Genomic DNA, 235201 nt, shown 5'->3' on the forward strand with positions numbered 1-235201 from the left:
GGGGTTGCCGCATTTCAAAGCCTCCTGTCTGCCCACGTCTGTGATTCGGTCTTGTTAAGGGGACTATATTTCAGTGGAGAAACACACATAAAACCATAAGCAAAATTAAAAGTGACTCTCAATCACACAGAGTCCTCAGTCTTCCATTTGGGGTGTGGACCTGGAGTGGTGTAACCCTGCGACACTGAGTGGGCTGATATTTGAATGTGTTTTTGGAGTAGAAGGTTAAATTTACAGAGAGACAGGGAAATTGGGGAAAAGTTTTTTATGCAAGAGAGCCAGGAAGCTCAGCTGCTTCGAACAGTGAGTAGGTCTTTGTCCTCTGTGAAGATGCTTCGGTGGAAATGCACAATCACCCTCTGTCGAATGGGAAATATCCAAATCAAATGAACCTGATCTTTTGCATTGAAGAAGATGCTTTTCAGTTGAATCCGAAAGTGATCCAGAATCAGATATGTACAATATACAACAGGCAGACACGATCATTTGCATCTTATTTGAAATATTTGTTGGATAGAAAAGGTCATAATTTGTGATATTCGACTTGGTAAGGCTATCTAGTATAGGGGCTTTGCCATTGTTAGAATGCCCACAAAAAATATGTGGATTTGTCTAGATTACTATCAAGATCATTATTTGTTGAATTCATTAATAACAGTAATTGCTTTATGTAAAAAAAAATAGCTGAAAAATAGCCATCTAAATAGCCCAGAGCCCAATGTAACATAATCATTCTTTGTATGTAATGTGACATCTTCTCCATTCAACAGGGCACCGGCGAGTATGGAGAGATTTCTCTGAAACTTACTGACATACTGTGTTACTGTTTCTTTGTGTAAAAACATCCTATTCTATTTATAAGTTGCATTCTGTAGCTAGGCACCTAATAATTTTACTGTATGATTGTGTATGTGAAAAAATAAACATGATTTGATTTCAAATAACTTGTTTAGCCCCACCAACAGTCCCCAACCCAAAGATATTTAATTTACAAAGATATGAACAAAGAAAAGCAACATATTCTCACAATTGAGAAGTTGCTTGATAAATAACAATCAGTGAATTGACTAATTGTTTTGATACTAAAGTCTTTGCACTGAGGAGTTGTATTACTTAATATTTAGATAAATTAAGTGGCCTGTATGTTTGCACTAGATGAAGGTCAAGACAGGCAAATGGCATTCAGTGTGTATGAAGATTGACCTATCAAGTCTTGAGAAAAAAGAATTGTTCATCAAAACTCCTGCAGGGTATGAAAGGGGAAAAATGAAAGCATTCAGATGAGGGAAGTATCTGTTTCACATAGTCCCTGTCACTGCTCGTGACACTCCCCCCTCCTCCTTCCCCTCACAAGACATGAAAGGGTGAACCTCATAATAAAATGGAATAAACCATCTTCCAAGGTTGAATTATTGTAATTACATGTAATTGAGTGTTTGGCGGCAAAACCATTTCCTCCTCAGATCCCGCATGTACTTTTCGAAAATCACGATCACTTTGTTCTTGGCCCCAGCCACCGATTGACCTTCTCCAATTGCAGTCTTTCCTGAATGGCTGTGACATGAGACAGAGTGGGACTTGGGGGGAGGTAGAGGGGGAGCTGTGTGCTATGTTGTCACAAGATGAGTTACTCTTCACCAGTTCCATATGGTTTCAGTCATCTGTTGGGCTCATTTCTCTCTCTTTCCCCTTTTTCGCTCTGCCTATTTATAAATACATGAAGCCGTGTGCGACGTTCTGGCCTTGGCCAGAGGCTGGGGTTAAGAATGGGAGAAACCACCAAAACACAAATTAGTTCATGTTTCATTCCAGTGTCTCTGAGGAGGTTGGTTTGTTCTGGGGCAGAAGTACATGCCTGTACAGTAGACGTGCCTGAGGATGCATAATAGTGGCCATTGTTTTCGGGTTGCGCTGGTCAGCCAGCAGTCTATCAGCAGAAAAGCACCAGTTTAATTGACCTTAACTTGCCATTTGTCGTTCTGGAAGAGTTTTTCTTTTGTACATTGTGGGTCAACAAAGATTAGGCAAAAATTACAGGCTGTTTTATTGATGGAGGAGAAAATTGCAGTATGTTACCTATGCCACCACAGTATAACATTCTCACTATAAAATAGATTTTCTCAGTGAACCCACTGACGTGTGCTAACGCCCATAATTCTCAAAGTAATTTCAAACTCAACATTACATTTTCAACAGTACAGCTGTCCAGTGAGGATGAGGCAATGGGGCCAAGCGGTGACCTGCTCTGTAAATGCTTCCATGGAGCTTTTTACCCCTCAAAGACCATTGTGTCTGTGTGAATGTACTCATCTGTGTCAGCCCTGTCAAGTTGTAATTGGGTGACCGTGCAGAAGTTGCAAGAAGCTATTCAGTGAATCCCCAACAAATGCGTTCAAGTTTAGCTCAGAGGGCGAAGCAATATAACTGTCATTACAGTGCTGATGAAGCAACATGATTACTTCTGACCTGCACAACTTGCTCACATGAAGCCTGTTTGTATTTTTGGTACGACTCACATACTTCTACAGTAACAGGAAGTGACTTTTTGGTTGAGCCACTGGGTTTTTCCCTTGGTTGACAGGAGATTAAACAATTTATTTGAGGGTGAACGACTTCAATTGTCATATTTAATATTAAGACAAAAAAAAGCAAAAGGCTGAGATTCAGTTCAGACATTACAAAGAGAGAGATTAGAGAAGCTTCATATTGGAAAATATGCAGTTTTTTGCATTAATTAAAAGTGTCAAAGGTCCCCTGCCGAACTTGAACCAGCAAAAGATCCAAAAGACTTTGGTCATTTAGAGTAATATATGGTCTTATAGTGATAAAATTGATTACATCACACAAATTTAGAATAAGTAGTATTACTCAGGGTTCACTGAAAAAGTAATCGTTTGAACCAATAAGAAGTAAAGAGATAATTACATATAATTGACTTTTGGTGGATCAAGTTAAAACACCTCTTTGATCTTAAAAATAAAAAGATTCCTTAAGCTAAAATAGAGAAATTTTAATTCTAGTATTCATAGTCTATTTGTCAGTGGGTATCACGCACTCCGCTTGATTACATGGACTCCAGCTCAAAAGTAAGTTGCTATTGGGAATGTCAGGTTGCCATTTTCTTATGATTGGCTGATGAAAGGTATAATTTGGGACTGCCAAGACAGCAACTTCAAAAGCTTCCAATGCCATATTAGGCTGGAATGTGAAAGCTGTCCAGGCAAAAAATGATCCAATTTTCTACTGGCTTTAATTACAAAGAGGATCCCCTTTCATTGGTGGGGCAATTGCTGTCCATTTTAGGAGACCATTGTGGAAAATGATTAAGTCAAGCATATCCAGAATGCTTGAATCTGGACTGTCTTAGTGTAGTCATGGCGTGATTATATCATATTTGAAACTCACATGTCCACAGTCTCTGTAAAGTGACCTCCAAACTGATGGTTACAAAGAACCAAGAGATATCTTTGTGCCGAACAAGACACAATGATGACATTGATGGCCATAGTCCAATCATTCAGTGTCCAAAAAGTAGTTTCTTTAATAACCATTTTGTTTGTGCTCGTGGTGAAGGGTAAGACAAAATAAAATAAGAGGGTAGAGGGTAATTTGCCCTGTAACCGTGTATTTTCAGAAAGTTTCCCTTTCTTGGCTGTCACCACGCCAGCAAAATAAAAGCATAAATTGTGGTTAATCCCTGGAGCAGAGACATTGTGCCTGAAGCCCATTGGTAATGGGCAATGCCCTTTCTAATCTAAATAAAGTTAAGCGTTTGCAACAGCGACTGCATTATGGAAAATCCAATTTGTGATTGCAACATCTGTACTTAACCTATGGGTAGTTCTTTGTTGGTCCAAGCAGCTAAACTGCATGTCTTTTCCACGATTTGTTTTCCAGGAAACTTACATGTTCATGACCTTGCATGCAATGCTTATGATTCATATGCAAAAACTGGGTCCTTGCTATTATGATGGTCAAAAGAATTAACGTCTAAATATTCTCAGACATGCAAACCCATGCACAGAGTAAAGCAACCTGAGATACTGTCTCTGCACAAAAGAGCTTTTATTTTTCTCACACAGGCACAAAGCCATACACAGTATCATCCAGCCTTCATTAAAATAATAACAGCTTATTTGCTTGATTGTCATTTGTTTGTCGATTAATAGGATAATAAATATTTATCGTTATTGATAATTAAATTAACATGGCTTCTAAGGAAGGAACTCAAATGTTTGCGACGTGAGTCAGAAATCTACCTGGCACCAACACTACCTTTTTTCTGATGAGCTCTGAAAAGGCTTCTTCTATTTGTCTCATTGACATAATGCCAAACAAAGCAAACTAGGTGAGTTAATTCACCATCCAGGCCAAAGCTTCCCTCTCGACTGCCACCTGTCAGACCACATGTCAGGAGGAGAAGGACAAGAAGAAAAGGGACCATTCTCACACATTTGGGACGTGTCCAGAGGCTTATTTGTAAGCCTGCAGGGTGTGGCAGGTAAGCTTCCACCTCAAAGGTAACAGCTCCCTCCCATGTAATTGCTTCTCATCAGATCAAGCTGCATGACATTCCTACAGACTGTTTCAAGTGACTACTGCCAAAAGACAGAGAGTTAACTGCCATCAAAGAGGATAATCTCCCGTTTGGATCAGTGGTGGTTGATGGTATATCATTGCCTCGTTAGCTCCGGTTTCAGACTACACCCCAATTATAAACAATACAGACAGGAGAAAATACAGCACACTGAGGGACTCAAACAAGCAAAATGCAGCAGGACAAAATAAGACTAGTAAGCAAGCAACATGCAAAAAAAAAAAAAAAAAAAAGCCCTTACAAAAAACATGGTTATTTGCACCAATGAGACTTCTCTTATCAATGCTGGGGCCATTCTAGCAAGTCAGAGGAAGGATGCATCCTCAGGCAAAGCAGAGATAAGGGCCTTTGATAGAATTAAGCCAACGTCAAACAGCCAGTAGATGAGTCCTATGAAGATAAAGCAGCCAGGACTGACAGGTCTGATAATGGTCCAAACAAAGAGAAAGTGGAGATTAAGGGGTTCCTTTTCAGGCAGTTAAGTGGACTGCCCAGAGGACACTCCAAAACATGGCTCATCTGTCAGGGACGGGAGCAATGGATACCATCACTGACGCTTCATCCAGGGGACAGATGGTATCTAGGAATTCCTATAAAGAATGCTGTAACGTGGTTTTTAGGGTATCATCAGTAGTCTACTTGATCAGCATGTTTGCAGCTCACAATATTTCTTAACATGTAGCTGATAATCTTATTAAAAATAAAAGAAATATATTAAATGCAATTGACGAATAAGCACACAATCTAAAAACGTCAGCTTCCAAGCAAACAGAACTTGAGTGCAAAGGTCAAAGGGCTGACAATAAAACCACTGTGAGTGAAGTGTGGGTGACTGACTTTTACAGCAGCGATTCCCAACCATGGGTACCTGTCCCCGAGCAACTATCTCTGCAGTTGACAGAGGGGACGTGGAAAGCTAAAATAACTTAACATGGAAAATATATAATTGGATTTAAAAACAACATCCACATGTTTCTGTGTCGAAGGAAAATAAAGAGCAAATTATGAGTACAAATTGTGGTATATTTGCAGTTACCGGCAGTGGTGGAAGTACTTTACTTGAGTATTTCGATTTTATGCTTCTTTTTACTTACCTTAAGAAAGATTAAATGAATCTGTAGTGTTTGATAGTATCCAGTTTATATTCCACTAAAAGTATTTGAGTGGTGCAAGTGAATGAGTAATTTAAAAAAAGAAAAGACAAAAACATTCATTATGAAACATAAAATCAGTTGGTAAGTAGCAGCCTGTCACTCTTTGCCTTTCTATCCCAGTACAGCACATGCGTGCAGCAAGCTCTATTAGTGCGTCTATCCCGTGGTAAGATAAAAGTTAAGAAACTTTAATGCTCCGTTAGAGTCCTCATATCAACACATTAAGTATAACTAATGTAGCCGTGGCATTTTGTGCCCGTAACCTTAGTCCTCAAAAAGCTGTTCTCTTTCCACAGTCGAAGCAAAAAAAAGTGAATGAAAAAAAATGACGATGAGTTAATGCTGAGGCGGCCGAAAATGAGAGACAGTCGCAGCACTCAGTTGTAACACAGTCTGGCAAAACACTAACAAAGGAAATGAGCAAACCACACAGCAAATAACAGACTTTTATTCAACACTCTGGGCCTCACTGCTTACATCTGGGTGCCAACTCCCATCACTTACAAATAAACGGATTTATGAGAAATATTACACACAAATTACTACATTTGTCTAGACAGGACATTATTGTAGCTTTACTTACATTGGCATGACCGAGTTCAGTTTTCATAAATATGTATATTGGTACATGTCAAACATTTACAGCTTCCAAATTCGCACTTAGGACTAAATGGCATGAATCAGTAAATAAACTACATTTCTCCCAGTGTAAAACTATACATACGAGTTGGACTTCCCTGCCAGATAAACTAAACTCGTTTATACTTCCTACGAAGAATAACTTTGATTTCATGAATTTAAAAATGTTACAACTGTAATTCCGCAGTTAAAATAAACAGGGTTGGGTGAACTTTTGTGAATGTGTCATATGTTCTCCTCACACTATGGTTATATTTTAAAAATATTGTGTGCGTCTTAGCAATATGGCCCTAACACAAGGACCATACATTCTAAAGTTAACTGAAATATTCTCAAACAAGTAGTGGGTTTGCTACTAAGTAACGATGCTTAGCAGGCCCCTCAAAAACACACCACTTTATTCTTGAGTAATATTGATTTTATCGAGACTTGTATGTTAAGACTATATTCAAAGCTGCAATTGATAATATCCTGCAGGAACAACAGGTTATTCTCTAAAACTACTTCAGTCATTTAAAAGTGGCTGTTCCGTTTGCTTTTTCATAAGCTTAATTTTCAGTGTGTAATATTCCTCTTGCAGCTTGAGGACTGCCTCTTGTCTTCTCAGCACAGACATTTCCAAATCCATTCGCTCTTGCAAAGTTGTGCAGTGCACTGCCGATGGAGAAGAAGAGCAGGGAGTATGTAGGTGTTCTGCAGAAGCAGCAAGGCCAGCAGCATGATGAGCGTTAAAAAAATCAGTCATTTTTTGTTCTGCTGGAGAAGTGGATGGATCCGGATATGTGGAGAGCTCAATCTTTCTTAGTGGATGTTTGATTGTGAATTTCTCATCTATGCTGTGCTCATTTCCATCTTCGTCACTGCTGAAAAAAAAGCTTGTAAATGATAACGTTTGACATTAACATGCCTTTTATCCTTAAAGTGGCTGGTTCATACAAATTACAAAAAAAATATGTATATTTTCTCATTTGCCTTTTGTTGTTTAGTTTTATTTATCCAGGTTCTGAAATTACACCTCTGAATATTCCTGTTACTCTAAATAATTCACAGAGCTCACTGTGAACAGTTTTCACTATATATTAGTTACAAAGTTCCACTAAAAACTGTACACAGTGAGGTTTGTGGATAACACAAATGTAACCAGGACATTAAGTTGAAGTAAGTGGGAAAATACTGTATGCTTGTTTTGTAATTGGGGTAAGCAAATCTCAATTACATATTTTCAATAAATTACTATATAAAAAGTTATGATTTGTTTCAGTCGAAGCAAATAAAATAACCACCAAATAAAAAAATGTATCACCTGTTTTGTTGAGTGTCCACCAACGCAGAGATTGAAGAATCTTCTCTATCGTGTAGCAGCATGTCTGAGATGTTCATCACAGAAAGCACCACCTGAGTCACAGTACTGAACTGTTCAACGGACAGGCCTTCTATGAAAAAAAAAATCATGTCATGCATTAATTTATAATAAATATAATACTATATATTCAACTGAAAAAGGGATGATGTGGATTAGCTTATTTATTTCTCAAGGTTCTTAATTTAAAATGTATTTTTCTGCAGCCATCACGACATAGCCACCTTCAAGGTGATGTTTCACCAGTCTTAGGGTGGCAGATTTTATAATACTGAGCAGAATACTTTTTTCTTGCTAACAAACAGCAGATTTTCCTTACCTATGCCCACTTGTCTTCTCTGTCGTTTGATCTCCTCCCTGGACTTTGCCAGCAGATTTTCCCACTTTTTGTTACAGTCAGAAACTGTACGCTGAATCTGTGGAAAGGCAGTGTTGATGGATTGGGCTATTTCCTCCCAGGCTTGCCTTTTATCATGTACTGAAACACCAGTGGTGCACTTCCCTCTGATTATCTCTTTCCTCTCCCGCATTAACTGAGCAAGAAGAAGACACTCCTGGTCTGTCCAGTTAGGTCTCCGCTTCCTGGTGGACATCCCTTCAAGAAGTTGCAGGGGCATTATTCTGGAAATGACGGACACAATGTGATTATCTGTCTCCAGCCTACATTTGCCCTTTGTGTCCTTAAAGCGATTAGACACAGTGCAGACAATGCAACACGACCAAATGTAACAATACTATTAAACATGAAAATCTAACTGAAAGGCAAATCCTTAACTTAAGTATTTTTTTTATCTTAAGTTATTATATTTAAGAGATTTTTTTTATTTTTTAAGATTTTCGCTACCTTGAACCCAAACAAGTCGAGGAGTAATTTGATTGCAGGTCAGATGTTTGCTCGATGTAAATACTATGAGCTACAGTACGGGCTACACTAGATAATAACCGGTAAAACCTTAAGGTGAAATGTAAGGCTTTCTTCTCCGTCTCAGGGAAAATCCGAAGCGTCGCAGGATGATGACGTCGTCACTTGGTGACGTGTCAGTTTGTTTACAGCGGTCCCTGCGCTGCAGCTGCACAGACATGGCTGTGGATATAACTTTACTTTTCAAAGCCAGTGTCAAGACAGTAAAAACCAGGAACAAGGCGATAGGAGTGGGCTTTGACTCCTCTGCCAAAGATGACATTTTCAAGAGGAGCAGACCCAAGACTGGCTTCTCACCGAAGGCGAAAGAAGTGGTGAGTGTTTCCTCAAGCTAACTTTAGCTAACTGGGCTAGCATCGATACAAACTAACTTTACGTGAATGACAGCTAAATACTGTGCTGTTTTAATGACATTGTTGCTCATGCTGTATTGTAGAACTTGCAGTAAGCCTATGAAATGTGTACAGCAATTTAGAATAATGAATGTGTACCATGTTGTTCCCATTTAGCAAGGCCTGTCTCAGCAGTGTAAAGTTAAATATACAGTATATGATTAGACAACTTCATTGAATGCAACGTGAAGTGTTTCTGAGTTGGGAGTGGGGAATATGGATACAATCCCCTATCCCAATCTATGTTATTGATATGATGATATAATCTAATAATTAGATATCTGACAAATAATGGCACTTCACTAAATTGATGTTCGAGTCCTACATAAATCCAGTATTGCCATAAAGCAGTCATGTGTATTGATTCCTAACGTTGCCCAATACACCCAGAGGTATTAAAAGGATAGCTGATTTGGTATAAAATGTGTGACAAAATCTCTGGTAGCTGACAAAGTTATATAATCCTGATGTTTAACTGTGTAGGTTTAGTTGGAGGGAGATGATGTGTTGATACACGTGTGAGCTTTATCATAATTGAGTTGTCTGATTATTGAGCTGTTCTGAAGAAAGCCTCCTCCTATTTAGATCCTCGTGCATAATAGCACCCTATAACAGCATACATTAAAGTGTTTGAGGTGCCAAAATTGATCAATCAGAATGTATTTGCTGTAAATTGGTTCAAGGCATTCAAGGAGGCTGTCAAAATGAAATACATCAAAACATAACTTGCTATGACCTTTGTGACTGCCAGCAGAACATGAGTTCTATGATCTTATTCATGTCCAAGAAACAATTTCCCAGTTTTATAGAGAAGAAGTATTAACCTTATAGTCTTGACCAAGTATCCTTAAATCCTTTTCAGAGCCCTCATTCGAACTAGAAACCATAATCATATTACTCAGTCAGTCGGAGCCTTATTTTCTCCCCGTGAATGTGTTAGTTATCTACTCTAAAGGGAAATTACTTTTCCTCTGAGTGTTTTAGTGATGCACTGGTTTTCTCTAAACAAAAATTGTATTTTACAAGATTAACTGTCATTCTGTGTGTTCAAAACAGAGTAACTTTCCACATAGCCACACACAGCGGCCTCCCTTTGTCCGTCTTTCACTGTGTCATTCTTGCTGGTGAGGCTGGACCTTTTTGTTGGCTTTAACACACGTAAATGTGCATTGCAGAAAGCAAATGGGGCATGGTTTGAGATTAAAAATCTGACAGTTCGGTCTATTCAACCCTTTTGGCACATATTTACATCTTGATCACATGTGAATCAATGGTCACATGTTTTGTGTACAGTGCTGCTTGTCTGTATAGCTCATATCTGGACCCATGCACAAAGCATTGAGGCAACTTAACTTAAGTAGGTGGACTTTTAAAGAAAAATCAATTCCAAAATGTCATCTAATGGACACAGAGAGATGTAGATAACTGTAATAACACAGCACTCTTAAAAAACACTATTTTTACTTGAACCTTGGTCAGGCTACAGGAATTTTCAAATCTTTCATAGTGTGGGCAGTTCAGGATTAAACGACTGCTCTGTTTGAGATCTGGGAAGACAAAAGCTCAGTTGTTGAAAAAAAACAAAAAAAAAAACATTGGGCCAACTGGCCAGACTGAGCAGTTTTATGTCCAGAATATTTTGTGCCAACTGTCAGGTCCGAGCGCCACTGCTAGATTTTGGGCTTTGAACCAACACAGAAAATTGCTCAATGCGATCTAGACTTCTAGACTTCGGAAGCCGAAACATTACTTATAAAACTAGTGAAGAGCATTCTCCTCACTCTATTTAGATTAAAAAGACATGGCGACTTTTGTTATTATCTCCTGAATTAATTAAAACAGGTTTTCAATCTCAGACAAATGGTCAGCTATAGGTTGTATTTACATCGTCAGCGAGGACATTTTTATTTCAGTCCCTCTGTTGACAGACTTAGCTTAGTATGTAAAATGTCACATAGTTTTAAACCTTGACCTTAAAAACTTGGCAGATAGGCCTACATTGGTGTTTAATTAGTTCTTGAAAACATCTCAAATTTTATTCTTCCATCGAGGTTAAGAGACATCATCAATGGCTGGCAGTAGGTAATGGATCATTGGGAACTACAAGGCTTCACTCCATGTCATGAGAGTTGATTCTACTGCCAGAAGTCCTTGGCCTGACATGAATATCGTACACATCGTAACACAAACCTCTTCAAAGGCACCTTGAAGAACCACTTTACGTTTCCCTCGGGGAGTCGGGACTTTAAGTTGTACCTGATGTCTCCAACCATCAGTCTGAGGCAAACATGAGTCTGGTCTCAGCAGCTCTGCACAACTAGGTTTTTGTTATGTTCTGTTACATTGATATTAGAAATGGTGGTTTAATAAAAGCAGTGGTGCTGATTCAAAGAAACCCAAACCTATCCTGTGGTGCCTGCCCTCTGCTCTCCTCCCCCCTACCGCTGTCTCCCTCACGCTGCAGATATAATCTCAAACCATCTCGGTGAAGCAGCTTTTGTAGAAATTGAAATTGCGAGCTTGGAATGTCCTGACTGCTTACAGTTATGTCGCGGTTTCCACCCACAACTCAACTATCAATTCTTTTCTGTACAGACTGACATAGGCAGCATTTTTTCTGCAAGTCCCCTCTTCACATGTATGATTCCATAAACATACTGCAATAACATTTTCTTTCGGCTCTCGTACAATTTCTTGGGGAAAGCCGATCCTCCCAAGAGCCAGTGATTAAAGGTGGAAGATCAAAACAGAGAAAATATTAAATTAGGTCCCCAGTAACAATGTTGACGGCCGGCACCTAATGCACAACAGATGTGGGTGCCCTTCAAGACATGCATAACTCTCCAAGTTCCCACTGAAGCTTCACAAAAATAGAAGGGAAAACATCAAAGTTGACAAATACACAGCGGTCCTATGAGTCTTTTTCCCGCTCAAAAAGCAGCTCAAAGAGAAAGGAAATTTAGCTTCTTTCAAGCCAATGAAAAAAGGGCTTGATTGACTAATAAGAGGGCCAGTGTTTACAGGGTGGGGTTTGGTTAGGGGAATCTTTTACCTCATAGGGGTCGGTTTGGGGCACAGTGATCTCCATTTCACCGCTCACCTCATCTCTCTCCGCAGCATGCTGCCCTTCTCGAGTTTAAATGGAAGAGGTCACTTTAAAATTGGTAAATTGTGTGTAGAAAATAGTGCTTGGCTCCCCACTGTGCCTCCAGTATTGGTATTCCAAAATTGGCTCCTTCTCACAGTATTTTCTTAGAAACCCTGAAATGTGTGGCCATCGGCCAGCACTTAAAAGTATGTTTTGCTGATTGAGGGGGGGTGCTTCCCTCTGACAACTTTCACATTGAAATAGTATGCTTATATATTCTCAAAACATTTAGGTTAGCATTTGGTTTACTTTATGTATTTGTCAGTGATGATCAAGTTTCCAAGTCCAAAATAGTTTTTAAACATTTGGGTTCAAAGTTAAGTTTTTGGGGTAAATAATGTCTGTTTATTATTATTATTATTATACGAACATGAAAGTCAACTATTTCCCCAATGAAATACACTGGGATCACGATGGCACACTCAAAGATTGAGACCAAACTCTAAAATGGTTTGTCATATTACTTTAATGTTTCTGTTGATGCCGTCATGAAGTTGGAGCACTATATTTACGAGTTGGCATTAATGTCGATCATTTAGGGAATAAAGTGCACAAGTTTGGAAATCTAAGATAAGATAAGTAAATCCTCTATTAGTCCCACAGGGGGAAATTAAGTAATAATAAAAAAATAACTAAGTAAAGATGTAATAGATAAATATACAGTAAAAAAACTGAAATCTAAAATTGTAGTAGATAGACTGGATGGTTGAGTTCACATTATAGAACATAAAGAATAGAATATTTGGTTATTGCACAGTGGTAAATATTGATATTGTTATAATTTTTCATGATGTTGATTGTGCAGTCTGTGAGCAGCAGGAACCTTCCTACACCGCGGGAGAAGCAGCCTGTCACTAAAGGGACAGGCCAGTGCTTTTAGAGTGTCCTGCATGGGGTGGGACATGTTCTCCATCAGGGATGAAAGATTAGCCACCATTCTCCTTTCTCTCACCACCTCTACTGAATCTAGGGCGCATCCAAGGACACAGCTGGGAAGTCTGCCAATTTGTCTTGAAAATTGTGTTGGCCCTCTTCGTAAATAAGAGTTATTGTTGGTCAATTAACAAAGTTAAAACGTTTAGGGTAAAAGCATCAAGCCTAAGTCCTGTAGCTAAAATTTACCAGCGTAAATACTCACAAAATAGCCTTAAAAATGTAAAGTAATTATTTCATGTCATCCACATTGTAAATATAAAGCTTAATCTGACTTTGTTGTAATGTTTTCTCATAAGAAAATTTGAAGGCTGAAACCTGTTATATTTTTAGCTGAGTGAAAGTGTGCAATCTATAATTATATGTAACATTATTTACAAAAACTTGGCTGGATGGGTAAATGTGTGATAATAGTTCCAACCCCAAAACACTTAAAAAGTCACAAACTTGGCACAGAGGTAAAAACGTCCTCACATACAGCTGTCAAAGCCGGAACTATGCTCAGTCAGGACTTCAGCCATGGGGAAGTGATTTGCAGGGATCACCCTGAGATGAATGTGCTGCTAAAAGGTCTCTTTACCAGTTGGCCTAATCTCAGCACTGTTTTCCCATGAAAGCCAGGCAAATTGAATTTTGAGGCATCCTGTCAGGCCGGAGCACAAGCTTCATTTTGTTTCACTGCGTGCAACAAAATGCTTTTGCATGATTCATGAAAATGAAAATAAGAGAGGAAAAAGTGGTGAAATGCAGATTTGCAGATGTATGTCTAATTCAAAATCATAAAATGGACACGAGATCCTCTGCAGACTAAATAGTTTAAGCCGAACAAAGGTGTGGTTGAGCTCAATAGACGAGGCTCAATTTAAACTTTTAAACATGTAGGAAGACTAAAGCAGCAGCTGTTGTCGCTTTTTGAAGAATGCTGTCAAGCTTTATTATTACACAATCTGAAGTTATTGGGATTTACAATCACTGAAATACTACCAATGCAGATGACAGCAGGCGGCATACTTGACCCTGACACTTTAAAACACAGAGAGTCTGAACCATGAAACTACAACAGATGTGTGCTCCTCTACCTAAAGACTAGTGTTTTCCTTTAATCTAGATTAAGATGTTAGTACAACAAGACATGGGGTATTGATTTATGTTTAGTCATTTCACATTTATATTGAATGCATCAAGTGAAACTAAATATAATGTTGCTTAACAAACAGTAAAAATATTGTTTACTTTCCATTTGTGGTTACCACTCATCTACAGAAGATTTGAGGCATTGTTTAAGGTTACGGCCTCAGAGGTGCAGATGCAGTAAGTCCTGTTGTCAAGTTTTTAATGAGGTTGAGTGTTACAGTGTTGTTAACTTGACATCCAACACAGCAGAAATAGCTTTGGTTTCCAGGCATACACACTTTGCTTTTAGTTCCTAAAAAAAAAAAAAAAAAAAAAAAAAAGTATTATATAGAGAAGGAAAGTTGTTCATTTTGCACATTTTACAATTACTATTGTCACCCATCCTGGTTTATCTTAGAAAATGTACTTTTGAAGTACCTTATATCTAGCATCAGTTGTTATTCCCATTATCAGGAATTATTATTATTATTTGATTCTAAATTATAGGGATCATGACTACACCATAACCACATTTATTTATTGGCATATTTGAAGCATATACAATTTTTTTTAAATCTTTGCTATGTTCAAAGAAGATAAAACAAAGCTGTAACTGCTCAGCTAAAACAACCAATTGACTTGCATGAAAAAACAAGGTGGTTGCTGATACTCTGGCAGCGCTGCTGCTGTGTGCAATTTCAGATTTTATATTTTAAAAGAGGAAGTAAGGCTTGATGTACAGAGGTTTTGGAGCAGATCAGTAACTGTATATTGCGGTATACAAAAATAATGCTGGTGAATATGAATTCTAGATGGAGACACTGAGTGAGAGGAAGTATGTTTATTTACCTGATAAATAGACTGTAAAACATGTCCCAATTAATCAGAAATATATAGCAGGAATCACAAACAGTACTAGTATTAATTAAAATCATGCTAGCTTTTCTAAAAATCGACTTTGTCTATCTGATTGTGACATTGTCACTTGATGTCACGCATGCCCTTCAACGTTGCTTCTGTTTTTATTCATGTATTTTGTCTACCGTGGTGTCCAGATTTTTATTGTTAGCTAAACACGATTTCCCCAACCAATACGTCTGTTTTTTATAAAATTGATTATTGAACCATGATTTAGGTACTTCAAAATGCAGTAAAGTAGTTTAAAATCTTCAAAACAGACCTGTCTTAATGGTGATGTCACCTACACAGACGACCGCAGCAACCTCTTGCTTCTTAAATACTTTCAATTATTTTCAAACAGAGTTTAAAGAGATGTGACACCGTCAGTCTTACAGCACGATAATTCTGTTGTCTCTGATTTATACTTTATACAACATATGATGTCACTACTGTTGTGCCTCAAAGTTTGTTTCTTTTTGAGTTGACATTTTGTATCCATGCATGATCTGATCAAAAATGAACAAACACAAAGACTGTATACAAGCGCTACTTACCACGGCTTAGACTAAAAATGAAACACAGTAATACTACTTTAGCACATATCAAAAAGGGTCAAAGACCCCGTTGATGAATGAAAAGTCTTCTTTGATGGCACTTTTTTGGTTTGTTTATGGAGCTGACTGAAGCGTTCATATTGTGAGAAGAAAAAAACTAAACCCATTAGAGAGTCAGACATAAACATGATAATAAAATCAGCATGTGGCAGAGTCTTCTCCACTGAAGCATCCTCTCTCTATCAGGGCCCACATACGGAAACACAACATCGCATGGCGTCAGCGTGGATAGCCCTCGGTCAGGACACACAGGGACTTAGACCAAAGCGGGGCAGTCATCATCGAATTCTGTCAGTTACCTGGATTTAACAAAACAAAGAGCCATCCAAGCTCTTTAGAAATCTGCTAGCTAAGCCTTTTTCTCTTTTCTTCCTCATAATAATCCCCCCTGATGGTTTGTTTGGGCTCAATCGGGGCTGGAGGGAAACAGGGGAAAGGAGAAAGTGAGGAGGTAAAGTGGGGGTCTTTGATGATGACGAGATTAGATGTAGCCCGGCAGACTGTCTCCTTCTGCCGTCGCTGCGAGCTCTGCCCCACACACACACCTATGGCGGCTGCACGTATTCACACGCACACACACTCGCAGATAGCTACATACACACATATACGGTGAGCCACATGCACAAGGCCACCCCCTTCCTCATTGTTGAGGAATTACTTGCTCTTTAGGGTCTTAAGTTACAAGAGCAATTGATCCCTCTGACCCCCTGCAAACCCTTGAGGTTGTGCTGGGAATCCGAGCCCCAATGTATACACACAGGAGACAGCGCAACCCCCAAAGCAGCACTCTTGACACTCCCCGGCACCCCCACAACACACACACACAAAAAAAACCTCTTTCTTTTTTTTTTTTGTCTGATGTCCCAATGCTGTGAATCTAGCTCTGCCTGCTGGTCAAAAAGGTGCATTGCAAGGGAGAGAGTTCTGCAGGCAAATGTATTTTGTACATAAATAAAGGGCTAAAGCCAAGTGCTAATTGAAAGCAGAATAGTAATATTGTTTAAAGTAAAAGATTCATTTGTAATGCCATATAGGTTTCTATGCACCTTGTGACAGGCCAAGATACCCGGCTGGTTCGATACCCGGCTTCGGCAGTCGATGTGTCCTTGGGCAAGACACTTAACCCCAAGTTGCTCCTGAAGGCTTGCCATCGGTGTGGACTGGATGTTGCATGAATGTTAGTTAGAGTCTGATGGTGGCACCTTGCATGGTAGCCTGTCATCAGTGTGTGAATGGGTGAATGATATGTAATATACTACTGATTGTAAGTCGCTTTGGATAAAAGCGTCTGCTAAATGACTGTAATGTAATGTAAAGATAATCTCTAAAACAGAAAATTACTGAAAATGCGCCTCCACAGTATTTTTCCTGGTTATTTTGGTTTTCTCAGATAAAGGGGTCGGAGGTTTAATAAGAAAATATCGTGACAATCTACAATCTGCCACATCTTTAGCACTCAAACGCCTGGACAAATTCCGTCTCCTTTTATAATCAAACAAATAAATTCACAGGAGTTTTACAAAATGACATTATGGCAAAGAATTGAATGCCTATTTTCATTATCCATTCATCTGCTGATTATTGTCTCTTTTTAAACGAGTAATCGTTTATAGAATGTCAGCAAATAATAAGCATCTCAAGTTCCCCATAAAATGTTCTTGTCTTCTCCGACGCAAATTCCAGACACCAAAAATATTTACTTCACCATCATAGACTAAGAAAAACGGAGAGAAAAATTCACTTTTGAGACGATAGAGACTTTGGGTTGTTTGCCATATTTGCTTAAAAAATGACTAATTACCAAAATAGTTGTAAATTAATTTGAGTCAATTGGCTAATTGATTAATCGACTAATTGTTTCATCTCTTGATAACATTAAATACCTCAGATTAGATTAAAGTGTTTTATCTTTGAGGTGAGATGGATGAATAACTAATAAAAATGATCACAGAAGACGATAAATGACGATCACACTAAGATGTCACAAATAACAGCATTTCTCAATAAAACATCCGACAACCAATGGGTTATTTGTCTCTACTGAAAGATACATATTGGAATGGCTGAATGCATAACATAATTAGTAACTTTGTTAATAATTGCTTATTTTTTCCAAACCAACTTATCACACAGGACCTTTGGGCTGTACGGTTGTAGTTTTACGGTTGGATAATCCTATCAATCTTGCAGGACTTTGCTTCAAAGTGCCCTCATATACTGAGACACTACATAATGGATACTATTTTGAAAGACTTTAAACCATAATAAAGGTTCTCTTCTCCCCTGAACCTCCCTCTAAGCTCAACTGCTCTGAACAACAATTAACTCTTGACCTCAAATAATTGTATTATTACAAGGGTCGGCTTGCCTTAACAGCCCTTGCCTAAGTTAGTGCCCCACAGCAGTGACATACGTCAGTGAATTACCTTCTAAACCAAAGAAGGAGTTCTACATTTCTAACAAATTGCTCAGCTCTGTTTGTCTTGACACCTTCTTTCTGCGTCGAAAAACACTGCTCGAAAAACACTGCTTCAGGTCACCGTGACGCTAGGAATTAATGTTCAGAGACATTATTGGACTGCTGGTGCCAGGTTACTGCCCCTTACAGCCAACGCAATTTGATAATTGAGGTTGTTAGAGTGAAAAAGCTGAAGGCTGAAGACAGCGTCGTTATGCTATCAAAATAATCTCCCATGCTCCGGGGTCGCTGTCACAGTCAGACTCATTGTGTCATTTTTCAATCCTTAGCTTGTCTGAGTTCTGTCTTCTTCTGGATCCAACAGAGCCCGCTGTGTGCATATTCACACCCACTTGTTACCTGCCAGCACAGCTCTGTGGACAGGGAAGCAATTTGGTCTTTTTTAATATTTGACCGAATTACAGGAGCAAATATTGGATTGAACCAAGTTTCCTCTGGTTTGCCTGTGCACACATACGCTTTTACATTTTCTCTGTGATAAATAGAAACAGATCATGAATTTAAAGCTTATAAGAGATAGTTCTGTCAGTGTTCTGTATGCAGCCGCTCATGGTTTTATTTATGAGAGATGTGTGATGAGGAAATTGCAGGTTTGATTTTTGTACGTCCCTGACTTGATGAATTGTCAAAAGCAAATATTGGGAATTCACAGAGACAGACAGACATTGGTCGCCTGTCACATCCAATAAATACAAAATGCTACATTTACTCTGGCTCTGCCTAAATGTAGTCGGGCGAAAATAGTTTCCTGGTACAAGTCTAAAAAACTCTTTCTTAAGCCGTGTTGACATGGTTGACATATTTGAAGGAGCAACTGAGGCATAGCATTTAAAGAGACTCATTGACGTGAAGGTAATCAAGTAATGCTTCTTCTCACTTTATTTTGGCAGATCTCGAACATCACCAAGCTCAAAGACTTTCTGCTACAACACAGGAAAGATTATGTGAGCGCCGGAAGGTAAGCCACGCCAAACAGTCACAGTAATCCACCACAATCAACAACAGCAGCCGGTAAAAAACCTTCAAGGCTGCAGGGGGGGCGGCTGAAGAGGCAAACACTTTGATTCTGAGAAAATTCAGAGAAGGTCAGGAGTCAGGGCTACTTGAAGGTATCTTCAAATCTGTCTCCAGTGTGGGTGTGTGTGTGTGTGTGTGTGTGTGTGTGTGTGTGTGTGTGTGTGCGCTGTCTGCTGGCACAAGGTCAGCAGCGAGTAGGGTGGTCTGTAGCGGCAGGCTCCAGTCTAATTGTCTGGAATAATTGAGCTGCGAGCAAGTGAAGAACAAATCACGCCCTGGGACTAATCCAGGCCTTCCTCCCTCCATGGCCCCCTCTGGGTTCTGTAGGTGTGGGTGTGTGAAGTAGCCTCTGTTTTGTTAGGTTTGCTGATAAAGCATCAGCAGAACACATTAACTATACATTAGAGATGTCAGTGGGTGGATTTCAGCAGTATTTAGCGGTGGGAAAATCCATCAAGAAACCATCAGTGGTGGAATACACGCCAGTCTCGTCTGCAGTCAGCCGTCCCTGTTCCAATTTTCTTATCAACTTCCGTTTTCCCACTCACTTTGACTTTTTCTGACAGAATAATTAAACATTTTTATATAAACTAAACTCCCTTCCAAATGTTTATCAAATTAGTGCAGCTGGTCATCATCTTAGACCAAGTATCAATTTGAATATAATCTAACATGTTATGGCTGTATCTTAACAAACCATAAGTCACCATAAGTAAAGGATGACTTGTTCAGCTTTTATCACTGATTCGTTGTTCTTTCATGTTTGTTTTATTTGGAGGCTGCAACGAATGGTTCTCTTAATTATCAATTAATCGGGAGATTGTTTTCTCGTTTTGTCAGTAAAACATTAAAAAAATGCGATAAATGTCCATTGCAATTTCCCAGAGCCCAATGTAATTGTTATTTCCAACCAACAGTTCTATACCAAAGGTTATGCAGATGTAAATCAGAAACACTTTGGTATTTGTGCTTGAAAAATTACTTTAAAGATTATTTAATCTTCTTAATAGTTGATGATGAATTTTCTGACAATCAACTAACAATTTTTCAGTTCTGGTGCTATCATACATATATATTCATGATTCAAGTTCTTACTTTTTGCACAAATTATTTTTATTAAACCAGTTTAAGTAATTTAAAATCCATCTTTACACCCAAATAGGTTGTCACAAGTCTTTACATGTGTTACATATGTATACAACATTTGTTTGTTCTTAAAGAGTATTAGAAGTCCACTAGAGGGAGACAGTAAGTCTCAACTACGCACCACTGCCTGACAGCAAGGTCCTCTGTTAGATTTCCAATTATGGTCATTTCTATGTCGAGCTTCATGTTCTTCTCAAGTTTGTGCAGGTTTCCTCAGATTGTTTCAATTTCCTCTGAAAGTAATAAAACATGAGCTCAGCTGAATGGGAAACTTGTATTTTGCCCATTTGTGGAAGCTTTAATGTTAAGAGGTGTGCCTGCCATCTGCCCGGTGCATGATGGGATTGGTCTCTTTTCGACATGGATGTGAACAGGGTGCAGAACGTGGTTGAAGTAAGACATGAATAGTAGGGAGGAGGAGGTATCTGTCAGTATTACGGCCACTTATGATAAAGCTGCCTTTGTTTGGATATCAGTCAAACGTTGAGCTTTTGATACATGCCCGCAAAGTATTTAAACTTACTGTGATTGTTCTTGTGTGTTTTACAGTCTCATCTCGTCAGATCTAACCCGTATGACGGACAATGAACGAGACCAAATTGACCAGGATGCTCAGATCTTCATGAGGACCTGCTCTGAGGCCATCAAGCAGCTACGCAATGAAGGTGCATGCTTGTTTTACCGTGCAGCAAAAACTAACTAGTTTAGAGATATCATTGGAAATGTAAAACATGCTTACAGGTGATAATGCATTGACTTTCAGAAAATCAGCAGGGGGCTTGAATTTGTATTTGTCGTTACTTTTTTGCACTATACTCAAACACAAATGTATGTCTGTATTAAGATAATGTTTTATTGTCAAAATAGCGGAGAAGCAAGTGATATCAGCCCAGACAAAGGAGCACAGAGGGGCTGTGCTGGACCTCATTGAAATGTATCTGAGAGGTGAGTTTATGCAACTCATTACAATGCAAACCTTGTGCTCTATGGAGTGTTTTGTATGCATCCATTTGTTATTCTTTAGGGGTTTATTCGCTGTAAGAGCCCAGCTGGCTGGTTGCATCAGTTAGAAACATGAGCTGCATGCTGCATAACTGGAATCATTTAACCAATATTTCAACAAACAGGACTGCATGGAACATCATGTGCGTCTTGTTTTTTTTTTTTAAGGAGTATGTAAGCTGTACTCTGAGCAGAGAGCAATCAGAGTTAAGAGAATGGTGGACAAAAAGAGGCTGTGAGTATAAGCATCCCTCCTTAACAACATTTATTATTTACTTCAACAACTTGCTCCTGGTTCACATGACCCTGTGTTCTGTGTTTTCAGGTCAAGACTGGCACCAGAGCACCGCATCAAGGTGGGGAAAATGCCGGAGGTGGAGCCCACAGAGGAGAAGACTGTCAAGGAGGAAAGTCCTGGTGAGTCAGAAAGTCCCCTGAGACATTGGGAACTATTTCTGTGGCGGTGCAAAGACTGGAACAAGTAACCCCGCTACTACATGTTCATGCTTTACTTACTTCCTCTCTGCTGGTTTGGTATTTTTGTGTATTTTGCTATTTCTGTTCCAAGTAAAGTGCCCTTTTCCTTGCAGTCTGTGTGCGACAAGAAATTCAAATAAAAAAGGAAGGGACGAGAGACGGAAATGCACAGTGACTATGTTATCATAAAGTGAAACAAAACAATCTTAAACCAGTAGATATATTTGCTCATGAATGCAATGTTAAAGGGATTATAGCAAGAATCCCAGTAAAGCAGTCTGTACCGCCTTAACGATGGGTGAGTGATTATCTGCAACTTTCTTTATATTGTATGAAAGTGCTTCCCTTCGTTATTTACATTTCAACAGACAGATGAAGGCAGCAGGGCCGATCTTTCATCTGCAGCGTCTAATTTAAAAGGTTCCTTGCAGCAGCTCTGCATCATTAAGCCTGATGATTCATTCCGGGTACTTGATTAAAGCACAACCAGTAACTTTTAATCTGCAGTCTGTTTATGCAGTCCGAACCATCACGTGTTGGGAATCCTTAAAATGCAGGGATGTACTTCACAGTTCACTGTCAAAAGATAGGATTTCTCAATATAAAAGTTCCAAGTCCTCCAAAAGTCATCATTGTCAGTATTCCGTTAACAGGATTATAAAATGAACCCTAAACACTGCTTTTAAGCATTACTTCCTCAATCTTATTTTGCTTTTAGAGAAACAAACTGAAGAATCCAGAATAAATTTTGCACATTTTAATCAACTTTTGCTATATTCATTTTCAACAAAAACAAAATGCACATAATTGCAACTGCATTAATGCTTTGCAGTACTTTGTAATATTTTCCTACTTGGAGAAGTCTCTCTGCACTCCAATCCATTTTCATAAATCCATCGAAATAACCGCTCAGGGTCATATTTTACTCTTATAAAGATAATTAGCAACTTTATGAGCGGTTCAGATGAACAAAGTGAAAGACTGAGTAAGTGATGTAACACGTATAGTGAGTTTTTTCCATCTTTTCCTTTTCCTTTCTGCAGAGAAGAGTGTATCAGAGGTCCTGGACAACCCTGTCAACCTGTGGGAGGAGGGCCGAGTGGAGGACGAGCTCTCTCCTGAGGAGATCCAGATGGTGAGGCACCATCATTATTCATTATTCATGTCATACAGTATATATGTAGATTTGTGTGATTCTTGTATGTCTCATGAAAGGACAGCTATACTTAGACGTCTTCTAAATGAACAGGGACTCTGTAAAGCACACATTAATCGCTTCACTGAGGAGGGTTTTAGTGTAAATTACATTATTTGATGTTCATATTACAATCTAATCTCATCTTTTTAATTAGCCAATTGAGCTAATTTAGCTTTTTTGCCAGAGTGACCTCCTCAGAAGTTTGTGGTTAAGGTTAAGTGTAATATGCAGCCACAAGTCATATTAAAAAAGGTTAGGCATCTCAACGTGGCATACACAATTGATGAATATGTTTCATTATTGTGTGTTTCTGTCTAGTTTGAGCAGGAGAACCAGAGGTTGGTGAGCGAGATGAACAGCCTGGTGGATGAAGTGAGGTGAGTCCAGCTCAGTGCACACATTACTTTCCCTTCTGTTCTGATCAACACGCAGGGGATGTCAGTAATTTAATTCTGTACATACATCAGTATTGTGAAGCAGAGAAGTGAAGGTTTAAATGATTTACTGGTGGTTATCCAGAGAGGCTCTTGTGTGAATGTGTTACACAATGTCTCTTCCCCTCCCATTATTTACACCACCCTAGTGATTGAAATAACGGATCGGAAATAGAGCAAATTGTGTGAAATAGCACAGTCCATCAATACAGGATTAGATTAACCAAAGGAGAGGTGTTTGCAGATGACATTGTTTGTTCAAGTTGGGACAAAATGGTCCTAATGTGACAATTGCATGCCCCTGTAATACTAATGCCATCTGGAAGTGCTTAAATATGCTAGGCACTCTATTTTCATGGGATATTTCATGCATTTCTTTTGTGCATTTCAGGCAAATCGAGGGGAAGGTGGTGGAGATCTCTCGACTGCAGGAGATCTTTGCTGAGAAAGTCCTGCAACAAGTGAGCTGACTTCCTTCAATATCATTCATTTGGATACTTCATTTCGAGAAGAGGTTAAAGTTAAACTCATTGTCCGTTTCACTTTGCGTGTCAGGAAACGGAGATAGACAGTATTCATCAGCTGGTCGTGGGTGCAACAGAAAACGTCAAAGAAGGCAATGAGGATATACGAGAGGTAACATCACTAATCTAATATGCGTGGGGAATACAATTTTATATTAAGTTTTCCTTTGGTTAATGTCTGTAATCATTAACTTTGTTTATTTCACAAGGCAATCAAAAACAACGCTGGCTTCCGCGTATGGATCCTGTTCTTCCTGGTCATGTGCTCTTTCTCTCTCCTCTTCCTGGACTGGTACGACAGCTAACACAACCAGCCAGCATGGACTCTATATTCGACAGGAAACCGTGTGGCACTGGCACATATTGGTTTTCTCATAAAGGCGTGATGACAACACTGAGACTGAATGTACAGTTTACCATGCTGGACCTGGTGTACAAAGTGCTCTTTGGGAAGATGCTGTGTTCAAGTGGACATGGCAGTTTGCTCTTTCCATGATACTAACTATCTAATAGTGTTTGTCCAGTGCTTTCAGGACTTAAATGTTTAAAAGCCCTTCTATTAAGGCAATTTGTCCACATTTATGTGTGTTTATTGCTGGACAGTCGGTCTTTCTTTGTCACTAAAAGCAGCGATGATTGTTTGATTGGAAGCAACTACTCTTCTCTGGCCTTTTGATTTCTGATCTCCTTTGGAACAGACTGAAGGATACTGTTCGCACTGGCATAACATTAACTTGCTGTGTCATGTACAGTATTTAAATAGATTATACATTTGTGTACCCCAATGACACTAAATTATACTTCACTGTCAAATCCTGATGAATTTTTCAGCTTTCCAGGCAATTATGAGCAGCAGAGCAATTTATTCGATATCTATCACAGCATAACTGTACTGACACACCATTCACGTTCTAGTAAAACTAAGCAATAGCCTAAATTAAATTCTGTGTCTGCTTTCTTTATTTCAGGGTATCAATTTATAACAGTTATTGCATTTCATATTCATGTCAAGCTTTCAGATAACATCAAGAGCAGCAGATAGGCGAAGCCTGCCCTGCTTCATGTCAGCTAAAGAAAGAAGCTGTCCACAAGAGATTTGATTCCCACAGACTCCTGATATTTCTGCTAATCTGTTTATTAGGATTAACCTATATCCCAGTTAAAGCATTACAGCGCTTAGAATTTTTTTCTTTGATCTTAACTCAAGGGAGCTGGAGCTGTTAACTGTATTTATGTTCTGCACTGAGGGAGTTTCAGCATCACTGACAAGATTTACTCTTTATATAGTTCATGAAAATGTTCTTATTCACATATGCATTCCACTTCGATGTTGGTGTGAAATGTGGGCACTTTATTTCAGTTTTTCATTCAACATTTTTTATGTAGCAAATGCACTTCAATGGAAATCGTTACATTGTTTGAAAAAGGTACATTATTTGTGACAGTTTAAGTTAAATGACAAACGCAGAAAAAAGCAACAGGACAAGCGACTACTGTCAGATTGTTCCACTACATCAACCTAAGTCTAATGTCTGTGATGGCTACCAACAGCCATCTATGGTGACATTAATCAATGCAAAGCATTGCACAATACAGTGTCTTCACTAGCAATGCAAAAACATTCAATACAGTAGCATAAAATGTATGCTATGAAAAGTAACCATTAAGTGGCCAGCAAAGAAAAGCACATGGTGTTCACAAAGAGTTCAAATAAATGGAGACAATCATTAATGCTGGTTGAAAAGACTTGATGCATCAAATACTAAAAACTTCTTAACAGCACTATATGCAGAGAGCCGTATGGGTTGCGTCAAAACAAAACAATTCAAATAGTCATTTCTTTTGCTGGTTAAAAGGTTTCCTCCAGGTCAAGCCTCATTTATTCACAATATTATGACAGTAAAATATTTTGACACAGGTGACCTCAGTAGCAAATACGCTGCAAACTTTGCCGCTTCAAGATAAATTTACCACTGGACCTCATGAGGTCTGACATGCGCTATCAATCAGTACTTGATGTATTTGAAAAGAAATAGGTTCAAAGCAGACTGAAGAGTCGTGCGTGCATGTGCGTTAAAACAAGCAACGCAGATACAAGATGGTTCACAGTCATTTCACAATGTGAGTACTAAAGTGAGTTCTGTTACATGTATACATGTGTAAGTACAAAGACAGTGTGTGTGTGTGTCTGTGTGTCTGTGTGTGTGTGTTGTGTTTTTGTGTATGTGTTGTATTCCTGTGGCTTTTTCTGCACGTTTGCCACTCTGTTTCAAAGTGTAAATAAATAACAACACATGCGATTCAAACAAACCATGAATCCACCCGTCGGTGAGGCTTGCTTTGCTGACAATATGTTCAAAATTTCCTGCTACAGTACACATCAGCTGACCAAACTACATCATAAAGGCTGCAGAGCACCTCAGGCAAGATAAGTTGATTTTTCACCAACAGAAAGCCCCAGGACTCTGAGGTTTGCTTGAATGGCACAACCATATTATTTATTTCTGCAGCAGGTGAGGCCACCTCCTGATCCCAGGCTGGTTAAGCCAGTTTCTGGGCAGTCTCCGTCTCTTGCTGGGTGACCTTTTCCTCAGACATGATGGTCATCCACGGTGATACTGACCGGGTGATGGTCTGCTTGGCGATGTTGTAGTGGTTGATGAGAGTAAAGAGGCGCCCGCGGCCCCCAGGGCCCTGAGGGGGGTAGTTGCCATACATCCCAGCCGGCATGCAGCGACCTTGCTGCTCCAAAGAGAGAGGGATTAAAATTGCCGAGATGAGACAATGTAAAAAGAAGACGCAAGGTGACAACATTATTATTCAGGAATGATAATGAAATTCTCACAGATACATGAGAAAAAAAGGTTAGATGACTGTGTCAACACAGATTTGTGCTTTTTGTACTAGAGGAAAATAATCCAAGGAAAATGAAAAGCCAGAAAAACATCCATTATCTTAACCACTTATCATCACAGGTCGCCAGACTACTGCAGGGAGCCAGAAAAACAACTCAATAATAACTATGCTACATTTCCTACTCTATACTAGTGCCTGTAAAAATGGAATATGTATTTACAAGAATTGAGTCAACACTTTAACACGGGTTTAACAGCAGATTATATAACTTTTGCTGAACAGCGACCACTCTCTGAGGCTTTATGCTAAAATGCTAAGCTACTGTAAAGCTATTGGAAAAAGTCATAAATTCAGCAAACTCAATGATAACTCAGTAATGCCCAATAAACTGCTATTTGTATCTAAAGTTTGCTAACATTAGCTAGAATTAGCCACGATACAGTCCATCTAAAGTAAGGCTGTAGCCACAAAAACCTCTGAGTGTATTGAACTGAGCAATGGTGTGTTTTATTGCTTATTAATCAAAATGTTTTGTAAGAGGAAGGTTATCCTAATAGTTATCTTGAAAGTCACATAGCTTTGCTTTAGTTTCCTTTAAAACCCAGAACACATTCATTCACAATCATTAAGAAATAAAAAAAAAAAGATAAACTGTGGCAGTAGTGAAAAGCTACATTAATATCAAATTGCTTCAAATAGAAAACCATCTAATTGTTTTAAAACTATTCACATATATTGAAAGGATTTGTTGGTAAATACATTATTTCCTCTATTGTGAGACAGATTCTTGGTAAATTCTGAAAAACATGGTCCTGCAAATGCTTAGTTTCACTGTAACATCTATTATGACAGCCTGTCTGTCTATATGGTTTATGTTGTATCACTCTTTAAAACACTGCTTAAACACTTCTCAACGTAAAGATTGTTGGTTTACACAGGTAACAATGAAATAAAAATGATTATCTCATTAGGGCAGGGTCACAAACAATGATGCTCAATAGTGTTTACCGTGTAAACAAAGCTGTCGGGGCAAGGCTGCTCGTACTGGTAGACCTTGTAGACGACCAGGAACACCACACATACCAGGAAGGCCAGGGCACAGATCACCAGCAAGGTCACCTAAAGAGATACACAACAGCTCCATCATCAGATCCATGTGACAGGGACAGCTCTGCTAAAGGACAAATCTACTTGAGTGGGAAAGTATTATAAAATAAGTATAGTATTGAAATAAATCTCCATGGAAGAGTTGCCTATTGGTGGAGGTTAGGTGTACACTAAGTTATATGTCTAAATAAGTGGGTTTATATAAAACAGTTACTCACAGCAGGCCAGCTCTATACAGAGTATTCTGCATACAATAACTCCACAGGAAAATGGCTTGTGTGACCATCTGTAAAGCCCAGCTCTCACCTCTCAGGGGAGTTATATAACAGCTACTGGTGTGTTTCAAGGAAGTGGGAGGGGGAAAAGACAAGGTGTGGGAGAAATGGGCTCATTAACGCCGAAGATGTTGAGGCTCGATGTGTGCGCAAGCTATTTTTATTAGTCGAGATGTTATTTTTCTTTTGGAGGAATTGGATTAGTTCAGCAAGTGCAGAGAAATAGAAACAGTGAAATCATGATACAAATGTTGATTTTTTTTCTGACAGATTATACTTTTCCCGTACTGCGATGATTGCATCCAGGTACCTTTTTGTACTTTTCCCCAGCATGTTTGGCACAGGTTTGATGTGATTTTCAACAGCATGCATTAATATGAATGAAATAATGTACTTTTTATCTGTCTGTACGAATCCCACAGTTACACACACTGAGCGGAACAGACAGTAGGACGTGTACAAAGCAAAGCAACAGGAGATTATAAAAGAGACTATCTGCGATGAAAGGACTGCCTGCAACGTTTCAAAGCGTGCTGATCAGAGGATGTGAGCTGTGTTCTCTGAGACAGTGATGTGCCTCCTTGCCTTTCAGATGTTCAGGGATTAAAGCGCTATTACCAAAGGAAGGGTGACACACATCACAGAAGCGGTTTCATCTGTTGCTTTTGGAAATGGAGAAAGAGCATTGCACAATCTGCATGCAGAACACACACAGTTCATGAATTTTAAAGTATGCAAGTCTTCCGGCTCCCAGGATTGTGTTTTGACCTTTTCTTTTTACAAAAGCATATGTTTTAATCATTCTATATTGTGTGTCACACATCTGCCAACCAGGGGGGCGTTGAGGGAGGTGGGAGAGATGATGCCGTTTGGAGGCCATCGCCATGGCAGCAGCTGAATTAATGAGAGTTTCAGGGCGGGGTTAAGTGAATCATTGTGCATTATGTCTCCCTGTGTAGCCCGACAAGATGACAGGCTGCAGGACGTGAAGGTGGCCTGGGCAAGGAAGTATCTCTTGGATTGGTGGGGGATTATCATGACGGCTGTGACAAATGTACTGAGCTCCAGGGAGACGGCTGTCTGCTCTCAGGGCATATGCATGTGTAGGAGTGTGAGAGATATTGGAAATGGGATGATGTATGAAAATGCAGTCATCATCATTCTTACTTTGAGTCGCTCAGATACGCCTTCAATGATGCTTATTGAGAATTCTGCAATTTTAGGAGATCGTAGCTTTCCCTTCTTGCTCTCATCATAGTCTGCCTTTGTCTTCACCACCACCTGGTAGAGAAACATAATGAAATGTACATGAGAGAATATCCAATCAGCTCGCAGTTATAGCTTGAGGAAGAAAATGAGAGTTAGCAGAAGCAGGATGGGTAAAAGTGTTTGTATTGTACTATGGAAACAATAGATCTGTGAGGATCTGTGGTAACACAAGAAAACGTGTTTTCCTTTATTTTCAACAATCTAATTGGACTAATTGGATTGACAGTAATACAGATATAAAGGGCCACTCATTGAGGCTCTCCAAATTAATGGAAACATGTAAAAAAAAAAAAATCTTACCTTATCTGGTGGAGGAAACTGCAGCTGACTGGCATCTAATGGTGTAATGAGAGGGATGGTGTCGAACCCGTCTTCAGACACCACCTTCCCGTTATTTTTCTCGCTGAAATTATTCCCCAGTTTAACCATTTTCTCTGCACACAAAAAAAAACACCAACCTGAGGGGGGGTAAACAAGGCATTATGGATTATTTACTGCTTCTGTGTAATTGACGTTTCATAAATCATTCAAGGAATCATATCCATAATTATGTTGGTGGTGTTTTTTTTTTTTTTTACACATGCAAACAGCAGTACAAATGATGTGAGGCGCTTTGTGGCCCATGAGAAAGCCTGAAAGAGGACATGCAAGGCTTCGACATAAAGGGACCGATGTGGAGAAAAAAACACATATATATATATATATATATTGGATTTACTGCATCCAAATACTCACCAGCTCGACCGAGAAGCCTTTTGAACACAGCCTGTTTCTCCTGGTGGATGGATGAACTGCTCCGGCGTCGCTGTGTGTTTTCTTAGGTGTGACGCAGCCGATTTGCTGGGGAGCTGCTGCACAATATGGCCAGCTGGGTCTGAGCTTTACCTCCGAGCTGGATGCTGCTGCTGGCGTCTGGCTGCACTGCAAGTGATGTAACAACCTGCTCACATCCAACAGAACACATCTGATCAGTGGCAGTAAATGACTGGTTGAGATGCATAAGAGTCATAATCTAAAAGAAAGAAATGATTTATTGTGTAAATTGATGAGGGGGATTCCAGTTTAAGGGGGGGTAGTGGCAATAGTGCAAAAGCAGATAGTACATATGGATCATTTTAATTTGTGTTTTTAATTAATTAAGTTCCTGCAAAATGCATACCTTCGTACAAATAAGATAAGATAAGATAAGATAATGCAGACTTACAACAGCAGAGAGTAAAGTGCACACAAGAGACATAGTAGAAGAAGACAAGCTAAAAATAAAAAATGAAAAATAAAAATAAAATAAAACAAGTATTATAAATAAGCAATAAAAAAAAACAGTAGAAAAAACAACAATAACTGAAATATTATATTTACAGACAGAGAAAAAAACAACAACTATTTTAACTATTTTTAACTATTATTGCACAATGATGATGATACTTAAAATTAAACTTTAAAAAAAAAAACTTGGCTTGGAATCTTAAATGAATACTTTACCCCCTAAAATGACTATTTGTAGGCCTGTTATCTTGAATTCTTGAAAAAATAAAGTGGTTGCATCCAACCACAGCAAAATCCTTATTCTTCTTCTTCCACTAAACAAGTCAGTAAGATTTGGGCAAACATGCATATGTTTTGAAGTGCTGATCATAGCACTGGTTAAAGGTGTTTTCATGTTTACTTGGTTCTTGGCGGGTTTGGCAGGTTCACCGTGGAGCCATGCGGGAAAAACTAAACTGTCTTCAAGAATCCAACCTAGCTGGTGAGTGAGAGGCCTAAATGAAATACAAATTGTTGCTTTGTGGGCGAAGTGTTCCTTTTAAAGTGGTTGATATTTTCATATTGATGTATCACAGAGGTCGTGAAAACAGTGTGAATGTCTTTTAAACCTGGTAAACCTCACACACTAGTTACAGTGAACACAGTGTAGCATTTAGCAGCTATATAGTGAGCTAAAATACAGTAAATAATGGACTTCATGTGGAAACAATTAATTGAATTATTAGGAATGATAATGTTGCTTCATAACTGCTGGATATATACAAATTCCTCTGTTTGTAAACAAGTTCACTGGATCAACTTTTTATTTCAACAAAAGTTGTAATATGTCATTGTTGTGGTCAAGTGGGGGCCCAAAAAACAATTTGTTATTAAGATTTAAGACTGTTGTAGCGGCATAAAACATATAATAAATATGAACATTATTTGTTTATGTTATTTAGGCAGATACAGGGGTCACTATCACATGCAGATGTATAATCCTAGGGACCCTAAACTGCCATAACAGTACCTGTAGTGGTGCAAGAACCTCCTGACAGATCGTGTGACATGGGGGAAATATATGGTTCCTTTGATTACATTTACAAGGAAGGGACAGACACGTAAAACTGTGCACACTAGCCTTCTAAACAATTTCACTTTATGCTCTGTCTCAATTAATAATAGCATCTGAACAAAAGTGTTCTGCCAGTGAGGTTTTGACATAGTGGAGAACTCGTCAGAGACTGCAGATAATGTCGGGGAGGATAATGAGGCATCGTGCTCTGATGAGAATGAGACCTTTGGGGTCATGTTGTCTCTCAACCTCCATCAGATTCTGTTCTCTCTTGGCCTCCAGTGCACACGTTACCTTCCAAAAATGGAAACTTTTCATGGTTACTCTCTTCACTTGTATGGGGGCAGTTGGAAAAAGACTAAGATGTAACCCACTGGCATGTTTTTACCTAAAGGGGTATTTAGGTAGTCAACAAAGAGACATAAAGTACCTACTACATAAAGTCGTTTTGATTACAATCATTTTCTAGAGGTTTGAATTCCTTGGATCACATTGACCCAAAGGATAAAGATGACAGTAAATTTGAGGATAACAGGAGGGAAAAAAAGTCCTGATCTCATTCTTTCTCGCTAACCTTTAATATTGATGAGTCAAAGTTTAAAAAACATATCTTAGCGTGGATGGGATTTGATCAGATTTTCTCGACAGTAATCGGTGACGGACAAAGACTGGGGCCAAGGGATTATCCTTTAGGGGGGTCTGGTGTAGCCAGCTGATATCTGGGCCAAGGCTGTCTTTTCCTTGTGCTGCTTGTTGTTTGCCTTTGAAAGCAAAATCTGTTTGTAGAGATTATAATGACCGTAAACAAACAACCCACCAGCTGTCACAGAAGAATGTGACATCAGCTGTTTCTAATGCTGCAGATTAATACATACAATCAAATTCTAATCTAATGTCCTCTGCCCCTGTCAGTGCGTCGGACTTTGTCTTCTGCCAATAATGTGTGTAACATGATTGTACGTGTGCAGGTTTTTTTTACGTTATCACGGCCTTGAGGCCATTTTTATCTGTTGTCTTGACCTCATTTGAAGTTGTCGTGCTTGAAGATTTCGCGGCTCATCCTGTCAGTTCATTCAATTCAGCAGCATATCTTTCATCATTTTTGATGGGTAAAGCTGAGAATCCCCTCTGTTTATCAGCATGCAGTGAATACTTTACTGAGAGAAGACCCTTCTAGTGTAATTCGACCAGCCGTTTCCCCCACCACAAACCAGTGAAAAGAACTCAGAGAAAAAAGTAAGCAGAAATCTCTCAAATGAAATAACCAAAATTGTTCTAACCAGAAAATAATGTAGTAGTGGATACCATATTGCTCAGTAAAAAGCTGATTGGGGAAACAGGTTTTGAGAGCTGGTTATGTATTGATTGGCTGTGATCTTTCCACTGATTTTACACAGCATTGACTTTGTGGACTATATGCTTATGTATATGTCCAAGTGGGTATATTTCCAATACATGGTTATATATATATTAAGTCTGTGATTGTGACAATTAATCTTCTCCAAAATCTTGGGCTACATTAGGCTAAGATAATAATGTAACTCTGCTAAAAAAAAGTCCCCTTGAATTATAATCAAACGCATTGCCCGGCATACAATATATAATCATTGTGAGAAACATGTAACGTTTTGATTTTTACCAAGCCCTTTATATCACATTGTGTACCTAGAAGTGGAGAAATTGAGCTGTGTCTGTGCATAGTATCCGGTAGTCTGTTGCCTGGCTACAGTCTCAATGAGAGGGGCGAGGAAAGGATGCATAAATGATCAAGTCCAGCCTGTTAATCCATAGTGAAAAGGAAGCAGCAGAAGAGAAAATGATCTCATCACGTACTGAGATGGAAACCACAGCTCCTTAGTGGATTGTTAACTCGGCCTGGTGGCTGTGACTGCTGCAGTGCCTCGGCGTGATGCTGTCTGTTGCTGGGATGTCTAATGAAGAGTCTGTCTAAAGAATTAGTCCATGGTACAAAGTCATTAGCTATCAGATTCCCCTCCTTGAGGCCAGAGAGGTGAGGTCATGTGTTTATTGAAAGCAGACACATGATGATGGTCTCCCCCTTGTTTCTTTCAGATATCATTATCTTATGTAGATAAGAGAGTCAATTTATTAACAGCGCATGTTGCAGTGCAGATATGTGTTGTCATTGTGCCACCAGACCTTTTGTTTGTGCGGACAGTTCTCCACTGAGATTAAAAGACTTCTCTTGCCTCATTACCTGTTGATGCTGGTTCTGATTTATAGCTTTCAGACTGGCAAAACACATAGAAAACACATGACATTTACACATAAAAAACAATCTTATATGATAAAGGGAACATTTTATTTATTTATTAATTCAGTCTGCAATGTATGATGCCCAGAGTTTGTCGTAGCAACAGCGTGTAGCCGTTGTTTCTGCTGCAGTTGCCTTCTCAGGACTAACCACTAGAGGGAGACACTCACTTATTTACAAGTCATGACTGCTTTTGTTATGCATAGAGTGATTATTCTTGATTGTGTGTGGTCATGGCCATCACTATAATTGACAAAACTGAAAAGCTATGATACCAAACTGTGTTTAATCTGTAAACAAGCACTACAAAAAGGCAAAACCCAGATCTCATTTTCAGTGGGATTTTGATTAATTAATAAAATCACAGATAGCCGTAATGAGTAGAGAAATCACTGAAGATGGCAGTGGTGGAAGAAGTACTATTAAGTATATGTAGCAATACCACAGTGTACAAATACTCGGTTACAAGTTCTGCATTCAAAAATGTATGTATTTAAAGTTACTGTGAGGAACTTTTACCTGGTTAATTTAAAAGGGATGCCTCTATATGACCTACATAAGTAAATTAGACTATCATTGAGAAGCTTTAAGTAACATTAAAAGAGTGTACGCATAAAAAAATGTATGCAGAGTGGCCCATTTGAGGATAATGTATATTATAGTAATCGATTATCATTACATCACTTTATTGTTGCAGCTGGTAAAGGTGGGCCTGATTATATACTGCTGAGTAGTTTGTGAATTTCTTAATTATCTGAATTTGTAAAGTAACTAGTAACTAAAGTTATCTAATAAATATAGTGTAGAGTAAAAAGTACAATGTTTGACTTTGAATTTAAGTAGAAACATAAAGTAGCAGACAAATGAAATACTTAAGTAAAGTACAAGTACATGTTTCAAAATTGCACTTAGTCGCTTTCTACCACTTGAAAATGTACATTCTGTGTTGAGTGTTTGAATTAATGTAGAAGCTGCTAGTGTGAAGCTATGATATTAGTTTTCATTTAGATTGATATGACATGCAATGCTGTAAATAGCATTTACAGTCTATTTCAATTCTAAATGTTCATCAAAGCGTAAGTAAAACAATTATGCTTAGTGTAATGGAGCAGTGGAAATAAAGTCAGCAGTCTGCATGGAGTTGATAAATACAGCAAATGAAAATGTCTCAACCTAATTCACACAGTAAAGTGTGACTAAACCTTATATGGCTCTGCAACTGCTGTGTCTTTAAAACCTACACTGTTCTTGGCTCTTTGCCCAGAGAGTTCATTTCCCATCCAGCCACATGGACTAGTGAGCTCCGCCACGCAGAGAGAACAAGTATTTTCCCTCAGAGAGCGGCACCTCCAGCAGCAGTCATAGCACAGACTCCCCTAAGGACCTCTGTCACTGATCAAGGACTTTTCCATCCACTGCATCGTGAAGGACACAAACCTCCCATCAGATCCGTCACAGCCCGTCAGTCCTAAGAGAAGCCGAGGTATGATTTACTCTCTGGAACTCAAATAGTGACAGCCGCTCTGCCTGTCAGGTGCCCCTGTTTTCACAGCATTAAGTGCTTTGAGTGCAATATATGTTTGCTCAAGTTATCTGTGTTTTCTGGTTGGGATCTGCTGACTTTTGGACAGACTGTCAGATGACTCATTCGATGTGCTTTGTCTGGTTTAAAAGTCCTGCTGACATGTGGGAGCTATTGTCTTTTGCATGAACAAAAAGCCTTTTTTTCATGAATGTATAATTCCCCTCACCAGTTGACCCAGCAGTTTGTGGTGGGCGTGATGTGCAGTGCCTCTGTTCATTAATGCTGTTCTTGTGAAGACTCACAGTAACCGGCAACTTACTGAAAGAGTTTTGTCCCTGAGGAAGAATGAGTCATGAAGATTTGAATGGAAAGAACTGCAGGAAGAACAATAAGTTTCAGACTGAAAGTTTGGTTCGGACAAGTTGTCACAGCAGGCAGCAGTGTCCAGGCTGTATAAACAGGATGCTAGTCGGCGCACACACAAACACACAGACACACACTCTGGTTGATGCTTTGGTTGAATGAACAGGCTGGGGCACCGGCACCAGTGCTGTTGATGTTATAAGCAAAGTGAGATGTTGTTTCTATAAACTGAGTGTGACTGGTTTGTTCTTGTGGACTACATCATGTGAGCGACTGTGCTGCTGAGGTTTCTGGAGGATTTTCCGGGAAGATGAGGTCACAGGGAGACACACCCAGAGACTGGGGCTTGGAGGAGGAAAAGCCAGGCGTGGAAGACGTTCAACAGCGGCTCTGACTGAGTCACTTGTAGGGTGGAAGCCAGAGCTTTGTTGGAATTTCCATTCAGCATGGAGTACAAGAATTTTGGTCTGGATTTGGTATTTATACTGAGACACAAGGTGTGACGTACATGGCAAGGGCTATTTTCTGGCTTAAATCCATAAACAGAAACCTTATGACAGCTTTGACAGGATTACATAATGCGCTTTAGCTTTACACAAAAAAATGACTGTGCAAGAGGCTTCTTCTCCCAAATAGTGTAATCTACTTCCCTAACATGAAAAGGACCGTGTGCTTTATGAAGTATAAAACACATTCACACTGGAATGTGGTTGGAATGTGGATAATTTCCTCTTTGCCAAAAAGATCAAGTTGGATGACCTGTGAACTCTTGGATTTAAACCCCCACTTCCTGACATATCCTCTCCTCACATGAGCATTCATAGCCAACAATTGCATTCTGTGTGCTCAAATCTCTTCTGACTGCCTTCCAGACAAGTTTCAAAATAGAGCAATCTTGCATGTTTGAGCCTGTGTGCTCTGTTCTGATTTATAGAGGCTCAGTCACCAGTGTGGACGGACGTGGCTGGGAGGGCTGGCTGAGCCGGAAGTAGAGTGTGGGGGGAAGTTGAGTCAACACAGGACTGTTTCTCAGACTTGTGTCTCTTCTGGTCTCATGCCTCTCTATGGAATCACAGGCACAGACTGAGATTTCGAAAACACAGAGTTGCAGACGCAGGCAGAAAGACTTGGTCTAGTTAAAATGAAATGAAAGTGTGCCGGGTCAAGCTACCAAGGGTCATTTTCTGCTTCTGTCTGGATCAAAGAGAGAGAGGGACAGGAAACAAGCAGTGGTGGGAGAACCATTTATATAATTTACTAAAGTAGCCTAAAAGTAGCAATACCATAGTATAAAAATATTAATAAGTAACAGCCCAACATTCAAACTCTCACTTAACCAAAAGTACAAAAGAATTAGCATTCAGATATACTTGAAGTCCCAAAAGTACTTATTATGCAGAATGGCCCATTTTACAATTGTATAAATTGTATTATAATTAGTGATGTATTTAATGTGGAAATCACTTGAATGTTGCAGCTGGTAAAAGTTAAGCTAGTTTGAATTACTTTATAAACTGCTGGGTAGCTATATATTAATAATCTTAATCTGCAACGTAACTAGTAATTAAAGCTGTCGAGTAAATTTAGTGGAGTAAAAAGCTCAATATTTGCCTCCAAAATGTAGTGAAGTAGACATGAATAGTATCATTTAACGGAAATACTCGAATGATGTACAAATATTTACAATTGTACTTAAGCACAGTACTTGAGTAAATGTACTTAAGTCACATTTGACAACTGGAAATAAGTGCAGCTGAGGCACACATTATTAATGATCTTTATAAAGAATTACCAGTAGAATATGAGAGTTTTGTATAAACAGTTGCATGTAAAAGTTTTGTTCTAAACTCACTGGGTCCTTATAATCAAAAACAAGCTTGTGTCATCCTTTATAAGGATTACCATTTATCCAGATTTTGTTTTTCATACTACATATATACATGTTACCCTATTCATCTCGGGATCTCTGCACCAGATGTTTGTGCTGTACTTGGCTGTAGTGAAACATCACATACCATAGTGGAGTGGACTACAAAGAGAGCACTCCCATCTATTGTCTTCATTTTGTGGCAGTAATCACTCACGTGACCCCCATGGCTGTTTATGTGTACAGCTCATATAACAATTGAAATTCATTCTGCTGCACAAACGCATTGTGACTGGCATCTCAAAGTAACAACAAGCTGTGGTCTGCTCTGAGCAATGCAAAACAGCACACAAGCTCTAAATACACGCAAACTGCAATTCAAGTCAATCAACTGAACTGTATTTATGAGGTGCATTTTACTAAATTACAGACTCCAGAGAGCCCAGGCCAGCCCTTGACCATTATGAAAATGAATGACATCCTGCCCCGTGTAGGGAAACTATGAATGATGATGATGAAGGAGTTGCTCTCTTACTATTACTGTGTGGTCGCTCTACCACACAGCGGGGAAAGTCTACAGTGCAAAGACTCTAGTAGTAGTGTTCAAAGTCTACCAGTTGATGTCAGGCTTCCCTTCATGACAGATCAGGATAATGTTTTTTATCGTGTCATCGCTAAGAATCCTACAATAACAAACTCTTAAAAGGCTGTTTCAGTGGGGATTTTTGGTGACCTAATAAGAATCAATTCAGCTCACCAACAAATCGAAACAATCCAATAACACCTGAGATTACGATCTCCACTCCTTCGATGCTGGAAGAATGTTCCTTGCATTACTGATGAACTTGAAATATCCCAGCTGTCTGAGACTTATTTAACATGAGCTCTTAAGATCCACATTTCTTTGACAATTGATTAAGTATACATTAAATAATCCCGAGATAAATAAAGCAATGTGATTTTATGGCAGTAGAAGAATTATTTTGCTAAAATTTATTATTACATCATTACAGAATATGGAAGGGACGTTTTTTTCTCGAAATAACAATGTTTTACTTTGTTTCATATATAAAATGTAATTTAATTTGATTCAATTCAATTTTATGTAATTTAATGTTTTTGAGTTAATCACCTTTAATTGATTACATTTATTTTAATTCGGTTTAATTGTGTAATTTAATGTAATTAAATGTACTTTATTAATTTAAGGTATTTAATGTAATTCAACTTAATTATATAAATACATTTTCTCTTAAAGCATACATTTCTAGTATGACAACATACTAAATGTAACATAACTCAATTTTAATAATAATTTTATTTAAGAATGACAGTAGGTGATATTTAATTTCATATTGATTCAATCTTGCATGGGAAAGATTCAATTCAATTCAATTCAGTTTATTTTGTATAGCCCAGAATCACAAATTACAAATTTGCCTCAGAGGGCTTTACAATCTGTGCACATGCGACATCCTCTGTCCTTCCCTCAAGATAAGCACATTATGTCAAGAAAGTCCTTTTCCTTTATCATTAACTTCTGACGCGGAGTGAGGACAGTACCTGAAACGCTCTAGTTACTGTTGAAACAAAGCTCTGTTATCTGCAGACTGACGCTCTTTTCTTCTTCCTCTAATCTTATTTAAAGATGCAGCACACAGAGGTGTTTTTTACAAGTCTGTGTGATCGGGTGTATGTGTATGATGCGATGTGTGGTATGAGCTTTTTCTCACTCCTTGACCTTTGTGCAGCCCAAAGACGGGGTGGAAAACAAGGTGTCATTATGAGTGCTTGAGCTAGACATTGTAATGGCAGGTTAAAGCGACTTTGTAAAAAACCTGTTGGTTTTCTAAAAATGGATCTAAAAATACAGACGTGGTGAAATGCCAAAAGCACCCTTTTTTCCATTTTCTTAAATCCCAATTGTTTATTATGACTCGGAAAGATGCCCCAGTTATCTAGATTTGTTATTATGCTGTCCAAGCTGAGGCTTGTCTTGAACAATCTAAAAACTCTATTACTTGTCCGTCACATAACAGTTTTAGCTCTAGACTTTAAGACAACTTGTCTCCACTTGCCTTTGATAGTCTAATACCAGGGAAAACAAATTTCCCCAGGAACAGTCACATTTTCTCGATGTGACAGAAGTGAAAGTGTGTTATTTCTGCAAGATTAATACTGGCACTGCTTCTGTTACCAAGGTTACACAATTTATTATATATATATATATATATCTATTATCTGTGTACTAAGGGTTGGGTAAAACATTGATACAGCATAGATCTTTTATTATATACAATTATATTAATATTGCAAATACAAAATAAAACTTTTGCTTTTTCAGACCATAAGATGGTGCTAAGTTGTCTGCTGCAGTCATGGGTAAAATCAGCGGGATAGACAGGAAGTTGGTCGAAACAAAGATGAATTGTTGATCAATCTGACAAACTGACGAACCCATTTTGCTGTAATAAAATGATTGAAGTGTGATGAATCAAGTGAAAAACAGACAAAGTGCATAGTTTAAAAAAGGAAATAGATCTCAGTTTATGTTAACGCAATACTCAGCTTATCGCAAAATGTTTAAAACCGGATTGTATTGGGACTTTAGTATCGGGATAATATTGTATCCTGGTTCCTCTGATGATCCCCTCCCATACTGTGTGCATTCCAGCGTTCAGCGAGACAGTGTTTCAACATGGCCAGGAAAAACCGAAGAGATTTAACTACTATTATGTTACATTATGACAACGCACCCGGCCATAAATAGAAAGCAAAATCTGCTGATTTTGCCCTCGATTGAAATAGAATCACTTCACATTTAGCATCATAACTTCTGAATAACCTGCCCTTGAAAGAACAGTGGCTCAGTGTTCCTCAGAATTATCTCAGTGTCAGGAACTGGTCAAGCCAGATCTCTCAAAAGCTTTGAGCCACATCATCTCATGACTCACCACATCTTTTTTGTTTGTTTTTTTATGGCTGAGACTTTCTACTCAACACAAGCGGGCACAGAGGACACAAGCCTGTTTTATTACACTACAGTATATGCTGTAGAGTGTAAAGTGCAGTTAAGTTGAGGGAGGAGATTTGAGAAGGGAGGGACAAAAGGAGCCACCTGTCAACAGAAAAGGAAGAAACCTGACAGCATTGCACCACTGCTTCAAAGTGAACAGTCTCAGAGGAGAGTATGCCGACTAGCTGAAGGAAACACACTTGAGGCGCTGTTCATCCATTGATTGGAGAGAGAGAAGATCAAAATGGGTGGTAATATTAGTCAGAGGAAGGGCAGCAAGCGAGCCAGCTTAAGGAGTCACACCAACAGTGTCACGTGAGTCAAATCACTCACCTGTTTAATGTGGATTTTATGAGGTGGTCATTCATTCTTTGTGAAATTGTGTTGCTTACAGCTGAACCAGTGTTTAATGTTGCCTCTAACCTCTCTCACAGTACTAGTTCCTATTTGTGAACATATATGGAGTTATAGTAATTCAGTAGCAGTGAGAATAAGAAACATGCTACGGTGATTTACTGTGGTGTAAACTACAACACATTTTGTCCATTTGGTGTGTGAGTGGCCTCTGTTGAAGTGTAATCTTACACACACATGCAAATATTCACACTCTCACAATGAACCCACTGATAGGACTGCATACAGACGGACTGTTTGCTCACAAGCCTTACATAAGTATGTGGATGGGTGTGTCCATGTGCTTTATGGCAAACACACTAATGACAATAATAATAATAATAATGGGCAAAGAACCAAAAGATTGATCACTTTCAAATTTAATATGGAGCACCTTTTTTGTTTTGTTGGGACGCTGTTACACCAAGCAGTGGTTAAACATGATCAGTTAGTGCGTTCTAAACGGATCCAGTTGTTGAATCATAGCATGATCTTATTGTGAGAAATATAACTTCATTGTGTCAATATTTGCTGGAGGCGATTCATGTCCTCTTGATCTGGGAGGCATAGTGGCAGCTCTGCCCTCTGTAGGCTGGACTACAGACACAATGGACCATGAAACACACACTGCCGGTCTTCAGCCTCTTTTTGACTGTAAACATTCCACACAGTTCAGTTATGAAAAAAAACCACACATTCTACAACCACGATTGTAACATTTATAAATTCTGTTAATGCACATCAGTGGATTTGTACAAATTGACAGACTAATCATTATGACATACTTGCTTCAGAACAGTTGTGATAAGAGGTAACCAGCCCACATTTGATTGGTTGCTGTGGTCTTCAGCGATGATTTCTTATGTAGAAAATAGTGTTTCTCAGGCAGTAAAGTTTATTCACTCTCAATTATTCCAAACTTTGGTCGTTTGTATCAACACCTGCTTGTGTGTTTGTAGTCTCAGTCTCTTCTCCTTTGACCCAGGCTTTCGGTGACTTGTTCATCTGTGTTTTAGGCAACAGCATGTCAGGCTGGCACGAATCGGCAAATCTCTCTCGCGCTTTCTCCCAGTTCTTTTGGGATTTTGACTTGGTAATAGAGACGCAGTCTAGAGACATGGCGGCACCAGCCCCCAAACCTGACTGGGACTTTCTGATTTTCAACTGAATCTGTGGAGAAAGGAGTGAGAAAGAAACCAAATAAAACCACTGTGTCGCTTAGCAATACATTTTATGCAATACAGACATCATCAGATTGTCTTACCGGATCTTTCATTCCAGTTCCCTCTTTACCCAGTCCCTCTCCTTTCTTCCAGCCCATCTTTTCCAGCATTTTCCGTCCTTTATTGACTTCACTAATCTCCCTTTGAGAAGAAAAGTAAGACATATTACATGATTACCACTTCATCCAATATTTTCCTTCTTTATCAATTAGTCTCAGACAAAATACTTACTGATGAACAGAAGCGGGAGCATCATCTCGTTGAAAAACACCCTCGCTGCCCACCGTCTGTCGTCGAGACTCTGCTCTGTCCTGGTATCTGGGGTTCCTTATAGCTTTGACCTCCTCATACTCACTGCTCTGTTAACGCAAAGCACAGAGAGGTGGGAGGCATAAAGAGATGAAGAGTTTAAAATTGTAACTGGAAGCTCCTAGTCCTGATAACACTCACCTGCAGGCCATATTTTGCTTTCATCTGTTTCAGCTCCTTTTGTCTCAGTGCTTCTTTATCCTCTTTTGTGAGAGTAGGGCCTTTGGGAAATACAGAGTAAAACTTAAATCCTTTGCCTCTCATGTCTTCTAACACGATATGGTTAAAAAGCACAACTAGTGAGCGCAATCTCACACAGAACATTTGTTTGAGGAAAAGTTTGAACATTGAAAAAGCACATCAGGCTCTTCAAACGTGTTGAGGCTCAGAATATCATCGCTGCTTCATGACTCTATGCAAACAAAAAGTGTTGGTCTGTGGATGTGCCTTCTCTTGAGTTGGCTCACCTGTATTCTCCTCTCTCTTGTGCTTGCTGAGGTGAGCCATCACCTGACCAGGCTCACAGCCATCACAGGTATCTGTCCCCGAGTGGATATGAAAAGACAGTACAGTCTCTCCCATCTTCACCTCATCGCCGTGCATCAGTGCTTGTGGCTCACATTTGGTTTTGGGCTGCAGAAGAAACATGCATTGTTAACGTCATTGTTCAGTTGAACTTTTACTGTTCTATTTAAAGGCAACAGACGGAGACAAAATGTTGACCTGCAAGATCCTGTTGCCATTAATGACTGTTCCATTCTGGCTTCCCTGGTCCACCAGCATGTAGCCCTGCTGCTCCTGGTCAAAGTACACCTCTGCGTGGAACTGGAACCAAAAACTGTTCAGTTAGGAACATCAAATACACGAATGAATTACGAAGATCGCTGGACAAGAATAAAAGTGGAGAGGGGTACCTTGCTGACTCCCATTTCTGGTATTCGGATTGCATGGTCCATGTCCTTCTCTCTGCAACAGAAAGACAGCAGGTTGTCTTCATTATGACTCACCGAGAGATTCATTCCTCATATTTTCAAGTGAGATATCACTTGTTGTCTTGCAAGGGGGTATTTCTCAGTTCTTATTTAAAGCCATGTCATTCTGTCTTTGGTACTGCAGCCTCAGAACTAACGAACCCTTCTACAACGACATGCACTCCTATTTTATAGGTACAAGGTTACGGATGATCATGCTGCCTATGTCAAGAGAAAACAATAGCACAAACCTGCCAACGGTGGCTGAAGAGTCGGCTGTGATGATGAACAGAGTGCCCACCTGCAGCACTGGGGATCTGACCACTGTCACTCTAACACAGGGCGGCCAAATGTCTTTGACTGCAAGAAAAATAAACCGGTTGCATTTTTTATTTTTTTTAAAAGGAACATGGCAGCCTCAGAAGGCTAAAGTGTTTAGGAACAAATGACAGGTGATGATCTCACAAGCTTCCAGTTACTACCAGATTAAACAAATTTACCAAAGAACATTTCTTTAGTTGTGTGCCTTGAACAAGCTCTGAATTCAGCTTGTTTTTCCTCTCACCTTCATGACTCTGAGTCTCCATTTCTGACTCTGGGCTCTCCTTGGAGCTGGAGCTAGAAGATGATAAGGAGGAGGGAGTGGACTCCCACTCTTCTCTCTCCGACTCTGTGATCTCACCCTCTTCCGGTTCGCTGTTTCCCTCAGAGGCATCGATCCGAGCCGGACTCTTTTTCTTCTTCAGCTTTTTTGATTTGGATTTCTTCTTTTCCCTCTTTGATCTATCCTTATCATTGTTTGAACCCGTTTTCTGCTTCTTCCTCTTTGATGAAGTTTTGTCGCTTTCCTCTCTGCGTTTGGTAGAGTGTTTTCTACGTGGAGCCTCATCCGGACTGTGAGACTTTCGTTTCAGTTTTTTGACCCTCTTTGTTGTTTGCTTTTCAACCCAGTCAATTTCTTCTTCTTCCAACTTTACCTCATCAAATATGAGTTCCTGCCACAAGACAGTCAACAGTGAGATTACCACCTCTTGTTCACTGATGTGGCAAGTGCTTTGTAGATCCCCTTTTCCTGTTCATGTCTGGTACTGTTCTTATACATGATTTCAGTCTTCAAAGACAATTCACTATAGACCTCCTCCAAATTACACTCGGGTAATCTTCAGTAATAGCGTATGCGTATACTTTCCTAGTTGGGCAACTACATTATTGATTTTGTTAAAATCTCATCACTTACTTTAGAGCTTGATATAGAGACAAGACTGTGTGAGTCGTCACATTACAGTCAATATTTTTCAAAACGTATTGTTGGGACTTACCCAACCTTATACTTTCATTGGAACTGCATGATTGGTTTATTAGTATAGCTTCCTCCTATTAGAAATATCTTTGACATTTTTTCTAAATTGCTTTGCAAGTTGGAAGTAAAGGTGTACCTTTGTGGGAAGCAGTTTTCCAGTAAGAAGAAATCTTCATTTTAGCCAACGTGTTAGTCACCTCTTGCACCTAGGTCAGAGGATAATCTTTTAGTCTTCTAACCTCAACTTAATACAAAAAAAAAAAAGCATTTGAAGACTGGGACTAATGAAGTCAAATTTGAAACCAAGGTGTTTAAGGGGAACTACAAAGTCAAAAGCCAGCTGTCAGCCACAAAGTATAAAATGTATTTATGTTTTGCACCAATAAAAGATCCAGGTGTTACATACCTTATCATCCTGGAGTGATGTTTTCTTGGACCCTTTCTTAAGCTTTCTGCTCTTTTTTTCACCAGTACCCTTGTCTTGGCAAGGCTCTGCAGCAGTTTGTGTAGCAGGAACCTCAATCCTGGAATGAAATTGGTATCGTCCACTCTCTGCATCAAAGTAGTAGTAAATGCCTGTGTTGGCATCATAGTACAACTGACTGGCCTGCAGAAGATAAAAACATGTGTTAGATCAGCAGGATTGTACACTTGTCTGTCAGAGAGGGAAAAAAATAAAAATTGCTGTAAAATAGACAACTTAATTTTACTAAAAGGTGTGTTTGACGAACCGAGTCGTAGTAGAAGCCTGTGCTGTGGTCATAGTACATCCCAGTAGTCTCATCAAAGACAAACCCAGTTTGTGTCATAGCCTCTTCAGCAGTAGCCCTCAACATGTCAGCTATGGATCCTCCATTACCCTCCTGAAAGAGACAATAACATTTATTATTCATAATATAAACTTTAATGTTTAAAGTAAATTTATCCATTCATATCGACATCCCAATACAGGATTTGGGATTAGGGTTGATACAATAAGCCCATTAATTGATAAATTGAACCATCAATTATAATAATTATAATGGTTTTTCATTCATGAAAAAAGGAAAACTAACTTTAAAATAAAACAAACCTCTGTTGTGACCGCAACACTGTCATTAGGGTCAGCATTAGCAGTCGCTGCTTCAATTGGCGTTGAAACCTCTGTTGCCTCACCGCCATTAGCTACATTCACGGCTTCTACAGCGTTCAGGCCATCTTTAGTGTCTGAAGCCTCTGGGTTGCCTCCATAGTAGTAGTTGTAATAATCTGAGGAATATTGAAACATTTGTAATAGTTCACTTGCATACCGACAAATGGAAATGATCAACTTATTTATTTAACGATATTCAAAATAAACACACCTGTTTCTGTCCAAACATATTCTTCTGTCTGAGTTTCAATGTCGACTTTGTCTTTATCTTTCTTCTTCCGCTCATGGATCTCCACGCTCAGCTGGTCAACCTGAAACAACACATTTTAAATCAATTCAAGATGCAGACATTCTTGAAACCCCTTCTGTCGTAACAGGATAACAGGATTGTAATGAGTACTTATTGTATTCGTATTAGTCTGTTGCACTTATTGTATTCGTATTAGTTTGTTGCACTTATTGTATTCGTATTAGTTTGTTTCTATACTTTTGCTCTGGTTTATGCTTTAAGATGCTTGTTTAAGAAAGGAGATGCACTTATGACTTCTGGTGACTAGTAGTTCTCTTGAATACCTATGTTGAATACACTTATTGTAAGTCGCTTTGGATAAAAGCATCTGCTAAATGACTGTAATGTAATGAGTAACCAATTCAGACTGATTTAATTAATTTCTTTGCAGTGCTTAATGTCAGAAGTTGACCACCAAAACTAAAGAGCAGCGGTACTGAGGTCACAGTGGTCATCTGACCTGTTTCCTCAGGTCTTCGTTGTAGCTCTCTGTGCTCCTCTGCTGTCGTTCAGACTGGTTCAGTTGTTTCTGTAACTTGGCCAGCTCGGCTCGGCACTGGTGCAGCTCCTGCTTCAGCGACTCCACCTTCAGACGGAGCTCAGCCTCCTCAGACTCCGTGTCTTTGGCTCCATCTTCCTTCTCCATCAGTTCGACTACAGACGTTAACAGTCAACATGATAACTTATAAAGCAACGCTTTCCGTGCAGCTCTTGTCTCGTTTAGTACACTTACCGTTTGCGTCGTTTTCGTTTGTTTTGCAGTGAATTTCCTGTCAGCACGAGAAATGAACCGACCTGAAATTTGAAAATAAACATTTTGTAACTGCCCTGTATTTCCGACACACTCGAGTACATGTTGTGATGATAATGAGACAGTTATAACCGTGGTAATGTTTACTGTCCACCCTGTTCACAACCGCCATTTACTAACCAGCTAACCGTGTCAGAGCGGAAGTACTTCTTCTTCTTCGGGTTTGGCGGACTTCCCCTCCCCTTTCACATCTGACTCACATCTCCAAAACACTCTACTGCCACCTACCGACAACCTGGCGTAACTGCACCAGTAAAATCTATCTAGAAGGCATCTACAGTGGGAAAGTATTCAGACCCCTTTAAATTTTTCACTCTTTGTTTCATTGCAGCCATTTGCTAAAATCGAAAAAGTAATAGATAATAGGAAATAGGAAGAAGATGATGAAGAAGTTATCAACACAGAGAGGTTAGTTTTATATTTTTTTTTATATAATATAGAACACCAACAACAATAACAACAATTACATCAATAATAATGATAATAATAAAGTGTAACATAAATGACTTAAGGCATAAATAAACTAAAAGGTGCAATAAAATGTAATGTTAAGAAAAGTAAAGTGCAACATATGTATGTTGTATGTATTTGTTGTACCCATTTTTGCTTTACCCCTCTCCAAATGAACTAATCCTTACTTTGCAATTTCTAAATTATGATCTTTGCAGCAACATTAGAGTAAGAGTTATGACATTTACTCTTAACTTACTCTTGTAACACAATAACCCTGATAACATAACAGTTGAACATTATACTGTATGTTGTATGTATTTGTTGTACCCATTTTTTTCTCCAAATTTACCCATTAGAGTAAGAGTTATGACTAACTGATAACATAACAGTTGAACATTATACAAATTTTTGCTTTACCCCTCTCCAAATGAACTAATCCTTACTTTGCAATTTCTAAATTATGATCTTTGCAGCAACATTAGAGTAAGAGTTATGACATTTACTCTTAACTTGAACAACTTCTTCTTGTAACACAATAACCCTGATAACATAACAGTTGAACATTATATGTCACTCAGTCCGTTACACTATTTGACTTTGGAGACCGGTAGGAATACAGCATACAGTGCTCCATCTGCTGTCTCCTTTCACGTTTGTCCACTCAGTTTTATTTATTGTTGTATATTCCTAAATTATTGAGTTTAATTCAATTAACGCTAACACACTGCAAATCTGCTCTGCTAAGAGATTATGAAGTGAGGTGCTTGTAATTGTTGGACAGTACAATACTGAGCATTTTGAAATTTGAATGGAGTTTGTTTACAGTGGACGGGAATTAGGCTCAGAAGGCTTTAACCCTTTCATGCATGAATTATGACATGTTTTTACTGCTCTTTAGGCATGAAAAACAAGATTTGAACTTTATTTTTTTTAATGCAGCTTTTTCAAAGAGATTTTTACATGTCCACTCAGGTGGACAGTATGCGTTTTTGTTTTCAACTGAAGAAATATGTATTTAACAAACAAATTAATAAAATGATATATAAAGATGTGAAAACTATAAAATAATATATGTATACAGTACCAGTCAAAAGTTTGGACACACCTTCTCATTCAACTACTTTGAAGAATCTAAAATATAAAAGATATTCTGGTTTGTTGAGCATTTGTTTGTTTACCACATAATTCCATTTGTGTTCCTTCATAGTTTGGATGTCTTCAATATTAATCTACAATGTAGAAAAAAATAAAAATAAAGAAAAACCATTGAATGAGAAGGCGTGTCCAAACTTTTGACTGGTACTGTATACAAAGAAAATGTGCAGACTATCTTTTATGATAATTGGCAAAGCACCCAGGGCACAAAGCCACAAGACACTGCATGCAGATGTACTTGGTTCTTCGTGTGCATGCAGCATCATGGCATCTGTTTGCATTTTCTGCTTCAGTATGGGATGATGCAATAGCGTTCACTGTAGTGGCTGATGTGCAACTATGCCATCAAAACCCATGCATATACAAGAAAACAACAGTTGAATAGCTCTCCACTGTGGTGAACAGCTATTCAACTGTTGTTTTAGCTCATAATACCTCTGTGCAACTATACATATCATCACAATGTACATTCATACAGTGTACTGAGTTTGTACTGTTTAAAGGTGTGTCACTTAATATATGGCGTATGCTAATTTTAGGTTTGTTTATGACCTTTGTTAACACGGTATTTAAATTGATGATAATTATTGCTATATCAAAATATTTAAACAGCATTTTCAGTTTTTACGTGGCAAAGTGCACTGTCCGGTTTTCACTACGCACTTTCACCACTAGATGTCGATGCAACACACCGATTCTGCTTTTTGACAGCTCAGATGAATGAGTAGCCTACTTTTCTGACCTGAGAAAGTTGTTACTTATCTCTGGCAGGATGTGGTCATAACTTTAAGTCAAAGCTAAATGTTTTCAGCAAGTATCTAGCTGCTAGTGGAAGAATTCATCTCACACTGCTCAGTTTTTCACAGTTCATATTTGCTGTCATAGCCATTTTAGTTTCCCTCACAGTTTTGACAAGACAAAAGTCAGGACTACTTTATGCTAATGTGGGCTAATTGTTGCACACATCCTCTCTGTCAATGGCCCTTGCTGCTTTTTTCTTTCCTCTTCCTCGTGTGTTCCTCCAACACACACAAATTTTCTTCTGGTCGCATTTTGATTCATTTCCTTCCTCTATGTGTGTCTGCACTTATTTCAGGCTCCAGAGGATGAGCTGTTGTATAATAATGTGCCCTCCCCCCATTGTCCTCTACAAATGAAATTGCCTCTATTAATAGCGAGAGTGTATTTAAAGTATGATACTGTAGACAGTAACTGTAAATATATCATGTGTTTAGGTGCAAATATTATCTCTGCATTCTTTCAGACACCTGAGCTGTGAAGTTACAGGCAACTTTGTCAGAAGATGTTGTTACTGGATTCTTTCTTAAGTTTGACAAGGATACTGGACATAAATGTGTCATTAGTTACATTTGAGTGCAGGCAGAATTTGAGTTGCTATGTCAACTGAGGAAAAACTTCACAACAGGCTCGGAAGGCCTGGGTTGTTTTTCTTCTTTCTGTTTTCTCAAAATTGCTTTCGGGTTCCTCCCACTGTGTCTGAAATCTGAGCTGTTTTGCGTTGTGTTTGGATTTTGGTAGAGTGTCAGACTCCTTGGCAGGACCTCTGATGGCTGTGGTGGTGGTAGAATGGGGTGGTCTTTTATCTGGAGACACGCAGCTGCCTCACGCTACCTACTGATGTTTATTATTCCCAATTTTAGACTAGAAACAGGCATAAAGCTGTCATCTGTGTCGATTGGTTTGTTTTTAAAGGAGTGAAAAAGATGGTAGTGCCCAGTTCCAGTTTTTTTAGTGTGTTTGTTAAAAAAACCAACAATGAATAGTTATGAGTATTTTTGTTAGGAATGGTAATAGAAACCCTCTATTATGTAACCCACTTATCCCTTGCTACCATTAGTTTTTCACTGGCGCGGGGAGCAATTTAAAAATAAACTGAGAACCTACTGAAACAGAGTTTAATGCCCTTTTCACTTTCAATTTACTGTGGAAAAAAAACCTCCAAAAATTTAGAAAATGTTCAACGATAACACCTTCTCTTTAAGGTTTGTCATGTGTTGTAGCTTTGTCTTTTAAACAGTTATGACCTAAAGGTTGATCAAAGATTATTGACAAGGAAAACATGTGGGAACAGTTATCTTTTGTTTTAATAAGAGTGAGTCACTGAGGGGCTCAGTGGCTTCCAAAATAGTGCAGGCTGGTGCTTTTATATATATTTATATATATACTACCGTCAGTATATATACATATACTGACCCTAGAATAAAGGCACAAATTGATCCTTGTGCTCCAGTGACCTCTTTGTACTACTCCATAACTATCCCACTACTTGCACATGATCAATTCAAGCAGACATCCCCCTCATCTTCACCTCAGCCTCAAGCCCCACCAGACCCAGACATAAATACGTGGGCAGAGGACAAACTCCACCCTTTCTGGTCCAATGTGGAAACTCTGAGCCTGACTGAGGCACGTGTGTCTCTGTCCTCCATTGGAATTTGGGAGGAGTTTAGCTGCTGCGTGGCCAAACCAAACCCTGTAGGAGGAGTACAGTATAAGAAAACAATACACAGAGGATGCATTGGCATGTTATATGACAAGGCTCACAAAACTAGAAAAAACGTCAAATATATCATACAGGTGGTCTTGAAAAAGTTCAGAAGTTGTTGCCACATTAAGGCTCTGATATGTGTTTCATGATGATATCTAGACTTACTTTATAGATGATAACTGCTGCTTATTGTCGTTTGGTCAAATACAAATAAACTAATAATAATTTACTTATTTTATAATTTACTTTGAACAAACAGAGTAACAAAGTGCTTTTTATGGGAAAATCTAAATAACACTATTCAGCACAACACATTTAAATAAAATCAGACTACTTACAGTAAAGACTAAAATGCTTTTTAAAAGGTAAGTTTTGAGAAGATTTACAATATGTGTATTATTCAAAAAGCCTTAGGTCCTCATAGAGTAAGTTTCAAAGTGGAGTGACAGTGACCGCAAAAGCCCGGTCACTTTGAGTTTTCAGATGTGGCTCAGGAGCAGCCAGCAGAGCCCTACCTGAGGATCTGAGGCTGCACATTGGCTCAGCAGCAATTAAGTAACATAAATAAGAGCAGATACATAAAGTGCTTTTAACGTAATCCGTACAATCTTTAAAGCAATTCTAAAACTGACTGAAAACCAGTGACGGGAGGCCAGAGCATGGCTAAAGTGATCTTGTCTTTCTGAATTTGTTAAAAGACTAGCGGCTGTGTTTTAACCGTGACATTGGGTTTAGGCCTAACATTGAATACGGTGAATTACAATAAGCAAGACGTGATGATATAAATGCACGTATGAACTTCTTGAAATGCTGGTCAGTTGGTGGAAACCTAAGTGTAAAACACGTTACAGGAGAAGCCATCGTTAAACACCCTGGTTTGAGGCTATGGTCTTTGGCGGGCCAAAATCAATTATTTCTGATTTACCTTAATCTAGCTGGCAGAAATTTTGGGACATCCAGCACTTCATTTCTGATTGACAATACATTCGTTGACGTAGACGGCCTTCAGTGGTTTGGGACAAAGATCTGAGGTTCACACATATAACAAAGATAATGAATGTTGTGTTGGCGGATAACATGTCGTGAGAGCAAGTATATAGAAAACTACAGGTGGCCAAGGATGGAGCCTTGGGGGACAAAGGTGCAACTGAAGAGTAGGCATCACCAACAACTACTGAAAAAGTTCTGTCTGACAAGTAAGCATTAGCTGTCAGTAATAAATTGTTTTCCATAAGCTGTTTATCTTTCTGTATATCAAGGGTCTCAGGGTCAGTCTGTCGATATGACGAGTGGCTTTAGCAGCATCAGTTATTTCAAAGAAAACTCTTTATTACTGTTGAAATAGTTCATACACACATCCTGAGTAATGTTATGATTTATTTTCCTCAACAACATGTACATGTGTCAGTTGCAACAATGGGGTTTTAAACATCAATTAATGAGTGCATAGTAGGGCACGTTTCCCAGTGTGTTCAGTGGTCTGAACTGTTACCGCAGACAAATTGAATCCAGACAGGTAGATCTCCTGGGGCTATCCAACAGAACTGGTCCGCCCGGTCATGTCTGCCTGCCACTGGATGGGAGAAACAGTTTACTGTTTAACAGCCTGGGGGAGCAGAAGAAGGCTTACAGATCTAGCCCCACATTCCTAACCTCTCTCTGGGCTATAAAATGTGAAGCCCCAACAGTCCAGCTCCTCCTCCACCTTCTGTGTTTGTTTTTTGACTCCCTCCTTCTGCTTCAGAGTAGAAGAGAGGCCTGACAGGATCGTACCATTTTCAAACCACAGGGGAACTCTTTGAGTTGAGTAAGAGTAGCTGCATTCACTTTAAGAGCTTCACGTTTCCTGCCTCCCCCACTGTGTATTTTGTCTGTGGACTGGCCCGAGGTGGAGGGGAGAGGCTGGGAGGGGGTGTTCAGTAGAGGAGAGAGTGAGAGCAGCATTTTGAAACCCAGCTGATCAGAGCTGTGGTATTCTGCCACAGAGGCAGGGGGAGAACGAGCGTGACTGGAAACGTTAAAAGAGGATAAGAGAAAGCAGCTGAAGTCTTTTTGATTTTAAGACGGAGAATATACTATAGAAATGTCTCCTTCCTTTCATGGGAATCTGGGAACTCGTGTGAAGAGAGAGGCTCTGTGGAAAGATGTGAGAGCTGTTGGCAGGGTGGAAATCTGAGGAAGAAACACAGAAAAGGTTCAGTCGGGCTCTGGAAACCAGTCCAGCAGGTCTTTGAGTCAAAAGAGGGTTGAAGAACCCCCTTAGAAAAAGGAGTGATGTCTTGGCTGTCACCTGTGTCATGGGCCAAATGGACGTGGACGGCTGTGAGGGGGGTAGAGGGAGAGGAGGATGAAGAGGGGCAAGAGGCCAGCGTGGAGAGGGAACAACGTGAAGAAGAAGAGGAGGAGGAGGAGAGATCTCAAGGCGGCAGGCAAGTGTTGTGCTGAAGCCCCGAGACTACTGACTGTGTGATTCACACTGTCTGAACAGGAGGGAGAGGGGGGGGGGCATTTTCACATGTGTTTCCATGTGTGTATCCACCTGTCTGGTTGAGGAATCTCTAATTATCTGCATCAACATCTTTTTGTTTACATGCAGACATGTCAACTGTGTTGTGTTGTTGTTCAGCGCTGACACATTGTTGGTGTGTCTGTGGTTTAGGCCTTCTCAGTGTAGGAACTGAATGTTTTTCTCAGCCTCGCTGACACTACATCCTCATTTCTGTGTGCAGAAACAACACTCACTCAAGCACTGCAGTCAGGTTCGGTTACGTTTAATGATGTAATCCTTGCTCATAAACATGACACATGCTCAAGGCATCATGACCTTTGTCTCTCTGCACCTTGTGTCTCCTTTGATATTATCCTCGCCATTGTTCCAAGTAATGTTGGGGCTGTCTTCCACACCTGAACAATTTATTGACCAGATAACGTATCACCGCTCTACTTGAAATACCAAAATCCATGTTTGTTTACTATCCCAGCAGTTATCTAACCAGAGTCACATCAATATCTAACTGCACTGTGATGTGGCCAACTGAAGTGATCAGATCAAATTGATTTTTGCTGCTCTACAATTTTAGTAGTGCTAAAGATGTGACAGGAAAGAGTGGGCTGCCCCTATTTCCTCTTTCTCTCTTTTCTTCTCTCCAGTGCCGCCATGATTAAAATATTACCGAGTGTTGCCAAATCACAATGCAACATAAGATAAAAGAGTATTAGGTGTAACATAGATGGATTTGGGACAGTAGAGACTTGTAAAACACACATCAAAGTCCTCTTTGCACATGATATATAATACTACAATATTCAAATGTTTAAATCATGATTATATTCATGAACACTTCAGATTTGTATCCAAAACAAAACCAGCATACGCTCTTTTCTGGTATCCACCCTTAAAATATATTCTCTCTGATCTGTGCTTTTTTATTTTTTAAACCCCCAAAAAATAGTTTTACCCTTCAGGCCTCTAAAATAGAACAACTTCAGAAGGGAACATCACTCTTTAGTTGGACTGCAGTGATGAGGGCTTACGTGTTGGCAGAAGTGACGGAATTGAAATAAAGACTGGCATTTGTCTTCTTGCACATATTGCATATTTTAATGCAGTTGTGCAGTTATTTCATAGTGCTGATTATGCCCTTTGCTTTTGAGTAAATAGTCCCAGTAGTTATAATCACTTCTCTTCCCTTACATACAGATTTTTCTCCTCCTGCTTTCTCATGATTTGGGAAGTTAACGCTCTCTCTCTCTCTGGCTTCCACAGCTCTGACTCAGAGGGTCATTTTGAAACTCCTGAAGCAGCAACTCCTGTCCGCGCCCCTCCGACCTTCCCAGGAGAGCTGGAGAACAACAACACTGATGCAGACAAAGCAGGTGAGGCCACTGCTGAGCAAATAACAGAGCGAAAGAGATAGAAAAGATAAGAAGAGGCAGAGTCAGCTTACTGTTCAAGACGTAAACACACTGCAGTCCAACTCAGCAGTCCAACTCCTCGGTGAAGCTGAAGGTTCTCATTAACATCACAAACACAGAACAGAAGAAAAATCGTTTCAAGCACCCATTAAAGACAGTGTCCCTCCTTGAAGTTGCCATGGAAACTACAGTCTTTTGATGATGCTCTTAATGTTCAGCCATCACGTGTCTGTGCATGTGTTCGTCTTTATAGTCAACAAAGGAACAAAATGTTTCTAAAATGGGCCAAATAATTAAAATAATTTAAAATAGCAAATTTGGGTAAATATGAACTCCACTCCTGTGTCTAAACTGTCTACGTGGTTCATCAGGTTTACCAAACCAGAATAATTGGATACACATGCAGTCTGATATTTTTGGACGGTACTTTAGCTTTAAATTGTACTTTCCTGCCTTATATTTTAACTATGAGCACTATCTCAAGTTTTGACAATATTCAAGTTTTTAATGGATCATAGAAATGTGTTTAATTGCAATGTTTTATTACAGGTACCTAAGGTTGCTAATGCCTAAGTAGGGAAACATGTTCTGCATGCTTGGTATGTAAGATGGCATGCACACAGGGTTTTAGGTGTGATGATGGCAGAAGCGCTGTCATTGTCATTTGAATCGCTGAGAGGAGGAGCCTGTAGCAGAGTGTGGGAATGACCCTTGCTCTGGTATTCAACAGGTTCCACAAAAGCTTTGGTTTGCCCCATTTTGTATTAGTAACTGATAGAGGTTCACAATGAGGGGAGTGACTGAACAAAGCTTGTTATCAGGATGAAACCATCATGTAGTCCACTTTTCAAGGAGGTTTTTAGAAGACCATGCAATTCTAATAATAAATAATCAATCCTTCCTTTAAAAGCAGCTCCAACAACATTTTCCAGAAGTGTACATTGTGAAGGTCAACCAGTATGGAGGGAGGAGGGAGTTCCCTTTTGTTTCAACCATAAACATCCCTTCCTGCAGCTGTGAATGAGGATGTTTGAATCCTGGCAGGCAGGAGTTGAAGTGCCTCTAGAAACTTCTTTAAATGTAAACATACTGATGGCAGTGTTTGTCTGTGCCCATCCAACGTCTCCATACTAAATCAGCATCAGTCTATATATGCTGTGACAGTTCATAAATATTAACAGATAGTTGAAGACTTTGTCAAAGCCAGAAAGGCATTTAAAGTTAACAGATTGATACTTGAGGATTACTATTTATGTCTCCTGAATGGACGTACACATCTGTGGTGAAACCGCATCAACTGACATTTAACTTGAGTTAATACATGAATAATGAATTATCAATACTATTTCTATGTTATAACTATATGAATATTATGTTGCATTGTTTTAGTTTTTATAAGATTGTCAAAAATGCTTTGAGTTCAGAGATGATCATTTATCTAATATAGTATTATGTGTTCGACTGGAAACAACTGCAATGCACAGGTGCAAAGCACTTTTTTACACATATTTAAATCATAACAAAATGGTAAACAAATGCAAAACAATTAATTTTATTAATCAAATTAGACAACATGTTTTGTTTATTATTGCAAACAGACACTGCAGATGAGTAAGATGTATCCTTGCTGTGACATATTCTGCCTTTATAAACACAATAGTGAGAGAACAAAAAGGAGTCATACTTTTCTATTGAGTATGTATCTGGATTTGTATGTGGACATGTTTGTATGGGCATGTTGGACTGCAGGAATACTTTGAAAATGACACTCTGGCAACATGCTAATGTGAGTGGAAGTAGGTACAAACACAGCAGGCTGTGCTAGTCTCCTAGCAACATAATATTACATGAATATGGCGAGTATGACAGGCATACTGAAATATGTTGATGTGTCAATAGGTTCCCTAGAGAAAATTATACTCCACAGTGGCTGCTGCCCCTTTTCGCTTAAACACAACACAAAATAAATCATGGCTCACTGTTTTTTCTTTCCCTCTATTTTCACATGCACTACTTGGTTTAAACGTCATGGCCCTCATAGTAAGACATTGCCATGGCAACAGCAGCAGTAGGAGCAGTTGGCTGACTAGGAACCAATCAGATGACTAGGAACCAATCAGATGTCCTCTACACGAGTTTAGATTTTATTGGAGAGATTGTCATAGGGAAGAAGTGTGCATGCAGTTTTAGTTTTTGAAATAATGAATTGTTTTTGGTTAATTCTTTTGTCTTTTTCCCCACAATTCTTCTTCAGATGTGGATCAGGATGAGCAGTTGATAGTGACTGCCCCTATTTGGGATCAGGATATTTTGCTCCGCCACAACATGGGTCAAGATGAGCCTGCAGTCCCCATGGGTGCACCACTGGAGGTAAACATCCAGACCCTGGAAACAGAACAAATAGAGAATCTTCCAGAAGTCTTGGGCTCTGTGCCTGTCCTTGCTCCATCCTCATTGAAGGAAATTGTTGACGTGGAATACACAGCTCCGTCCACAGAGCCATCCCAAGCCCCAGTCCCCATCCTAGTTGAAGATCCTGTCCTGGATGTGGCTCCAGTTCAAGCTCCAGCTCTGCCTCTTGCCCCAGAACCAGACTCAGTCCTTATCAGTGAACCTGCAGTCAGTCATGCTCCAGAGCCCCTTGAGCATAAAGCGCTTGCTGAACCAGAACCACAGTGCACTGGCCTGGACCAGACAGAGCCTACTCAAAAGACGAAAACCAGCAAGTCTAAGCCTCCACCTCTGGAGGTAAAGGCCTCGCTGAACGAGCTTGCCCAAACAAATGATGAACAAGAACTTCCTGTTCCCCAGGCCACTTACAAATTTGACCCTGACCAGCTGGATGACAGCTTTAACCCCTTCATGTGCGGCGGATCCAAAATCCAGAACTCTCCCCCACCCTTTGGTTCAAGCGCTCTCCCCAGACTCGAACCACTCGGTAGCTCCTTGCCTGTGTGTGAGGCCAGCTCAGCAGCACCAGCAGAAGCAGAGATGATGGAGTCATCGTCAGAGGCCAAGTCTGTGATGCTGGAGTTCGGTCTCGACGAGGGGATCGTCAGCAAGCCACCTCCCAGGAAATTAGGTGGTAAAAAAACAATCAGCAAACTCGCAGCTAAGAGGCAGAAAGCCAAAGAATCTGAACCCACAATCTCAGAAACAGATTCTCAGCTTCTTACCAGTGAACCTGCAGTCAGTCATGCTCCAGAGCCCCCTGAGCACAAACCGCTTGCTGAACCAGAACCACAGTGCAATGGCCTGGACCAGACAGAGCCTACTCAAAAGACGAAAACCAGCAAGTCTAAGCCTCCACCTCTGGAGGTAAAGGCCTCGCTGAACGAGCTTGCCCAAACAAATGATGAACAAGAAATTCCTGTTCCCATGGCCACTTACAAATTTGACCCTGACCAGCTGGATGACAGCTTTAACCCCTTCATGTGCGGCGGATCCAAAATCCAGAACTCTCCCCCGCCCTTCGGTTCAAGCGCTCTCCCCAGACTGGAGCCACTCGGTAGCTCCTTGCCTGTGTGTGAGGCCAGCCAAGCAGCTCCAGCAGAAGCAGAGATGATGGAGTCATCGTCAGAGGCCAAGCCTGTGATGCTGGAGTTTGGTCTCGACGAGGGGATCGTCAGCAAGCCACCTCCCAGGAAGTTAGGTGGTAAAAAAACAATCAGCAAACTCGCAGCTAAGAGGCAGAAAGCCAAAGAATCTGAACCCACAATCTCAGAAACAGATTCTCAACCAGTGTCAGAACCAGTTTCTCAGCTTCTTACCAGTGAACCTGCAGTCAGTCATGCTCCAGAGCCCCCTGAGCACAAACCGCTTGCTGAACCAGAACCACAGTGCAATGGCCTGGACCAGACAGAGCCTACTCAAAAGACGAAAACCAGCAAGTCTAAGCCTCCACCTCTGGAGGTAAAGGCCTCGCTGAACGAGCTTGCCCAAACAAATGATGAACAAGAAATTCCTGTTCCCATGGCCACTTACAAATTTGACCCTGACCAGCTGGATGACAGCTTTAACCCCTTCATGTGCGGCGGATCCAAAATCCAGAACTCTCCCCCACCCTTTGGTTCAAGCGCTCTCCCCAGACTCGAACCACTCGGTAGCTCCTTGCCTGTGTGTGAGGCCAGCTCAGCAGCACCAGCAGAAGCAGAGATGATGGAGTCATCGTCAGAGGCCAAGTCTGTGATGCTGGAGTTCGGTCTCGACGAGGGGATCGTCAGCAAGCCACCTCCCAGGAAGTTAGGTGGTAAAAAAACAATCAGCAAACTCACAGCTAAGAGGCAGAAAGCCAAAGAATCTGAGCCTCCGTGCAAACCTGCATCAGAACCCACAATCTCAGAAACAGATTCTCAACAAGTGTCAGAACCAGTTTCTCAGCCCCTTACCAGTGAACCTGCAGTCAGTCATGCTCCAGAGCCCCCTGAGCATAAAGCGCTTGCTGAACCAGAACCACAGTGCACTGGCCTGGACCAGACAGAGCCTACTCAAAAGACTAAAACCAGCAAGTCTAAGCCTCCACCTCTGGAGGTAAAGGCCTCGCTGAACGAGCTTGCCCAAACAAATGAGGAACAAGAACTTCCTGTTCCCATGGCCACTTACAAATTTGACCCTGACCAGCTGGATGACAGCTTTAACCCCTTCATGTGTGGCGGATCCAAAATCCAGAACTCTCCCCCACCCTTTGGTTCAAGCGCTCTCCCCAGACTGGAGCCACTCGGTAGCTCCTTGCCTGTGTGTGAGGCCAGCTCAGCAGCTCCAGCAGAAGCAGAGATGACGGAGTCATCGTCAGAGGCCAAGTCTGTGATGCTGGAGTTCGGCCTCGACGAGGGGATCGTCAGCAAGCCACCTCCCAGGAAATTAGGTGGTAAAAAAAAAATCAGCAAACTCACAGCTAAGAGGCAGAAAGCCAAAGAATCTGAACCCACAATCTCAGAAACAGATTCTCAACCAGTGTCAGAACCAGTTTCTCAACCAGCATTAGAACCAGTTGCAGATCTTCTTCCAGAAACTCCTTTGCCCGTTTCAGACTCTGCTGCCCCTCTGGACCTTGATGATATTCCTATTCCTAAATCGGGAACATATAACTTTGATCCAAATCAGTGGGACGACCCAAACTTCAATCCGTTTGGTAGCAATAGTGCGTTGAGCAGCTCTCCGGGGCTCCCGAAGAGCTCCAACAGTTTTGATCCAGACAATTTTGATGACACTGTGGATCCTTTTAAACCCTCAAAATCCATGAGCACCGAGGACTCGTCCAGTAGCGCCCCTCAGCCGGAGAAAAAAGGGAAAGACGAAGGCAAACAGAAAGCAGGGCCCCCGGCGGAGGAGAAAAAAGTGAGGCAGATTCCCAAGAAAAGCAAAGAGAAGACAATCACGTAAGTCTACAACAAAATAAAGACTTTCTTTTTTGCCCCATGAGTTTTGAGGTCGTAACATTATCACCAATATTAAAATGTCATAAGATTTGATTTCATTCAGTTTATGTCATGTTAGGTTTAGATTCTCTCCACTGAGCTTCCTCTTCTTTGGCTGGATGTGTTAGCTTTGAACACAAGCCAAACACTTAACACCTCATACTGGCCATTGATTTAAATCCAAAACAGGTTATATGTAGGCTCTAAGAAGTACTTACTACTGCAGTAGTTTGGACTAATTTCAGCTTTTTCAAGGTCTGTCCAGCTTGTGTTTGTGCTCAAACTTTTAATTAACATGATAAACTGAACGCCTTCAGTCACTCACACACTCTCCTTTGTCTCTTCCTCCTTATCTGTTATACATTCCATTAATCAATATCCCCTTCATCCTTCATCTTACCTCCTCTTGTCTGTTACGCAACTCCCAACCGCTGCTTTCGTCTTCTTCTACTAGCCCCAGGACATCTGAACAAGTCAAGTTTCTCTGTTTTCTGTTGTAAGTACTCTCACTAGCAACGCTCTCTTTTTTTTCGTGCATGCTGGCTTCCCATTTTACTCTCAACTTTGCATGTGCTGGGCCAGAACTGACTGTTGAATGAGCATGTTAGGGAAAGAATCATTGGTTCCACCTCAACTCAAAAGGCCATACATTATCAGGTTTATTTGTCCTGTCTTGTGATCCCTCCAGAAGTTCGGTCAGAACTATAATGACTAGTTATGTATGTAGCTGTACTTCACTTGTTATGGGGCTATGAAATCAGCTCAAAAGACACGGAAGAACTAGCAGCTCTGTGGTTGTAGAAAAAGGCGGAATAGGAATTTTTAAGGATCACTGCTTTTAGATCTATAAATATTCTGACACTTGTATTGTTTCTATGTGCTTGTTTTGTAGGAATTCCTGTAAAGCGCAGAAATATGATGAGAGCCAGTCCTTGGTGCTTGACGTTTGCAGTCAGGTAATGTCTGTTTTGTCAGCTGAAATGTTTCCCTGACTGCAGTGACACTGCAATGTCCATTATTTAGCAGCTGTCTAACCTATTGGCCTCAAACACACACAAACACACACATACACTGACCGGAGCATCAGCAGTGAATCCAGCTCTCGGTGCTGGTTTGGCATGGCGACAGATGTGTGACTTATAACTCTGCAGTCAAATATAAGTCTGCTGCTACCATTTGCCCTCAACATTATTATCTTCGCCATCCTAAGGAGATATTTTAATTATATTGTTTAATGCCAGAGTCTTTAAGATAACGTATTGTAACACAGTCTGTCAAGGCCCATCAATATTACCTTACATAATGTAGCGTACTTAGGATAGTGCATCTGGTATATATTCATTAAAGGGAGTAATGTTAGATCTTTGGGAATGAAATAAATGATACTTGTGTATATCTGAAGTGATGTACTCTATTTACAGTTGTTCAATCAGAGTTACAATGCACCATGGTACACACTTTCCTATATGGGAAAAGTTTTGGGTTTTTTCTTCCTGCATGGAGTTTAATAGTATATTTATATTGAGTTGTATTTAATATTTGATATCTAAGTATTAAGTAAATCCTATCGTGAATCCCATTATAATGTGGATCCTATCTTCCTCCCTTGTCTCCAGGAGGAGGATGAGGTGGTGGCTCACACCCCAGAGATCACTCAGCGGGTTCATCACGCCACTGATGAGGAGAAGCTTGCCTCCACTGGCATTAAGGTGCAGACAACAGACAGCGAGGAGGAGAGAGGAGAACCTGAACGCAAAAAAGCACCTCCGAAGAAACATCCAATCGATGATATTTCTGTTATGGATGGTATGTTTAGATCTTCAAACCCTCAACTGTGTGTAAAATGTAAAGCAATGTTTGAAGTTAAAATGAACAAGAGCAGATAGTGAAAGAGAGACTTTTGGCTCCACAGATAAAGGAGTTGTAAGATAATTATTGAGCCATGCTAAAGATGACACTTTTTCCCCCTTTAAGTCAGCTTTAGTGGAAAGACCAACTCACCTATCTGTTCAGCAAGCCGTGCTCGTTTTTATTCCGTGAAACAAACAGCACAAGTAGACTACATTACATTACATTACAGTCATTTAGCAGACGCTTTTATCCAAAGCGACTTACAGACTAAATATTTATATCGTTATTAATGATGTCTTGTCCCATTTTTTTCCATCTGACCCCTCTCAATTTGCTTGCGATGTATTAAAGATAGTAGTATTTTATGGGACATGCACTATGAAGGGTCAGTGTATGCATGAGGCATTGTGTTAAAGTTGAGATGAAGTGAAAAATGCTTTTTTTCAAACTTTGAAATTACATCCCCGGTAATATTCTGCCCCCATGAAACTTAGGTAAGCTTTTACAATATCACAAAATCCATCCATCAATCAATCTGCAACTAAAGCTGCTAGTTCCAACGGGATGAAATAGAAACTGTGAACAAGGAGAGTGATTCAGTTACATAAACGTCTCAGTTACTCTGTTGGAGTACTAGAATCTGCGAAGCCCCAAGAATGTGTCAAACTCCATGAAGGAATAAAATGTAGCATGCATGCTCAGCAAAACCCTGTCCCAGATATAAGAAAGTTATAAATGTATCACTGGGGAACAAATGTTTCCCATAATCTGTTTCTGTGGTGCAAGCGTCGCACCATCTTTTCAGTACGGAAACAAGAAGATAAATAAAAATTAGACAAATAGTGGCCACATTCTTAATGCCGAAGATTGGGTGAGTTTTTGACATGGAGCACCGAAAGATTACTGTGTGGATCATTTTTTGGTAAAAAAAAAAATAGGTAATAAGTGCAATTCTCATTTGTCATTGAATTGTGTGTGTTTTTTTTCTTCTAAAAGGTCCTGACAGTAAGATTACAGATCACAAGGTGGAGAAGGACACCTGCAGTCTGAAAGAAGATATGGTAAGTAGACTATAGGAACCACAGGGAGGGAGTATGAATATTTAAACATGACCTCAATTAGTAAGAAGATAGTTTAGCCAACAATTGTACCCACTTTTTTTCTTCTTTTTATTTTTTCAAACAGGGACTGTGTTGCTCTCCTATGTCCCAATAGCTATTTTGCTACAATAATTTAATAGTTTACTCACGTAACATTTTTCAAAGACAACCACACTTGCACCTCCAGATTATACACGTTTGATTTGTAAAATCAACACACACTTGAACAGTTCTCCCAGGGTGCACCTTGCGAAAACATCGTGTGATGTGAAATGAAAAGTTAAAGCAGTAGAAAAGGGGTGCTTTGTGAAATGCCTTAAGGGATCTGCTTACAAACTATAAGGATCATGGATGCTCTCGTCAGATCTTAAACTGAGTCCACAGTATGTTTTTTCTATATATTGCACAGAGTGAGATATCTATGAACCAAACAACAAAGATGGCCAGCAGTGAGATCCAAGACCCAGCAGCCCTGTCCCAGGACAACATATCTCTGAGTGAGATGGACAAGGCAGCAGTGCTCACCATGATCAGAGAAGAGGTATGTCACTTTCAGAAGGACGGTTTTCATTTTATTATGTGAATCGGATGACAGTTAATTTTATAGATCTTAACATTTAACTCGTCGTTCACTGTCTTCCAATCAGATTATCACTAAAGAGATTGAGGTCAATGAGTGGAAGAGGAAGTATGAGGAGAGCAGAACTGAGGTTTTGGAGATGAGGTATGTTTCTCTTAAACCTTGCTTCACATGAAAAATGGGTAAATGTAGAAAATAAATATCAATACCTTCCAGAAATAAAGCTGACACTTTCTATGTTTATCTTGACAGGACAATAGTTGCAGAGTATGAGAAAACAGTTGCACAGATGATTGGTAAGTTCTGCCACCTGGTGGTGGTAAAGTCTACATGGGTTTGTCTGTTAAACACAAATAGCACCTTATGGCATCAGAATGTCTTATTCTTAAGTAGTGCTTGTGTTTTTATGATTGCTCCTCAATATTGTGAGATCTCACTTTAAATGTGCATTTTCTTATGTTGGGTCTGTTGCAGTGCATAGGATTTTGAAATAAAAAATTGACAAAGAGGTTCAGATTGTCAACTCTCAGCCTTATTTTGAGAGCGTTTACATCTAGTGCTGATCTTGTTTCGTCTACAACGGCCTAAAGTCTGTGGCTCAAAATGTCAAGCATAGACGAACTTCCCTCATGATGCTCTGCAGGGCCTTCACTGCAGCCAGGTGGTCTTCAGAGAGTTAAACACATTAGGTCATGTGTCTGACCTGGTCAGTCAGGTACATACCGCTGTTCTGGCTATTGCTTATATGTTTTGGATTACTGTTCTGCTAAACTGTCATACAATTTTGATAATGAGTATCAGATGCTCAAGCACCCACAAGGCTGAGAGTTGGCACTTATAGACCATTTCAGAGTTGTAAACATAAATATTTCCCAGTTTAGTTGTGCAAGGAACTTATAAATATCATGCAAATGCTGTCCATTTTTGAAGTTTATTCAATAACTAGCTAACCATCAAACTGTCATATTTGATAATATTCAGGAAACGTTGGCCATCTCTCTCGATCATGTTTCCTATTATTGTGAAGTTGCACTAATCTCCAAAATGGATATGCCTCCATAAATCTGGACCTTTATAACGGTACTTACAGAATTAGAACGGTGTCACAAATTCATTATGACCCTTCCTTCTTTTATATGTTCCTTGTAGAAGTGAATGTGAGTGACATCAGCTGACAGGAAGTAAACGAGGAAACAAAGCTGTCGCCTTGCAATGCAATTCCGTTGAAAGGGTCTATAGTCACTGCGTCATTATGACATGATGTGCTGGAGCAGCCTACGGTTGCAAAACAATGGAATGCATCCCAGTGCTCTGACATTGCACACTGTGTTTTGATCTATACAATTAAGTAATATGCACTGAAATGTTGTTATTTTTATTATTCTGTCTAAAGATGTGTCCAAATTCATTTCAAGTTTACATTTGACTGTAGTTTCAGTTAAGTCTGTAAGATTTCATGTACATCATTTAATCATGTATTTTGACTTCTCTGTTGGTTGCAGAGGACGAGCAGCAGCAGAAGTCCCTGTCCTGCAGTAAATCAGTAAGGCAGTTAACTGCAGAGAGGGATCAGGCCATAGCCGACCTCAACTCTGTGGAGCGCTCCTTCGCTGACCTCTTCAGGAGGTATGAGAACTTGAAGGGAGTCCTGGAGGGCTTCAAGAAGGTCAGTATGAATCTCATGAGATGCTCTCCAGCCCACTGCCACATATGAGCCAGGTCACTAGATATTCTCCACATGTATCTCTCCAGAATGAGGAGGTGCTGAAGAAGTGCGCACAGGACTACCTGATGAGGATCAAGCAGGAGGAGCAGCGATACCAAACCCTTAAGATCCATGCCGAGGAGAAACTGGACAAGTAAGCTTCCATGTCTGCGGTTTGTGATTCTAGGATATAATCGTTAGACAGGTTTTTAATCATGAAAACTCTTTGCATTTCAGGGCTAGACATGGTCTTTCATTTTGACAATCTCTCTTGTCTCCCTCACTTCCGCTCTCACAGGGCTAATGAGGACATAGCCCAGGTACGTGCCAAGGCCAGCTCTGAGAGTGTGGCACTTAACGCCAGCCTGAGGAAGGAGCAGATGAAGGTGGACTCACTTGAAAGAGCTGTCCTTCAAAAGGTAGGATGACGGCAAACAAGATTAAGTTTGATTGACTTTGTTAAAATATCTACGTGCAAGGCGGGGTATGCTGAAAAACACACTCTGAATAATTGAGGTTAAAACTCTTTCACTAAGTTTTTAGTTTGTGTGTTGGCTTTGACTTCTCTTTCCAAGTCAGAAGTCTGGTGAAAGTTGCTAAACAAGGCTTTTTTAAACAAAGATGTCTTATGTCAAATGAATTGTGGTATGTAGGAATTATTATATTAAACAAATAAGATCACAATCAAGATCATTTGTAGTCCTCAAGTCACACCAGTGTTAAGATTACTGTAATATTGTTTTCCAATGTTAGGCCATAATTCACATAAAACCTGTTGTTTCTTGTCCCTTCTCATTTTCTTTGTAGTGTTTGGTTTTCTTTTTAAGTTTAGTAAAAATGTTGAATGTCTTTCAATCAGCCAATACTCTTTGCTTTGGAAAAGTATATTTTTACTGTTTTGTACAGTTAGATCCAAAAGATTTTAATAGAAAAATCCCGCTTCTGTATCTCTTTACAGTGTAAAAAGAGATGCAGATAAATGGTGTTCAATTACAGTGTTTTCAGAAGTGTTTCATTTACAGCGATCTGCAAAATCACTGTGAAGTACTTCATCGTGTGCAGGCATTCAGGACAGATTTTTTAAAATGTTTTTCTGCCAACACACTGGCACGACTTCTAACACTAGGCGGCAGTGTTTGATTTACTTAAATCAGATAGGTGAAAATGATGAGGATTTAAAGACACAGAACCCCATTATTGCTCCCTGAACACAAATGACAGGTAAGTTGAATGTTGTAGGTGTGCACATCGATTTCTAAACACTCTTCCTCTCTCTGTCTCTCACAGAATCAAGAGATCGAGGAGCTCACTAAGATTTGCGATGAACTGATCGCCAAAATGGGAACAGAATAAGAGGCCTTTAATCAAGATGTCACTGCAACAACGATGTAAATACTGTACATGTTCATAAGCACACTTCAACCTTTTTCTCTTTCCCTGCGTACATGTTTTTGAAAAAAACTAAAAACATTTAAAACACAGACGGTTACTCTCTCCAGACTGACATATGAACACAAAGCAATAATTTCTCATAGTGTCAATCATGTCACGGCAGTTGTAGAAGCACAAATTTATCATGAGGTGTATTTTAAATACTTTAAAGGAGATTTATTGATCTTTGGTTAAGGATTTACATTAAAGCCTAATTTTATTGTTCAAAGATTCATCCGTTTTTTAACTGTCGATCCCCTTCTTTGAAGTTTGTGTGCATTTGTTCTATGACAAAGAATTACCATTTCCGTTTCATACAGGGTGTTGAGCACAAAACTGAAAGAAATAACGTGGGAACTAAGTGAAAGACCATGTAAGCACACAGAACAGACATGTTTTAGCACAGTGTGTCTACACTGTAATTACAGGTATGATAAACAACAATTTCCTAAAAAAATAAAATAATATATATATGTATACAAATAAATAAATAGACTGACAAAAATAATCCCTCTGAACCATCACTTGTGAACCATTAGAAGTGTATCGCAGTGTCTATACCTGCAGAGACCCTGCTCTCTGCCTGCATTTTCTCTTATTGTCTTAGTTTGCTCTTTTGGGCTTCAGCAAAGAGTTTTTGGACCCCACATTGGAGATGTAACCCCCAGCCAATAATCAGGATGTGGGGCCTGTTCTCATTTTTCCAGTTTTGTCATGGCCCTTGGCACACCAAGACAGGTGTGCCAAGACAGAGCCACAGACAGGCCACTATCCAGCACCTTCCCACAGGTGTGTGAGGAGATGCAGATGTGTTTAGCAATCAGAAAATGATATTACATTTTTCTAATTCACGACTTAGTTCTCGCTAACGGCGGTCCCTCTCTTCGTTCACCATCTGGGCTCTCTCTCGCTCGACCATTGAGCCAGAGACAAGGAGCAAATTTTGAATGCTGTGTAAACTAACAGCAACCGCCAATGTGACTACGTATTATACCTTTAACTGTGTTGATAATACAGTCTTCAGTAAGGACATGTATCTTTTGAGTGACTAAACTGGTCCTCATGTATTAGTTTCCTGCCTAAAGATATGTCTTGCTGCCATTTCTTTTGTGATACAGACAGTTTAGTTCTGTTGATTATCTTCATTCATCAGCAAATTAACTATAAAGTAGTAATATTACTTCTTAAACTTCTTAAGTTGCCTTTGAGTTTCTTCGTCTGTGTTTCACCCTGCAAGTGTGTGGTGAAGTCCTCAGTTATGCAGTTAAACCAGAGTTTTTAAATCATTTACATTTTGCCTACCATAAAACTCTGGGATTGTTAATACAAAGAGCACTTAAGAGAATCTTAAATTCTGTTCCATAATATCATATTAATTTGATGATAGTTTGATGGTGATGGGTGGAGAAACTTTGGTAAAAACGTTGCTCTTATTATTATACTGTAATATTAAACCACTTTCTTGCTCTGCGCTAGAATGAGGAAAAGTTAGAAACATTCTGTTGTTGCCATGTAGATATTTTTGGACTGTATTCATATTTTGTGTGAGCCCAAATGTTGCTGGTGTGCCTTTATTTTGTCTATTTTGTAAAAAAAAAAAAAAAGTTTTCTTGGTTCCTTCATGCAGTTGTTTCCAAACTCTTTGGCCAAAGTGTGTTGTATACAGTATAAATATTTTATGATCAAAAACATCCTGAACAACAGTGAGTTATAAGGATTTTTCTGGTAAGGTGAAAGTCTGTGATGTGTGTGTGTGGCAAGCAGGGAGTTGATCATTGAAATATATAACAATAATAATATCCTCATTGCTAACATCAGCACTGGTTTAATTGAACTTGAAAGAACGCACAAGTGCATTTTCAGTCAGATGTGTTTCAGATATAAAAGACGGATTCTTCTGTGGAAGCCTTGTTTCACGTCAGCACACTCAATCGCCCTGTGTCCTTTTGTAGTGGTGTTGCATTAGTCTGAAGGTGCTTTTTGATGCAAATACATTGTTAAAGTACAATATGTGTAAATTTTATACTTTATGAAAAGAATATTGTTCTTAATATTTGTAAAATTAAAGAATTAAGTATACCCAGATTGTATGTTAACGGCTATATTTTGTGCATTCCTGAATAAATGGTTAAGATTTAATATATTTCCTCCTTTGCCTGAATCATTCAAGCTGAAAACACAACAAGTCGAAAATACATAACATCTTTGTTGTTCCTTAAGCCACTATCACTTTCAGTGATGAACCGAAACAGAAGCAAACTCGCCCATTGTTTATTCCTACAGGCGAGCCAGAAACCAAATTTCATCACTGTTTTCATGCACGCAAACAAACATGTAATTTGTGGCATTTTGTTTGTGAATCAAGAGGCATCAGTTTCCTCCTGCAGTCAGACTTAACAATTATAACAATGTAGTCATAAACGTATGATCAAAACAGTCTGGGGTCATAAGGCATGGTCCACAATGGTGGAATGTCAGTGATTTTGTGAGCAGCCATCTGTAATTTAACCATTTCAATATATTCATTTCTGATGTCAAATTTAAAATAAAAAAATCACAAATAGGGTCAAATGCACTGTAAGTTTGAAAAATCACAACTAAGGTACCTCAGTCACTAACTGGAACCTCTACCAGCATTCGACTTGCAGTTGTGTGTTTGGTCTGCTTCAATATTCCCTTGTTCTGTTGCAACTTGAATGCGTGAAAACCTATTACCCTTTCCCTTGGGCAACAGCAGAACAAGATATTTAAGATTGACAGAGGAAGAAAAAAAAATCCTCTTCCTAGCTCAAATTGCTCATCTGTTTGTTTTGTAAACAGTTCGCTATATTGTGGATCCGTTTATCAGAAGGACAGGCGGCCTGCTGGTATTCTTTACCTCACCATCAACGGCAGGTTAAGGATGTTTACTCAGGCAAAACAAGTGGTCATCCTCATTAAATCCTAATTGCTTACTAAAACACGTCTGTGCCGGGTAATTCACCAAATGTGGCCAGCAAGCTTTTATTGCTGTAGCCACCCAGTGCCACCAGATGCACAAACTGATATGGACCCCAAACTGATATAAAACAATGTAAGAATGAATCTAAATCTATTTGTAACAGACAAAGAAGATGGAAACGTGAAGCAGTCATCTGGATGAAAAGTAAAAACCCAGAATAAATCAGTGTAAATGCATCACAAATGTAAAAAAGATGAATTTGAAATGTGATGAAAAATGAATGGTGGAGATGTAGCAGGCTAAAACAGCTACAAATAGTCGAAAGGTTGTTGGATGATGTTTGTAAAACATGTTCAGGCTAATTATAGTGATGCCTTTACTACATTTATAAACATTATATTTGTCTTATATGGCTGCCACCTCTTAGTAGTTTAGTTAACCAATCGTTCGTAACATCTTTAGATTTCTTTAGTTGATTAGTCAATTTTATTATGCGTAATTCATTTTTCTGTTAAGCACATCTCTAATAAACACAAGTTTTAAAGTGGTGATTTTGTGTGACTTAGTGGAAAAACTCAGTTTTCCAGATCTGTCAATTAAATCAACAAAAAAATTGAATCAAATTTCTGTGCTCGAGGGCAGCCCTTGTAAAAAAATCAGGACTTGCCTGTTATTTCATGGCTCGAATGTTTATGTTCTTAATTGCATTTACACATCCTACAAATTGGTTGAAACCTTTTCACCACACGGTGGTGTCCTTAAACATCCCAGTACCACAACCACAGGGCAAGTCCTGATGGGCCCCTAAGTAGAGTTTATTCTGACAGTTCAGTGAGGACGGTTTAGACGTGGCAGTTTGTTAGTTAGTCTGGAAAGCTTTGTTCCGTATATTTAATTTATATTTCTTGCGTGGTTGCATTTGGGGCTCCCCTAGAGCAGAGCAGGTTAAGATTCAAATTAAAATCGGTTCTCCACTGTGAAAATATTAACAATGTATTAGTTTTATCAGTGATTCTGTCCTCAAACTCTTAAGAAATGATCTGTCTATTTATCAGACTTGTTTTATCAGCCACTCCCTTACCCTGTCTATCCTGCCAGCCGTAGCATAAGAAGAAGAAATCCAGTGGACTAGACTGAGCTTGTTTGCTGGAAATGGTTTACAGTTTGTACAGATATAGTCTATGGACAGGAGAACAGAGAGTGCATTTTCAGCCTTGAAAAAGTGTAAAAAGTGTAAAAAAAAAAGCATACAGCATATAATAATACTCAAATCAAGACTAATCTTTGAACTTTTTTTATTTGAACACTTAAAAAGATACAGTGTCAGTGTAACTTTGAAGGTTATGTAAATCCATGAGATGCCAGTAACGTTACATGACCGTTTTCATACAGAATGCTTTTGTAACCCTGGTGATCTGGCCAGATGAGGCGGGTCCAGGATGCTGAGGCGGCCTCTCATTGGCTGCTCTGATTGGTGAGAAGTGGGGAGGGGAGCGCTCAGCCAGCTGTGAGGGAAGAGTACTAAAGGCACAAAGAACCGCTGCTTCACATCTCATCTTCTCCAGCACGTTGGAAACCTCAACGTCTGCGTCTTGGAAAGTGTGTTCTCCTTGTCCTTCTCGTCTGTCAAAGTAAGTGTTTCATTTCACCTCCAAGATACCTCAGATTTGTCAACTGCTGATGGGAACTCATAACTTTATGGCACACTGAGACTCATCTGTTAGTGGCTTTTCTCTTGTCGTCCTCTTGGAAGGCTACTAGTTAAAACATAAAATAAGGTAAATTAGCATTTTTAATCTTTTAAAACTATTTGCATTTTATTTTTCATCCAATGCTTGTTTTTAATTTAAATGTCTTAAAGTCACCTTAAGCCCAACATGGGCTACCACAGTGTGTTGACTCGTCATAAAACCTTAACATTAACCCAAATCTAAAATGAATTAGCATTGTTCTGTAATCTATGCCTTACTCTGGTGCTGACATTGGACGAATTCCCTGAAGAAGCTGCAGGACTCCTCTGACTCTCGATGAAGTCTTTCTTTTGACATATCTATTTGGATCTGTGCTGGCGAGGGCTCAAAAGACACTTGATGGTTGATTTGTGCTTGATTTCTGAATTGAACAATAGACTATTCAAGAGCACTGGCTTTGACTGAGAAAGCAATACATGCAGCATGTTTGATTTGGGATTTTCCAGGCAGCTTTAACTTATTGTTTGGCCCTGGTCGTTCAAGACAACATGTTTTAAATTGTCTACAATGTCGAACTCTCCTTTTGCAATCTGCTATCAATATAAGTCCAGTTTCTGAGAAAGTGTTACTGTGAACCTCTGTAGGAATTGGGTGTGTCTCCACTGGTCTTTCAGTATAATCCAGAACATACATATCAGTGTTAGTTTTTCATAAATGAGTATGTTGAGTTGACACACTAATTGAAAGCGTACACCACATAGTTGGTTCTTAAGTGCTGTGATAAGAGACAAACTGTCTGTCAAAAGGAAAAAATGTAAGTAGCTCCTTGCTCCTGCTGAACTTTAATAAGATAAACCAGATGTTTCAGATGATCACAAGTGCCGTCTCCCACAGTCTCACAGTTTATTGACTGGGTACTGCAGGAGTGTTTTTTCAAGCCTGTGCGCTTTGCAGTTTGTTTGGCTGTTGCTATGACGTCAACTTGGACCTCACTCTTCTTCCCCTTAAAGCGCACTGAAGACGTGGAGGTCTCCTTACTTTCATTGTCTTCCTTCCCTCCCTTTCCTCCAGGAAAATTCCTCCCTGGGGGCTTTTGGTCCCTCCTTTGACACTTTCATGGTTTGCCATGAAATATGGAGGCGGAGTCAGCTTTCTCTCTGAACCTCAGTTGTGCAGCCTCCAGGCACAGATCAGCAGATAAACGAGAGGGCCAGCACCCCACCCTGCAGGAGCTCACATTTGCGCCCCATTAGGCTGTCAGAAAAAGAGAGAGAGAAGAATCCTTGTCTCAGCAACATATCCTTCATCCTCACCCAAACTTTTCCAAATTATCCTTCTTCTCTCTTTTTTTGGCAGTCAAATCTATTTTCACTGTTTATTTACATTGTATAACTGTGGTGGGTTGCATAGAGGCCAGTGAGGGTGCCTGATGATGGCCAATCCAAACTGATACTGCACAAGACTTTATACTGCAACAGCTCTCTCACTCAAATTATGGACAAAACTACCACACACCACAAATTACTCTCTGCCTCTGCAACGTATAGCCCTCATTTAAACTCTTTTGAATCGGAATATGTTCTAAAAAAAACATATTTCAGTACAGCTTCTACTACTGATGCTTACAGTCTTTTGCCTTTGTGTCTCCCCCTAGATCACTGTCTTTTCCTCCCTTGTCCTGCATCATGCTGCGCCCAGTTGCCATCCACTGTCTGTTTTCCACCTTGCTGTGCATGTGGCCGCTGTGCAACGCCCAGTCAGACTCCAGCCCCCCTGTAATCCAGCTACGACTAGCCGGGGAGAAGCGAAAACACTACGAGGGCCGGGTGGAAGTTTTCTACAATGGGGAGTGGGGGACAGTGTGCGATGATGACTTCTCCATGACCGCTGCCCAAGTGGTGTGCAGAGAGCTCGGCTTCTTGGATGCCGAGTCCTGGCTGCCCTCAGCCAAGTACGGAAAAGGAGAAGGTAACAATCTAGAGTTTATTAGAAGCTGTTGGTATCCAGGAATTGATCTGAACATTGTGTTATATAATCAAAACCATCCTAAAATCATCTCAAAATCAGGTTATCCAGCTTTCTAAGAATTGAGGTGAGGGTCAACCACATTCAAAGAGAGTTCACTTCAAACTGTTTCATATGTTCCATGGAAATCCTTGAATGAGGTACAGGTTCCCTCCTGTCTGACTGCTAATATCCTCAGGCACTGGTTTCCCCATTAAAGGAGAAATAAGACACGGCAATCACCTCTGAGCATGGCGGGGGGGCGGGGTGGACTGGAAACACTGGGTGTGTAAACCAGACACACAGACGTAATCCCATCTTCTCTCACTTTGCCCTGTATGAATTCCTCCATCCCTGTAAAGACGGTGATGAGATTCCCAACTCCGTAAGTGTGATGGCTGCTGGTGGTAAATGTCAGTTGGTAGCTGTTAATTAACTCAGTGTCCCTTGTTAAAGGCATGTTTTCCCACTGGGTTGGGCCAAATCCAGCCAGCCACTTCAAATGTGAAGTAATTAACTTTTTTTATATGCTTCCAAAAGCACCACAACCATTAAAGCATTTTCAAGAATAACATATATGAAGTGATACACCCCATGAATATGATGTTACACGCATATACTATTTTACAAGAAGCAGACAACTGTTTAAACTGCATTTCAGCAATGGCCTTGGTATATAAAGATGGGGGCCCTTGGTTTAGGGTGAGGGATGCTAAAAGACACTTATAATAAGAGGAGGGGCTGGCAGTTTGATTTAAACAAAAAATATATGCAGTAATAGCATTTTACTATTTATCACTAAATAATTACCAAACATTGAGGTAATGATGAGGAGGGTGCATCTTTCCGTGGCAAATACATGTTTTGTCTGTAATAGAATCATTTTGAAAGGAGAGTATTTGAGGCCCAGACTAGCTGTGTGCTGGTGTGTGAATGTAAACTACTTTTATCTGTGCTTTCTTGTTTTTGGTGGAGACACATGGCTATAAAAGTGATCAAAAGCATTTTCCATTTCCCATCATGATGACTTATACACCAGTGAGAGAAACCACTGAATGTTTTTAGTTGAAGACACAACTACATAACCAGTAAAATTACATCCTTTTGGATGAGAGCGTTTTTCCTGCAGGGATGTTAATCAGATCCTCAGCTGCTACGGCTACACAGATATTATTTGCAATTGTGAAAGCATGTTTGTGGAAAACAAAATATTTGAAAAAGGCAAAAGCTACTATGTTTCAGTCTGCAATTCAAAACAGGATCAAATGCAAATGCACAGAATTTGTTTTAATTAGATCTTCTGGGGAACACTGCTCTGCCAGTTAGTTATGATTTTGTTTCTAGGGTGGCTGGAGGTAAGTGGCTGGCTTAAAGGGCCAATAACAGTCAAATCTGAAAATTCGTGGCTCCACTGTGCATTGTGCTTGCTGTTCTTTTTATTGGCTTGTGAAATTACATTCCCATAAGGCCTGCGAATAATAGTTTTAACACAGCAATCCAGATTTACCACTACTGGCAATGCTGAATATTTGTTTAAACAATGGTGTAGCGAGACGAAGATGGTTCTCACTTGGAAACTCCAAGAAGATTTGTCTCTTATTATTAAAATGTTCCAGAGGTAATCAACTCGCTGCCAGGAGGAGGCTACGTGACCGTATAACATGCAGTCACTTTGTTGGTATGAACGGGATGTTCCTAAATGCAAAATGTTGAGACTGTGAGAATGATGAGCTGTCCGTTGGTGGTTTCCATGGCCACAGTTGTGTGGTTTCCGTCACGGCTGATTCAGAACAGCCAGCTGGACAGCAGATGATTTGCTTCAGTGACAACATTTATTAGGCAGTGTTCTACTGAAAGAATGCGTCCGGTTATGTTGGAAACCAAACACATCTTCACGTGAGCAGGTTTAATGCCCGTGTGACTAGACACTGAGTGAAAATGCTGAAATTGATGTCAAAAGGGTGTGATACATGGCTTGAGCTGTCAAGGTACGATGTTACAACCACCTGTTATAATTTATCATGAATGAATCTCTTATGAGGGAAAGTAACTGAGAATTGAAGAGCGTGTTTTCAGGTTTGATTTGTGATAGCATGGGTCAACCACACACTGGGTTATATATAAAATGTCCAAAACCACAGAATATCAGCATTTGTAACTTTTAAACAGGTCTTACATAAAAACAAAACAGCCGTCCAAGAAAACAGCACACTCCACTCAACAAACACTCATTTGATTACTTTGCCTCTCTCTCTGTTCTAGGCCATATCTGGTTAGACAATGTGCACTGCTCTGGTAGTGAGAAGAGCCTGGCTCAGTGTCATTCCAATGGCTTTGGAGTGTCGGACTGCAAACATTCAGAAGATGTCGGAGTGGTCTGCAACCAAAAACGCATTCCAGGCTTCAAATTCATCCGGAACCAGGCCAGCAGCGAAGAGGTACTTACAGTAAATAGATACGTCCATAGAAACGCACACAAACGTAAACACTGGGACGGGATTGCTTTATCACATAGTTAATAACACTCAAGTAGCATCCACTCATGGTTCAAGTACGCACACGTAACTTGAACAAATGGAGGTATAGTTGTTTTTTCAAAATGTAATTTAAGATTTTCTTATTATTATCAAACAGCATTTTAATCAAGTGTCAGGTCAGATGTATGGACCATATATCATTACCTCTTTTACTCTTCACTCTTGGTAAATCTCAACTACCTAAAACATTATAACGACGCTAAGCTAATAAGAACTTACAAACTGCTGTTGCAACCGGCTCCAGTATTTTGTACTCTGTATGATTAAGTGGATACAACTAGTAATCAAAATAATTGGCAAATGAGTACTACATCAGTATTTCCGGACAAAATGAGACGGCAGTTGTTCCATGGACGTTGTCATATCTGCCATGACATGAAGCCAGTGAAGTAATCATTCCTGTTGAGCTGTCCACTCAGCCATTTGCCCTAATGACTTTGCCAGGCTCTTATAAGTCTGTCCCTGCCCACACCAGACCCCCACTCTGCAGCCTGGGAGATTTTGGAGATGACTCATAGAGGGGGAAGACCATCCTGTCTGGCTGCTGAGAACGCCTTTGTGCCGGATGGAAAGTTAGTGTGGGTTTGTGGACCTGAAGGGAGAAAGGGAGTGAGAGAGGAGGATAGATGTATAACTTCAGCTTGTCTGAGAACAAGTTATTAAAAAGAATTTGCCACAGAGGGTTTCCCTGTTAAATCCAGACTGATAGAGATGAAGCAACAGTTTTTTTGGCAGCTTAGAATTTAATGCTTTAACACTATATGACTGCTTTCATACCAGAGTGTATTGTGTGTTTATACTATAAGTTGGGTGGAAGATTTGGCTGCGTTACCAGACTCCAGCAGCCAGAACAGTGACTGTGATTTTTACTGGGTTCAGTAAAGGCAACTCGCCTGAGGAGATCATCGGAAATGCTTGTGTATCTTTCTCATGCTTAGTAGAGTCATGGGAATGGAGGAATAGAAGACAGCAGAAATAGAAATCTCTAATCACAGACTACTGAACCCTATTCACAATGTTCTTCTTTTAAATGTAGTGTATGTAAGCAGCAGCCTCTTGTTCCCTGTTTGTCTTATGTATTTCGGGTCTCAGGGTGTTACTGCGATTTAGTCCCCCACCCTGTAAATATTTCCTTGGTCTGGCAGTAGCCTTTAAAGTCACAGGGGAGAGGAATGGGAAAAGGTGTAGCTACACCTCTTTAACCATTCTCGAGCTGACGTCAGCAATGGGCCGCACTGTTCCTTCAATCTGTTTATTCACAGCATGAATTGACATTCTGTGCTCAATCTGGAAAGTTAACACCCTAACCGAGCGTGCGCTACAGTCCATATAGAGGTCATTCCTAAAAGGGTGGAGAAATAGGTAATTTTGCTTCAATGTGAATGCTTTCCAACTTTCAAGACAATAAATCTTCATATGTTTGAGATATGAAAAGTGTAGCTTATCAGGGCATTGTCTGAATTTAAGTGTCTGTTCATGTTAATATGATTTAAGTAAAGATTTGGAATTTGAGTTTACCAGCAATTTGTTCTAGTTGGTATTGAGTAGTGTTTTTCAGTAGTGGATGTCAGGATAAATCTAGAGGTCACAAAGCTGCAATTATTTTTGTTTTTATGAAGGACACATCATGAGGCTACTTTACAGTTTATGGGAATATGTGGATATAAGACTGCTCCCTCTGGCAAGTTCAGCTTTGTCCACAAATAATAGTCCTAAAACATCAGTCTGTCATTTATGAAACCAGCAGCTTCCACCGGCATGAGTCGCAATCAAAGATGTTGTACCCTATAAGCAGAAATAATATGAAGGCATTAGCTTTTATAAAATATCAAGTTAAAACATGTATCAAGTTTTGCTGAAAACTTACCTATGAGTGTCTTTTTTTTGTCAGCCCAAGCTTTTGTCAGAGTTGTCATTTAACATCTGACCTTCCTAACTGCTACTTGATCTAAGTAATGTCAGTCTTTAATACGAAAACAAAAGCCAAGTCTCTTACCATTGCAGCTTTTGTTAGCTAGTTATGCAACACTCATAACAGAACGTACATTCCTGTCTGACTGAATCATTGTCATGAATAATAATAATTTTAACATGTAGCATCTAATGCCCATGAACATTGCGATCATCCCTTTTTTATTTGGTCTGTCCAACCAGGCACAGTTACTTTATTTATTAAAATGTGTTTGTTTGGTCTTTCATTCAGCAGGAGGGGGGATACATTTGTCAACAGAACCAAACATTTAGATGGCAGGAAACTTTGTTTATCATCTGTTAGTAGGGACTTTTCATTCAACTCTGCCAGGTCCGGTTGTTGTTCACGTGTAAATCTGTGCGCTGCACGAGTCATCAGTGTCTACAGGATCTTTGCTGAATACGTCTCCTTCGTTATTCCTGGATGTTTTTTCTAAAAAGTTGGCATTGCTTGCATTGCATAATACATTGTCCCCTTCAGAAAAGACATTTCCACTGTTGCTTAGGTAATCTTGAATCACTCTTATTCGTGACTTATTTTTCACAAACCAATGGTAGAGAATATAAGCAATTTTCAGATTAATCACACACTTCTGCTTGAAGAACCTTACACTTCATTATAAGCAGAATACAAGTCTAGATTAGTTCATCTTCTTCCCGAAGGGTAGAGAAAAAAATCCTAAGCAGCTGCAGTTGCCAACTCAGTGTGTTTCTTCCAACCAAACACTTCCAGATCCAGAATCAACACAAAGACGTCAGAATCCGGTTGTAATAACAATGCAGCGGTTAAAAGCCTTTTGATTCTTTGCACATCTAAACAGGGCAAAGGTTGCTCTTCTTCATCATGCGCGACGATATCCGCTTACATAAATTCCAGCTCCTCACATTCGCTGCTATACAGCAAAAGGAAACCCGAGCCAAAGTTGGATTTGCCTCCAACCATGATGTATGCAAGAGGCTTGAGAGGAGGAGAGTGATCAAGGGGAGAAAAGGTTTTTGTGTGTGCCGAAGCCAGTTTCTTTCTTGTGGATAGAATAGCAGACAAATCAAGCACATGTTCAACAGCTGGATCACCCTGTGGCCTAACAGTAGATCTGCTTTGGGTGGCAGAGTGCCAAAACTTTTATTATTCAGACCTTCACTTAATGATTTACCCTTAGCTATTCAAATGTAAGATAAAGGTGCCCATGAGTCAGAGAGAATGTTATTATAATGCACTAAACTTTTTATTTTTATTGAAGTAGCATCAATTAAAGCCCCAGCCTACGATTTGTAGTAAAGTGAGGTTTCAGCATTAGGATACAAAGTTACATTTTTTGGGAAGTTATTAGCTTGTTTGCTGAGAGATGAGTAGATTGCTACCTTTAAGCCAAGCTACACCGAGTAGACGTTTACCTTTCCATAAAAACTAGAATATTTCCATCACAGACAGAGATGTGTTTGTCCAGCTAACCAGGTCTTAACATTTCAATTATGAAATATTGACTCATAGATTTTTACAATGAATGTAAGACTAGCTGTGTGTTTGTGCCTGTGTCTAGTCTACCTAATGATTCTTTTCCTTTTCATTGCCATGATAGGAGCAGTGTGCTCACTGATAGAAATTCCAGATGCAAAACACACAGTTACACACACACACACACACACACACACACACACACACACACAAACACACTTCCGCATTCAAGTCAGTCAGGCAAACTTGGGGCCAGTGAGGCAGAGAGTGGGGTGGGGCAGATGTGAAAGTCATTTGAAAGAGCCTTGCTGTTCTCCTGCTTTTCATCTTAACTGTGGAGTGACTATCATTCATACTTGTTTTGTTAGGTAGGGCGGGGGTGGGTGGGTGTGCTGGTGTCAGGAGGCACGTGTAGATAAACGTGCACCGGGGCTGGAGGGCTGAATAAAGCGGAAGAAATGCACAGTAGTGGAAGCATTAGTCAGACACTGGCTAGACCACAGTCTCATGTTCACACATCTACATACTGAGGGGGACCCAGTCAGAAAAACAAGTCTACTCCATTTGGAAAGAGTTCAGTAATGGTCAAAGCTTACCTCACAGACTAGTAATGCAAATTGCTAAAAAAAAAACACACCACTAAAGGCCAAGAATTATTTTGAATTCAATATTTCCAACACAGACAGACAGGCTATAGTCAAGTCCAGCTAACCAGGTCTGAAGAGTTCACTCACAAAATATTGGCGATTTATGAATATTTGCTTGGAACAGGAAAAGAGTACTTTTGCAAAAATGCCACAGAATGAATGAACCACTACAGTACACACAGTCAGGCAGTGACCGTAAGATGAGGCAACCACATAGAAATGTCCGGTTAACAATTTACCTCAGTATGAACTGCAGATTTACAAGTAGGTGCTAGTAGGCAAATTTTGTTATCTTTCTATGTATTTCAGACAAGTCCAGTTTTCCACATTGATATGACGACATTATGTGCCGTATAGTTATTTCCCTGAGTTTTTCCACAAAGACTGCTAAAATAAGTGACCAGTGTGTAGATTTGGGCCTCAGCCAAACAGGATTATGCTGAGTTTATGTCTGGTGGTCTGGGTTTGGAGGATAAATGCCTGGAAAGGTCCCAGCTGTGGATATCCGTCCTCTTTTCTTTAGTCTCACACGTTCAGACGGCCAGTTTCCTCTCTCTGTGCCAAATGCAACACTGGCCAGACCCATCTCAGTACCCTATTTCATACTCACCTCCTACCCCCTGTCCTGTCTGGAATGTTTGTCTTCACACCTGGCGTCACTCACATTCTACGTTTCATTCCATGTTCTGTAGTAGTAGTCGCTTAGTTAGCCATTTATGAGTTTGTTTTTTGCGTTTATCGTTTCTTTTTTTGTCTTATTTTGTTACATGTTTTAATGTAGCTTCATGTTTTTTTAATACCATAAGGAATCTCTCCCTCGTCCTGCCTTTTGAAAGGTTTTAAATTGAGAACACCGGATCCCTGATCTTGATCACGTCTCCTTACCTTCCCATCCTGCCAGGCCCAGACGGAAAACACTGTGTCATGCTATGGCCAGCAGGAATCACTTCATGAAAGAGTGTTTTTTACCCGCTCTAACCACTGCGGTCAGTGGGAGGACTGGGGTCACTGTAGAAACAGTCTGACTTAGTCTTGGCTCCTCCTGCATTTCAAGTCTTTAGTGTGTAGAGACCCTGAAGCCTTGAACATTCCCCCAGGCTGACGCCATCTCAGGAAACCACCCTGTGGGCAAACGTTTAATATTTCTGGGAGACATGCCTGGATGAAAGGTTTTTTTTGCAAAGTTAAAGATGCCGGCCGTTACGAAATTACTGAGATCAGCATTTGCATACCACTGAGCAGCTCAGACTTTTGGTTCTTTTTCACATCCAAAGTGCAAACCCACACCCAGCCAGGAATAAACTGCAGAACTTGGCAGTAGGAGGGAAATTAACATTGGCAGAGATTTAAGGTAGCTGTTTTCTCATAAAGCCCTGGAGGTCAAAGGTTACCATTCCTTCCAGATTTAGAGGTCTTCAGGATACATGATACTAACTGGGTTTGGTGACCCCCGTCAGACCAACAGTCTTTACAGCCCTTTATAGTAGTGGACCAACCGCAGACACATTCCCAACCTGAACTCTTTCATAAGTTCTGTCTTGAGCCTCTTTTTAAAATCTTAATTAGAATTTCATGGAATATGTTTTTTCTGTTTTCACTTCTGTCAATGCTCTCGGCGTCCTGATCGACCAAGAAATCCAAGTCTTTCTTCCACATTTCCCCGTAGGAAAAAGGGCAGTGTTTTTCCTTTTGTGCTCCTCTGGTTCATTTTAGGTTCTTGGCTCATTGACAATTATATATTTCACTTCCAAATATATATAATACTAGTGAACAAAAATGTATTCCTTTAAGTTTTTGGTTTTTTTGAGGAAACAAAAACTTAGCTGTTTTTTGACCGATCTGTGCTGTCAATTTTGATCTATGTTGCTCTTTAACTCCCTTTGGGCCCTAAAAGACGCAACAAAGATGGAGCAAAAATTCCAGACATTCATCCAATCTGCTTAGGCCTCTCGGCAACACGTAACAGGTTTAAACAAAGATTTCTTCTTCAGATTGTCAATTTGACTTGCAGTATTTTCAATCATATGTGCAAACCGTGCGGTCCCTAAAAAGCCACAGTGGGATTTCTTTCTTTTTCTCTGAACCACTTTTGCATTCCTTCACAATGCGTTCTTCCTGTATGACTCATAGTCCATATTGTATTTACAATATATCAAGTGGAACAGTTCATGCGAAGTCCAGAGAACAGATAAACAGTCTGTCCTCTGATTCAGGGGCTTTCATACATGTTGGATATGGGACTCCTTACAGGGGAGAACATTTTCCAAGCACCCCCTCTTAATCATAACAACAATTAAGTATTATGCTTAATACCATTTGTTCTCTTACATGCCGCTGGAACTTTTTTCTATTCTAAAACTTGTAAACCTAAGTATTTCAGACCTGTTTCAGAGGGGAAAACAGAAACAAATTTCAATTTTAAACATGTTAAGAGAAGAAAATCCTTTATTAATCTCACTGCAGAGATTTTGGCAATGTTTTTTAATGCTAATACCACCTATATGCCTTAAAACAGAGGGTGGATTTACTCAAATTGCATTCGGACTCAATTTGACTGCATTTATTTTCTACATTTCAAGTTATTGATCTTAAAAAGCTTTCAGAAAATGAACAGAAGCAAGAATAATCTATCCAGATATTTAAACCAACCAGTCTAAAGCTGACTTTCAGTAAGTGTTTCAACTTAGAAATAATTAACTTATTGCTGTGTGTGGGCATTCTTTAATCACAAGATGGGCGGGTCAATCCCTGGCTCCTACTCTCGCCATGTCAAGTGTCCTTGAGCAGGACACTGAACCTGAAGTTGCCCCGGGGCCACTCAGAATGACAATGCTAACATGTGAGAAACTCAGAGTTCAGGCTGATGGGAATGAAGATATTTTTTTATCTGATGATGGCATTAGATAAAATGTCAAGGAATCTCCTAAGTTATTACAATTCATCCTGTGGGGGACATGAATGTGTGTACCAAATTCCATGGCACTCCATCCAATAGTTACTAATCCCATTAGGATTTATCCTCTGGGGATCATAAATATCTGCCAAAACAATTTCAATCTATTCTGCAGTTTAGATATTTCAGTCTGGACCAAAGCTGTGGACAAACTGACCTTGCAATCTGTAGAGCCATACAACTAGCATGGCTAAAAATTTGATTGGCAGATAGGATAAAAAGCATTGATATTTGGCAGTGGTCAGGTCTTTGGTAAGTGGATAAATTATGCTAATATCTGATATTATGAATTACAATAAAAGTAACTGTAAAATAATGGAATATTCTGATGAATAAAACTCTAGTCTATTATCAACACTGTTTGCTTAAAGAGGTCAAACTTGTTGTACAATACCTGTAATATGGGATGCAGTAATAAAACTTTTCCTCTTTGGTTTCTCAGGGTTCGACGGTGCAGGTGGAGGATGTGAGGCTCAGGGCCTCTTACTCTCAAAGGAAAAAGATTCCCATCACTGAAGGCTTTTTGGAGGTGAAAGACGGAGGCAAGTGGAGACAGATCTGCAACGAGGAGTGGACGGAGACGAACAGCAGGGTCATCTGTGGCATGTACGGCTTCCCCGGGGAGAAACGCGTCAATACCCGACCCTACAAGTGAGTAATGGTGCCTGAGGCCAGCAGCAGGGTTTAAATAGGGCCAATCAGATATGATGAAAGTCATGAACATTTAGTTTTTAGTTGAGTTAATCACAATTTCGGTTATTGGAATATAGTAGCGCAACATATATAATGAATCATTTGATTCTGTTGCTTTAAAGTGTTAGTCTAGTTAGGAATGCTTTATCATAGCAAACTGATGTTAAGAAATGTTACATAACCACACTTGTTTACAATGGTCATCACTCAGCCCTTCATCTGTCTTCCTCATTGAGATTAAACAGACTTCAGTCTGGAGATTCTTGACAAGAAGCCAAACACTGCTAGAGGAAGTTGGAGAGGATGAAAGATGGGCCTTGCTGGGAAACCACTGAGTGAAATACGCTGTGAAACAGTGGCTCTTTTGGCTGCATTTAATTGTTTCCAGCTCAACAAAATGTCACTATGTAGACTTACATAAAACCAGCTATTTCCTAGAACACTTTGTGTCTTATAATTTTTATCTGCTCACATAGGAACTGAACTTTAAAAACAAGAACTTTAAAAACAAAACAGATGTTTATAACACGTGAGACAATAACCACATATATCAAATCTTCTGATCTTATAACTGCATGAATGATAACACCATGTTTCTCTCTTTAACAGCTCCATCTGAGGTATAAAACTAATAATCAATCATTTTGGAAACAAATTAGTTTGATCTTCAGCGAACTTTATATGTGCATGAGTTGATGTTTTCATCTGTTTCTCTAATCTATTCATTATGCACATTCAGTCAGTGTTGCTCTCCACAATCCTCTGAAAGGATCCCAGAACCACAGTCAAATTAAAACCAGAGAGACATCAGACATGCATTTATTGTGAGTCATCGGAATGATCGTATGTAATGTGGTCAAGTTTTCACCTTGATATTCATATATAAATTGATGCCTCTGGTTCTAATATAGTAAGATGAAGGCAAAGCAGATTACTTTTATTAAAACAATTTATATTTTTTTGGTGTTGGTAGACATGATCGTTTCTGATTTGACGCTTATCTTTAATATTGATGTCTTTTAACTGAAGGAAGCACCATATAAAGCACATTAAACCAGCAATGAGCACTTGGTTTTTTGTTTATCACTTAAGATCACAAAGCCTGCGTGGGTTTTAAAGTGTGTGGTCTCACATGGTTCACTCTTTTACTGAGGTGAAAGATCACATTCAATCACAGTCTTTTGTCTGGAACAACAAAGGACAGCTCTATTCACCAAACGTGCAAACAACAGTCCAACAAAATTAAAAACTCTCAAATAGATCTCGCATCTCTTCAAATTTCACGGACCACAACTTTTTCTTGTATTCACACCGACTTGGAGCTAAATTCTGATACGGCATCTGGACAAGCTGTAAGAACTAAAAGGCTGTAAACAGAGCTCATGCTGGTTTGATTACATGGTCTGCTTCTTCCAAGACCCGGACCTGCTTCAAGGTCCACTGTTGTTGGGTTCCTCAATGACCCTTAGTTGATGACTTCCATTCAAGTATGGAGGTCATGAGAGTGTTAAGGTACTCTCACAACAATACCCGCATTGAGCTCCACAGCGTTGTGTGGTTGTTGTTCAATTCCTCACAATAAATAACTGAAATTCCAGATTCCCATAAAACAGCTCCCGAATATTTTTGTGAACCCTGAGAAAGAATGGTAAAATATTTCATGTGCTTAAATGGTGCTTAAAAAGACATTTGATGATGTTTTTCATGGCTGCAATTCTAGTATTTATAACTAATTTGAAAGCTCTTCTTTGCTTTTGTGTGATTGTCTCAGGGAAATCTCTTGATATCTGAATCTTAAGACTGGAAGTGACTCATCACTCGATTATTAGGGGTTTGATGTCAGAACCTATCACCAGGACCTGGACACACCAAGTGAACCCCTTTTCAAAACAATTCATGCAACAGCATTACTCTGCTACGATCACATAACATAAAATAACAAAAAAGACAGGCGACATGTTCGCTGTGATGGACTGCCGTTCTGAATGAAGTTTCAAGTCTGCAGGTTTTGGCATGAACTGATAGCCATGGGTTGGAAAAAGTTTGACATTTTCTATCCCAAAAAATGATGACACGCTTTCTTATATGGCTGGCAATAATGTAAACGTATACAAATGAACAGAAAAAGCATAAAGTGTATTTTGTAACAGTTTGTATTACTGTATCATTCCTTCTCAGATTGCTGGCCAAGCGTCGTAAGAAGACCTACTGGGGTTTCTCTGTAAACTGCACAGGCAACGAGGCCGACCTCTCAGATTGTAAGATGGGCAGAGAGATAAAGTTGAAGGGCAACAGCACCTGCGAGCAGGGCATGCCTGTAGTGGTCAGCTGTGTGCCAGGACGTGCCTTTGCCCCCAGCGTCAGTGCCGGCTACAGGAAGGCCTATCGGGTTGAGGTAGGTCCGATTTTATGCACGTTTGGCTGCACAGCGGATCAGAGGGTTAGCTCTGTCGCTTCATAGGAAGAGTGACATGGGTTTGAAACTCAGCACTTGTCCTTTCTGTGTGGTGTTTAGTTGTGATTTCAGTGTTAAAGTTGACAACAGTGATCTTCAACTGTTTCTGTGGCCATGTGCAAGGCTTCATTAGAGTTATTGGTCGTTTTAAATAGGTACAGTAAATGTATGATGAATCGGTCTTGGTGGCATTTGTGAAAGGACAGATCAGTTCCTTACTTATTACAACAATGCATACTGAAATAATGAGACAGAAAGGAACTACAATATATACCATACACTTTATAAATAATGTATATATACATTACTGTGTGACTGCAGGCCGCGTGTCATGTAAAGGAGGGAAGTTAAGGTCAATAATTGCATTGCATTTTGGTGATTTTGCAACTGATCAGAATCAGATGTGTGGAAAAAAAGTGTTTCTAATAGGAACAGTATGTATTCTGTTAAGATAAATCCCATCTGCAGGCCTGAGTCTTCCATTGGTGGAGAACAGCTATAAACTAAAGATATCAGACTCCCTGACACTTCAGTAAGTCAGTTTATGGTACCATATGGCTAATATTAGTTTCACACACTGCAGATCATTGTGCCAGTTATTGAATAACATTTCATCTGAATAAGACTCATCAATCATTTTTTTCAAAAGAAAAAATGCATGTGGTGCTAATTTGAATGTCTGATTCAAAATGTATGCTCTCCAGATGTGTTGCTGCATTACATTACACTATATAACCAGTAATAAACATGTATTTGTGTAGATACAGAGTTGGGTAAGCACATGATATACTATTCAATAATCAATTCTTGATCTGAGTCCTGCAATACAACATTTTCTGCTTATTAATCATGTGGCCCTGTAGTCAATCATCTGGAAACATTTGAGAGGATGAACACTAAACATCTGTCGGGTAGATAATCAGTTTTCCCGCGTGGTGTTTGTAGTTAATTAATTATTACTAAGGAAACACCTATTTGTTATCTACCCTGCCAAAAAGGGACAATGGTAATCCAACATAGTCCAAATAAAACCAGGAGTTTCTCAAGAGAATAATTTTTTGACTTTCAGCATGTTTTATTTTCATCTCTAATGCAGATATGGGCAACATGTGCAGCACAGTGAGCCTGCTTTCTGCTTTTTGTTTTGATCTTGAGCCAATCATATTTCAGGATATTTTACATTTTTATGGAAGTTGTTAAAGACTGCAGCCTAGCTAGTCACATGTTGCTGCACGTTGCAATAATGTCCAAATTAAAAGAGTTGACTTAATTAAAGTGAATAAATATTTTTAATTCAGATATTGTCAATTTATATGATTTTTTTTACAATAATAATGTACAAGACTGTTTTCATTGTCAGCATTTTCATTAATTTTAGTTTTTGGTGCACTGTTTCTGTAGCAACCCTTGGTGCGTCTAAGAGGTGGAGCCATGATTGGTGAGGGGCGAGTGGAGGTGTTGAAGAATGGGGAGTGGGGCACAGTGTGTGACGACAACTGGAACATTCGAGCTGCCACCGTGGTGTGTAGAGAGCTGGGGTTCGGTAGTGCCAAAGAGGCCTTGACTGGTGCCCGACTAGGACAAGGTATGATTTACAGATTAGTCACTTTTATTATTGTTATCGTACTATAACATATAGTACAATTGTAAATGGTGGTACGTTTATATGAAGGCTGTATGCCAGAATGAAATAGAAGAAAGAAATTCCCCCCAAAAAAGCCTGTAAGTAAAATCATTTATATAATATATATTTAGGATGGAGAATCTTACAATTCTTAATTTAAATCCAAATGTCATTAGTTTATTTATAATGTTATTATTCTTTTTTAATGTATCAACTTATATTTTGATTTTAATTAGAGAGCAACTTAACACCTGTTTCAGCCTGAATACACCCCCTTCATAAATTACAAAAAAATAATTTCTTTATTTTTCTTTATTTTTTTCTTTAAAAAAAAGTAGATTTAGTGTTAAGTTACTCTTTAAACACAGAAACATCAGGCTAGAATGATGCATTTTCTGGCCCAATTTTTTCCCATTACATAGTTCGGGGCATACTTTGTTCTAAATTCTGAAATATCCAAATTCATTGATCCTATGGGTTATGGGTTTATAAAAAAATAATTGTATTTTAAAAAATCAGCTGAGTTATGAGAGGGTTAGGAAGAAATCATGTTATTATTCTGGTGGCGACTCAATACACTGAAACATTGGAGAGCGCGGTCACAACTCTCACTCATACAGGTTGACAGTTGCACTGAACTTCTCACAGGCTTTAAGCTTTGATGACATTTTCCTAACTCTGACTCAAAAAAAGACCCGGTAGAACTTCAAGCAGAACTCATTTCCAGCTGTGAAAATGAAAGGTGTGGGCTGAAACCAGAGACCCCCATTGGCACCTTATCTTTGGCCTCTGTACCACCACAAATTGCAAATTTCCCCGCTGCGGGACTAATAAAGGATTATCTTATCTTACCACCTGTTTTTGTCTTACTTCAATCAGCCCAGACCTTTATTCAGCATTAAGGAATGTGAGGGGTAGCACATTAATACTTATACCTTGACCCAGAACCTGAATCTGCTAAATGTAATATACCACAGCCTTATAAGAATCACATGTGAAATGGATTAGTTGTCCTCTCCTCGGACTTATTGTCATAGCAAAACACAAGAGCGCACAAAATGTTCCAGCAAGAAAAAAAACTTCTTTATGGGTTTCAGAGGAAGAATTTTTTGCTGGAGAGTGCACAAGGTTATTTGAGGATGGATTTCTTTATGAGCTGACAACTGGATCCAAAAACAGGGCCACACACAGGCCATAGATTTGAAATAGTCGATTGTGTTTGTTTTCAGAAGTCACTGAAGTGAACTCAAGAAGAATGTCAATAAAACTTAAATGGTACTTTTTTAGGCTTAGTTCTGATACAATCTATGTATTTCTATGACTTTTATTTTTTTATTCATTTCACAAATTTTCAGCTGATTAAGGATACAAACTAATTTGTATCTTTTCTGTCTTGTGTTTGATAGTTAAGATAAATATATAATTGATTTAATCTATTTTCATCATCAGTCAGACCTGAACACTAACTTATTACAGCAGCACTGTTTGTCCTGTTGTGAATTTATTTTTCTTCACTGGCTGCCTGTCCGTCGTGTCTCTGGCTGTAGCTCGCATCACTAGAGACATTCCTGCTCAGTCACATGGGAAGAAAACCAGCATGGAAGGAGAACTCACACGCGTTATTATGGAAACTCCGCTAAACTAAGATGCAGAGAGAGAACTTTTCTTTTTCACAAGCCTCAAGTGTCTAATTTTCATTAGACATAGCTGACTGTTTGTTTCCTTTGCGCTGCTATTGCTAGGGAACAGGAAGTCTTACCATCTGTCTTTAGATGGACTTGTTGTTCTAAGAAAACACTCAGCAGCGAGGCTAATGATGTTTAACTCAGGAATAGAGGGCAGCACAGGGTTGTGTTTCCAAAAATAATTGTGTAACCCAAAATTTCAGCTTTCTTCTTTTTAGTCATGGAAATAGATGACAGTTCCTCTAAAATAATGTTGTGTAATGCTCAGTTGTAACTCTCCAGCTGTTTTTCCAATTTTTTGTGACCATGAGTTTAGTAATAAGTTCAACAGAATGACTATTAAACATGTTTTATTTGTTTGTTTCTCCTTAGGGATCGGGCCGGTCCACATGAATGAGGTGGAGTGCTCTGGGTTTGAAAAGTCACTGACTGAGTGCTACTTCAACCGTGAAGCTTTGGGTTGCAGCCATGAGGAAGACGCAGCACTCAGGTGTAATGTTCCTGCCATGGGCTTCAACAAAAGAGTGAGGACCTCTCTGTATCTCTGTAGTACGAAAAAATAAAGATTTGTTTAGAGCTTGAGGACACATCCATCTATCTTTGTCCTTAGCTCCGGTTAAATGGAGGCCGTAATCCCTATGAGGGCCGCGTGGAGGTTCTGGCAGAGAAGAACGGCTCTATGGTGTGGGGCGCAGTGTGCAGTGACAGCTGGGGGACCATGGAGGCCATGGTCGTGTGCAGACAGCTCGGCCTGGGCTTTGCCAACCATGCTTTCCAGGTAAGGTGTAATCGATGCGCTCCACATCTACTTCCAAAAAATCATTTTAAAGATTATTTCATTACATAACTTACTAATACACAATATATGTACCTTGTGTTTGGAATGCATGAAGAAATTAAACTCACTTTGAGTAAAACATGAATGCTTTTGGTCCTATTTTAGTCATATATCGGGTAGTGGTGCACTTCAGCCTTCTGAGGCCGAAATGGGTATTTCAATACAAAACTTTTTTTCACCTCTTTTTACAGATAAAAAAAAACAAATTTATGGAACTTAGATTATCCTCGTAAAAACATTTTCTTCACCTGTTCTTAAGTCATAAAAACAGGAGAGAAACCGAACAATTTGGATCAGACTTAGTAAAAGGATCAACAGAATATAGATTTAGCTTAACCTCCAGGTTAAATTGGTAAAATAGAAAAAATTATACACCCTCATTTAGTGGGCTGTTTCCAAACTGAAGAGATGGATCTGTCTTCACCTTGGGCCAGGCCTCTGCTTATTCATCTGTCCTTTTCCTTACAATATAGATCCATTATAAATGATTTAGGGTATTTAACATCTTAGATAATATAAATGTTATTAGATTAGATTTGATTGATAGATTGGACATGCGATGAAAGTCACAGTCATGTGTGTGTGTGTGTGTGTGTGTGTGTGTGTGTGTGTGTGTGTGTGTGTGTGTGTGTGTGTGTGTGTGTGTGTGTGTGTGTGTGTGTGTGTGTGTGTATGCCATTAACTCTCACTTTAACATTCTTGAAAAAACTTTATTGATCTCAGAGGGCAAATAAGGTTGTAACTGTCTGAGAAACTTCAAAAACACAGCGTCAGAGCAGAAAGCTGGCCTGGATGGATACATCTAAGAGACAGATGAGCTTTAAACTCCTCAGCAGGAGTGATGGGGAAACTTTTGTTTGCTGTTTGAAGTTAAGTGGAGGTTTCCTGCACTAAAACCTGTGGCAGGACTTGGCACGTCACAGCCCTGTGCTGCTAACGTTTATGTCTGTCTTTTTAAAGGAGACCCCCAGATCTTTCTTTATGACATAAGGTGAGAGGCTGGTTAAGTTAAACCCCCCTCATGCTCTTTATATATTTTCTAATTTGAAACCACTGTTGTAATTGTGGTTTCAGATGATATAGGTCTGGAAAGTATGTGTGAATCACAGGGACATTTGTTGTTTACAGCAGGGGAGTGGAACTTGGACTTGAACTGTTGCAGGCTGATTATCTTACTAAAGTGTGTATTAGACAATTATTTAAAATGCATTTCTAATGAGACAACACATAAACATGTCATCATGTGTTTGCGGTCACTGCTAGAGTACTCACCCGTCAAGTACAGTTCAATATTGTGCTTTTCCAGTGTGAAATAAAGGGTCTACTTGGATTACAAGTAGCTATTTCGCTTTATAAAAAACATAATACAGTGCCAAATGAAATAGTCTGGTCAAGTTATCATAATAACATGTCTCTTTATCACATACAGTAAGTTGCCATTACATAAGACTTCTCATATTGTAGGTTTGGAAGTAATAAATGTCTGCTCTTTGTTATCGTAGCAGAGCAGGGACTCGGCCTCTTCTGAGGCAAAACCTCAACACCAGATGGAACAAATTACATCAAGCTTAAACTATACTGCTGTATGTCTGCCCCTCTCCTCAACCCACCAGCAAGTACTCCCACATCCGTATCCCTCAGCTCAATATCTTTCTCATGAATCCACCACTTTCTTGGAAGATTATGGAAAGTATGAGTTGTTTTTTTCACAGGTGGTTTCCGCGTGGTCTGCATAATGTTGTTGTAAGGCTGAGTCATCACTGTGAGGACAGCAGAGTGCCCCTTGCTGTGTGTGTGGTGCATGATGGACCCTTTGATTAGATTTGCCCTGTGGGACAACTGGGATATTGTATACAAATTAAATACAGGAGGAAAATTAAGATAATGCTTCTGCTTAAAACATTCCCACACACATTTCCAAAACAGCCTGAGCAACAGGATCTTCATCTGTTTGAGTCCAGCTGACTCTAGCATAAATAGATGAACCTATGTAACAAAGCTGTATATTTGAGAATGTGAATTAAGTCTGATTTAAAGCAACATTTAGATATTTTATTCACTTTCTGGCGGAGAGTCGGATGAGAAGATTGTTACCACTCTGGTGTCATATATGAAGCTATGGCCAGCAGCCAGTTAGCATAGCTTAGCACAAAGACAGGGAACAGGGTGAGACAGCTAGCCTCGCTCTGTCCAGAAGATAACAAAATCTCCGACATGTATTATGTTATTACATGAGAGGAACAAACTACGGCTAGGTTGCACTTCAGTTTTTGTACGGATTAAAGAAATTTGATATTTTAATTAACACATCTTATAGGTGTTGACGGATAGATTTTGTTACCTTAGGTCAAAACCAGGCTTCCCAGGACTTGACTGCCTAAAGGCTTGACTAGTCCTCAGACCTGAAAGCAAATACTTTAAAGTCTTATATGACCTTCTGAAATTTCCAGATAATCTAACGTTACATTACAGGTCTGCCCAAACAAACTAAGCTTAATGGACTCATTTTCTGTGCTTCTCTTTTATCAGGAAACATGGTACTGGGAAGGAGATTCCTCAGCTGATGCTGTCTTGATGAGTGGAGTGCGATGTTCAGGAACTGAGCTAACTCTGGATCAGTGTCTTCATCACGGGAAACACATTCACTGTCCTAAAGGAGGTGGACGCTTCTCTGCAGGGGTCTCCTGTACTCAGAGTAAGAAACTGTAGAATACAATTACTGTTTACATTCAGAATCGTACCGTTTTTCTTATGGAAGACATGATGATATGTCAATATAGGAAAAGCAGATGTGTAAATTATAAAATTAATGCTTAAGATGCTTAAGTTTAGCTGCTTCAGTTTCAGGGTCCTGGTGTTGCACTCACTGTAACTCTGTCTTGACTTACTAGGAAACTTTATAGAACTGAGCCATCATTAATGTTATTAGTAATACCTGCACTGTTTCCTATTATGGCAAGTTGAAATGTCTGCTGAGAAGAAGGCGGTGAACTGGACAAAATTTAGCTTTGAAATGAAATGAAATATTTGGTTTATACTGTATTGTGCTGTTGGATATGAAGTTTATAAAACTCTGATAGTAAGGAATATTTATTTTAAACATTTTATCAATACTATCTTTATGCTATACAGCTAATTGGGGAATTTTGAGTTTCTGTGATACATGCTTGTCTTAACCACTAAGTCCCTTGTTGCTCTCTCACTCCCAGTGGCCCCAGACCTGGTCCTGAGTGCCCAGGCTGTGGAGCAGACCACTTACCTGGAGGACAGACCCATGTACGCCCTGCAGTGTGCCCACGAGGAGCACTGCCTGTCCAAAAGTGCTGACACAGCTGACTTCAGCTCCTACCGCCGCCTTCTGCGCTTCTCCTCTCAGATCTTAAACAACGGCCAGTCAGACTTCAGGCCGCGGGCGGCACACCAGTCCTGGATTTGGCATGAGTGTCACAGGTGAGACCTCAATGAGAGCTACAGTTTGGAGTTTGCTGCTGCTTTTATGATATTGACTGTATGAAATCGTAACTCTCAAATGATTACACAGGAGTTACTGTTGTAAATGTTAATGCTGGATGTCAAAGTGTCATGAATCATTTGGGGGGAAAAAGCAGAGGAAAACTACAATGTATTGAATACTGCATTTGTGAAACTGAATGAAATCATTTGGGATTAATCCTTAATAATTAATAACCAATATTTAACTGCCCTGGATATCCCTATATCCCGCTGGCGATTTGGCTTTTCCCCCATAAGGCCTCCTTCCTGCTGTAAATGTAGTTTGGAGTGGATCAGCATGGAGAATAGCATGTATGTTATTGTGGAGTTGCTAAATATAGGCATATATAGGAGGTTTCAACCTTGTGTTTTGTCTCGTCTATTCCAGACATTACCACAGTATGGAGGTTTTCACCCACTATGACCTGCTGAGTCTAAATGGAACCAAAGTTGCAGAGGGACACAAAGCCAGCTTCTGTCTGGAGGACACTCACTGTGACGAGGGTAAATAGTCTTTCTTCCCTTTTCATTATCAGGTACTCAAGCTTTTTGTGTAGAATTGTGCTACTGAGTTTTGGTTTTAAATTATTTTACTTATAAAAGAATCTACAGTTGTAAATATTCATGGTGTTGCTGATATGAATGTATGTTGTTGAATGTTTGATTTGCTGATAAAAAAAATATCAGAAGTTCTGAAAGGCTTTAAACTACAACTGTTCTGAATGCTGACAGGTATCCAGAAGAAGTATGAATGTGCAAACTTCGGGGCACAGGGCATCACAGTTGGCTGTTGGGATACCTACAGGCACGACATTGACTGTCAGTGGATTGACATCACAGACGTGAAGCCCGGAGACTACATCTTCCAGGTTAAAACATTTGGTCTGTCAGTCTAGCCATAGTAGATAACAGCACATCTGCTTCTGGAAAGATTGTCTCATCTCCAGCCAGTGTAGACTTATAGACCAAACAGATACCAAGAATTTCCACGTCTCTTCATCTGCTTGCGTGTCGCATTCAGCCTGCGCATACTCAGACATAGCAGAGGTTGTTGAAGGACACAGAAACTTCTGAAAGACACTTTAGCTGCTGCAAAAACTAAATTTCCAATCTCTAGATTGAGAGACAAACTCTAACATCTGCCAGTAGAATATCATCTTTTGCAGGAATAAAACTAAATCTGTATTAATCAGTCCTTAATAGCACTTAAAAACGGCTATGTTTAACAAACATTGTATTTTTTTTTCTTCTCCCAGGTTGTGATAAACCCCAACTATGAAGTTGCTGAATCGGATTACACCAACAACATTATGAAGTGCCGCTCCCGGTACGATGGACAGCGGATGTGGACATACAACTGTCATATAGGTGAGACCCTGACCTCATAAGGATAACCATCCTTTCAGCTCTTGGGTTAAAATTGTATTAACTTCAATGGCAAGAGTTTAGTTGCGGGGTTTGAAGCAAAATATTGAATATGATGATTTAACGTTTCTGAAATACATTCAATAAAATTAGGTTACATTTTTTTAATTACACAGTTAAGTTAAGATAATCGACATTTAACACATTTCATTTCAAATGTGCCATTGTAGAGCCACTGAAACACACATTAACACATTTTCCTTTTTGGCTGCAACTTTTTGTTTATTACAACTTTTACATCACTGAAACTTTTATACAACCAATTAAGTTAAAAACCATGGTTGGTTTTCATGGGATTGTGGAGTATTAAATGGTTAAGTCTTCTTTTCCCTGAAATGACTCAAGGGATGCAGTTAAATTCAACCATTAATCGACATAGGTAATGCATAGAGACTTATCACAGAACAAGTCCTGTCACTCCCGCTTCAGGCACAAAAGATAATTTCAGGGAAACCTCTCATTTTAGTATTACAAAAAATAAAATACTCAACATCTTTCTTTTACTAAATACAGTAAAAGGTTCAAAGAGAACTAACATTCCAAGTTTCCAAAACTCAAACTTTAGTTCTGTAATGTGGAGTGAGAAATAACTTGAATACTTTGCCTCTTAAACAACAATCCTGCGGTAGTTTTGTGTTATTTAGAGGATCATAATAAATATGAAAAACTGAACATCTTGTAACTTGTTTACAACAATTAAAACAAAGTTTTAAAATCAACTCAAAAATTAGAAAAAAAATTCTCTACATGTTTTTTTCTTTGCCGGCTTTTGAAAACAATACTTGGTGTTATCTTTTTTACAGATTTGATTAATGTTAATGTGTCTACATTACATTTGTCAGTTGGAATTGTGCACTTTATATAAAAATCCGGCTGTAACTACAGCTTTGACCATATCCTGAGAACTAATGTGTGGAGGATTTCAACATTAAGTTTGAAAACAATAACTTATTATTAGAGAATTATGCAGCATCATGTCAGCAAGGAGGAAATAAAACTAATCCCTGCCTGGAAATTAAAGACACTTGAAACACACTTTAGTTTCAAGACTTCATGCATTCAAATCAAAACAAGCTAAGAGCTTCTCCAGCTTTCTCCGGTGCCTTTTCCATATGAAAGTACTGTTTGCATTGGACTCTTGATTATTGATCTTAAGAGTGAAGAACTGGAAACACATCAATAATGTCCAAAGGGGTCAGGTTCAGCTGTAGAGAAGCAACATTGAGGCTGTGATGCTGGTTGTGATTCAGCGTCCTGCTCAAGGAAACTTCAACAGTGTGAATGTTGCTTATTTGTGGCAGTCACCTCTTCTCAGTCCCATTCTTCACAAAGCACACCTGCTGTACCATCAGTGAAGCAGGCAAACAGTGCTGGACAGCAGTCATACTCTTCTCTATCAGCTGACTGTTTGTGGCGCCTCTAGAGGCCCAATGAATGGAGGCAGACCTCTGCGGGACCTTTCTGTAGAAAATAGAGCACACTGTTTGATGGTATTTGACAGTATAAGGTTTGTTGCAACAAACTGCAAAATATACCATTTCCAAACTTTCCAAGATTTTTAGGGACACTCGACTTTACTGTCAATAAATTGCAAATAAAATGTTTGGACTTTTTTTTTTTACCAGGAGCTTCAGCATTTGTGTTTTATTATGTTACATGGTTAGCTCTTGTCTTCATCATCCTTTCCCTGTCTGACTCCACAGGTGGATCGCTGAATTCAGAAACTGAGGAAGCATTCCCTGGACTGCTGACCAACCAGCTTACACGCAGGTAGACCAAAGAGTGACGAGACAGGCGGACAATAGGAAGCATATATTGATATTTGACAACCACTAGAGGGAGCTGTGCTGTGTTGATTCCTTGGAGCTGTGCTGGATTGATTTTGGGCTCAGGGCCCAACTGGTACGACGGACAATGATTCAATGAGAAAATGAACTGCTTGCTTACTAAATCTATTAACCACATTCAGCTGTACATAAATGTCCTTATCTTTTAGTGTCGTAGTGCCTTTGCTGTCAGTGAAATGTAGGTTTTGACCTGGTGCTTGCTGGGACAGATGTCAGGGAGGGTTGCAGCCAAATAATTTATTGAATTAACTTTGCCAACAGTTGTTTTCTAAGCCATTGTTTGTGAAAAGCTTCAAACTAACATCCATTAGATGAGACCTTCACCTTATGTTGTCTGCTTGGGATGGATGGATATAGTCTACTGTTAAACCTGGTGCTACAACCGAATCTTGCCCTGTATGTTTTCCCCCCAAAACAGTTTTAAAAAAACTGTAAAGGGAGGTTCTCATATCAAAAATGTTTCCACAGTATTGGATATTTAAAAGACTTTAACTCAAAACTGAGCACAGTACATGATTATAATTACTGGAGAGCAACCTGGCACAGTTTACGGCAACAACTCAACTAACAAGACAAATATTTCGTAATTCCTTTAAAAAAAAAAAAAAAAACAGTTCTACAAAGGATGACAACTTGTTACCTAAACTGTAATTTAGGCTATTTTAAGTTAGATTTATTTTAACATTTTCTGTCAAGGCTCCTTCAGTGCTGAACACAGTAAAATCATCTTTAACAGTTGCTTGATTGGATGTATTTCATGCATTGTTTCTGGCAATCTGTAAAAATGTTCAGTCATAAATTGTAAGAATTATGTGGGAATATGCTTTTGTCGACCAGGATTTTTCGTTCCACATACTTGAGCTCGCTTTTGAAATTGTTATATTTATTGATTTCTTTTCTTTATTGTTTCAGTATACACATTTTCATCTTCATGATCTGCGCATCCCCTCAGCTTATTCCCCAATGTCTAAACTTTGTTACATTATAACAGTCAGGGAATATGATAACATTGTGGATTTACTGAAAAGCCACAATTGTATGTGAAAATGCCTCTTCATTGTTTTGTGAATTTGTCTTTTTTTATTTTTTAAATGTAGCAAATTCAAGGATCCTTCATTTTAAAAAGAATACTTGTTGCCTGCGGCCTGACTGGTTATATTTTGTATGCAAGGGTGAATGTGGAAAAGCTTTTACATTTTTAAAATAAATATTGTTGAATGCAGATCCACATTTAAATGATGAAACTTTTTTTTTAATAATGTCTCAGTGTATAGAAATGCTTTCAAAAAAGGACCTCGGATGAAAATTAGAGACTCGTTGCAGAATGTGCCGTTCAATAATTCTGTATTCCATGGTTGACGGTTTTACATGTGCTATCCCAAGTTCAGTGTTCTGCTCACTAGCAAATCACTATGGCAGTTATTGTTGGACAAAGAATGGAAAAAGAAAACATTAATTTAACTCCAAAGCCAACTCCACAGTTCTGCCTGTGTGGTCTTAAAATGCTTAGAACTCACCTGTATAAGCCAACGGTGTTTGCAATTCCCTTCAATATCGCTGCCCTCTTCTGCCTCGTGCCTGCAGCCCCAGGGCTCGGGTCACCATCCGCCTGGCAACAGCAGAGTCTGTCCGAGGACGTTCCTTCACTGGCTGGATAAACTCTGGAAGAGGTCATATAAACAACCATCTGATCCACATCATCCAGTGTTGAAACAAAAGATAATTTCCAGACTTAATACTAGATACCACAGGAGGGCTCCAAGATATGCACAAATACAAAACTGAGTAGCTATGGGGCTTTTACATGTTCAATGAATCACCTACCTGCTCGTCTATTGGCCTTCCCTTTGGCTTTTTTACTCGCTTCATTCAATGCTCTTGCCTTCAGCAATGGATGGCAAATGGAGAGTGCCTGGATTGCTGCAAATGGCATTTCTATACATTAGTTCATTCTTTTGAGTCATTCATCTTTTAACCTCAATCTCAGCACGACATTCATTGTGCAGTGACGACTCACACCTGCAGTCTCATTGGAGAAAACCCCCAGGGCATGTGTGTCGTCAACCCACTCGATCTTCATTCCACCATCACTGTGACAGACAGGAAAGCAGGAGTTTGGTAAATGGAACAATTGGCTGAGATCTTAAATTTGATTACATTGGAGATACAGGATGTTTTTCAAAGTCTCAAACTTAAACTTTTTGTGGTAAAGTGGAGAATAGAGTGTTTTTTCCTGTATTTACAGAAAATGTCTTTAGCCAAAATTGAATAAACTTAAACTCAGAGGCCTCCTGAATTAGAATAGAAAATCTGACGGAGACAAACTGACAGATCTGTAGAGGTTTATGATGTAAACTCTCTGCTCGCACCTGTAGTCTGTGAAAGCGTCCAAGAGGTCATCTGTTTTGAAACAAGATGGGAAGTCATAGATCTCGATCACGTGGCAAAACTTGTCCAGGCTGATACACACATTCTCATAAATGGAGTAGTCATTGTGAACGTGCTGGATGGAAATGGACACCGGCTCTTTTAGATGTGCCTTGATCTGATAGGACAAACACAAAACAATTATTAAAAATGATGATGCTAATGCGACCTCAACATTAAAGAGCTTAATGTAATATGAATGTTAAACCAAAAAAAGAAGAGCAATGAGATGATGCTATAAAAAGAAAATCAAAAGCCGGCTTACCTCTTCAATTACATCATCTGTGTCTGTGCATATGTCTTCCTTGCCCTTCTCATCTTCCTCCAGAGTCATGTCATTGAAGCAGGACAATGTCTGTTGCCAGACTAGGGGCTCATCTTCATGCAGCGTCAGCACCGACTTTTGTTTCTCTTCCTGAGGACAAAGTGCTGAACTGTCAGCAGCCTGGTTAGGGATACACTCAGCTACACTGGGGAGACACTCCTGTCTGGATGTGCTTGAGGTTTCCTCTGCTGTTTCGGGACGGAAACAAGAGTCACATGAACTGCTCATGCAGCTACAGCTACTTGAGGCTGGATTGGGCAACCCTTGGTCTCCTGATAGTTCTTGTGTGTTCTGTATGGAGAGTCTCTCCCGAGCAGCTCGTGGCATGTAGAGGGGTTTGTCCGGCCTCTTAGGTCCTCGGCTTCGCGATGGGACCGACGATTTAGGCCTGGTGCTGTCATCTATCTCCTCCCTGTTACTTAGTGGCTGTTCACACAAGCTGTTGTTGCTCTCCCAGTCACTGCCTTCCTCCTCCACACCCCTACAGAATAACACAAATGTTTTAATGTCTTAACTTGTTCTAGAAAAGTTTTAAAGCTATTTGAACTAGAGAATAGACAAAACACCACAGCAATGTGTAACAAAAAAACAAGAAAGACGTATTTTTTCTTAAATCACTGGCAAACTGCAAATACTAAGCAATATAGCGAAGTGGTTAATTGCAAATCAAATAACAAAGATCTTGTCTATATTCAGAACCTGATCTCAGAATGGCAGACCACCACCCTACGGCTCCAGCTCTCCCCTACTGAGAAGGTGGTGAGCTCCGGCAGGTCCTCTATGGTCCTGTGGATCAGGTATCGCAGTCTGCTCGGTAGAGGAGGGAACAGGAGCACACTGACAGGGACACAGAGGGCATGTCAACAGAGAAAGACAGGAAGGTCATTTTCTTTTGACAGTTTAAAAGCAAGTTTAGTTTGAAAGATTTTCTAGATAGACTTAGTTTTGACTTGAGGATTTAATGACAATGAGACGACCTGATTGAATAAAGGTTATATACAGTGAGAACAGGATCTCTTTTCCAGCAACAGAAGAAGTAAATACAGTGAGAAGACACACAACAAACTCAGCAAGTCACACGCAAACACATGTTAAACACTGTAAAAGCAACCCCAGACATGTCTTTAAAGAGGCACATAATAAAACATCCAATTCATCCAGCAGGATGAGACATTCAGGTTTTAAAGCCCTTTATTTATAAAAATTATAGTGTTAAGTATTAAAAAGGCAGTCTCTCAGTTTAGTACTTACTTAAGAGTTGGATAGTCCTTGGGTCTGGTCTTTTGAACAGTTTTAAACTGATAATAGTCTATTTAGTTCTCTTCTTATTGCTGTTGAGGACCTGGCCTACTTTTTCATAAATGTCACAGTGATGAGTACTGAATACAATACTTATCTCCTTAATGACACACAGTTGTCTCACAAGAGTTTGAAATGTAATGTGACTATTTAAATCAAATTCCAGGTATTTTGTGATCGGGTTCTGAAGTATAAAACACATTTTCTCTGCCAAGTAAAACTAAAACTGAATTTAAAACAGTGGCTAAATTGGTACAAATGTTATATTTTGTTGATTGCCATGAAACCAAAGGGACGGTCACCTCTTGTGGTTGCTCTCCTGTAGGTAAGTTTCCAGCTCATCCTTGACATGATGCAGGAATATAACCTCTTCCTTTGGGAGATAAATGCCATCGAAACAAGGAAACGCCAGGGTGACCAGAGAGGGATCCTGAGGACAGGCTGGAGAAGTGAATGTATTCAATAAATATCATCGTCATTAGCCAAATGCAGATTTAGAAAGAGTCATTGTAACAATACTTGTTAGTTGAAGCTGACTAGAGCAGGAGGCTAGTCCTGAACCACACATGAACAACTCAAAACAAAGCTAGCTGGTTTACGGCAACACACGTGAGTTGAGTTTGGTTTACGGCAGCTGTCAGTCGACTAGACGTTTAGTGATTAAGTGTGCTTACCTTTATGGTTTAAGTTTGAGTTACTGTTTAGACTTTGACGTGTTTCAGTGAGATGCTAGAGACGTAACTTGGTCACAGGTAGCAGCAGTAGATCACAGCAGTATCTTCTCTTCCGGAAGCAGATGTTTTTCGGTGTTCCTTCAGAAGCAGCAACATATCCGGTCTGACCTCTTCACAATAAAAGCGACGTTCTTACAAATCACTTCTAAACATACAATAAATTGCAACTATTATTTATGTGGTAATACTTATTCAAACCAAATACTGGGTTTTGAAACCATTGCTCACACAAAATACTACTGCTTGTTCTCTTCAAAGCAGTATCCACTCTGGCATTTCAAATAAAGTCAAACACAAGGAGCTATGCATATTCCGGGCAGGAAAACGCTATTTATTTAGATAAAACAGAACAAAATTTGTAAGAAAAAGTAAACCAGCGGTATCAAACACCAACAATAGCAATCATCTGTGGTGTTGAGAATGTTTAAGGGTTCTGTGGTGTTTGGTGAACATGAAAAAAGGGTATGATATTATCAATATAGGTGGTGTATCTTATGAGAAACATGTAATAGGACTTTGGGAGATTTAGTGATGTTGTACTATGACACAGATGGAAATTCCTCTAAATCTACCAGGTCAATCTGTTAGGATGTGATGGACTTATAAACAGTATACATGCTTCATCTTCAGTCACAAAAATCCAGTTCAGAACTTCCAATGTGCAGATTTCACAAGACTTGACCCCACCCGTCCCCCAAAAAAGTCACAATCATGCTATGATAAGAAACATTTGCCTCGACAAAGGCTACAACCAGCATGTCAATACTGTGGAGCACTTCCCATAACAGGACCATTTACACACTGTGCCATAACTCTCCTAGCAGTTATTTGTGACTACATACATTATTTGACTTTATATTATTTGCAAAAACATACAAAAGTGAAATAACTTATATTTACCTTGGTCAAAAAGTTGCATTTAACACAATGGCACTGTTCATAAAGACCTGTCTTGATCAACTAGTACATGATTTGTACATCACTGCATGTATAAAAAGACATTAAAACACATTTACAGAAATATGAGGATAGGCAGAAATTAGAGCTCATAAATAACAGAGAAACGGATCAGATGAAATTAATATACATCCATATGGGCGAAGCGGAAATCTGAATATGTGCTGCCAGGCAGGTAATGAGTATCTGGTCAGGGTCATCAGCCTTTACAGATAAGTAGAAAGAAAGAAAGAAAGAAAGAAAGAAAGAAAGAAAGAAAGAAAGAAAGAAAGAAAGAAAGAAAGAGGAAAATTATGTCATGAATAATAGTCAATGTGTACAGACAGTGAAAATTCTAGTGTTATGATTAATTTGATGTTTTGACTACTATATAGTAGAAATTGTCCTGCTTAAATGATCACACATTATGAAATTAAAAGTAGTCAGTAAACAATTTGACTGTTGCTTAAACAGGAACCAGCTTCATGGCTTACATTTAAGGAAAATCCTTTATTAAATTCCTTATATCTTGAGTTAAGGGCTAAGATGTCAAATCGCAGGTCCCAAAAAAATGACAGTGGACCTGATTTTTTTTATTAAAAACAAATTAGAAGACTTCATACCCCAAAGTTCTTTATCTTCCAGATCCAATACTTCTGTCTTCAAAGATGGTAATTTCAACCTAGAAGATAGCAAGTTAAGGAAACTACACGCTAGAGGTACACTTTATTATTTAATTAAAGCTAGGGTTGGTAACGTTCTTCAAAAAATGTCTTATATTTATTGAAATTATTCTTACCCCAAAAAAAAAATCATCTGTGGCTCTTACAGGACTGTAATAAGCCCCATACCTGCATGTCTACCTATTTACCTAACTCTCTACCTGCCCACTCTCTGCCAGTGCACTCATTGTGCATCATCTGAGTCTTCCATAAGCTGCTAGCTTGACAGTTGTGTTTACTGCCAATACTAGCCATGTTTGTTTTTGTCTTAATAATATGTTTAATTTCATAATGATCATTTTGGGGGGAGTGGCTTTGGAGGGAGGCCTGAAGAGACAGGCTGTCAGTGCTGCTGACCTGGCGATTTTCTTGCTAAATGTGGGACTTCTGGAGCTAGTGCTGCTAGCTGCTTTCATTGGAAAAGAGTTGGTAACACTGGGCTAAGTATTTCAGTTGGATAATTCTTCAAATCTAGAGCATTCTTCTCGACAAAACCAACCCTAACTTCAATAAATATTTTCTTTTTCTTTACAAGGTTATGCTAGCTTTATTTAAATTTACTACCTAACTTATGCAGCTAAGAACTGTATTTCTCAGACGTTGACAAGACACAAATTTTTAGAATTAGTGTGTAAAATTAGGCGTGTGTCAAAGAACCTGGGGGAGCATGTAGATGTTAATATTAATAGAGGAGCCAAGCAGCAACTTTACAATAGTTATACTTTTATGCCCAACTGTATACTGCCATAATGTAAGGTCAAGGATACGACTCTGAGGCCTCTCTCTATGGGGTCAGTCAACAGCAACCCCCTGGGAGCATATATCTTCTCATTCTGGTCCTTAATGTACCTAGAAATCTTCTTTAACACCTGCACACAGAGAGACAGACAGCAGAACGCAAATGTAAAAAATGCAGTGTTATGTAGATCTGTCCAACCACCAGAGACAAAAACATGAGCCGACGATAGCAAAACATTGAAATAGTTTTACCTTTTCATAGTGCGTTTCCATACAGAGGAATATTGTATACGCAGTCAGACAAGCCAGGCAGCCCTCCAAGTAAGACTTCCCCCCTAGTTTCTCTGCCTCTGCATACAAGTTGTTGAGAGTCTGGATGGTTTCCTCAAATTGCTGCTTATCAAGCTGAAACCAAAGTTTAAATATTATACACAATCATTTAACATTTAGTCAACAATCATAGCATCCATCTAACAACTATACATACCCTTGACTCAAGTTCAGAGGGGAACTTGGTCTGGAACTTGGAGATGGTTCCTGAGCCGTAGTCTCTCTGGACAAACACCTTGGAGGAGACAGCTGGCTGCTGGAGGTCCTGTAAACTGTGGGTCTGGACCAAGAACATAACATTAGGCGGCTGTCTTTCATGAGAAAATACCTGTCTGATGGGTTGTATCAGTAACATCTAACGTGAAGCCAACTACACAAACTCCGGGGTAAATCCTGACGCTCATACCAACTTTAAAGACGTAACGTTACACAATCTCCCATTGTTGGCAAGCTAACAGCTACGACAACATCTTATTATTCTGAATAAAGTATTATCATCCAGTGACAATCACCACACATGTGATGGTGACACTGTTGATGTAGGCTACTGTGGGCCATTATGAAACAATAGTACCATGTAGTATTATAGAGTGCTATGTTCCCCTATGAGGTAACTTTAGCTAGCTGTTAGCTAACAACACGTTAGCTTACGTGTGCTGACGCGTCTACGGCGAGTATGGCAACATCCAGATTAATAAAACAACGCAAACATGTTCACGTTGAACATTTAGGCATTCAATGACATGTAAATCTTCCAAAAAAATAAACTCCCCCACCCCAGCTCAAAGGAAAAAGCTCACCTCCGCCATAGTGGACGTTTCCCTGTCGCTGCTCAGCGTCCACCGACGAAATGAGACTTCCGGTTCTTTTGTTTTCAAAGTAAAAGTGTCTTTTGCACAAATATGTTAAGATAAAATAAAATAATCCTTTATTAGGGAAATGTACAGGATTACAGCAGCATAGAGATAGTGCAAACATTAACTTGTTTTTATTACTTATTATAAATAAGTAATAAAAGTACTAAACAGGAAAGAATTTTAAATAAGTAAAAACAAATTAAATTAAATAAAATCCACAATAATTAAAGAATATTGAATATACAGACAGAGTAATTATAGTATTGCACAGTGTATTTATATTGCACAGATGTTTTAGTGTTTTTAGTCATTTTGTGCTCTCCTTCACACACTGAAAGGAGCTGCACAGAGCTGCCAGGGAGTCCTGCATGGGGTGGGAGATGTTGTCCATCAGGGATGATAGCTTAGCCATCATCCTCCTGTCACCCACCACTTCCACCGTATCCAGTGGACACCCCAGTTGATGAGTGATCTGATTGATAACACATGACTAACAATGTTCTTAATGATGTATGTTTCAATATATTTTTGTCAGGTTCACTCACTTAAATAGTCTGGAACAGGGGCAAAGGTGGAGGGACACAGTTTTAATACAGGAACAAATTCTAAAAAGAGGTAATTTAGAAGAAAAAAACATTTTTTCAGAATTAAGATGATGATGATGGTCATAACATAAATATTCTGTACTATGAAAATATAGCCAAAAGCATGGAAGCCCCTTTGCGCCAGTGAAAAATGTTGCCTTGATGAAAAAATAATTCCACACGGTAAGTCATAATTATGAGATAAAAAGTCATAATTATGAGATAAAGTCATAGTAATGAGATACAAATGTATAATAATGAGATTAATTCAAAACAAGTTGTAAATGTATGAAATAGAACACAAAAACAGTTAGGTTCCTCTGTTTTTGTCTCATATCAAGTATCAAATTAGCCTATACATTACCATATGTGATTAATTTGATAACCATAACAGTCTGTTGCCTGAAATAACTTAGACTCAAGTTATATGTGAAGTCTTGCAATATCAACCATCTATCTTAAACTACTTCCTTAACAGGTGTTCACAGTAAGCTCTCTGCATTGAAACATACCACTTAAAAGAACATGTTCTTGAATTGGAAACAATGTTCAACAAAACAAAAGTGGCAAAAAGCAGCTGAAAAATGTGGACAGCATGTTAAAGCTGTGACACTCAGTTAGGTTAACAAGGTAGCTATAGTTCTTCCTTCATAAGCCAAAAATCTAGAAACCTACAAAGCCTAAACATGAACCTATGATTGCAGTCCAGTTTTTGCTGGCTAAAATCTTTGTAGGTTAAACAATGTCCATTACCCATACGTTGCTTTCTAAAACTTTGTTCATTTCATGTCGAAAATCTGGGTAGTTGTCATAACTGACTGGCAACTCCAAGTAACAGCCACATGTGTGAGCAACAGGTCTTCTCTGAAATCCCTGAAGTTGTGTGAAGCTGACAGTGATGTTCTTTCCTGTGAACAAGTCTGATCCAGTGCAAAATCTGAGGAAAAGGGAGAGGTGCTGGTTGTCTGACTCTCTAAGGTAAGCACTGACATACTTGACAATTAGTTTATCCTGGGCATTCTGGGTACTGGGGTAAGTAATTGATCTCATGATCTTCAGTGATGTTGGTCTGTAGCTCTTCATATACTGCTGCAATCCCTTTCAGCTCTGATCTAACAGGTACGAGCCATTCAAACCAATTCTCACAGCCGCCAGCAGAAATGTTTTATCTGCTCCACGTTAATGACAATGTACTGGAAGGGCATAATACACTGACTTTACACACTATACTGTCACTTTGATTTTTTTTTATGAACTATGGACTTTGATGACTTTCCCAAAACTTACATTATGACACTGACATTTCTATTTTATCATACAATTTTGTTTTGATGGTGTTGACATATACAACCCATGAGAGACTATATACAGTCAGTTTAGTTACTTTGATGTACTAAACAATGACATACTATACCATGTCTTTTTTGGACACATTTCACAATGTTCATTTCAACATTTTTGAAGCAAAATACAATTACTTATAGCACCATACAATATATGGTCCCTTTTGAACAAAGTATACAAGTTATATTGTTTATTACTTGGTTTAAATTACCAACTATGACTTGGACATATTTTAACATATCAATGACATACCATCTTAGATCTTTTTTAATGTCCATCATACAAGTTTCAGTTAAACGAAACATAGCATTGCAGATAAAAATAACCTTTCAATTTAAAGCAAAAGAAAATCAAGAAATGGGATTTTTAAGTGACTTTATTGCATCAGTTTAATGACTCAAATCATGTTTGCTGTATTGTTAGTCGAACAGACCGAAGCCCATGTCGTCATCTGATTCCTCAGACTCCTCCTTAACCTCCTCCTTAGCAGCTGGAGCTGCTGCAGCAGTCACAGCAGCTGCTACAGGTGCTGCGACAGCAGCAAAAGCAGTTGGGTCAGCCAGGAAGGCCTTGACCTGCAAGGACAAATGTATATTTTAAGTTTCATTTACACATGGCATCCTAGTAACACAAAACACACTGCTACAACTCTAAAGCATATCCTGCATGCCAACTAATGATTTAAAGGACATACCTTGTCTGCCAGGGGGAAGGAGTAGTCTGTCTCAACAGCGACAGCCAGGACTCTCTTGTAGCCATTGATGACGGAGTGGGGGACAGAGGCCAGAGTGGGGTAGCCAATCTCCAGACACACACTAGCGATGTTCCTCACACCCTAAAAATAAACAATGGTTAAATTACATACACTGCTGTTCAATAGTTACTTTAAGCCATCTGCAGTCAGTTTTTTCATTCATAGTATGTTCAGCTGATATCCAAACAAACATGACTACTCTGCCTTATGTGGTTGTTTGCAAGGACTGATTTCTTTTTACAAATCGCAGCATCTCACCTCCAGGAACTTGGCATGCAGAGAAGCCTCTGTGATGTCGAGCACCTCAGGGCTGTAAACACTGCCATTGTCATACACCTGCTGGATGTTGAGTCCATAGGAGAAGGGTGAGATGTTCAGCATGTTGAGGAGTGTGGCCTCGCTGGCACCAACCTTGTCGCCAGGCTTGATCAGACCGACATCGCTCTGGGGAAGAAGACGATTTTTAGTTACTGATGCAAGCATTTGTATTTTCTTTGTTTGGTTTGACATCAATGTTTTTCATTGACATTAGCTTTTCTTACATGAGGCAATCCTTCAAGAATTTCAAGCAGACAGTCAACTTCCAAATACAGTATTAATAATTTTTCTTACCAAGATTTCAATGGTTCCCCTGGAGATCTTTGTGGTGATACCCAGAGCCTGGAAGAAAGAAGTCTTCTCAGGACCCAGACCAGTGTTCTGGGCTGGCACAGTAACCTCACAAGGGGCGATTGCTCCAGCACGGGCAGATGCAGGTACCTGGGGTATTGATGACAGGTTAGCATGCTTCTCTACTGGGGCTGAAATAAAAATTCATGGGTAGATTATAAACATTGTTGTCTAGTCTTTTAATCAGTGTCTGAAACCATACGTGCCTGGCAGTCAAGGTATGATGACTGACAGGTATAGCGAGGAAACAGGTTAATGTTTGCAGGGGGAACGACAAAGCAGCACCAATCAAGCTGCATTGTAACTTATCCTGCATCTAGAAAGGGTCTTCAGGACCAGCTATAGAAATAAACTATGGCACTCCTACAGTACAGTGGTACATAAAAAAAAAAAATGTTTATGTTTAAAAGTGTAGTGCATGCACCAACTGCAGAACACTGATGTCTCACTTAACAAGCTGGTAATTATGTTGGACATTGTAGTTTCTCAAATACATGACTAAAGTCACCACAATGGAGCCATGTACCACAAGTGTATTTTAAATGCTTGCAATTATCAGTAGAGTTTATGGTTTAGTTAAAATTCAGTCAATTAACAGCCACGAGATAAATCTACCATCATGAAGGTTGTAATTTTGGTTTAGTTACACTTGCTCAAATGCTATTGTCACTTTAAGGCTTTGTTTGGTGTTCTGATGATTGTATCACCTTGTTGGTCAGCAGCAGGTCCCGGACTTCAGCAAGATCCTCCTTGGTGAAGACAAAGCCCACATTTCCTTTAATGTGAGGCAGAAGCCTATCAAATTACGGAATCAACTGTTACAGTGTGTGTAAATAATAATAATAATAATATCTAGAAAGAAATTAAGTTTCTAATTGTCTGAAACCGTACGTGCCTGGCAGTCAAGGGATGTGACTGACAGGTATAGCGTGGAAACAGGTTAATGTTTGCAGGGGGAACGACAAAGCAGTACTACACAAGCTGCATTGTAACTTATCCTGCTACATAAAAACAGAAGACTTATCTAACAAAAGTTGAATACCAGACTCACTTCTCCAGGGCAGGGTTGTTCTCCAGGTGGCCACGAATGGCTTTACGCATCATGGTGTTTTTGCCCATGAGCACCACGGCCTTACTACGGAGGGACAGGCGGATGGTCTGCATCTGCTTTGAGCCCACATTGTCTGCGCCCACAATGAAGCATTTTGGATAGTCATCCAAAAGTTGCTAAAGAATAAATAAAAAAAACATTAATTTAAGACAATTTAATATACAAATGTGTAACGTTCTAGTGTATACATATATATATATACACACTTATATATATATATATATATATATATATATAAATAAATATATAAATAAATAAATATATATATATATAATATATATAAATAAATAAATAAATATATATTTAAATAAACTGGCATGAGCCAAGTCCTACTTACGATTATTTTAAGAAAATAGTTGGACTTCCACGTGGCCCTGTCTTCCCTGGGCATCTTTGCAGTGCTTCCAAGGATCGCTGAACAGCTGGTTTAAAGACAAGGTGATACCTGCACACACATAATAAAAACGTATGAACATTAAGAACAGGACAAGCTACACAATCTGTACGTACACCCTGACATGTGACCGCCAGCTAGCCGCTAACGCTAGCAGCAGGCTAGCAGTGTACGAGTAGGCCGCGTCACGTCACGTCTAGCCCCGGTACTTTAAGGCGGCACAACATATGTGTCTATGTCATGACGTCATCAATCCAACATAAGATATAATGCTACAATAAAATATTAAAATGAATTAAAAAATTGTTAAAGAGCGCAAGTGAGTCCTTACCTAACAGAGCAGGGTCGCGTAGAAGAGAGAGAAAGAGGAACTACGCGAGGGGCTTATATACCAATCAGGTGACCAATCACAGAGCAGTAGTGGGCGTCAGCGACGCAGCTATTGGATGGTTGCTGTGTCAATCTTCTGTTGCCATGCTATGACCAATAGGAGTCATTCCACTGAAACCAACGCCTCACTTCATACAATCCGTTTCAACTTTATGCAACAAACGTGGTGTAACGTGAATTATGTTTCTATATTCGAGCAGGCAACAAAGGTAACATTTCATAAATAAATGCCGATATTAGGCCACTAGCTAACTAAAACGATGGCACAGCCGGTTCTAACGCTTCCGTCAGAGATGTGGAACCACGTTTTTGGGTTCCTGTCACAGGCGGACAGGTTTAGTGTACGGGCATCCTGCAAGTACTTCAAAAAACTTGCTGACCACGGATCTCTTTGGAAAGGCTGGTCGGTAGTTCTGGGTTTTAAGAAGGGCTCTTACAACAGTGGCTTCTGGGCCACTCTGCGCCGCAGAAAAGTCACCAGTGTGGTGATGAGGAGCACCAAGGCCAAGGACTGGAAACAACTGGCCCTGTCTCTTCCTTCTCTGACCACAGTGGTGATGGACCAAAGCTCCCAAACGAGCCTTGACTCCATAAAGGACTTTCCAAATCTGAAACGTCTGGCCATTAGAAGCAGTCGCACTCACCTTTTGCTCGATGCTTCTACAGTGTATCAAGCCCAGCAGCTGACCCAACTTAGCATGTGTGATGTTACATTTCCCAATACAAGAATGGAAAGCTTAATTTCTGCTGTCTCCCAGTTTACAAATCTCACATCTCTGGTCTGTCATCAGATTGAAGTCTCTGAAGAAACGATTTGGATCGTTCGCTCCATACTTAGCTGCCTGCCTAAGCTGAAGCATCTCTCGTTGTCCATTGTGCATTCACTGTATGCCTCTCAAAGTTTTTCTAGACCCAACCCAGGAGGAGCTAGTGCCCCAGTCTTGTCCAGTTTGGAGCTTATCGACTGCATAGATAGTTCATTACCAGAAGATGTAATGAAGCTGATGCCTGGCCTGAAGACTCTTGCTGTTTTCTACAGGAGCTCACAACAGGAATTGCCAGAAAGACATCCATCGCCTGACGGCCATAAACTTAAATCATGGCTGAGTGACCTCCCTCACCTGTCGACCCTGGTCATTGCCAAGGGCCCACCTGTGAAGAAGTACGTCAACTCCATTCCAGCCACAGTGACCAGTCTCACACTGTGTGTTGCAGGATTGTCCTCTGAGGACATGGCGGCTGTAGCAGTGCAGGTACCAAATCTCCTGCACCTGCACATAGACCCCTGGCCCTCACATTTGGGAGCTCGCACAGCTCATATCCCACAACTGTTCCCAAAGCTCAAAAGCCTCAGACTCCGCCATGAACATGTACTAGAGAGAGATTTCTTACGTCTTCACCAGCTGCAGGACTTGGAATATTTGGACATTCTGGATAGCCGCCCGCAACTCTCTCAGCTCGCTGCAAAGCTCCAAGCTCTCTCAAAGTACAGACTTCAGGTCACAACCTCTCCTCGCAGGAGAGATGTGTTGTCTTGTCCTTGTGTTAGTCATGTGTATTGAATTACTGTTAAACAGTCCAGTCAGATGGTTGACATTGTTGTTTGAACCTGTTGGGATCCAATTAATGTCCAGGGTTTTGAAATAATTTGAACATGCATTTACTTCTAACTAATCTACAGAATTCAAAATCACACAGTGCCAACTGAGCTTTATCGTATAATTAGTCTGTAGTGCCTTTGTCATACTCCCCACTGTTAACCTATATCAGTGGTTCCCAACGTAGGGACCAACCTAATGTAACCTCTGACAAACGGGTCACAAAATAAATGCAATGGGTCATGCGATTTGCTCTCCTAAACTCTGTATATCAAAGATCCTTTTTTTGATCCACACACAGTGCACATTTAATTTCCTTTTTTTTTTTAAAAACATTTGAGATTTTGTACATTTTGTAAAATGGGCTGCAAGTGTGTGGCTGGCACTTGTTTTCTAATGCATCACACTGAAATTAATGTTTGTAAAATAATTGGTACAATCTTATAAATAATTAGAAAGAAACAACCTGATTACTTCCAGTCAGTGATTTTTAAATATTTCCAAAGATCTTGTTTAATGCAAAACATTGGTAAAAGATATGGGTGAAAAGAAAAACACAAAATCACTTTTCAGACAAAACAATGCCAGAAATAAAGAACTTATTTTATTTGCAGCAGTTATAATAATCAGTCAGTAATCAGGACCCACATGGGCTTACACCCCACCAACACAGAGAGCCAGAAAAATGTGTAGCTCATGAGCAAATTGAAATGGTAAAATTTCACATGAATGTCTCCATTTACAAAGCAAAGTTCGTTTTACGTCATTAACAGTTAAAGGCTTTGAATTTTTTTTTTAGGAATTCTTTGACAGAAGCAAAAACTTTAAGGCAATATACTGTAAGTAGATACATTTACATGGGGGAAAGTTAACTCACAATTCCTGTTTATTTCCCCCTGCTACTTCCTGTAAATCTGAATCAGCTACAAGTGTACACTATACTTTCGACTGAATGACTCGGTACGGACTGTTCTCCTTGGCTTGTCTATTACAGTGAAAACTATTAGGTGTTGAGATGCACCACAGCAGACGAAGCCTCTCCCAGAGTCCAGCCCATAACGAGTCAAATCACATGAAAGGTTGAGAACTCCACAGTGTATAAGACCTTATTGCATTGAAACATTTGGCACAAGAGAAACATCTTCTTAAAGTAAAAACAATCTGAATGTAGATACTGTGTATTCACTCTGTGCACACATAGTGAATCAAAATTAAAGACAAGAAATATTGTCACAAAAAACCCCACTCATGTCACAAAACAGAGCTTCAGGTAAGATAAAGATGAAATGAGTCATAACATCAACTTTGCTAGAGGCTTGGCCCTGGCTTGGTGTTGTATTCTGATTCCTGACCAGCTAACACCAACATCCAGCTTTCATCAGTGACCCCTGACATAAACTCAGACAGTAGGATCATAGTTCATGACTCAAAATGAAAATAATAAGGGCTGCGTTTCCGTGGAAGTCTAACACACTGGAATCAAAGCTGGTACTCGTTGTGTGAGAGAACAGGGTGAACTATTGTTAGCCTCCATGCCAATAGAGCCAGCTCTTTGCATATCAGTGTGAGCCCAAACAGCTCAAAAATATATATATTTTCATCAAAACAGTGACAAAACACAGTTCTGTCACAAAGTCGAGCATTTCACAGGTATACAAATTTAGTTTTTGATTGTAACAGCATCTGGCAGCTAGTGCTGATAAAACTCCACATATAAGAAAGCATGCTTCTAATCCACAACCATATTGTAAATCTTTAACCAGGGTTATTAATAGATTCAATACAGTGATAAATTCACAACAGTAGCAATAGTAAAATATGGAAAAGATGTTAAACTGAAGAATCAATTATTCTGAATTCTTCTGAACCGATTGCGTGGGTACATACAGCATGAAAATCTCTAATTTTAAAGTGGAGTAAAGACAATCAACTTTGTTTTGGATTCTTTTAAATTGCATCACAAGTTCAACATTAAAGACCATAATACATCAATTGTTCTTATTGACCTACTTTTTGTCATCAGTCACTTTCGTTTAGTTTTATTTGAACGCTATTAATGTAAATGACACAACGCACACTTTGCGGTAGGAAAGTATGAGTTGCTCCTGGGGGAAAAGTTTAATATATGTATATAGACTTATGTTTGATCTCACTCCCAATGGTAAAATACTTAACTTACAAGAGCACAAATGTAAATGTAATGTCTGCTGAAACTGATACAACATCTTGGTTCAATTTCATTGTAAAACAGTAGAAAAATAAGGACTAGATAATGTCTTGCCGACACCTGTAAAATGCACCTTAAGACGGTCTCATCAAGAGATCTGTGGTTGGAGTGTGCAAATAGTTTGAACTGGTATTTTAAAATAGTGAAGAAGAAGATGGAGGAGTCTAGTGAGTGTCTGTGTGAATGTACGTATGGAGAGTTTTCATGGTTATTTTTTAAATGGCACCTAAATAGTTTCCAAAGCTAGAAAAATACATATTTTTCATGGATTATTCCAAACATTGGCCAAGCACTATGTATTTAACACTCAACATATTCTAAAACTGCTTAAGTCAACTCTCCATGGTCCATGCAATTAAGCAGCTATCTCAGCATAAAACCATCAAAGGATGCCATGGTTGCCCTGCAATGGGGGAATTAAATCATTTACAAATCAGTGCTCTGAAGAATTCTTAATTTGACGCTTATATATGTACACACGCACAAGGGGGAAATGAAAAGCGTGTTTTCTTTGCTGCACACAGGAGGAAAACTCTAAATAAAAATCTCTTTGGGCTCTGTTAAAAATGTCTTTAGCAAAAGTGTGAAATGCCAAGCCTGAGAGGTTGGACAGACAGGGAAGTCCCTTCCATGTCAAGGGTCAATACTCGGAGACATTTTATATTGTGATCCACCAGTGAACTACACCCTCATTCTCAAAAAACATTTCACTGACTCATACATGCTAGACATGTATGAGTCAGACACGTGCATTTAGACCTGTAAAATTAATGTGTAGACGGGTGTTGAAACACATTTATACACAAACACACTGTCTAACTGAAGAGTTTAACAAAGCAGCCTTGGCAGTAGGGCTTGTCGTTCTGCTCCTTGAAGGTGCCTTTGTTGAGCTGCTTAAGACAGAAAGCGCACACAAAGTGCTCTGGGTGGAACTTCTTGCCCATGGCTGTGATGCAGCGGCCGGTGATGGGCTTCTGGCAGCCGGAGCACAGCGAGCCGCGATGCTCGTGGTAGTGCGACTCACAGTACGGCTGGCCGTCGTGGTCAAAGAAGCTGCCGTTTATGAATGGTGTGAAGCACTCCTGGAAAATCAGAATAGAAGAGGTTGAATATTCGAGGATCGGTTTGGTTGTCGCGAAATTTGTTGGATATGTTGAGTGGCTTACCCTGCAGACGAAGCACTCAGGGTGCCACAGTGCGTTGAGAGCAGAGATGTAGTTCTCCAGAATGGCACGGGCACAACCGCCACATTTAGGGGCAAACATGTCAAAGTAGTCCTTTCTGCAGAACGCCTTTCCATCCTTCTCATGGAAACCTAGAGGGCAGCAAAGACACACAGTGAGTCGCTGTATGCTTATAATGGAAATTCTACATTGCTCTTTGTTTACTAAAGCCAGGTGTTATGTTAATAATTGATGGGCAGTTGGTACCTTCTGGTCCAAAAAAGGCTCCACACTGGGCACAAAAGAAATGCTCTGGATGCCAAGTCTTGTCCAAAGCAGTCACTACTCTCTGTGAAACAAAGTAGAACCAAACGGTTAATCATTTCATTTTTGCTAAAAATGGAGTGACCAATAAACAAACAGGAAAAAAAGGTGTCTGTTGTAAAAGAAAGTCCACATACAGAATGAGCAGTTATGTTTGCAATTATGGGAGAAACTATCACATCAGATAGACGCCAGGAGAGGGCAGGGGAAGTTCACAGAGGCAGTGTGGGAGGCGCTGCCCTGCGTGTTTTCCAGGCCTGATAGCATTTCTCAGTAGCTTCAGCTAAACGCACGCTCATACTGTCACACAAGGCTTTAAAACATCCACAGCTGCTAAGTTTGTGCTGCAGGGGCAAGAACTGTTAACCACATATCTGAGCACAAGTAAACCTTGGCTTTACCACCAGGGGGTGCAGTGTGAAAAGTACATTTAAACCATTTCAACAGTACAAAAACACTGCATGTGAATGAGCCTCACCAAAGTAAATAAAATTAAACAGAAAATCAGGCTCAAAATCTTAAAGATTGAGCAATTCACAATCAACTAAGATGGTTTACACAATTAAATATAAACATATGTATATACAGTCCAGCAAATAACTTACATTGTTTAGTTATTCTAAATTTACTGGTTCTCCCTGGTAAAAAACCCAAAATAAAGATTTGAATGTAAACAATTGAAAGTTCAAAAATGGCTTACTAAAGACAGAAAGAAAAAAGGAAAGAAATAGGAGCGAAAGAAAGAAAGAAAGAAAAGAGAAGTGAATTAGGAAACCTACCTCTGGCACAGTGTGTGTGTGTTTGTTGTGTGTAAAAACAAAGGATGAAAACACCCGATGGGAGTGTGTCACTATGAGGATAAGACTGAGTGCTGACAAGCAAGAGAAGAGAAGCATGCAGCGATAAGACAGACAGGAGATAGTCAGTTTTCATGCACAGGGCATGTAGATGTCCCTTCACTTCTACTGCCTCTAGGAGTGTGTGTGTGTGTGTGTGTGTGTGTGTGTGTGTGTGTGTGTGTGTGTGTGTGTGTGTGTGTGTGTGTGTGTGTGTGTGTGTGTGTGTGTGTGTGTGTGTGTGTGTGTGTGTGTGTGTGTGTGCGCTTGAGAAATAAAGGCAATTTCCGCCCTGTAGTGATTTTTCCAGTTGGTCTTAATCCATTAAGTTATGAATAAATAAATATCATTATACACCCATCCATGGTAAATGTGCCAGTGTGTGTGTGTGTGTGTGTGTGTGTGTGTGTGTGTGTGTGTGTGTGTGTGTGTGTGTGTGTGTGTGTGTGTGTGTGTGTGTGTGTGTGTGTAATTTAATGTATGCATTACTAACATCCAGTATGGGTCCATTACAGTAGTGGCATCGGGGTGAGAACAGGTTGTGGTAGTCTTTTTCACAGTAAGGCTGGCCCTCACGCTCAAAGAAGTTTCTAGAGCCGATCTCCTCCTGGCAGTGGGTGCATACAAAGTGCTCGGGGTGCCACGTTCTGCCCATGGCCGTCACCACCTGGTGGGGAGACACAGTGCATTAAATTGAAATGAGCTTCTGAGGGAAAGAACTGGCTCAGCAGAGAGCCAGTTCTTTCCCTCTTTTGCTTCTTGCATGCAGCCTTGCATGCAAGAAGCAAAAGGGTAGCAGCAGTTATCATAACTCAAGGTTTATAAAATTAACTATTATATAGTCATAATAATCCCAGTCCATTGCAGATTGATCATGATTCACAAAAAATTATATAATTGCGCTTCTTTAAACAGAAGTCTCTTATTAAGTAAGTAAATCATGTAATAAAACACAGAATAAAAGCTTTGAGTTGACATTGCTTATTAGTTGCCAATTAAATAAGAGTTAAATTATTGATAGATTGACTGGCTTGGGATTTCAAGCAACCAGCACAGTATGAGATATGTGGAACTTGAGCCAACACTTCACAACCTAATCAACAGGGGCAATAGATTGAGTGCTTTTTTTCAAAACATTCTTAACAAAAAATAGCTATGATGATGATTTATAAGCCTAATTGGTAATCTAAATTCTGTTTCACTCAGTAATTTGGGTGTATATACACAGAGATAATGTGTACACATGTATCTAAAAGCATGCAAGTTCAAGTTGACTTGTGTATGTGTGTGATTCAGTGTTATCATCACCTGCCCAACAATGGGTTTCTTGCAGGCTCCGCAGACACCTTTAGCCACCGTCTGGACTCCGAGTCTGTTGAGGTCGGACTGCAGGCTTCCAAGCATGTTGTCCAGCTTGTTGGCTGGTTTAGGGGGACCGGTGGGAGAAGTCGTTCCCTGGGGATGGATCTGACAGACATGAAATACCAAAGAGGCCTCAATATACCGTACTCATAATTTTGCATGATCATTTTTTGAACTTACCTTCTTGTGACATCACATCATTTTGCAAACGTAATACAATGTTTTCATCTAACCGACTTTGTAATTGTTTGTTACAATAGTCTCTCTCTGGACTGCAGGTAGTACAACCAGGGAAAAATCTAGTTGGCGGTTAGCTGTCTACGATTTATGGAATACGAAGAGAAAATATCAAAACAAGCCATGGACATATCAACCAGTACAAAATATGATCGCATCAAACCAAATCCATGTTTACAGGCTGATGATGACTCTCTGTGTGTTACAGCAATGTAAGCAAACACAGACCATCTCAAGTTATTATTTGAACTTCATGACTCTTGAATTCCACTGAGAGAGAAAATAGCATCTCTGCTCCATGTATTCCCTCACACACACAAACACACACACAAACACACACACACACACACAAATAAAAAAAAGCCAGGCATCTCACCGAGCCTTGACCCAGTACACAATTATACCGCAGCGCTCATATCAATCATTCTCGCCAAAAGTCATCACCTAAACTACCTCAGTAAAGACACAAGGGATTCTTAAAGAAAGGATGGTACATGACATTAACCTTCATCCTGCTGGTATCTAACCTAGTGCGACCTGTTGACGGAAGTCCTGTGGGAGCTGCTATAATTGTGGTGGTAACTGTGCTGTCATGTGGCAGATTAGGTTTCAGCACCGCCTACCATTCCTGCGCATGGCAGGACACGGTATCAGGAATATGGGGGGGGTTACACTCCTCTCGCCTCTAAGCTCGTAAACTCTCCTCCCCACTCTGAACACACAGACCTTGGCGCCGTCAAATGTCAGAATTAGAAAAGGGGCTCAGTCTCTCCAGCCTGAATGTCAGCAACTGCCAAAACCTGGCCTGACTGGATTTCATACAAAGCTTTTAAGAGAGTACCTGTTGCAACTTGGCATGAATAGACACCAGGGGTCGAAAAACAGAGCCAATGACCAATGAAATTATATAGTTCACATGATTACAGAGGTTCAACCGCAAAACACACTTGAGTAACCACAATTCAAAGTTTAGAAGTAGGTCAGAGAAGAGAAAGAAGAAGAATGGTGATCCATGCCTGCATTGGTGGGAAGATAGGGTCATACTCAGTCTGACAGCCCACTGATACAAAGACCTTGGGAGGCGGAGGTGGCGTGACAGGCTTTGGAGGGGGGCTAGGTGAAGGAGGGATCTGGAAAGGGGGAGGTGTGGGTTCCCTGGGGGGAGGAGTAGGTTCCTTTGGGGGAGGAGTAGGATCCTTGGGGGGAGGAGTAGGATCCTTGGGGGGAGGAGTAGGTTCCTTGGGGGTGGCTGGGGAGGTTCCTTGGGGGAGGCTGGGGAGGTTCCTTGGGGGAGGCGGGGGAGGTTCCCGAGGAGGGGTCGGGGGGGGGAGGAGGTAGTGGTGGGGGAGTCTGCATGACTGGGGGTGGCTTTTTGGGGGCTGGGGGAGATTGTGGAGGGGGAGGACTTTTCTCTGTGGGGCAGGTGATTCTGGAGGGATGATGATCTGGGGGAAAGAATGAAAAAGGAAACAGCAAAGAAAGGAGAGCACACAGATAACAAAAAACAGAATGAGAAAAAGGAAACGGTAATAAGAACAAAATTGGCATGAAAAACTGAATTGTTTAGACTGACTGTCAAAGACAAATGCACTATTTTTGGCAATCTGATGAATCATCATGTATATTTAATATTTGCCAGTCAATTTATTAGCCATTGGGCAAACATAAGCTAAATGTGTCAGAGTGACAGATCATTTCCATCTCTTGGATAACAGGGTCCCGGAGTAGCACTGAATAGCACAGACTCCTGCTGTGCGTCTCTAATGTCTACCTTATCCACAGATGGCTGGACTCTTTCTTCCCGTGTTCGCTGTGGGTTGGACATGACGATGACTCCCTCTGTCATCCAATCATCTGGCTGTCGCTTAGGATTGCGTTCCACTCGCCCGATTCCCAGTTTCCCCTGCAGCTCCTCAATGAGTCGGTCTTGCGAGTTGCTCTTATTCACAATGACCGGTCCCATTTTACGTCGCAACATTCCCTCCTTGAACATTGGATGCACATTGGAGGTCTCTTTGGTGCGGCGGATAACCGACTTGAGCTAGAGAGTAGATGATATAAGGAGGTGTGGGAAGCTGGGGTTGTGTGACTGACCAGCAAGTCCATGTTGGGTTGCAAGCACAAGCAGGACAGACCCAGCACAGGATGTCTCATTCAAGTGTCAAAAAATGCTCAAGCACTGGCTCCAGGACATACTTTTGTCAAAATGTTCTGGAGGTTTTGTCAGGCACTCATGTATCCAATCAAAGTTGTCTGCAGAAGCGAAGCACAGCCCTCCATTCCATTCAAAGTCTACTTAAAACTACTTGAATATCTGTGGCACGGCATGCTGGATAGCTGAGCTCAAGACAACACAAGTCAAATGCTTGCACATAAGTCTGCACGTGCCAAAGCAAGGCCAAATATCAAAGAAGCAAAGTTCATGTATGTTTTTTTAATTACATGTGCATGTTCTTAGTGCATAAATGCATTGGCAATAGAAAAAATATTCACCCTACTGTCTTTGTATTGACACAATCAGTGATTGTATACGAATTTTTGCATCAGCCATTGGTTGCGTAAAAATGACAGGCCAAGCCCTGTGATTAACACAGCAATGTGGACCGAAGCAAGTAGGGGCGTGCGGAAACATCCTTTAAGCAAAGCTTTCGACATCAGCTACAAATAGTCTCTACAGGGAGATTTCTCCCTCAAGCCATTTTGTAATTGCTATGCAGTGACACCACATGCATCACACCACAACGATGGAAGAATCTCTCTTCATCAAGACACTTTGTGTTTTTGTGCTTTAGTGTAGCTCCTTGAGTATTTGCAGGAGCTGCTCTCCCAATATAAGCTTAGTTCGGCAACTAGAGATACACTCTGCTTGAACAATTGTCCAACATAGCCATTCTGCCATTATTTTCAGAGATAACTAATCTTATTTTAGGCCAAATGGCCAAATAATAGCTTCTCTATTTTTTTTTGCCAGCAGCTTATTTTGGGAGAGTCAAGTTGAGAGTCCTACTTGGCCAGAAGCAGATAGTCGCTCGACAGCAGAGGGCTGCTGTGTGGGAAGGTCCAGCGTTGCATCTGGTGTCCCAGGGCAGGTGGAGGGGGTGAAACACTCATCCATCCAGCTGGACTCAGTCATGGGTGTCAGGGTTCCCTCTTGGCTGAGATAAGGGTAAATTCCATCTTCCTCCTCCCAAGATCTGTCTTCATCTCCATGCATAATGGAAGCAGGTGGCTGGTTGTCACTCAGTTGGAAGGATTCTTGGGCTAAGAGTTTGTCTAAAGCATCATCTAATAAGGGTTCCTGACATGGCCATATTATATCCAGCATTTCACCTGCCTGCTTTTGTGTAGGAGGGAAAGACAGGCTATTTGATGGTACAGCTGCAAGTGGAACTGGTGAAGCTCTTGGACTACTGGTGCCTGGAACTGTGTAATTTTTTCTGATGAATGAGGAAGGACTTTTAGGAACTGTCATTGGACTTGAAAGCCTTGGGAGTATTACTGGGCAAGCAGTCATTGGCAATGTTTCAGGACTAGAACTTTTGGATACACTTTCTGAACTAGAGATATCAGGGACTTTCAAAGGACTTGCGATCTGTGGAACTGGACTCGAAAGTCTTGGAATTGACACTGGACTAACACTTTTTGGGACAGTTACGGGACTAGAAATATAATGGATTATCACTGGACTTGCACTTTTTGGAACTGGACTTGAAAGCCTTGGAACTGTCACTGGACTAGCAGTCTTTTTATTGTATTCTGGGGTATGATTTATAGGAACTGGACTGTAGCTTTTAAGGATTGGGCTTGGATTCTTATTTAAATTGGAACATTTAAGATCAGGTGGACTTGGACTCTTGGCTCTAAGTACGGGACTGGGGTTTATAGACACAGTAACAGGACTAGAGCTCTCTGAAACAACTACTGGACTGGAGCTGCTGGCAGTGCCTACTGGACTAGAACGTCTGCCACTAGTAACTGGGCTTAAGCTTTTTCCAAAAGGACTTGAGACTTTATTAGCAGACACTTTAGTGGTGGACATTTTTGAAGGGCTGTTTGTGGTACTAGAGATACTGAGGCTTTCCTCATGAGTGATCTCAGACGTGACACTGCCACCATCACCTATCTGTTGGATCTGGGAGTACTGAAGGCTCTTGGACGATGCAATGACTACAGCGGAACCAGCTGAAGATGTAGGGGCTAAAGTACCATCTTCATCTATATGGAGTTCCAATGGAAGGGGGGTACAGGAGGGAGTAGTGAAACTAGAAGATAGAAGAGTATCCACTGAACCAATATTGGGATTTATAGATGTGGCCGTCCCTGGGGAACCAGCTACCAATGAAGGGTCTACAGCCTCCTGATTCACAGACAACTGAGAGCCAGACTGAATCAGGTGCGTTGATGTAATGATCGCAATGTACAAACAAAGACAAGACATAAACAGTGGTAGAGAAAAGAGAAGGAGACCAGGAAAACAGATTGAGAATGAAGGGAATGAACAAAAGACTACAATTTTTTTCAACTAATCATTCCTGAAATACTTAAAAAATGAAGTTAAATGACTTAAAATCAATCAAATACATTTAGTTTCATTTAAATTGAACAAATTAAGTCTAGGGGGCAGAAATATTCCCTTGAAATCTCAAAAATAACTAGAAGTAACACTACTTCAACAAAGTCTCAACGAAAGTAGAATTTTTTTTTATCTTCGCAGAGATAACATTTATTGTTATGTGTTAATGGGCTTTAGTGGAAAATCATATTGGATTGCATTTTGTGTTGATTTTGTTGCATCAACCCCATAACTTCCTCAATGAATCTGAACTTGCAACAAACTTGCACCGTCAAAGAAATGTAGCACAACAAATTCAAATTGTCATGTAGTATGGTTTTTTTGTCAAGTGTGATAACAACTTAACATAAAGTTGGATGTCAAGTACGGGTCAGTTTTTAAATATTTTGTCGGATTAAACAAAAACTGGTCCAAAATAAAGTGTAGGTTAAAAAAGTTCATGTAAAACTTCATTAATGCCATTGCAACACTGCAAAAGTTAACGGTTTTAAGTAAAATCCATGGAAACAGTAAAACAGCAAAATATCTAATCAAGGAATACTTTTCTATTGTGGACACTGCCAGCAATAACAATCCATTCAACATTACAAAACCAAAGATACTGAAAAGACGCTGAATAAAAGTAGCCTGCTCTCAGTTTCTAAAATTAATTTCACAGCCGTGCAAACCCCTGAAAACATCTGCAGTGCAGTCCTAAAGAGTTACACAATCCCGAAAATAAACCTCCACCATCCAGTATGCAAACCCCCCATGACCCAAAATCTACCCACTACCATACTCACATTGCTTTGGACTTTGAAGTCAGATAGGGAGGCCATTAGCTCATCCAGCTCTCGTGTGGCAGAGGAGGCAGACATTCTGGCTTGCTGCTGTGCTGGAGTTTCCTCCTGTCCATCGGTTTGATCGTCTGACACAACCAACGGTGTGGGACTAAAGAAGGAAAGAACACCATCAACTAAATTCATGGGCTCAAAAGTGACATTAAATGTTAATGTAACATCCTTGAGCACTAATTCAAACAGCTGAATACAATGGCATGATTTCTATGTTGGTTTAACAATTTCTGGCTTACATGGGTGAGGGCACAGAATTTTCCAGCTCATCCAGAAGGCTCTCTACACTTGGTCGTACATCCTCTATTCCCCGAGCGGCAGCACTGCGCTTGGGCTTCTCCAGTACAGGTGGTGCAGCCTTGCCTGCAGTACAGACTCCATTCTCCTGGACATGGTGGATGACGCTGCTGGCAGGCAGTGGGGGAGCTGCTTCTTCTATTACAGAAGAAAATGCTAAATACATGCCCTTCATGGATGCACAGTGCATAGTTTATCATATTGTAAACCCCCCAAAACTAAAATACAGTGAAGAGAAGGGACATTCCTGTGTTATACCACAAAAACAACTGCAACATTTAGAAAGCGACATCCAAGAAACATAAGAGAGCATTTTATAAATTGTAAAGAATCCCTTTGTGTACCTTCTGTAGGGAAGGCAGGGGTGCTTTGCTGGACAGCATTGAGCTCCAGCAGCAGACGGTCCAGCTCAGACAGGTTGCTGCCCAAGGATGAGTTCATGGCAATAGCTGATGACTCACTATTCTTCTGCTTATTAGGGAAACTGTACAGAGAAGGAAGAAGAACCAATATTTATTATAAGCAGAGCCAAGGACTGAGAGTGATGCTATATTTGACACCGGCATCATTTGGATAGTGTGTCTGGCTCACAGATGAGTCAACACCCAAATGGATATTTGTAGTAGAATGATTTGTGCGTGTATAAAAAAGATTACATACATCATTATGTACCCCCTTTTAATGTCCTCGCTGTAATTTGCAAAATACGGTGGAGGTTTTCCACAAAAATGCTGCCAAGTAAAGTCATCTATAAGAGTTCCCTAACTTTTGAGGGTACAAGTCATTTTTTATAGATATTTATACACTGTTGATGCAACTAGCTTGATTCAAAGTCCTACCTGTATACGTGGTCCTCTTCGCCAATTGGTTGAGTTGGACTGCTGCTATCTCTAGACCATGGACTTCTCTGAGCTGAGCTGAAGGACTGAGGAGAGGAAGGGCAGTCACTTTAGAGTAATGTTTTTAGTCAAACAATTTATCTTTCACTAGCCAAACAATAACATGCATGTGAGCTTATACCTCTGTTTCATCAAGTCCGTTTAGCTCAGAGGGCGTGGGTGGGACTTGGGGTGGAGAACAGAGGTCTTGCTGGTTCTGATCCCCAACAGGGAAGGAGTAGGCGGTCTCGTCAGACAGGAAGAGCGGACGCTTGGAAATGTGGGATGTTGTGGACTCAAGGTCCGCCAACAAAGCATCTGCAGAAAACAAAAACAAAGATTTTCTTCATAACAGGTCTGGAGATAATTATCTTCTCATACAGTGTTTGGTGAAGTGACAGGATAGAGCCACAAAAAATCATCACCAGTTCTGTTTTTATACAACCAGGATCAAATAATGATAGGTCTTCCACAATCGGTCAAAAGCCAATGTGCAATGACATCAGGGGAGGTGGAGTTGTAAAAGTTGAATCATGCCGACTGTCATTGCCACTCCTTTGGTTACTCATTGACCCTTGTCTGCCTGGATACTTGTCATGTCTTAAATCCAAGAGTCACTGTCAAGTCTGAAACCAGGTACACATACTCATATTTACCATCTACACAACAACAGCTACCATCACTGCATGATGAGGTTATTTTGCCAAGAAAACAACTACTAATTTAGCAGTCCTAACGGGCAGGTAAAAGGAGACATAACATTATAGGGGATATAATGAAGAGCTCAGACTGTATTACTGGATACTTGGGCTTATTTTAGCACGCTCACTCACCACAGCAGTGTTTAGTTTCTCTAGCAGAATTTCACAAGTCAGAAAAAAGTTTAATCCATAAATTAAACAAACTTACTCTCGCAATTAGTACATTAGTACAAAAATAATGGTATAAATGTTTTCAAATTTTCCATGACAACAATATATTTAAGTCTGTTTAGGAGAATCACGGCGCAAAAATCAAGTTCATAATCTACTGTAAATTCAAGACAAAACCAATTAACCAATGTTAGAAACAGCAAATGAATACAGTTATTAAATTTAAGTTGTACTCCTTATTGCAAAGAATCTTGATTGAATGATTTAAACTGCACTTCATTGTTAGGTTTTTAATATTCTATACGTTATACTGCAATATCGCCAGTATGGCTAAATTGATCCAAAGACAAACTACTCCCAAGCTCTATCCTAAAATAAAGCAGCGGGGAAAGAAATACAAAACCATAGCTAAAGTAACATATAGATATGACATACCTTAGAATAAAGACAAGAAGTTACACCCAGGGAAGTGAAGAGGAGATAACAGAGGATGAAGAAGAAGTGGAGGGGGAAGAGGGCAACCTAAACAGACAGTCTGCCAGGCAGGAACTGCCTTTCTTAACTCTACCATCAGCATAAGAGATCAAGAGACCAAGAGGACGAGGAGGGGGGAGAGTAGGGTGCAACTGAGAGTAGAGGAGAGGGTCAGGGTAAAGAGGAAAAGGAGGGTTTAAAAAGAATGGCAGTGGGTTAGGGTCAACCCCGCCACGCTGCTATTCCAGCTCCAACTTTGCTGCCTGAAAGCTCAAGTAAGAGATACTACTCACGCAAATGACTACGCTCTGTAAAATAGTCTCTGAGGACGGAGCGGTCCAATGGTGGCAGGATGAGCGCGTTGCAGCAGGTGAAGGGGAACGTTGTGGAATAATGAAAGTTGAGAGCAGGCAGAGTTCTTATCTACAAGAGGCATGGCCAACTTAGGGAGTGGTATCACAAAAAGTATATAAAGGTGTAATCTGCCCCTCCTTCACAATGTCAGCACACTTTCTGCTTACGTTTGTCATGACTCACACTGACTTTTACCACATATTGATGTTACATGAAATTTAGTCTTTCAGTACAATAAGGATTATTAGGATATGATCTCTTTCACAATGTCAAACTTCTTTGGGGGACCAACTACAGTTGTAGATTTTGATTTGTCACTTTTATTGACTGCTAGGTAAAGCAGAGTATCATCAGTAGAGAAGTAACTTAGACTGCAGGGTTTTCCAGACTGAGAGGAGACACAGCAGAAGCAGAGATCAATACCAGATGAACTTGGCCCAACTTAGCATTAGCATGGTTAGCATGATTAGCATGGCTAACATGCCAGCTGACTAGGTTTCACAGCAGAGACTCTGTTCGGAACCCTGAGCACATTCCACAGAGTTTCATTATGGACACAGCGCAGCTCACTGTTTACGCTAATGCAGCCAGCTCTGTGAGTGCGTCTCTTACTTGGTAGAAGCAAAAAAACACACCCATAGAAGTAAAGAGGCGGAAACAACAGCAGTCAATCTTTATAAATCATACCAAGTATGGTGTAAGACAAAACGTACCCTTCAAAGATGTTTCCAACCAATAGACAGAGGGGTGAGCTCAACACTGCAGTCTCTACAAGCTCTACTTCTGGTCCAGTAGAAGGGGAAGTCAGCAAGACTGTGAACTTATTCTAAGGTTGAGGTTTTCTTATGTTGAAAACACAGGGGTTAAGACGACTTCTTCTTTGCAACATTTACCCACGACGCAGCTGATTTTAATCATAAGATAACAACACAAAGAGTGGTTGTTATGTAAAGATGTAATGTTTTAAAGTCCTAACTAATCTTCATAAAAGTTTACAAATGTACATATTAAGCATCAATAATTAATTTAAGACCAGAACATAATTTAGATTTTATCAAAGACTATTTATTAAAGAAATACTGCATTAATAAATAGTGAGCATATCTGAGGTCCTCAGCACATATCTGCTGCAGACGTCAGAATAAAGTTTTACTGCAGCTGGTGAAGACCTCAGTCAACAGATGTTCGTCCAGATTGTTTACACAAGAGATGTTAATCAACTTAGCTCTCGAACTGAACTGGCCTCAACCCTGGGTATAAAAAATCTGCTGCTGCAAAATGGAGTTACGCTAAAACACTAACCCCCGGGCTATATGAAACACATATTCTGTTGCCTTGTAGGAGAGCTGTATACCAACTTTAATATGTAAGGGAGTTTATTGAAATCAGCAGCTCATTGCCCTCAACAAAGTGGTTGGGAAAACAGTCCTATCATTTAGAGTATAGATGCAAAGCATAAAATATAGAAGCTAGCAGCTTAAGAGTTGCGTTTGTTCACTGAACACTGCATGCTCGGCATGCTCTGACCCATCCACAAGCTACACAAACACACAGAGGTGTGTCAGCCTCCTGTGCCAAGGGAACATACCGTGACACACTGACTCTTTTTTGAAGCACAGATGAGTTCCCCAGTGACCAAAAATGGAATTACAGTAAAATGAGGAACTCATAAAGAGACACCCAAGTAAGTGAGCCTCCTGATTCATTCTTATCCTCTGTGAGGAGAGGCAATAACTTTTGTAGATAACTTTTATTTTAGCGTATTTTGGGGTATTTCTTTTTTGAATTTTGGGATTAAACTTCTGTTTGATGTGTTACAAGAACAAAACTATATAAATTCTTAAGAGACCAAAGTTCCTGAGGAGCAGGCTGTTGTGTGAGGTGACAGATATACCCCTGCCTACCAGAAATAGGCTTCATCCATATGTAACAGTCTAACTTTCTACATCAATGTTACACAATTCGCCCTTCTTGAACAACAATAACCACAAGCGTTTGGTTAGCTTCCATGTCCACGACACTAAATGTGACATGGCAGGGCACAGCTGTGCTCAAACAATGAGGAACTGCGGTGGGAGTGTCGGGAGAGATAGCGAGTGTAACTGGGAAGTGTGTGTGTGCGTGTGGAGCAGCAGGCAAATCCTCAGAGGCTAAAATGTGGGTTGACGCAGATTAAGGAGACTCCCTTCCTCCCAGATGAATGGTGTGCATTTTAATTATACGAACGCTGCTCCTCATAGGGCTTGTTACAGGAAAGAGAAAGAGAGAGATATAAAGGGGACTGGGAAGATTGGAGCGGGCAGAGGAAGGGATGAAAAAGACAGGAAAATAACAAATGAAGGGATGGGGGATGCAGGAAAATGAGTGTATGCAAGTAAAACCATTTGAAGAGTCAAGTGTGTTAATAGCAAAGGGGTGGACAGATGTTGGATCAGCACTTAACTTGCAAACTTTCATAGTGAAAATCAACATAACATTTTAAGTGAGAAAAGCAATCACAGAGCCATGCTTTTACTTTCTGATCAATACAAGTCCTGGACGTCAAGAGATGCAAGCCTCCATTATCCCTGACAGGACATCCTGGCTGCCTGACATCGCACACCCACTGCTTAAGGCTCTATCAGTGCTGACCACGGCAAGGAGTGAATCACTGCCGTCCACTACTCAACACATCCCGTGTTTATTTAGCTGGTAGTGGCGGTTCACTTCAGGGAATGGGTCCTATCAAATGTAGCCTGCAGGGGGTGCTGTCGAGTCGTGTGTGAGACTCGAGTTCATTCCTGGCTTTTTCTTCTAAAGACTGCTATACAGAGCCGGCTTTATCTGTGAGGTTCATAAATGCGGAGGCATTTCCTGAGATATGCACTGACACCAAAGTGAAACTAACAGCATGAATAGTCAGCCGCAAGATTCTGTCGGTGCAGCGGGTTGACCTGTGTTCTCTGACCTCCTTTCTGAATCTCCCTGTCCTCATTCCTTTAATTTCTTGCCTCTGTATCTGATGTGTTGCAAGGTGCATGACGGCTGATATGAATTCCTTACATGCCACAGCTCGTCTTCCAAACATGAGAGAAAGAGTGAGAGGCGGAGATAGATGCGAGCTGCACACCAGCTGAACAAGATAGCGTGATAAGACAGATGAGAGAAAAAAAAAATTTCTTTTTTAAATGATCCATGCATGTTAAAACAATCTCTATTGAAAGGAACGACCTTCAGTTACTAGTCTGTGAATGTGTGTGGACATGAAGTGACAGCCTTTCATGTTCTGTTGTGAGAGAGATGGCCTCTCGTTGTGACATGAGCTGACAGACCATCGCAGAGATGATGAATCTTGGCTACCATCGGAAGAAAAAAAAAAAAAAAATTGGGCACACATGCACTTACACTTTACTCCCCTCTGGGCTCGTGCTAGACAACAGAAGGCCAGTGCCTGTGTTCATTTGGTGTGATTCGGCAGGAACAGAAGTGCAAAGATTAAAGCGCACTAGAAACACATATACACAGGTGGTACAACAGCAGAACAACAAAACTGCACACAGGTGCCTCTCAGCTAGGCTTCACAACACATACCAGAAACGGACTGAGGCATCTAGGCTCACTATAAATACCGCCCGACCCTGACCTGTGGGAGCAGAGACATATAGTAGATGATGGATGGCCATGACGGTCAAAGCCACAGTAGGACATTACAGACCACCCAACCAGCTTATACTATGTATTACATTACATTTACTTTACATTCTCACCCACTTTACATGGAATAAAGAAGAGTCTGGTAGGAGTTCTCTTATGTTCAGATCAATGAAGTGCTACTGCTATAAATGCTATTAAATGGAAATGCCGGCACAGCACGCTCTTGCAATTAAGTCATAGAATACAGCTGCTTACACAGCAGCTTGTACTCCACTCTAAATTATTCAATACAATTACAGCAAAGTCTGTTCAGACACATGCAATCCAACACCTAAATACCAGACTCAGGCTCAGAACTACAATTTACCGCTTCACCGTTGTATTCCTCAGCCAACCAGTCATGTTGCAGTTTACATCCATGTCGGTCCAAAATGTTACCACCTCATCATTTTATTCTATTAGACATTTGTGTGAAATTATGATAATAAAAGCATAAGACTTCTTGAGTTATGGCCAAAAATATGTTTTGTGAGGGGACAGTGACCTTGACCTTCGATCACCAAAAACTAGTCAGTTCATCCTTGAGTCCAAGTGTATGTTTGTACCAAATTTGAAGAATTTGTTAATGCAAACTGACTGAACACCCTGTTAAACACCGCTAGTTGGATTATGAAAATGGACATATTACTATGAATTATAGTACAGTTTGACATCACACTGCCTCAGCATGGCAATTTTCAAATGATGAAAAAAGACACTCCCGTCAGTATCTACATCGACTAGATTCTGGAAAAGGCAAAATACCAGCAGGCAGACGATTGTAGCAAAAAAGGCTTTGATGATCAAATGTGTGTTATCTACCCTGCAGCAGACGGCAGACAGACAAAGTTAGCAACTAGGTGCTGAGCGTAGTGAAGCATTTAGAAGCTGAAGCACCAGATATTTCCTTCAGGTGTTGGTAGAGACCAAAAACTGAACCGATTGGCATTTTGGGAAATATGTTCCTGTTCATTTTCTTCCCAACGGTTAAATGATACCACTCTTACGGTACGCGTGTTGAGTGTGGGGCAAGAGCCAAGAGCGGATAAGTTTATTATAAAGACTGAATACAGGGAGAAGAGCTAGCTGTTTGTGTACAGATTAAACAAAGGAGATAACGTGTTAAATATTGAGCTTAAAATGTGTGTCTTTTATTTAAATTTAGACAGAGCCGTTGCCTCTTGCTTTCCGTTTTTACATTAAGCTAACATCAATTCTTGTCACTGAACAACCACTTTGATATTCACATACTTGGGAGTTGCATTCAACCGTTCCTTGTCAAAGAAAGTTAACATCAAACAGATGGAGCTGAATAACGTTAGGTCTTCAGCTCCAGGGTGAAGCAACACCACATATAAGACAGTTGACCGCAGAAATAGTCACAAGCGTTGACACCTCTCTGATCATTTCCTTCCAGAAAGTAAACACCCTTTCAGCATGTGTTATGAATGTGCTTTCCCAGAAAGTACTGCATGTTTGACCACAGCAAATATGTATAAAAAGGCTGCAAAGTTTACAAGGTGTAGGACAGGAAGTAAATGATAATGTCGCCACAAAAGCCTTCATAATTTTAAGTTATTTTTTACAGACACTGAATATCCATTTAGCTCATGCAATTTAAGAGCATAATCTGTATCGCCCCATTGTCTGCTTTCTGAGTGCTTTTCATCTAAGAAAGGTTATGTTCCTCTTACTTTATTTACACTTAACTTACCAGCATCTATTGTGAATAACTGTATGTTCCAAAGAAGTCTTGCCTCACAACTCGATTCAACCAACGCTGCAGCTCTTTTTGCATTGTTACAGTTGGAGCAGCAATGCCTAAAACTTAATAATGCAAGATTTGGGATCATTTCTAAATTTGTATTTTTATTTCTTAATTGCCCCTGCCCAGATTCACAGCAAGAGTGAGGAGGGCATGCATAATGTAAGGCATACCTAGCTGGCAATATGCTTTCATTTACTTTAAATTGTAACTTTGTTGTGCAGCTCAACAGCAAAACATACTCACTACAAATTATATCTATTATGTATTATGTATGTATCTATTTTTTTTTTTTACAATGTTTTCATATTTGTAGTTTTTAGGAACTGCTGTTATGGCTTATGAGTAATGTTTGTACTGTTTTTTAATTCTTGCTGCAAACAGATTCTCCACAGGATTAATAACTGTGTAATGAACTGAATCATTCAATTTCAGTTAAATCAGGATTTGAAGGTTTATTAATTGTATAAATCTCTACCTATTACTATGACAACTGAAAGAAAAACACGAGAGTATATGTAACTAAAACAATACCAGGCAAAAGATAAAAGACAATCTCGTCTTCCTGTTTCCCACCTACTCTCTGCACCCCTATTCCCCACAGAGAAGAGCTTACAAAGAAGACAGAGGTAGTTTGTGGGCGCAGAAGCTGTTCCTGTGGTTTACACGTTGCCCCTGTGGTTATTTTGAGCATCTGTGTGCAACAGTGGTGAAAGCACAAAACAAATGTTTCAGTAGTACTGAGGGTGCATTTATTACAGACAGTATGAACAATTCAAGTTTATTTGAATTGCAAACAAAAGATATTGTGTTTGTGTGTTCTGGTATTTTGATTCTGAAAATAACATCTAACTAAATGCAAACACTAAAAAGCCATAAGCAAAAGAAAAGTTGAACACAAAATTCCTTAATGACTGCATAGATTGCACGAGAGAATAAAACTATCCACTAAACTATTGTTGTGAAGACTGTCTTCAAACACCTTATTAATCAATAGTCAGATGGGAAATCCTCTGCATTTGTCCTGCAGGTGATGCCACTCTGGCGAGTGAAAGATAATTTCACCCACAGGAATAATTTAAACCACACTGTAGGATGACATACTGTTTACACCTCTCCCGTAAGGTGTAAGGCACTTTCAAGTTTTTTGCAATACAACCTTTTTTCCCCTTTGTCTTATTTCCATGCTTTTATATTTAATACTTTTATACTAAATGTGTCAAAGTAAATTTAGATTAAAGAAAACACAATAACAATTTATACTCCAAAAAATTGCGAGTTTGGACTCACTGAGCGTTACAAAAAGAAGGATAATCTTATCTAAAATAGGTCTATTTTTAGCTTTTTCTGGAGATCTCCAGTTAAGATTTTTTTTTTGTCAGATTTCTAAAATCATGACCCCAGACCTGGTAAGATAGTAGAAAATCGATGGATGGATAGATAGATGGATGAACAGTTTTTCCCTTCCCCTAATCAGTTCTGTCTGGTTCTGTCTTTTCTGGGTTGAAGTAGGTCACAGCATCAGAAACAAGCTGCTCTTTGTCCCCCTCCGGCAGGACGAGGACAGAGGGAAGGGGATGGAGAGAACGGTTTGTGAGGTCTGCAAAGGACGCCAAGTCATCCCACTGGAAAACAGTCAGCTCAGGGCCAGTGCCAGAACCAGCTTGTGTGTAAACTCTTGTTAAGCCAACACCCCTATAAACCTGTGGAGTAGTAATCCTGACCCAAGCATCACTGACGCTGTCATTAACTCGAGTGGGGTCTAGATCAGGCTTCCTGAATGATCCTCTTTAACAAGCCAGATGCCGATTGTAAATCCAACTAAAGCACAAGCGATATGAAACACACACATATAATCATGCTTACTTTCCCACCAGCTTCCCAATTCATTCTGATGGCTTTATATCCCAAATAGGGCAGTAGCAGCAGTGTGTTAGGGACTTTTTAAACCCGATCCAAGGCCAACGAAAACCTGCAGGGCACAAACCCATTTCCTATTAAAACAGCAGTGTGTTATCTAAGCCTGCAGCCATGCCAACTACACAACCTCTTAGAAAAATGACATTTAGGAGCCAATTAGGGGAACGCCTGAAAAACCATGCAGGTGCATTTGAAAGGCCAATCCGACAATGAGCTCCATTTCATGTGACATAAAGGCATTAATTGAACTGGAGCAAAAGGATCACAATACAAACAGCAGTTACCTTTTGAAACACTGTGGTTGATTCCATTTTGTGCTGTCGATCTAATTTAGATTAGAGTTTTAATACTGTGGCGCCTTTATCTTCTATGAAAAACATTAATACACCAGCTGTTTTCCTGTTACAGCTTGGATGAGAGGATCAGCAGCATCGCATCAACCCAGCTGTCAGTCACTGTCACACATGATGAGAATCTCACAACTATCAGAACACAGCAGGATGGAGGGCAAACAAAAGCTATAATGATTGATGTTTATACCCAATGCAGACTACACAATGTGTTATAACTGCACCTTATTTTCTCCTCTTCTTCTTCACTGACAACATGCTACATCAAGCTAATGAGCTGTTTCAGTTGCCTGGAATCAAAATGGAAAACAGCAAGAACGAAATACAGGGTTTAATAAGACCAAATGCAAACCAGTTGCTTCTGCTCACATTAAGGAAGTAGCCAAAAAAAGGACAGGGTGAGGCACGTCCACAAGTTAGTATGACTAACATGATGTCTGAGACCTACAATAGACTATTCTGTTGGTTAGCAGCAAACCTCAAGACTGCCGCTACAACAGAGAGGTCACTAAGGGCACTTCCTGTCATGAAACATGCGTCCAGCTGGACGAGAAGCTGCCCAATAAAAAGGGCTCATAGACAAAGAACAGAAACATGACAGGCACATGCATTAACTATACTGTATGACATGCTAAAACTACACAGATCCAAACCCTAGCCATATTTTGCTTGAATCCCTATGAGTCTAAATATGTTTTTTGGCTTGAAGGCCTATTTTCACATAAACCCTGATTCCAAAAATCTACAGCAGCAGTTTGGATATGGACCCTGCGGGCTGTTGTTATGGTGTGCTGTGCCCATGAGAGATGACATGACGGTTGGCTGAGTGTAGAGCTGTCGCTGCTTAGTCAGCTTCCCCCTCAGAGCTGTCCGTCCACACCAGCAGTCTGTGATCAGGAGCGTGTTCTGTATGAGTGTTTGTGTGTCTGAGTGTGGGTGTGTGCATTACCATATGTTTCAAAACCCTGCAGCATTTTAATTTGAAAGTCAAACAGATGGACAAACCCTGGAGGAGATACAAGGGATTCTCCCAAGCCTTCAGATGCCACATTGATTCTGTGTGTGATTTATAAGCCACACACAAAGGACTGATCATCGGTTTAGGGGAGGCTTGCCTCTTGTTGCATTAAGATGAGGGTTACTGAAGATGTAATAACTTGCCAGGTTTTTGAGCCTAAGTAAAGAGGAAGTTAACTGAAAGGGGTTTTTTTTGTTGGTTTTTTTTAATCAGAGGAACTTCCTAGTCTTGACTTTGCACTTAGAAGGTACTATAGTGACTCAGCATGGCATTTCAATAAGGTTTGTGTACTTAAAAATAATCGTTCAGAATTATAGCATCAGAGGGAGCTATATCATGACTTTTAGTCTCTAGTATGGTTCAAGCTCCAAAAATAATTGATCATACACTTCCCGTAATGCAACTCAACAGTGTCTTTTGTTAGAAGCTCCCAGCCTCGTAAATGTTTGGTACTTTTTAAAGTCCACCCACTACTTGTAACCTCTAAGGATTATATGTTTTATCTTCTTTGTGTCATCCACATCAAAACCAAAGTGTAAAAACAACATGTTATAGTTTTGCATGCCAGACTGGAAGCAGCCATTTCCTGAAACTTCCCCCTTTTTGGTTGTTTTAACACGTTGGCTTTTGTTAAGCAAAGAGAACAAGATACTGACTGTAGGTTTAAATTTAGCTGGTGAATTTGCACCAGAAATCCCCAATCTGCTTCATACTTAGCATACAGACAAAGTATTACACAAAAGCACCATTTCAAATCTTACCAGAATTGCGTTCATAAGATTCTTAGAACTGAAACATAAAGAAGAAATCTTAGACGACTAAGAGCAAAACAACCGATTATTCAACTTATCAGCTAAGAGGGTCAGCCCTAGTATCAATTGTCTGGCTAAGACAGCGAATAAGTGTATCTCCTAAAATATCTATTTAAAGTCTCGATTTGAAGGCTGACTATTGTTGAAAACAACAGTGCAGTACGGTTAGTGGATAGAAGGGAAATTAGGTTATTATACAAACTGTGTCCCTGATAAGAGTGAAGATACACCGCTCAGACATGAATGACATCAGTGTCACGAGAGCTGTCTGACGGTTTTCTTTTCCTTTTGGTGTATAAACAATGAAGCAACCTAAATTTAGACTCGGTTGAGTATCTAGGCTAAATCAGATCTCATTTGGAGTAAGTAAAGAACTGCTGTGCCCACGCCCAATCCATGAGTGACATTTCCAATGCTGCAGCTGCTGTGCTGACAGGGCTCTGGGGAATCACTTCACTTCAAATGATGCCTCGAAAGAGACAGTAAAACAAATCAGTGAGAGAGAGAAACAGAGCAGTTACTGTATTTACAGATATGAAAAGGAAATACTGAAAGGTACTGAGGATCAAAGTCAGTAGAAGGAAGTAAACTTTGGAGGCTATTTGACATTCATGTCTTGTTGGTGCAGGCCCGGTGCAGTGAAGCAAGCAGCAACGCTTGGCAGCGCTGATAGCTGAGGAGGGGAGGTCAATGTAAGTTTGCCTAAGAACCTGCTGCAGCATCTAAACTGCAAAGATTGCACAAATAAAAGAAGACACACACACTATATCAAAGTCTAGCATAAAGAACGAATGCTTTTGAAACCAATTCCTTTGCTGACTTTTATTATTGTCTGGAGTTAAAAAGCTGATAATTGCATGCGATCAAGCATCAAAACACGCCTAAATCCAAATCTTCCAAAAAGCTAATCTGCTCTCCTGCAAACTCAGCCAGCTTTAAACTGTCAATAGATTGCAGCCTGCAGCTTCCTATGTGGTTCGCCACAGGAATGGTGGGGAGTGGGGAGAGAGAGAGAGGGTGGGGCAGTGCAGTGTTTAAGGAGGATACATATTGGCTGAGGCCCAATCCCTGCATGTGGGCCTGATCCACCCCGACGCCCTGCCTGTGAGCAGCGCTAGTCTGCTCCCACGGCTGTTCTGGAGGAAGCAGTGGGATAAAGCAGATTGAGAGTGTGCAAATGTGCAGATCACAGGAAAGACTTTTTAGGGAGGAAGCAAACCTGCCAGAGTCACTGCTTTAATGCCCCTGGTGTTGGGGCAATAGTGCTTAGAAATGAACAACAAAAGTGAGGGAAAGGGGGAAAGAGAGAGCCAGTTGTTGGAATGTCTCATGGTCTAGTGTGCTCAGCACTTGAGAGGAAGGACCCCTCTGCTAAAAGTAGGTTAATTGTCCTCTCTAAGGTGGATGACTCCCTGCAATTCCTCTATTCAGCTCTTTAGGTGGTGCTTCTGTAGATCCCCTGACTGCATTTAAACCATTTTAAAACTTTCAATTTTCATAAACAGATGGAACGAAAATATCCCTCAATTACTCTCATCCCAACAGCATCCATAAGGACATAAGTGCACTCTGTAACCTACATTTCTCTAAGTTTGTGCGCCCCAGTTTCACAGGTCTCTGCTCAAACGATGACAGAATTTACAACCCTGTGACATGATAATTACACCGGGTTGAGTAACGCTCTTTTTTAAGCTGCTACTTTAAGGAAAGCCCTTCACCCACGTAAGCTGAGAAGGATCCATAAATATTGACTGGATATAGAATGCCCAATATTCTTGGTACAGTCTCACCCTCACATCCAGTGTGTCAACCAGAGAGCAATTTTTTTTGCCTAAATTAGATTTATCCAGGTTCTGCTGCAGAGCAAACATGATGCACTTCCTGTAAGTCGCTTTGGATAAAAGCGTCTGCTAAATGACTGTAATGTAATGTAATGTAATGCAGATATGTACTCAAATTTCTTTTTTTCTAAATAACCGACCCAGTTCAAACAGCCCTTCCCTGGCTGAAATGGTAAAGATATGTTAATAACATACTGTGGAACAGACCTGTAAGTCTCATCTGATAGGTCCACCTGCAGCTCACATGACACCTTTTGCAGGACATTTATCATCTTTGACTTTATGCATGCATTCTGGTGTTGTTGTTTTTTTAGCATCCAATGAACCCGACTCTTTCAATGCATTTCGCGGGTGTCCTGCTAAACTTAACCTTACAGTTGCCAGGGTAAAAAAATCAAAGCCTTGTAAACACAAACTGCACAGTTAATGCTTGTAAATGAATACTTAAAAGCTGTATTACTTCAGGGGGTTCCTTCTGTTTTTAATTGGGCTGCACACGTTTGCATCACGGAAGGTGGTCTGCTATTATGCTTGTATAAAATATTCTACATTATTGAAAGTAACTTGTGAAAGATCCACATGGCCTGCAGCAGTCTTATTAAACTACACACGTTGCCAAGCTGAGAGTGAATAGAGTGTAAGAATGGGAAACTACAGAAATAATAGCAAGAGGAACTGTCACAGAGGCAATCTGGAGAGCAAGGGTTTTGTGTGCATCAAGAACATTGTGCTGAGCTCCACACACCCTCCCTGTCACCACAACCCAGCCCTCAGGGCATTACATTTTCTGCTGTCACCAAGTGTGCAATATTTTACTGAGTTAAGCTCATCTGTGCAGGCAGAAGGACAGCACAGCTCTCCTGGAATCACCAGCTTCTGTTTTATGTGAGCTAATATAGCACTGATGTGACAATCGGGGCTGAAAATGTGTTGAAATGGACTTTTATATAGGCTACTGATCATTCTGACCACCCAATCACTGGAACCACTCTCTCAATGATTGCTCTATTATTGTTTTTAAAAGCACTGAAGCCAGCTGATACTACCCCACCTGCAGTAGAGGCAGTTATGCAAGCCTGGGGCTCGATAGGTCAGTGTCTAATATCACATATCACATCACCTGTGGTCTAATTGTTTAATATTTCAGCTGGTTCTGAGCATGAAAAAGTTAGAGAAGCCCCACAGTAGCCTGGTTAAGTGATGTGGAGGAATTGTGCGAACAATTACTCGCCTACCAACACCGTCAATGCACCGTCCAGAGCACCACGTCCTTTATCTCACACATACTATCTAATCAAATATAATATAATATATAATTAATTATAATTATCTCAATGAAGCTGATTCCAGGGATTCCTCATGTCAGCACTAGGGGCCTTTCTGAGCATGTTACCTTGTGCTGAGCTGAGTTGAACCAGGATAACTTACCCTACCTGGACTAATATACACAACTAGAGCCAACAAGCCCTTTAAAAGCCTTTGTTGGGCTGAATACACAGCTAACGCCAGCATTGTGGGTTTGCGTTAAACACCGCACACCACACACATGCGTTGTGTAAATGTTGCGTTCACGGCGCGGCGAACTTACCTAAATCATCCATGTTGGCCGGAAATCGTTTCCAACGCTGAGAACCGGACCGGTCCTCCTCTGTCGATCACACCGGGACTGGAGCCGATGCAGCTCTTGTTCGATCACAGATCTGCCTCGCTGAACACGGTGAAGTTTTCAAGTTCCCCCTGCTGCTCGACGAGTCTCAAACACACTCACAAACACACACATATACCCTGCTGCCCCCCTGGAGTCACCGACATCCCACATCCAGCCCCCTGCCTGCCCAGCAGCACACACACACACAGGGGCCAGCGACATCTAGCGACAGCAGCAATACAGTCTTTTATTGTTGCAGCTTATCATTCATTACTACACGATCATTCTATGCAGCATGCATTGAGTTAAAGAAAAGTTAACACTCAAAGCAAAAGTGCCCTCTTGGATGCAAATGGTTGATAAAACATGATAAAGTGCCCACTAGGCTTCTTTTCAGTGGTGGAAATGTGATAAAGTGTCCTCAAAGTTGCCCTTCTTCTGGAGAAAATGCAGAATCTTATATTGTTGCAGCTTATCATTATTACTACACATTACATTACATTACATTACAGTCATTTAGCAGACGCTTTTATCCAAAGCGACTTACAGGAGGTGTCTTCAACATAGGTATTCAAGAGAACTACTAGTCACCAGAAGTCATAAGTGCATCTCCTTTCTTAAACAAGCATCTTAAAGCATAAACCAGAGCAAAAGTATAGTGCAGAGGCAGATTACTACGAAAACAATAATTGCAACAGACTAATCCGAATATAATAAGTGCTACAAACTACTACGAATAGGATAAGTGCAGTAAACAAATACAAATTCAATAAGTGCAGCGAACTGATATGAATACAGTAAGTGCAGCAACTAATATGAATGCAATAAGTGCTACGAGGAAGGCTCAGGGTAGTACTTCTTGAAGAGGTGAGTTTTCAGCCTGAGCCTAAAGATGGGCAGCGACTCTGCTGTCCTACACGATCATTCTATGCAGCCAGCATTGTGTTAAAGAAAAGTTAACACTCAGGGTAGGCCAACAAAGGCCAACCTGCATGTCCACCCCCAAAAAAGAACAAAAACACAGCAAAAGTGCCCTCTTGGATGCAAATGGTTGATAAAACATGATAAAGTGCCCACTAGGCTTCTTTTCAGTGGTGGAAATGTGATAAAGTGTCCTCAAAGTTGCCCTTCTTCTGGAGAAAATGCAATGTAGGGCCCCTGCCCCTCAGACAGCCTGACTCCACCACTGAACCTGCCCCATTTGTGCACAAAAGGAGGTAATTTGTAGGTTAATAGTTTTAACATTTCAGAGACTAAATCTTCTACAGATAGACATTATGTAGGTAATGCTGAAACATGCACATGTTGTATTAAAGGACTCTGTTGCCATTTTCCACATGTCAACTTACGCTCTCTGTTTCTCTGCTATGATTTGTGGTGGATTTTGTTCCACACTCAAGGTTCCTTATTTACCTGATACCATGGTGAAGTCGAATGACAACATGTTTCAGGTCATCATTTGTTCTAGAACAGTAAACCGTTCTGTTCTAGAACAACAGTTTAGAACAGCCTTCCTTTCCAAACAAAAATATAACAGATTATAATATTGGCATTAACGTAGTTGGAACAAGTATAAAGCTTGTGCACAGCCACACCTGGAGCATTTGCACCAAGTTTTGAAGAGTCGAAACGTGCAAAAAAATATACCACAGAATTTGAATCCCTTCGCAAAACCATCGAGGTCCTCCGTGGCAGGATGAATGACCTGATGGGCCAGGACAGACTGAACTCCACCAGTGTCCCCGAAACAACAGAAAGTGAGATATCCCAGGAGCAAAGCACCACCCCTGAAGATTTTGAATCCTTCTACCGGGCCAACAAGTTCCTCTTACAGAAAGACAAGGCCCTTTGCATACAAAATGACATGTCTGGAGAGATGGAGGCTCTTCAGAAAAAAAACAATGTCCTGTTCAGCCAGAAGACACAGGGTACCAGCAGTGGCTCTGAAATATCACCGGCTACAGAATTTGCCGACAAGTACTTGCAGAATGAAATCCCTAAAACGGATAACAAGGAAACTCAGACGGAAGCAGTTCATAGCTTCGCTGAGCTGCAGAAGGTGGATGTCCTGCTTGAAAGCGAAAAGGTGCTTGAGGAGTGGCTGCAGAGCCATGAGAGCTCCAGTATCAGGGAGGAGCAGAACTTTGGGCGTGAACCCCATAGACCTTCGTTGTGGAGAAGGTTTGTCAGGCTCTTCATCCCAGGATGGAGGAAGCGCTACTCCAGCAGGGAGACAGTGGAGTATGTGGAGTCTGAGGAGCAAGCCAGACAGGAGACCCAGATGAGGCTGAGGTTGCATGAGAGGTTTGTCAATTTCTGCAACCGGAGATTTAGGAGGAGGAGCATCTCCTGAAAGGGAAAGAAAAGAAAAGAAAAATGATAAATATAGCATATTGAAGAATAACTAAATGTGTTTGCAGTTATTTTTCCTCAACGAATTACCTTTGCCCAAGAAGATTTCTGAAGAGCACTTGTATCCTGTCGGGGCATATTCAGGCCTTTGTACAAAAAGAGATTGAACAAAGTCTGCGTTATGTACATTTGAATGTATTCTGTTGCCATAGTGCCATCTGTAGGTGAAATGCCATCAACATTTTGCAGCATTACCTTGAGTTGCACCTATCGTACAAATTTGCTTGCAAATGCACATTCAAGAGTTGCCACAACTTGAATGATGTCAATCAAAGAATTGGCATTCACATCTTGTATGTATCTATAAGATTTCACTATATTCTATTTCAGAGGAGCAAATACAAAAAATTGGAATGGTGTAAACTAAAAGATTCCATAAAGCAATCAAGGAAAAAATGAATTTTGTTGTACTCTGTGTGTTCAGGATTAACAAGTATAAATGTAACATGCTTTGTAAATGGCCCACATGGTCTCTAGCTACATTAAAGAGTAATCAGATCTTTCTTGGCCCATTGGTCAATTTTACTCAAATCTGTTAAGATATCCCACTAATGAACCAACACACAGGACAAAACACTTAACCAAACAGACAAGATACAAGATAAAAATAATAGAATGGAAAAGTACTAATTGCTTCTTTTCAGCCCTGCAGTAATCACTGTTATGAATAGTGCGTTATTGGTTTCAGCTAATTAAACAAATGCATTGTTTTAAAATTTGTTTCCTTCTCAGTATTAAGACTCTTACTTAACCAATCTCTTTTTTGTTTTTAAAGTTGCTTGGTGAAAGAAGTGAAGAATGAGAGAAAGACTAGAATAACATAAACAGGAGGCTGATAACATCAATACAATTACTGCATTCAAATGAACACAATCATTTAAATCATAACACATGTTTTTGTTAACCAAGGTTATCAAGTGTAGTTCCACAATAATGCACTACAGTGCGCACAGCTACAGAGATGCTGAACTTCCAGAAAATTGGGTCCTTGGATTTTTGATATGAGAAGGACAATGCTGGAGTTAGTTTACAAACAAATGCTACAAACTGACATTCATAGTCATTTATGCAATATTTGAGATGTCTCCAAATGAAGTCACTCAACATCTGAACCCATATGTATTGTGTTACTGTACGTGCCAAGTGAATTTGACCGGATGGCAGTCAAACATGACAAACATACTTTATAAAATGCTTTTTGAGTGTGAAGGTAGTCTGTTCAAAGGTTGTCAGAACATTAACTGGCCTTAAATGCCTGTAAATTCAAATAGAACGTGACAAAGGATTTTTGCTTAAAGACCTCATTGAACATTTTTGCCATTTTAAGACAAAACAAAATTTGAGTAAAAACAACAACACTGAAAAGAACACTCCACAGATAATACACTTATCCAACTCTAAAGAATGAGGAAAGAACGGACCCCTTACCCGTTTTCTGCCCCCTCTGAACACACACTCAGCACACATCCACAGTTCTCACAGAAAATATATCCATTATTTCATAGTGGTGGATATAGACTTAATGCCACTTAAGAACTGTATTAAATCTCAATACAAACCTCTGGGAGAAAGCATTAATTGCAACCTCAGCACACTTTAAAATGCTTCCCCTGATCATTGATTGGTGTAATATTCCTATAATTATTCCTACAGGGATTCACATGGTGAATGGTGCTTCACAGTTAGATTATAGGGACTTTATGTGGCTTTACAGAGGTTTTTATGCGTATTTTGTCATCTCAACAAGATTTCTGTGGAAACTATTATATTTATCTTGCTGCGTGATCACTGCGGCCCATGTTGTTCACTGTAGATGCCAATTCAGTTGGCCTATTTGATTTATTACATGTTAATTTCCCCCCAGTGGCAGCTAGGGGGTGCTCTGATTCAGTGGATTTACTTACCACTGATAACTACAGATGATATTCTATAAAAGTTGAGGTTTAGTTTCAGAGTGCCAACCTACCTGTCCACTTTTCCACTTTTATTAGATTGGCTATATTTCTGCTTTCAGTTCTTATTGTTATTCTATTAATTATATGGTCCTGGGACTTCAACATTAAACAGAAACAAATTATTTTTAGAATGTTTATGTTTGAAACTGATCAATTCTGTAGCCTACAGAAAAGAACGAGATCAACTCAGAAAAATATTTCTTCTCTAAATGAGATTTACTCCCAACGAGATTTAATTAGGATTTGACTCCACACCTGGCAGGTAGGTCATCATCCTCTGAAATGTTCATGCCCAAACTTTGTCATTATTGCCAAACTACTTATGTGTGTCACTAACTTAACTAACCTTAAATCTTGTGAAGGTTTTTAGATAAAAATGGCAACAGACCTTTTGAAGGAGCAATACAACAACCTGCAGGAGGAAAATGATCAATATAAAAAGCTCATCAACCAGCAGAAGGATTATTTGGCCTCTCTGAATAAGGAGGTAAAATAGATGGACATATACTGTATTCTGTTTTAATATGTGTTTTACTTTTATCCAATTCTTAGAATTTAGTGTAATATTATTCCTGTTGCAGATGAGATTATTTTTAACTCTGTTTATTGTTGAGATTATGTGATATTATGTGATATGTATATGCATGTACTGTGCTAGTACTATTGTGTTATTCAATCAGATACAGTACGTCAGATTGTTAAATTGCTGGTTTAATTTTCAACCAAGTAATTCTATGTTGTCATTCATTTAGTTAACAGCATATTGGATAAGAAATTAACCAATGGCAATGAAGGAGTTGACTTTCAACTTTACTCTTGAAACCCAATGCGATTGAGCAAACAAAAAAGGAAAGGTGTCATTGTCTGTATAGCTACAGAGTGCATTGTGTGTATTGAGTCATATCTCCTTTGTGGCTCCAGGTAAATGTGTCAGAGAGCAAAATTCAAGAGAAGTTAACAGTCCCAGGTGGCCTCCTGAAACAAGAAGGGAAACACAGACGCCACAGGAAACACATCCGTGTCTTGGAAAACAAACTCAACCAGGTACTAAAACAACATTGCTTTTTAAGCGTCTTTGGGTATCTAGAAAAGCGCTATATAAAATGAAAGTATTATTATTATTATTATTATTATTATTATTATTATTATTATTATTATTATTATTATTATTATTATTATTATTTTACACACATTCATGCTACAATGTTAGGTTCATTCAAGTCCTCCCCAATTAATAAGCACCTAATGTTTTTTAATTTTGGTAAACACACTTATCTGCTTTCTTGTCCAGAGTTTGATAAGAAGATTGATACCACACAACAATCATGTCCTTAAATATTAAGCTAGACCCAAGAAACAATTAGCTTAGCTTAGCATAGAGACTGAAAGCACGATGACTGAAATGACTTCTCCAGGAGGTTACCACACCCCGCCAAGAAATAGTCCCGCAACTACATGTAACACCACAATTAATATATAAGTTAGCCTTAGAGGCGCTAGTGGGTGGGTTTATTATCTAAAGCCTGAGCTAGGCTGGCTGTTTCCACATGTTTCAGTTCTTTGTGCTAAGCTAAGCTAATAGACTCCTGGCTGTAGCCTTATATTTAACGGACAGATATGAGGGTGGTATCAATTTTCTTGTGAAAGAATAAGCATATTTCCACCAAATAGTCAAACTGTTCCATTATTACAAACCCTACTTTTAAACTGACGACCTTCATCACAGTCTTTTTTTGTTTTATCGCAAATTTGAAATTCTCAAGTCTATGAATACTCACAGATTTGAACCTAAACTCTACTTGTTCCCTCTTCTTCTGTAGGACACTATTAAGTTTGATGAGTTGCTGTGCAGGAACATGGAGTATCGCAAATACATTGCCCACCTGCTGCAGCAGAAAGGGGTATGGTGCAATATCGAACAGAAATTCAACCGACAGTTGGCTACACAGGAAAACATCACAGAGAAACTGGGGGAGAGGTTCGCCCTCGCTTTCAACCAAAGGTAATTCACGTGTTTGAGTGCATGTGGGAAACTTCAGGAGGAAAAAAAGATATTAGATGTGTGTTTGTGTTGTGTTCTAGGTCAGAAGCCGAGACCCGAATGTTGGAGGTGAAGGAGTGCATCGAGGTTGAGACAGCTCATTTCATCAGAAGAAGGATGCAGCTGAAAACGCTCATTGCCCATGACGCAAAACTGCAGACTTTCATGGAGACAAAACTCCAGGAAATTTTTCCTTTAGAAGAAGATGAAGACTCCAAGAAGAGAAGTATATTCTTAATCATGATCAAAGCTTAAACAGTCTTCATCTTTCCCTAAAGCAGATACAATTTCAGGTCTTTCAGACTAATCTAGCCTGTATCCTTTATTTCATTGTTACAGAGAAACAACAGCAGTATCAGAATGGAGTTAAGAAGCTGGAGATGTACATGCAGGGACACAGCACGCTAGTGGAGGTCACAGGGGAGAGAGACCTGCATCAGATAGGCCTCATGTTTACCCAGAATGAGCAGAAGAATTTTGCTCATATGCAATACCTGAACGAGCTGCATGACAGAAGGAACATGCTGAAGAACAAAACAGAGCAGCTGAAGGCACGTGCATATCCTGTTAACATACTCATAAGCCTTGTTTAACCTAGTGTAAGTTTTATTTAAACGCACATGTTTCTCTCTCAGAGTGATATCTTGTCCCTAGAAGAAGAGAACAGAGGACATGAGGAGCAGATTAACAGCCAGCTTAAAGATCTAGAGGTGAGTCTCACTGTCTGACCTTTGTAATCACACAATACAGTACATCATTTCATAGCTTTAAATAAATATGCTAACTGGGCCTTAGTTTATTTTCTGGTGCATTGTTTAGCTCGTTCAGTCTAGCTGAATAGGATTTAATAACATATAATTATTGTATAATGTGAAGTAGCTCACAAGAAGTAAACCTGGATCCAAGCTGTTTCCATAGCAACACGATTTTCAGGTACAAGCCTTTTCTTTCCATGATCTAAACACTTATGGAACTGAAAAAACAGCTTTGTTTGCTTGATTCAAATTACTTTTGACATTACCTATTCATGCAAAGATTAGATACCCTTGGTTCTTAAAACCCAATATGCATTGTCTTTTTCTCTCCTGTGTCTTTCTGTGCTGTAGTCTGAGTTGGAGAAGTTTAGTTGTCTGTCAGAGTCCCTGGAGAAGCAGTGCGCTGTGGTTCAGAGAACTCTGGACCAGCTGACGACTGCCATCAGCGGCCTTTTAGACGAGATAATGCAAGAAGCTGTCGTCGTCAATCTTGACAACATTGCACACTTTACAAGTAGGTGAACTTTTGAGCATCTAAACCTGGCCCTGAATAGACATGTTTCACATTTCAACACACCTGTTGTCACCTTCTCTCTCTTTCAGGTATTCTTGAGGAGAATATTAGTAATCTGCTGATCCAGGCCAACAACGTGGACGACGAGCAGATGGAGTTAGCTCCTCAGGACATGCTGTTGGCCAACTCTGACTTGCTACCAGGTATGAAACCTAATTTATCACAATTAAATGTGTGGTAAGTATGACACTCATCTCTAATAATATTCTATATAAACCTGTCCAACCATGAACAGTATTTGTTGCAGAAGCGGAGGCAGTCGTGGAAACGGCACGCGGCAAGTCTCCTTCACGCTCCCTAAAGTCTGCCTGATCCAGCAGAAAATGGTGCCGTAACATCCTTCCTCCCTTCACTGCTAATCAACAGCCTCTTACACACTTCAGATGGCAATAAACAACTAATCACAGTATCACACCCGGGTTCTTTACTGTATGTAGCATACAGAACGATAATTTCTTCATTCAGAATTAGATGCAGAGTTTTTATATTAATAATAAATGATCAATTTGAGTCGCATAAGTCACACTGAGACAGTCTATGTTGCATCTGACGTGTTATAGCATCAATATCAAAGCTGCATTCAGGTGTTTTTTTGGTAACTTGGGGGTAGAGGAACTCTGCAACGAGCTAAAAACACATCATAGCATGTTAGCTGTTATGGATAATGTGTTAGCATTACACAGTAGATACAGAGCAACATCAGCATCCATTTGGAGCCATGTTGTCATGGCCATGTGGCCACCTGAAGAATCTAAGTCCAATTAGCTCTCCTTTTAGTGCTGTTTTGGACTCCATTATCTCCTGAGGGAAATATCTGGCTTTTTAGCTGCTAAATGCTCCACTATGTTACCCAGCTAGACGCTAACTATGTCTGTGTGCCGATTGTTGCTGAACATGTAGTGTACTGTGGGTTTAACAAAGCTTTCAAATATTCGTGCTGCTTGAGGTTAACGAGAGCCAACTCTGTGTGATGTAAAAATGAAAAAAAAGAGCTAACGCTTTCGTAGAGCGGAATTGCAGCGCACTACAAATGATCCCTTTCACATAACATATCGTTATTTCATCGATAGTTAATATAATAAACATTGATTAGTGCAGCTATAAGATAAGCTGTGCCAGCAGGTACAACTAAGGTCAAAGGGACAAGGTGCTCTCTCTCCCCAGTGTCCAAATTCCCTTCCTTCAATGGCCACATTCTGTTCCTAGAGACTGTTAAAACAGGACTCTCAAATGATTTAAGCTCAAATGTCTGAGCTGATCCAAGCACTTATCCCTCAGCGCTCCCTGCATATCTTCCCTCCTCCCCAGCAGGCAATCCTTTAGTCTGGGGATGACAAGCTGGATCCCCCCTGCCCCGGACCCTCCGGTTGCCAAGAACCAGGGATTTTCGCCCTGCCAAAGTCTGGCAAGAGGGGTAGTTGAGGGCGGGAAGGATCGCTTGGTGGCATCCTATTGTGTGCCTGCCGCACTAACTCCACAGTATAGCATTACCGTCCTCACATCATCACAGCACACAAATAACATCAGGGCTTTGTCTCTCTAAAGCCTTCTGTTTCGGTAGCCAAGCATTTTAATGTGCGCGTACAATACACACGTATTGTACTTTGCGCATGCAAGATGCACGCAAATAAACATAGTCATACACACAAACAATGCCACACACTCGTTTTGGAATAATCTCTTGGGGATTTTAAGTGGACCACCAACTACTATTCTGAAGTACACATTCACTGCCTAACATGGAATTAAGAAACTAGCTGGTATAGCCATGTGTTCACGCAGTAATCTGATGATCCTATAAACAAGTGACTCACAGGAATGTTACCTCTATTGTAGTCTCTGTACCGACTATACTGTTCTTTTCTCTCATTGTCTTGATCAAGTGTTTCAAAAATCAGAAAGAGAAAGCAGGCTGCTTCTGTTTTTAAAAACTTTTATTAGACGAACATGCAAATGCCTAACTATATTTACTAGGAAAATATATAGGTGATATGGAGTGTAAAATATTAAGATAATACGGAAAATAATTTAAGTAGTCCCTGGTAAATGTGGGAACATACTGCAGATAAAGCAGAAAGGGAGCTTACTATGTGGATGCTTGTTGGTTTTGGGGGTTTAAGAGAACATGTTGTCTTGATCCTACTGAACAGAGACAATGTAACCAACACAAAGATGAAAAACAATCCACAGTCCATATCTTCTTCAAGGGCAGTGGGCCAGTTTCATGTCATGTACTGGCAACAAACTGACTTTATATTTGACGTTGACAGAAATGTTTACTCCTGGTCCTTTTCCTCTCCATGGGTAATGATGTGAACCAGGTTCTTGTAGTCCAGGTTACCTGCCACATCTGGGGGGAAGGCGGCAAACATCTGCACCATCTAAACAACAAAAAATATGGATATTATCATCAGTTTTATCAGAACTTTAGCAATTCTCAAAAACAATAGCTCAGCATGCATTACAGGTGTGATGATGATTCACTCTGTGGAGGGGGTTTGGATAAAAAAATATTCTGATGTGGACGTAGACGATGACATCACGATGACGTTCGTCACGATGACGTTCGTCCTTTGATGCACTTTGGAGTCACCCACACACACACAAAGCATTTACACATAATAATGATAATTAAGGTAAAAGGACTACAATGTACCTCCTCAGGGGTGAATCGGTCCGCTTGTGTTGTTAGCATCTGTGTCACACTGAACAGAAAAAAAGAGAAAAAATACTGTATGAGGTATGACGCCTGTTTTCACATGAGGAGGAAATGTGCAGGTCATGAGTATGTTGTACTGGGAACAATGGCCGCGCTCAGACTCAGACATAAATTGTAAGGGAAAAGCTTACACAACACAATATTCATAATGAATTTTCATATTGTAAATTGCCTTTGTGTGAGAAATGTAGGGTGTTAAGTCACTTACTAGTCCTTCTTCAGCACACCTTTCCCCTCAGGGTCGAAGACTTTAAACGCGTTGAGGATGGTGTCCTCTGGATCAGCACCTAGATACATTAAAGAAGTCAGTATACTGCTCTTGAAACATACTCAAATTAATAATCGCATTACTTATGTTTATTTTCTAGCCTGTGCGCGTTACCTTTCAGCTTTTCCCCGAACATGGTGAGGAAGACAGTGAAGTTGACTGGGCCAGGAGCCTCTTTGAGCATCTCATCGATCTCTTCCTGTTTCACATTGACACGTCCTATGGCACAAAACGTTCAAAATGTCAATTCACAGCTTCTTGTAAGACTGAACATTGGGGTTGTTGACATACCTAGAGCAGCAAAAGTGTCCCTGAGATCATTCTTGTCGATGAAACCGTCTCTGTTCTGGTCCATGATGGTAAAGGCCTGAGGTCAGCACACAGGAGAAGAAACAGTACATATCAATGAGTCCTTTCGCCTTGAAAAGTGAGGGTTGCAAACAGATTGCAGCCACACACGCCTTCAGCCCACTTCTCAGAAAGAAAAAATGTAATCTGTCACACATGGTTTTAGATTCTCGCTCTTCCCTTGAATATTTTGTGTGCCATCTTTATAGATGAGCACTGTTAAGTATTTATAACCTGCGTGCCCCCCCCCAAGGTTTAGCGTGGCATCCAGGGCATGCCCAGCAGTTTATGTGCAGCCTAATCACTGATGACACAGTCTGGATGTCTGGGCACCACTGACCATCATACCAGCATACCACAGGCCTCCCTGCTGCAGAGCCAGGGACCGGAAAATAGACAGGTGGGCATACTACAAAGATGAACAATGGTACTGGAAAGGACAAAGGAGGACATAGAGGAAAGAAGAAATAGGAACCTGGCGGTATATTTTTTATGACAGAAATACTTCGATCATAATACTCGACATGGTGAGATAACCACAAAATGTCCATGTTTTTCCATGTTGTTCCCAGTCAAATGTAAATCAGTTCGGAAAAAAAAAATTGGTTGAGCAGCTTTCACCTCTTTAAATTCCTGGATCTGAGCCTGCTCAAACATGGAGAACACATTGGAGTTGGCTCCCTCTGCTGTCCTCTTCTTGGCTTTCTTGGGGGCCTTTTGGCACAAAGAAAGTAGAAGAGATGAGGCAGACACTACAGGGCAGTTAAGGTAAAGCTTCATGTTACAAAACTTCGATTTAATAGGCCGCATGCTTGCATGCAGAAGATTTTGTTTATAAAAGGTGGAAAAAAGCATATATGCAATAACACTCATTCATAAACATTATATCTTATCCCATTTCATCATCCTTTGCAACTATTTGTCCTTGAAAATAAACGGTGTGTTATTTAGGATGCATTAACTGTACATGTAGCAACGCATTCAATGTCTGAAAAATTAAAACTTTTAAAATCAACCTGGTGATCATCTCATTAAGCTACTCACAAAAATATTGAGAAATATGGTATATCTAGTTTTAAATTATATAAATATGAAGATGAGCATACTAAATTACTGCACTCATCTGCCCAATACAAACTTATTTAAGCATCCCTGAACCCCCCCCAAAATAATGTTCCATATCTGTCCTTGCCATCAAACAGCATCCCACACACAGTGACTTACCATGGCTGAGCAGCTGGGAGGTCAGACCAACAATGATGCCAGTGAACAATGGGGAGGTAGTGGGCGCCCTTTTGTAGCCCCCAACCCTCAATTCCACTGGATGATATTTATAAACTATGTCCTCTTTAGGAAGTGACAGGTAAATGATGCTTCATACAGCACATACAGTATTGCATGCCCGCAAGAAACACACACAAGAACACACACATCGGATAAAGAGATTGGATAACTGGTTTAGAATATCAAGAGCAAGACTGAAGGTTAAAGCACTTAATATCTTTAAACTGCCCTCTGTCCTCAGAGCAGTCTTAAACTAAATAAAGGTGTGGCATTAACTTGATGAAAGGGATGTTTCCAACACTGCTTTGTGGAAATGATACAAAAATTGTGCGATTGCCACCCAGGTTGAGCCAGACTTCCACCACAGACAATATAAAGTCACAAAAGACAAGAGTTCTTAATATGGCAGAAATGGGGTTTTTACCAGATTACCATGAATGACTTTTGAGCTACTAAATTTTAAAACTTTTTTGAACAAAATTTCGGAAATCTGATTACACTATCTGAAAATTGTGTATATCTAAACAGATAACTATGACCATTTTAGTGTGGATTAAATCTAATGATCCAGTTCTGTCTTGAATGCAGTCCTCCCCAACATAATGCATTACATGTCATTTTGAAAAAGATATGTAACTGGTGTTGATGTATGTGGAATACACTATACATCTAATTAACAAAGTTTTATTTTTATTATTTCATAAAATTAACAAAACGTCATGCAATGTCATATTAACTGCCTCTGCTGCAGCAGGAAGGTTTGTCCGAGCAAGAAGAGATGTGCTCAGGAACCTTTTCACTTAAAAAGGTCCTTGGATTATTGAATAAATACTGCAGGAAAATAGGAAATTATGACCTTTTCTTTTTTTTAACAACTGAATAGATGTATTTTGTATTAGATCAATGTTTAAAAAAAATGCTTTTGTCAACAGATGACAAAATAGAGTCCAATTTGAAGAACTGGATTTAAAAGTTTCAAGGATCTTTGACACACAAAAGTTTGTGAAAACATGAGCGGTTTGAAACCCTTTATCTAAGCTTCAACTGACTTACTTTTACCAACAAAGTATTTTAATTCGATATTCTGATACGTATGCAAATAATTTCTTGTCTGCCTTTGATAGAAGACATGATGAGAGCGTGGAAGTCATCACCTCCTTAGGTATAATTTATTGACCTGTCATGACTGTGTAACCGCCAACCTTAGTCACATTTCATTGACTGTTACTCCGCCGAATGGCATGCTGGACCGAACAGCTCGCTCTCCGTTGCTCGCTACAATATTAAGATTTGTGTGAATCTTAATATTAAGAGTCAGAGTAGTGAGAAAATAATGCCGACTTGTATTCTGCAAAATGAGACCGGATGCAGTAGGACATCCTGGTATTTTTGGCATCCTTCATTTTACATATTATATATTGGGGCATACAGATTATTTTTCTGACATACTAAATAGTATGGTATTATAGGTGTTGGAACGCACGCTAACTGTTACCCCGCCGACAGCATGCTACAGCTAGCTCTCCGTCGATGCTCGTCTGAGCTTTTGCACCCAAAAGACATGTGTACTCTAGCATTGATAGGAGATGCAACCATGTCATGGCAGGTGCATTTCTCAGGACCCAAGGCAGCAGAGTTTTCGATTGTTAAGTTGTTTGGAAGAGCAGTTCTCGAGAAAACTGCAATCAGGAATACCGGAGGCCAAGCAAGTGACCCGTTCTGAACAGGCAGGTTTTGAACGGGAACTGCACTAGTTCTTTAAAAGGTGGATGTACTTGTACCATTCTGTCCACGACAGATTAATACAGTGAAAACACTGATTCTATAAATTTCCAAAAAGGACAATGAGGGAAGTATCAAATGTTGTCTTCGATCAACTTTGCACACTACACTGGTGTTCTTTAAAGAGCTGGTGAAACTACGTTCAGCGTTGTAAACAGCATTCGACATACTCAAGTGGGACACTGCTGACACTGAACACGCTCTTACAATGTGCCATTGCATTGTTAACACGTTGTCCAGTATCACTTATGGCTCCCAGGTCAAGAAAAGTGACAGTCTGTGAAAATGAGCTAAATGGGCCGGGGTGAGGAGGTGAGGCCGCGGTGTGTGATCTATATAAAGAGAGGCGCTGAAAGTCTCCCCGCTCTCAGTCCACTCACTGTCAAATAAAACGCTGGTGATGAACTGACAGCAGATGTCCTCGGTTTCATCTCACAGCATGTTGTGTACAAGCAGGTCAGATTTAGAAGAGTTATTGTTGCAGATGCTATTGTTGAAAACGTTTTAACCCCTTCAGCTCTTCTCAGTTTCTGACTGCAGCGACTGTGACTGGAATGGCAGACCCATTGTTACATTGGCTGAGCACCGGGATCAGAATCCTATAAATAGATTAACCTCTTCTAACACAATGCACATTGACAAATGGTCGTTTCGCAGGCAGCCTTCAGTGTAAGTGGTGAGCAGAAAGCACGAGTGAAGAGGGCTTCAAGTATGATTAGTTTTCTCTTCCCTCACATTACAGAGTAAATTAGTAAGGAGTTCTATGTCTGCAGTTTATAATAACTGAACTATAAAAGGATAATACTTGCTCAAAGGCAAACAAGTACAACATAAGGACGCAAAGTAGAAGTGAAAGACAATGATTATAATATTTAATATTCCGTGACAAAATCTCTACAGGGAACGCTAATTAAACATTTGTTAGCAGACATCAATATCATATCCAGCGTTACAGCATTATGATTAAGGATAATGTGAACAGAAATACAATAATATAAAAATAAAACAAAACAGGATGGGAACCCCTTTTGTGTAGAGTCCTTTAGAGACAAGTGGAAAACTTGTGCAATCAGTAGCATTGGGTGCATTTTGTGCACATTTGTGACCAATGAATCCGCTCTATCTTCTTGGCTTTAATACATTCAGGAAGTGTTTTACATCTAAAAAGAACTGTAGTGGATCCAGAGAGATGAGGAAACTTCTTCCTATTGATCGCCGTGCTGTTAACAGACACACAGGGCAAGTTAAAGTGAGGCATCTCATCTGTATATATTCCAACAAAAATGCTGAAAACCACAATAATATTAATTTCCATAGGTCAAATTATGATATATTGAAATAAAATATATTAGTCAAGTGTAAGCAGCTTTACAATGAAAGCCAAAATACATTTGAATGGATTTCAGTGTCTTTTAAGATTGGACCGGTTCTTTAACTTGCCATGAGTGCCTTACTAAAGGAGAGAACAAGAAAATTAAGAAATTTACTTGTATGAATTTTTTTGTGCAAATAGATAATAGTTTAAGAAAGGAAATGTTTTTCGCGTGCTTTGTTGTTAAATCGTGGAATAAAAATATAACCCAAATGTGGCAGAAGCAGAAGACAACACTCCGTTTCATCTCAGATATACATATCCATGCCATTTACGAATCAGGAAAAAAACAAATATTATTTTCATCTTCACCTTGAACAATTTTGGGTTATATACAATATTAGGGACATTGTACAAAAGAAATGCTCAAGCACTATGTCGTAAGCTTCAAACATGATTTTTTCCCCCCTCCTGTCATATAGTTCAGCACTGAGGTTTTGCCTTTGACAGATGGAAGTGCATACACGAGTAGGATCCAGATACAATCACTCACTTGATAAAGGATGTTTGGACATGTTAAAAGAATACTCATTGGACATTCAAGAGGACACGTAATCACTTTTTTTTTTTAACAAAAATAGACATGGCTTATCCAGCCTTGAAATTCCTTCTCAATATATATAAAATTATGTCTCGTCTATTTACAGTCAGATAGCGTTCTGAAGGATTAGAAAGTCCTGCTGGGGATTGTGGGTAGTGCAGTTTTAGTGTCAACCTATCTGAGGGCAGACAATCATGTGGTGTGTGTGTGTATGTGTGTGTGTGGTTCTACAGGGCAGGAAGGGTTCAGCTACTTACATTTTATTGAAATTTGTTTGTGCTCCAGCTGAGTCCTGTCACTGTAACTAACCAAAGTCTCGACTGAAGAGAGATTAACAGAGAATGATTGTAGTTAGCTGATAATGATTGTGTTGAAATGTCGACGCAGGGCTGGAGCCAGAAACGTTATCAGATGTACAGTCCTGTCCTGCCCTGATCTGTGGCTACTGTGGACAGAGCTGAGCGCGGAAAGTAACCAGTTGTTTTTATACTATTTAGAGTGAACTTCTGCCTTTTTCACTAGTGACAGACTTTGTAATTATTTAGGCATTGACTTGTGAGATAAAGTTGCTACGGCTGTGCTTATCTATCGTGGTCACTACTTTCTGGAGTTAACGGTAACTACCAAAGCCCACAGAGTCAGGTCTAAAGTTGAGAACACATATACTGAGATTTAATTTTTAAGAAGACATCTAACCGAATTACTAATCATCTTCTCGGAGTACAGAGCGCATACTCAAATACATCTCAAAAAACCTGCTCAGAAAGTTGTTAAATATGGCATTTTGTTGACCTTTATTGACACGGGTCAGTTCATTGAGAAAAATAACCTGACTCTATTTGACATCTATTTATTTGTCTCGTTCTCTCTCTGTTCTGACTGCTACAGTTGTTTTCCTCTGTGGGTTTTTCAGCTTAGATGTCAGGCAAAACTGATGTGTGGCAGTGTTTCATCATGGATTGGTGACACTCTCACTAGTTCTCTGTTCCTTCAGTTCCCTGTCCAACGATGCATTTGTCTGTCCGTGCTGGGTGTGTGGCTCTCAAACAGATGATTGGTCCCATACCTTTAGAATCAAAACCAAAACATAAAGTCAGATTAGTACATGCACTTACATGGTCTACGACTTAAATTGAAAATCTGAACCAAAAGATCCAACATAACAAGAAAAGAGTCTACAGCTACGTAAAAAAGTCCTTGACTAACATCCTGATGTTTAGTTGGTAATTTTAACCAGGTTCACCAGCATTGTTAAGCCTGTTAGCATGCTAACAATCGCTGATTAACACAATAGTTGTTGAGCCATTTAACTCAAAACCAGAAATGTCAACCTGCGGGTGGCGCTACAGGAAAATGAATGTGGAAGCCAAAGTCGTTCGGTTAACTCCTCTTTGCACCACAAATTTACTGCATGTACCAAATTCCATGACAGTACCTCCAATAACTTTCAAAACACGTCGTTAAAAACTAAAAAAGAGAACCTGCTGGTACCATCAAAAGTCAGCGGATCACCATCAAGTCAGTAGGATTTATCTTTTAGGGACCAAGAATGTCTTTACAAATAGTTGTTGGGATAATTCAGTCTGGATCAAAGTTGTGGGCAACCAACTGGCTGATTGGGATCCGTTGAGCCACGCTGCTATTATGGCTAAAAACGTTTCCCACCATCATTATAATTAACAGAAACTGAGTGGTAGTAAACAGTAAAAAAAAATAAAAAATTGACTGACAAACCTTGTTAACAGGGTTTATGGGCGTGCGACCTGAACCAGTATGAAGCCTTTGGCGCTCTTCGAATCGTCCGGGGGACTTCTCCCTGCGAACGTCCATCATGCGGCCAGGAGAGCGGTCCATTCGAGGGTCTGCCATGGCCCTGCCCGGGGAGCGCTCTAGCCGAGGGTCGGCCATGGCCCTGCCTGGAGACCCCACTATCCGACTCTCCAGCATCCTGCCAGGAGACTTCTCTCTCTCCAGTGGACGGCTGGGGGACTTGTCCCTTCGAAACTCAGTGCGAGCCTCTCTGTAGCGGTGAGGTGTGCTGGGATCTGAGTGAACGAGTGGATTGCCTGCCAGTCTTTTAGAGATGTGCTCATTGTAAGAAGGAGGCCCACGCTTGTTAGGGCTGTTAGGGAGGAAACGAGGCACAAAGACGGGCAGGGGGCATTGGTCAAAGGAAAAGGTATTTTGTGTCTCGGGTAATGGGCTTTGCTTGGCACTGTCAGGTCAGTCCACAGATGCAGAGGATGACTCACAACCAAGCTCAATTTAAAAGCTGCAGCACTTTGCCATTCATGGTTTGAAAAGACTGAATCCATCAACACAATTTAGTTTCCGAAATGAGAATACAGTCAGAGGCTGACAGGGACAACTAAAGAGCAAATCCAATTTTCAAAACCAGCACTTTGAATAATAAAGGCTCAGTTGTTTGTGAGATTCAAATTGAAATAGATGAGTCTCAGTCAGAAGTCTTTATTCATCAATTTTCTTTCTACATTTGACAGGAGACATTTTAAATAGCCATTTTAATTTAAAAAGACATATTCAGGATTTGTTACAGATAAAAAATGAGCTCTTCCTCCTGTAAAGAGCAAAATGGTGGTTAAACTCTCCTGTTTTATAACCCGATTACAACATAAAGGCCACAATTTAACCATCACCACCTGTGGATGCCAACTTGTGCCCAGCAGTGCCAGCAAGTCCCATTAATCCTTCAACACCAGTGAACATGGAATAAGGGTGAACAGTGTGCATAATAGAAAGAACCAAACCTCACCAAAAAATAAATGAATGAATATTGTAAGTAAGATGCTCAAGTAAACTAAGGAATTAATAATAAAAAATAAAACACGTATTGGTCTTATCTTTTAGATTAATTCTCTGTCTGCATGATTTATTCTTCTTTCATAATTAATAACCACTTGCAGGACTTTGCTCTTAGTTGTCATTTGTATTATTCCCTTCAACAGCCTAATTGATTAATTGATGTAAATAATGCAGATGTCCATCAAACCTTTATTTGATGTGAATATAAAATGAATACAGAGGTATGGGGTTAGATCTTATAAGAGCATTCTGTTCATTTATTAAATCATTTATTTATTTGAATGTATTTGAGCATTAAACGTATTCAGGTATTTGTTTTTCACATTAGATTGGCTCTCCACATACAGTGTCATTATAGAGACTAGGAAATTGAAGTAGAAAGTACTTTAATATTATATATTAGGATATCTATCAAATTATAAAGATACCGAATATGATGAGATATTTAAAAAATTCGCTACTTGAGAGTTTCCAATTGTAAGTGTTGTATCTAACTTGAAATGTGAAATGTTGATACAGCTAAACATCTGTGGTGACTTTAAAAACAGTAAAAAAAAAAGTTGAGAGATTAAAAAAAGTCACAAAATGTATACCCAAAACAGATATTAGTGTAATTGGGTAAATAAGTCAATGAACAGATGGAAAGTAACTTGAAGCAGGTTTAATAAATAGTGTCCTCACCTGCGTCCAGAGCCGTTTCGATGCAGGTCATCTACACCCTCTTGGCTCTGGACCAGGTTGCCCTTGCAGCAAATAACCCGAAGTTTGTTCTGGTAGGACGAGGCCAGGTAGATGGCCCCTGAGGAGATGGCTGGGCCAAGGTAGCGTGGGTTTGGGATATCCAGGTGTGCATATGAGTGGGGCCTGGAAAGAGAGAAGAATATCAGACACTGGATCCTTTAAAAAGAAAAAAGAAAAAAAGAAGAGCAGTGACTGAAATGGATGATTCTTGTCGAGGTGTTTAATGAGCCCTTTGGCAGTAATGGGAAATTAACAATTCAATCACTACAATATGCAATGACACTCAGCAAAGACCCACAAAATGATGATGATGTGACTGGGGGAGAACTAATTAGTGCAAACCCTAAGTGATGGACTGGTACTGACACAGGAGCAGGAGGCAATCTTACCCCAGAGCAGCGTGTCCCTGAATTTCAATAACATCCAGAGAATTGAAGTAGGTCACAAACAGGTAGGGTTCTCTATAGGCTGAAATACCAAAACATTCACTTAAAATCATATAATACACTGACCATTAAACATAAAAAATCCTTTTGAAAGTGTTAGGAAGAAATTCTGATTACACTAACCAAACGAGAGAGGCAGACGACTCCATTTGATATCTTCACTTCTACTCCTGCGGCCGTATGCGTCCACAAACACACCAAACTCTGCAAGAGAAACAACAATAACATTTATCATAATAATAATAATAATAATTCTAAGAACAATAATCTCCTATTGGAATAAATGCAGATTTCCTCTCTCAGATTTTTTTTTTGTCTACATGCCCACACAAAGAAGATAAAACTCTAACCATGGAAACAGAGCAGGTATTCGTCTTTCTGTGGAGCTGTTGTGACCTGGATGATGGAGATGGGGAAGCTGTGGGAGGACGCGGCGAAGACAGCTGAAGCTAGCGTCACGTCGTTTTTATCCAGAAATTCTGTAAAAAAAAAATCATGTCAGTCAGCTAGTTCAGGTGTAAATGTTGACAGAATCACAAATGTTAGAACACCATATGGTCGACAGAAAACATCATTTTATGACACATTTAAATATAAATTCAGGATTTGCTACCACGAATAAATCACAGCAGTCAGTGACCTACCTTCCAGCACATACTGCTTCATCTCAATCTCATAGAACTTGTTGGTGCCGATAATGATGCTGTAGCCAGTGAAGTGGATACAGCTGCACGGCTCTGACGTCTCAATCTCCTGCAAATACAAACTGACATTTAACACCTTTTCAAACTCATCACTCCCTGCAGCAAAACAGCTAGTTTGTCGCAAAACACAACCTTTCCTTCATGACATTATCATTTCCCTATTCATCTTCAAAGCCCACTCACCTTTCTGATGCAGAACTTGTTCAGGCTTTCATTATGTCGCAGAATTGTAATCTTATTGGGCATAGCAGCACAGATACAGGTCCCATTATCTATCTGTTAAGAAAGAACAACGCAATCAGGACGGCAGTAAATATCTGCAATCAGACAGCACATTGCTTTGCTACTGATGTTCAGCTCATTAACTCTAACTAAATAACAGTCTAACCAGGAGGATTTTTGCTCTGCTCTAAGTGGCAACAATGTAACCCACCTTTCCAGAGGAGAAGAGGTGGCATCCCTTGACTGTCTCAAAGATGAACGGGTTGAGGTCAGGCTGAGCCGGGAGATGGGACTGTGACAAAGACTGTTTCACCTTCTTGATCTCCACCAGACACAAGGCCCTCTCCTCTCCTGGATGACACAAGAAACACACCACGTAAAATCCCATGATCATATATGTTACAGTGCAATTACATGCAATGATTATCTGGGCATTTTAGGGCAGCAGAAAAAGCTAGATTTTATCTCTACGGTCCGTTTTAAAAGCATGTAATACATCAATTATTTGTGTGTCTAGAATAACCATTTATTTCAAACACATACAGTGTAGAAGCAGAATAAATAAATGATCTGTTAATGTGACAAAAGCACTGTTGAGTCCAGCTAGTTTTCACTGACAAGAGAACTAAAATTACTGACATATAATTGAATATAATGATGTGAATTTAATATCATGTACTGACCAGTGATCATCAGCAGCTTATCGAGCTCCTTGAGGATCTGGATCTGGAAGACGGAGGTCAGCCCGGGGATGTGGGTCAGAGAGTTCTTTATGACGTTAAGAGCGTACAAACCCTCCTCAGAGCCAACCAACACGATCTGAGGGAAAGGATGAGGTAGATCATAAGAGCTTAACAAGTGAAACATGCAGAGAGCGGTGTAGCAGTCAGAGAGAACGTCAACTAACTGCCAAACATAGCAAAAACATAAAAACTTCATTATGTTGCTGGTGCAGGTTTCTGTCCTTGTACCTGGTCGGTGAGAGGCAGAGTGCAGTTGATGTCCAAACGGTCATCCCCCTCGAGCTTCAGAAGGGAATTACCAAGAAGTTTCTATTAAGAAAAGAAGCAGAAGAAGAGAGAGAAAGACATGGAGCAGAGGGAGGGCTCAGGTTAGGTCAATCTTCAACAAAGCAGTCGCTTTAGAGCAAGAAAAGATGACCCAGCAAGAATGACAGCAGGGAGCCTTCACCAACTTAAACACAGAGATGTATGTTATCTGTATTAGTGAATCTTTCACTATTAATTAAATTCACAATCAAGCTGTGGAAGTTTGCACCAAATCTTTTTTCTCAAAAGAATAAACAAAAAACGTTTAATTTGGGAGAAGTATTGTGTTATATTTACTACAATACCTGAGTTTTAATGCCAAAATGTTACGATTTCATTGTTTTGACAATTAACATTATTCAATGTGTTTAATGTTGTCTTAACACAAACAGCTGTAAAAAAGAACTTGGCCTAAATACAACATTATTTGACATTTATAAAGGAAATATATTTAATAATAATATTCAATCAAAGAGTAAGTAAACAATACTAGAAAATAGTAGGAATTGACCAAACGTATGTGGTAAAATCTTAGCACTTGACCGTTTCTGACACTCAGTGCTGTGGTCACAAAACTAACCGTTTTCTGCCATAGAAACAACCGCTTCATGGCTACAATAGAAGTTGCCAAAAGTAGTTAAATTCATTAAAACATACGCTTGAACACTAGCTGTGGCTTTTTTAATTATCAACAGTGTTCAAAGCTTCATGAATGCTGTTCACCTCAGGCTATACAATATGAATGACCATTTTAAGCTGGATAGCTAATAATGATAAGGCTGCAGTGTGAAATTGACTAATTGGGCCGGAAAAAGTGGGGACTTGATGCATAAACCATGTGTCCAAAAGTAGACACTAATATTCACACTTTGTACATGTGACGTTGATTGAAACAGCCAGCTCGCACATTTTTCATTGTGTGGAAATGCACATTTTAAAGCATAACAGCTGCCCTTTTGCACAAAGGTAGATCCATAAAGACATTCCCAGTTACTTCCTTAACTGGCTGGCACAGAGCCCTGACATCAACCCCATCAAACAAGTCTGGGAATTTGTGGAGCATATTAATGCCCATTTTGGAAATGTATAGTTCCGGTGAGTTTTTTGTAATTTGATGTTCATTAATCACATATAGGGGAAATGTTCAGGCTGGTTTTTAAATACCTTTACCTGCATATTAAACTTTTAAATGTATATTTGAATAAATAACACAAATAACAAGACAGGGGTTACACCCTTTTAGAAACACTGATAGTATAATTTATCACAGAATGAAAGAGGGATGGGAAAGTGCTCCTAAAAACAGTAATAAACACACAATCAGCACCAGCAGAAGCCTGAGACTGAGTGGGTGTGTACATGTGTCTGTAGGTTTAAGTGAATGGGGCTACAGCAGTGCATCGCTTTTGCAGAAGCATGCATGACATAGCGTATGACACCAGACCAGAGGTCACAGCAGTGCCTATTCACATCCATGCACTATGTAGGTTTATGAGTGTCTGTTATAATTGGTGTGAGTGTGTGTTTCACAGGCCAGTTACTTCTATGTATTCAGTACATATTCATAACTCAGCCCCGGGGCTGTGTTGACCTGCACTGTACAGCATCAGTGTTTGAATGCGTAGATGTGTACAGCTACTGCATGCTCAGTCGGTCGGTCGACTGAAGCCCAAGCGTTCGTGCAGCTACTTACTGTACCTGAACCAGAGGGGAAAGGTTCTTCTGTCTTTTAGAACCACCTGCCTATAATATGATCCACACAACCGAGTTGAATGGAGATACACACGCACAGTATAATCACATCAACAAAGATGATGACAACACAAAAATAGAAGACGTGGATGTTGAGAACATGCAGAGAGAGAAAGAAGAGGGAGGGAAAGAAAACGAAGTGAAGGCACTGGCTGATGTTTAATGGAGGCATTCAATATATTTTACCCAATCTTCACACCCAACAATACAGCCATCCTTGGATAAAGTTACTATATGAAATGCGCACAATAAGTGTTTGTCTTCTATAAAGGAGACACTTGGCTGTCTTTTTAAGGAGCTCAAATTGAGAACCGAAACAGGCCTGACACAAGCAGAACAAATATAAACACACAATACTTACAGCATCAGAATCCACTTTGTCTTTAGAGCCACGGCTACCGGCCACCACAGACTCCAGTACAGCCACCCAGCGCTGCTTGTCAGGGAAGCTGGGAGCCATGAAGTAGATCGACTGGCCTGGCCAGCAGGTGGTGTGAGGATGTGACTCCAGCTTCAACACATACGGTATGTCTGTGTACACACACAGAAAGACAGAGTGAATGGCTATCTTAAGAACAGCTTAATTTCACAGCTGAGCAGAACCGTCACGATTTTGTTGTATTTTGAGATTCATAGTATAGATTCGACATGATGTGGATCTAATTTAAAAGTTGGGGAGAGGTTGATACACTTAAATCCTAAAATAGGCTCAGCACAGCAGGATTAGGTGGTATTGATCCAGTACCTGACTTGGCAGTGTTGATTAGCTCAGAGGCTCCAACAGCTCCATGAACGGTCACCTCTCCATCAGGCAGACAGAGCTCAAACTCCTCCTCAATTTTTATATAGTCTTGTAGAAAAAAAACCCACATTATTATTGGATTCTGCTGTATTGATTTACATGGCAATAAAAAGACTTTAATGATTGCAAACCGTCTCATTATGGGAATGGATCAGCAATGTTCTGTAATGTTTAAAATGTAACCCTCGATTAACAGCGATAAAGTACTGACCCTCTCTGGGCTCAGTATCATAGATGGATACTTTGGTTCCATCAAGCACCACATATTTCCTCTCCCAGCCCTGCTGACCACGCTTGCCATTTCTGTGTGAGCAAAAAACACAAATGCACATTACTGTCAAAGCTGTGAAAAAAAACCAACATATGGTACATTTCAGTATGGTAGTAAAGGACTGAGGTCTGATGTTACCTTGGCTGCTTCATCCATCCCTCCAAGCGGACATGCCCACTGGCCTCTTTGACCTGCAGTGCAGGAGAGTTTGCCTTTTCTCGGCACAGCGCCTCTGAAAAGTGAGTGGCATACTCGGCAGGCAGACCGCAGGTGGCCGGGAGACATGGTGAGCATTTAGGGTGACAAAGGGTGTGACACTCTATAATACAACAAGAAGAGAGAGGTGGAAAAAAAAAAAAAAAAGAGTCTCATAAATAAGAGGGTGTTTATAATGCAATGTCTACTGAAATATCTCCACATTCAGTACTGCCAGCTACCGTGCAGGATACAAACCTAGACAAGTGGCAGCCTGTCGTCCAAAATGCACAGTGTCCAGGCAGACGGCACACTTGGCAGCCCTCATGTTGAGGCCCACAGTGAAACGATGAGGGATGTTGTGATGCATTCTCTCTTTCACGCGACGACCAAACTCTGTAATGCAAAAAAGAGAAGAAGAAGTGGGTGGGGAAGGAGTTACTGAACGAGAAAGATGACACCACAATATTTTATTACAGGCTGAAATCATGAGATTCAGTTTTTCTCCAGGCAGCATGGGACAATTTGACTAATGAATGAGCTATTTCTAATTTAAGATATAAGGTATATTCATGTTCGAGAATACCAATATATTCAGTCAAAATCAGATTATGCATGCCAATGACCAAAGCCCTTAAATGTGTCTGGGTGAAAAGCTACCCATCCAACCATATGCTACCTAATTTATGACTCCAGGAATGATGCTGGGAAAAAAGGGAGTACATCACGTCAAACTTGACCTTTGAGAATAAAGTCTTTGGTCAAGTTACAGTCAGGTTGACAACGGGACAATAAGACAGATACAGTATGATATGAGCATGTCTGTATCATGTGCCTTTTAACATGCATGGAGATGAGCTCATGCATGTGAGATGACACACTGTGGTGACTGCTAACTTACTTTCAAAGGTGACCCTCCTCTTTTCTGTGAGGACCGGAGAGGAGAGAGACAGAAAGGAGAGAGCAGTCTAACAATAGCTATGTGAAAGCGAAGGAACGTGGACAGGAAGGAACCTGGATCACAAAGCAAGTTCAACTTCGCCAGGCTACTGTAGTCCAAACACGTGTCTGATAAAATACATATCATGGTCTATCTTATGGTATTATAACTTATGATGCTGTGGTTATGGATTCAGTTGGTCTGCGAGGTTGTCTATGAAGCTTTTCACTTTAATGTGAATGCAGTATTTTTGTCATAGGATGTTTTTTTTGGAATTGTTTTTACATTGTTTTAAGATATAAAATTATTATAATTTTCAAACTTTGAGATGATACACTGAACCTGCTACACAGCTATGATATATGCAGCAAAGTTTCAGTTTCCATGGTGATCATCCCCATAGAAAAGGTAATTTAGCCATGTCATAGTAGAAAGCCTGTATTAAAGCCAATGTTACCTGGTTATTCCACTATTCTTACTTTGTGAGACAGGCCCAAGCAGGGTTACAATGTTAGCTGGATAAATTCACAGTGAACAAAACCAAAACAGGGATTTTTAGTTCAGTCCATGTCCCTGGTTTGGAGTAAATCCCAGGTTTAACATGCACTGAGCCAAGTTATCCAACTTTATTTAACTTTATAATCCTGCTTTGTGAGACAGGCCATAGATACAACACACATATAAACACACCACAAACAAACAAAATAAGGGAACAGAGAGTTAATTTGGGTTGAAACTGATAGCATAAGGGTTCACACTCCTATAAGGAACACTGTACAGCTTCAGAACAGTTAATCCAAGGTTCAAGTTCAGGCTGATCGGCAGCATTGAGATTACTTGTGTGTTTGTTTAGTAGTTCAGCCTGTGAGACTAACCTTCAGGTGTGGAGGTCTCCTTGCAGCGGGTGGAGGGGTTGAGCAGGCTGCTGGGGTTGGGTTGATGTTCTGGGGATTTGACAATGGCTGACATGAGGATCTGATGTCGAGCCTGGGCTGGCGTGGAAGTGGCCACATGTTCCTGGGCTTTGAAATGAGCCGCTGTGTTCCCACAAACAAATAAAACAACCTAACATTAGATCAGTAGTTGCTAATAAGCTGGAAATATCCCATTACCAAAACTAAAAGATCCTGAAATAAATCTCATAGGACCTGGCAGGTGTAGTGATGGAGCAAGGTGCTGCCATGGAAACTCTGTTAAAAGATGTCTGGGAAAAGATAACGAAGGAGGCACAATACAGGATTTCCTGAGCTGTTGTCATTTCTTATCTCCAATGGAAAACGTAACTTTACGGTGGCATGAGTTTTAATGAAAAAGCAACATGACTGAGTTAAATCAGCACCCCTCTGACTCTTTGTCAACAACAATTAAAGATTTTAATTATCCAGGGTCAGCTACAGCCTCATGTCATTCCTTACTGCCAAATGATGCCATAAAATATAAAGCCTGTCTCATATCTGCTGCTGTTACTGTGCTGCCTCACACTGGGACCTACCCTCTTCTCTGAGGGATCGTAGCTCTATCCTCATCTTCTGCAGAGCCTCTTCCAGATCAGCGCATCTTGATCGCTCCTTCTCAAAAGCTAGTTTCATGTCACCATACTGCATGGGAACTGCTGGCTGGGCCTGTGGAGCCAGAGCCCCGTTAGTCGTGGTTCCTACATCCTCCCGACGCCGTCCAAATATACCCTATACAGAGAGGGAACATGGTACTCATACTGTGCAAGAAGTAAAATACAATATATACACATTTTAGATTGAAGCCATTTATCAATCAAATATGGCTTAAGGTTGTCGTAAAATGTTTTCCCAACCTTCTTTTTCTTAGTGGGCTGGTCCATTTTGGCTTGGAGGAAGTCAATGAGTTTGGTCTGCTGGGAGATTGTCCCCTCCATCTTCACCTTCTCATGGGAGTATACAGCCTACAGAAAGGAAAACAAATCTTCAGAGAAGGAAATACCTCTGAGACTACCTTAAACGACTTCCCTTTGAGGACACATGAATTAGGATTTCCTTTATGCTCTGGGTCCCCTGAGAGACATTGTTACTTGCCAACATCAATCGCACTATTCTAACATCTAACTAGGACTCTGTCTCTCCCTGGAGGCTGCTGTATTTCATCAGATTGCAAAGGTATTTCATTGAGCACCTGTATATTCTCCAGCTGGTACTCTAAGTCGGTCCTCTCAGTCTTGAGCATGTCGGTCTGGTCCAGGGCGTCCTGCAGGCCTTGGGTCAGACGGAATATGTGGCTCTTCTGAAGGTCCATCTGCTGCTGCAGCTTCCCTTGCTGTGGGGACACCAGCAGACAGATATTTTAAGTAGGAAATCGGAATTAAAATCAGCCACATTTCAGAATGGAAGCAAATATAATGAACTCAATTAAGAGGTGTGTCTAAAACAGACACCCCAATCAGGAGACCATTTTTAGCCAACTGTTTAAAGAAATGTAATGGAAACATTTTAGTTCAAAGTACATTTCTTTAAACAGTTGGCTAAATTCACTCCTTGGTTTCACTTATTTTGCATAAGTGAGTTGTAGGTGAAAATTCAATAACATAAATGTAATTTAAATGAAATAAATAGAGGTGTGTTTCACTTTTTACCTCTTCCATCAGCCTCTGTTTGAGTTCTCTCTCTGTCTCCAGTTTCTGCTGTAAGCTGCGGGCATTCATCTCCAGCATGGCATGCTTCTTCTCCAGATCATTGAGCTGGGAGAACATGGGAGTTCATGGTAAATTGTTGAAACTGAAAGTTGAATCCCATCTCCACATTTTTCTTGCGCAGAATGAAAATGATTTTTTTTCCACTGAGAGGACTGCAGACGGGGCTTAAATTAGATCATAAGAACGACAAAAAAACACTTGTGACTCACAGTATCAGACAGACTTTCAGCCTTCAGTCTCTGCTCCTTCAAGGCCTGCTGTAAGGCCATAATCTCAGCCTTGTGCTCTTTGACTGCCAGCTCCACTGCCTGGCGAGATTCAGTGCTGCGTTGGTCTGCACGCAGCCTGAGCACAGCAAAATAGCAAGTCTTACAATAGCAATACATTTTCCACAATATCATTCGTATTTATAACAACTGTGTAAGTACATTTAGGTGTTCAGGTTTGTGCATCACCTGTTCTGTTTCTCATTGTCCAACAGTCTCTGCAGGTCTCTGGTGCGTCTCTCGGCTTGGCTTTTTTCGTCCTCCAGGGCACCTCTCCAAGCCTCCCACTGCCTTTCCTTCTCCAGCAACTCGTCATTTAGGGACTCCAGCTCCACCACCTGCTCCTCCAGCATGCTGCATGTGGTCTTCAGTGTCTCAATGTTCTGGAAGGATAAACAAGCAAAAGTGAAGGGAGCATCTTTCACAGCTTTTTGTTGTCTCTCCTGCATTTCAGACAGCACACGCATTCAGTGACAGCACAAGGTCTCAGTATTATTAGGCTTAATGATAAGATGTATCACATTTTTGGTCTGCAACGTGAGGATAGAAACTGTGAAAAGCACAACTTGAATTCTTACAATATCTTTAACTTTCCACTATATTTGATCAACATGAGGTATAAAGTTAATTGTGTTCAGGAGCTTTAGAGCAATTGTGTGTGTGTTACCTGTTTCTGGTTGTTGAGGTGCATCTCACGGTCAGCCACCTCCCTCCTCAGCCTGTCCACTTCCTGGCTGAGCTGCATCTGGTCCTCCCTCTCATCTGACGCTTCATCGAGCTGTTTGGACAGGTAGAAGTTCTGTCGGTTCAACTCAGCATTCTCCTGACTCAGCTGCGTCAGTTGCTCCTCCAGGTCAGTGATCACCTGAGGCAACACAAACAGGTAGAGGGGTTAGCTTTGCTTATGGAGGTGAACAGATATTTTCAGGTTCTTGCCACAGAAGCCCAAAAAAAAAAAGTACTAGCACAGCTAGGCTACTAAAACTCACAGTTTTACAATGAGACTGAGCAATTTGAACGCTGATAGTGACGTTTCTTCCAAAATGCAGCAAATAAGAAACTTGAGCTGGCCATGTAGGAAAATGATGTTTAATTAAGTCAGTCAAATATCAATTAAGATCTATTCGATGTTTTACTTGAAAGTTGAAGGAGGTGATGTGTTGAATGTTTTGCATTAAAGTTATCCATCAATGTGTTGTTAATGTTAACCCTTTAAGTTACAGTTAGTATGAAAGTTAAAAAATATATGTACTTTATGGACGTGTTTGGGCAAAATTGGAGAATGCCAAATGAACGCATGCTGTGCTTCGTTGCCAAAGACTTGATTCAGTAGCTTACAATGCTACATTAGAATGAACGTTTAAAGCTGAACATTAATCACCATATATTCAAATGTCTTGTGAAACCTTTTGAAAATTGTTCTGCTGCTGCTGAAAGCAGAGACACAAGGCTGTGGGAGCACTTACTGAGCAGCTGTCTCTCAAGGCATCAAACTTTCGCTGAATTTCATCTCTGTGATTCTGTGAGAAACGAGACCAAAAAATACAACTGGATCAGACTGCAACATAAAATGATGAAGAATGATGCTGAACGTATTATTTAAAATAGACAGAAAACTTAACACAGCCTTTTCTTCGGACTGCATTCATAATACAGACTGCCTACATCTGAATATTTTTGTGCTAAATGTATGAGCACCTGTGTTTCTATGAATGACTCTGATTGCACACACATGGGCTTGCACGTGTTTGTCTTACCCTGAGGGCGGTGATCTCCTCCTCAGCCTCAGCGGTGGTCTCCTCAAGCTCAGTCTTTGCTTGTTGCAGCTGGCTCTCTAGGGCCAGACGTGCAGCCTGCAGGCTGCTTATCTGGGACTCGCGCTCCTGCAGGGAGAGGGTCAACTCTGACACCTGTCTCTTGATCTCCATCTTCTCTTCTTCATGTTCTAGGCCCATCTACAAGGAAACAGGACGATGATGAAAGCTGTGTATATCACAGTGTAATTCAGACCTGAGACGCTCAGATGGTAGGATATCAGGGCAATTAAGAAATTGGAGGGAATCGAAAAACTGTTTAAAATCAATTTAGAGAACAGCTTGAAACTATATGACCCAAATCTGTCTGATTTGATGACATTTTCTGGTATTTAAAAGTAGCACTTACTTATAAAACTAGGTTTTTTCAAGACTTTTCAGGAACTTTCTTAATGCCATAAGAAATTGAAGACCAATTAAAAGAACCAAGTAATGAAACAAAGGTGAAAAAGTATCAAATTTAATGTGTATTCTAACATGAAACGAGCCGAATGGGCAGTATAGGAAAAAGAACAGAGGGAGGATAATTAGAGGATGTCAGGGGGACACCATTTCAACTAGCAGATATAAAAATGCAGATGCAAACTCTACAATTAAAAAAAACAATTGGACAGCACAGAGAAACCCAAAGTGCATGGTGAAAAATAAGACCTCCGGTAATTGGATTTTATGTGTCATACTTGTTTAGACCTAAAAATAGAATAATTCAAAACATTTTCAAGCGTTTTAAAAGAACGCATGCACACTGAGCGCTGTTAGAGTCCGTAAACAAAATAAAGTTGAGACACAAGGGTGCATTTATCTTCTCCATATGGTTCTGACTATTACAGAGATGGAACAATAGAACTCATCTGAAAGTACATATTTGTGTGTGAGAGAGGACAGTATGTGTGTATGTGTGTGTGTGTGTGTGTGTGTGTGTGTGTGTGTGTGTGTGTGTGTGTGTGTGTGTGTGTGTGCAGACAGGCCAGCAATTAGTGCCAATCTGTGTATCACGTCTCAGTGGGGAAGAGTGTGTGGAGGTAGAGATATGACATCCAGTCAGCAGGTTGTCCACCGGTAACAGCGGCAGACAGCACACCAGGGGGGAGAGCTCTCAAACAGGAGAAAGGGGGCATAGTGGTTCCTCAATTACGTCAAAACTTCTTTTTTTAGAGCAGGTTCGCATTGGATGCACACCAGCTAATGGATTTCATGAAGCATTTCTCAGAATCGTGTAGACACATTATGCACTTTTAAAACTCCCAACTCTAGTATAATGCATTATCAAATATTTAAAGGGGAGTGCCAGGCAAAAGAGAACCTTTTTCTTTAATAACATGTAACTTTGAAGGATACTGCAGGGTGGATGCTTGACAACATCGGGGCTTTAACTCCCGTAAACCTGGCCATGCAACAATGTCCCTCTTTAATTTCATACTACTTAATATGTTCTCTACGGTTGCAATGCAGCTACATTGTTCTGGAGATAACAGATGATGAGGGCTGCCGGCTCCACTGGATCAGCAGATGCAACCTGTGTACAGGCCCAATGGCAATCGTGTAGAGGTGCCATTACAGACCTACAGTAGTTAATTAGCGGTTTATCTGAAAGGGATCTGAGCTTGCTAGCTGATCAACTGCCTTAATCCCTTTTGTGGATTGTGATGATGTAAGGCCACAGTGTGTGCTAGTTAAAGTGAATTACTTAATCTTGAGCCAACAGATTTTGCCTGGTATCTTGTTGCCTCACCTCCCGCAGCCTGCTCTCAAGCTCCAGCAGCCGGGTCCTTTTGGTCTGCTCCTGCTGACTCATCTTCTCCAGGTGCTCCTCCAGTTTGGCGTTTTGGGCCTCCAGCTTGCCTGCCTGAGACTCCAAATAGAACTTTTGCTGCCGAAGCTCTGAGATCATCTCCTCCTGGGCTTTCCTGACAAAAATATACACAAACAGATGCCTATTACTTTGCCTGTTTAGAAGCAGACATCATTCAAAAGAGAGCTCCATCGCATTCATTTAACATATAAATATATTTAGATCAGAAGTGTAAGAAAAATGCACGACTTTTCACATAATACTAACAATAATTTTAACATTCCTTAAAGTACTACATTAATTAAGATCACTTGAAGCTGCATTTTCTGTACAAAACCTGTGATACATTTTGTTTTTGGCCATTTGTGGGCAGTGGACACATATTGTGAACACAAGATTGACATATCATCATGTTCTTAGTTGACATGATATGAACTTGTTAGCAAACATTTGCTTACTCAGTACGAGAGCAATGACAGTGAACCAAAATAGTAAACTTTCTGGCCGGAAAGCTAAACAATTAGCTTAATCTCACTATAAAACTCTGTTTAGCTGAGGGCTGAGAATCAGGTGATGATTCTCTGTAGGCTCATAACTATGACTGATGAACCTCTCACATTGTTACACCGTTTTCATATCATCATATAGTTAACCTATGAGATGATACACAGTTTACACACATGGGAGACGGATCAGCCACGGCGCACAAATACGTACGCACTAATGAAGCAAGTGGAGGCCGGAGGAGACAGAGTCAGTGTGGATGGGGTCACTCATGAAAGCACAGTGTGGGCAGAGGGTCTAGTTAACTCACATATTCTTCTGGGTGTAGATACTGCTGTTAGCGGCCAGCTTGTTAGCCTCTGACAGCTCAGAGATGCGCTGCTCCAGGTTCTTCATCTTGGAATCCATAGCATTAATGGTCTGTAAGAGGAGGGAGACACAATAACATGGCCACAAATCCCAACAAAGAGGCTCAAATGCAAGAATATATTGCCTTTTGAATGATAGCCAAATCTTACTAAGAATCATGGTACACACATTTTTCAGCAATACCATTTCTTTTAAAGGAAACAGATTTCTTTACTGCAGTAAAATCCTATTAGAGTCCATTAAGGTGTTGCCTGAATCTTCTCCTGTCAATGTCAGATGACTGCCTCTAAAAGCTTCTTAACTGCCTCAATTCTACCACATTAACCAGATTAGGACTTGAGCCGAGGCTTTATAGTGCAACATGAAGTATACTACGATTTAATCCAACTATATGTTCCAATACATTTGAACCACTATGACAAATTACTGCGTATAGAAACAAAACACATTGACAGAGTCTAGTTTTCAAAATAAAAGGTATCATATGTACAAGCAACTTTAACTCATTGAGACATAAACAGTACATAGGACTTCCATAATATCATTAAGGAAAATAAACGATACATTTAATACATTGCTGCTGTTTCTACTGTTGCAGAATTAATCATTACTAAAAAATATAGTATTAGACAGTGACAATATGCATCACTTTAAATCCCTCAGTTTATGAAAATCCCATCTCAGTAAAAAATAAAGAGGATATATATTATATATATATATATATTTTTTTTTTTTAAATCCTGTTGAGTTTCCTTACTGCTTTCTGTTCACTGATAAGTTTGCAATTCTCCCTCGACTCTTCCTCCTGCTGGGCTTTCCGGGCCTCGAGGCTCTCCTTGTCAGCTAGGTCCTCCTTCATTTGGGCCTCCAGAACCTTAAATCAGACAAAACCAGAGAATATTACACATGCCAACGTTGATTTGACAAATTCACATTTAGGTTGAAGTCTGTAATTTGCTACTTGATAAAGCAATCATTAAAAAAAAATGAATCACATACTGACATAGTTGTAAATGTACAACCTGATGTTGAAGCAGTTATAAGTGGGGTGTCAAACCTCAGTGTAAAACATGCGACAGCTCTGACATATATGACACCACAATGATATAAAATGGAAGGAGTGACAAGGAATAACACACACATAAATATATACTGAAAAAAAAAAGGCTGGCCTACCTTGATCTTATCTTCAAAAAGCTTCTCCTTTTGAACCAGTTGGGTTTCCATCCTCTGGGCTGTAGACTGGGCATCCCTCAGGTTCTCCTCCAGCTCCTGAAGAGTAGAGCATTACAAATATAACTGGAAACATCGAACACCATAAACATTCATTCAGAAAAACATTGCAAATGCCTCACATTAATGTTAATAATGCAGTAGAGCTGTGTTTTTTAGCATACAAGAACACTAACAATCACACACTGACAGCACAATCTACTGAAAAACAGAATTGAAAAAACTTTTCACTCTAACATCAGACACATTCAAATCAAAATAAATGAAGAAACTTGCATTGAAAAGACCGAAATCCATAAGTCGACTGGAGCGGTGCCTGCTCATGTTGACGCCGGTATAATTGTGTGTAAGTTAAAATCTATTTATGTAATGACACCGGTAGACGAGTATCCACTTGTGAAGACTCAGCTAGCAGAGAGCTCTTCAGACAGAAATGTGTGCAGTGGGTACATGCGTGTGCTAAGATAACTGATGAGGAATAGATTGGGAGGGGGCAGGATGAATGGGAAGGGTGGAATTAGGGGTTGATGGGTCAGAGTATTAGCAAGCCTTATCTTCAGTTCTCTCACCAGGATCTTTTCAGCCATCTGTTGGATCTGGTGGGATTTGGTCTGAATGTCATCTTTCAGCTTATTCTCCCGCCGCTCAACCATCTCCAGCCTCTTTACCTGGTTCTCCAGGGTCTTCCTGCCCTCCTGCTTACACACCCAAAAGAATAGCATAGAATAAAATAAGGCTAACCACACAGAAACTTTCTCAATAGTGACTGGTGTAGTGGTAAACCACAGAAACAGGCAGTTAGCAAACCAGTATAATTTAACAAATGTGCATGATTCAGGATTGTGGGTTTACTCTGGTACCTCAGTCTCTCTCAGGCGGCGTTTTAAAGTGTCACTAGAGTCGGTTTTGCCTCGCAGACGCTCCAGGTCTCGTTCCAGCCGCTCTTTGGCCTGCCGAACATTCTGCAGCAGCTCAGTGGCTTCTGTGCTCGCTTTCACTGCCTGGGGAGGTCAGGAGGTCAAAGGCTGTTAGTGGATCCCAAGACAAACCTCTTGATATGCTTCGGCAACTCGTACCCACTGAGACATTCCTCTAAGGAATAAACGGAGAACTACAGCAGGCTTCAGAAATAGGAAAAACTGCTAAATTGTGTATATATATATTCGCTGTATTGATCTTCCATTCAGAGTATTAGGAGAGACAACATATTAAAAGGATTTATTCACTTTGTTTGTAAAGCAAATTATCTTGGTGAATATTTAATCAAATTCCTAAATCATATTTGAATAAATGTTTTCTTATTACATAATAAGCATGAATTTACCTTGGACAGTTTGTCCTGGAGCTCCTGGATTTTCACCTGCTGCTCAGAATTGGTCTGAAAATACAAAAGACCAATGAAAACTCTTATGGTAACAACATCTCTAAGCATTAAGATCAATCTGATTTGTTACCTTCTCTAGTTTGGAGAGAAGCTCCTCCACATCGGCTTTACCCTGCTCTTTAGCCTGAAAAACAAAATGCCATATAGTGGAGACTGATCAAAAAAGAAATACAATCCATCAGCTTTCTTGTGGTTGCAGTGGTAAAATGGCAGGCACAGCAGCCCATGCAGCAGTTTCCCCATACATGTCCTCCTGAAGGATCCCCAAGAGCCTCCAGGCCAATAGGGAGACCTAATGAGTCCAGCAGCTGACCTGGGTCTGCTCTGGGGTCTCCTCCCAGCCAGGTGTTTCCATAATCACCTCCAAAGTGGGGGAGCATCCAAACCATGTGACCCAATATGTTCAACTGAGTTTGTTTGGACAATTTTCAACACCACTATCTGTAAATTAGTGGCTTTGATGTGCTGCACATAAAGAGTTATGTTTTCATTTCTGGTCTGAAATCTGAATATCACATTTTTAAGAAGCACAATAGAAGTGTAGCATTAAATACTATGCATTTTACTAAATAATATTTGGCATTTAAGTCCATTAGTCTGTCAGACTAAGTGGTCTGTAATTTTATATTCAATAATGCTGGATTGATGGCATCACATTTTATCAGACAGTAGAAAACAAACCAAAGAGGAAAGGACAGTATCATACATATATACGATTTGCAGATTTTGTGTTTGGCTCTTTTAAGCTTTGACTTCAGCAGTTAGCCTAAACCACGCTGTAAGCAATGAGCTGACACACTTTACTTGTCTAAAATCAAAGGAAAATTACAGTTTCAAACTTTAAAAAGACCAGCTTTTATTCAGTATTTTTCTCATTGAAGTGTATTATAATGCACTGTTGCCCTTTTTTCTTTTATATAAATAGTTTTATATAGAATACATTGTCATTTTATCTAGCTGTTTTTTGATGTTTTAAAACAATGTTACAGCTTTTTAAGCATAAAGTAGAGTCTGAGAAATGAACACAATAATGTGTACTTTAGGTTTGTTTCACAATAATTTATAGACACGTTTCCTAGTCATCATCTACTCTGGGAATATTCTTCCATGCGTGTTTCATGGACAAAAAGTGAGTCCTCCGCCTGTTACTTGATGCACATTTGCATTCCATGACCTAGAAGCATCTCTGGTGCAAACATACCTTCTGGATTCTCTGCTGGTATTCCACAGCTTTCTTCTTGAGTTCCTCACTTGTTTGCCTGGAGTCTCTAAGTTCAGATTCGTACAGGTCGCTGCGGCGCCGGGCAGCAGACAGGTCCTCCTCCAGCTGCCTGATGGTGACCTGCATCTCCTCCAGCTGAGCATGGTACTCCTGAGTCCAAAGACAGCACACAGTGGTCATCAACGTGGAAGAGAAACTGCCGTTCAGACACATACTGTACATTCATGAACATATGAGGTCAAGTTTCATCAATATTAGTCAAGCTCAGCACCAGTGTGATCTTTCATCTTACAGTAAATCCTTTTCTATAACACAATGTTGGGTATTGAACTGAACAGATGATTGAATTGTGACACCCCTATAATTAATACTTTGAAATTTGCCCAAGGACTTCAGGCTGTGATGGTCACACTCATTCTGTGCAAGCTGGAGACAACTCACTGTTGTCATCTAAGTGAGAAGAGTTTTTTAACATATTTTTCTTTCTCAATAAAGGAAATGTGCTAAATTTGAAAATATCTTACAAAGATATCATGAAACAAGATTGTACAACTCTTTTAGTTTTAAGCGATGGCATTTTTTAACTCAGCTGTGTTAAATAAAATACCAACTTTCAATAAGCTAGTGTATGCAGTGGGTTTTTTCTTAAATAAATTTGCTAGTCTAATCTTGCTTTTTCTAAGGAAAAAAAAAGTTTTTATGTTAAAGATACAACAGCAGCATGAGTTTTATTTGGAATAGCCTGAACTAAGCTCTTAGAAAGGGCAACAATTGCTGCAAAACCGATGTAGACAAAGATGTACTTCACAGATCTGCTGACGCTGGTTCATCGGCAGTGATCTATAGAAACTGCAGTGCACTACAGCAATGACCGTTTATCACCACAAGTGTCAAAATCAAAGATAACAACTCAAGTATTACCACTTTTAAGCCGTAGTTGGCAACTTTGCACTAGAGAGACTAAAAGTGAAAAGAAAAGATAACTGCTTACGTGTATAAAAATCTCTGCAGAGACGACATGTTATACTGATGTTGGTAAACTCTTCACTCTTTGATTTGTCACTTGTGCACCAAGATTTTCAACCAATGAACAAATGGAGACAAAACTGTAGTTGGTTACATCAAGCTACTCAACTAAGTCTCAATCAATAACTGACATGTTCTGTCTGTTACAGCCCAGATTTCAATCATTCAGCGGAGTGTTTTTGTCTGTAAAAAATATTTCAACGTTAAACTTATTAAGACTTTCTAAGACACCAATGTCTATTATGCATTATAATCTATTTATAGCATTGCATTTTAGTTAGAAGCCCTCATTAATATTCATATTAGTTTATAACATAATCATAACACATTATAAAGCATTTTTATAATGACTTAAAAGGGCATGTGTCATAATACTTAATAGCATCGATTTATAATGCATTATAATCACCGTTATGATGCCTTAGAATGTGATTCTAAATTGTGGTAATCATTTGTCTTTAGTAAAAAAGAATTTGTGGGTTTTTTGCGAAGATTTACTTAAAGCAAACAATGTCCAGTTACAGTAACGCACAATCACAATATAACGCATTATAAAAAGACTATGGAAATTATGATAAACTATGCTCCCTGAAAAAGCGAGTAAACCATTAATTATGAGGTATATGCTTTATAATGTGTTAAATATTTAAGTATAACTATACAGTACTATAAGCAAGTTATAAGATAAGATAGACCTTTAATAATCCCCAAGGAAATTCTTAAAACGCATAATAAGGATGGTTATAATGCAGTATAGAAATGGCCGTAATAAAAAGGGTCACCTAAAATTTTAATTTGTGATATGAATACTATGCGTCTTTTCCCTGGGACGAGGGTGGGCGAATCACTTGAGTAATGATCAAAGTCTCCCACCCTTTGTACCTTGCTGGGATGCCATCTGCAGGGATGACCTTTTTGAGTGTCGAGGACAAGGGAGTCCTCAGGAGGGGAAGCCCTGCCTGTGTAACACGGACACACTGAGAAGAGTATAATCCCAATGCTGCTACAGTAACTTCTTTATCAGCTATGATAGTATAAAGACGCCACCGTGGAAAGTAATAGAGTCTCCTCAAATAAGACGACGGCTTAGTGGATGAAGTACGAAGGCATTTATCCTCTTTCAGTACACATTTATAAGTATAAATTCCTTGAAGTGTCAATAAAAAAAATCTCCAACTGCACCACATCATTATCGTGATGAGAGGGAGGAGACAGAGGTTCGCTTGAATGAGAAGATTTACATACTTGCTCTTTAATTTCCTGCAGCTTGTTGCTCTGTTCCCGGATGTCGTGCAGCAGCTGCAAGGCCTTGTCATCCTCTCTGGAGACCTCCACGCGTGCCTCCTCAAGGCTTCGCTTTAGGCTCTGCAAACACATATGGGCGCACAAGCTAATTGCTGCAGTTCGTTCAAATCAATACTGATTTTTGAGGGGTTGAGGACAGCGACAGTGGTCGAGCATCATTAGGTTTAAAAATATCTTTAAATGCTACACACGCACACACACAGTTGTTATTATGACTCACACTGCATTCGGTAATGTAGGTGGCGAGGTCTTGCTCCAGAATGCCCCTCTGAGTCTCGGATGCCTTCAGCTCCACATCCTTCTGGTGGAGCACTGACTCCAGGTCAGTCATTTTACGCTGGAACCTGGAGATCTCCTGCTCCATCTGAATCCACCAGAGACAAACACAATTATCAGTTTCATTGAAACTTAACAGAAGGTCGACAACTTACAGCCATTTGTAAATGTTAATTGTTTGTAATAAAGTTGATGCCTTATATGAGGCAGAATCGTACAGCTACTTAAAGTGTTTATTTAAATCAGCGAGAAGGGTCCATCAACCATAGATTTGATGATAGCTGAAATATTTAAAATATTGTCCAACCAAGAATGCTTCACACAATGTAGTTGCAATGTTGTGCACACAACATGATTAACTTGGCTAATTACATCAGCACCAGAAGCCTGTTGATCTGCTTTAGGCCAGTTAGCCAGAATAAACACAGAACGTCTGGTAATAAAACCAATGATTTAATGTTTTTTTGCTCAAGAACAAAGTGCTACAATAGGGAAATACAAAAAGACAATTTCACAGTTTCCACTTAGCCAACAGTGGTCTTACTCTAATCATCTCTGTCATGCTTGATGGAACTGTTCTTGCATTTAAAAATAAGATTGATTTGTTTGTCATCAAGGCTTGCGCTGAAATACTGAAACATGAACAAAAGCATGAAAAGAAAAGGCTTAAAGAACACCCTCACCTTGTGACATTTGTCTTGAGTTTCTTGTAATTCTCTGCTTTTAAGATGCAGCTTCTTTTCCATAGAGTTGGTCTTGGCAGGAGAGTTGAGGCCTGCAGACACTGACCTGAGAACAACAACATGTGTAAATATACATGTTCAACAATATCAACATAAACACAGTACCCATGTTGTGTGTTTTACCAGTGTGACACCTAAATTATTTATTTGCAGGAGATTTCGATTTACTTAGACTGTCATTTGACAAAATCAAACAAATAAAGATTTTGTAAGTCTAAAAAATGCTATTTTTCAAAAATATGTGTCTATTGTGTAAGAAAGTAGGGAATAATTAAAACATTGCTGAACCGAGAAGTGAACAAGGATTAATGAAAGTTTAATGTTAACCATCATAGTGTGATATAAAGTTTTACTGACGATCGTTATATTCCAATATTCAGTAAAATATGCGATCAGGACATCGACATTTATGCTTTTCTAGTCGCCGATTGCACCACTAAGACACAGAGCCACATCATGTAACAGCGAGCCTCGACAGTATCATAGCTTGATTAAGCTGGGTGAAATGCAGACAATGCAAACGCCCACAGATTGTAAATGAGCAACAGACACTGAGACAGTTTCCTTTAGAAGAAAAGTACTCAAATAAATAAATGTAGTCGTAACAATAAGCCTATTGACATAAATAACATTCAAAAGAGCCTTTTTATAGCATTGTGGTTAATTTAGGACAAAACAGACTGCATGAACAACAAAACAGTCGTGAAAACCTGGGAATGTTTACTGTTTGCCTGACAAAATATATGACAGTAGTATTTGGGCTATGCTTTTGCTTGCGGTTGGTCTACACATAGCTCTGTAGCGAGTCCAATGCACCCATTTTTCTTGTTTATGTAAGGCGATGTCCTATTTTGTTTCCATTCTTTGGGAATAATTTAGAGCGAGCACATTTTTTTCACCCTTCTCTTGACCAGAGAAAAGAGAAAATTCTTCCATGGATAGACGTCTTCTAAAGAAATGAATGGGTCTGTTTGAATGAGCTCATAAATACAGCAGGGGGATCTTTAATAAAGTTGACTCAGACTGAGTCACAGTGTTAAAAATAATCACAAAAGCAAGCACTGCTCCCCTCGCCTCTCTGCATCGAGAAACATCCCCCTGAAAGACACACACATACGCACGCACATATACATATATATACAGTATATCTATAAAGCGAGAGTATACCGAAACATACACACACACACACATTTGGCTCACATCTCTCACAAAAACAGCAACACCCCAAACAGCCTTTTTCATAGGATTCAAGATTAAATGAGAAGGCGTTCCAGCAAACTGAATCTGTTAGAATTAAAAATTTATGTTACATCAAAATTCATAAAGTTCTCTCGTTGAATCGTTTTAGGGGGCTACTGTACAGATAATATGGCAAATTAAACGTCCTCAGCTGGGGGTTTTCTGCATCGAGTTGCATGTTTTTTTCTGTTCTCCCTCTTCTCTCAACTCTTAACTGTTAAAGGCATGATGGATAAGTGAGTATGGAGGATGCATGGATGTCTTCTTCACCTCCAACTGTTTTGGCACGCTTCTTGTGATGTATGCTTTGAATTGAAAATTGGAGCAAATATCAATAATGTTTTCAAGGAAGCGTGGGTAATATATACTGCTGTGAACATCATGAAGGCAAAATGGGAAATAAATGTTTTTACAAAAGAAAAATGCTGGCCTTCTCTTTTCCTAACAGAGGAATATGGTAGTTGTCACGTCTCTGTACTGTGGAGAGAAAATAAATGAGTAGCCAGTGGAGACTGCATTATTGAAGAGAATCAAAGAGAGACAGGGACTCTGCAATTCAAAGGCTTTGCAGCACTCATCAGGAAAACAAAAATAATATAACACATACATTAACACAGCCATGTACATACTGAAGGAAATGCAAACGAACATGCATAATCCTACACAGGTAGGGTTTCAAACGTAGGCTATTTATAAGTGAACCTCATTTTTAGAGAAAGTGGAAAATTACCACTGCCTGTAATTTGTTATTTTAATTGTGTTCTTTAAATTAACCAATAAACACATAAAACAATGTTGGAGAACACCTTCAATAAACAAACACCTCCAATAATACTGCAGAGGCATGCAAAAGTGGGGACTACAGTAGACTAAGTGATTGCTTAGTATGCTTAAGGGTAAATTTGCCGCATTTATGTGGATGTCCAATCAGTGTTGATGGTAAACATAGTCGATTGAAGCAATAAATACCTCAGTGCGTGCTATATTGACCAAGAGAGCAGAGTTTGCAGTTGGATGCTTCCTGCGTCCATATTTGACATGACAATGACGTAGTTGAATGCGAGGAAGAACTACAGGCTGCTATTTCAGCTTGGGTTTCTCGTCTCCATCTCTGGGAAACCAGGGGGCGCCCATGCTCTAGAGGCAACTCAAAAGAGAACTTCGCTTGTTTTGCAAACAACATACAATTCCAACAACTACAATGAGTATAGAGTAAACGGCCAGAGAAATGCAGCAGAGAGAGGCCGAGGCTGCGGCCATGCAAGAGGATTTGGCCGGGGAGGACCCTCCGAGCGTGAAAAGCTTGTATGCAAGCAGGAGAACTTTGCTTTATCTGTCAATATAGCAAGCACTGCAGAATTTGTATTGCCTAATTGACTAGAATAAGAACTTGTTCAAGCTTGTTCTGGTTCAAAGTTATCTCTAATAATAGGACATTTTAATTTACCATCTTAGATGTGACAGGTTACTGAAACATTTTCTTGCTTTTATGTGTCCTTATTAATTATGTTTTTTGCGGTGCAAAAATCACATTTGCCGACATTCCACACTGCCAACGTGTGAAATGATATGGAGTAAAGCACCAAATGAGGTGATTTTAATCCAAATAATATAAAGAGCCTAAATACAAATGAACAACTCTGTTTAAAAAAATATAATATTTTGAAAGAAAATTAAAAACATATGAGTAAATTAGCAGTTCCAAAGTCTTAAGAGTAGTGGGTCTAAAGATTTAAAGTTTGTCATCATGTAACAAGGATTTATCTGCTGTGGAGCAAAAATGGGCTCAGTGAATTTCACAACAGTGTCCCATGTTGTTTTTGTTATTTTGTCTAAGTGAATATTTTGGCCTGATAGCAGCACTAGAGGGTTATTTAAAACATAAAGAACCGTCCTCCAAAGACCATTACATTACATTACAGTCATTTAGCAGACGCTTTTATCCAAAGCGACTTACAATCAGTAGTATATTACATATCATTCACCCATTCACACACTGATGACAGGCTACCATGCAAGGTGCCACCATCAGACTCTAACTAACATTCATCATCCAGTCCACACCGATGGCAAGCCTTCAGGAGCAACTTGGGGTTAAGTGTCTTGCCCAAGGACACATCGACTGCCGAAGCCGGGTATCGAACCACCGACCCTCTGATTGGAGAACTACCTTGCTCTCCACTACGCCACAGCCGCCCCATGAATGTCCTCCACAGATTTCTTGAAAATCGGTTGTTAGATTGTTAGATTCCACAACTAGGAGAAATTCTGCATTGATGAAAAGTCAGTTGCCTGGTCACCTGAATAATTAGGAATCATCCTCTGGGGACTATGAATATCTACACCATGGCCATCTGGCAGTAACCATGCATGGCAATCTGTTCAGTAGTTGTCAAGATGTCCTGTTCTTGACCAAAGTGTTGAATGACACAAAAAACAAAGAACTTGTAAAAAAAAACAACAACATTATGCATAATTTCCCACGAAATTGTCCAATATTCCCTCAAAAAGGCAGACGTTTCTAAGCCTACATTAAAGCCTCCTTCCACAAATGTTTTTCTGACACTAAACCACAGATAGCTTCTTATGAATTTGAGGCAAGCTGTTAAGGGGATTTTGTTGTTGAGTTTGACTAATGAGGAGTCAGACGGACAAGTTCACACAGAAAGGAAAAAAAAAAAACAGAATAGCAGGAACCCCAAAAATGCATGATTAGCATTTCATTACGCCTGGCTCTGGGTTCATTTTCTCTTTCCTTTTTGGCATTGTTAAGAAGAATGTGTGTACATGCATATGCATGCACCCACACACAAATTTGACACATTCTATGAGCTCCTCTTAATCAAGTGCAGCAAGCACAATGACTGGCTTCAGTTAAAAACCATGAACAGATGACTGATGGTGTAACAGCAAGGGACAGAGACATTAGAAGAGGGAGAAAATAAGAGGAGGCGATGAGACGGGTAAAGATGGGGGTGGGGACTGGGAAAAAAAAAAACATCACGGTAGTAACCATAGAAATAGATTCTCTCCCACAATCTGAGCTCTCATCCCTTTCCCTGTCTAATCTGCTAACGCTTTTTCTTCCCTTTCTGTTGCTGCCGCTGTCATGATCCGCAGTCTCCAGGACCATTAACCTGCTAGAGCACTGCCATGGGGCTAAAGAAAGGAAACCCGTCCTCTTGTATTATTATCAGAGGTTAAGGAGCCAAACACTATTAGGGATAATTGCAGTCCCAAAACCCCTGCTATAAAAGCCAGGAGCCTTATATGCTGCACAGTAACAGAGAAAGCACAATAACAGCAGCAACGGGGGGAGTGTATGTCTGGGGTTCCACCTCTCAGCAAACCTCATTGACACACTCAGCCGCATACCAATCAGCGCCAATGGCAAGATAACTCCAGCTCAGAATCCTCTGGTCCATTCATTTGATCCATCTATGCATCGGATCAACTACGTGCAACCCCAAAGCACCGAAACAGGACTAAGAAGAAGAAGAAAGCACCGGAGAACAGGGGGATCCCTCGCCTCCCTTGTTCCTTGTCTGACACAGCATATGGCCAAACCCATTTTGGCCCCAACAGGCACAACGCTAATGACAGGGACACAACACCAACTGCCCAGGGCACCACACTAGGTCACCCGAAATGAGGCTACCTGGAATATGTTGCTGAGGTAATGAGGAGTCTAACCTCAAAACAGCAGCCCAAGGTAGCATGGGGTCAATAACCAACAAAGGTGTGTTAGAGAGGTGTATGCAGGAGGTGTATGCAGGAGGTCTCTGCGTTCACTACAGGAAAAAGAGAGGTCGTCTTTGTAAAGAAAAAAAAAAAGCCAAACAATGCCAAGTAAACAGGTAGCACTTACTCAGTTTTGGCCAATGTTGTCAACGCTCTGCTGAAGAACCAGCCTAGAAAGGGCAGATCCTGGCCCTGGAAGCCCACTGGCAGAGCTCCACGCTGGGCTGCTGAGGCTGGCCGGGGGGCTGCCTGCTCCGGCTCCTCAAAATTAGAGGTGTCATCTTCAGCGTGCAACGCAGGAACGAAAGGCGGGAGAACTGCAGGAGAAGGGATTGAGTGAGAGAGGGCAAGGGGGGGGGGGGAAAGGAAGCAGCGACGAACAAAGTAGTACAAAATAAATGTAAAAAATTAAAAAAACACAACAAGGAGAAAGGGGAGAGAAAAGGAAGGGAGGAGGAACGGAGCTGAGGGAGCCTAGAGTGCGGTAAGTCGCGGGTTGATGCACATGCTGCCTCTATCTGTCCCTCCCTCCTTCCCTCCCTCCTTCTCTCTCTCTCTCTCTCTCTCTCATACACACATGCTCTCCCTCACTGCAGCAGAGCAAGCTAATCAGCTGGAGCCAAAGCTGAATCATAAGGCTATATCTGTGTCCAATTATCAATAAACCAAGTCCATATTTTTAATACAATGTTAATATATGATTCCATTTTTTAAATATTGTATTTGATATTAATATTATAAATAAAAAATAAAATAAATCAACCCTTCAACACACCAAGGCACAAACAGCTCCTGCCCTCCACACACTGTATCATAGTCTGCTGATAACCATGAGGATTTTTGAACAAACAACTAGAGTCATTAATATTCAGTGTTGATAGGAATATTATAACTGGAAAACAGCTCAGAGGAAAGGACCAGCATAATAATGTTTGATAATCGCTGCAGAATCACAAAAAGGAGGGTTTATTCATCCCAAGACACAAGGTGTTCTTCTGCAAAGCAAAATAAACACTCATCAACCATGCAGCAACACATGTGTGAGTTACAGAACCACTGTTGAGCTGCGGCTTCACAAAAAGTGTCCATTGATGAGAATGGTATGGGTGTGTTTTCCCGGAGCTGGTCAGGTGAAAATGTCAAACTGTCATTTGGTGCAGTCTCTGATCTGGTGGCAACAAGGAGGACCAACAAACACACACATGCATTTCCGCCACCCAGAGAGCGTGTGGTGGTGCTAGCGTAAAAGATTTGTGCTGCGTCTGTTGAGAAGCAGATGAGTTGCAGATCTTAACTCTGTCTGCCTCGCTTCTAGTCTCTGCCTTCCTCCCATTCTACTCAGGAAAGAGCTGGCCTACTGCCAACAATACAGAATCTCATTATTTTACTACGGACTGTAACACTGGCAACGCAATTGTTGTTTGTTGTCTATGTGCATACACACTCATGTATATAATAAACAACATTAACATCTGTCAACTAGTAATAGATCATCAACGTGTTTACAGCAACACCGTGTCATTTCGAGCTAAAAGGAGCTTTTTCCACTGGAAAGGCAGAATAACAAAGAGTCTCAAGTGAGAGGTATCTCCTCACCTTGTCTTAAGTGGTTCCAGTCTACACTGGAGAAGAAAGAGTGACAGCGGAGTCCCTGGAAACCCAGTCTCTCTTTGGCTCCACAGAGCAAGCTCTGCAGCAGGTCTACAAACTGCTTACTGGCCCGCGGCTCCTCTGGAAACTTAAGGAAACGCTGGGGGCAAAAACACGGACAATTTATTACATGATGCCTAGACTGATTAGATATTACTTAAGGTAAATCAGGCTGCGTATTTTCATGAAGTTAACTGGCCTTGGTGAGTTGACAGCCGACCAATACAGATCAGATACAACCAGTGACCATGTCAGTACCAGTCAAGATGACAGTCTATTTACCTGAAAGTTGAGGATGTTGTTGATCGTCTTTGTGGAACTACCACCAGAAAAAGGCGACCTGGCGTAGATCATCTCATACGCCATGACTCCAAGGGACCACCAGTCGCACTCGACCCCGTAGGTGCTGTGAGAGCCCCCATTCATGGCCGCCAGGACCTCGGGGGAGAGGTAGTCCTGGGTCCCAACAGTCATTGTTGGAACTGCCACCTGGAAACGCATTGATAAAAAACAATGATGTCAGTGTCAAGCATCCTGGGGCAAAACATAGAGCAAACTCTGTGATCTTCTTACTGTTTTGTTTGCAGTCAGCCTGGCAGCTGATCCAAAGTCTGCCAGCTTAATGTGACCAGTCCGATCGATGAGAACGTTCTCTGGTTTGACGTCTCTGCAAGTGGATAGTTTAAAAAGGGATTTGATACTGCTTTTACAGAGCCGTTTGTTGCCTGAGTACTGTAATATGTCTCACACTGATGATAATTGAATACATTCGTAAACTCAAGAAATGTTTTTGTGTTACATAACATCGAACTGAGTGCTCCAGGTTAAATTACAATGCTACATTTCTCATGTCCAGTTAATGTTTTCCTGAATCATGTGCATTTGGCTTTCCACTGAAAACAAAAGAGCAAACAAAGACTGACATTTAGCGAGGATCTACAAGTACGGGTTACACCTTCGGATCTCTGGCCCTATTTCTTCAACCATTTTTGTTCCTCAAAGCCTTGAAATGTCATGTCTTCATTAATGAGAGGTCGAATTCAGTCAATCTTACCTGTGGACATATCCCAGCTGGTGGACAGCATGAATGGCCTCTACCAGCTCAGCCAAATAGAACTGAGCCATGGACTCATCAAACTGATCCTCGTATCGGTTTAGCAGGGACATCAGGTCACCGCCTGGCAAGTACTCCATCGCCTGAAGACACAATTGTATGCAGTCATTAACTGGCAGTATAAAACTATGGCTGGCACTTGCAATTTGAATCATTGCGGATTTGAATGTGATTCAAATGAACAGGTATCAAACGCCGTTGAAACATTTATGAATGCCTAACAAATAGGCCTATATTTAGAAAGAAAAACAAGGCAACAAGTGCAGGGCCACATGTGTTGAGCTCACATCAAAGCTCTATTTCAGCTCAAGCTTATAGGATGGTTCTCCTCATTATGGATTCAGTTATGTAACATTGAATACTATTGCAGATTTATCTGCGATACTGCAGTCAAAGGATTGGTCTTTGAGAGCTAAAAATTGTTTCTGTGATCATGGGCTAAAATAAGACTTGTTTACAGTCAAAGCAATTGCCATAACAACAATACAAAAAGACATCTCATTAAGCATCTTTAAAGTTTGGAATCACAAATCAACAAATCAACACTGGTCATGCTTGACTCAAGTTCTTTTTTTTTTTTGCTGTCTGCATCCTGAGATGAAAGGCGTCGGTCTGGCTGATTTGAGCTATATGGTGGCAGCCATACAGCCACAACAAGCGAGAGCCTCTGGTGCATGAATGGTCGGCCAGTCTGAATGAACAGGAGCATTCTCCAGTGTTACCTAGCAACAGGGAGACTGGGTGCCTCTCTGACACACGGATAAAGATGGATGCTTTGTATTTCTCTCCATGCTCAGTTAGGGAACAGGGTGAGACAGAGGGGGAGTGAAAAGAGAGGAGGAGAAAGAACGGAGACATGCAGGGGGCATGAAGGAAGGTATAAGGAGAGGTTGAGCGAAAGAAAAACGAAAGGGCAGTATACAACGCGAGGCTTGACTAGGCAGGAAAGGCTTTTTTTCCTGCACCCTAAGCCAATCTAACGGGTTATCAGAGAAAATATAGATTCTCTGTGAGGTTAACAGCCTTCAAGCTGCTTACACTGGACATTCTCTCCGAGGAGAAAATGTACACTGTGCTTCAGTGCAGAAGATTAGACTATTAAAGGGACACTAACGTTTCTGGAAATATACCTGTTTACCTCCTTAACTAGAATAAACCGAGCTGATAATTTATCCACCTTAAGTACAGAGATTCAGGAGGTGTTTCACCTTTAAGTGAAACACAGGAAGCTTGGGGGAAACAGTTAGCTTAGCTTGATTGTCGTATTTTTCTTACTTTTTTCACAGTGGTAGTTTCTTGAATGTGACATTGTAATTGTAAATGTAATTGGCTACTAAATCACAATTTGAACAACAACAGCGAGGCCAAAAGACTGCAGCACTTCAGTGGTCCTGTCCAGCGATGTTTGCCAGCATTGAATAATGTCATTAACCTGAACAAAACCCTGGATGGTTAGACTGCAGGCAGACATGAGATCACAACACCACTATGAAGTTGCTGGAAGGTGATTTTTTTTCAGAGACTAACCCCCTTGCTTCAAAGCATTTCTTCTACATACAAGTTGTTCCTTTCAGTGCTCACTTCAGATCCCTTCCTGTAGCAGCTCATGCACTATTCTGACTGATCTTAACTGCTCTATTAGGCACAGCTGTGAAAGAAAATTTGAAAGAAATGACACGTTCCAAGATAGTTTTCCTGTACACAGCTTTATATGAAAATAAGCTGTGTTTTACTCCTTTAAAACACGTATAGGAATTAAATAAAATAAACATTTACACTGAGGTTGTAAATTCAGGTAACTTTCACATTTGAGGCCTTTTTGAACAACAAAGCTGGGTGATAAGCCCTTTTTCCTGCCTGTAATTTTTTATAAGTTTAGAAATGTAAACACATCCTGACTATCCCTCTCTTCCCACCTAGCTGTGGTTTTGAAGGCAAACAAAGACGTTTCCCAAAATGCTGGGTGAATATATGGAAAATACTGTATGCAGATTATCAAGACAACATTGAAGAGTATTATTTTAACACAAGTAACTATGAACCAATATTAATGACATACCAAATATCATTAACAGACACCACCAGGAGGATCAGTGGATCGTTCTATGACTCGTCTACTACAAAGGTTTCAGCTTATTTAAATTAATATGATTAAAGATTCTGAGTGAATACGCATCAACTCATCCTAAAGGTTAAATTATTAAAAACAAATGCCTTTGTAATATGTTACTCTCTGTTTATGGAGACCACACATATAAATAAGATTGTGGCTATTAATTGAATCTTCAACTACAAACACTTTTAAACCACAAAACAGTGAATTGATTTATTTTTTTTTGAATGGAGATCGTTTGGTTCAGTTTAGTGCAAGGAGTTAATTCAGAAAAGACAAAAAAACTGTAGATAAAACAGTCTCTCTTGAAAGCAATGGTTGAGCTAGGGACCGCGGTTTTTGCAGTTACTATACTTGAGTTACCAACTGAAGTACCTTCAGACCTACACTACAACATAACGGCCTGTTATGACTCTGGGTATTAATATGTATAATAAACCCACCAAGTACTACATAGTGTGTGCCATTTGCTTGGCATGTTTATTACCCAATTACTCCCCCTTGGCCTATTGCAGTTTGCAAAAGACTCTCAAAACATTCTTCTGACAAGAAGAATTTATGTAAAATATTAATTTCAGTCCATCCTCAAGATCAAAAGAAAGCATTCTCACCAGGTAGACATGTTCTTTATCCTGGAAGGCGTAGAGAAGCTGAGGGATCCAGGGACTGCTGTTCAGAGCCAAGATCCTCCGCTCCTCCTCATGAAAAACCACCTGAGAAGAATCAAAAAGGCCATGAGCATAAATACATTAAACAAATGCAACAGCAGTGCTGCACAAATTGTTATTGTGAGTAGTGTATCAATCACATAAACTAATCTGTCTAAAACACTGAGAAGCTACCACCCTTAAGGCTTCAGTGGGGTTTAAATGTAATATATATTTTAATTAAACAGCAGGAGACCTTGATCCACATATCAAACAAACATTTTGTTACTAAGAAATAATGCCCTTCTTTCCTAGCTTCAATTCTTGATGCTAGTTTGTTTTTTTTAAGCGGGATGTCATTTTGTCAAATTATGCAAAGAAGTCAATAGTTTCTTGAACAAAACATTTCTTGTTCATACAAGTTATTCGTTGTATTGCTCACTTCAGACCCTTCCTGTCACCACCCTGTCACTCACCATGTTCTATTCTGACTAAGATCTATTCTATTAGTCACATGCCAGAGAGCACAGCTGTGAGATAATGTACCCAGATTTTGTTATGTTCTATTCAACCCTACAGTAGCCTCCAGTGGGCATTTTCAGACTGCAATGTTGACAACAAAGCACAGAGAAGCTTGGATTAGAACACATGCAGAGGGAGAGCGACCCAGGTAGCTGGGCATTCTCTGCCCAGGTAGACATAACTCCACTATATCTTTACAAGGCAAAAAATCTTTTGCAGCTATATTAATGCTCTGAATATTATATAGAGAACCTTTATGACCCTTTAGAATCCCCATCTGATACTGGATGAATGAAATGCTCAGACAAAACAGTCCTTCTTGACATCCGACATTTTGACTAGTCACTGCACAAAAAACACAGTTTGCAACAACATTGACAATAGCAGGCCATGAAAGTGTAAAAGCCATGCAGAACTCTGAGGCCCTCAAACTGAAAAACCTAAACAACTAAAAGGAGTTGGGAAATCAGTCATTTTATCATTTTCACTTGTGTTTTTCTTACTGTGACATGTAAAATGACATCAGTTTAAAATGCCTATTTTGTGGTAAAGCCAAATGATAAATGTAAAAAAAAAGAAAAGAAAAAGCAAAAAATAAATCCAACTAAAATGAATTCATTAATTTGAGAAATTGTACTACTCTGCTACAGCAGATACTTACATTTTCTTGCATGCGTAAAACTGTCTTATCCATGACTTTCAGTGCACAAACATCCCCAGTGGCCTTCTCGCGGACTACTTGGACTTCGCTGAAGCAACCACGACCCACCACCGCACGCAGCTCAAAGTCATTAACGTCTGGCTGCATAGCCCGTAGTTCTGAGACCACTTCAGAAACTGTTTCACAAACAGACACAAACATGCAGAGATTGTTCACCCATAGTTTCTAAGAAATGAAGTAAAACAACTATTAGGACCTAAAACTGTAAACATACTACAGACAAAAATAAAATCTGTTTAGATACATAGTTACACACACACACATGTATTAAATAAATCTATCTGGCATATTTTCTAAATAACACACCGATATTGTTTAATGGTCTATATTTGCTAATTGTGAAATCTTAAATTATGTGTTTAGGTGATCTCTCATTAGGATGTCACTTTATAGTGAAAAAACTGTGACTAGAAACAGTATAAACTGTTATGGTCTTCAAAAACAACAGCTCAAAGGCAGTAAATATGCATGTTAAACGCTGAACCAACTACATCCAGTGATGCAATGCAAACTGTATTAACGTATGCGATTAGAAAATGCTTGATAGGACCAAACAAACAAAATAATCCTACACATACAGTACCAGTCAAAAGTTTGGACACACCTTCTCATTCAACTACTTTGAAGAATCTAAAATATAAAAAATATTCCACATAATTCCATATGTGTTCCTTCATAGTTTGGATATCTTCAATATTAATCTACAATGTAGAAAAAAAGAAATAAAGAAATAAAGAAAAAACATTGAATGAGAAGGTGTGTCCAAACTTTTGACTGGTAGTGTATGTAAAATGTATGCTTACACTTATTGACAAAATTGGCCACATGGTGTATCTTCATAAGCTCTGGGGAGATGCACTCCTCGTACAGTAGCAGCAGAGCCTCCAGGAAGTCTTCCCGGCCTAAAGTGCACCCTCCCTGCTGCCCGTACAGGCTGACTCGGCCCTGGGGGACAACACATAAACACAGGAAACGGAAGTCAGCTACCAACAGTTTAGGGAGACTGGATTCATACTGTACAAAGTGTTTACATATGCACAGTCAATGGCATCAGGGAATATGAAATATATACGTAACTTTACCTGAAACACCTGGTTGAGTCTCGAGCTGCGGATGGTGATGGGGTCCGCAGAGGACTGCAGCGTCCTCAGGTTTCCCTGACTCACGTATTTAAACTTCAACATGGCTTCTCAACAACAGATAACCTGAGGGAAGGACACACACACAGCAGGCAGAAGTGAAAGGAAGTACGTGCTGTGGTGGAAGTTTTCCAATACAATTTACTATACTAATACCCAATTTGTACTAGTACTATCTATGTCCCGAGATGAGTCCCAATGAGCGTTGAAATAATGATCAAATGACAAATGAAATGTCCTTGCGGTATTTTATTTCTTTGCATGAAAGAGCCAGAAGTTTACAGAGTCACCGGGAGCCTGCAAAGTACTGAACTCCCGAGTCAGGCTGCTCACCCCTGTATATATGGGAGCCGGGGTGGCCAGGCTCAGTTCTGAGTTAGCATCTCCTGACAATGAATGGGTGAAGGAGGGGGTGAAGAAGAACAAAAGGGGTGCATGAATATGCTCTCCACTACGGCTGTGGCGTAGTGGAGAGCAAGGTAGTTCTCCAATCAGAGGGTTGGTGGTTCGATACCCGGCCTCGGCAGTCGATGTGTCCTTGGGCAAGACACTTAACCCCAAGTTGCTCCTGAAGGCTTGCCATCGGTGTGGACTGGATGTTGTATGAATGTTAGTTAGAGTCTGATGGTGGCACCTTGATGGTAGCCTGTCATCAGTGTGTGAATGGGTGAATGATATGTAATATACTACTGATTGTAAGTCGCTTTGGATAAAAGTGTCTGCTAAATGACTGTAATGTAATGTAATGTATCAAAGAAGAAACAAAGGAGAGGAAGAAGACCAAAAGGTGGGTATGAGTCTCAGGTAGGGAGGAAGGACCAAGGTGTGAGAGGGCCAAAAAGTGAAGGGACATAAGGAGCATCTCCACACAGTGTAACTTAACATACAGAGAGGTTCTCGACCTTTAGAATACACATCATAGTACATTTCATTCAAAACCTTTAGAGTAAAATCTTCACATCATAGTACATTTCATTCAAAACCTTTACACTATATACTTCCAACATACACTAATATAATTTTCCATTACAGTGCTTACATGTAGCACGTTGACTGATTAATGGCATGAATGAGGTGACAGGTAACATGAGGAGAAGCTGTGACAAGTGATGACAGCGACGTGTCCCTTTAGCCCGCTAAGCTAACGTCTGCTAACAACGTAGACGAAAGAGGACGTTGACGCAGCGTCTCAGTGTCCTTCACTTATGTTGAGACTAAACTGTACACTCGTACGATGTTACTCACCAGACTGCCATGCAGGTAATTAGGATTTAGTTTTTAAAATACACAGATGCTTTGACATGCTAGGAGCAACACTGTTTTCTTCTTCGTTGCTTCCGGTGAACTTTCAAATTTTGCGCGTTGCTGAATGAAGGTGGCCTGTGATTGGATAACTGGAATTTTGTGGGCGGGTCCTGCTGCTGCTTTAAACCAATGACCGGCGTCTCAGACCTTTCCCTCTTCAACCTTCAACACTACAAAGAAAGGACTCATGAATATGAAGGATTTTTTTTGTTGTGTGTACATTACATTACATTACATTACAGTCATTTAGCAGACGCTTTTATCCAAAGCGACTTACAGGAAGTGTATTCAACATAGGTATTCAAGAGAACTACTAGTCACCAGAAGTCATAAGTGCATCTCCTTTCTTAAACAAGCATCTTAAAGCATAAACCAGAGCAAAAGTATAGTGCAGAGGCAAATTACTACGAAAACAATAATTGCAACAGACTAATACGAATATAATAAGTGCTACAAACTACTACGAATAGGATAAGTGCAGTAAACAAATACGAATTCAATAAGTGCAGCGAACTGATACGAATACAGTAAGTGCAACAACTAATACGAATGTGTAATGCACATAAACGGAAAATGAATGCATATTCATTAGAAATGGAGTGTAAGAAGATTCATCATTTCACAGATACAACTACTGCATATCTGAAATACCATGTCTTATTTGTTTTATATTTTAGCCAATGAACCAGGAATATTTGTTGGGACACATGTCACTAATTTTGTGTGTACGCCCGTCATTTATAATGTTAAAATTAACCTATTTGCTTATTCATCATTCAGACCTGCATGCATCAAACACATGTTGCTTTCTCACATGAATTTAAAACTATTCTCATTTTTCAAACGCTCAATGAAATGTAACAGACCTGTGTAAATCTAAAAAACAACAACGAGATAAACTATTTTACAGGCCTCAGAGACAATACAATCATCACAAAACATATTCCTTGTATTCATTTGTGCATAATAAATAAAATGCAATAATTTGCAACCAGAATCACGGCCCAAACCTTTATTTTCAACAGATTTACATGTTTCATTGTGGTCAGTTACAGTTTTTCAAAATTTCAGGGTCAAATATTCTAGACTAACAGGGGCCATAGTTGAGAGACTGGGGACTGACCGGCTGCCTTTAGCCTGCCCCAGTTGGTGTAGGAGGTGCTGGTGTTAAGGTTAGGGTTGAGTTTGGGATTTGGGGTTGGGAGCAAGGTTAGGATTGGGAGTGGGGTTTGGATTGGGATTGGGATTGGGAGTGGGGTTGGGATTTGGGTTAGGGTTGGGAGTCGGATTGGGAGGGGCAGGGGCAGGGGCAATATAGCATCCACTCTTGTGCCACTGCATGTCCCGCACACGTCGGACGGACTGGATCTGAGGTGCAGTCGCTCCCCAATCGTTCCAGTGCTTGAAATCTCCCTGTTCAAACACATACTGGCGTCCTCTGTAGCCGGGATACATGTATCCCACCCACCTTCAGAGTGAAGAGAAAGAGCAGCATGTTGCATATCTTTAAAAACTTAAACTTAACTTGAAAAAAACAAAACACAATGACATTACTTTTAAATAATGTTATCACTGGGAAGGTTACTGCTTACGTTCCATTGATAGCCTTGGCACTGGCCACACGGTCTTGGAAACCATGAGCCCACAGACTGGGGACGTCATCATCAACAATCTCCATCTTTCTACTTTCAAAGCCTGCATTCTCAAACAGATGCAGCTTATGATCTGCACTGTCCTGGAGAGAGAAACAATAGGTTTGAGCATGTTTGTCAGGACGTTACATCTGCTGATTATTACACTGATAGTACTGACCACTTTCAGAGGCCTGAATGAGCTCAGGCTGTAGCTACTCAGGCAGTTGGTCCAGGTGCTCCAGCGAGGATATTCTCCTTTCTCCAGCACAAACTGCTCCCCTGAAAAACCTGGACGCTCAAACCCCACCCATCTGAAGACATGGAAAAAGTGAATTACGTATAATTGCACACAGTTACCCTAAACAAGGTGCAACAACTAGAAAACAGGATGTAGATGCAGTAAACATTTATTTGAAACTCGATGACGCAGAACTGGATTACTCACGGTCCCGACTCCACAATAACCGAGCCAATTCTGTGCGTTATCTCCAACACATCTTTACATTCACCAGACAACTCCACCTTCTTTCCGCGAAAGTTCTCGAACTCAAAAACTGCCAACTGCAAGACAAGTGGAGAGTTGGATGATGTGTGATCTGCACCATCGGCAAGTCCCAATGCATGGTTTTCTGTCTTTATAACACACATACTAATCTGTGTGCCAAATGTTCAAAACACCAGCAACATTTTTGTTCAATTAGTTACCTTATATGTGGCTTCGGCCCCTCCTTGGCCCTTCTCTGCAGGCATCTGGTCTGGGTTGCCCTGTTTGTCTGTCATTTTGCTAGGTTGACTTTATGGAGGAACTTTTACTGCACAAAAACAAACATTATCAAACTTTAAAACATGGTCTGTGGTACCATGTATCAGATTTAAATCTATAAAATCCAACCCAAGACATTTGAACACTTTTACTCATTTACTTCACTCAAATCCTAGTTGTGTCTGTTGCATATGTCAGAATAACACATTAATATTGCACACACAAAATACTACTTAAGAAGCATGCATTCGGATGCAGATAGAAGAGGGGACAGGGAGAAAAAAAGAGAAAGGCCTGTCGGAGAAAGGGATGATCCTCATCTTTTACCTGGATGGCTTGTGTTTCACTGCACCACGTACAAGCCTCGCTCTCTGTCTTTCTTCTTTCTTTTCTCTCCTTTCTGTCTGTCTCAGTGTGAGGGTGCGTGTGAGTGTGGAGGCCTGGCGAGCGGTAGTTGGAGGCCAGTGGGGGTATTTATGGTTTATTTCTGGCCACAGCAGCAAAAAGCCTGTTGATGCAGCAAGTCTGTCGTGCCCATTGTGTCCATCACACTGCTTCTCAATAGGCTTGCCCCTCTGTCCCTGGCACACTGGCATACGCTGCCCAGCTCTGCCCATGCTGCCATCCTGACCATGATCCTATAGTGGGCACACGCACTGACTGCCAGCCAAAAGAATGAACAGGGATCAGTCTCACTCAGCAGTATTGGCCCCACCCAGCTAATTTGCACTCCTGTTTCCTGTCTTCTATTTGTTTCTTTACCTTACCCTTCATCCAGCATCCACAAAGTTGCATCCTTTAAGGTTGCTTACAATCAATGAAGAAGACTATGTAGTAAATATTTTCAAGCTGTGTCTTAAAACTGACCAGTTAGTTGCACAAATAAACATTATGAAAACAGTCCTTGCATGTAACTCCTCTGCTCACATTACCTTGACCATGTCTTGGTGATTTTGAGATGACTCAGGTGATCTGTGATGTGCTTGTCACTTCTGCAGGCGGCCCACCTTTTGCAGTGTGGTGTGCAGGCTTCCCATCAAAAACACACACTCGAATGCATTTCATAGAAAAGTTTTAATAAAATTCCCTCAATTTCCTCTTATAATACAGTATGTTGATCTTAAATGATTATAGCATTGATGACAGTCACTCTTTAACATTAAAAAGGCACATAAAAACATCTAGAGCAGATTTCTGGGTTTAAGATTTCACACAACACACTTCCTGATTCTGTTGATTTTTTTGACCAGCTATTGCTTGTTTTAATAAAAACAAGGGTTAGTGCATCTGTAAGTTCTGGGGACCTGGAAAGAGAAGACCGACATTCATGGTGTAACAAATAGATATATTCCCTTGAACATGTTACTACAGATAGGATTGATTACCCTATTGCTTAGCTCTACTGTATGGACGGTAATTCGTTACATATTTTTTAAAGTGCTTAAAAGTTTACTTGAGACAATTTGCGATTGGGAAGATGATGTAAAAGGCATTTTGTACAATTTAAACTAAAATACACACTGTTGTGCAATCCATTATTTATAGTCAGTAATTTATGTACATATGTGTGTATGCGGGAAGGTAGATATCCTGCTGAAGGCCTAGTGTCATCAGTCCCTGTCAGCATATGAACGACTAACACAATCAAACAATAAGACAGTCCATGGCTTTGCTCTAAATTACGTTGGTGTCCTCCCCCTCCGTTGAGCCTCTGTACAGCAGTAGATAAAACATGTTCTTGGCATTAACACATCACAGTCTTGGCACAAAACCTTGGCACCATATTTAATTTACAAGACAGAAAAGTTCTTGATGGCCTCTACGTTCAGAACTCTCTTCCTGCATATCTCAGTTAAGGTCCAAATTAAGGCACTCAAAGATGAAAATGGAGCAATCATGGCGAGGCGTCTGTCAGCAGCAGCAGCAGCTGAGATGGATTGATTCTGCTGAACAGCAATGGCACAATGTCTCCTTAAGGGAACAAGAGAAAGAAAAGTTACTGGAGAAGTTTCCAAATCACAGTCTACAGAAGGCATCGACTCTATGTAATATATTTTATCACATGTGATTTGTTGGATGGGTTCATCTGTAAGTACTCTACACTTCCATGAGTGCATTCGTTTCCAGCATTGGTTGCCCAAGTGGCACTCAGATCCATAACCCTGTTACATCGACATGTCCTTTTCACTTACTGTAGCTGATGTACGTGAAGGTAAGAGCAAAATATTGCTGCAAGCAGCAATTCAACAAAAAGCAGAGAAAACTCCATTCAGGCCCAATGAGGATGTCTTTACCCACAGTGCAATTTAGATCATGACAGGAGAAAGCTTTGCAGAAATATGTCCCACTTCCGGTTTTGGTCTACGCTGTCAGTATTTTATACAGTTGCATTAAATAACACGTGTTCTTGACAGCATTGTCGGAAAGTTCAAACCATTTGCTTTCTGTTATCTCAAACCTATTCAGCTGTCTTGTGTTATGACTCACTGGCATATTAGTCCTTTTGAATAATGCCTTCACTCCTACAGTAACTCAGGGTATAAGCCAAATGTCAAAAGTGTCTAAATATTTTTGCTCAATGCTCCTCTGTGGAAGATCCTGTTAAGTCCAATATAACGCTCAACATATCACAAGCAATTTATGTGTTATGAATGCTCTAATGTGCTTGTTATAAATACCAGTATCAGAATTCTGTTGCTAAATAGGAAAGTCACCCAAAAGGTGCTTTTCCTTCACATATAGTGTGAAGGAAATGCAGCAGAAAGAAAGAAGAGTTCTGTTGATACTTTAAAAAGGTTAAGGTGTTACAATAATGCAAAAACATGTCACTCCTGTTGTACTGACTTTAAAATGTAAAAAAACAACAACCCCAAATAACAATAGGTGGTTGGCCCCAAGTCTATCAGAAGGAAAAAGCAGAACTCTCTTTTCTTTTATTTCATAAACTTTCTTTTTAAATTAATATTTTATACTGTCGAAAAGAATCAATATCGTTGGAATATCAATTATCACCTCATCCGTATTGCTCACCTGCGTCTGGCTAAGTATCAGCGTCGTACTGACTGAGCCGCTTCTTAGACTTCAGTTCTTTCAGCCAAGCGGGAGAGGAGACGGGCCTGAATGAGGAGTGTCATGATTAAAACGCATGCCAAGTTTGAAATAATTGATTTTTATATATTTTTGGAAGTGTGCTGTCATGCTCTTTTTCTCACTCTCCGCCCGTTCCGCCTAACGGTGGCAGCACTCGTGCAGCCCCTGCAAGATGAGCGGCAGAGCGGGGAGAGCGGGAGGGTTGTGAGGGAGACGGTGCTTCTTCCTCTTTTTGTCTTTCCTTCTCTTCTCTTCCCTTTACTTCTTCTGCGTCGTCTCCTCCTCCGGTTCCTACTCCACTTGTTCTCTTCTTAAGCTGAGCCTTGGGGAGAAAGTTAAGGACACTTTAATCAAATGCCACCCACCACGTTATGTATAATGTAATATATTATGAAAACTGGGAAACATAGTTATACTTAAGCTCTCCTCAAACTCTGAAAACTTACTATTAAGGCTGCAGGGCTCAAACCCGTGAACATGGGGACTCTCTGAGAGATGGGAGGAGGAGAACAGATCATCTTCGGTTTAGGCTGCTCATCCTCAGAGTCCGAATCCCTTTGCTTAGTAGATGCCTCTTTTTCATCTAAACACATAGATATAATGGCTCAGTCAGAACATGGAATAAATCCATATTTCCAGACTGCTTTTAGCCTGGAGCGGATATGTTTTGATTGATCCATTGCTTGTTTATTTTGAAAGTTTAGATGACATTATGGATGCAGCAGTAACCTGTGGAGTCACAGATCCTCCAGTCTGGGCTATCCTTCATAGAAAAACCTCCATGTAGCGAGCGCGTCGGATGCGTTCGACTTCTCCTCTTTCCCACATCTGCCTTCGATCTCTGTGCGCTGGTGTCGAGGAGAGGAGTGGAGCTCTGTGCACAGACACACACACAGAAAATAGCATCAATTAATACAACACACTGTATTCACCGGTGTATATTAATGGACCGGATGCAAGAGTTGGTATCTTCCCAGGTAAGTTTGCTAATTAACAACCAAACTACATGGTAATGTTTGTAGTGTAGTGTTTGTGTCATCATTCACGAAGGGGGGAGGATTAGAAATAAAGAATCACCCACCTCAGGGAATGGAGCGGGCTCAGGCTCACTGTAAAACTCAGTGGTATCAACGTCTTCAGAGACTTCAGGAACCTGGTCAGGGACGAGCTTTGGACTGAAGAGAAACAAGGATATGTTAAAATCAAGTTTGAGCACAGAAGGAAATTACACTAAAAGGGCTTTCAGTTCAAGTTCAGGAGTTCTCTTAGTTCCTGTTTTGTGCTCTATTAGCCACAAGGGGGCACAGAGAGCTCAAGTCTTGAAAATACTTGATATCAAATTTTAGTCTGCAGCTACACTTGGTTGGGCTGTCACAGGATTAATGTTAAAAACACAGAAATTGCTAATTGCATGTCTCGTTATGCTGAATATTTAAATTTTGTCATTACTAAAGTTATTACTGGTTGCACTACATGCTCTGCTGATCATGCTATGAAGCTTAACTATTGAGCTTAACTCAGCCCTTAGAACCAAAACTGCATTTTCAGGCTACTTACTTTAAGACTTCAATGTCAGATAGCTCCAGAATAGAGATCATATTTGCAGGTGTGCTCAGTTTGAATTAAATAACCTCAATGTGAAGCCACAACTTCTGCACAAGACTCAAGGAAAGGCACTTGAACCTGTTTGGTCCTGTCTGTCTCCCATGAGGGTAGATGAAGGACATGAAGCCATGGTAGATACAGTCTGCAGTTCACAGCATGTATGTGTGTGTGTTTGTGCGTGTGTGTGTAGAGTGTGTATTGTTTCCTACCTGTCAATTTCAGATGTCTGTTCAGAAACCCCATTCTGCTCCTCTGGCTCATTGTCTATCAAAGCATCAGTGTCCTCGTCGTTTGTGCTACACCTGTCAACTGGTGCCTGAGACGGAGACAGAGAGACAGATGTTAAAATAAACTGGGAAATTAACCAGAAAACATATCATGCAACACAACCAGAGAAAGCGGTTTTATTTTTGAACTCAACTCCAGTTAACTACCAGTACTACTCTACCGCTCTTTCTCTATTGGATTGTCTGCTTTATCACACAAAATGAAATGACATGTTGTTCTGTAAATCAGCACATTAGAACTTCACATTGCGGAGCTCAGGCAGAGAGAAAACGGACTGTGTGCTGAGCCAAGATCAGTAACTACAGAGGGAGAGAGGACTAAGGACCAGCCAAGCATGCATCTTTTAATGAGCCGGTCACAGAGGCTGGGCTGTCCTCAATAAACACCATTAACACTGGCATACACACCTATATGCCCACACAGACACACCAAACACACTCATGCTGTCACACCCACATGCTGGAATGCAAGAGTGCGCACACACACACACACACACACACACACACACACACACACACACACACACACACACACACACACACACACACACACACACACACACACACACACACACGTTCCAAACAAAAGCAACTACTGTGCACTTCCTCGCAAACATTCCTTTAAGCTCACTTCACATTTTGTCGAGGGGCACATCCCACTGTTGTGTCGTCTGATATTGTCACCTGGATACAAAACAACACTTGCGTTGCCCTGCCCACTGTATGATTTCACACACATCTCCTTCATAACCCTATTTATTACTCTACGTCATTTGCACAAAGCCAGGTATCTGGCAACATCACAGCATGAATGAATAGACTGCTAGTGATTTTCCTATAACCAGACTGTTTTTAGATGCAGAGACAAACAAAGTCTGTTCTAGCAGAGACAAAGTCTACAGTGGTGCAATCCCACCACCGTGCATTCATCCTGAACCTGTCCAACCTTTATCAGAGAAGTTTTTTTGATGTACTGTTTTTCAGTACATCATGTGACTTGAAAACCTTCCTTTCATATTATAAAATATAAATATAAAAGTTTCTTTTGAATTTAAAGATATTATTCTTTCATTTTATAAATGGTTCCTCTTTGGCAGTGGGCACCTGTATCTCAGTGGGCTTTTTCTCAAGTCTATGTTTTAGAAATGCAAAAGATTAATCTGTTACAGAGGAACTTACTTTATTTTTAACTACAACTTGGAGGCAGCGGAGGGAGCTGTATGCTTTTGGTTGATATGGTAAATCATTATTATAAATTACACTTCAACACAGGTGAATAATTTAACAGGTTGAGTTCTTGAGGTGGCTGAGCACTAAATTAGCATAATAAAAAGTTGATATGGTAAACATGTTAGCAAACAGTTGGCTATTTGCACATCTAGCACTTACAGAAAAACCTTAGTATTCATTTAGAGTCATGTTTCTGGCCACCATGCAAATTAAAGTCCATTATTTACTCTCATTTTAGCTCAGTTTTTGGCATTCATCAATTCTGAGGGAATTATTTAGCTCTTTAGCAGCCAAATGCTCTATTATGTTCGCCAGCTAGTCGTGAATGTTGTCTGTCTGGCGCTGGGTGCTGGGCAGGTAGCATAAAGAGGGTTCATCAGAGCTTTTTTGCTGTTACCTGTGAGCTTGTCACTATGAGGTGCACAAGTGGCACGTGTTTGTGCAGCTTTAATCTACATTAACAGCCTGTTTCAAAGTTATATACACATTATGGGAACCCTATACCGGCATTGTGTTCCTTATTTTACAAGTATTGTAAAATGATCCACACAACAACAACCTCTAAAATGCGTTAAATAACAAAAACTACAACTCTAAACTGCAATAAACCTGTGTCTGTGAGAATGTGCCAGTATGCTCTGAAGGGCGGAGGACGTACAAGTCAAGACAGAGTGGGCTTTATTATAGTTTACCTCCAAAACATTTTTGTCAAGGTTGATGGAATGTGTAAGACAGCTTGTTTGTGGTGTAGTGGAGAAGCTAACATCTAAAGATTCCACACGCACAACTAACCGAGACTCTAATAGAGAATTATAGATGAAGACGGTCAACAAAACATGATCTCTAATAAAGGAAAGTGATGGATCATCAAATAAAAGTGCTTATAGCCTGCAGGATGTTTTCGCCTTTTGTTCTTTGTGGCTCCTGTGCTTAAGACCCACATGTATAAACACCGACACACACACTCACTTGCAGCCAGCAGCCACAGTAAACACTGCAAAACTACCAAGACAGATTTAAGCCTGTCGCAAAAAACTAACTCCTGTTCTGCAGATGGCACCCAAATATTAATTTGTTTTATCTCCAAAGCAGATGACGATGAGATTCACAGCAAGGTATTAGTATAAAGTGAATCACAAGAACCTGCTATTATGCTATTTTGGCGGAAGATTTCCTGTAGACCTTTACAACATGCTACATTGAAGGCTTTTTCATCATTACGTCATTACGCTTCATCTTGACACCTATTCACAAAACAATATTGTAATATATAAATAAACGTGTACTGGGGTATATTGTTCACACTTGTTCACACTGTTCACACTAATAAGAATAATTCACACTGAATTATTCTTATTAATTAAAATGATTATATTATAATGGAAAAATATAATCAGTATGTATGAGGCTCTAATGTTATGATATATAGAAGGTGAAAAAGACTTCAGAGCTTTAAAATGGCAACAGCACTCAACATAATCAGCTTGAACTAAAGGCTGACACAGATGCTGAGGGTGTAGACATAAACAGACACACTTGGATAACCCTTGTCTAACTGTGTCACACTTTGTTATAGTCCTCTGCTTTATCTCTGACACACACCACAGACAAAGACAGAAAGGGCATGCATGTCCACTGATACAACACTGCATTTGGACAACTTTATCAGATAACTGTGTCCTTCCTGTAACACTGCCACTGCCTATACTGCACTCCCTTTTCACATTTGCATGGTTATCTGTTAACACACGGGCGGGGGAATTATTAGACTATTTGGAGACCTGGAGCTCGGGGACAAAATGTAAATATCACCGAAACCCTTGGGTCTTAATTTGATATAACCAGGCCCTTAAATGTGCTATGTTCATTTATCACTGCATCTACTTGAATTAAAAGTAGGTAGTCAAACCTTTAAAGGCTATTAATGTTAAATCTAATTGTCATTTGTCAATTTAATTAATTAGATGTGACCTGTATATGATAAGAACAGATCATTTCAGAGCCTTCACTGATTTCTGCTGGTTATCTACATCAGCTCTTACAGAGCGGGGTTCAGCGGCTCTCCTCTGCAGGCTCTGCCGACTTCTGACGGAGAAGCGATGCAGGGATCTCCTGCTACGTCTGGCGAAGCTACGAAGCGGGGACATGGCTCTCTGAAACCTTCCTTCTCCATCTCCACCTTCTTCTTCCTCCTCTTTACCCTCCTCTTCCTCCTCCTGCTGCTTCTCTTCTGCGTCGCCCCACACCAGATCCAGAGCCCCTTGCAAGGAGCGTCGTACGTTGCCCACCCAACCGGCCACCTGCAGCTGGGCGGCAGACAGTTTCCCTCCAAAGTACTGCATGGTTGAAATTCTCACACGGCTGCTCGTCCAGGCACGAGGGTCACCATGGGAAATGGGTCACCAGAGAAACTGAGGTTCAGCTTTGTTAGAGATGAAGGGATTGTCTGGGTGAGTAGGAAAGCTGCGTATGTGATCTACCTTTCAGTTGTCATTTTCAATAAGCAAAATTTAAAGAGAGAGCAAAAATTGTGTTTGGTGAAAAGGCTGCAGACCTCATACAAAACCAAATATAGTCCATCTTTTGCATGATCCATCCTTTATCTCCATATTTTTATGGTTCAGGTCACACAAACTTTCTGGAACAGTCTATTATTTGCTGTCAACGAGGAAGTAAATAGTCATGTGTTTGCACTGTGACAACACTATTCCGCAGCAGCATTCACTATGATGGATGTGACATCCTGAACAGCAGCGTCCCGAAGAAAGACTTTCCCCATCATTACATAATGATCCATTTAAAAACACCAAAAAAATCCCCTGGCAGTAGAAAAAAATAGCAATGAAGCTATTAGTCCTGCACACAGCACTTTTAAAGATTACCTCTTTTCATGTGCACCTCCTCTCTCTCCTTTGACGAGACTTTTACTGCCAAAGTCAAGCCTGTTTGCTTCCTATCTACGTCCAAATTCACATCACAACTCCATTTTCCATTCAGAAAAATGAGGAAAAGTAGCGTGGGAAATATCTGGCTCTCCAAGCATCCAAAGCCAGGTAAGAGAGAGGTAGATCACCCTCCCCACCTGAGTGATTTCACAGAACGTCAAAACAAAGCGTAGGTCTGTGCTCGGCTGTGGAAAATCCCGAGGGACGGAAGGTGCGGCAGGCTGGGCCTAGGTGCTTTCTGCACCTCCCTCCGCTGCTTCCTCTCCCCGTAGGTAAATGATGCAAGTAGCTCAATGAGTCAGGTCTTTGTGAGGTGAGTAGGCAGAGGGAAACAGTGGAAAACAGGAAGACTTTTGGAAAGTTGAGAGGCAGTTGGGGAGCTAGGTAGAGTGAAAGAATGGGCAGCGGACATGTGAACTTTCTTGTCCGTGGTTTAGCCCATCCTCCTTTGAGTGTATGTGTGCCAGAAAGTGTGTGTGTGTGTGTGTGTGTGTGTGTGTGTGTGTGTGTGTGTGTGTGTGTGTGTGTGTGTGTGTGTGTGTGTGTGTGTGTGTGTGTAAGGGGGTTGACGGGCTCTCTCAAAACGGGGTGGAGAGACTGAGTAGACAGACAGAGACAGAGAAAGAGGGGCACCATGTAGGGTCATTCTGACACGCTGCCCTGCTGACCAGATCCAAATGAGGACATGATGACCACAAAGCAACTCGGCCATTCTCACTCTAAGATCTATCCATCTGTCTTTCTGTCTGTTAGTCAGTAGCCTGAATGAGGGTATATGGTTGGCTGCACAGCTTGTGTTTGCCAAGTAAACACTTTCCTCATTCTGTCCTGTCAAAATAAAAGCTGGACTCTCTTTGATGTGGAGGTTTTTTCCTGACGCATAAAAATATATTAAAGATTTTTTATCAACTTTACTGTTTAGTGTTATGTTACAGTAGTGAAATGTGCTCTACATGAGATAAACTTGTTGGTATCTGTGCAGCAGTAAAAGGAAGTGCAATTTTTAAGAGCAGCAGTGCCACTCAGTGGTGAAAACAGCGCTGCTCATGTCCAACAAAGCTTCACTATCAATGGCCCTACAGCAGCTAAGTGGCTATGTGGGCACAATGCCTCCTTACAGCAGCTCACTGGTTTTGTGAGTTGGTTTGTTTGCTGAAGCACACACAGCAAACAAAAACACATTATAACAAAGACTCACGTACACACGAATACACACACACACACACACACACACACATACACACACAGTTCAGGGCTCCTGAGTTCAGTGTTTTCTTTTAACTATGCAAAAATGTTGCATGCTCAAACAGGTGGTGAACCGATCTGTCTTAACTGGCATGGCCCTATCAACTGTTGTTTTACTCAGATCTACCATGATAAGGTGCCACCACCACGCCTTGTTACTGTTCACCTTGAATTGTTTGCTGCCTTGTCTCGTTTCATAATAAAGTGTGATCAAGTTTCCCTGTTATTTTTTTGATTTTAAAAGGTCATTTCCTTTTGCATGATGTATCGTTTGCTCATCTTGTTACATTCTGTGCTTGACCTTGCACTTTTTTAAGGAGGGTTGTTAAGGCTGTAATCTTCACTTTGGTCTGTAATTATATTACTTATGACGAGGCTAACACTGCAACAATGACTAAAATTCAAAGCAAAATTAGCTGACTATCACATTCCCAACTGTTAAGGAGGACTACTTCTTTCAGCCTGTATAGCGATGTTGTGTATTTGTGTTTCCACAATAAGCTCAGACATGGTTTGCTGACTGCCGTTGTACAACATCAACGAGTCTTTGAATGTGAATCAACTGATGCAGAAAACAAACATTTTTGAAGCAGCATTATGATATCCATGTACCATATAATAAGCATAGCAGCACTAATAAAAGAGAAGTAAAATTGATTTTACTAGTCAGAAGTAGAAGTTTACTCTAGTCATAAAAACAGCGTAAATGTGATATATTTTTATCCCAAATTGTCTGAATCTTCTTCGATTAGCAGAAAAAGTTAAATTAGGAGTGGGTAATATTGAAAACATCCCCTATCATAGTAGGCCTATATGTAGCACATTTTTTAAAATATTGCAATATCTTCCATATTTTGATATAGTACCTGTTATTGAAAATGAATTCAGAAACCTAAAATTGGTGAAATAAACCGACAGGAAGTTCAGATATTATTACTATATTAGTTAATGCAAAGACTGGAGACGGGGAAAAAGCTAGCTTGTCTGAGACTTAATGTATTAAATGGCAACCATTGGAGGTGCTGGTATGCAGATCATGTTACTTTTTGTTACCAGAGCCAGGCTAGCTGTCCACCCTGTCTCTAATATTTATGCTAAACGAAGATAAAAATAAGCTAAGCTAAGCTAAGCTAAGCTAAGCTAAGTGGCTGCTGGCTCCAGCTTCATATTTATCTGACAGGCATGGGTGTGGTGTCAATTTTCTCTTCTAACTCTCAGCAAGACAGATAAATAAGGGTGTTTCTAAAATGTCTACCTATACCTTTCAACACATAACAAACTAAATTACTTCCTCAATTATGCTGCTAAATTATTTAATTAATTTTTTTACAAAGACCTAATACTTCAAGAGCTTTTGAAGGGATATATATGTCCAAATGTATGATTGTATTGGTACATATTGTCATATAATCACTGTCACTACATTCAGCCACAGATCTTGAGCATTTGTTTTTTAAAAACAGCGTTCCATTCCTAATCATTTACTATATTTATGCTGTGAATCAAGTGGACTTCTGTATTACAAATAGTCTACATACACAACATGTAGTGTATTCAATGCTGATTTAATTAGTTCAGTAAATGGTGGTGATTACGAATTCCTATTTAAGTGGATAATTATGATGATGGAAGAGGCTGACTTACTGTATTACTACACCAAACATATATCTAAAACCTAAAAGGTGGAACTCTCTGACTGGCTCTGCAATTCACTGCGAAACCACAAACACTCGCTAGTGGTTTCGCACTGATGCAACATTTCTATTTGCAAAAACATACCCATAGCTGCTGGAAATAATCCATCCAAGAGGAGAATGTGAAATAATCCATCCCGCCTTCATATGCTCATGAATATAGATATATTTTTTTCTTTTAACATGCCTTTGATTTTGAAAGTAAAACGCCCAAAGTATAGCAAAAAGAAAGCAGCTGACAGACTAATGCGGGACAAGATGCAGAGGAAGTCTTAACCTCACTTCCTGTTAGATTTCTTTCTGTCATAACCACACATTTAGTTTTGTGCACCACCAGACAGTTTGATGTAATGCTACAGTTGACTGAAAAAAAAATGCAACAGGAACTTTGTCTCTTCCAACATATCATCTTCAGTGATTTCAGTGCATTAATTGAGTATCATACACGTTACCAGATATGTTGTTTTTAATATTATCTTTTCCCTAGACTATTAATTATTTGTATTTTTATTTTAAGAAGTAAGCTCACGGTGTCAGCAAGGGCAGATACTACTACTGACACATGACACATAGATGTATTTTTCAGGCCATGCATTACTCAGTGTCACGCCTTCAAACAGAGCGACGTTCTTAAGCTGTGACTGCAACAGGGTGAAGCAAGTATAACAAGATGTCTTTTCTCGTGCTACAGGAATGGCTATGTGCTGGGACAGGTGAGGTGTGTGTGGCTGCCAGGCTGATATGATTCAGTGGTGAAATAACCACATTTACATGTACACTCCTGTCTCTGTGCTAAACCTCACCCTCTCTCTGACTTTTTAGTCCTGATCGATACCTGGGCTTATGGGTATCGGTCTGATACAAGTGTTACTAATAAGCTGTATTTCAACGAAGCGGGCATTCCAACACAATGGGACTGAATTTTGTATTTACCTCCTGCTCGTCCTCCTCTTCCACTTCATCCTCGTTTGTGTCCTCCTCTTCCTCCCTCTGCGTCTCCCGTTCCACTTCCTCCTCCTCCTCCACCTCCATGGAGATGAGCTGTTCCTCTTCCTCCTTCTCCTCCTCTTTCTCTGGACTTTCCCAGGTAAATGTAGGCTCTGGGCTGTACGGTTTTTCCACCTGAGGAGTGACATCCAGTGGCGCCTGAACTTCCTCTTTATCCGCAGAGACAGCTGACCAACTCTGGATGAGCGGACGAGTTTCTGCTTTAGCCTGCGAGCCCCATCGCTTCGGTTTGACTGAAAAATCGTCAAAGTCCACTTTCGTCTGAGGCGGTTTGACGGAGAAGTCATCATAAACAACATCAACCAGACTCTCTGTGGGCTTTGCTACGGGGGAATTTGGCAATTCTGACTTCTGAGGCTCATCTTCAGAGTCAAAGCTGATTAAATTTGACCCTGCTTCGTCCACTGCACTCTCTTTTTCCTCCCTTTTTCTCTCTTCCTCCAGTCTAAACTTCTCTTCCAGTTCTTGCTCCCGCTTTCTATCCAATTCCAGTCGCATTTTTCTCTCCAACTCTTCCATTCTTTCTTTCTCTGCCTGCCTCTTCCTTTCCTCTTCCCTTCTTTCCTCCTCTCTCTGTCTCTCACTCTCTATTCGCCTCATTCGCTCCATCTCTTCTTCTTTTTCTTGCTGTTCTTTCAGCCTCCTTTCCCTCTCCCTTTCTCTCTCCTTCGCCTCCTCTCTTAATCTTTCTTCCTCCCTCTCCTCTTGTCTGAGTCTCTCCTCTTTCTGTCTCGCCCTCTCCCTGTCCTCCTCTGTCTTTCTCTGCCACATCAACTCCAACTCTTCCTCTCTCTCCTCCTCTTCTTCTCTTAAACTCTCTGTCTTTTTCACCCACTCTTTTTCCCACTCCTCCTCTCTTTGTTTCTTTTTGTTAATTTCCTTCTCTCTCAGCTTGCCCTCAAATCTGTGATGGTCATGGTTGTCAATCAATCTTTCCTCTCTCAGCCTCTGTCTTTCCTCCTCCTCTCTCAGCCTCTGTCTTTCCTCCTCCTCTCTCAGTCTCTCCTCTTTCTGTCTCGCCTTCTCCATGTCCTCCTCTTTCTGTCTCTGCCACATCGATTCCAACTCGTTCTCTCTTCCGTTCTCTTCTTCTCCTCTCAGTCTCTCCGCCTTGTTCACCCACTCTTTTTCCCACTCCTCCTCTCTTTGTTTCTCTTCATTTATATCTCTCAGCTTCTGTTTTTCTCTTTCCTCCCTCAGTCTCTCCTCTTTCCTCTCCTCCTCCTTCAATCTCTCTTGTTCCCTCTCCTCCTGTTCTTGTTTAAGTCTCCCCTCTTTCTGCTTTGCCCTCTCTCTTTCCTCTTCTCTCTGTCTCTGCCACATCAACTGCATCTGTTTTTCCCTCTCCATCTCTTCTTCTCTCAGCCTTTCCCGTTTCCTCTCCTCTTCTTGCAACCTTACTCGCTCCCTTTCCTCCTTCTTCTGTCTCTCCATTTCCTCCTCCTTCAGCCTCTCCCTCTCCTCCTCTTCCTTCTGCCTCACCCTTTCTTTCTCCCTTTCTTCTTCTTCTTGCAACCTTTCTCGCTCCCTTTCCTCTTTCTTCTGTCTCTCCATTTCCTCCTCCTTCAGCCTCTCCCTCTCTTCCTTCTGCCTCGCCCTTTCTTTCTCCCTTTCTTCTTCTTCTTGCAACCTTTCTCGCTCCCTTTCCTCCTTCTTCTGTCTCTCCATTTCCTCCTCCTTCAGCCTCTCCCTCTCCCTCTCCTCCTCTTCCTTCTGCCTCGCCCTTTCTTTCTCCCTTTCTTCTTCTTCTTTTTGTTTCCGCTCCTCCTCAAACTTGAGTCGTGCCTGTTCGTGCTCCTCTTCTCTCCGTCTTCTTTCAAATTCTAAATGTTTCAGTCGTTCCTCTTCTTGCTTCTCATCATCCTTCTTCTTCTGAAGACTCGTGTAGACAGGCACTGAAACGGGGATCTCCTCCTCAGCTTCATCCTCAGAAGCCTCTTCTTCGCTGGAATCGGTCGGTGAGCCCAGGACCAAGGGCGGCCCACCATCGTCTCTCTCCACGACACCAAAGCGAACGGAGCGGCGTTTGACATTGCCCCTCTTCAGAGCATTTTCAGCACTTTCACTCCCAGATGAGTCTCCCTCATCGGTGGCATTGTGGGTTTTAAATGAGCTGCGATTGCGTAGTTTGACCTCACCCTCTGTTGATTTGTTTTGCATATGCTCTATTCCTGAGCTTTCCGATGACTTTTCTTCAGGGGGAGCGTCTTCAGATGTCTCCATTGGGGTCTCTGTGGGTTGTTCAGCAGGGGATGACTTTGAAGGAAGATCCACTGCCTGACTGGACGAGGTCCCCGATACAGGAGGTTCAACAGGAGGTATTTGGGGTGTTTTCTCTGCTATTGGAGCAGTTGCTGGCTCAAAGCTGCGAAAGACATAACAGCAGTTAAGGTTTAATGATCCTGCTTTAAAGGAATTGTCCACAGGACGATGGCAGAGCGCTTTAAATACATCCAAGCACATTTTACCTATTCTTTGATACCTCTCTCGTGACTGTGTGCTCAATACAAAGCTACAGCCAGCAGCTTGTTAGCATATCTCAGTATAAAGACTGGAAACTGGGGAAACAGCTAGCCTGGCTCTGTCCACAGTTAAAGAAATCTGCCCAACAGCACCTCTAAACCTCAGTCATTAACATGGTATATATTTTTGTTTGTTTAATCTATTCAAAGAATGTTATATAAAAGCGATTTCAAGGGGGTTGACTTGCTAAAACTAGGTCTTCTTGCCCTGTCGCTGTGACTTCCTGAAGTCTTGTCATTGCTGTGTAGTTGCCAGGCGACCAGCAAAGACTCCAGACTCCATGTGTTCATTTTAGAGACTTTGTATAGAGCCGGGCTAGATGTCCCCCCTGTTTCCAGTCTTTATGTTAAGCTAAGCTTAGTTGGTTCACCCAAAATAAAATACCTGGACAACTAATCTTAATATTCACACACTCTTATCTAGACTCAGGACATAAATCTGACCACAGTCTTGATATTGCAAGCTACGTTACTGATTTACCACACTGCTACTGAAGCCAACACAAAGCACAAAAGAAGACTGTGCTGGTGACTCAAAAAGTTCTAGATTCGAACTCTTCTCTCCATGAGAGAAACTGGCAGAACTGTTCGCACTTGCTAAAGAACGTTGTCTTTTACTCAAGTCTTAAAATGTCACCAAACACAAATCAGCACAGATGAACGGAGGCTCACTCACCTCTTAGAGCGATTTCGGGGTGCAACCGGAGGCTGCTTCTCAGTCTTCGGACCCTCGGGGGTCGTTTCCTTGGCCCACTTTTTGATTCTCTCCTTTACACCCTTCACACTTCCCGTATCATTTATGATTTCTGGCTCGTCTCTCTTCGTCATGGCCTCTGGTCTCGATGACGAGTCAAACAGGAGGCTGATTCTGCGTTTTATACTGCCTCCTCCGGTGTAATCCTCCTGCAGTGCACCTTCATCACTCTCTCTGTTTGTCGGCTCTGATGTTGTGAGGCTCGGCTCTGGATCACAAGGCTCTGGTTTGTTTACATCGTCTTTGGTGCTGGTTGTAGAGATGGTCACGGTTGGCTTTGGGGGCAGAGACAGGCCAGCTGACTCAAACTTCGAGGTGAGCTCCATGGACAGACGCTTCCTGCTGCTGCCCCGTCGATTTACTAGATTGTCTGTAGAAGAAACGTCAATTCCTGATTCTTTAACATTTTGGTTGACAGAAGTCTGAGTCTCGTGTTCTTCCTTTTTTCCGTCTATCTGCGCCGAGTTTACAACTTTGGTGGGTGCTTTGTGGTTCGCTTGGATGACATCATCTCTCTCGACTGGCTCGGACTTGGGTGTCTCTTTGGGTGGAGCGGTTTGTGTGACTGGATCAGATTTTCCTACGCCAGAATCAAGGGTATCCTCTCCATGTGGACTTTCTTTGCTTTCCTTGGTTGTTTCTGGCAGATCTTTGGTGAGCACACTTACAGGGCTGGGTTTGGAATCTGAGGTGGTGGTTTGTTGAAGGGGTTTCTGGGCGGGGGTGGTCACAGTCGGTTTGGGGACACTTGTAGCCTTCGATTTCTCAGTCTGCTGTGTTTTTGTCTTAGCGGTTGCACCGGCCGTCCTTGGGGCATGGATGGAGCGAATGGTGGTGTTCTTCTGCAGAGAGAAGGGCTTGGGAGTGAGCCGAGGTTTGGGGGCCAGAGCTGGCTTTGGGTTAGAGGTGCCACCAGTCTGGGACACCTCAATGGAGCTCTCCATAACTGAGTCTCTGAAAGAGGGGAGGAGAGGAAGTGTTTACAAACAGTGAAAACTACATATTTACACTGAAAAACGTTGTCTCTTTCAGCCAAAACAGTCATGATTTCTAAATGAGTCTGGTCTGTCTAGAGTTTTGAAAGCACATTACCTCTTTACCTCTGCTGACCAATGTGGATATACTGTAATTTTTTATTTGTATTCTTATTTTTTATTTTATTCTATTTTTATTTTTATTTTATTGTATAATATGTGTATTTATTATCTGTTTCTGTGTAGTTGAGCTGCTGCAACACTTGAATTTCCCCCATGGGGATCAATAAAGGAATATAATATAAAAAAGAGAAACGTATAAATCACAACAATGCTGCAACACAAACACAATTCTATTTGCATCTATTGTTCTGTCATCGGAATAGCAGCAAGAAAATACCTCAAAACCTGAGTGGCGAGATACTGGAGGATAACTGACAAACAGCACATGCTCTTTATTCTGTACTGGTATTGTAGGTTGGACATCTAATCTTTATATTCAGATTGAGGTGGCCTGGTTTGAACTCTTATCTAGATCAGGACATAAATCTGACCACAGTCTTGATATTGCAAGCTACTCATTTACCACACTGCTACCGGTGCCCACACAAAGTACAGTAGAACACAACAGAAAAGAAGACAGTTCTGGTGACACAAAGAGTTCTAGATTTGCCCTCAACTCTACATGATCTTTTGACAGAAATGGTCAGACAATATGGAAGAGTCTAGAAACCCCCTCCTCCCTACCAGGAAACTGAAATAAAAACGATCCACTCTGCAGTGCAGTGTGAATCCCACATGCACCAATAAAGCACTATCATTACAAAAAGAAATTCCTGAGCAGACACATAAATTACAACCAGAAGTGACATTAAAAGTCTTAAGTGTGGACATGAAAATGTAACCTTAAATTAAATGTCTTGCTTCATTGCACTTGAAAGAGAAAGTCTTCTTTTACTTATGTCTTAAGATGTCACCAAACACAATTGAAAGGAGGCTCGCTCTACCTCCACAGGGGCAAAGAGAAACTTATAAATCACACTGAACAAACAACAGAAACTATGACACAGCTTTTATGATTGCTATGCAGCTACTGTGGCTTCCTGCTGGGATCTTATTATCTTATTTCCTCCTCAGATTTATTTTTAAATAACAACAAAACTGTTGACAGTTTATGGGCTTTTCCCCACCAAAGTAAAGCACTTAAACTGATAGCCGAGACCTGTCACTCAGTGACAGCTATAATTGTTATGTTGCAAGTGACCTCTGGGGCCTGATCCAGGAAGTCCAAAACCTGACTTAAAGTGGATCTTAATGAACAGAGGGAAGTCATACAGATGTTGGGAAACACAAATCTAAGTCCCTGTGTTGTCCAACAAATCACAACTGTGAACAAATCATATATCAATACTTGACCCTTTCAAGATTGTATCTACCAATAGTCTTTGTCATGTCTAACTAATACAATTCTGTTGTGGATCTTTGATAACTTCATGACTTTAAAGTGCAACAAGAAAGTAAACAGCTGTTGTCATGTGATTACGTGATACTACTCCGATCTCTTCAACACAAGTTGATAATTTGTGTTGTACATAAAACAGTTGAAATAAACTATTGAAAGTAAATGTATAGGCTGTTACATTTGCATTGTCATTTTTAAACCACACTCAACATGAAAAACTACTGAACTAAGATTCAAAACAGGCAGGCGGGAGCCATGTTGTGAGACACTGACGAAGGCCCGATGAGTCATCATCACACACTTCAATACAGTCTGAAGAACACAATCCCACGAGATCTCCAATTGAACTGAAAAAGTGTGAAAGTGTGAAAAAGATAACAGTAAAGTTTCCAATTCTGTATAGTATGTAATTTGTATAGTATGTGTATTTATTGTCTGTGTCTGTGTAGTTGTATAGTATGTGTATTTATTGTTTGTGTAGTTGTATAGTATGTGTATTTATTGTCTGTGTAGTTGTATAGTATGTGTATTTATTGTCTGTGTAGTTGTATAGTATGTGTATTTATTGTCTGTGTCTGTGTAGTTGTATAGTATGTGTATTTATTGTCTGTGTAGTTGTATAGTATAGTATGTGTATTTATTGTCTGTGTAGTTGTATAGTATGTGTATTTATTGTCTGTGTAGTTGTATAGTATGTGTATTTATTGTCTGTGTCTGTGTAGTTGTATAGTATGTGTATTTATTGTCTGTGTAGTTGTATAGTATAGTATGTGTATTTATTGTCTGTGTAGTTGTATAGTATGTGTATTTATTGTCTGTGTAGTTGTATAGTATGTGTATTTATTGTCTGTGTAGTTGTATAGTATGTGTATTTATTGTCTGTGTAGTTGTATAGTATGTGTATTTATTGTCTGTGTAGTTGTATAATATGTGTATTTATTGTCTGTGTCTGTGTAGTTGTATAGTATGTGTATTTATTGTCTGTGTAGTTGTATAGTATGTGTATTTATTGTCTGTGTAGTTGTATAGTATGTGTAGTTATTGTCTGTGTAGTTGTATAGTATGTGTATTTATTGTCTGTGTAGTTGTATAGTATGTGTATTTATTGTCTGTGTCTGTGTAGTTGAGCTGCTGCAACACTTGAATTTCCCCCATGGGGATCAATAAAGGAATATAATAATTCTGCTACACAGAATACCAAAGGCAGTGTATGTCATCTGGTTTGACCTGTAATACTTTGGCACAAACCGGTAACTCCACGCCCAACAGTTTAATAACTATGCAACTCTCAGTGTTTGACAGCAAATAACACTCTCACCTTATCAATCCACAGTCAGCCAAGTGCACTCAGACATTAGTCCATGTTTTATGTTCTGTAATGACCTTTTTGCTGCATTGCTCAAACACCCAGCACTTCTGGGCGTGCATGATATTGTGCAAAGGGATCAGATTGGAATCTTTTCAGCTGGATCCTGTTTGTTTCTGCTTTTCCTCTTCTGTTTTTTAAGAGTTGAATTCCTAAGAAACAAACACTGTCTGGCAGATAGAGCTGCAGTTGATTGATGATTTCTGCTGCTTATTCAGGCCACATGCAGTGAAAATCATTCACTTAGCTTTGGGGATTTTTCTTTCTTTCTTTATCTCTGTTTGCCTTCAGTGCCTGTTGCCCTGCCAAGGCTGACGTTTCACTGGGTTGCCTTTCGTTTCTGACGTCCAACGTTGTATTTACTACTTTGAGTGATGCTTTGAGAAGCCAATCACGTAGTTGGGGAATAAGTCTGCTCCTCGGAGAGTAAACATGTTTGATGTAATGCCTTGTAAGCAAACATTTAACAGCAGACCTACTGTGCAGTGTGTGTATGATACAGGTTGTTAATAAGTTACTAATAAACGCGTCAACAATGAACTGCCAGTCGTTGAACCAGCAGTGTGTCCACTGAAACTGGACAAAAGAAACTCAGATATATGAGAGAAACTTTTCCTTTATTTCAAGCTTGGCTGTCAGTCTGGTGAGGACAACACGTCACTCCAAATATTTACGTTACACATGTAGAAAAACAAGTCATAAAGACTGTGCACCTGCTCTAAACAGCAGTTTAGTGAACTATTCAACAGACAGTAAGTGAAGGTGTTTTCTTACCTTTTGTCTTCAAGCAGTCATAAAGGTGGAGGAAGGAAGGAAGGAAGGAAGGAAGAAGCTACAACAAGAAAAAAGCTCCTCTGTTTTCCGCAATCGTCTTCGCCTGCTGAGCTGTTGTCAGACTGTTTTTCTTTTTTTCCCAGTCATTCACACTAACAGGACGTCAGGCTGCTCCTGCTCCCTGCAGACACTCCCTCCGTCCAGCCACGCTGCTCCCCGCGTCAAGCTGCACACCGACACAGGCGACTAGACCGGAAGTGGAGTGTCTTTAATTCAAAAAATAAAAGCACGACATAATTAAACTTAGACCATCACTGAGAGGAGGGCTGTAGTGGTTAGCACTGTCGCCTCACAGCATTGATATTTGATTGCTATTGAACAGACACTATTTGTATGAGCCTCATGTTTACAATCACTTTGACATCCGATGAGAAAGATTCATTTGATACTGGCTCTCAGGAGCTTCAAATATTTATGACATTCAAATCAAACTCTACACCTGGCTTTAAATTGTGACTTTTTTTATTAGCTGTATCTCTAACCTTGTTCCATTATTAATGCCTTTACACCACACAAAGCTGCAATGACACAAGCAATAGTTCCTGGCACATACATACATACATACATACATACATACATACATACATACATACATACATACATACATACATACATACAAGACTTAAATACATACCAAACATATATACAACACATACATACATACATACATACATACATACATACATACATGGGCTGCACGGTGGTGTAGTGGTTAGCACTGTCGCCTCACAGCAAGAGGGGCCTGGGTTCAATTCCCGGGCTGGACAACCTTCTGTGTGGAGTTTGCATGTTCTCCCCGTGTCAGCGTGGGTTCTCTCCGGGTTCTCCGGCTTCCTCCCACAGTCCAAAGACATGCAGCTTAGGTGCATTGAAGACTCTAAATTGCCCGTAGGTGTGGATGTGAGTGTGAATGGTTGTTTGTCTTTATATGTCAGCCCTGTGACAGACTGGCGACCTGTCCAGGGTGAACCCTGCCTTCAACCATTGACAGCTGAGATAGGCTCCAGCACCCCTGCGACCCTTAACTGGATAAGCGGTAACGGAAGATGGATGGATGGAATGGATCACTGAGAGGACGCCGTCTCCATTGTGTCCCACAAATTCAGCTCTGTGCATCATTGCAAGCAGAAACTGTTATTTCAGTTTATATAAGCGGCCTGATAAGTAAACTGAAGAGTTTATTTGGGGACCACAGAATGAGCCCCAAGAGGAAGTGCTTGTTTTCTGCTTTAAAATGCAATCTGTAAATTCTCATAAAGTCAAACAATATTAATAAATATAACAGAGATGTTTAGAATGTGTAGCTGTTAAACTCGAAGTGGGCATGGCTTTGACTGACCAGGTGATTTAGCAAAGAAGAATATGATGATGGATGACATTTGTTGATATCAACAATATATATATATATATATATATATATATATATATATATATATATATATATATATAAATATATAAAAAATTTTATTCTATTTTTATTTTTATTTTATTGTATAATATGTGTATTTATTATCTGTTTCTGTGTAGTTGAGCTGCTGCAACACTTGAATTTCCCCCATGGGGATCAATAAAGGAATATAATAATAATATCATATTATTATATTACAAGGTTAAAGTAACCTTATAGCTGGGTTGATTGTGCATATTTGACACATATTCCACTTTTTTAGGCCACCATAGTATTAGCTTTCTGTGCAACTGAGCAATATTTAACAGGCATGAAATGATCAAGGCTCTTGGACCCAAGGGCTATGACTAGAATTGCTGTTTTACGGCAATTAATCCAAGGTAAGCAAATTTTGGCCTCTCTGTGTTGCTTTTGCTCTTTTATTTTGATAATTTGGACCAGAAGTGCTCCCTGAACTCATTGTAGCTTGAAATAAATACACTGCTCAATGGACTGGATTAACAGGTTCTCCTCACAATGAAGGAAATCTACTTTACACAAAGTTAAAAGGACCTGGATGCATGCCCATCACACTGCTTTATGGAGAGCAGTGACTGCTGAGGCTACCTGTGGCCTTCCCATCACCTCTCACACGCCTTCATTTGCGTAACACCTGGGCCTTTACTGTGGTAAATTTGCGTTGCCTGTGCATAAGGACAGGAAATATCACACACAAGCACAAGTCATATCATCGCTGCCATTCAGCAAATCTGAAAAATAAAACTTGTGTGTTGGCCTGTCTTTAAAGTCAAATAACATATATATCAAAGGGTGAATTTTGCATTTTTTTTTTTTTGCATTAATGTACCACAGAGCTCCACCTCAAACACATACAGTATTAAAATGGTGCCTACATGTTAGTTCATCAGTGGTGATAATGTAAAAATATAATAGCATATTATATTTCTTATGGGATTAAAATATTTGACTTGACTCTAGTAATGAAGCAATGATCTGAGTTTATCCAAATAAAACAACCAGGATATCTTTATTTACCATCATTAATATCTGTATTACTATTAGCAGTAGTAGTTATAATAGCACCAATAGTAGTTTGTGTTATTACTAGTGGGCCTATAATAAGTACGGAAAGGGTGAAGCACTGATCTGAGTTTATCCAAATAAAACAACCAGGATATCTTTATTTACCATCATTAATATCTGTATTACTATTATTAGTAGTAGTAGTTATAGTAGCACCAATAGTAGTTTGTGTTATTACTAGAAATTCTGGCCTATAATAACTCCATTGCCCAACAGTTTAATAACTATGCAACTCTCAGTGATTGACAGCAATGAAGCACTGATCTGAGTTTATCCAAATAAAACAACCAGGATATCTTTATTTACCATCATTAATACACTCTCACCTTATCAATCTACAGTCAGCCAAGTGCATCAGACATTAGTCCATGTTTTATGTTCAATGTAATGACCTTTTTGCTGCATTGCTCAAACACCCAGCATTTTTTATTTTATTCATGATATTGATAAGATGCAAATAACCAGGATATCTTTATTTACCATCATTAATATCTGTATTACTATTATTAGTAGTAGAAAAAGTTATAGTAGCAACAATAAGTAGTTTGTTTATACTGAAAACATTTTTTTTTATTTTAACTTATTTTTTATTTTCTTAACTATTTTTATTTTATTGTATAATATGTGTATTTATTATCTGTTTCTGTGTAGTTGAGCTGCTGCAACACCCGAATTTCCCCCATGGGGATCAATAAAGGAATATAATAATAATGTTATTACTAGTGGGCCTATAATAAGGAAGGCCTTGGGAGCTGAGGAGGAGTCTTGCGCCCCCTGGTGGTCGGTTCAAGGAAAACCGCTTCACACCCTCCTATGTTCTCACCGGACGGGTTGTCATGGCAACTGTACAGCATGTGCTTACAAAAACAAGAGCTTTGACCGGTTCGACGACTGTTTTCCTCCACATTCGACATCCCAGCGCTGCCGACGCCATCTTATCGGAGAGAGGAGACCGGAGAGAGAGAGAGGAGGAGGAGGAGGCCGAAGACAGTGAACGATGAGCGGAGCCAAAGCCCGCAGCGACGCGCCTGCTGTTGCTGAAAATGTCTCCGGCGGAGGAGGCGGAGGCGGCGGCGGCGGAGGACACAGCAAGCCCGGCGGAGGGATCCTCAAGAGGCTCAAGTCCCGGAGGAGCCAGCTGGACGGCAGGCCCGTCACGGAGGAAGACCTGCGGACACAAAGTGGACACATCGCTCCGGAGGATGTGTTAGCACTGCGGGGGGCTACGCGAGGTTTGAGTGTGTCATGTGATGCTTTGACTCCTATGTGGACATAATGTCTCCTCAACCTAACCTATGCATTCAATCTACACTAGTCATTAAAGTGGAGCAAATGACGTCCAGCTGAGCAGGCTTATGTGGCTGTCATGTGACACTGGAGACTTAAATGACTTAAATGTTATAACTGTTATGTAATTACCTGAGAAAACGCATATCTGACATCATAAACATGAATTAGACTTCATTAGACAATCTGACATCATAAACATGAATTAGACTTCATTAGACAATCTTCAATCATTGAAAGGACAGTGTTTCTATTTCTAAACAGCTCAATGGAGACTTGGTTCTCTGTGGTTCTACTTTAAGTGTACTAAGATCCTTTTTATCACATCAAATTCTTAAAAACAAATGTCAAATGGACTACAAATGACCTGACGTGGGACTACAGTGACAGCATTTATAAAGTAAGCCTCTGCATGGCCTGAATTTGACAAAAAAATGGTTAATCCTCCATTAATGTTGTAGCCTACATTTACGGCTGTTTAGGCAACATATACCATTTGAAAGGAAATGAAACTAGAGAGAGAGAAAGAACGAGCACACATGAAACAGTATAACCTTGTTGGCTTCACACTTATTTTCCTGCTTATCTCTGTAATGCCACAGTAGCTGCATAGCAATCATAAAAGCTGTGTCATATCTTATTTTATGGTCTGGGTGCATGTTTATCTGTATATGTGCAATGTTGCGTGTGTCTATATACAACGAAGGCCATGTTACCTGAGTGTTAACAGAGTCAAGCACAGTGTTTTGCATGTTATCTTTGTGCAAGTCAAAGCATCCTGTTTGTGCATTAAGGTTGTACACCTTGAAAATCATCTCTGTGTTTTTTAACTCCTGAACGCTGTCTGTCGTTGTTGCAGGGTACCTCTGTAAACCTGAGGACAATATTTATAACATCGATTTTGTGCGCTTCAAGATCAGAGACCTGGAGACAGGCACTGTCCTGTTTGAGATTGCCAAACCCCCACATACAGGTAATGTGCATCAGCCTCCTCCTTGTACTGTTTTTATTTTAGTGTTTGTTACTTAATGGAGCTGTTGACTGAGGAGTATTCGCTTCCTGAGCACTTAAAATGACCCTGCTGACAATTTGTCCTTGTCGTGGGTCTCAGAGGACGACGAGGATAACAGAGAGGCGGATGCCAGCGCGGGCCGATTTGTACGCTACCAGTTCACCCCAGCCTTCCTGAGACTGAGGACCGTGGGAGCTACGTGAGTGACTCATCAGCACACACCTAAGGAAAGCACACTCACCTGTTCCATACACAAACAATGGGAACAATTGCACAGTGGAGCTAGACACTGATTTGAACTGGTGCAGGTGGCCTTTAATTACATAACAATAACACGATAACAGACCTATTGTTGGAACATCCCAGTCTCCCTTCTCTCTGTATTGTTCCATCAGGGTGGAATTCACAGTTGGAAATCGGCCTCTAAACAACTTTCGCATGATCGAGAGGCACTACTTCCGCGATCACCTGCTGAAGAGCTTTGACTTTGACTTTGGCTTCTGTATCCCAAACAGCCGTAACACCTGTGAGCACATCTATGAGTTCCCTCAGCTGTCTGAGAGCCTGGGTGAGTCGTCTTTTCCTAACTCGTAGACATTATGGGGGAAATCTAACAAAATCCTTAAAAACTGTAATGTTTAAACAAGAAAATTGTATCACGGGAGGTCAACTTATTCAAATGTTGAGGAGAAGACAGAATTGTGTTTTATGTATTCTGTTTACCATGCAAACACCAAAATAACACATCAGCCTTTTTTTAATAATGATATTTCTATTAAGGAGAATCGTGACTCCTTACTAGTCATCAGTCACAATGGAGCACTTTAACAAAGCTTAGTTAACCTTAAGCTCCTCATTTTGTTGAAGCTGTAGGGGATATGCAACCACATTGGCACCAAAATCTTCAATCTGTTGTTCTATGTGACAATTTGTTCAACTTAATGCACAATATGTATGCCTTACGTTGGATCAAAAATCTGGTATTGTGCATGCATGCATTTTTATGACCCTCATTTATGATACATGAGGACGGTATGTCATCAGTGTGTCGGTCTATGTGTTGACACATTCTTGTGAACACAAAAACTCTGCACCACTCTGTTCCCGCTCTAGAGTAGATGATCTGATTAGATTCTGAGTTTCATATTAATGAGAAAAAGTGGTCCATCTTAATACAGTACCTACATTGTACGTTGAAAGAGTTGTTGGTTGCTTCAATCCTATTTCCAATACTTGCTGGCCTTAAAAAGTGCATTTCTAAAGTTCTGCTGAAGCTACTATGAGACTTCAGCAGTCTGATCTTAGCAAATAAAGTGTGTATATTCTTCCACTGTGGTCTATCTAAGTATATTGCCAGGGTTTAGTCCCCCAAGTAATATCCCCCTGCTGCAGGTCAGCAAGGAAACACTGCTTGGGGAAACACACGGAGGGAACTTCATCCTAAAATATCTGACTCTGGAGGATACCCTCTTGATTTGGCGAGCTTAGACCGCCGAAGCCTCACATTAGCTTTGGCTGCACAGAGCAAGGACTGGGGATTCGTCCTCTATTTCTGTCCCCTATGTTTTATAATGTAGTTACTTTGGGAGGGGACTGTTTGCAGTGGCCAATGAATCTTCCAATGTACATTATGTGCATGTTAGTAATGCATTAAAAACAGGCATACATAAATCTGAAACTGTCCTTTAATGCATTCACATAAAAAAGCTCATTTAAAACCACTTGTATTTTGTGACAACAACTATGGTGTCATTAATATTTGCTAATAAAGAATTTTCCTTATTAACTGCATTTGCGACTATTATTGTTATTATGGAGGGACATAAGTGCCACCTGTTTGCAATGATGTCTCCAATATGAAACAATGCAAATACATTGGGTATTTCAATAATAAATCAATTAGTGGTATTGACCCGATCATATCATGTTTTTATAGAATCGGTTCTAATTGCTTGGATATTAAACAAAGCCCTTCTTGCATATGCTGTCTGTTTTTCAGTCCGTCAGATGGTGGAGTGTCCTTATGAGACCCGGTCGGACAGCTTCTATTTTGTGGAGAACAGACTGGTCATGCACAACAAGGCAGACTATGCTTATAACGGAGGACAGTGATATCTGCCTGCTAGCATGAAAAAACACGCGTACACACATATAAACTTGTGCATGCACACACATGTACTCACATTTATAGACTCGCATACATATTATATACACACATGCATGCACATAGCTCCACATACACATCATTCATTCACTGAAACGTGCACAAGCAGCTACGGACAGCGTTGAATTACCTCTTGAAGTTGTAAAGATAAACTGACTTTCACTGGGATCATTTTCAGGGGCCATGTCTGATATTCCAGGAGGTCACTATCAGTCTTTGCTCCGACGTAGAAACAGGAAGCTCCTTTTTAGAAAAAAAATAATTTATCTGTTGTTAATGATGAACAGTTCATTTTAAACCATGAGAGGACTCATCACTCTAGAGGCCATGTGACGTCTCAAACGTCTCAAACAGACCAAATGGTTATTAGATAGATGGTAAGTTCCCTTCTTAGCAATTTTAAAAGTGTCCTACCACCCCCTCAACACACGCACACACATACATACACACACATGCACACACTCAATCCCCAAGTGACACACATAGTGTTTACGCAGTGTTTGTCAGAAGCAGCTGTTCTCAGAGCTACCGCCTCCACAATCCACTCCAGACAATATCAGGGGAGAAAGAGCGAAAGCATCCACAAAAACACTCCTGTCAAACACACATGGTCACTCCTGCGCCTCCCCATCTCCCATCTCCCTCTCCTCTCTCGCTTTCACACACACACAAAATCACAAATACATCGTTGCTTTTTTGTATTTTCTTTGATTGATAGCAAAATTAATCAGGTAACAGTTAACTGCAATGCAATTTTAACCTCTGACTGCAAATCAATCAAAAGACGATAACCCCTGACAGTCAAAAAGGAAATTTCAAGTACAAAATACTCATAATTTCTGATATCACAATGCATGTGATGATATAAACAGAAAAAGGGAAACTATTTAAGAAATGGAATACTGAATACCAGATATACTGTGGAAAAATATGAAAAAGAAGTGTACTTGGTCCAAAGGTTTTGCGTCCTTAAAGTCACATTACATATTGGAATATGTCTGGAAATTGAGTTGTCTTTCTAGCTTCAGTAGATAGTGTCCTTCCTCTTTGTATTTTGTAAACTTTGGTGTCCAGGGTTTAAGGTGATGTTTGTACAAATATATATGTATATATATATAGTTTGTAAAAAGTGATTAAAGAAAAATAAATGTACATTTTCAGATACAAGATGCATGATGTGTGTTTCTTTCTGGGAATGAGAAAGGTTGCAGGAAGTTGAGCTGATTTTTGGTAGTTCTAGAAGTCCCAAAAGTGGCCACTAGGAGGAGCTAGTGTTCAGTTATGTTGAAACTAAGTTGTAAATTAGCCAACTGGTTTCAGTTTAGTTTCATGTTTGATTGTGGAGAAAACACAGCAGTGGCTTTCATTATTACATGGGGGCATTTTGACATTTGTATCTGGTATTTTCTCAAAACGTACAATGAGATCATGATATAATCCCTTTATGTTCCTCTATGGCTGCGGTTTCACTGCAGACGGGACATAGCACTGATAAAAATCATTTTAATTCCACATAATGACTCCGTCTACAGGCCACATGTGATGATCTTGAATATCACGCAATACATTCTGAAATTTGTAAGGGATTGTAACACTTTGATCATCCATTTTTGGAGTCATCTGGGATTTAAACCAAAATCTGAGCCGCTCTCTGTTTATTCTTTCTCAGGCTGTTACTTCCTATCTCTGTGTTCATCGCTTGATCTCTCTCAGCCTCTCTCAGTTTCCAGCTCTAATGCCCAAAAATCTCATGGCCTTTCTTTCTCCCTCGCCTCTCCTTTTCGGTTTCTCTTCTCTCCGCACCTATGCGAAGTCCCTCCCTCGCTCTCCTGCTCTGTTTTTCCCTTTTCTTTCCTCCTCTCTCACCTGGTAACCAGACCTCTGGAGAGGAGTGTTGAGTTTCCACTTTCCCAGAGAAGAGGACAATCTGTGCCACACAAAGACTCACAAAGGACCCCCTCTGCTCTCGCCTCCCTTCACTCTGTCACTGCACAGCTGCACACACACACACACACACACACACACACACACACACACACACACACACACACACACACACACACACACACACACACACACACACACCGAAACATACAGTATAAGAACACACACACACACTCTGCTTGTTATTCCTGTTAACCTCCTCCTTCTGTTTCTTTTACTTTCCTATTTCGTGCCGCTCTTCTTCAAAATGTCTCCAATTAAACCCTTCCTATTTAACTCCCCCTTTACATATTGTTCTTTCTCCCTGACACGTGTAGTTTTATGCAGTCAAATAGTATCAGTGTAACCTTCATCTTAACCCTTTCACCTTAATAAAGCTGAAATTGTCTTAGTTACATTGCTGATTTACTTTAAAATTGATGTTTGTCACACTTAGAAAACTGCAAATGGCCTAGTGGGGTCTCCAATAATCAGCATCATCTTTGCTTTTGCACTTGTGGTGAAGCCGTGCAAACAGGAAGTGTTGAGAAGTGTTAGTTACATTTGCTGCCTAACAGGGGTAATAACTGATTTAGTTTTGGGAACTGTGGCGGAGTAAAATTTAGCTGTAAACACGACACTGACATATTATCGATAATAAGGCAAATATGTTAGCATGATAGCAAACAGTTGCCTAGTTATACATCCAGGCCATCAGATACATAGCAACATTAGCAGAAGTCCTGTTTGTGATCACCAGAAGAGTGCAAGTCCTATATTCACACTTTGTTTTTGCGCTCCACCAAATTATATTTGTATTTATTAAAAACATATATTGGCCCCACTATGTTCACCAACTAGTCACAAACTCTATCTATCTGCCATTCTTTTGCTGGGCAGGTAGCGTACAGCGGGTTTATCAAAGCCTTTTCATTTGAAACAGTTGCCTGCTGCAATGGAAAACAACGCTGGTGAGACTGGATACAGTGAAAACAGTAAAAAAACTGAGAAATGAGCTGAAATGCCCTAAAATATTCTGTACTGCAAAGATCGCTGAAAATGACCTCAGTGTGTTTGTCGCTATGAACCATCCCACATATACATTTGATCCGATGTTTATATAAAAACATGTATAAGGGCAGCTTTAAAGGTGCCATTATCAACTTTATAAACAGAGAAATTACAAAGAGAAGATTAGTCAGACTAGCTTACTACCTCAAAGCTAAACTGAATTAATCTCACATTTCAACATCAGAAGCTTCAAACAGCCTGCAGTTTGACGCTTGCAACCCCAAGTTTACTACACACACACTGTTTCCCAAAACGTGAACTACTCCTTTAAAATACATAAAAAATAATGGTGTGAAGCTCTAATGTGTCCGTTGCTGATTAGACTACAAAGCAGGGCGCAATTTAACTGTGAGCTCATAAATCAATAATCACAGCCTTCCATCAGGCTGGAGGGCCTGCACACTGCAGCACGCAAGTGAAGCAGCTGTACTGTACCGAGCCACGTGTTGGTTACATACAAAAAGTGTTTACAAAATGTTTTAAGCAAATGCACAGTCACACACACATCCACAGCAATAAATACACACACGTTGCAACTTTCCAGGGATGATTTGTCAGTTCCCAGGCCTTCGTGGAATACATTTCAGCAGTCAGTCGTAGATCGACATGTACGCACTGGAAACAACTGGACAGGTGGGATAAATCAACCTCATTCACCCATTCCCCTACACACAGACACACACACATCTATCTTTGTAACTGGATTTCCCATATATCCTTTTCATTGAATCACACCGCATTGAGATTAGGAGTGAGAAGCACTGGTTTATTGAGGGTACCCTGAGACACACGCACACACACGCACACACACACACACACACACACACACACACACACACACACACACACACACACACACACACACACACACACACAGGCAGGCAGGGGGACAGGGGGGACAGTGGTCTCCTATAAATAGTAGCAAGGAATGGCGTTGATGGGTCCTGTGAAATGAAATGGAGGGGGGAGTGGAAAAAAGATTAAAAGAGATACAGGGACGCACTGCAACTCTGCTTGTTCATGTGGGTGTGTGTTAGTGATTCTGACGTACTTTGGGTAGAGGTAGTGTGGATTTCTTGATAAAAACAAAACTCTCTCTCTCTTGCATTACCCCCCCCCCCCCCCCCTTTAAAACCCACCATTCATCCACTCTCTCTGACATACACACACTTCCTCACTCTCACTTTCTGTCCTTTTTCTCTCTCTCTCTCTCTTCCGTCCTGCTGCACAGCCCCGGTGTGAAATCCATCATGTCTCAACACTACATGACCTGCAGCACATCTTCCGATAAAGAGATGATGAGTCACGGCCCTGTCCTGTCTCTCTCAGGTTGGCACGACGATGCTCTCAAAGATGGTCGTGACTCCATCTGTATGTCATGATATCATTCCCAGCAATTGCTTAGTGACATCATCTCCCCCCCTGAAAGAGGTCAGGGCGGAGATGAAGTTGTAAACACGGAGGATGGTTCATGTAAATATGAATCAACGTCCGTTTAAGAGTAAGAAGAAGTGAATTCATCATCCCTACTACCTTTTAAAACACTCATATTGTCAATCAAGAGAGGACACTTTAAAAAAAAAAGAAAGCTTTGTTGAGGTTTTAATTATATGTCACTTTTAAATGAACATCTCATTTCGGATTGAATGGATGCAGTAATTTAATGTCATGCCATGCAAAGCTTTGTAGATGTAACGAACGATAACAGATAATTAGTTATCTGGGAGTTGATAATGCACTCAGTACAACAGTGATGGATAGACCGTCTTTTAACAAACTCTGACTCCCATACCAATTTCCACGTTGGCAAGAGCAGTATTGACAATCTGTCTTTAAGTGTTAGGTCTCTGCGGATTTGTAACCAGAAGCCTTTGTGCAGCATCTATGTTGTGCATGTGTGTGTGTGTGTGTGTGTGTGCGCGTTTATCCGCCCAACAGTCTGTGTGGTATTACAGTGCAGTTCTCCACTGCTGCTGCTGCTGCTGCTGCTGCTGCTTGCACTCACACAGCCGACAGACAGAAATAGTCCCGTGTCATCAGGGTAAATAGGTTGTGGTCTGTTTGTGCTCGCAGGAAGCCCACAGCCGCCTTTGGAAGCCTCTCAGAGCCTCCCAGCACCGCCAGTCCAGTTTGTTTTGTGTGCGTACGATTAATAAAAAGGTTAACTCAACCTCCAGTCAACTGCTGAAGAGACCTGTAAATCTCCCCCACAATCTCTTCCTTCCTCTCCCTTTCTCTCCTCCCTTTGTCTCTCTTCCTTTGCCACACCTTCCCCTGGGGGATGGAGGGATTGTGATCGGAGAACGGAGGTGGGGCTCCTGGCGCAACCACAGGTGTGCCTGTTTCCTCCCTTCTCCTCTCTCATGTAATGATTTCTTTTGGCTCGCCACCTGCCAGGTGGAAAAAACACCCACAGCAAATGGAGCGCTTGAAATCGGTCTCCTGGCTTCCGTTTTGAAAGACCTTTTTTTCTTGTTCTGTTTGTCTTGATCCATTAACAAACATTCCATCTCTATGCCTTTTCATTATCTGCATTTAATTCAACGAGGTCTTCCTGGAGCTACTGGTTGCTTGTTTACATTTTGCATCACATGCAAATGATGGTTTCTGGTTTCTAAAAATTGCTGCTGCTGAAGCTTACAGCTGATAGAGCCACGGCTTCTAGCTTTTCAGATGGTCAAAAGTTGCCTTTTAGAACTCTTTTCTTTAGAGATCCCCTACTCAACTCTCTTTCAAATGGCCTCGAGGGTGGTGGAGAGCAGGTCCCAGGCCCTGGCAGGTCAGAGGTCGCTCGCAGACAATGAGTTCCCACTCTGGGTCAGCTGTGGTCAAGGAAACAAAAGCAGTGAAGACTTGGGTTGGACAAACCGTCACAGTGTTTTAAGATGAGTGACAACAAGACAGAGGGAGTGAGACTTGCAATGTGAGCGCACTGAAAACCTCTCTCACACGCCCACACACACACACACACACACACACACACACACACACACACACACACACACACACACACACACAGGCACAAAAAAAACGGAATTTATAAATTATTCTTTAACGCATACTTTACCGGATTTAAAAAATCAAAAACAAATGAATGCCTATGAAACAAGTTAGCCAAAGTTGCTCAAAAGCTAGACATAGTTGTCTCTTAAATGAATGGTCACTTACAAATAATTGCCTTACTTATTAATTAGTATTATTTTTAAAAAAGCCAAGTGTTTTTGCTTTATTCTACCGGTACCTTTTCAAATCGCTCTAACTCGTTCCTCCCCCTCCCCCATGCCGCTGTAGTCCTCCTCTCTTTTTATTCAGTGCCATTGATCATGCATGCAGAAGTTCAGCACGCCCAACCAGGGCTCTCGCCAGGATAGGTTAGCTAGTGCAGGGCCTTGTCCTACATACTGTTCTCTTGCTATGGTCCAGCAGGCCACAGTCACACCCTCCCCCTGATATGCCTCCCCTCACTGACTTCCTCCACACACACACACACACACACACACACACACACACACACACACACACACACACACACACACACACACACACACACACACACACACACACACACACACACACACACACACACACACCCTGCGGCCTGTCTCAGAGCCAGTACATGCACAAGTCATCATGTGGTGCTGGGAATGTTAACTCATTATTACCAAAAACTTGAAGTCAGGTGCAGTGTATTGTTGAAGGGCTCATTTCTGGGTCTGATTCAGTCTCGTTCCTAACTTGTTTCACACAAACACACACACCTACAAGCACACAAACACATACACACACAGAAGCAGTTGTTTGATTTAAAAGATATCCAGTCCAAACTACAGAAAACTAAATATTTCCTTTCATCTTGGCTAAAAGACAGAAACAAAACCTGTATGCTGTGTGATTTTGCTTCCCTGTGTGTCAAGGTCACCACCTGACGAGTAAAGCAAGTGCATTTCACATAACTATGTGAGCACTTGTTTCCTTTTTGTTAGTGCAGCTGAGGCATGTGACAAAACTGCTCAGCTGACCAGGCTTGGCCTGGCCAAGAGAGAGAGACTGACTTAGAGGTAATGCTGCTAATCTATCACTTAGCTGGTTAGGACGGCCTGTCACGTGGGCTGAAGGAGAGAGGGACCGGGTAGGATCAGGTTTAGATGAAGGTTGAACTGTGATTGGGCAAGGACTGGATGAGAGTGGTGATCACAGCTGTTTTGGATGTGATGGATTAGGATGAGAGCTGGGCAGCAGGAACAGGTGTGCTGAGGGTGGAGTGAGGATTGGACTGGGCAAGGATGATTGATGGATGGGGAGGAAACCAATAAAAGGGGGCGGCATTGGGTTTTGAAATGCCTTGTGTATGTGGGGTTAATGTTTATGACATAAAAATGAGGTGTGGATTAAAGTTGGATCTGAACAAGTATGAGGTGAGAGTTGGACTGAGTAAAATGTCAAATACTATGACATAGCACGGCCATACGATCCATAACATATCATATCACATCACATTGTATATGATTACATCACATTATATAATGTTATGTCACATAATATGACACGACTCACATCATATATAACAAATCAAATATAAACTAACATCACAATACATCATATAAGATCACATTACATCATATAATATCCGATACAAAATGACATCACATTAATTATATAAGATCCCATATAAGATCACATCACGTTAATCATATACAATATGGCACATAATATGGCATCACAACTCACATCACATCATATAGAACAATATCATGTATAAAATCAGATCATGTTACATTGCATCATATAAGATGACATCACATTACATCAAGCTCACATAATATGGCATCATGACTCACATCACATCATAATGACAATGTCATGAAATCCCATAAGAGCCATTAGGATCACATCATATAAGATCTCATAACATCACAATACACCAGAAAAGATCACATTGCATCTCATTCAACATAACCTACAGTAAGATAACACAATATGCATATAACATAACATAACATAACATAACATAACATAACATAACATAACATAACATAACATAACAGAAAACAGGACCTTGTTGTCCTCCATGGTCTGATACCATAAGAATGACTTCATATCCATAGCTTGTTTTACATAACCTAGTGTCTGGCTACTGTTGAGTATCCTGGTTACAGATGCCTCATTTCACCCGAGACCTAACCTGGCACCATAGGAAGGCATAATTACCCATCAGCATTACTTAAACTTAAACTGTTACCAAAAAAACAGTTAATGCGATGCAATTACTAATGAGTGAGAAGGCCTTAGTCAATAATGAGAAATCTTGCATGGGTGCAAACAACACATGCTGGAACTGTATGATTGTATTTCTTTTTCAGATCTTTTTTTTTTTTATATTGTCATTATAATGTTACAATAGATACATTATTATATTCCTTTATTGATCCCCATGGGGGAAATTCAAGTGTTGCAGCAGCTCAACTACACAGACACAGACAATAAATACACATACTATACAACTACACAGACAATAAATACACATACTATACAACTACACAGACAATAAATACACATACTATACAACTACACAGACAATAAATACACAGACAATAAATACAGACAATACTATACAACTACACAGACAATAAATACACATACTATACAACTACACAGACACAGACAATAAATACACATACTATACTATACAACTACACAGACAATAAATACACATACTATACAACTACACAGACAATAAATACACATACTATACAACTACACAGACAATAAATACACACAGATAATATACATACTATACAACACAGACACAGACAATAAATACACATACTATACAACTACACAGACAATAAATACACATACTATACAACTACACAGACAATAAATACACATACTATACAACTACACAGACAATAAATACACATACTATACAGACACAGACACAATAAATACACATACTATACAACTACACAGACAATAAATACACATACTATACAACTACACAGACAATAAATACACATACTATACAACTACACAGACAATAAATACACATACTATACAACTACACAGACAATAAATACACATACTATACAACTACACAGACAATAAATACACATACTATACAACTACACAGACAATAAATACACATACTATACAACTACACAGACAATAAATACACATACTATACAACTACACAGACAATAAATACACATACTATACAACTACACAGACAATAAATACACATACTATACAACAGACAATAAATACACATACTATACAACTACACAGACAATAAATACACATACTATACAACTACACAGACAATAAATACACATACTATACAACTACACAGACAATAAATACACATACTATACAACTACACAGACAATAAATACACATACTATACAACTACACAGACAATAAATACACATACTATACAACTACACAGACAATAAATACACATACTATACAACTACACAGACACAGACAATAAATACACATACTATACAACTACACAGACAATAAATACACATACTATACAACTACACAGACAATAAATACACATACTATACAACTACACAGACAATAAATACACATACTATACAACTACAGACAATAAATACACATACTATACAACTACACAGACACAGACAATAAATACACATAC

The 235201-nt window shown here is 40.2% G+C and overlaps 16 protein-coding genes and 1 non-coding gene across 25 annotated transcripts; 5 read left to right on the forward strand and 12 right to left on the reverse strand.

The window, feature by feature from the left end:
- Nucleotides 1-6201: 6201 nt before the first annotated feature.
- Nucleotides 6202-8681, reverse strand: si:dkey-6e2.2 (uncharacterized). Of its 2 annotated transcripts, none has more exons than XM_054616925.1 (4): nt 8595-8681; nt 8070-8371; nt 7694-7823; nt 6202-7250 (listed from the first exon to the last, which is right to left on the reverse strand). In XM_054616925.1, the coding sequence occupies exons 2-4, from the start codon at nt 8365-8367 to the stop codon at nt 6896-6898; spliced, it is 783 nt and encodes a 260-aa protein (XP_054472900.1). In that variant the 5' UTR covers nt 8368-8371; nt 8595-8681; the 3' UTR covers nt 6202-6895. The 2 variants fall into 2 exon arrangements, with proteins under 2 accessions (XP_054472900.1, XP_054472899.1); XM_054616924.1 differs by having other exon boundaries at nt 6202-7253.
- On the forward strand, nt 8625-25002 carry stx18 (syntaxin 18). The gene is made up of 11 exons (XM_054616923.1): nt 8625-8986; nt 19142-19209; nt 20964-21079; nt 21282-21359; nt 21585-21651; nt 21742-21833; nt 22937-23028; nt 23410-23468; nt 23917-23986; nt 24081-24161; nt 24259-25002. Exons 1-11 carry the CDS (start codon nt 8762-8764, stop codon nt 24352-24354), a joined length of 1044 nt encoding a protein of 347 aa, XP_054472898.1. The 5' UTR covers nt 8625-8761; the 3' UTR covers nt 24355-25002.
- Nucleotides 25003-26590: 1588 nt separating this feature from the next.
- LOC129106168 (neuronal vesicle trafficking-associated protein 1-like) lies at nt 26591-30429 on the reverse strand. Of its 2 annotated transcripts, none has more exons than XM_054617514.1 (5): nt 30292-30429; nt 29857-29990; nt 29455-29568; nt 27914-28024; nt 26591-26791 (listed from the first exon to the last, which is right to left on the reverse strand). In XM_054617514.1, exons 2-5 carry the CDS (start codon nt 29983-29985, stop codon nt 26591-26593), a joined length of 555 nt encoding a protein of 184 aa, XP_054473489.1. In that variant the 5' UTR covers nt 29986-29990; nt 30292-30429. The 2 variants fall into 2 exon arrangements, with proteins under 2 accessions (XP_054473489.1, XP_054473488.1); XM_054617513.1 differs by having other exon boundaries at nt 29857-30014.
- Nucleotides 30430-35507: 5078 nt separating this feature from the next.
- Nucleotides 35508-69581, forward strand: LOC129105228 (transforming acidic coiled-coil-containing protein 1-like). Of its 2 annotated transcripts, none has more exons than XM_054616124.1 (13): nt 35508-35634; nt 55234-55343; nt 57637-60760; nt 61692-61755; nt 62416-62605; nt 63647-63711; nt 64160-64291; nt 64398-64474; nt 64583-64626; nt 65833-65996; nt 66083-66189; nt 66334-66454; nt 67323-69581. In XM_054616124.1, the coding sequence occupies exons 3-13, from the start codon at nt 57708-57710 to the stop codon at nt 67386-67388; spliced, it is 4083 nt and encodes a 1360-aa protein (XP_054472099.1). In that variant the 5' UTR covers nt 35508-35634; nt 55234-55343; nt 57637-57707; the 3' UTR covers nt 67389-69581. The 2 variants fall into 2 exon arrangements, with proteins under 2 accessions (XP_054472099.1, XP_054472100.1); XM_054616125.1 differs by lacking the exon at nt 35508-35634 and adding an exon at nt 53447-53896.
- On the reverse strand, nt 41695-47494 carry aggf1 (angiogenic factor with G patch and FHA domains 1). 4 transcript variants are annotated; one of them, XM_054616128.1, is made up of 16 exons: nt 47471-47494; nt 47273-47334; nt 47000-47193; nt 46462-46561; nt 46191-46366; nt 45850-45981; nt 45525-45725; nt 44384-44813; nt 44070-44178; nt 43762-43813; nt 43571-43672; nt 43315-43480; nt 42989-43068; nt 42770-42897; nt 42580-42679; nt 41695-42485 (listed from the first exon to the last, which is right to left on the reverse strand). In XM_054616128.1, the coding sequence occupies exons 3-16, from the start codon at nt 47183-47185 to the stop codon at nt 42225-42227; spliced, it is 2223 nt and encodes a 740-aa protein (XP_054472103.1). In that variant the 5' UTR covers nt 47186-47193; nt 47273-47334; nt 47471-47494; the 3' UTR covers nt 41695-42224. The 4 variants fall into 4 exon arrangements, with proteins under 4 accessions (XP_054472103.1, XP_054472102.1, XP_054472101.1 ...); XM_054616127.1 differs by having other exon boundaries at nt 47423-47489; XM_054616126.1 differs by having other exon boundaries at nt 47273-47479.
- A 2374-nt stretch (nt 69582-71955) lies between the features above and the next one.
- On the forward strand, nt 71956-98947 carry LOC129105730 (lysyl oxidase homolog 2A-like). The gene is made up of 14 exons (XM_054616903.1): nt 71956-72038; nt 73753-74066; nt 76365-76540; nt 84109-84317; nt 86538-86754; nt 88216-88399; nt 90496-90647; nt 90734-90901; nt 93491-93656; nt 94171-94411; nt 94842-94957; nt 95186-95322; nt 95710-95821; nt 97582-98947. Exons 2-14 carry the CDS (start codon nt 73784-73786, stop codon nt 97650-97652), a joined length of 2232 nt encoding a protein of 743 aa, XP_054472878.1. The 5' UTR covers nt 71956-72038; nt 73753-73783; the 3' UTR covers nt 97653-98947.
- Nucleotides 96091-103429, reverse strand: r3hcc1 (R3H domain and coiled-coil containing 1). Its single transcript, XM_054617215.1, has 9 exons — nt 103411-103429; nt 102079-102217; nt 101177-101314; nt 100418-100958; nt 100095-100270; nt 99745-99815; nt 99550-99645; nt 99243-99386; nt 96091-97339 (listed from the first exon to the last, which is right to left on the reverse strand). The coding sequence occupies exons 1-8, from the start codon at nt 103427-103429 to the stop codon at nt 99274-99276; spliced, it is 1293 nt and encodes a 430-aa protein (XP_054473190.1). The 3' UTR covers nt 96091-97339; nt 99243-99273.
- golga7 (golgin A7) lies at nt 102805-106120 on the reverse strand. The gene is made up of 6 exons (XM_054617016.1): nt 106037-106120; nt 105394-105516; nt 105159-105311; nt 104936-105037; nt 104070-104128; nt 102805-103671 (listed from the first exon to the last, which is right to left on the reverse strand). The coding sequence occupies exons 1-5, from the start codon at nt 106043-106045 to the stop codon at nt 104081-104083; spliced, it is 435 nt and encodes a 144-aa protein (XP_054472991.1). The 5' UTR covers nt 106046-106120; the 3' UTR covers nt 102805-103671; nt 104070-104080.
- Nucleotides 106121-108381: 2261 nt separating this feature from the next.
- On the reverse strand, nt 108382-111318 carry rplp0 (ribosomal protein, large, P0). The gene is made up of 8 exons (XM_054616605.1): nt 111281-111318; nt 110893-111000; nt 110496-110671; nt 110152-110239; nt 109388-109534; nt 109034-109219; nt 108716-108856; nt 108382-108596 (listed from the first exon to the last, which is right to left on the reverse strand). Exons 2-8 carry the CDS (start codon nt 110944-110946, stop codon nt 108441-108443), a joined length of 948 nt encoding a protein of 315 aa, XP_054472580.1. The 5' UTR covers nt 110947-111000; nt 111281-111318; the 3' UTR covers nt 108382-108440.
- Nucleotides 109631-109760, reverse strand: LOC129106506 (small nucleolar RNA SNORA63). Its single transcript, XR_008531841.1, has one exon. It is a non-coding gene; the product is annotated as a small nucleolar RNA SNORA63 (small nucleolar RNA).
- Nucleotides 111319-113427: 2109 nt separating the features above from the next.
- LOC129105397 (paxillin-like) lies at nt 113428-140597 on the reverse strand. Its single transcript, XM_054616393.1, has 11 exons — nt 140334-140597; nt 125810-125985; nt 125629-125714; nt 125134-125273; nt 124732-124927; nt 124442-124589; nt 118796-118954; nt 117981-118154; nt 116595-116676; nt 116331-116479; nt 113428-116246 (listed from the first exon to the last, which is right to left on the reverse strand). Exons 1-11 carry the CDS (start codon nt 140344-140346, stop codon nt 115980-115982), a joined length of 1590 nt encoding a protein of 529 aa, XP_054472368.1. The 5' UTR covers nt 140347-140597; the 3' UTR covers nt 113428-115979.
- A 4539-nt stretch (nt 140598-145136) lies between these two features.
- Nucleotides 145137-148442, forward strand: LOC129105220 (coiled-coil domain-containing protein 63-like). Its single transcript, XM_054616116.1, has 9 exons — nt 145137-145247; nt 145682-145804; nt 146581-146762; nt 146843-147027; nt 147141-147352; nt 147437-147511; nt 147908-148070; nt 148160-148273; nt 148378-148442. The coding sequence occupies exons 1-9, from the start codon at nt 145137-145139 to the stop codon at nt 148440-148442; spliced, it is 1230 nt and encodes a 409-aa protein (XP_054472091.1).
- A 1606-nt stretch (nt 148443-150048) lies between these two features.
- myl2a (myosin, light chain 2a, regulatory, cardiac, slow) lies at nt 150049-152137 on the reverse strand. Of its 2 annotated transcripts, XM_054616301.1 has the most exons (6): nt 152087-152137; nt 151409-151484; nt 151232-151336; nt 151058-151136; nt 150787-150835; nt 150049-150511 (listed from the first exon to the last, which is right to left on the reverse strand). In XM_054616301.1, the coding sequence occupies exons 1-6, from the start codon at nt 152120-152122 to the stop codon at nt 150407-150409; spliced, it is 450 nt and encodes a 149-aa protein (XP_054472276.1). In that variant the 5' UTR covers nt 152123-152137; the 3' UTR covers nt 150049-150406. The 2 variants fall into 2 exon arrangements, with proteins under 2 accessions (XP_054472276.1, XP_054472277.1); XM_054616302.1 differs by lacking the exon at nt 151409-151484 and having other exon boundaries at nt 151232-151349; nt 152066-152137.
- Nucleotides 152138-155421: 3284 nt separating this feature from the next.
- On the reverse strand, nt 155422-195206 carry cita (citron rho-interacting serine/threonine kinase a). 2 transcript variants are annotated; one of them, XM_054616871.1, is made up of 48 exons: nt 195117-195206; nt 193815-193937; nt 193536-193677; nt 192673-192848; nt 191454-191555; nt 188670-188812; nt 188189-188282; nt 187898-188104; nt 187562-187715; nt 186093-186282; nt 180926-181031; nt 180187-180330; nt 179907-180026; nt 177615-177785; nt 176484-176537; nt 176354-176407; nt 175890-176030; nt 175599-175724; nt 174973-175068; nt 174554-174670; nt 173738-173847; nt 172864-173038; nt 171075-171272; nt 170784-170837; nt 169985-170182; nt 169507-169700; nt 169261-169396; nt 168992-169096; nt 168535-168675; nt 168200-168307; nt 167882-168074; nt 167265-167426; nt 165708-165845; nt 165393-165573; nt 165195-165286; nt 164927-165031; nt 164543-164712; nt 162352-162432; nt 162064-162199; nt 161592-161731; nt 161342-161434; nt 161099-161207; nt 160805-160933; nt 160578-160658; nt 160398-160476; nt 159949-160131; nt 158179-158566; nt 155422-157510 (listed from the first exon to the last, which is right to left on the reverse strand). In XM_054616871.1, exons 2-48 carry the CDS (start codon nt 193914-193916, stop codon nt 157487-157489), a joined length of 6342 nt encoding a protein of 2113 aa, XP_054472846.1. In that variant the 5' UTR covers nt 193917-193937; nt 195117-195206; the 3' UTR covers nt 155422-157486. The 2 variants fall into 2 exon arrangements, with proteins under 2 accessions (XP_054472846.1, XP_054472845.1); XM_054616870.1 differs by having other exon boundaries at nt 175599-175727.
- A 1143-nt stretch (nt 195207-196349) lies between these two features.
- LOC129105953 (beta-crystallin B3-like) lies at nt 196350-197590 on the reverse strand. Its single transcript, XM_054617230.1, has 5 exons — nt 197516-197590; nt 197256-197371; nt 196989-197121; nt 196769-196911; nt 196350-196644 (listed from the first exon to the last, which is right to left on the reverse strand). The coding sequence occupies exons 1-5, from the start codon at nt 197588-197590 to the stop codon at nt 196350-196352; spliced, it is 762 nt and encodes a 253-aa protein (XP_054473205.1).
- A 1044-nt stretch (nt 197591-198634) lies between these two features.
- On the reverse strand, nt 198635-218719 carry LOC129105939 (calponin homology domain-containing protein DDB_G0272472-like). Its single transcript, XM_054617216.1, has 10 exons — nt 218530-218719; nt 213876-214907; nt 210603-213042; nt 202478-202584; nt 201745-201838; nt 201393-201537; nt 201110-201246; nt 200786-200985; nt 200604-200689; nt 198635-199544 (listed from the first exon to the last, which is right to left on the reverse strand). Exons 2-9 carry the CDS (start codon nt 214895-214897, stop codon nt 200614-200616), a joined length of 4221 nt encoding a protein of 1406 aa, XP_054473191.1. The 5' UTR covers nt 214898-214907; nt 218530-218719; the 3' UTR covers nt 198635-199544; nt 200604-200613.
- A 3252-nt stretch (nt 218720-221971) lies between these two features.
- On the forward strand, nt 221972-226527 carry LOC129105899 (protein unc-119 homolog B-like). Its single transcript, XM_054617167.1, has 5 exons — nt 221972-222312; nt 223227-223340; nt 223479-223578; nt 223775-223947; nt 225379-226527. The coding sequence occupies exons 1-5, from the start codon at nt 222078-222080 to the stop codon at nt 225489-225491; spliced, it is 735 nt and encodes a 244-aa protein (XP_054473142.1). The 5' UTR covers nt 221972-222077; the 3' UTR covers nt 225492-226527.
- The last annotated feature ends 8674 nt before the right edge of the window (nt 226528-235201 follow it).

Source organism: Anoplopoma fimbria, chromosome 17 (assembly GCF_027596085.1).
Source record: "Anoplopoma fimbria isolate UVic2021 breed Golden Eagle Sablefish chromosome 17, Afim_UVic_2022, whole genome shotgun sequence".
Taxonomy (NCBI): domain Eukaryota; kingdom Metazoa; phylum Chordata; class Actinopteri; order Perciformes; family Anoplopomatidae; genus Anoplopoma; species Anoplopoma fimbria.

Bases quoted from the DNA above. Each gene is read 5' to 3' on its own strand.
- rplp0 (XM_054616605.1), bottom strand. From the start codon at position 110,946: ATGCCCAGGGAAGACAGGGCCACGTGGAAGTCCAACTATTTTCTTAAA. The intron at 110,672-110,892 runs GTAAGTAGGACT...TTTATTCTTTAG, and splicing joins ACTATTTTCTTAAAATAATC to CAACTTTTGGATGACTATCC. The intron at 108,857-109,033 runs GTGAGATGCTGC...GTTTATTTTTAG, and splicing joins TGCATGCCAAGTTCCTGGAG to GGTGTGAGGAACATCGCTAG.
- golga7 (XM_054617016.1), bottom strand. The intron at 105,312-105,393 runs GTATGTATAGTT...CTTTGGTTTCAG, and splicing joins CCTCTGAACTTGAGTCAAGG to CTTGATAAGCAGCAATTTGA. The intron at 105,038-105,158 runs GTAAAACTATTT...CTCTGTGTGCAG, and splicing joins TGGAAACGCACTATGAAAAG to GTGTTAAAGAAGATTTCTAG.
- myl2a (XM_054616301.1), bottom strand. From the start codon at position 152,122: ATGTTTGAGCAGGCTCAGATCCAGGAATTTAAAGAG. The intron at 151,337-151,408 runs GTATGTCAACAA...TTTGTGCCATAG, and splicing joins GGACACTTTTGCTGCTCTAG to GACGTGTCAATGTGAAACAG. The intron at 151,137-151,231 runs GTAACGCGCACA...TAATGTATCTAG, and splicing joins GTTCGGGGAAAAGCTGAAAG to GTGCTGATCCAGAGGACACC.
- r3hcc1 (XM_054617215.1), bottom strand. The intron at 100,959-101,176 runs GTTCTGAATATA...GTTATTCTGTAG, and splicing joins GTCTGCCATTCTGAGATCAG to GGGTGTGGAGGAGGAAGGCA. The intron at 99,816-100,094 runs GTGCGAGCAGAG...TGTCTGTCACAG, and splicing joins GACGCTTTCACAGACTACAG to TGATGGTGGAATGAAGATCG.
- LOC129105899 (XM_054617167.1), top strand. From the start codon at position 222,078: ATGAGCGGAGCCAAAGCCCGCAGCGACGCGCCTGCTGTTGCTGAAAAT. The intron at 223,341-223,478 runs GTAATGTGCATC...CGTGGGTCTCAG, and splicing joins TGCCAAACCCCCACATACAG to AGGACGACGAGGATAACAGA. The intron at 223,579-223,774 runs GTGAGTGACTCA...TTGTTCCATCAG, and splicing joins CTGAGGACCGTGGGAGCTAC to GGTGGAATTCACAGTTGGAA.
- LOC129106168 (XM_054617514.1), bottom strand. From the start codon at position 29,985: ATGGTTAAACTGGGGAATAATTTCAGCGAGAAAAATAACGGGAAGGTG. The intron at 29,569-29,856 runs GTAAGATTTTTT...TTTCTCTACCAG, and splicing joins AGTTTCCTCCACCAGATAAG to GTGGTGGTGAAGACAAAGGC. The intron at 26,792-27,913 runs GTAAACACTATT...TCTTTGGAGCAG, and splicing joins CCGACAGCTTTGTTTACACG to CAAGGTCGCTGCATGCCGGC.
- LOC129105939 (XM_054617216.1), bottom strand. From the start codon at position 214,897: ATGGAGAGCTCCATTGAGGTGTCCCAGACTGGTGGCACCTCTAACCCA. The intron at 201,538-201,744 runs GTGGGTGATTCT...GTCTGTGCACAG, and splicing joins AGCCCGCTCCATTCCCTGAG to AGCTCCACTCCTCTCCTCGA. The intron at 200,690-200,785 runs GTGAGAAAAAGA...CTCCTCATTCAG, and splicing joins TTAGGCGGAACGGGCGGAGA to GCCCGTCTCCTCTCCCGCTT.
- aggf1 (XM_054616128.1), bottom strand. From the start codon at position 47,185: ATGGAGAAGGAAGATGGAGCCAAAGACACGGAGTCTGAGGAGGCTGAG. The intron at 43,814-44,069 runs GTTTGTGCTATT...TTTCTGTTGCAG, and splicing joins TCTTCAGCCACCGTTGGCAG to AGAGAAGGACATGGACCATG. The intron at 42,680-42,769 runs GTAAGTATTTTG...TTCTTCTCAAAG, and splicing joins GCTCCCGCTTCTGTTCATCA to GGAGATTAGTGAAGTCAATA.
- stx18 (XM_054616923.1), top strand. From the start codon at position 8,762: ATGATGACGTCGTCACTTGGTGACGTGTCAGTTTGTTTACAGCGGTCC. The intron at 21,360-21,584 runs GTGAGTTTATGC...TTTTTTTTTAAG, and splicing joins CATTGAAATGTATCTGAGAG to GAGTATGTAAGCTGTACTCT. The intron at 21,834-22,936 runs GTGAGTCAGAAA...TCCTTTCTGCAG, and splicing joins TGTCAAGGAGGAAAGTCCTG to AGAAGAGTGTATCAGAGGTC.
- LOC129105953 (XM_054617230.1), bottom strand. From the start codon at position 197,590: ATGACAGACAAACAGGGCAACCCAGACCAGATGCCTGCAGAGAAGGGC. The intron at 197,372-197,515 runs GTAACTAATTGA...CTTGTCTTGCAG, and splicing joins GGGCCGAAGCCACATATAAG to TTGGCAGTTTTTGAGTTCGA. The intron at 196,645-196,768 runs GTAAGCAGTAAC...TTCACTCTGAAG, and splicing joins GCCAAGGCTATCAATGGAAC to GTGGGTGGGATACATGTATC.
- LOC129105220 (XM_054616116.1), top strand. From the start codon at position 145,137: ATGGCAACAGACCTTTTGAAGGAGCAATACAACAACCTGCAGGAGGAA. The intron at 147,028-147,140 runs GTATATTCTTAA...TCATTGTTACAG, and splicing joins TGAAGACTCCAAGAAGAGAA to AGAAACAACAGCAGTATCAG. The intron at 148,274-148,377 runs GTATGAAACCTA...TATTTGTTGCAG, and splicing joins CAACTCTGACTTGCTACCAG to AAGCGGAGGCAGTCGTGGAA.
- si:dkey-6e2.2 (XM_054616924.1), bottom strand. From the start codon at position 8,367: ATGCCCCTGCAACTTCTTGAAGGGATGTCCACCAGGAAGCGGAGACCT. The intron at 7,824-8,069 runs GTAAGGAAAATC...TTTTTTTCATAG, and splicing joins GAGAAGACAAGTGGGCATAG to AAGGCCTGTCCGTTGAACAG. The intron at 7,254-7,693 runs GTGATACATTTT...CTTTTTTTTCAG, and splicing joins GTGGACACTCAACAAAACAG to CAGTGACGAAGATGGAAATG.
- cita (XM_054616870.1), bottom strand. From the start codon at position 193,916: ATGTTGAAGTTTAAATACGTGAGTCAGGGAAACCTGAGGACGCTGCAG. The intron at 161,435-161,591 runs GTGGGTTACATT...CTTTCTTAACAG, and splicing joins ACCTCTTCTCCTCTGGAAAG to ATAGATAATGGGACCTGTAT. The intron at 157,511-158,178 runs GTTTGTCAGTCA...TTGATTCTAAAG, and splicing joins CCATAAACCCTGTTAACAAG to GTATGGGACCAATCATCTGT.
- LOC129105397 (XM_054616393.1), bottom strand. The intron at 125,715-125,809 runs GTATAAGCTCAC...TCCTCTCCTCAG, and splicing joins ACGGACTTGATGAAACAGAG to TCCTTCAGCTCAGCTCAGAG. The intron at 124,928-125,133 runs GTACACAAAGGG...CTTCTGTAATAG, and splicing joins CCCTGCCTTCCCTACAGAAG to AAGAAGCAGCTCCCCCACTG.
- LOC129105228 (XM_054616125.1), top strand. From the start codon at position 53,742: ATGTCTTGGCTGTCACCTGTGTCATGGGCCAAATGGACGTGGACGGCT. The intron at 62,606-63,646 runs GTATGTTTAGAT...TTCTTCTAAAAG, and splicing joins TGATATTTCTGTTATGGATG to GTCCTGACAGTAAGATTACA. The intron at 64,292-64,397 runs GTATGTCACTTT...TCTTCCAATCAG, and splicing joins TCACCATGATCAGAGAAGAG to ATTATCACTAAAGAGATTGA.
- LOC129105730 (XM_054616903.1), top strand. From the start codon at position 73,784: ATGCTGCGCCCAGTTGCCATCCACTGTCTGTTTTCCACCTTGCTGTGC. The intron at 90,648-90,733 runs GTGAGGACCTCT...CTTTGTCCTTAG, and splicing joins CCATGGGCTTCAACAAAAGA to CTCCGGTTAAATGGAGGCCG. The intron at 95,822-97,581 runs GTGAGACCCTGA...CTGACTCCACAG, and splicing joins GACATACAACTGTCATATAG to GTGGATCGCTGAATTCAGAA.